The 288358-nt window shown below is 38.3% G+C and overlaps 9 protein-coding genes across 17 annotated transcripts; 6 read left to right on the forward strand and 3 right to left on the reverse strand.

The window, feature by feature from the left end:
- The first annotated feature begins 520 nt into the window (after positions 1-520).
- On the forward strand, positions 521-3834 carry en1a (engrailed homeobox 1a). Its single transcript, XM_059499317.1, has 2 exons — positions 521-1253; positions 3001-3834. Exons 1-2 carry the CDS (start codon positions 839-841, stop codon positions 3312-3314), a joined length of 729 nt encoding a protein of 242 aa, XP_059355300.1. The 5' UTR covers positions 521-838; the 3' UTR covers positions 3315-3834.
- Positions 3835-20714: 16880 nt separating this feature from the next.
- LOC132094906 (insulin-induced gene 2 protein-like) lies at positions 20715-27391 on the reverse strand. 2 transcript variants are annotated; one of them, XM_059499563.1, is made up of 7 exons: positions 27092-27391; positions 25599-25888; positions 25349-25473; positions 23583-23749; positions 23296-23395; positions 20985-21062; positions 20715-20939 (listed from the first exon to the last, which is right to left on the reverse strand). In XM_059499563.1, the coding sequence occupies exons 2-6, from the start codon at positions 25828-25830 to the stop codon at positions 21021-21023; spliced, it is 666 nt and encodes a 221-aa protein (XP_059355546.1). In that variant the 5' UTR covers positions 25831-25888; positions 27092-27391; the 3' UTR covers positions 20715-20939; positions 20985-21020. The 2 variants fall into 2 exon arrangements, with proteins under 2 accessions (XP_059355546.1, XP_059355547.1); XM_059499564.1 differs by having other exon boundaries at positions 26960-27101.
- Positions 27392-27469: 78 nt separating this feature from the next.
- LOC132094903 (ubiquitin carboxyl-terminal hydrolase 37-like) lies at positions 27470-40492 on the forward strand. The gene is made up of 24 exons (XM_059499561.1): positions 27470-27588; positions 28446-28691; positions 29527-29692; positions 29776-29870; positions 29950-30065; positions 30224-30301; positions 30637-30725; positions 30806-30899; positions 31278-31433; positions 31820-31951; positions 32088-32211; positions 34244-34449; positions 34545-34662; positions 35155-35234; positions 35334-35498; positions 35570-35617; positions 35699-35816; positions 36566-36782; positions 37796-37956; positions 38547-38607; positions 38690-38805; positions 38880-38949; positions 39041-39179; positions 39275-40492. The coding sequence occupies exons 2-24, from the start codon at positions 28518-28520 to the stop codon at positions 39354-39356; spliced, it is 2805 nt and encodes a 934-aa protein (XP_059355544.1). The 5' UTR covers positions 27470-27588; positions 28446-28517; the 3' UTR covers positions 39357-40492.
- Positions 40460-43778, reverse strand: ybey (ybeY metalloendoribonuclease). The gene is made up of 4 exons (XM_059499566.1): positions 43330-43778; positions 41761-41892; positions 41598-41666; positions 40460-40674 (listed from the first exon to the last, which is right to left on the reverse strand). Exons 1-4 carry the CDS (start codon positions 43537-43539, stop codon positions 40588-40590), a joined length of 498 nt encoding a protein of 165 aa, XP_059355549.1. The 5' UTR covers positions 43540-43778; the 3' UTR covers positions 40460-40587.
- Positions 43779-43911: 133 nt separating this feature from the next.
- Positions 43912-46141, forward strand: LOC132094909 (NADH dehydrogenase [ubiquinone] 1 beta subcomplex subunit 3-like). Of its 2 annotated transcripts, none has more exons than XM_059499567.1 (3): positions 43912-44062; positions 44536-44671; positions 45812-46141. In XM_059499567.1, exons 2-3 carry the CDS (start codon positions 44544-44546, stop codon positions 45960-45962), a joined length of 279 nt encoding a protein of 92 aa, XP_059355550.1. In that variant the 5' UTR covers positions 43912-44062; positions 44536-44543; the 3' UTR covers positions 45963-46141. The 2 variants fall into 2 exon arrangements, with proteins under 2 accessions (XP_059355550.1, XP_059355551.1); XM_059499568.1 differs by having other exon boundaries at positions 43917-44062; positions 44539-44671.
- A 1264-nt stretch (positions 46142-47405) lies between these two features.
- Positions 47406-53236, forward strand: LOC132094651 (CASP8 and FADD-like apoptosis regulator). Its single transcript, XM_059499318.1, has 10 exons — positions 47406-47464; positions 48147-48431; positions 48515-48620; positions 48714-48849; positions 49231-49292; positions 49383-49446; positions 50071-50123; positions 50521-50596; positions 51174-51690; positions 52371-53236. The coding sequence occupies exons 2-10, from the start codon at positions 48148-48150 to the stop codon at positions 52498-52500; spliced, it is 1428 nt and encodes a 475-aa protein (XP_059355301.1). The 5' UTR covers positions 47406-47464; position 48147; the 3' UTR covers positions 52501-53236.
- A 495-nt stretch (positions 53237-53731) lies between these two features.
- On the forward strand, positions 53732-174293 carry LOC132094913 (disco-interacting protein 2 homolog A-like). 6 transcript variants are annotated; one of them, XM_059499572.1, is made up of 39 exons: positions 53734-54248; positions 132139-132210; positions 137748-137867; positions 139433-139552; positions 145624-145869; positions 148545-148676; positions 150150-150182; positions 152904-153023; positions 155526-155723; positions 156178-156269; positions 156504-156614; positions 158037-158160; positions 158249-158358; positions 158628-158730; positions 159120-159184; positions 159340-159433; positions 160871-160990; positions 161103-161217; positions 161453-161592; positions 161748-161884; positions 162500-162580; positions 162701-162828; positions 162913-163027; positions 163233-163440; positions 163527-163627; positions 164804-164884; positions 164968-165091; positions 165187-165308; positions 166669-166780; positions 166871-166980; positions 167066-167196; positions 167282-167450; positions 168033-168203; positions 169978-170039; positions 170213-170270; positions 171261-171335; positions 171469-171643; positions 171881-172004; positions 173174-174293. In XM_059499572.1, exons 1-39 carry the CDS (start codon positions 54125-54127, stop codon positions 173424-173426), a joined length of 4776 nt encoding a protein of 1591 aa, XP_059355555.1. In that variant the 5' UTR covers positions 53734-54124; the 3' UTR covers positions 173427-174293. The 6 variants fall into 6 exon arrangements, with proteins under 6 accessions (XP_059355560.1, XP_059355555.1, XP_059355556.1 ...); XM_059499575.1 differs by lacking the exon at positions 53734-54248 and adding an exon at positions 123988-124041; XM_059499573.1 differs by lacking the exon at positions 150150-150182.
- Positions 174294-245157: 70864 nt separating this feature from the next.
- LOC132094915 (gastrula zinc finger protein XlCGF8.2DB-like) lies at positions 245158-248428 on the forward strand. Its single transcript, XM_059499578.1, has 2 exons — positions 245158-245453; positions 246648-248428. The coding sequence occupies exon 2, from the start codon at positions 246684-246686 to the stop codon at positions 247641-247643; it is 960 nt and encodes a 319-aa protein (XP_059355561.1). The 5' UTR covers positions 245158-245453; positions 246648-246683; the 3' UTR covers positions 247644-248428.
- A 1790-nt stretch (positions 248429-250218) lies between these two features.
- Positions 250219-259566, reverse strand: LOC132094916 (immunoglobulin superfamily member 2-like). 2 transcript variants are annotated; one of them, XM_059499579.1, is made up of 9 exons: positions 259389-259566; positions 258607-258975; positions 257894-258310; positions 256972-257373; positions 256351-256731; positions 255827-256201; positions 254256-254639; positions 253287-253688; positions 250219-251585 (listed from the first exon to the last, which is right to left on the reverse strand). In XM_059499579.1, exons 1-9 carry the CDS (start codon positions 259456-259458, stop codon positions 251365-251367), a joined length of 3021 nt encoding a protein of 1006 aa, XP_059355562.1. In that variant the 5' UTR covers positions 259459-259566; the 3' UTR covers positions 250219-251364. The 2 variants fall into 2 exon arrangements, with proteins under 2 accessions (XP_059355562.1, XP_059355563.1); XM_059499580.1 differs by lacking the exon at positions 253287-253688 and adding an exon at positions 252690-253073 and having other exon boundaries at positions 259389-259563.
- Positions 259567-288358: the final 28792 nt, after the last annotated feature.

Raw genomic sequence — 288358 nt, forward strand, 5'->3', positions numbered from 1 at the left:
CTAGTTTTAGTAGGCTACATATTAGTAGCCTGTTTATAGAATTGAGAACAAGCATATAGTTTAAAATTAAATTAGAGATGCAATTAGTATATTTAAATACCCTATAGGCTACAGCGACATAGAAGTGGTAATTATTGTTTTATCAGAATTTTTTTTTTTTTTTTTTAATGAAGGCATTTGAAGAAAATTATATGCAGAAAACGGATTTGGCTTTAAATAGGAAGTAGGCCAGTTATATATTTGAGCAATTTGTTTTGTGATAGGTTTTCCATTCTATGTATTGTCTTATTACTGTTTTTAACTATTTCATCTCATAGTCTGTACATAGCTAAATTTATTCGAAGATTTCTGTTTCTTTTTAAGCGTGGAGGCAGATTTCAGCTACCAGAGCAAGAGCACTCTCTGTGTCGTTGGATATCTGTGCGCACAGGCGCGGAACGGAATTGGACGCTGACACACGTGGCAAAGAGCTCCTTTGTCATGGATAGGCTCCCCACTCATCTATGTGATCTAATGTGTTTCCGGTTAGTGGCCACTAAGAGTGGTTGTGCACGAGCAGAGTCCCAGAATAAGAGGTGTCAAACTGAGGTCTGGCAATGCGGAGGGTGTAGGGAAGCCGCGCACCGTGCGCTGTCGGTCCTATCCAAAGTGAAATCAGCAAGCGTTATCTCTCCACTAAATGTCAACAAGTTGACTTAAAATGCACTCACTTTCGCGGGAAATTAGCGCGTTGTCATGGATACCTAGATAACATTGTCCAGTCTTTCGTTAGTCTATATTTGGAACGGAACAGGTTACAATCCAACCACTGGAGCGAATATCAACGAGGGGAGCTGTTATGGAAGAGCAGCGGGGTCAGAGCGAAGATGACAGCCTGCCCTCTCCACCTCTGCTCCCGCTGCAGGCTGCGCACCACGCGCACACAACCACCAACTTTTTCATCGACAACATCCTCAGACCGGACTTCGGCTGCAGAAGGGAGCATTGTCCAACTGTCCCTGGCACTCTTTGTCCGGATTCCAGCTGCAGTGCCGACAGTGTTTCATCTTCTGCCTCGTCCACCGTCTCGTCTCCAGCCAGCAGAAGGCATTCCAAGACCGACAGAGGGGAAGCAGCGAAATCTGGGCTCGTCTCGGCGTCCCCCGTTGCTCTGAATAGCTCAGGTGAAACCTCCTCGCCCAGTAAGGACACTCAACAGCTTCTGTGGCCCGCCTGGGTTTACTGCACGAGATACTCTGATCGACCTTCATCTGGTAAGGCACCTGGTATAATATAATACACTTTACAATACTAATAACAAAAATAATACTCTTCTTTTCTTTCTGTTTAGGCCATATCTTTTTTGCTTGTTTGTTTGTTTTATTTTTATTTTATTTTTTTTGCATGAACCAAAAGCAGGAAAATGAACTTCTGAATATCGTAGAAATCTTCCAGCTCCATGATCATTGAAAAAAATAATGCCTCGTGTTCATCATCCAGACAAATTTACCAAATTACGAAACATAAAATATTTCATAAATGTTCTCTTTTTTTTCCGTTTTATAGCATGCACGATCCAGACATAACACTACACCGATGGTTTCCGAGGAATTAAGATTGACATTTTCTAACCTATATATTAATAAATAAACGTCGTTTAGCCTAATAATAAACGTTAGATGTTTACCAAATAATTACAGAATAACTAATATTGCCCAATAAATATTTTTAAGTTGAAATGCACAAAATTATCCGTTTTAATAAAGTCAAGTCAAGTCATTTTATTTGTATAGCACATTTAACCGAACAACAGTTGACCCAAAGTGCTTTACAGGTTAAAACAGGGAAGGCAGAAACAATATGCCTTGACAATACATAAAAATGAGTACAAGACTCCTTGAATACACTTAAATAATTGAATAAAACATAAACATAAATATAAGGCTATAGAACATATAAAAAAAAATTGTTTTAAAGAGAATTAAAAGCAAGAGAGTAAAAGTATGTTTTCAGGTTTGTCTTAAAACTGGCAAGTGTATTACAGGACTTAATATGAAGTGGGAGGGAGTTCCAGAGTTTAGGAGCTATTACAGAAAAAGCTCTGTCCCCTCTGGTTTTAAGACGTGTCTTGGGGATAGCAAGTAGCTGTTGGGTTGTAGACCTGAGTGGTCGGGCGGCAGAGTAAGTAGACAAAAGCTCAGAAATATACAAAGGGCGTAATAAAACAGTAAAACATATCTAAATAAAATCTGTTGAGTGTGATATCTTGCATTTTTACGTTGAGGCTGTGATTTTGTGCTGCCATGGGTTAGGTCTAGTGACAAATTATTATTATTATTATTATTATTATTATTATTATTATTATTATTATTATTTAGGCTACAATATCTCATTTTGCTTATAGCGTATGTCAAATAAATTTGATCCCCCTTGGTTTTCTCAATTCAACGTTCAAATTTGAAATAAATAAATACATTCTATATTGATATTAATTTTTAACCTATTCCTGTTCCATCATTATATGTTGGCTTTTGTCGCTTGACTTGCAATAAGACAACTTCAGGAGCACTAGACGTCAAAACTAATTAATTTTTTTTTTCCATTTTTTATTTTTTTTTGCAACATAATAACAATGTAGGCTAGTTCATATGCTGAACTGTTCCTCTGTTCATGTGTTATAATCGCCTACTTTTATGTGTAGAAGTTTAATTATTATTTTCCCACAAACTGAAGCAACAATTCGCGTAGCCTATTTTATATTTATATGTATTTATTTATTGGACAGGGTCAGCATAGTTAGGTCTGTAGTCCATGTCAGTTCTTAAAAGGCAACATACATTTATAAAAAAATATTATTGTAAAAGTTATAAGAATTTTGATGCTTTTTTATTCTCGTGATCACAGACAACAATACTCAATACTCACGCCACTGCCCTTTTGTGTGTATAGTGCAAAATGGCTTTGGCATTTAATGAGATGGTTGATATTCATGGATTCGTCTCATTGTTGTCTCCACACAAGGCCCAAGGACCCGGAAATTGAAAAAGAAGAAAAACGACAGCGAGGATAAACGACCCAGAACGGCGTTCACAGCTGAGCAGCTCCAGAGACTGAAGGCAGAGTTCCAGGCGAGCCGCTACATCACGGAGCAGCGGAGGCAGGCCCTGGCGCGCGACCTCAAGCTCAACGAGTCGCAGATTAAAATCTGGTTCCAGAACAAACGAGCTAAGATCAAGAAAGCCACCGGTTTCAAGAACGGCCTGGCAATGCAGCTAATGGCGCACGGACTGTACAACCATTCCACCACCACCGTTCAAGAAGAAGACGAAAACTAGCAAAGACAGAAACAGAGAGAGAGGACAGGGGAGAACCGGGGAGTGAGATAAGCGTGGAAGACAAAAACCCACATTACTTGACCAGACGTTATAAAAGGATATTATAGCTACTTTATCAGCCTGTTTGGACAATCGGCTGGTTTTTTACAATACAAATATGAGGAACCATGCCTCATTAAGATTTGAGGATGCTATTAAAATCTAAATGGATCGCGCTGGTTTGTTGTTTGAAATCTATTACCAGTCAAATTAGACACTTTACATTTGATCTAAATGCCATTTTTTTCTTCTTCTTTTTTTTGTGCTGTTAAAAGCCATATTTCTTCGTGCCAAAGATGTTATTCGATTAAAGTAGATAACAGGTTTTTTTTCTTTGATGATGGGATTTAGGATATAGATGGGAGACTTTTCTGATATCAGATATTATTCTTTGCAAAATATTTAATACTGTATTCAAATAAACCTTTTTTTGTACATGCAAAACGTGGCGTCTAATTTTCTCCGTATTTTGCCCTACAGCTGCATTTTTATTTTTTATTTATTTATTTATTTATTTTATTTTATTTTTGTCTTGTACCGTGAATCAGAAACGGAGCTCCGAAGTCATCAAACCTGCGTCGTCAAATTTGTTTCCCAAGCTTCTCACAATAAAACGACTCTCAGCTAGCCTTTTTTACTGTTTATCTTTTATGTATGTAAAATACAAAATGCATTAACATTTTCATACACTGATAAGCGTAATAATTTAACCAGTTGTCTGATGTATTTTATATTAAGGCTATTCAAAAAATAATTAGGCCTACATTTTATTTACAATAGGCTAGTCCTAATATAGTCCTATACTGAGCTGTAGCCTAATTACTAACAGATGATGATAAAGACATTTACACAGACCTATGTTGGAAGATAAAATCATGGTGCAAAGTTATTTTGTTAGCTGGAAGAATAAGCCTACACTTTCTTTTAATAATAACAATAATAAGAAGAGCATAGCTCTAAGGTTTAACAAAATTAGCTGCCTATTTTACTAAGGAAATGCAAGCCTTGTTGTTTCATGTTTTCGCCGCCCATCTCTGTTTAGCTGAGGCTTGGAGAATTTGAGAGCAGTTTGAGTGACTGTTTCGGTGGTGTGTTTTTGGGCATGCCGTGGCTTTTTTGTAACCGATTAATCAAACCAAGGACGGCAGAGAATCGTGAACATCTTATCCTGATGGGAATCACTGTTTGTTTTCTGAAGCTCTCTGCCCGGGGCAACATTTTGATGCGTCACATGGCATCTTCATTGGACCTGCAGCGTGTGTTGTTGGGTTCGTGGTTTTCTCACACCTTCGCTGTATGGTCCTGAGCGCGAGGCGCGCCTGGGCAGGCTCGTGGAGCGCAGGAATTAACAACTGTCAAGTTCAGAAGCGAGCTACACTTGACTGAGATATTGGCCTGTGTGTAAATCGACGTTTTTATCAAGTTCTTAAAAACCACAATAGAAGTAGCCTTCAAAATATGATTTAGAACAGGGTCATGCCTAACTCGTGTGGACGTTTTAAAAGAATGTCGGCCGGTTTAAGGCTTAGAAATCGCCAAAATAATAATAATAAATTAATAATAATAATATTATTAATAATAATAATAATAATAATAATAATAATAATAATAATAATAATAATAATAGTAATAATAATAATAATAATAATAATAATAAAGCAAGTTGTTTAGCCGTTTACAGCAATCTTCGGATTCCATAACTCGATGCTTTGCTAGCAGCCAGAAAATAAATTTTGCGGAGCATTTGGAAGCGAATACGAGCAAATTCGCCGACATCAATCACTGCTAAAATGCTCACATTGCCTCTAGATTAATAGACAACATCGAATTAAAATTACAAAATAAAAATTGGGTACTAATAAACCGCGGTAAAGTACGAATAGGAAACAGTGTATCAAGTGCTCATGAATGCGTTACTTTCTCAGTTCTTTATGCAGGTTTTAAAAAAAGAGGCTATATATATGTGTGTGTGTGTGTGTGTGTGTGTGTGTGTGTGTGTGTGTGTGTGTGTGTGTGTGTGTGTGTGTGTGTGTGTGTGTATTTATGTATGTATGTATGTATGTATGTATGTATGACTCTGTTCCAAGATTCCAATAATATTGTTTACCAGCACTCCAGTTTAGGTTTCTTGATTTACTGCTTCGTGGAATAGGCCTCCTAAATAATAATAAAAAATTATTAGGCCTCCTAATAAAAAAAATATTTTTTTTCCCACTGCTAGCCTACATTTTACATTTATTTCATATAGCCTAGTGTAGTGGGGGAAAAAAGTAAACGGCCAAACAATGCATAAGCCTATTATTCACACAGTGCATGCTGGGAACAAGGTGAATGAAACCATTTTTAAGTTTGGGCCTATGTGCACTAAAATAATTGATCCCCTGCTATGCTTGTAGGTTCAACTTCGTTTTTAGAAATTATAGGAATATAAAGAAAACAAAATAGCATACAACAGGCCTAATAATAATAATAATAATAATAATAATCATCATCATAATTGAGTAGATTCTTAAAATTGGATTAAGGGGTTTTTTGGGTTGGGGGGGGTAGTTTAGCTATAGGCTTGTATTTATTCAGTTCTTTATAAAAAAAATAAAAAATAAAATAAAACATCTGTGCTGGTTAGATCGCAGTAGCCTAAATAATTTATATGTGTATCTAACATAGGCTATAGCTCATAAAATACAAATACATTTGATTGAATTTATTCCTCGGCGGCATACACTGAGGGAATGTGCTGAGTCTGAGTCATACCTTTTCATCATTTTTAAATAATTACAGATGAACTTGTGAAAAGAACATTCAGTCCCCCACCTTCGCCCCCAACAGACAGAGGCCTCCACCCTCCGATGATCTCTCAGATCTACAAACCCCCTGAACACACAAACAAATTAAAGCGGCAAATTGTGAAGAAAAAAAATCCATCTTCAAAACATCTGTGTAGCATATTCTGTGTAGCCTAACAATTGTTGTTGTTGTTGTTGTTGTTGTTTTTTTTAGTTTTTCTTTTTAATTATTTACTGGTTTGGAGATATTACGGGTGACATCAAAAGTCATTTTTTATTTTATTTCCGGCAGTTCTTTTGTTTGCATGTCTTGTTTTATCAACCCTGCCTCAAATTAGAACACTCTGAGTTCTATCCGAAATATTTTTGCAACTACATTTGTGTTCATGCCGTGTCTTCCCTGTTTTACCTATAAAGAAAGAGGACATTAAAAAAGAGTCGGGACTGGAACAGAAAAACTTGCGACTTTTTAATTTTCACATTGCACTTGTATTCTAGTAGCTAGCTACAAGTATCCACCCATTACTTTTAATTATTATTTTAATTAATTCATAACAGTTCACTGGTCAAAGATTTTCTCTATAGCCTAGTTTAGACAATATTTCATATTTGCACATCTTTTAATATTATTACATTGATGCACTGGGGTCTGGATCTTCAGCGAAATACGAAACCTGTATTTTTTAGGATATGCCTATCCATTTAACAGAATTGACACTAGAGAGCTTGCCTTGTAAAATGCTCTCGATGTTAACTTTCCCTCACACCGATAAAAGATGAGTCGTGCGCAATTCAGAAAAGATTGCAGGGTTGTTACAGGCTGGTTTAGTGTTAGATGCGCATGATGTCACTGCTGTGCGGTGTGCATTAGCTTTATCTCAGCATGGCAGATTTCCACCAGAGCTTTTGGACCCCAGGTGACGTGCAGTGAGCGCGCACATATCCCATCTGTGTCTCTAGGAGCTTAGGTTTCCACAGACAGTATTTTTGGAATGGAGTTCCTCTCGGACCGTGGATAACGCATTTAAACGCTGTCGCAACGTGGTGTGTGGTCCACCGCGCGCATCCGTCCTCAATGAAAGCCCCTAGCATTTGTTCATTGTATGCGAATAAAACGAAGCACTTTATTTTTAAATTATGATATATGTGTGTATGGCAATCGGTTTATGCCCCCTTTTTTAACAAACATGACTTTGTGCGTATACAGGCGAAGTTTGAAACTCTGGGAAGAGTTTGCTGGGACATGGACAGCTGAGACACATCATAGCTATGTTGGCAGTTGGCACTACTGTGAGAGATAAAATAAATCAATTAAAGGATATCGGAATAAAGACAAATGTTAATCGTAGTGAATGTTCTAAAAGAATGTGCCGAAAATTGTATACAAATTAAACGATATTTAAAGCCACAAATATTACACACACATATATATATGTGTGTGTGTGTGTGTGTGTGTGTGTGTGTGTGTGTGTGTGAGAGAGAGAGAGAGAGAGAGTGTGTGTGTGTATGTGTGTGTGAAACGTGTAAATAAACTATTTCCCATATAAGTTTAAGAGGTTTCTTGTCTGTTCCATTTCATTATACATAACACGTGTGGAATGACTATGGTTTAAATCTATTTGTTTGTATGAGGCTTGTTCATTAAGAATGCGCAAATATATATGCAGTGTTAATGCTCCAAGTTGCTGTGATGTTTGGCAACCATAAACAGTCCGGAAATTAGACTAGTTCAATACTTCTTAGTTGAGAAATTGCATATTCTGTTTTTTGAAAACCATGGGGGGGCACCAATTTTTTTTTTTTTTTTTTTTTTATGAATATAGCCTAGTTGTTGCATGCTGACATCTACAAATATTGTTAACTCTGATGTTAACACAGAAGGAAATCACTGTTGTTGCTCCATTCACTCTGGGTGCCACAGGGCTTGTTTGTCTCATCTGGAATTTTCACCACTTCTTGGCAGCTGCATTAGACACAGATCCCTATATTGAAATAACAGATTAATTATATTGAGATAAATATGATATGTGATGAGAAGGGGTTAAAGCATCCAAAACTACCAAATGTATCTTAAAACATGCCACTAATAAATATCGATGACAAAAAAAGAAATTCTGAATGAACAGCTGTATTGGAATTCATAATCAAACAATATCACAGTTTACAGTGGTGCACTCTAAGTTATGTAAAGGTTATGCAAAGTTGAAATACTGAGAAACCAGAAGAGAGTTTGCAACATGCCAGGAGGGAATGAGTTTAAAATACAGGAAATACTTAGAGACTGATCATAGGGTGACTTGTCAAAACTGAATGACTAAATGAAAATGGAGTATCATTTGCTTATTACTGAAAGGTTTCATTACTGGCGGACTCACAGTCTGATGTGATAGTATTATAACACAGCACTGGACAGCTTTGTAGGGGATAATTATACACCATAGCATTCACTGAACATATCTACACATCCAAAAAGCCAAAATACTGGCAGAAGATAACACTGACCATCAGATAACCGCCTTTGACCTGCAGGCAATTGCTTAGAACTGGCCATTATCACACACCGACTTGCATTTTCTCCAGACATTCACATCCACAAGTGCAACAGAGCTATTTCATAATACTTAACAGTCACGGGTGATATTTGTACATTTCACTGCTCTGATACTTAAAAATTAAATATAAATATTTACTTTTTAACTATTCTCAGTGTGCACCAGGACACATGTTGCATGTGCAATAAAAAAGAAAAAGTCTACAATGAATGAATTTACCACAGTAGCATGTGTGCGATATAGTTTTGCATGCATGTGAGACAGAGCCACTTGTTTGTGTGAAGCAAAAGTTTGTTTCCTGCTTGTTTGCGTGTGTGAGGTTAATTGATCGATTCATTTATTTGGTACTGTAGTTGTAGTCTACTTTGCGATTTAAAAATCATGTCTCTGCTGCATTGAGCACATTGTCTCCAGCCCTCACCTTAACACACATCACATCTGTAAAGAATACTGTAAAATTCCTTCTTTGACATCCACCAGTGATACAGAGCAGACGAGGTTTAAATTGCAGTGTGTGCATGTCTGCAGGATGTCAGTAGCTACCTATTATTATTATTTCTCCGACCGGACAGAGTGAGAGCGGACATATGGCCTCAAATCACACAGACACGCAAAACACACAGTCAGACGAGGATGAGCCAGCCAAGTGCAGACAAGACTATGCTCCGGATAGCAGTAATAAATCTCGGACTGGGATTGACTGTGACAGTTCAGATGCTATCAGACAGTCAGTGGTCAAACAGTATAACTAACCGAGCAACATGACAGGCATCATCCATAATACAAGCATACACACTCATTATAATGTTCGTGAACGCATCCACACTGACAGGTTATTCCTGTGAAAATAGAGGAAAACAGAGAAAGCAGAATATACATCTGACAGAGAACAGGTAATAAGTGACTCAGTGACACTAAACAGAGTATACTAGCCTTAGGCAATCACGCTCTAACACACACACACACACACACACACACAAACACACACACATGCAAACACACATGCAAACACATTTTTTAAATGGTGATTGAGATAAGCACGTTTAACCTGAACATAACCTACATTATTATCTGTTATCTATACCATTCATGATCGATAAGAAGCAAACTATAATACCAAGCTTCTAAAATCACCTGACAACACAAGTCTTCTCTGCAAGCACGGCTGAAATAGCTTTACTGAGACCCACACACTCCATTTGTCATTGTTTTACTGTCATCAGCTGATTTATGTGTACAAGAGATCAGGAAAAGGGGAGCACAAGCTCTCTGACCTTTTGATTGGTGCTAAAAGGATCAGGAGACCGGAGAGTAAAAGAACATTATGGAATCACTCACCTCATTGGCTCTCAGAAAGAGGAGAGCTATACATGCAGGGCTGTTGCCAAGGAAACAGTCGCTGAAATTCATTTTAAAGTGAATGATGAATATACTCCGAGCAGATCCTCCTCAGATTATCTATTGCTCCATGGTTCATTATTCTTCAGAAGTTACAGGCCTAATGACGGGCGAAGTACACAAATCTAGCCCATCTTGTAGAAGTTTAGATATACCTTGATCAAATATTTCTTCAGTAAAAGTATGAGTAAAAATACTTGATTTTTTTATGTACTGAAAAAAAGACTGAACAATGTTTATCATTTATTCTAGCCAGCACTAGTCAATAATGGATGCAGACATTAAATATGCATTGACTTGCATACAAACATTTAATTGTTCTGTACCAAAATGTGCCTTAAATAACTTCAGTATACTACAATATTTAGTTACTGACAAAGACAAAGTGCTCAAACAAGTGAAAATAACAAGATCTTTTATATATAAGTAGGTAAAAACAAAATATGTGTACAGTATTTTGCAGACATCAATAGGTAAATGTGTTAACATTTTGAGAAGAATACTATTAAAACATACACATTTTACATCATTTGGGCATAATTTGCATTTTTAATAGTAACCTAAAGTATGGACAAATGTGGGCATGTGGATAAATCCACATCTTTTGGGATGAATCAGAATGATTCAAATGTATAATTCATTTAGTAGCATCTGTTTTATGGGCTTATACTAGCTTGCCCCATCACAGCTGATTTAGTTCATAAATAACTGATAGTTATCACCCATATATGATTATCATTTACAATAACCAATAGTATATTAAATTAGTCACCTGTCACGCCATCAGTCGCTCACACACTCAGGCTCAGAGATCGAATCTCCTGTGTTTTAGTGAATCGGAGCAATCCAGGAGTCAGATTCAGAACGCACAGAAGAAAATGATATTACATTACTATTAAAAAAGTCAAAGTGACGTGACATTTAGCCAAGTATGGTGACCCATACTCAGAATTTGTGCTGTGCATTTAACCCATCCAAAGTGCGTGCACACACACACACACATGGAGCAGTAGGCAGCCATTTATGCTGCGGCACCCAAGGAGCAGTTGGGGGTTCAGTGCCTTGCTCAAGGGCCCCTCAGTCGTGGTATTGCCGGCCCGAGACTCAAACCCACAACCCTAGGATTAGGAGTCAAACTCTCTAACCACTAGGCCACAACTTAAGGGTGCTGCTCCAAATATCATAATAGCAACAAAGCTTTTATTTGACCCTTGACCAATAACCTGCAGGCGCAGGCAATTACAGCCCTGCTATACACATGAACTACACAAACCATGAAAGACCAGTGCTGTTGTAGGAACTGTATATCAGCACTGCAAGTGGAGGAAACTTTCAGTCTTCCATAGAAGTTACCTCATTGCACCATAACATCACTTTGCTCGCACACTGGAATGATCATTTTTCCTTCCTATGTGACATTTTATATCACTATATACATCACTAGTTATTAGCTGCTGGCTAGGCTTAGTCAAATGAGGCCACGACCAAGTCTCTATGACATTAATTTGATACCTGATTCATGGGTTATGGGAAGAGTTATGTGTAAAAGTATTGTCCACTCGAGAAGAAGAATGAAAGATAACAATAGAGAGGTATTGCTAGCACCACTAAGAAGATAGATAGATAGATAGATAGATAGATAGATAGATAGATAGATAGATAGATAGATAGATAGATAGATAGATAGATAGATAGATAGATAGATAGATAGATAGATAGATAGATAGATAGATAGATAGATAGATAGATAGATAGATCATCTGTGTTGGCATGTAATTAGTTTATTAGTGTGAATACGAATTTCTGTTTTTTTGTGTATGATTAAATGATAATAATCCATCATACTCAGATTGCAATGATTAGCTGGCCATAGTAAATGATTAAGGTAATGAGGAAATGAATTGATGTTCAGCAGCATTACAGAGGTTAATGGGATAATTATGAGTTGAAATGAATTAATTAACCTCTCACTCCAGATCTGTGTGCTTTGAGGTGAACACAATGTTACACCAGTCTCTCAGCCCTCATTACAACCACAGGGTCAGAAGTCAACTTGTCTGAGTCCATCTGCTGCACACACACACACACACACACACACGCACACACACACACACCAACCAACCAGCATGTCTGCTTTCATATGCTAATGAGATGGCCATAAGGTCTGCCATTTATACTCATCCAAATAAATGAAACACAGATGCACACCCAAAATAAAATCAAAAGAGAAAACCACCATCAGTTGTTTGCGACTGTTAAAAATGTGGTTCCTTGACATACAACTAAATAAAAGAAAAAAATGTAGAACAATTCAAGCAATATTCTTATTTCAAGCAATATAATGAACTTGGTCATCATTGCAATGGGTTGAACTATTTAAACCATATTATTTAAAATGTCTTCAATAAATCAGTGCATTCTATTATGATATCAGTTATTAGTTAAAATAAAGAATGTGCAATTTTCCATGCAGCTGTGGGTTTGATATAGGAAGATTGTCAGCTGAAATGTATTAAGGAGCATCTGGACTGGTTTATCTGTTTAGCTCCTCTGCTGTGGGAATCTGATTCCACTAACCTCAGCAGCAGAAGTACATGTGTCTGCAGTAGCTGTGTTAGCATGTTAGCATAAAGCTTCTGTGGGTGGCAATGACCGTACAGTTGCTTTGAGCAATACGACCTAAATAGGGTTAAAGGTGAAAGGTTTATAAGGAAATAGTTTAGTATCTGTTTTAAATAGGGTCCTCACACTCCCTCCCCACCCCCCACCTGCTCTAGACACCTGACAGAGACAACATATATGCTTAAAGACACAGCTTAGAAACAGATGCACAGAGCAACTCTGCACTAATGTTAAATAATAAATGATCGCTGTTATTATTCATAACCTTAAAGCAACTGTATGGAAGGTTTAATTTATGCATGCGTTTCTTACACTCCACCCAAATATGTTTTTTCTAAAAGCCCAATTCTGCAACGGGATGAAAAAAAAAAAAAAGGTAATTGTAACATTGAATTGTAAGATATAAACTCAATATTACGAGATAAAAACCTGTAGTTCTGTGAAAAAAAAAAAAGTGAAATGTTAACTAGATGTTAATGAGATTTAAACTCAAAATTAGGCTATGCTAGAAAAAAGTTATAATTTATGTCTTACGATTCTTTTATATCTCACAATTCTGAACTTGTTCCCTCAGATTCTCACAATTGCAAAGGAAAAAGGTTTTCAATGTGAAATAAATAGGTTTTTTGTTGTTGTTTTGTTTTTTTGCAGGTACAAAATTCAGCGAAAAGGACAGATTGCTTTACAGCAGCAACAGTACAACTATCTACTGTAATTATGAAAGTGATATATATATATATATATATATATATATATATATATATATATATATATATATTCATAACAACAGCAAATTCCATTTATTTAACCATAGGGGGCTCAAAAACGCACAAAGCTAACAATACAATTGCTGTAATTCAATATTGTAATCGCTTGGTGAAATGTATGCCATGAGAGTATGTGTGCTTTTGTCCAAAGTAAATAAAAAATGAAGTAAATTATAATTATTATAGACTATTCTGAACTCAAACCTAAGCCTTGCCCTCTCGAAAATGCACTTTGCATTTAGATTTTTTTCCTAACTGATTTCTGCTAAAGCCAAGCAAACCCACATGCATGTACAGAGACAGAGATGCTAGGGATTCACAGAGAAATTCTCGGGGGACAAAAGGAGGTTCCCCAGTGTTCAGACTGCCAGTCTAGACGTCTCGCTCTGTGTCCTCTTCAATAAGGTTTCTCTTACTCTCTCTTTCTCTCTCTCGCTCCCTCCTGCAGAGGTTAAGAAAGAGAAGAGGGATTTTTCACTTCCTAAACATGCAGAGGTCTTGCCACGTTGTGTCAGATACGCTGTGGGTGAGACTCTGATCGCTCATGCTCAACAAGAACAGCAGGAGAAACCACACACATGCACATTCTCCACAAGCACCGCATGCACATTTTCTCATTAAATAGAACTGCACATCCTGAGGACAAATTCTGACATGTTCAGAATTTTTCTTTGTACCATTTAAGTTTGTATACAATATGTTGTGACATTTCTCCCCAAATGTGAAAACTCAAATTGATCAAAAGTTGTGGAGTATCTATTGCACAAAATGAGTGTGTGTGTGTGTGTGGGCCAGAGTTTGACTGCGGCAAGTAAGGTGCTAAGCAAGTTAGTCAAAGTTGGGTCATGTACAATGTAATGTGACAGCAGTCACAGTGTGTGACTGCATTTAGGTTGTGTGTCTGCTCTGTTTCCCACAGTCTCTGTGTGGTTGGTCAGCTCCTGCTGGTGGCCTGGCTACCCCTGACCTTTGACCTTTGGACAGGTGGCTGCCACACCGTTTAAAACCAGTTATTTGACCGGACTCACACTGAGGTCCTGACCCTTGCACCTTGACCCAACAGGCACCTGCTCTTGGCCTGCAGTGATGAAGGATCTCCTATTCTCCTATCACAACAGAGTCATCTACTGTATCTACTGTACACTGGTGGCCAGGTCGTCATGTAATGCCATTACTGCAGGGATGAGATATACAGGTTTAAGGAAAATATACACATGAGTGAACAAAACTCACATTCACGTAATGCATATTTGTGCGAGAGGAAATGTGCAGCAGTGATGACATCTTCACCACAGGCACAGTTACACCTGGAGTCCCGCCCTCATCCGGTCCGACATTTACAGCACCCACAATCCTCTGTGCTCACACGTGTGCACTTAAATCTGCCTTCTAACGTGCCACACATTATAATTACAAAACTCATATTTCACTTTCGAAAATGTTTTGGGATAAAGATCAGTTAAAATAAAAAACAATAAGGCTTTTAGCCAAAAAAAAGAATAAATCAATATATAAACACATAACGTAACACTAATAATCTACTATAATCTAATCTAATAATATTCATGTTTTTGTGCCATGACCAATGTTTTTTTTCCGGACAAATAAATCACTGTACAAAATAACAGTATACAATAAGGTTTCATTTGTTAACATTTTATAACTGTGTTAGTTCAAATGAAACGATGAAACACTAAAAATACTTCTAAAGCATTTATCAGTCTTATTTTCAACTTGTACGAATGCATTATTAAAATCAAAAGCTGAATCTGTTAACATTATCTAATGGACCTGAGCTAACTCACAACAAACAGTCATATTTTTATAAAGTAACATGAACAATGATGAATAAACACAAATATTAATAACTAATATTATATTAATTAGTGAAACCTTAAGTAAAGTGTTACCAAAAAATATGTACACAAAATACAGTTAAAACACCTGTCAAAATCAATTAATAGAATAAACTGTATATTTATATGGGCCCTAATTTTAGAGAGTTTTCTTGTAGTGTTTTATTATTATTATTATTATTATTATTTTGTTTATGACATCAGAATGATAACTTATTACACTGAAGTGTGAAATGTCACAGTATAATATTAAAAATAGGGATATTTTGCATATTTGTGTAATAGTAGCAAATATGTAGTATAATATGTATGCAGAAATTCAGATCAATAGCACTTACTGTAAACCAATGAGAGCTTGGAGCTGCAAATAGCAGTAGCCAGCTTGCCTCTAAAAAACAAACAAACAAAAAAGCTTGTCATTTATTCAAATAATCTATTGTAGTCTCAGAGTCAGGACAGCCCAGAGCGAATGTTCGGTGTGGTGTGTTTGTGTCTGTGCATGTCACAGGTGGAGCATCCAGACAAGCAATAAAGCCCAGAAGATGACTTGATGATTTGTGGTTGGATTTAAGTCTTTGCTTTAAACTTGAACTAAGCAGACTCAAATGAGGGCACAAAGATGAAGTGTGATCATGTGTTCATGTGTGTGTGAATCCAGGAGCTGACTCTTTCACACATTCTGATTGTATTTGGAGCAAATCAGATACAGAGCTCACCTTTGACCTGATGCAGTGTGTGTGTGTGTGTGTGTGTACAAAAGACAACTAGCACATGTTTAAATTAAATAAGTTTGAATGTCAATTCTTGTCGATCGTAGCTCTCTAGTGTTAATGAAGTGGGCATCAAGTACTAAAAAACAGCCAATATGATATTAAAATCTATGCTAATATGCTAAAGTAAAATGCATGCATTTTATAAATATGTGTACTAAAGCTGTTTCACTTCTTTCACATTACCAATGTTTAAAATAAGTGTGCTTAATTGTGCTGAATGTGCACATGTAATATACTTCAAATATGAAAAGATATATATAAAAAATGTACTTGCAGGCAATATTAATGAAATAAAAGGGAACTTAAGTGTACTTACAGAGTTAATATTTTTCATTTTTACATTTGGAAATACAAGTTTCAGTAGAAACGTCATCAAAATATATTTTAATTTACCACAAATGCTTGTCATCCACCATTGCCTTAACCATATCTCAACGACAATAGAAGAATGTAAAGATGTACTTAAAAGGGTCAAAAAGCACTTTAATGTTCAACTTATAGCACTTAATATTAATTTAATTATAATACATTTAAAAATGTTATTTTAAAGCATATTATTTCTGTTATACTTTACATATATATATATATATATATATATATATATATATATAGTATGCTAAGTGCACTTAATTTTCATTTTCACTTTCATTTTCATTGCACTTCATTTTCTTCATTTCACAAGGGTAGAGTGATTCAACTAGCGATGCATTACGTTTTCTGAACTTGTCATGGCTGTTCAGATCCTTCATAATGAGCAAGCCTGTGTCGTTCATGTCTGCTTGTTTCCACTTCAGAGCCCCTGCAGCCCGTCTCCAGCACATGACTGTGTCAGAGATCTTCACCTATCTCCTCAGATTCACCCCCCTCTGTGATCAGTCGCGTGGCGAGGAGAACAAGGCCTCCTGTCAGTCTCCACGCACCTGCTGCTCTCATACAGTGTTCATTTAACAGCACACTTTCACACTCAGGAGTCAGAAGCAACCATCAGATGTGCACCCGAGAGGAAAACAATCCTGCCGTACAAATGTGTGATGTGTCTAAACAGCCTTTAGTGCTCAGATACTGTAGAGGAGCACAGATCTGTGTCTGGAGGAGATCAAGAGCAGAACACACATAGCCTACATTCAAAATCAGTTTGAGAACTGTTTTGTTAAGGTATGAGGAATGACGGATTGTCAGTGTATGTTTGGATCATGTATGTTTAGGCTTTTTTTCAGGTGTTTAGTATGTGTTTATTCTGTTTTAGTTTTCTGTATATTAAAATTCATTGCAGATTTCCAAACATATGGTGAATGCCTCCTTGTAGCAGAAAATAATCCTTCCATTTGTCATTCAGTTTGATACATTCTTCTAACTGGTGAAAACATAAAATAAAAACCCAGGCTGAAGGAATCAGAAGTCAAGAGGAGAGATGAATGGCAAGCAGCTGTGAGAGATCAGTGGGTGAAAGCACTGCTTCACACTTCCTTCACACTCTCTGGAACTGAGCAGAATGGATTTACTAGTGCACAAAGCAGATCTTCTGCATTAACCTTTACAGGCAGTGTGTGTGTATGACACACAAGTCATATTTTTTTACCAGAACTGTCCTTGGGGAGTTAGTGATGACTGGTTGTTCAGGCTTTGAGCAGTTACATGGGACCACACACACACACACATACACACAGACAGACTGATACAGTCAAATCGATTAAACACAAACAGCCCATAACTGTGATTACAGCAGTCAGTGTTACTGAGATATGGAGAAGCCAGCCATGGACATCACCCTCTAAATCTACTACTAAACACACACACACACACACACACACACACACACACACACACACACACACACACACACACACACACACACACACACACACACACATACAGTACACACACACATACACATACATGCACATGCACTTGTTTTTTTGTCATGTTGAAGGCTTTCCACTGCCTTCAGTCAATGATTATTTTCTATTCCCTAACGTTCTACAGTATATAAACTTATAAGCCATTTTCCTTATGGGGACCATTAGACGCTCTCTCCACAATGTTGGTCATTTCAGGTTTCAGTGTTGTGGGAAGAAACTCATTAATCATCAATAAAAGCGTACAGGACACTGAGCTCTGTTTAACACATTCTCAGAACCCCCATAAATCATTTGGACATCAGCAGTTTTCAACTGAAACCAACAACAACAACAAAAACCATCCTCAGTGGCAAACATGTCTGTCACAGCAGGCATTGAGCAGAACTGACACAGAAGCCAACAATTACCACTCCATTAATTACAGTAATTACAACTGTTATTCATTTGTACTTTTATGTCACAAAAATCTGATCTCTGAGGCCAGTACAATTATTTATGCTGCGCAAATCCTTCTTTTGTAATCTCTTTTGTGTAATAAAAGTAATTGGCAAGATAGGTACCGTTAGGCTTGGCCCAGCCTGGATAAAGTGTATATATATATATATATATATATATATATATATTTTTTTTTTTAATCACATTATCTCTAATACCTTAGATTATTTAAACTTGTAAAATTCAGATATTTCTAATAAAAACAAAAACAACAAAAAACAAAATTACATTTTAAGATTTTTTTCTCAATATTTCAGCATTGCATAAACTACTGATGAGATCATACATTTTTATTTAAATTATCAGTGGATTATTTAACCATATATTACTGTCTTTGGAATGCATTAAATGTGCAAATTAATTAACTTTTTTTATTTGCATGCAGGCATTCCCAAACCTTTTTTTTTCAGCCAAACCTCTTTACCTAATATATTTTCTTGATGTACGCTTCAGATTTTAAGGTAATAAGTTAGTAATGAAGTAACACTTTTGCATGTTCATGTTCCTCTGAGATTGGTTAATTGTCACAAGACATGCAGGTATACACATATTTCTTCTTTTTAGTAAGTGCTTTGATTGTTGTTATTTTTATTTTTTAATTTTTTTGTTATTAAACATAGGAACCCCCTACAGTTCCTTCACAAACCTCAGTTTAAAAAACCTAATGTAATGTTTAATGCTCTTCATCTTGTTTTTCAAAAATCCACATTGTTTACATTGTCTCAATTACATAATATAATACCCTTTTTAGACAAAGTTTTCCAAGTAAAGAAAATACTATACAAAACTTATTGAAACAACCAGGGCCAAGTTGCATAAACTTATCCTGCATGTTAAGACTGTGTCTTAAGAACTAGTTGGACCAACTAGTAGTTGCCGAGATTATCATGTTAACATCAATGTAATAAAGGAGTTAGGTCAAAAGTAATCTAAAAGTAGTCTGATTACATTACCTAAAATGTGTAATGTAATGAATGAGTACCAAGCACTGATTATACACTGTATATGCACTAATTGCATTAAATTATACTTTTGTTGTTTACTAACTGAATGAATTTCAATTAATGTACAAAAGCCTCACAAATAAATAAATATACATGCAGTATATAGTTATAATAGAAACCAAAGAAAATAAACTCAAAAAGTATATTTTAATAATGCAGATGTAACTATAACAAACATGTAACTTCAACTTCAAAAAACAGTAAATGTGGTTAAATACAAACCGTGCATCAAGTAAACACCCATGCATGAGAAAACATCCCAGCATGCTCGCTTTCAGACGGTCACATACAAATTGTACAATTACTCTTGCAAGTCTACGATTGTTTAAGTTGTCAAGTCCCATTGTAACACTTAAAACACATTGATCTCTACTTATTTTGGATTCTACTCAGTATTTCATAAAAATATCCTCCCAATAAAAAGAGCCAAGATAAAAAATAATAATAATAATAAAAAACCCTCCCTTAATTTATTCAAAATCAGTGCACAGATGGTGGTTTACTTTGAGCTCCAATCTATGCGTTATCTTAAAGTTAATTTAAGGCTTTGGTAATGATCAATGGAATGTCATTAAGAAGCATTTTAATTTTATTCTGAAACTAAGAGATTTTTTGGAGCTAAGGAATGCTTCACTCAATCAAAACTGATGAGCTCTTCAGGTCTAGCAAGGAATGATCAGGGCTGTGTTTCCCAAAAGTATGGCAAGCTTAAGTACATCATAGACCCATTCAAACCATTGGAGCTACGATCAACTTAAGCTTACCAAGCTTTTGGGAAACTGAGTCCTGCTATAACAAGGAATGCAATACAATAAATCATTCAAGCAGTAATCAACACCTTGTTGAACAGAAGTTCCCCTCCCAACTAATGAACACAGCACACTGGTTAGTCTGTTAGCTATGTCTTTTGTGTTTAGCACTGCATCTACAAACACCGGGTGACGGTCAGTTATCCTCTGATGCCCACTAGTGGTGGATCTGAGACACAGCAGAAGTGAACTGCCCTTTAGTAAAGTGATATATAGCAGATTCATAATACTCTATATTACTCTCCTTACTTCTAAAGAACAGTGATTTTTCTGTATGATGAATGAGATTAGATGATGGTGCTTTGTCCAGATGACTCTCCTCCAACCGTCACAGAGGATAGAGACCACAACAGGCCACAACATATAGAAAATGTCTTGCTATTGAGTTTTGTGTCTGTGCATGAAATGCATGTAAATATTCAGTCAATATATTGCCTATCTTTTACACACCAGGCTTTGCCTCCAGTCATTCGGTTTGATCAGTCAGAGTCAGTTTGGCACTTCACAGCAGCTGCTAGCATCTCAGCGCTGCCGAAGACAGTATGAGAGTGTGTAAACAACATCATATCTTACTGTTACACACAATTAGAGAACCTGAGCATCTGAGGAGGCAGAAAACAGGTCTGGAGGTATAAATCATAACACTGTCCGTCCTCAAACACAGAGAGCAGCTCCTCCTCAATGATGATCACTCTGTCCGTCACTGCTTTATCCTGGATTTTCCCTTGTGTGCAGAGGATTCCTCCTCAATCCTGGTGGGGCTTTTCTTGACTGACTTTGTACTCGTACTGCAGCAAATAAAGGAATACAAATGAATGCAATAAATAGTGTTTGAAAGGCAACATAACTACACATCTCAATTTTAAGATCTTCCAAAATTGAGTTACACACTTGATTACACAGTTGATTTGAGTTTCTAAAATTGAATAATGCAAATAAACGTGCTATAAACATGAGGCTGCTGCTGCCACACTGTCATAAAGCCCAGATCTGTGGAGTGTTGCAGTGATGCACATATGATCATGGAGCTCAGTTAGAGTGACCATCATTTTCTTGGTCACCAGTCTAGACAAGGCCCTTATCCATCAGTTTGGCTCTGAGGCCAGCTCTGGGAAGAGTTCTAGTTGTTTCAAACATCTTCCATTATAGATAATGGAGACTACATGCTTCAGTAAACCTTCAATGCAGCAGAATTTGTTTCTGAACTCTTCCACAGATGTGTGGCTTGATGCAAACCTGTTTCTGAGATCTACAGGCAGTTCTTTTGATCTCAGAGCTTGGTTTTTGTTCTAATATGCATTTTCATCTGTTAGAGCTTTTATTAAGATGTGTGTGCTCTTCCAAATCATACCCATTCAATTGAATTTGCCACAGGTTAACTTCACATTACGTGTAGTTACATCTACAAGCAATATGAATGCTCCTGAGCTAAATTTGAACTATCCCAGAAAAGGGTTAAGTACTTACTCAATGGAATAATAATAATAAAAAATATTAGTGCTGGGCAACGACTAATTTTTTTAATCGCATTATGGTCTGCGATTAATCCCAATTAATTGCATTGTTATGCACAAAACTAATAATGCATGAAAAAAAGTAGTGTATTGTGCACTTTTTTTCATTTAAAAGTATGCCTACAGCTATAGGAACAAAAGTGTAATAACATTTGGTTTGCAAACACTTTAATCAAATAAGATGCTTTTTACAGCAGTGTTCCTTTTACATAGTAGCAGTTAAAATATTAGTGAGTGTGAGCACTAACCACACAAGAGTGCAGATCTTCTGATACGTGGTGGATGATTGCATGAATATTTCTGAGCGGCAAAAGTGATGGATGTGTAAAGCAATATATAGCGAGAGGGACGTGTGTTACTGCGTCCCATACGACTCAAAATAGTAAACCACAAAGTTAACATAAACGACATATCAGAAATGTCCTATTTCCACCTTATAAAGTCATCATTACTATGCTCATTGCATTCTTTTCTGTTAAAAATAACAGTGGACAGTTGTTTGTGAATGTTGATGCTTAGCCTAAATAATCTGATCGGAAGCATCCCCTCCTGTGACCCATGAATTGTCTGTATGTGTATTCAGAGCCAGTGAGCCACAGACTTTCATAATAATAAAAAAAACAGCATTAACGCGCGATAAAATTATTGTTGACATTAATCAATTAATGCGTTAATGTGATAACGCGTTAACTTGCCCAGCCCTAGTTTTTTTTTTTTTTTTTTTTATAAATATGCAAATATTTTAAAAACCATTTTTTTTTGGCTATGTCATTATGCTGTATGGAGCATAGAATAATGTGGGGAAAAAAGTTATTTAAAGCAATTTTAAATAAGGCAGCAACATAAAACATGGACAAATTAAGTGGTTTGAATGCTTTCGTAAGGCCCTATATTATATACATAGAGACAAAGACATCTACTTGTAATTCAAGCCAACAAAATAACCTCGACTACTGTTTACAAGTTTTTTTTTTTATATAAAAAATATTTGTTTTTGAAAGATGACAATTGGGCTGTATTTAATTTATATGATAAAAAATATATAGTAAAAACAGTAATATTGTGAAAAAATTATTTAAAAAAAGTCATTAAAATAACTTTTCTATTTGAATACATATTAAAATGTAAATTATTACTGTGATGCAAAGCTGAATAGTCGTAGTCATTCCAGTCTTTACTGTCACATTTAGTGATCAAGTTTTTTTTTATCATTACTATCAATTTTTAAAACAATTGTGCTGCTTAATATTTTTGTAGAAACTGTAATATATTTTACATCTGGATTCTCTGCTGTTGAATAGAAAGTTGAAAAAAATAAGAATGTATTTTATAAATAAATAAATAATATAAATAAATAAATACATAAATGTCTTTACGGTCACTTTTAACGAAACCTTGCTGAATAAATATATTAATTTCTTTAAAAAACTGTTAAATCAGTTCACAGTCCACTGAGGTTTGGAGCTTATTTGTGTGATTATGTTTGAGTAACTATGCAAAAGTTTACCAGAGCTAGCTGTCGTCCAATATTCCCCACGGTTATGACCCCGGCGAAGAAGATACATGGCAGCCAGGACCGAATGTACAGGAAGTCAGGGGAGGTATATCTGCACACATTCACATGTGGACAGTGAAGTACCAAGCAAAACAGGCTTTTAATGATGCAAGTGTAAGCAGTAGATCTAATAGCTATCGTCATTGGAGTGAACAGGCCTTAAAACTACTTTTGTCATTTGGTGATGCTTCCAACTGACCATATTGTGCAGACTTATGACAGAGTGTGTTGAGACTCACTGAAAGACTCCGTTGTAAACCAGCAGCTGGGTGGCAAGTGTAGCAAGTAGTGCAATAATGACTCCCAGCCCAAAACCACTGCGTGAACGATCGAACGTCCACCACAGGCCGACAGACAGGGCACCCAGCGTCAACGACAGCTGCACATTATTCGCAAAGTCCACCTTCTGATGGTACCAGTGTTAAAGATACCCAGTCGGACAAGAGAAATATATATTTTGTACAGTAGTGTACTGCAGGGATGATGTATTATTGTAGGCCAAAACCCAGAAACAAAACTTTTAGCTTTTAGCAATTCTGGTTCCAGTGTCCTGAATTCAATGGGTTTTTGAACAAGTGTTTGTTTGAAAGCCTGAAGTAAGGTCTGTTGCTCATGTTCACACAACATAAAACTCATCAGGAATTCCAAAATGTGTGTGTTTTTTTTTTTTTTTTAAGCTTTTACGTTTTGCAAAAGGTGGTTGCTAACAAGTTGCTAAATGTGACTAGAGTCAAACTGAACAGATAAACTACTCACTGGTCCAGTTTCACAACCTCATTGTTTATAATTGCCCTCTTGCAAACTACTCAAACTTATGAAAGCTCATTTCTGCCACTGAATAAAAAATAAAAATGTTAATTGCGACTTTTTTTTATCTCACAAGACTTCTGAATTGAGTGATATAAATTCGCATTTGGGGAGAAATAAAGTCAGAACTGCGAGATATAAACTTGCAATTCTGCCTTTATAACTCAAAATTGTGAGTTTGTATCACAATTCTGAGAAAAATTTGTTTTTCAGGATTGCGAGAAAAAAAGTCAGAATTGCAAGTTATCTCACAATTATGACTTTTTATTTTGCAATTGTGAGTTTGTGTCACACAATTCTGAGAAAAATTTCAGAATTGTGAGATAAAAAGTCGCAATAACCTTTTTATATTTTTTATTGAGTAGCGGAAACGGGTCTTCGTACTAACTGACACTTTCAGAGGCTTTTTTTAAAGAATGAAAGAAGTGCCAGACGCTTACTGGTGGTGACATGAGATTGTGAGACACTGGACAAGTCATGAAACCGTGGTGTTGTCCCTTTATAACACTGCACTTATCTTTTTACTTCTGGGGATTGTATTTAGGATTAAAAATGTATAAAAGTTGTTTCAATTGGTAAAGATCACCATGATGAACAAAAGGTGTACATGATAAACATTTGTTGGTCACAGAGTTTCTTTTCTGCAATAATCCAAAAAAACAACAGAAAAATCCTACTGGTTTTTGTCGAATGAACCAAGGCTAATGCTATTTTATGGGTTGACCTACAAAAACTTGTCATCAATTCAGCAACTCTAGAAAACGGCCACATTTATTATCAGCTCAATGTCATTTCCAGTGCAGAAAAAGATAAAAATAATAATAATTATATATATATATATATATATATATATATGTGTGTGTGTGTGTGTGTGTGTGTGTTTATATCTGGTTCTGTAAATGCTGACAACCAAAAACTTTATCAAAAAAATGTATGCATTAAAATGTATTTTTTTAAATCTATCTGTTTTCTATATGCATCTTATCGGTCTTATCATTCACAAGAAAGCATTCAGATCAATAGTACCAAGTCTCCTTCCTACATTTTTTAAGAAAACATTAATCTTGTTACAGCGTGACTTTAAGATAACCAAGAAAGACTAAAACAGTGTTAATCTATTGCAGCTGAACAGCTTGACAGAAATGACTTTGTTAGAAAAGTTCAAGAAGAAGAAGAAGCAAAGTGAGGAGAAGGATACAGCACTGGCGTGATTAATGCCCACAAAGACGGCCACACAGCGCATCACATTAGACCACTCTCTCTTGAGCTGATGCGGCTCCCCCAGACGACGATCCATACAGGGATACAGCAAACCGATCAACGCTAAAACAAAGAAGAGTGGCATTTAATCAGACTTGAGAATGACAACAGCACTCACTTGTGTGAAAATCCTTGGCTATGACAGAAGCAGTTCAGACAACGGTGATAAGAGGTGTGTGTTTGTGTACCTGCAGCTGTTCCACAGCAGGGAGGAACCCACCAGGCAGATGAGAAAACACTGCTGATGACGTCTGGAGGGAAGAGAGTGACGTTACGCTGCACCTGGAGCAGGTTCAGCACGAGCGCTAGGAACACACCCACCATGAAGAGCATGGCAGCACGGATCAGCAGGTTCATGGTCCGGTTGGTGATCACGCTGATGTAGGGAGCACCACCGCTCAGCGACGAAACCTCCGCCATGACCGCGGTCACAGAAGGACGTCAGCTACATCTGCTGCTGTCAGCTGACATCAAACACCTGCAAGGAGAAGGTAATGATAACGATGAAGTCTCAAACCCAGATAATATTAATTATATAGACAAAAATGATATATAATCATATATAATTAGTAATCTTCTTCTTCTTGAACTTTTCTAACAAAGTCATTTCTGTCAAGCTGTTCAGCTGTAATAGATTAAAACCATTTTAGTCTTTCTGTTTTTCTTAAAGTCCAGCTGTAACAAGATGAATGTTTTCTTAAAAAAAATGCAGGAGGGATCCTTTTTTTTGATAAAGTTTTTGGTTGTCAGCATTTATAGAACCAGAGATAAACATATATATATTATTTTTTTTTGCACTGGAAATGACATTGAGCTGACACTAAATAATCAAGAAATTGCGTAACTGTGAATATAATTGTTTGGACTTTTTGTGCATTTGACATATCATTTATTCTACAATTTATAGCACATTTCATTTCAATTAATGCTAATTATATATTTTTCAAAACATTTTATTTAAAAAAAAAAATCCTATTTTATACATTAAGGGGTAAAACTTTATAATCTTGTACAAACATTTTGTGCACCTTATGTTTCAGTTTACTCGACTTTGCAGTTTTTGTCATGTCTGTTTTAAAGTGAGTGGGTCTTTAGGTCAAAATTATTAATAAAAAATAAACATATTAAGGCAAAATTATCTATATTAAATTTTTTCTACTTCTACATACCTCTTTTTATTACAATTTTAAGAACATATTTCATTTCAACTATGCTATCTGATAAAACAACCCCCTGCAACTAAAAATGGTTCATCACAAATCTTTTTTTGTATTTGATAACTTTTTTTCTGCAATATAAATCTGACCCCTTTTATTGTTGTTGTTTTGTGGCCCTGGGTCACATATGTTACACTGATGAAATACACAAACTGAAAACAATGGTCATTTGACTGAGAAAACACTTTTTTTGTGTGTGAACTGTAACCCTCAATTATAAGACGAGTTGTATTCAATCTATAATATCTATAATTCGAGTACTGTAAATCAACTTTTTGATAAAACATTTTAGCTGGAAGAGGACATTGATCAAAGGCCACATCAGCACTCACCTCGTTTACAGTGTGTAAACAGACTCTCAAAACAGTTTACTTGTGACCCAGAGAGGACAAAATATCGTAACTTATCCTAACTTATTAAGTCCACTGAAATAGAGGCCTAATAAAATGTCACAAATTACTAACCGTTTTAAGCGTTTCTCTGGCTCTGAACAGAGATGTTAAAGTGGTTAAAGTCCGAAGCGAAGGAAGAAGAGCTCTCTGTGTGGATAATGCTGTCCTTCCGCCTCTACATCAGCAGCCAATCAGAGGCGGCGCTGGTGACGTAATAAAGAACATGGTTTGGACATTTTTGGATCATTCTGATTAAGTTTATGTTGCTATTCAAAAATATATTTGATTCAGTATTTCTAATAAAAGTGAACACACTGTCAGTGTTCACGGCACTCAACGTCGACGCCTAACCTCTGAAATCACGCGCAATCTCTCGCGAGTTCACGCGCCTTTTCTCACCTCCCATTTCCGCTCTAAATGTTCACGTTCCCGCCATCATCGGCTGCTCGTGGGTGGGGCGCGAGCGCAGGTAACATCAAAGCCGGCAAAACTCACACACTGACAGCGCGCAGCATTGAGCGGATACTTTCATCCTCCAGCGCTTTCTTCGAGGAATTTCCCTCCCGCAGGTAAACGAGATGCGGTTAATGAGTAGAATTTGCCCACGTTTTTCTCGGAATGGTCAGTTAGCGGAGTCGAGCCTGTCACACGGCCTGGGCTGCTAATGCTAGTTAATTAGCTGCGTGTGGATGGTGCGTGTGTAATTATTTCACAGCGGAGTGTGAGGATCCTGCAGAATAAAGACGCGTTTCTGCGAATTACACGAGAGTTCGTTTGTTTTAAGGCTGGGACGCAAGTGTGTGCGGTCTCCAGGGAAGCTAGTCAAGTCGGTTTATTTAAAGCGCGCGTAATGTTTGTTTACTTTCATCTTTACTCTCTGGAACCCCTCGAAACATCCGGGACTCTGGGCTCTGTATGATGAGCTCTTATAAAGGAGAGCCTCGGGCATCGTTTTAACGCACCGCTTAGTTGACTTTTAAATATCAGAAGTGTGTCATACTTAAGATCAAGGTTTTTAAAGCAACAATTTTGTGATTTGACTTAACGATTTAACGTAGTTTTATGTTAAGTGGAGTGTTTGCGGAGATTTGAATGCCAGATCTATGTTAACTGTCAGATGTAGATTTTACACTGGCGCTTATTTGTGTTTTGTTAGTTGTCGTTGATGGTTTTAAACGACCAGGACATTATTAGAGAGATTGTTAAATGACATTTACGCGTTATGAGTTCACATGCGTGACTTTGACTCTCTGTGGTTTATTATTTTTGTGAGTCTGTTTCATTTCCAACTCGTGGGCTGTGTGTGTGCTTTCTCCTAAAGTCGTTGTTTAAGAGTTTCAGCTTTCAGTTGTATTTTAAAGCGTGCATATGCATTGGCTCGTCTCAAGCTGTTTCCCGTCGGACATTGTCTCTCGACTTTTGTCAGGGCTTTTGTTGCAGACCTCTGTCCGCATCTGTTCGTCTTCAGCTGTGTCCAGAGCCGGGGTTTCTCGCACTCATGTCCGTCGCAGTGCCCAGGATGACCAGCGGGGGCGCTGTCCGCATCCGCATCCGATGTGGCGAGCTGGGGACCACCAAATGGAAAGAGGGGGTCTTTGAAATCCACGAGAGAGACAACAAAATAAACCTGCTAGTCAAGTTCAACAGTGGCGGGAATCCGAGGATGTTTCAGGTACTGATCTGTCTTTGACATATGATAATTGTCAATACAAATTATTCTGTTTGAGTATAGCATTTAATACATGCAGACTTTTCTGTTTCATGAAGTATGATATAGTGAGAATATGAAGCTTCAAAAGAAAAAGAAAAAAAATGCAATTTGGTGCATTTGCTGATATTTATATGGCCAAACAATGAAATTCTGATCGATCATGTTAATCCAATAAAATCTTTAAAACAGTATAGCAGATTACTTGCATTAAATGGTTATAAATTTCACTTGTCAGTCTGTATATCATATTAATGTCTGTAAGATGATTTTTAAATGCTTGGTTTATGATTAAAACCGTTTGAGAGATGAACAAGTAATGATGGCTCATATTTGATACTCACATTTGAACACAATTCTTAATAAAAACAAAAAAACAAAACGTGGATAATCGGGTAAATCTAATTTTGAGTTCGAGCAAATGTTCATCTTGAAATATTACCAACAGTATAAAACACCTTTTACCTTTATAATTAAAGATTAATCAGCAAAAATGACCTGAAGGTGACTATTTTCACAAATATAGTAAAAGGCTTTTTATTTGTTGAAGTATAACCTATTAATCAGATGACTGAAGGCATGTTGTAGATTGTGCATACATTTTAATTTTTCAGCAAAGCTTGATCATGTTGTTAATTTAAACCCTTAGAAATGTTTATGAAATATGATGAAGGATGTTTATAGGGTTAAGAAACATCTCCAAGGTTCTCCTTAAAGACACAGAGTGTCATTTTAAGACATGGGCATCAGATGTGTTTGGTTGAATGCTATTTAGACTTATTTGTTTATTTTGTTGCAGCTGAATCACAATGTTAAGCAGGTTTCATGGTATCAAACGCGTGGCCCAAACCGTATGACTTTGACTCTGAAAGACTCCAGTGTTGTAATGATGGACAAACTGTCCTTGTTGGTTGCTAAAAAAATGAAGGAATACCTTGAAATGGTGAGGCTTGGAAAACCAGCAGGTATGTTTAGTTTGACTTGTTTGTAGTTTTCATCCCGCTGTCCATTCTTTTTCAAGTCGTGTTAAGTTTTGTTTTTCTTTTAGTTTTAAAGACAAACCAGGGGAGTGCTAGTTTTGGCTTAGTTCTTGGGAATCGTGCCGCACAGAATGACTCTGGCCTCTCTCCATCGGAAAAACAGGTAGCACAGCATCACAAGGACTGAAATACTTACGGATTCTTCTCTAAATAATATATGATTGACCTGCTGTTTCTTTCAGAGCACTCCAAGACGTCCAAGTCTGGACAGCAGAGAGGACAGCACACCCCGAAAGCCTCTCGGGAGTCCCAGCCGGGTAACGTCCACACCTGGCCGCAATGGGCTCTATGACAACAGGTCTGCACATTTAGATTTGTGAACTGAGTCTCTAGAAAGCGTGTGCACTTTTTGCTCAGTTATATTGTTTGCTTTCATGTTACCTTAGGTTTCAGTAATTTAATGACTGATATTTAATAAAGATGGCCCTGAACACAACTAAAGTTTTTGTCCTGTAGGAGTGAGAAGAGGAAGAGGCTGATGAACTCTGATGGAGATATGACCGAGGACTACCCCAAAGAGAACGACTCTTCTAGGTAAACAAGACTTCATCTTAGCGCAGATTTATTTTGACATGCTGCTGTTCAAGAGTTTGGGGTCAGTAGGATTTTCCCCATTCTGAAAGAAATTAAGTCCTGTTTAGAAAGGGTGCATTAAACTAATCAACAGATGCAGTAAATTAATTGTTAATAAATTCTGTATTCATAAAAGACTCTTGAACACATTTAAATATTTTCACAGAAATATTAAGCAAAATATTTGATGCAGTTTTTGCAGCCTTAGCAAACATTTAAAATCCTACCAATCCCAAAGTTTTTAATTGAGTTCACTAAAATGCAAAGAAACTTTCTCTTATATTGCCTGTTTTTAGCAACAATAAGGCCATCACAGACTCGTCCAGAAAGTTTCTGCTCAGCTGTAAAGAGAAACTCAAGCAGTCGGAGGAGAACAGAGCAACTGGTTAGTGTCTAATCACATTTCATCTACTGTAGTGGCTTCCCTCTTCTTTATGACACATGCTTATTACTTTATTTCCTCAGCTCCACACACGCCTGCCCCTCTCCAGTCAACGTCCTTCTATGGGAGCAGAACAGGAACTAAAGATTACTCCCAGATTCATTCAGTTTTGGACAGGTAAAGAGCCTCTGACTCAGTGTGGTTACTCGTTTTCAAAAGGCGGTGCTTTCTAAACCGGTGTTTCCTGCAATGCTCTGTGATGGTGGTGCTGCTGCTGAATGTACAATTTCACAGCAATAATGTAATTTGAATGTGATAAAAATGACTCTGTAATGGTAAATAATGCTGGCACAACTAGTGCATTGTCGTCAGTTGCTGCACAAACATACAGTGTGACTAGTGTAGTCCAGTTCACAATCAAATTACTTTTTATGAGGCAGTTATTTTACCGAATATCACAAACAAGTATAATATTTTTTTTTAATCCTGTACTGAATTCATCAGATTTAGCGGTTACTAAACCACATGTCTGTTTTGATATTTTTTGCTTGACAGGTCCAGCAGTACTGGCCAGTGTCCCTCTGCTAAAAGAAGCCTAATGTTACCCAATCACTCAACTCCCTTTAAAAAGGTGCGCCCAATTTTGGACTACGGTGGCTGGAACAAACCAAGACCATCCGCACTGGCTCAGCCGCAGCCTCCACTACAAGGGTGAGTGTAACTCGCTGATATAGGGTTCTGTGAAATTTTTTTATTTTTTTATTTATTTATTTTTTTATTTTTTTTATATTATTTCTTCCCCGAGATTGTTTAATTTAATTTAATTTTTTTTTTTCTATTTTTATATGATACCAATTTCAAATGGTGCTAATCAAATTAATGCATAAAACCTAAGTTTCATTTATTTTACAATGCATTAAATCAAAATTATGATTTTTGCAACTATTAGTGTTTTACTGTTATTTAAAATGTATGTATTTTTATATATAGTTTAAGTTGTATAGTACATTCAGTATTATTGGTATTATTTTGCCATATTGAATGACACTATTTTTGTCCTTCGCTGATCACATGCCTCTTACTTGATTGTCCATTAGATTCTCCAATCTTGGGAACACCTGTTACATGAACGCCATACTCCAGTCACTTTTCAGCCTGCCTTCATTTTCGAATGACCTGTTAAAGCAGGGCATACCGTGGAAGAGGGTCCCTATCAATGCCCTTCTGAGGTATGGAATGGGGTTGTATTCTTTCCCTCAAAACTAGGTACTTTTTGAACTATTCTAAACATTCATTAGAAATTTGAAACGTAATAATTTTCCAGTCACAAGCCTGTCGACGTTTTGTTATTGTTTCCATATGAAGGCGTTTTGCTCATCTGCTGGCTAAGAAAGACATTTCCCCTCCAGAAGTGAAGAAGGATCTTTTGCGGCGAGTGAAGAACGCCATTTCCTCAACAGCTGAGCGATTCTCTGGTTACATGCAGAATGTAAGACATGTGACATCTTTATTTCTTATGCAGATACATCTGATTTAAAGCCCGTTCACACCAATGATAACTCTTAAGATTTTAGTAATCGAAACTGATTATTTTAATAATCACATTCAGAGGACTTTATTTCAGCTATTGAGCGACAAAAACATAGACGGCCAACTTCAAAGAGCTTGAGGATTTAAACTGACAGATGACAGAACTGCGGTGTTTTCAGCCTCTGTCATCTTACTATGATGATATGAATACATGGACGGTTTTTGATTAAAATACGCGATCGGCAATCGGGCAGTTTTTCCGGAAGTGCGCTCGCATGCACAGACTACATTGAAATCATCGGCTATCATGTCATTTGTGTGGAAGTATTTCGAAATCTGTGCGCAGGACACGGGCAGCCGTTAAGCACTGGAAGTGCAGAGCTTCATGTCTGAGGCACAGATAGCAGGAAGCGATCAGCCGTTGTTTTACTGGCGCACAAATAAGAGTCCCTTTTCTGCGTGCGCTAAAGCTGCGCGAGCGTGTAATGTACCGGTCCGCGCCCTGAACATGTGTAGACCGCGAAGAGATGTTCAGATCAACTTCTCACATGTTGGATGAGAAACGAAACAGACTAAACTGTACAAAAAAAACATTTCAGTTTTGTCAAAGTAGAACTTGAATACACATTAGAAAAGCCAGAAGTAAACATCATGTTCTGCATTAGGATGATTATTTTACCTTGAAATTACATAGACTTAATTTGATTTAAAAATCACCTACTCTAGCACACTCAAAAAAAAGTGTTTCATTCATCTAATTAAATTTTTTTAGGGTAACGATTCACTTCTATATTTTTTTACTTGAGACCATAAATTATTTTTCATTGGCTCAAGTAAAAAAATATAGATGCGAATCATTACCCTTATTTTGATGAATGAATGAAATGAAATACTTTTTGAATCTTTGTTTTATCGCACCAACATTATTAGATTTTAACATTTTGGAATAATGTATTTATATAGCATACTTTTATTTAGTTTCACTGGTAAAGACCCGTTTTTTTATTTTTTTTTAAAGCAAAATTAAAAACTAAAACATACTGAATGCTGATTAAGAAACATCTTATTGAATGTGTGTTGTTTGGATTGTAGAACTATGCAGTTGTTGCCTTTAATTTCACATGATTACAGTTAATCTTTTAATTTAAGGCCAGTTCTCTGTAGTTTCAACCCAATTCCAAAACAAAAGCTAAATGCTGATGTCTGTACCATCTATGTTTGTATTGAATGTAGGCTACTTACTGTGCAGTTACTGCTTTTAATTTCAGATGGTTACGATTATTGTTTTCAATAGGCAAAAGCCAGTTTGGCCTATTAAATACCAAATAAACATCTTGTTTATGCACACTTTCCTTCTTTCTTGTTTGTTGCTTAAAGATAATAAAAAAAAATCGGTATCGGAATCGGCCATGAAAAATCATGATCGTGCATCCCTAATGCTGCTACTACTAATAAATATTGATAAATCTTTATTTTTAAAAGAATAATCACAATTGTTTTCTTTTTGATTTCAACAGTAAACCTCTGTTGTGCAGCACCTTTTTTGGAAAATTTTTTTTCTTTTTTGAAAAGAATAAATGTAATTGTTTTATGCCTTCATCTTTTATGCCTGAGTACCAAAAAAACTAAGAACATTTTATAAGACCCAATTATTTTTTTAAAAAGGACCCTATACATTTTTATATATATATATAAATTCACCATTTGTAAACTGTTTACTGTTCTTTTTTTTTTAGAAATATAAATAGTATTTGTATTAAAACTATATTCATATTCAGAATTTAATAGAGAGCTCGTGAATTGGAATTGAATTGGGACATCTGAATCAATACGCAGCCCTAATAGTAAACAATAGTTTAATAGTTTATTCTCTGTTGGTATGGATGCTAATATAGTTATAATTGTCTTTACAGTTGTTGTTCTTGGTGTGAATAAGCCTTCTTGACATATTGTTCACATGATGCTAGTGCCAATCAGCTGTTTGTGCCCAGGATGCCCATGAGTTCCTGAGCCAGTGTCTGGACCAGCTGAAGGAGGATGTGGAGAAGATCAACAAAAGCTGGAAGAACGAGCCCTCGGCCGGAGAGGAGCCTCCGAGCCCTCAGTTAGCAGAGGAGGTGGACACCTCACGCATTTACACCTGCCCCGTTACAGTCAACATGGAGTTTGAAGTGCAGCACACCATAACATGTAAAAGGTGAATAAAAGAGGCCATGTAGTTATTATCATAGTCACGAGACAGCACATGCTGCCTGACATACTGACCCAGTCCTCTCTCGCTCTGGTGAACAGCTGTGGAGAGGTGGTGACGAAGCGAGAGCAGTTCAATGACCTGTCCATCGACCTGCCCCGCAGGAGAAAAACACTCCCTCTGAGATCCATACAGGACTCGCTAGATCTCTTCTTCAGGGTACGACACCATCACACCAGCTGTACAATGGGAATGATCCTGTTCACACCAAAATACATGTTCAGTGATTAAACATTTGAGTTTGATACATGGCTGTTAATGCGTTTGTTTGGATCAACATGAATATTTGCATGTAGTCAATAACAAATAAAAAAATCTGACTGACTGTTTGAAAACATGTAGATGCTGTTTGACTTGTTTTTGTCACTGAGGAAAAAGTAGTGAAGCACTGTACTGTCAGTTTTTTTTTGTTTTTTGTTCAACCTGTATGGCATCTATTCATTCAAATATTTTTTAAACATTGATCTGAACAGAAACCCTATGCAAAAAAACTAATTAGATTTTTGTGCTGAACATTTGTGAGCAAACCCTTTTTTGTCACTATTGAGTTTTTCTTTTTGCTAAAACCTTAATCAGTGATAACACTCATTACCCAAATGTTTTACTGTATGGTACTTCACTTTTCATTCCCTGTTGGCTTTGTGTTTATAGATGGAGGAGATTGAGTATTCATGTGAAAAATGCAGTGGAAAAGCAGCAACCGTCTCTCACAAATTTAGCAGGCTTCCCAGGTTGGGATGAACAGACACACTTTAGGTGGTTGTTTAGACTCATTTGTGGTCAATTCAAAACCTTTAAATGACTCGATCTCTCTCGCTTTCTCTCTGCAGAGTGCTGATTCTTCACCTCAAACGTTACAGCTACAACAGTCAGCTGTCTTTAAACAGCAAGCTGGGCCAACAAGTCCTGATCCCCAAATATCTCACGCTGCTCTCACACTGCACAGACGCCACACGCCCCCCTCTGAGCCTCGGCTGGAGCGCACAGACCGCCGTGTAAGACTCACTCTTGCACTGTCATTTAGTTTAGCACCCTTCATACTCACTGATGGCTGATTTTATTTCAGCTCCAGGACGCTGAAGATGTCACAGTCGGTCAACTCTTCAACACTACAGTGAGAGCAGCCCTCTGATGTGCATGCTGCGAGTATTTAGTCTTGATGCATACTGATGTGTTTTAAACTGATGGTTTACAGGAAAGCTTCTCAAAAGCCGGAGAGCTCTGGCAGCATGTTGTGTGACTCGGATGGTGAGGAGGAGCTCGTCAGAAAAGTTGGTCGCAAACATCATTCAGAAGATGACAGGACTGAAGAGGTGAGAACAGCTTTGTATTTTGAATGGATTGTTTGAATCGGTCCACGTGGCATTTGTGGATCAAAATGGTTATTTTGGATACAGCAAGCTACAATCTACAAAGGTGTCATGTTACTATATTAAACGCACTAAAATATATTAGATAAAACCTGAACTTGTCATTTTCTAATTTAAGCTGAAGCACTAAAATAAAATAAAAGCACTGAAAAAAAATTTAAAAATCTAAACTGAAAATGAATTTTAAATTAATCAAAAAAAGATATTGCTTATATAATACTAAAATTACATTGGCAGTTGTAAAGAGTGTAGATTGTGTAAGGTGTTGAACTGACATCCTAGAATTTCAAACTTAAACATTCGACAAATTTAGATCTTAGAAAAGTTTGGGGTAGATCTGATTCAGAAAAGTCTCCTCTGCTCACCAAGACTGCGTTTGTTTGATCGAAAATAGACAAAAACTGAACAATTTTGAGATTATCACAATTTACAAAAAAAAATTATATTAAAAACTAAAGCTGTATTTTCTGCATCATTACATCAGTCTTCAGTGTCACATGATCTTTCAGAATCTGATTTAGTGCTCAAACTTGTTAAATGGTTGTGCAACTTAGTAGTTTTTTTTTCAGGATTCTTTGAATAGAAATTATATTTCTTAAAAGTGGGAAAGAAAAACGCAGTGACCCCAGACTTCTAAAGGAAACGTATGTGACCAGTTTGCACCTCACATCGAACCTCTCTTTTGTTCTCAGGTGCAGCACAGTGCACAGGTGGAGCACTCTGAGTTTAATGCAGTCAACGATGATGAGATGCTAGCAGCTGTGCTAGAGTCGAGTCGTCACAACACTAGTTTGTCTGGATGCCCTGATGACGTGCCGACCAGCAGCCCAGACACAGGGTTTGGAGATGCAGACGGCCAGGACTTGACTCCTCATTTGGAGCTTCTGGATGCAGAGAAACAGCCTGCAGGTGACTGGTGTTGACTAGATGTCATGTTTATATTCCCAGCTAGAGATGCACCGATCGATCAGTCTCACTTTCTGATTTCAAGTTGATCCATTTTGTTATCAGAGGCACATGCAATAACGTCACGTTAGCCGCGCAGTCTCGCTGTCTACTCTCTGACGACACCTTCTCTCTCACATGTCTCATTCGCTCCGGTTAAATAGTGCTTGTATTGCACATTATTATAGTCTTTTCTGCAGGTCTTGTGCTTCCACCAAAGGCGTGAGAACCATCACTGATCTATTAGCAGAGCCCACAAGCCGCATCTCAAACAGCTTGTGAGCCACAAATAGTGGCTAACTGTGCTAAAATGTTCAAATACATATAAAATTTTCAAAATGCCCATCTTGGCGAGTATCCAGTTAAACACAGTCAGTTTTCAAACGTTAAATAGTTGAGAGAGAACGTGTGTTGTGTAACAGTATATTGGGTGAGTGGATAAACTCTTAAAGGGACCGCTGTCCAATATTCCTGCTGATGTCTCATGTTAATCAAAGAACAAAAGACAAAGAAAACCACTTTCTGCTCCTGACTGAAAACGTTTTTTAACTTTAAGGGTTAGCATTCATTTGTATTACATTTTTAAAAATGACTACAGAAATGTACTTTGATAATTTACATTTACTTTACTTTCTGTAGTATTTCTTACCTGAATAAAACCGTTTCATAGCTCTCTCTTTTTTCTATTGCATTTATTTGTGCTTTTTTTTTGTTCTTATTTTATTAATTTATGTCTCTTTTTTTTTTTTTTTTTTTCTTATGAAAATAAACTTTGCATTGAAGAAAAGTAGATTTTTGTTTATGCTGTCAATATTATACCTCTTAGAGAGAGAGAAAAAAAAGGAACCGGCAAAAATCGGTATCGGCAGATCACAATAACAAAAAAATCCGAAGTCTGAATTTGTGAAGAAAATTGCAATAGGTGCATCTCTGTTTCTGGCCCACAAGGTCTAGAGTAGTGTTTGGTTTGTGTCTAGATGCCCTGGAGTCTCTAGATCTGACCATGGATGAGAATAAGGAGAACCAGACGCCTGAAGGAGTGCAGGGAGAGCTGGACTGGGTGCAGCAGTACAGTTTAGATCAGGAGCGAGAGGAACAGGAACTGCAGCAGGCCCTCGCACAGAGCCTGCAGGAACATGTGAGGAATCCAGCACTAAATTCTGCATTTTATGAATTTATTAAGATTGTAATCATAATAATACTTGAATTGTGGAAATTGATTTTTACACTTAATCTATTGATTTTTTTTTTTTTTTTTACCTCTAGTATTGTCTAATTGGTTTAAATTCTCCCTCAATTTGCATTTGTGTGTTTATTTGCTGATAAACTGAAACACAGACAAACGAAGAGATCATTATGCATCACATAATTTGGCAAAGAATTATAATTGAACTTATTACAGCTAAAAAAAAATCCTGGGGGGTGGGGGTCAATCTCACTGAAACTCAGTAACGTATGCAGGTCATATTTCACCACACAATCAAAGCAACATAATTATGGCGTGTTTTGAATCTAAAACATTTTAAGGACAGTTTTAAAATGGTGATAAATTTAAAATAGAGGAGATATCTGAAGTAAAACAAACGACAAAAAAAGACTTGGAAGAGAGAATCTTAAGTTTTACTGAGCCAAAAGCTTTTCCAGTGTTGTTCATCGTTGACGTCAGCACAGCTTAACTGATGATGATAATGACTGTTGTTCAGTGAATATTATCTGTTAATTGCACAGGAGGCGAGAGAGATGAGGGAAGATGACGATCTGAAGCGAGCCACTGAGCTCAGCCTGCAAGGTCAGTATGACACACCCAGAACATTGTGTTGTGTTCTGTCTCACATTATCTTTATTAGTGTGAATGTTTTTGTGTGCTGTAGAGTTTAATAACTCTTTGCCGGAGCTGCTGTGCTCCGATGATGACTCTGGGAACGAGGATGGTCTGGATATGGAGTACAGTGAGGCTGAAACTGAAGAGCTCAAGAAGAACGCAGAGGTGAGTCGGAGACCCTCGTGCACTTTAAGAAAGTGGCATTGGTTTTACTGATGGTGTAATGAATTGTTCCCCAGACTGGAGAGCTCCCGAACTCCTTCAGACTCATCAGTGTGGTCAGTCACATCGGCAGCAGCTCGTCATCAGGTACTGACGCCTTTTAGCTTCATGTTGTTTTTCATTGTGGGCTAAGTGCAGTAAGCTTCATCAGCTGCTGTTTGTCTCTTTCCTCCTACAGGGCATTACATTAGTGATGTTTATGACATGAGGAAACAGTCCTGGCTCACATACAATGATCTGGACGTCTCCCGCACACAGGAGTCCACAGTTCAGAGAGACCGTGACCGGAGCGGATACATCTTTTTCTACATTCACAAGTAAGTATAAATATTGTTGTATTCAATATTTATAAGTATATAATGTATATAAGTATAAGTATTGTTGTGATCTGACGAGACGTCTTTGTGTCCAGAGATGTGTTTGAAGAGCTGTCTGAGCTGGAGAAGGCAGGAGGGAACAGTGATGCCAGTCGCACCGTGCTGCAGCCGCTATAAACGCTCTTAACATCCCATTCGGGTGTATCCTCCTGCTGATGAACAGCTGAACTGAGCCAGGGGTAAACGTGACACCCTTCATCAGTACTACTGAAGACCGTACACACACCTACTTTTTCTATTTCTCTTTCACTTTTCCCATTGCTCCCTGTGAAATACTGTTGCCGTTTCAGATGTAGACTTACAGCTAGATGGGTAAATGTTCTAGAAACTCGTAGGTACAAATGTTTATGGGGAAATGCAAAGAAAATAAATATAAAAAAGCATTTGGGGAGTTGAAGGTGCTTTTATACATTTTTTGTCGTCTTTCGTTTAAATATTTTGTTTTGCCTTTATGAAAAAACCCTCTGGTAAACTTGTGCATTAAGAAATATTGAGAACTTGTTCTCTATAAATTTTGATTTATTTTTCCCCAAATTTTAGATTGCCTTTTCCATCTATTGCATATAAAATGTATTGTAGTATATGTTTGGGTGGAATATGGGGTGTCCGTCTTGTTTGATATGCAGCTGAAAATGTGGTGCAATATTTGCTTGGCCATTTGGCTTTTATATGACCTATAGCGATGAAGAGAGACTTGGAATAGTATTGATTTATATTCAAGTCTTTACTGATGACTGTTGGTTGTTTTATTCTTCTTTTATAAACGTAAATCTAACAAGCTCGGTGGAATTGATGTAGCTTGTCTTTTTTTTTTTTTTTTAAAGATTCTTTATGCCTCTCCACACCTACAGACCTAATAAAACAATAGTTTTCCTTCTCTCTAGAGCTTTACAGTGTGAAGTTGCACAGCCATTGTGTAGAATGTCTGTCTTCAGAAAGACACATGAAAAATGTTCACACACCTTTACTGAATATAGGAAGCATCCGATGAGAGTGCTTCACACATCAGATTATTTATTTTAGATCTTGTTCACTGTCTGATTTGTACTGTACTGTTGTTCTCATTTTCCATGTCTTTGGCAACCACTTTATTCATGTTTTGTGTTTTGATCATCCGAGGAGGTTCATGGAAGAGTGGGTCTTGTATGTATGATGTTCTCTGAAACAGTGGTATAAGCTCTACTTAATTGATTAGTATCCAGTCTTTGACTTCCTTAAACATTTTAAATAAAATTTATTTAGGAGAAAAAAAATCAACCGTGTTTCATTGGTTTTAATTCCAGATTCAGAACTACTTGGTAGTGAATGTGCCTTCCTCCCTTATTTCAGCCCAAGAGCGTCACATGTCCTATGTGCATCTCTTAGTGAGTGGCTCGAGGTGGCTGCCTGTTAGCCTGTTGAACTCGCTGAGAATGTAACTTTCTTTCTGCTGCATCTGTCAAAAAAGAAAACTATTAATAGACAAGGAGAAAGGGGGAAAAAACATTTGACTCAAAAGTCCAGCTAGTACACAATGCCTTTTTTGACACAAAGTAGTGACTTTAAAACCTTAGGTTTGGATATTTTTGCTAATTGTGTACGTCTAACTAAAATTCAGTTATATTTGCTTTTTAATAGCTTTTGGGTAAATAGTGCACACAATAAAAAAAAGATTAGGACAATTGTCAACTAATGGAGGTAGAAAATTTCCATAGTATTTCATATGTAATCATAAATCATAGAGAAAGTCACTTAAAATCTCAAAACTAATACTGTGAAAACCATTTTGAAATCAGACAATTAGTTACAATGGAGTTCTACTTTAAAATCTTAAAGCGGTCTCCTCCTTAATGAGTGGCAAGTGATCTTACAATCTATTATGGGATTTTGCAAACATAATGTCTAAATATTTCATAAATTGTCTTTTTTTGTGGGTGGGTGGTTGACTGTTAAGGTGTTTATGTAATAGAAAAGTAAACCTCTGAGAAGTATTCACTGGAATGACAGGTTTGACAACTGCTGCCCCTTTACTCTAAGCGAAATGAATACTGAAAAAATATTTTTCTCTACAAGATGGGGGCCTGACAGAAAAAGTTCGGAAACCACTTATTTAGCATGTAGCCTGTCATTTAGAGATGTGTTTCTCACCCTGAAGGCATCGGCATGACTGATATGCAAATATTTCTTAATACACTGAAATCCAACATGGCTATTTTAATAAATCCACCACACAGTGTAAAGGGAATACTACTGAATATAAAGTTGAGAATCACTACTTGATAGTTTTCTCTTTTGGTTTTGTTCCTACAAGCAGCTTGTATATTTCCATAAACCATCAAAGACAAGCTACAGCCACTCCTCTCCTGAAACCTGTCCCACCTCAATCCAGTCCTCTTCAGTTTCATGTCTGTATCCCAGTAAGTGACAGATGCCATGAGCAGTCACCACCTGCGCAACACCACAGAAAACCATGTTGTTAAACCTTCGTGACATCCTGCCAGGCTGCAGATATAAATGTGCTCAGACTACACATATCTCTTACTGTAAGTGCTTCATGAAGTTCCTGGGAAGTTTCTTTACACCGGTGCTTTACATACTCTACACCCAAGAAGATGTCGCCTAAGTTATACTCATCTCTTTGGAGGGCACATGGGATTTTGCCAGGCCTCAGATCCTTTGGAAATGAAACACACTTTATTTTCCTTTAACTGCTCAGACATGGGTTACTTCCACTGCTACCAAAAACTGACATGCTTTAGCCACCTGTCAATGGCCAATGTTTATATACAGGTGCTGGTCATATAATTAGAATATCATCAAAATGTGTATTTCACTACTTCCATTTTAAAAAGTGAATATCATTGTATATCATATTCATTCATTACACACAGACTGATATATTTCAAATGCTTCAGTATCTCAGAAAATTAGAATATTGTGAAAAGGTTCAATATTGAAGACACCTGGTGCCACACTCTAATCCACATGGTGCAAAGAGATTCACAAAGAGTGGACTGCAGCTGGAGTCAGTGCTTCAAGAACCACTACACACAGACTTATGCAAGACATGGGTTTCTGCTGTCGCATTCCTTGTGTCAAGCCACTCTTGAACAACAGACAGCGTCAGAAGCGTCTCACTTCAAAAAGGACTGGACTGCTGCTGAGTGGTCCAAAGTTATGTTCTCTGATGAAAGTAAATTTAGCATTTCCTTTGGAAATCAGGGTCCCAGAGTCTGGAGGAAGAGAGGTACATAATCCACGTTGCTTGAGGTCCAGTGTAAAGTTTCTACAGTCAGTGATGGTTTGCAGTGCCATGTCATCTGCTGGTGTTGGTCCACTGTGTTTTCTGAGGTCCAAGGTCAACGCAGCTGAAGTTTTAGAGCACTTCATGCTTCCTCTGCTGACCAACTTTATGGAGATGCAGATTTCATTTTCCAACAGGACTTGGCCCCTGCACACAGTGCCAAAGCTACATGTACCTGGTTTAAGGACCATGGTATCCCTGTTCTTAAATGACCAGTAAACTCGCCTGACCTTAACCCCATAGAAAATCTATGGGGTATTGTGAAGAGGAAGATGCGATATGCCAGACCCAACAATGCAGAAGAGCTGAAGGCTACTACTATCAGAGCAACCTGGGCTCTCATAACACCTGAGCAGTGTCACAGACTGATCGACTCAATGCCACACTGCATTGCTGCAGTAATTCAAGCAAAAGGAGCACCAACTAAGTATTGAGTGTTGTACATGCTCATACTTTTCATTTTCATATGTTTCATGTGGCCAAGATTTCTAAAAATCCTTTCTTTGTATTGGTCTTAAGTAATATTCAAATTTTCTGAGATACTGAATTTGGGATTTTCCTTAGTTGTCAGTTATAATGATCAAAATTAAAGAAATAAACATTTGAAATATCAGTGTGTAATGAATTAATATTATATAAGTTCAACTTTTTGAATAGAATTAGTGAAATAAATCAACTTTTTGATGATATTCTAATTATATGACCAGCACCTGTACAAGAGAATAGTCCAAAATTAGGCCAAGTACTTCCTCTTGTCGATGAGAAGAAAGTGTATAGCCATGAAATCAACCTTGAGAGCGCTTGTACCTCGTAGAACGGGAACGACAGCACGTCTGTGGGCTGGTTGTTTTTCCTGTAGAGGTTGTTGATGTGTTGAATCCTGCGGTTGTCCACACAGATGATGCCCAGGTCAAACCTCTGGACCCCGAAGATGTGTCTCAGGACCTCCACATCTCTGCGCAGTTTGGCGCGTCTCAGGGGAACCACGCTCTGAAGATTCCGCAGAACTACACCCATAGCGAGAGTACAATTAAATAGAATAAATACAAATTATAACCTACAAAACCCAACCGGTTTTTTCACAAGGTGAGCGTCTCAAATAGAAATGTGTAAACGCGTTGTTCACAAAAAGGATAGAAATCTCTCTTCATATTAATTAGATTTCAGTGAACATACAACAATATAACGATAATTTAAATAAAAGTTCTATGGTCCCGAGTTTGCCCTGACCGGTAATTTTGAAACTGAAAGTGCGCATGCGCCAAACTGTTCATTCATACATGTGGACGGGAAGTTGGGGAAAAGTGTCAAAATAAAAGTTCTGTCATTTTTTGATCAAAATCTGAAAGATTGAATAACATATTGTTGTAAAAACCTTTAAGTATGCATTTTTACAGCATGTTTACCTGTTTCATATAATTTGGTATTTATTTCGAATGCGCAGTGACGTTAGCTCTCTCACAGGAAGCAGTAACTTTAACTGAACTTCCGGGAATTATTGCGCGTTCGTGTTGGAGGTCACTTTGCTATAGTAGAAAAGGTAATTATGTTGCTATTTAACACATTTACAAAATGTGTACATTGGTTTTCGTCTAATTTAACGTTAGTTTAAGCTGCAGGCAGGATTTATTTGCTACTGATTTGCAGTTGTCATAAGCTGCTGGTTCGCTTGTGTTGTTTTTGTCTTTACATGACTTCACTGTTTACTTTTATTCAGTTATTGTTTAACACGACTGAACAGCTAATTCATGAAACGAAACCATTGAAGTGCAACTAAACTGACCCGTTGCAATCTCAAAATATACATGTAACTACCCTTAAACACAAGCTTTGGCCTGTATATTAACCACACGGTTTGTGTGTTTCTCTCTCTTGAACAGACTCGTCCTTAAGCTTTTTAGTAGAAAGATTCAGGTGAGTCAAGAGATTTTAACTGGACCCAGTGAAAGAGACACTAGCTACTCAATTCTGTGCATGATGTGTGATGCATAAATAACTGTGAGATTTCTTCAGCAGCAGTCATGGGTGGGGATCATGGACATGGCAAGCTGTCCATGCCGGACTACAGAGTGTGGAAGTGGGAAGGAACGCCGCTGGAAGCCACCCAGCAGAGACTCGCTCGGAGAGGACTCCGGGACCCCTGGGCTCGGTAACATCAGACTCTTTCAGATATTTACTCCTGCATTGTTTACCTGGAGCTCTCTGTAGCATGCACATGATATTATTACTGTATCTGTATCGGCCCTATGTATTGTGATAAGAATTATATAAACGAGTTAAAGGAATAGATCACCCAACAATGACAGTTAGCTGAAAGTGTACTCCTCCTTTGGGTCATCCGTGATGTAGATAAGTTTGTGTTTTCATCAGAACAGATTTGGAATAATAGTATTCCATCACTTTCTCAACAAGGGATCCGCTGCAGTGAATGGGTGCCGTCAGAATGAGAGTCTCTGAACAGCTGATAAAAACATCCCAAGCAATAATCCACACGACTCCAATCTTTGGAGTTGAAAAGCTCCATGTTTGTAAGAAACAAATTCATCCATCAGTAAATATTCCGTAATAACTCCATTCTTCAGTGAAGAAGTCCGTCCTTTGTTGTCCTTAACTGGTGTATTTGATTAGAACAGTTTTTGACTGTTTTCTCTTGTAACTGGTGCTTGATCAGACGACCCTTTTTGAATGGAGAAAACAATATTATGGATAAAAGTATTTTAGCCATAAACAACAATTAATTGGATGTTTTTTTTGTTTTGTTTTTTTCCAAACCTGAACTTTTTTCCTAATTCACACAACATTAACTAATGGACTCGAGTGGTGTGGATTATTGTGATTGTTTTTATCATCTGTTTGGACTCTCATTCTGACGGCACCCATTCACTGCAAAGGGTCCATTGGTGGGCAAGTGATATAATGCTACATTTCTCCACATCTTTTCAAATGAAGAAACAAACTCTTCTACATCTTGGATGGCCTGAGAAAATTTCACAAGTTTTAATTTTAATGAACTAAATTGAAAAATGTATTAATACTAAATTTATTAGCCCCCCCCCCCCTCAATTATTATTATTTTTTTATAAAATTTATAAAGTGATTCTCTTATTGTGACTTCTAAGCCATCGTTTCAGTACATTCCGCCAAGTATTTAAAAAAATGTAGATAAAAATGTTTAATATGTAAAACTTTTCTGTACATTTGGCTTCAGCAGTAGTTTATTTTTCTAAAACATGACATTATGAAAGCTAAAAAATAAAGTACTAAAGGATGACAATTTGTGTTTTTGCAGGAATGAGGCGTGGAGATATACGGGCAGCTTTGGCGTCCCAGTCACCTTCCGAGATGTTCTCCTCCGTGGATTTAAGACAGGATTCGCAGCGTTTGCAGTGGCACTGGCAGTGGAGTATGCTTTCTTCCCTCCGAAGAAGTCTGAGCACTAATAGCGTGGCCAAAGCTCAGCTGAACCAGTCGCCGCCGGACTCTGTGTTTGCAGCAGGTGTTCAGCCTGTTGTTGTCTATCCATGAAGACATTAGCCCATGAAAGGCTTCCTAATACCTGTGTTCATTCATTGTTATGATTCCCATGACTAGTATGTAAAATAAATATAAATTAATTGAATTGGGCTGAGTATGTTTGTTGTTTGTTCATTGGACATTGCATCATCAGAGTCAAATGCTATTCTTTATAGATGTATATATGCCAGTGATTTGCATGCAACATTTTCTGAATATGAAAAGAGTTAACATGGTTGCAAATCTAAGATAATGTTCTGACTGTGACGTCCTTAATGCCCTCAATAATGTACTGCTGTGTGCTTATATATATATATATATTTAGTATGTATGTATTTTTTGCTTTGTTGTGCACACTGAGGTATGAATCAAAAGGATTGTGGCATTGCACAGATGCTGGTAATTAGATTGGAAGGTTAATATTTAATTGAATGGGGAAACTTGTGTGTAAAATGCTACATTTTAACAGCTACATGAATCATTTTGGTCATCTAAATTTAGTTTGTTGACTTCTCTTCTAGCTAAATGGGAACAGCTGCCAGAAGAGGAACAGTAACCAGATATTAGATGATTAGCTTATTAAACACTTAATCTTAATAGACATAGTTTTCTAGTTTTTCATATCCAGTAAGTTTTTGGTTGCAGTTTTATGTGATGTGAAGTTTAGCGTGTAAATGTCAACTAAATATAACGTTTTATTGGAACTAAATGCAAGTGTATTACAGTTTCGTACAACTGTTGTCAGATATTTTAAAGCATGATGTGCTGTTTAAATTATCATCTAGGCCAAGAGAAATTAGAATATGAAGATATGTACAGTTTGTTCTCTCTCTCTCTCCACAATTTATGTCATAAAAAAGCGACCAACAAAAGATACTATTTTAAAAAGACCAAATGTAAACACGACGTGCATTCCCCGCCCACTTCCTCTTTTTTTTTTTTTTTTTTTTTTTTTTTATTAAACTTCAATATACAAGTACAACAAGTACAGATTTTGTGTACAAACAGTAACAATCACGCCAGGGGAGAAGACAACTAAGATAACATACAATAAAAGAAGAAAAAAATAAATAAAAAAACAAATCATACAAATGCATTGTAAAGCAGAAACATTGTATGTGACCTAACAGCTTTCTTATTCGTAGAGCAGGAAATGGAGGAGATGTATTGTTTTACATTAACGGAAAGTTCAATAAAGGTAGGTTTCTTATTCTGGAATTTCGATTTATGAATGTAAAACTTGGTCAAAATAATAATTAGATTGATTAGATAAAACTCAGAGGTAAAGTTCATGTCATGGGTAACAAAACCAAACAGTACATTTTTGCCCACTTCCTCTTTTCTCTTTCCTTTCCGAGTAAATTGCGTCACTGGAATCTCTGTGAATTACCGCTATCTCTCATTCAGTCAGAAGAACAGATCTCTTGAGGTAAGGCTTACAGTTCTGTCTTTTTTATTCGAGAATAAAGAGATATTGACTTAATCTCCACATAAAACACGTAGCAGTTTTTTAAGAGTGCTCACAAAACTTTACCGCACTGAAGCTTATCATAGTTCAAGAATCATAACCATATAGTATTGTCATTTGTAACTATACGTTATAACTATATACGCTATAAATGCGCCTAAAGATATTGTTAAAATAGCTTCAAAAATAAATGATGATATAAAGTCTTAATCTTAACCAGAATATAGGCTACGATATTTATTTAATGCAATAAATGATAGGTAATATGTAACGTAATGCTATTTTGGCAGAAACGCTCGCTGTTTATTAGGCTATTATTATTATTATTATTATTGTGATAGACGAATATCGTAGTATAATGTAGATGGGTATCATGTGAATATACATATAAACGAAACACCCCTGCACTGAGTCAGATCCTGCTGTTATGCTTTGGCTTGTACATTTTCAAATGCCTTGTAATTGTGAAAGTAATGACCTCACTCACTTTAACACATTACAAGAAATACATTTAATACAAGAAATGAATGCTGCCTACTCTAAAACCCTAAACGTTTGTAATTGTACTAAATTCCCCATTTAAGAGTGGTTCTTCTTTTTAATAATGGCAGTGTTTGTCCTCATCAGGGTCATTCTGGAGCAGAATGTCGAGCCTGTATCACACTATCAGTCAGATCACGGATGAGCTCAGCACTGATGAATGCAAGCGCATCTCTTACCTGTGCGGCGCTCTTGATACGGACAAGTTCTCTACAGACCCCAGAGGCATGTTACAATCTGTGCTGTGCCAGATGAGGATGGATTACGTGTTTCTCATGGAGCTCATTCTGAAGATAAAGCGCTATGATCTGCTGCGAGAAGTGCTGAGCACCAACAAGAGCACGGTTGAGGGGCTGCTGAAAAACAGCCATTCTGTGTCAGAATACAGGTAATGCCCCCTCTACGAATCTTAATGTATGCACAGTGCGGGGTTTTTAAGAGGAGGTTTTAACCTGGACGTTGTGTTTCTAGAGTGCTGATGGTTGATGTTAGTGAGGACATGGACACAGAAAACCTGAAGTCCTTGGCATTCTTACTCAGAGGCACTTTACCAAAGCACAAACTGGAAAATGTCCAGGTACGATGAACTGGAAGCTCTGTTCTTCATGTGTCGAACTGAAATGTTTCATGTCTGGGGCTGAAATGAGTTTTTTTGAACATGCACTCGCAGAGTTTTTTAGACATTGTGGTGGAGCTGGAGAAACTCGACCAGCTCTCCAGTGAGAAGATGGACTTGATCAAACACTGCCTGAGGTCCATCCATAGGGCCGATCTAGCTAAAAAGATCAGTCACTACCAGCAGACAGGTAAGAAATGCCAGCTTCATGTTGTTATTGATGTTTTTGTAGATGCAACCAGATAATACACTCTAATTATTAGACCTGTTCTCTCATGCAGAGGGTTTAGGCTACAGTATGTCATTAACATGATACAATCTGAGAAAAAGAAGTTACAAAGCTGTCACCAGGATGTAGCCTTAGCATCATATACACCCCTAAAGGGTGGGTTTTTAGTCATTTAAAAGTACATAGTAGTTCCCTTTGGAAAGTTACTGCCCATGTGAAAGAGTCATATCAGTTCCTCTTTCCTACTTAGCCTTTTTTGGTAGTACTTTCTGTTGTGTCATCACTATTAGGAAATGAACCTTTCGTTTTCTTTTTTTAAATAACTGAAAACCGCTTTCGCAGTGCTAATGACCAAACAAGGATCTTCACCTCCGGACAGACTGATGTTCTGCACGACGGCATCGGTGAGATTCAATTTGGTTGCTTTGTCTCACTTCAGATGTTTCATATTTCCATAATCTTTACTTCAATTTGAATGTTTGCATCATTCACAGCCGAACAGCTCATTCAGTGTCTCATCAGCTTCCTGTAATGTCTGGCCAGTTTCCAAACTCTGTGGTGAGTTCATTCAAAAATGAGACAGATTGAGGAAATACTCTACCAGTCAAACATTTGGACGAACCTCTCATGGTCTCTTTATTGTTTAAAAAAAAAAAAATTATATATATAATATAATATATGATACTAATACCGGAAATTGTGGGATATATATATATATATATATATATATATATATATATATATATATATATATATATATCCCACAATTTCCGGTGTTAGTATCATCAAATTAGAGTCATCAAAACGAGAAAAAGTTTTCAGTATTAGAGTCATCAAAACTAGAAAAAGCACATGAAGGTATGGCAAACATTTTATGCAACCAAAAATCTTAATAATCTTAATATTTTCACTACACTGTAGAAAAATAAATTGTTGAGAAAAGTTCAAAGCAACATTATTCATTCAGATTTTCAGAAAGCGACTGGTGTTATATTTGTGACTCATCTGAAAAATATCCTAAATATGTGTATTTAATCAGGTTTGCCTAACACCTGACTGCTAGAGTGCACTGTGCTGCGTAATTGTATAAATATTTATATCTGTTTATCTATCTATCTAAATGTTATTTTATCTATTGTCTTTTCTTTTTATGAATTAATTGTATTTTTTTATTTTTTATAGATAAACCGACCGCAGTGAAGAAGAAACTACTTGGCACTAGCTCTTATTGTCAGGTAATTTAAATAAATAAATAAATACATATTTAATGAAATGCATATCATGAATTTTCGAATGAATCTGAAATATGTTTAATATGCTTTTAAGATGTACTGTATATCGGTTCAATGTAAGGAGCACTGATGCTCAGCTAGTTCATTATGAAACTAAAGGTTTCATTTCTTTCAGTTACAGTTTTCTTACATTTAGGGTGTTATTTGGTTTACTATTTATTATTTTAAGTAATAACAACATTTCCTAGTAACGTGTTATGGGTGCAGACTCCAAATATAAGTGAAATTGTTACTGTGGGTGAAAATGCCAGTGTGGAAGATTGTTATCAAGTGATGAATGTGGTCAAACCACTGACGTACAGTAAGAGATCAGTGTTGATATGATCTGTTTGATCTGCAGCAGCAGGAAGTGTACAGCATGCAGAGTGATCGCAGAGGAGTGTGTTTAATCATAGACTGTATCGGCACTGAAGCAGGTGAGAAATGTACTTTACACTACTGGCTGGTAAGATCTTCTATTTGAAGACATTTATAAAGTGCCATTTATTCCTGTGATATATTCTGTATTTTCAGCATCATCATCGCTCCAGTCTTTTGTGTCACATGATCCTTCAGAAATCATTCTGATATGCTAATTAGCTGCTTATTATTATTATTAGTGTTGAAAACTGTTGTGTTGCTTACTATTTTTGTAGAAACCATCATTCTTTTCAGGATTATCTGATGCATAGATGTTTCAAAAGAACAGCGATGTTTAACTGAAATAGAAATCTTATGTAACAATGCCTTTACTGTTACTTTTGATCAAATAAATGCATCCTTCATGAATAAAAGTATTAATTACATGTGTAGTTGAATGGGAATGAGCCATTTCTATTTACTAATTGCAATGCATTTCTATAACTATTATTAAAGCAGAGTTTATTTGTATTTTTAAAACTGAGCTTGAAATTGAAAGTCAATTGAATGTATATGTCTGTTTGGTGATTAGTACCACTTAATTGTGAAAGAAATCACATTATCCTCTAGTAATGGCTTCTCTTTTCCTTACAGATGAGCTGGAGCAGATATTTAAGGCCTTACACTTCTGTGTGATCACGCACAAGCTGCTGAGTGTGAGAGACGTGCAGTCCACTCTGAGGGAAGTGGCTCATCAGCAGGGTCACTATCGAGCGTCTGCGTTCATCTGCTGCGTCATCAGCCGAAGCCGCTCGTCAGAGCTGCTGGCCACTGACTCTCACGGCCCAGGACTGAACCTGGACACTGTCAGACGCCTCTTCACCTCAGACTCCTGCCCGGGCCTGGCAGGCAAGCCTAAACTCTTCTTTATCCAGAGCTATGAAGAGTCCGAGGCTCAGAGGTGTGCTGGGTGTATGGGGTGTGGAGATGAGGAGGGTGGACAGCTGGAGACAGACGCACCTGGGCTCTTATGCTGCAAGAGGACTGTCCCGGTGGACGCGGACATCTTCTGGAGTCACTGCTGGACTAAAGGACAACAGCTGGAGGTGCCAAACCATCGGTCTGTGTACCTGAAAGCCTTGAGAACCTCCTTAACTCAGGGACAGAAAAGGTAAGACTAATGCTTTGAAATATTTAGAATTACACTACTGGTCAAAATATTGGAATGATTATGATGTGTTTTTAAAATGACATTTATTCCTGTGATGCAAAGCTGAATTTTCAGCATCATTACTCCAGTCTTCAGTGTCACATGATTCTTCACAAATCATTCTGATATGCTGCGTTGCTGCTCAAGAAACATTTATCATTTTCAATGTTACAGACAGTTTTTGTTTTAAATAAATCCCGTTCTTTTGAATTTTTTTCATCATAAAATCCTGAAATATCCATCACAAAAATATTAAGCGGCACAACTGTTAATAATAATAACACATGTTTCTTGAGCAGTAAATCTGTATATCAGAATGATTTCTGAAGAATTATGTGACACTGAAGACTGGAGTAATGATTCTGATAATTCAGCGCTGCATCACAGGAATACATTACATTTTACAGTATATTCAAATAGAAAAGAGTTATTTTAAATTGTAATAATATTTCACAATACTAACTGATTAATAATACAATTATTCCAAACATTTTTCTGTAATCATATAGTATACTGCATAAATTAGATTGCATATTTCTATATCTCTATCGGCTGTTTTGGACGCAGGGATTCATGGATTGATTGATTTTATCTCTGAGCGTTATGTAAGTATCACTAATTTCTATTTTTATTCTTTTCAGGAGGACTCATTTGGTAGACTTGCACATGGCGGTGAACCGTGCAGTATATGAACACAATCACAAATCTCCAGAATCCTCGTACTTTTTAAATCTGAGACACACTCTCAGGAAGACAGTCTATTTGTCTTGATTCTGTCACGAACCCTTACGTTTAAGTGAAGGTAGATGACTATTCAAGAACATCTGCTGTTTGAGTGGATGACCATCATAATGATGTCTCTATGAATTGTATCAATTATGATTTGCAGTATTTCAGTAAATAAGTCTCAGGTTTTGTTGTTGTAGTTTCCTATATTGTCCACATGTTGGCAGTGTAGTCCAGTGTTGACACCACGTGTTAAACTTGCTTTTAAAACCAATATTTTTAATAAAACCAATCATGTATGTAATTTAATTGAATACATTGGCAAAAGAAAGTTTTAACAAAAGTCCCAAATAATATTAAACTATTTGAATAATAGCTCCAGAAAGCCACAGTGTAGTCACAGAAAACTGTATGACGCATCAACGTTAGGCTACATTATAACTCAAAGAGAGACCTGGGATTCAATCTTTTGAAATGCAGGTTTATTATTCAATTCTGTTTATCATTATATTTTATATGCATGTTTATTGTCATAACGTGTGCTTATGTTTGGCATTTAATAAAATTGGTGCTATTTGTATACTTCTTGAAGTGTGAAGAATGACTCAGCATTGAATAAATACCAGGCTTTACTAAAGCATTATATTAAAAATCCGGTAACTTTATCTGACTTTTTTTTGTTGTTGTATGTTTCCAACTTCTTGCTTAACTAGCAAAGATGTGCATTTTAAAAGAAAGAAAAAGTCAACCCTGTTACTGTCATAACTGAAATTATTTCCTTTTTTAAAAATAATAACATTAAGAAACAGCCTCCTCAAAGCCAAGTATAGTTTTTTTTTCTCATGTTTTCAATTTGACGTTCAACCCCGTTACCTTGGTTTTGTCAGGAGCTGATTACTGAAAAGGGGATATTTGTATTATCAGCTTGTTCTTTCTAATAAAACCCATGTGTCATGACCTTGAGCACAATGTTGACTGAATGAATTAAACCACTCCTCCTGTTACTGTCAACCCTGTTACCATAAACCCTGTTACTTAAGGGCGTAGCGGTATTTTGATAAACTGTTTACATTTAGCTTCAAGTGTCACAGTGCATATTTATTAACATTTGGCCCATGCTATAAATAGATATACATTATTTATCTGATAGAAAGCGTAGAATCTGAAAGAGATGTACTTCAATAAACACATACAAAAGGCATAATACTTTATTATAAAGAGAAAAGGCTGATTAAGTGTTAGCAAGAGGAGCGCAATAACAGTGGATGTCACTGGTGTGTGTGTGTGTGTGCTGGACTGACGCGCTGGATCTGTTCTCGCGCTGTTCCCAGCTGCTCTGCTGCAATGGCGAAGGTGGCGCGCTGAAGAACAGAGTTGGACGAGTTTCCCTTTGTTTTACGAAGCATTCTTCAGTCATGCACGACCGTCCAGCGCTAAATCCGGCTTGAAGAAGGGCGTGGATCTTCCATTTTATCAGCGGTCCGAGCGGCTGGGCTGTAAGCAAACGGCAGCCTATATGCAACCGCCCCGATACTTCTCACATCTGCATGCGATAAGCGACCAGCAGCAGCACCCACCCGCCCCTCTCTTTCCAGCAGCTGATCTGAGCCACAACAAGCCCTCTGGCCGGTGAGGACCTGGAGCTGTCTGAGTCGGACCCAGCTGGATCATGGCAGAGCGCAGTTCCACCGGATTACTGATGATGATGCTGGACCCGTCGCCGGCGATCGCGATGACTCTCCCGGCGGAGGTGCGCGAGAAGCTGGCGGAGCTCGAGCTGGAGCTCTCCGAGGGTGAGTCGCTGCTCTTCCATCTCCATGCCACGTTTTAGAGATCAGGGTTGCATCAGATTTCATATGAAAAGGGTTCATGCGTTATTATTGACGCATGCTGTTGACATACCCTTAAATACACACCTGTCCACATGCGATCTAAAATATCTGATCTGTCATCGGTATGTTTTTACGGCAACCCTTCTTTACCTATAATAGCGGTGATGAAGATGATGACAAATGTAAAGCAGGTTCACTGTTGTGTCAGCAGTGCTTCAGACCCAATAAAAGCAATGCAATATAAAGGACAACTAATACACAAAATCACATGTTGGTGTAGCCTAATAAAACTGCTGTTACTTGTGGCAAACAACAGAATCAGTTTGAGAATCATCCTATTGGTCGTGTTGTGTGTGTTTGAAGGCTCAGGAATGAATGCAAGACTTTTAGATTCATACAATTATGATTTTCAGGTTGTAGAAAACTGTATGCATGACATCTGGACTATTTGTTCCAAGCAAACTGCTCAGTATTCACAATATGCTATCTGGCTATATGGAAATTTCTGTCAAGAACAACATCATGCTTTGCATGTCATGTCCGTGCTGCAAATCTTCCCTAACAGATCGTTTGGTGATAAGAATATTGATTAAACTTGTAGGTCCTCACATATTAAGAATTTGTATCAATATATTGTCTCTACCATATTAAATCCTGACATGGAGACAAAGTCACGGATCCATTCTGATTACTATTTCTAACAAATCCCACAAGAGATTGATTAGTAAAAAACAAAACAAAACAAACAAACAAACAAGCAAACAAAAACCTTATCATATGGGCTAATATAAGATGTGCTGAACTGCAGTGGTAGTGGAACCTTTTAAACTGGAGCATGTCTTCTGTTTAAATGCACATCAGGAAGAGTTCAAACTGAACTAATTAGTCCAACCATGTGCTGTTTTCTTGAGATCTTCCAACACTTCAGTGAGGGAGGGGAATGAAAATTAGTCTATGATTTGATGACTGTTATTTTAATGAAATTCATAATTACAGGGCTGTTTTTTAAAGGGATACTCCACCCCAAAATGAAAATTTTGTCATTAATCACTTGCCCCCATGTTGTTCCAAACCCATAAAAGCTTAGTTTGTCTTCAGAACACAATTTAAGATACTTTGGATGAAAATCGAGAGGCTTGTAACCGTCCCATTGACTGCCAAGTAAATTGCACTGTTAAAGTCCAGAAAATTATTAAAGACATCGTCAGAATAGTCCATCTGCCGTCAGTGGTTCAACTGTAACGCAATGAAGTGACAAGAATACTTTTTGTACATGAAGAAAACAAAAATAACGACTTTATTTAGCAAGTCGTCTCCTCTGTGTCTCTCTGCATCACCGTAGCACCATTTTTGAGATTATGAGCAGAATGCAGGCAGCATACGTTCTTCTGTTTCAGCCGCAACACAAGGATGCGCTGTTTTCTTTCACATCAAAGTGTAAAACACATAGAAAACCTATACTTGTGGTGCCGCTGATACAAAAGAGCGTACACTATCTTGCTGCCTGCGTTCAGCTCATATTCTCCAGAATGGCGCTATACGGTGATGCGGAGAGACACAGAGGAGACGAATTGTTAATAAAGTCGTTATTTTTGTTTTCTTCACGTACAAAAAGTGACAGTAAAGACTTACATTAATACAAAAAAGCTTTTCTTTTTAACTTTCTATTCATTAAAAAAATGTATGCAGTGCTGACCTAGATTTCATTTGATTGTCTCTGGGATGGTAGCACCAGACCTAGTTTCTTAGCAGGCTGAGGGAAGTTTCACTGTTGTGGTCTTTTAAAAGAAGACAGTGAATCCAAAATTGCAGTATACTGCTGACATACTGTGTCACCGCTGAAATCTCCATTTAGTCTAAGTCTAAATTTCCTTATGTAAGTTAGATTTTTGCTTGGTTAACAAGAGGTGAACAACACAAACACAACAGGATTGCAGAAAACAGCCGAACCCCTGTCTGCTTCCTGTTTGCGTGTGCATAACTTCCTGTCCTGCACACTGTCTGATAGCCATTGTTTTCCTTTATCCTTTCATTGCTGACATCACCAGGCCCAACTCTAAAAGACCCTCAGAGAATCATATTATGCAGCGTGCTCCTTCTTAATAGGAATTTAAAAGTGAAGTGATGTTTTCTGATTTCAGCTAATTTCCTTGAAAATGAGGTTGATTCTGAATTTAAAAAGGTTGAATTTGTGTACTGCACCAAAGGTTCAAAGGTCATGTGGTATAAATTGTTCTCAACATTGTAGTTGAAATGAAGAACAGAGTGACCTAAAACTGTGGGATTTTTTTCTTTCCAAGGACACTGCTTTATTGTTATTCTTGACTAAGGATGTTCAGAGATGTTAATGGAGAATCACACTTCAAACTACAGTGCGGTTCAGGACTCTGGCTCTGAGAAACCAGCCCTGAGGCTGTTTCTCTAGTCTTTTTGAGGTTTAAATATCCATTGATGTAGTCCTGCTAATGATTTTGGATGATGGTGCAGGTGGATGAAGGAGTCATGTTTAATCACACCACATTGTTAGCTAAGTTCAGCCATAATAGATGTGTAAGTCTCAAGGGAGGCTTGATGTTCCTGAGCTGAGTGTAACAGACAGGCATATGAATAACTTTAGTGTAAATCATTCGCTTGTTTAACTGAAATGTTTTGCAGTGTATTGGCAGTAATGGAATGTAGTCTGAGTGATAGTGGCTTGAGTAGCACAATTGTTTAAGTCGTCTGTTGAATTGTGGGTTAGCTATTTGTATAGTCATGCACAGTATGTCAGTGCTATGTTATTATATTTGTTATATTAGGGTATGAGACTAGACATTTAATAATATACAGTACGCTTCTTTCCAATATTGTTACCTATAGAATAACTCTTTAAAGTCCCCATGAAATCAAAATGAAAGTTTTTTGGGTGTTAGTATCAATGTTAGTTTTAAGGTTATTTATAAGGCAGTGTGCTCCAAAACACTGACAAAATTCGCAATTAGAAGATATAAGCATTCAAAGCTTGCAGTTCATAAATTCCGCCGAAACGGCTCAACGATGTCACATTGTACTTTATCTTCTCATCAAATCTTCTGCCCAATCAAATGCTCTCTAGAATCTGAAGAGCCTGCCCCCTACACTATAAATAGACACTGAAGAGCCGGTTAAGATCAGTCAAAACTTAGTATTTCCTGTACGGTGAATAGCTCGTAGTGCACAATGTAGGTGATAGGGAACGATACAGTGTAAATAAACTTTAGATTGGTGCAAATAAGGTCTGGTTTCATGTTGTTTCATGGTAACCACAGCAGCACACATTGTCTGATCCAGACTTTGGCTCTGGTCCAGAGATGCGATCGCACGGAGAGGATCATATGCGCGAGTGGGCATATATTAAAAACTACACAGCCTCAGCATTATTATGACCACTATTTTGTTTTACTAAGAGTTTCATATTGAATCTAGGGGGTAATCTATTAGACAGTGGCTGTCAAACATGGCTTTACCAAGCTCAACGGCTCTGGCCAGAGCAGATATAAACAAAATGCTATTGGCTATTTTAAAAGGGGGACGGGGATGCTCTATGTCCTGCCCTCTCTTCCTGTTTCAGTTGAAATTACGTCACCACATAGAATAACACTTTGTGTTTCAAGGCACTTCAGGGGACCATAAGTTCATGCACACGCTTTCCCTCTCGAATGTAAACAAGGCTGACTATGCTGCATGCTTTCCCATTCTTGGGTACTCTCCAAAATGTTGGAAGATGTAACTCGGTTGTTAAATAATTTTTTTTTTCTTTGCACAAAAAAAAAAAGTATTTTCGTAGCTTCGCAAAACTGAATTTGAGCCACTGAAATCACATGAACTCACTATGTTTCTGAACCAGGGAACATTTCAGTTGCATTGCTGTCTATGGGAGGATCAGAGAGCTCTCTGATTCCATCAAAATTATGTTAATTTGTGTTTTGACAAGAGGGTGAGTAATTCATGACAGAAATTTAAATTTTGGGTGAACTAACCCTTTAAGTACACAGTCGGTTTTTTTTTTTTAGTTTTTAATGTTGTGATTGACCTCATAGCTGATTGCTTTGGCTTATAGCTTCTAACTAAAAAAAAAAAAAAAACCTTTCAAACCGAGGTCACTGAAAAAGTGTTTACATGCTGTTACACACTATAGTGATATCCTGTATACCAGTAGCTGGAGTCCATGTTTGGCTTCTCCTTAAATTAAATGCACTGATATCTGAGAATATTTTGTGGGGATTGCTAAATGAGATATCAATTGCAGTAACTCCTTTCCACTTCTAAAACAAACCCTTGTTTGTCCAATTTAAGCATAGTTCCTGATATACTTCACAGACTTCCCTGACACTTATTTTTTTTTTTCACAGTACAGGGCTGTCACAGAGAAAAGTGTGATTTCAAGACACCTTTGTCAGGAAATCCAGACATTTAGCATGTGGTTTTCCAAAAAAAAGAAATCACTTACAACAGCTTCAACTCAGATTTGAGCAGATATAATTGTGGGAGGGTCTCATCTCATCAATGAGAAGTAACATAGCATGTCCTGACATTCTCATAAGGTTTTCATGGGAAAGGTGCAGAGGCGTAAGACTTTGATCGGGGAGCCATGCAGACATGCCGAGCTGTTGACCTTGATATGGATAAGCGCTGGAGAGATGGGGCGTAAATGAGTGCAGGAAGACAAATAGTGTACATTAACTCCTGCGGCTCTGCTCTGCTCGTCCAGATAATTCATTCCCTCTCTCATTTTTTCATATCTCCACTTTCCTTCATAGCTCACCACTCTGGTTTGTAGCAATGCCTCAAAAACACATTATAGCAAAACATCTGTATGTATTGCTCAATGTCTGAAAGTGAAGGAGAGGATGTAGTCTAGCCTAACAACAGTCATATGTCAAGTCATGTGAAGAATTCAACGCAAAATGACTTCAACTAGATGGAACTCAGCATCGCTAGGTGTGTCCATTGCTAGTCCTTCCTTCTCATGTGGTCAGTCAGGCGACTGCAGGCATGTGGTGTTTTCTGCAGAATGAGAGGCATCTGGTGTAATGGTTTGAATGCTTGTGGTCAGTATTGGTTTGGTTTTGTACGTCACTATTAGGATGCAACCAATTAGATTCATTTGAGGCTGAATTTGTGCAGTTCTTTCTTACCCTTTAGAGATAGTTTAGTAACATTTAGATTAAGGAACACTTCACTATTAATTAGTTGGTTTAGCATGCATGTTTCTAGCATATTTGCTGTTTATTAGTACTTATAAAGCACATGTTAATACGTGAGCATATTCTAGATCCCTTAACTCTACCACATACCTAGGGCCCTATGAAATCCATTTTATTTTTGGCAGCGGCTATTTACTATTTAAGTGCAAATAACTATAAATTCTATTTACACTATGTTAAAATAGCAGGATTTTCTGGTATTTATACTACTTATTGCAAATAGTGGCAAATATCTGCACCTCAGTGTTGTAGTACATTATAAAACAGTAGGCGATATTGTAATAACATATTGTGTAAATTATCAGTTTTATTCAAATTATTATTGTTTTATTTTTTGCAAATTCCTTTTTTTTTCTCCATTTTTACAACCCGAATTCCGGAAAAGTTGGGACGTTTTTTAAATTTTAATAAAATGAAAACTAAAAGACTTTCAAATCACATGAGCCAATATTTTATTCACAATAGAACATAGATAACATAGCAAATGTTTAAACTGAGAAAGTTTACAATTTTATGCACAAAATGAGCTCATTTCAATTTTGATTTCTGCTACAGGTCTCAAAATAGTTGGGACGGGGCATGTTTACCATGGTGTAGCATCTCCTTTTCTTTTCAAAACAGTTTGAAGACGTCTGGGCATTGAGGCTATGAGTTGCTGGAGTTTTGCTGTTGGAATTTGGTCCCATTCTTGCCTTATATAGATTTCCAGCTGCTGAAGAGTTCGTGGTCGTCTTTGACGTATTTTTCATTTAATGATGCGCCAAATGTTCTCTATAGGTGAAAGATCTGGACTGCAGGCAGGCCAGGTTAGCACCCGGACTCTTCTACGACGAAGCCATGCTGTTGTTATAGCTGCAGTATGTGGTTTTGCATTGTCCTGCTGAAATAAACAAGGCCTTCCCTGAAATAGACGTTGTTTGGAGGGAAGCATATGTTGCTCTAAAACCTTTATATACCTTTCAGCATTCACAGAGCCTTCCAAAACATGCAAGCTGCCCGTACCGTATGCACTTATGCACCCCCATACCATCAGATATGCTGGCTTTTGAACTGAACGCTGATAACATGCTGGAAGGTCTCCCTCCTCTTTAGCCCGGAGGACACGGCGTCCGTGATTTCCAACAAGAATGTCAAATTTGGACTCGTCTGACCATTAAACACTATTCCACTTTGAAATAGTCCATTTTAAATGAGCCTTGGTCCACAGGACACGGCGGCGCTTCTGGACCATGTTCACATATGGCTTCCTTTTTGCATGATAAAGCTTTAGTTGGCATCTGCTGATGGCACGGCGTATTGTGTTTACCGACAGTGGTTTCTGAAAGTATTCCTGGGCCCATTTAGTAATGTCATTGACACAATCATGCTGATGAGTGATGCAGTGTCGTCTGAGAGCCCGAAGACCACGGGCATCCAATAAAGGTCTCCGGCCTTGTCCCTTACGCACAGAGATTTCTCCAGTTTCTCTGAATCTTTTGATGATGTTATACACTGTAGATGATGAGATTTGCAAAGCCTTTGCAATTTGACGTTGAGGAACATTGTTTTTAAAGTTTTCCACAATTTTTTTACGCAGTCTTTCATAGATTGGAGAGCCTCTGCCCATCTTTACTTCTGAGAGACTCTGCTTCTCTAAGACAAAGCTTTTATAGCTAATCATGTTACAGACCTGATATCAATTAACTTAATTAATCACTAGATGTTCTCCCAGCTAAATCTTTTCAAAACTGCTTGCTTTTTTAGCCATTTGTTGCCCCGTGCCAACTTTTTTGAGACCTGTAGCAGGCATTAAATTTTAAATGAGCTAATTAAGTGGATAAAAGTGTAAAATTTCTCAGTTTAAACATTTGCTACGTTATCTATGTTCTATTGTGAATAAAATATTGGCTCATGTGATTTGAAATTCCTTTAGTTTTCATTTTATTAAAATTTAAAAAACGTCCCAACTTTTCCGGAATTCGGGTTGTAATTTCCAAGACTCTGTTTTTATGGTTCAATAATAATAAGAAAATAATCAAAAAGCATGTTTTATTATTTGAAACCATGAAACCTTTCACAATTTAACAGGAATTTATTGAAAGTTAAACAGAAATAATTTTTTTTAAAGCCCTATGAAATAATAATAAATAAGTAATATACAGGTGCTGGTCATATAATTAGAATATCATCAAAAAGTTGATTTATTTCAATAATTCCATTAAAAAATCAAAACTTGTATTTTATCTTCATTCATTACACACAGACTGATATATTTCAAATGTTTATTTCTTTTAATTTTGATGATTATAACTGACAACTAAGGAAAATCCCAAATTCAATATCTCAGAAAATTAGAATATCTATGAAAAGGTTCTATATTGAAGACACCTGGTGCCACACTCTAATCAGCTTAATTAACTCAAAACACCTGCAAAGGCATTTAAATGGTGTCTCAGTCTAGTTCTGTAGGCTACACAATCATGGGGAAGACTGCTGACTTGACAGTTGTCCAAAAGACAACCATTGACACCTTGTACAAGGAGTGCAAGACACAAAAGATCATTGCAAAAGAGGCTGGCTGTTCACAGAGCTCTGTGTCCAAGCTCATCAATAGAGAGGCGAAGGGAAGGAAAAGATGTGGTAGAAAAAAGTGTACAAGCAATAGGGATAACCGCACCCTGGAGAGGATTGTGAAACGAAACCCATTCAAAATTGTGGGGGAGATTTACAAAGAGTGGACTGCAGCTGGAGTCAGTGCTTCAAGAACCACTACGCACAGACTTATGCAAGACATGGGTTTCAGCTGTCGCATTCCTTGTGTCAAGCCACTCTTGAACAACAGACAGCGTCAGAAGCGTCTCACTTCAAAAAGGACTGGACTGCTGCTGAGTGGTCCAAAGTTATGTTCTCTGATGAAAGTAAATTTAGCATTTCCTTTGGAAATCAGGGTCCCAGAGTCTGGAGGAAGAGAGGAGAGGCACACAATCCACGTTGCTTCAGGTCCAGTGTAAAGTTTCCACAGTCAGTGATGGTTTGGGATGCCATGTCATCTGCTGGTGTTGGTCCACTGTGTTTTCTGAGGTCCAAGGTCAATGCAGTTGTATACCAGTAAGTTTTAGAGCACTGCATGCTTCCTTCTGCTGACCGACTTTATGGAGATGCAGATTTCATTTTCCAACAGGACTCGGCACCTGCACACAGTGCCAAAGCTACCAGTACCTGGTTTAAGGACCATGGTATCCCTGTTCTTAAATGACCAGTAAATTCGCCTGACCTTAACCCCATAGAAAATCTATGGGGTATTGTGAGGAGGAAGATGCGATATGCCAGACCCAACAATGCAGAAGAGCTGAAGGCCACTATCAGAGCAACCTGGGCTCTCATAACACCTGAGCAGTGTCACAGACTGATCGACTCAATGCCACACTGCATTGCTGCAGTAATTCAGGCAAAAGGAGCACCAACTAAGTATTGAGTGCTGTACATGCTCATACTTTTTATTTTCATTCTTTTCAGTTGGCCAAGATTTCTAAAAATCCTTTCTTTATATTGGTCTTAAGCAATATTCAAATTTTCTGAGATACTGAATTTGGGATTTTCCTTAGTTGTCATTTATAATCATCAAAATTAAAAGAAATAACATTTGAAATATATCAGTCTGTGTGTAATGAATGAATATAATATAAAGTTTCACTTTTTGAATGGAATTAGTGAAAATAAATCAACTTTTTGATGATATTCTAATTATATGACCAGCACCTGTATTTCTGTCACAGTTTGTTCAATTTAAACCAAACTTTTATTTTGACGGGTTGCAGTGAAGACCTTTAGTTTCTGTTTATATGTAGTATGATGGTAGTTTTTCTCCAAAGAAATGGTAAAATGCTCATGAAGTGACTCAGAGCAGTTCTAGAGTTTATGTGTTCATGTACTTATATACTACGGCAGCAGAAGCTGAAAACACTGCGAGCGTCACACGCGCTTCAACATGTACAGTAAATTAAACTCTGTGTCTGCACCATTTATTCACACAGGCAGACAGAACATGTAGGATTCATATTTAATTAGAATTTTGCAGCTTAATATTCACAGACACTAGTCCATATTGCAGTTTGATGTACCGTATTTTCCGGACTATAAGTCACACCTTTTTTTCATAGTGATTCTCACTTGGTCCTTCTACGTCATCAGCACATAGTGAGTGTTATAAGTTAAGTTATCAGTCTTTAAGAGAAGGACTACATGAAAACCACTATGGATGATAAGTTCGTTCTGTCGCCTTGTTCTTATTACTTTATTTGTAACGGTAAGAAAGATTTAATCTCTCATGTATGAGAAGAGCGTGTTGCCGTGTAGCAGCCGTTAAATGTGTGGGACACCAACTCCTCATTTTCTATCTCTTTCATTTCATGGATTTAACGAGTTATTCGAGTCAAAGTGTTACAATTTCAGCGACTGCAGGCTCTAATCCTCTATTGCGCGCATGTGCGTGTGTGAAATGCAATGCTAAAGTCAAATAGCTGGGCAGTTTGATAGCCTAATTATAATAGGCCGCCTAATAAAAATAATAATGGTTATTATTATTATAATCTAATACATTAATATGAGAATGAGCCTAATATCCTCTTAATGATCAACAGAGAAATCTGCTTATGTCGATATCTCTGACTATCGTCGATACACGATACTATCGTCTATCGGCACAACCCTACTTTGCACTCAATTCTGACTAGGACCGTACATAACCACTACAACAACTACCTTACTTTATATCAATAATCAGCAAATAAGGGGTTTATTGAGGGAGAACTCTTAGTTAATAGTGAATACGTGTTCCCTAATCTAAAGTGTTTCAAATTCTTTCATTACACATATAGTTTTTGTTTAGGTTAACAACACAAATCAAAAAGAAATGTTTTAGAGAGAGAGAGAGAGAGAGAGAGAGAGAGAGAGAAATATTCTGTTACTGCAGGAAAAACCTCAGACAGAATGCAATCCGTGCATGGTACAAACATGTACCAAATGTGGATGGTGAAACATTTATTTATTTCTTTGCAGGAAACATTTCACCCCTAGTCTATATATAACTGTTTGTTATTGCTGGTTTGAGTGCTTGTTAGTGTTTCATTGTCCCTGATCAACAACGTCAAAGTCATATTCCCATCTTGTTGCCATATTTGTGGTCTGACCAAGTTCAGTCTGTCCAGCTGTTGTGTTTTGTATTCAGTGGGTTTCTTCCAGGAACACAGCGCTGAGAAAGAAGTGTGGGACTGTGATAAGACTGTACAACCCTGACTCTTCATTTAAGCACCAGCTCTGGATGTGTCTCCCTCTAGGGTTTCTGTGTTTCAGGGGCTTTCTGCGGTCTTTTGATGGAGCTTTCATTAGTGTAAGGCCAAGATAGAAGTAAGAGTTTGTCTGGAGGTTTCCTCAGACAGATTGTGAGGTTGAATTAAGACATGTCTAGGGTTCAGGCAGCAGTGCTTGGTGAGACAAGAGAACACATACAAATATGCTGAATAAAATCTGGTGTACGATTTACTTTGAAACTGTTTTCACTCTAAATTTGTTAGTACATTTCGCAAACAGTGACAACGAACTGAGAATTAAACATGGACGTTTGAAATAGAAAGTGTGAAATATTAAATATTTTATATTATATATTTTATTGTCAAATTTACTTTTATTTCCAACTTCAGAGAGCATGTTGCCTGCTGTTTCTGTAGGAGGTAAATCTAGATAAAAGACAATCAAGTACTCAACACAATATTATACCTGGTGGAAGTTAAATTTAGTTCCTTCAATTTGGTTTGGTTTGATTTCGTGGACTCTTTAAGGTTGGGAGCACACTTGAGGGGAACTTTCTTTCCTGTATTCCGGTCTGATTACTGGATCGGGATGAAAAGGTCAGGTCACTCTCGGACTGTGAACCGGCTCACATGACTCAACATTTCCTCAGCGTGTAATCATAGCACACGGGTGGGCTGGATCTTCAGAGACACACCCACTCCAGCGTAACCCTTACAACGTGCCATTTCTGGAAGGTACATAAAAAGAAATGCATTTCTAGTAAAGGGCCACACGGATTACAGGAACATACTTTGAGAAACAAGAAACCATTCATTTTGTAGCCATTTTCTATCAGTGACAGTTGTTTTGCATATTATATATATGCAATGTTAAGGAATTCATGTTTTTTTCATTCAGATATGTAAATCAACATGTATAAATTGTTAGTAGTCAATTAATGGGGAGATAATCGAAATCAAATCGGTCTGAAAAATTAATCGTTAGATTAATCGATGCATCGAAAAAATAATTGCTAGATTAATCATTTAAAAAATAATCGTTTATCCCAGCCCTAATCTTCAACCTTTATTAATCTTAATACCAGAGGTGGGTAGTAACGAGTTACATTTACTTCGTTACATTTACTTGAGTAATTTTTTGGGGTAACTAATACTTTTCATAGTATATTTAAAGATGGGTACTTTATACTCTTACTTGAGTAAATTTTTGGGGAAAAATCTGTACTTTTACCTCGTTACTGTGGGCGATGCTCCTCTCGTTACTTTATCTTAATGCAATAAATGTTATAAATGCTTCAGTTTATTCCAAACGCGCCGTCTACTTTTCTCTGGGCAATGAGCGATGCCCATTCACGAATGATTCATTCTTTTGAGTCAATTCTGTTCCAAGGCTTGATCAAACCAATTGGCAAACGAGTGAATTGGTTCATGAATCAGTTTGAATGAGTCGTTCAGTTCTCTGCTGCACGCGCTGAGCGTCTGAAGTGGTTCACTCAGAGTCAGAGTTGTAACGTTTAAGAACAGAAAAAGCGTTGAAAACGTGGCTGGAACTGCACTGAATTGAAAGCAAATCTGCAAAGGCTATTATTTGCTTGCGATGGAGATCCTTATTAGATGAACACCGCGTGTGCTGTCTACTGTTTAACAGGTAATAACTTGGGCTACATTCGATTACAGTACACAATACCTGTGACATTAGTTTGTTGTACGTGTGTGGCTTATAACAGAGGGGAGTCAAGTTGAATGCAGCTTCCAAAAGACAAAAAATAGCCGATTAAGATTTTATTAATTTTAATACAATCACACCGGTGCGAGTACGTTCAGCGTGTCATATCATCAGCTGCTAAATTAAAATCTGTGATCGCTTGCTGGCGCTGAGCCAGAGATAGATGTGTTTTTACAGCACTGCTGATTATAACCAATCACACATGATTCTTTTGGGCTTATTAAAGCATTGGCCAATCAGAGGCGTTCAGATGAGTCATCGCTAAAAATGCCGGTGCTTCCTTCACTCGCTCACTGACTGAATACCTCTGGCGAATTCTCTCGTCAGAAACAACAAAGTGCAGATGTGTGTACGAATCTGTAATTAAGATATTGATTTCACAGTGTTAACAGTTTCAGTGATTTTTAATGGGAGTTTCTGAGAGTGATTGAAATCTAGACTGTCAGTGAAAATGATCTTTAATAATGTAAATGTAATTTGCTCTCTTTCTGAACAATGAAAGATTAGTAGCAATATTTATATCACATTAACTTTCAATGTTAAATTCACATTCAATATAAAGTCAGTCGTATTAAAAATATGTTAAGGCATGACACCTATATCTGTTACTTAAGTAAACAGACAAGGTTTTATAATAAATTACATAAATTGGAGTAAAGGCTGATGAAATATATACATTTATACATACACACATACATTACATACATTTTATCTATATATCTAAATAAAAATAGGCTCAGTATATATGACCCAAAGTAACTAGTAACTAACTACTTGAGTAGATTTTTTATCCGATACTCTTTTACTCTTACTCAAGTAACTATTCAAGACTAGTACTTTTACTTTTACTTGAGTAAATATTTCTAGAAGTACTTTTACTTTTACTTGAGTACAGTTTTTGGGTACTCTACCCACCTCTGCTTAATACTCATTTCAGCATTTTCTAATTCATTTCTACAATCAAAAGTTGTAATTTAAAATATATTCTGTTCACATTTAGCAGTGTGCAAACAAAGAACAAATGTATAGTTATTAACTAAGATTAAAACGAATACTGTAGATATGCATTGGTTATTATAAGTTAGTTTTAGCTACTACTTGTTAAAAGTTGTAACTTATTGTAAATGAGTCTATTTCTTCTCAATAGCAATGAGTTCCATCAATATATATGATGCTTGGAAGACAATATTTAGGGAAATGTCAGCTTTTTATAGCAGGTGTAATGATTATTAATAATAAGCAAAAGATCATTTCCCCTGCCTACGTATGTATGACACAAGTTTTATCATGTATTGTAGGAACTCTGACACATTGATGCATTATTATGTGTTTAATAAGTGAACATTTAACTTTGACATCCATCTCTTTAATAAAAGAAAATGATTGATAACCACTCTTGATAAACATCCAATGGTCAAGTAAAGAATTCAAGTGTTTGTATGATTGACTAGCATGAAATTGTTTCCTTTATTTTTCTAATCTTCCACCATGTGCTGGCCGCCGTAGGGAAAAGAAAGCTCGTCCTTGGCTGCTGACTCACACCCAAACAGTATCCCAGCTATATAAACTCTGATGTGCTGGTTTTAGCCAAGAACTCATGCGAGATACACAAGGCTTTTTGCCTGCGGCTGTGGAGAATAGATTTTCTGAGGGGGTCATAAATTTTGTATGTGCCTGAAAGCATGGCAAGACTTCAGAGTGTTATGCCGCACACTGTACTGTCTGTGTGTGTGTGTGTGTGTGTGTGTGTGTGTGTATATGAGAAAGAGTGTGTGTGTATTTGTATTTGTCTCTGGGTTTGTTGTTTTATGTCCCATGTTCTGTTTGTTGAAATGAGTCTCTTCTCTTTCGAAGGCTCAAGTGTCTCGCTGCATGCCATGCTAGGTCATAAACGGGTTTCTTTCACTGATGTTTATTTTTTGCATGACTTCTTTTGTTTCATGTTATAAGATTAAATATCACTAATTAATGAACTGCACTATATGTTATTGCTGCTTTTGGTTCATTTGACTTATAATAAGCCCACCACATCACATTTCAACCTATTGCACCCACTGTTCTTTTTGCTTTTTGGGGCTAGTCATGTTTTATTTAACCATGTTTCTGTTAGCACTGTCTACAGCTCGGGATAATGGAGTCTCTCAGCATTTTTATAGGGGCACTGATCTCTTTCTAAAAACCTTTTGTTTGGACAGTTACCAAAATTGATTTCACTTAGGGGTTAAAAGAAGTTCAGTATAAGAAAGCAGGGTCATACTTTTAGTGAACAGTCCGTTTATATGAATATGTTAATTAATATGCGCTGTGTGCTTTCCTCACAATAACAAACTGAGCAATGAGCATTCAACAGAAATTGCAGTTGTGAGAAAACAGCCGTTAAAACGTTTTTTTTATATACTGTAGTTCTTTATACAATAGATTTGCAGCTTTACGATATTAAACGTACAAAGTGTAAGTATCACTATCAATTGGGATTACAACTTAATTTTCTGCTAAAAAGCAGTTCTCCCGTGTGGTCATGTTTTTACTCATGGATGTCTGACCTTGACGGATTAGAAAGAAGAACTGAACCAGATATCAAAGAAAGGGCGGAGCCCCAGAGCCACACCTAGATATTACATCATAACCACGGACCAAGGTAGTTTGAAGGTGCTTAATAATGAGAAATTTGCTTTTATAGGTTGTTTAAAATTCCAAAACGGACTCCAAGCGTACTTTTTTTTGGCCCTGATTTTGTTCGAAATGTGCTTTGATTTTAAATTAGCATGTTGCTATTGCTAAGCTACAAAAATAGCATAAAAATAGTTGGCACACAAAGTCTTTTTTACTCATTAACTCAAATTAACACTAATAAAGCGGGAACACATTAGTGGAACTTAGGTGAGCTTTAGTGGGGAAAGAAGCTCTGTTGTCCATCATTATTAGTGTAGCGATGCATGCAGCCACGCTTTGTGTTTAAATTCAACATAAACAGCTTTATATTGGTCGACCTGGTGAATTTGCATGTTCAAAATTTAACAAACTTGAATGCAAAATCTTTAAGAATTCTCAAATGTTCACATATTCATTCTAAAAAAACAGAAACTATGTAGCATTTTATTTTCATTTTCATTTTAATCTATACATTTCCATGAAATGTTTCAAAAATGTTGCATGGTACAATCGATGTCAAAACCTATGCACAACTTGCTAGATGGGTGGTACTTTCATTGAACATTGTTCAGTATTGAATACAATAATTTTTGGAACAGAGTTTAGTGTGTGTGCGTGCCACTGCTTGCTGTATATTAATGATCAGTCATCGTTTTAACTCTTTAACAAATATTCTCTGGCTTGCTTGTGTTTTTATCACACAAGCGCTCTCTCAGGAGGTATTTAGTGCTTTCGGAGCTCTTGAAGAAGGACTGAGGCGGTGTGTTTTGTAGTGGATTGATTTATGGCTGGCAGGAGTCCTGACCATGTGATTGAATGCCCATGAGCAGATTGCTAGTGGACATTTTAATTTCACTCCCAGGATCCTGTGCTGTTTTTCAGCTAACTGCTGCTGTCAAATCACAGGAGTCTAGGGTGAGATTGAACAAGTGTTTTAATAATCAATTCCTTTGATCCCAAGACTCCATAAAACATGTTAAACTCATTGTTTTTGCCAAGATCCCAATGCAAAGAGAGAAAATATGTGCAAAATAAGGATGGACGGCTTTTCATCTAAGCTTCACACCCAAAGAGTCTTTTAGGGTGAATCTCATGAAAACACGTCCAGGTAATTATTTACCTCCAGAAAAGAAAAAATAATATCTTTATATAATATAATACAGGATGAAGACATTATTTGTACTGTATTATATTTGTATAAACCTTTTTTATTTTTGCATTGTATTGCACTTAGGATGCACTCATAAAATAATAAAGAAAGCTCTTTAGTAAATATAATAAACTTTATTTTTTTCCACCAAAATATAATTTATAAATTCTTTATTTTGATTTTAGGATGAAATGTTCTCCATAGGTTTCGTGAGATTCACTCTTAAATGTTCCAGGTGTGTTTTAATTTTTAAGGTCACCTGGTAATAGTAAAGCTCTGAATAAATGCTGTTTCTCAGAGGCACAGAGAGAGCATGTGAAAGAAAGCACAGGTATTGCTTGGGTGCTGCTGTAGCTACTGTGTTTACGTCAGAAATGAGCGGCGTTTGATCTCACCAGTGATTGTCCACTGTCCAGAATCCCTCCGCTGCCTCCATCTGTCTGCTTTAGCCCCTCAGCTGGGTACTGAAACCACACGGTGAACTCTGGTTGGCCCAAAGAACACCAATCACATCCTAAACCAGTGTGGAGCTAAGAACTGGGACTCTGTAAACCCCGCTGAGAGCAACAAGAAGAGCAACAGATACCAATCAGATTGAACAAATCCAAAGTTATACTTCAAACTTATCTGGAAATTCTCAAATTTGTTATAGTTAAATGCATTATTTTTTCTCAAATTATAATTATGATTCAGTTTAAACCTTAAACTTTCATTTAAAGTGCTAAAGTAAATTAAAAGGGCTGGTATTCTCATTAGTTTATCTTAGACAGCAATAAGAGTTTGCTAACATCTCCACTTTCTCAGGTTTGCCTTGTGGGAACAAGTCCTAGGTAATCTCACATCAACACAGTGATGACTACGGATGGGTCGACAAGTCGATCAGTTGTCCCAATTAAACGACCAGTCAATCAGTCGACCATCTTGATCCAGTCCTAGTCATCATTTCGTTACCAGTGTCTCTCCTCAGTAGCATTTCGTAACTTGGGCCATCGGGCGGCCCTTCTCAGACTAAAGCCCATGTTTTTTTCTGGACAGCAGTCAAGGACACCTTTCCAAGCCAGTGTCCAAGCTCCAGTGTGGCTTGTACTAATATATAACACATGATCTGATCCAGTCAAATAAAGACAATCACCTGACATCGTTTATTGAGGACAATGTAGCCTGTATGTATTTTCAGGAATGAGCCTGGATTTTTGAGAGAAAACATTTGTTATGAACAGTGACACATGACTGTAACCAAATGAACTGTGGAGATATTTTGCTTTGCGCTCCTTTCACAGTTTATGGGTAAATATTATGTGTAATTGAGGAATGCCCATGTGACTTTGTGTCAAAGGTCAACGTGGCAGATCCTCCGAGACTTTCACAGATCAATGTGTCCAAAGCCTTTGGAAGTCTATGTTATGGACATATGCTTGATTGATCCGTTTTCCTTCATCTCAGTAAAGATGGTTCAAAGTGGAACAGAGGGCTAAAATGGACCTGTTTCTTTATAATAGCTGTGTGAGTCTAATCCCGAGCTGAACCACTGGGATGCATGAAAAATGTCCCCATGTGAGAAATTTTCTGGGTGAATGGCCAACACTCTGCAGGCACAGGGGGCCTTTGTGTCCGAGCTCTTTTAACTGGCCACAAAGAAAATCCATTATCACACTAGAGGACCAACACGGCTGGACTCGTGTCTAAATTTCTAAAATTCAGCAGTGGGACTATTTCTGAGGTCTCACTCTCGTCTCATGTCTGGTGTGCAAATTTGCGTGTGTCCTCAGATGTTTGCCTGGAAATCACAACATTCTCATTTTGATTAATGATTAAACGCAACTTGCATTTCCAGGCACAGGATCTGTTATAAGGAGGCCTGATTAGGCACAGGAAATGCTTTGAATTGCTCTTTCCAGCACAATGCAAAGGTAAATTAGTGTTGTGTGATCCGGGACGCCTAAATTTACATGCCCAGAATTCCTTTAAGACAAATTTTTTCCATGTATAGAGTTGACTCAGGCTCTAATATGTTTAAACAGACTCCAAACCCCCATGAAAAACATAATTTTAACCATACATGTCTGATTTCAGCTGAAATGGATAGAAAGCAGATAGAAAATGATGTAGGTCAAAAACGAGAACTACCTTGATGAGCTAGTTTTATTTTGTATTCGTTCATCTACATCTATTTATTTATTTAAAATTACATTAAACTAAATTGTAAATGTTGCTTCAGCAACTAGCTAAAAAATGCATGTTTTTTCCTAATATTGTATGATATATACAATATTACATTATTCTACAAATAGACTTTATCATTTTGCAAAATATTATTTCTTATTTAGTTTTTTTACATTTTGGGGTAAAACTAATGCAAGGTAATTCTTAAAGATAAACATTTGTGGTTGGGGAACTGTCATTTGTATAATTTCAGTTAAGATGCTATATGAAAAACCAAGCAAACAAACAGTGAAGTATTTTTTAGCAGATGTGTGCTCGCTCCAGTATTAGCATGAGGTTATTTTGCGGAGACGTGTGTCTCTTGGGTCTGTGAGGTCTATCTCTGAGGGGTTGGACTGGGCCTTAGGCCTCACGCTAAACAAATAGGCAGAAAATGCATAGAATGTGTCCTGTCCAATCAGCAACTTAGAGAAGCTGGCCAAAGTCCTCTCTTATTAGCACGGCACGAGAGCAGAAGCTTATCTAGCTGTGAACTTTTCAAAGAGCGACTCCAAGTTTACTTCCTGCAGTGTCCCTGTTTAACAGCGCTTGAAGGAAGGATGATGAAAGCAGAGCCGTGAACTTAGTGCTGTTTGAGTTTGAGGCCAGCGTGCAGAACAGAAAAACTCAGCTTGGCAAAAGCATTGCACATACCAGAGAGAAATATTGAATGTTCTTCATCTTCCCTGGAGAGAGTGGAGCCAGAGGCTTTTATTGCTTTATAAAACAAATTTGCTGTCCTCAGGATGGAGATCCAGACTGTGTTGAAGGATCTGAAATCCCTGGGTGTTGGGATAATGAATGAAGGGATGAGAAAAGAAAAAAGAGGAGAGGAGAGATACAAGTTTGTGTTAGATGATGAGCCAAACGCTTGCTAAAGTAATTGCAGCCAAAGCCAGTTAGCTTAATAAATGTGAATATTGTATTTATTATGGCAGTAAGAGCATTTTAAGACAACATGAACTCAAAAGTTTAATAATCATTTTCATAAACATTTTGGAATATCAAATTTAAAATTGCTGGATAGAAATGCCAAGATGCACATAAATTCAAAAAATGTGCATTAAAAAAATATGCAAAAATTTGAGTAGGATAAACTTTTTATCTGATAAGATAAAAATAAATTCCTCCATGCACATCGAAAAAGTTGTGACTTTGCGCTGTGAGACGATGTGATAACTTGACTAACAGCAGATCGATCTTGTTCACAGCATCTATATGTTGTTTAGGTCATTCTGAAATGCTCGAGAAAAGTCTGTTGTCAAAGTATTTCTGTACAATTACTGTCTTACATGACTGCGTTCCCAAACAGCAGGCATCCAGCTCTAAAAGCAATTACCGCATTTATTGTGTCTGCTCTCTCTGAAGCGAAAGTAATTACATATGAAAATTATTATATTCTCCTAGATTTATTCAGTGCCAGTTTATCAGGAGGTGTCCGTTTTGTTTTCTTTGACTCGTTGAATGTAAACGGTGCTTTATTCGCAAATGTTTTATGCAATATTCCAGTTTTGTGCATACGTTTAATTCAAATCTTTGAATGGAAACAGCTTTGGATGTATAATAACCACTAACATTAACTTAAATGTCTATTATTTGAGTTGTTTGCTCTTTCTTACCTTTTAAGTGTCTCTCACTAATCCACAATAGGCCTGATTTGTGTACAACTGCAGGTAGAGACAAACAGTCCTTTTTAAATCAGTGAACATATTTTCTTGCCACCTGCTGTAAAGTTTCACCTGCTGTCAGACTCCAGATTCACCCATCAGAGAGTCTAAGGCCTGCAGTGTGTTTATCCCAGACATCCATTACTGTGCCACATCCATCTGGCAGAGGTTTTTACTACTCTAAAACACTGAACTGTACTTTGGGGCTCACATGGGACATATAGCTTCTGATCCCGTTTCCTCTCCCAGCCCTGCAATTTCCTGCCTTCTACTGTATCTTTAATAATAAGTGGCAAAAACCCGTCTCAGACTGATTGACAACAACTGAAGACAGTGTCCTTTATGTGGTTAGTAGTTTCAGGGTTTATCTGTCTTTCTCTGTTTCAGTCTCTCTATCTCTGCCATTTCCTCCATCAGTATCTCATCCTCTCCTGGCTGTGGTGAGAGTCTGGCTTATTGAGCCTGATAAAGTGAAGACTGATATCTCTCCACACCTCACACTCGATGTTCCAGTCATGGGTGTATATGATATAACTGTATTTGGACTGCAGATTAAACCTTCTGCCTTCAGTCCTATCTATCTATCTATCTATCTATCTATCTATCTATCTATCTATCTATCTATCTATCTATCTATCTATCTATCTATCTATCTATCTATCTATGTGCTGAGATCTTTTGAGTAGTGCAAGCTTTTCCAAGTTAAATCCATATCATGAGTATTTGCAATGTTGCTCAATGCTGTATATCAGAGACAGTTCTAGAAGCAATCAGCTCTGCGGTCCTGTCAGAGACCTCCAGCTGCTCTACCATTCACGGATGGCGGTCTCTGGCTGAGCCAGAGAAGATTTGTTGTGCTGCGTGTTTCTCTGGGGGGAGCCCAGAACTCTGGAAAGTGTGCCTGATGGGCCTGCAGCCAACACGCAGGGTCACACAGTGTACAGGAGGACAGGCTCACCTCCGCAGCCCTCCTCTCCTTTTCTCTCTCACAGGAACAGCTGCTGCAATAGAGGAAACGGTCCGTGAACGGCCTCCCTGCACCACCAATTTGCCCTAATGCATTCTGGGAAATGTACACATCTGCTTAGTTATTCATCCCCAGGTCTTTACCATATAGGGGCTATCTCACCCTCAGATCTGAAAGCTCAGGGTAGGGGCCGACAGAGAGGTGTGTTCGTACAGCTCCCACAGCTGTTACTCTCTGCAGTCTAAAGAAGTCCTAGAGGAAGGTTTTTGGGAAGAACAGGGTTTCTACAGAAACCTAGTTGCATCTCTCCTTTAAAAAAAAAAAACCCTGATTTATAATGATTTATAATTATTGGCCAGCTTCTCTAAGGAGCTGATTGGACAGGACACATTCCATGCATTTTCTGCCTATTTGTTTAGCGTGAGCCCTCCGGCCCAGTCCAACCCCTCAGAAATAGACCTCACCGACCCAAGAGACACACGTCTCCGCAAAATAACCTCATGCTAATACTGGAGCAAGCCCACATCTGCATGAAAACCTTCACCGTTTGTTTGTTTGTTTTCCTGATTTATAACCATAATAAGGACGTTAGTATATATATATAACTTATAAATAAAAACATTCCAAAATAATATTTGAATAAAAATGTTCCTTGTTAAATGGAGTGGAACACACTGCAAAATCTAGGCAGATGCTCAAAAATTGTTCAATATTTGCTGACCGTATAAACTATTTTATTTAAAAATGGGCAGTTTTACCCAATATTTTTGTGTGAATATTTAATTCTTCTTAGTGAAAGTTATTGTTAGCTTAGAAACATGCTAAAGCCAAATTCTGGGGAAATTAGTTCTTTCAGAGGAATTTGGCATGGTAATGAATATGACAATGTTAATGTATTTGGTGTTGACGGAATAGATCTGCTACACTGCTGCTGCCAATATATCCACAAGATGTTGCTGTGAGCTTGTAAAAAATACTGCTGCTGCACATATAACATATATGAATATCCCCCATATAGCATACACAAATCACCATCAGTATAGTAGCAGATCTATACAGGTGGAGCTGGGGAAGGTGGAGGGTTTCTAAAGCATGCTGAAACTGCTACAACAAGCACTAGCCAAGTTTTTGAAAGCTGAGCAGTGAGCTCATTGGCTGCTGAGACAAAAACAAAAAAAACAGTCAGCTGCACCATGTGATAATGATGCCATTATGTCAGTTTGATTTAGACCTGTCGGACTGCACCATCTAGAGTTTCATGCCAGAACTTTGGATTTGTGAGTCAAGTTTTTGTGCACTTCATATGAGTTCAGTTTCAGTTCAGGCAATTTTAAGGTTCCATTGCTGTCTTAAGGTGAGGTCACATTAGAGAAACTTAGACAAATAAAGGTCCATTGTCTATTGTCAAGAGTGTAGCGATGTATGAACCACTGCTTACACATAAATCACTTTTAAATCAGACAAATTTGAAAACCAGTTGGTCAATGGGGCAAATTTGTGTGATTTAACTTGAACCCGTTGTGAAGTCAGTGTGGGGAAATCTTTTGCCCACAGCATAATTTCCAATCACACAGGTTCCTATTGAAAAAGAGTTTGCGCGTGAAAATTCACTAAACAGCGGTAAATGTGACTGCACCTTTAGATGATAGCTGAAGAAGCAAATAAGCTTGGTAAACACAACTAGAGCTATTGTATTTTGTCCTCACCAGACTGCACAACTAGCTTAACCTGCAGGACTTCTTTACCATCTTTAACTGTAAGAGGTTGCTGGACGCTAGCTTCACTAGCTTAAGTTTGAACCGAAATGAAACAGATCTTTTCAGCAGGGTGGATGTTAGAGTCACTTCTCTCCCACTGTTCCTCCAGTGTGGATAGAGTCTTACTCTGTTTGATCTCTGTGGCATGTGTCAGGAACTAGTATATATCTATATTCAGTGTTGTTTAGTGATACAGGAAGTGACAGAGTGCAATGACTCTGCTCTTGGTTAGTTTTGACTCCCTGATCTTCGTCTGACCACTGCATGTGTGTATTGATGTGATCTGTCGTCCTGATGTATATGTCAGCCGATAAGCGTGAAATGAAATGTCACGTGTGTTTGTGTGTGTATGTGTGACCGCTCTTCACAAAGTTGCCGTCCACTGCAGCTCTCTGTAATTGCGTATTGATCAGGAAGTCTCTTCCAGTCATCTTGCTTTCCCAGCGGAACAAAACAAACATCACACTTAATCTTAATGGTGACAGCAATTCATATACCAGACGAGGAAAAATAAGTAAATAAATAAATAAAAAAACATGCACTTGATTTTTACCAGTTCAGAAGAAAATGTTAGGGATGTCCCCAATTATTATAAGGTGCTATGCAGTGTCTGAGTGATTTTAGGTTGTTACTGGCCAAAAAACTCCCAGGTTTCTATGATAGTTTTTTTTTTGTTTTTTTTTACTGACTGCGACATAAATTCTATATCTGATTTCTTAGAATTCAGTGCTGTTCACTTTAGCAAGCACAGCTAATGGAAAAATCCAGAGAGTATCAGCTTAGCCCTCACGGTTGACATCTTCACTTCTTCACACAAATGCATAAATGAGGGGCAAGGTTAACCGCTGCGCTGACCGTTGACCATTATCAGGGTCAGCATGTTTCCTGTGGCCCTCAGAGGCCCCAAGAGACTCTTGGAGAAGCTATCTTACTCGTTCTTATGGATTCAGTCACTCATTTTGCCACTGTATGGGCTCACTGACCCTCCCATAATGCTTTATATTTGAGTCTGTTATTTAAAGTGTTCTGATTTCCTCTCTCGGCCTGTGCTTGTTTATTGAGAAAAGCTCAGGCTTTGCTTTCTTCTTGTCCACAGTCTGTTAAGTAGAAAAACAGACCAAACCCGGCTGCCTCAGCAAAATATTAGCCAATTTATTTCTGTAAGGAGTATTCTGTCAGTTTGAGGTGAACTGTGGTGCCAAGCTTGGTGAAAAAAATGCTGTTTTAACAGTCAAAGTGTTGGTTTAACACAAACTCCTCTTGTTGCAATGACAATGTTCTATTTTATCTGCATAACAGCTTGGAAATGGCTTTCTTTTTTTTGGAAAAAGGCATATTTGAAAGGAAATTTAAAAATCTGATTTCCTATAATTCAAGGGACTGAAGTTTCAGCACATCTCTCTGCATGATTAATATTTGTTTTAATAATAACTGAAGCTTATGAGGCAATGACATGTTTTTTAAAGACAACATGAATCGTCATCAGTAATGTGATGTTGTAAGCCTCTCTGATTGTGTTACTGAGAGAATTGGACAATGAGGAACCCCTGTTAGATTTCATCTTGCTGTTAATGCAATTAAAGTGTAGTGTGATCCGTGGTTCACTTTCACCGCTGGGCGTAGCTGGAATGCTCGGAATTGGAAAAAACCCTAAAGGTTCCTTGTAATTCAAGAGCAACAGAACGTTTGCTGTTATTTTATGGTAAATATGAAATTTATGGAGCTCACGCAGAAATAAAACTCATTGGTTCTTGAGCCAAACACACCTCAGTGGGCTGGAATGCCCAGAACACGTGGATAAACAAGCCAAGTTCACATTTACACTCTCAGGTTTTGGCATTGAGGCTGATTTATGCCCCAGTTCTTTAAAAAAATATTTTGTTATACCTAGAGTTGAGAGGTTTGGTAATACTTAAGAATATTTAATGTAATGTCTCTTATGTTCATCAAGCTTACATTTTTTTAATAAAAAAACACACACACACACACACACACATACACAACACACACACACACACACACACACACACACACACACACACAAAGACAAGCAGAGAGAACACCCTGTAAGACAAGAGAGCAAATTAAAGTTTAAACCAGACAATAATATTTTCATGAGCTGGTTTAGCAAAAACTGTGCACCATTAGGACAGGTGTGTCAGTGAACTCTTGCTAATGTCAGTTTTGACAAAACACAGGATTTTCCTCTGAAGCCAATCATCCGACATAAGAGCACACACCCTTAGGACAGGGGTGTAAAATCCTGCTTCTGGAGGGCCAACGTCTTGCAGAGTTCAGCTCTAACCTGCCCCAACACACCTGTCTGGAAGTTTCTAGTAAGTCTGAAGACCTGCCCATTACAAGGGATCTTAAATATCTTACCTATCACCTATCAGTATCTGTCCAATCTGCCTAACCATTAAAGAGATAGTTCACATAAAAAAAAATACTTGGCCTCATGTCATTCCAAACCAGCAAGACCTTCATTGATCTTGGAAACACAAATTAAGAGTTTCTGACCCTCCATAGACAGCAATGCTGCTAAGTCCAAGGCCCAGAAAGTTAGTAAAGACATCATTAAAATGGTACAAAGCTGCGAGAATACTTTTTGTCGTGGTACTCTTAATAATGGCAGCCGACTTGACTTTGAAGTCAATCTGAATTTGAAGTTGAATTGAAGTTATTTTTGTTTTCTTTGCGCTCAAAAAGTATTCTTGTAGCTTGGTACCATTTTAATGATGTCTTTACTAACTTTCTGGGCCTTGGACTTAGCAGCATTGCTGTCTATGGAGGGTATAAAACAAGAGAAAAATCACTCACTGCTCTTGACTGAAGAAATGTAATACAGTTGCTTTAGGAATCAGTTTATATAGTGTTTTATTTTTATATTTGTTAATTTTCTTTTTCTATTCATTTTTTTGAATGCTCCTGCTAAATACACCTATTGTACCTGAAAGTAAAGCACTGTTTGTTTATTTGTATATTCTGAGTAGTTGTAATGTGTATCTTTGTCATTCTTTTATCTTTGTTAAAGAATAAGAACAAAGATCTTTATCTTCACCCTCTTTGGTCTAAATATCTGCCATTCTTTTCTTTTCTTTTTTTGTTACCTTGAAAGGCTTTGTCTTTATAATAGGGAAATTAGTTTGGCTGTAATGCTCAGACAGCTTGTAAAATAGTGAAACCAACTTCAAAAAGAATTGTGATAAAATTTGAATCGTGATAAAAAAAAAATAAAATTGTGATATATTTTTTCCATATCGCCCACCCCTAGTTCGGAGGACTTTGAAGGTTTAGTAAGAATGCTGGGAATTCAAAATAAGGAGTTTAACATGTACCTGTTATGAAATGTTACTATGTGCCTGAGCTACAATGCTATGTCAGCTCTTGTGCCATTAGACGTTGGCTTGTCATGGTGCTGACAATTTTCATTATGGTTTGTGAGTCAACTCCAGGAGACCCTGACAGAAGAGAGATGCCCCTGAGCCATTCACCTGCATTTTTTCGCACTCTTTCGTGTGCTCGCTGTGAAGTCAGCACGGAGATATCCATTTACATTGACATTTCTCATGTCCGCAGTCTGTCGTTGACATTTTTGCTCCCTTCAGTGTAGGCCTCAGATAAATGAAGAGAACCATGACTCCTTGAGTAGTGTGGAGACCTGTGAAGTGTTTAACGCGGTGTTGAGAAGTGCTGGTCACATGCAGTTCTCCTAATCTTACCTCCTTCATCTCCTCGCCTCTCAAGTTCTGGACTCAGGTCATAACTTGAACCAGCTTAAAGTCAGAGTTTAAGATGTGGGCTGTGTCATAAATATACTATCAAGAGATGATATATCAAGTTGAATTGTGTCAAATCATGTTTAATTATGGAATGTTTTGTGAGGAACTACAATACCCATAATTCTGAAGAGATCTGTCAATCAAAATAGCTCCTCATATGAATGCCATCTCCCCACATTATTTATGCATGCATATATATTTTAAATATTTTGCAATTAACTAACAGTATAATTTTTTATAATAATATAAGCAAAACGTAAAACGCCAATTCATATGAATTTGTGCAATCTTATTTGTATTTTTTCATATGATCTGCTTACAGCCCACTGATGGTTAGTTTCAAGGTAGACCTTCTTGATCAATTTTTTTTTTTCTTCTGAAAATCATTAGTTTCATCATGTCACATCATATGAATTTCATATTTCTCAAAATAGTAAAATTTTCCCATGAGATCGGGTTAAAGGTGCCATCTGTCATATCTGGCAAAAAAATCAAGTCATACTCCACATTCCATACCAGATGGGGGCAGTATGCCTCAATAAAGTGAATTGGTCTACTCTAGAGTAACAAACGAGAAACGGCAGTCTCTATGTTCCGCCCCTACCTTCACAACAACCCTAGAGCATAGCTGAAGCCTATAAGACAGCGGTTCTCAATTGCAGTCCTCGCGCCCCACTACTCTGCACATTTTGAACGTTTCTCTTAGAGCTTCAGACATTTGTTCTATTCGAACATAAGTGCCCTGCGAAGTGGACATCACAGGATATTCAGCCATGATTCCAGTTCGAAGTGAACGTAGCTATATGTTCCAATCAAAGTGCATTGAAGTGTGCAAGACGTGAATTTAAATTGTATTGATTCACAGAGGTATATGATGTCACAGTTGTCCATGTTTAAAGACGCTGCACAGCACAAATCAGTGATTGAATGTTTCGATGTGAGGTAAACTTCAACAGATTTCCCCTGCTCAGGGAGTAGGGAGCAATGAACATTTGAAAAACAGTTCATGCACAGAGTTGTGTTAACAAAGAGAAACGTGCAAAATATGCAGAGCAGTCGCGCGCGAGGACTGGAAATGAGAACCGCTGCTATTAGAGGACGTTTTGCCTCCAGAGGAATGTTGGGTGATGTCAAGTGATTTTGAAACATGACATCTTCAAGCTACTCCCCTTCACCTTTACCAGTGAATATGTTCATATTCGTTTTGTTCATATTACATTGAGTTGTATATACACATTATTTGAATTAAATTAATTTGACAGGCAGCATTCTGTCAACATCATTGGTCAACATCAGACTGCTGATGTTGACCAAGCTAGCGCCAACCAACGTAACCAGAGCTGGCAACTCTCAAGCATTCACCGTGAGACACACGCAATTGACTCTTTTCACACGCTTTCACGCCACACATCAATTTTCTCACGTACAGAAAAACCACGAAGCAAAGAGGACACGGAGACCAACAGACTAGACAGAGCAGGTTAGTTATGATATAAAAAAATGGGTAAGTTATAGCTAGCTAATTATCAAACGCAGCTACGGTTAGCCATCGCTAACATTAGCACGTTTATCGAACAGCCTTTGATACATTTCTATGTTATAACTTCCCGAAAAAAAAATACACAAACATATAAAACAAACTTCTAGCGAAATGCTAACAGCATCTAACTTACCAATCCAAAAGAAATGTTGCAAGTTTGGTGTCGAACCTCATTTCTTTCAGGTCCATCAGTTGTCTCCAGCGATTGAAAGCAGTGCCGATGTTTACTCTGGTTCGGCTCCTTTTCTTATCGGATTTGATTTGTGATTCCGAGCGCGGTTGTTTCCCTGTAGCGGGTGGTGGTCTCTAGCCAAGGGTTTAAGTCATCCTTCCACTCTCTTCCCTGAACTGAAATGTAGTGGGCTGTACTTTCCACACGATTGACATCAGGTTAGATTACGCCCACAAGCCTTGCGAGTTATTCGTGTATTGCAGGTTGGCTGGTGGTTATGTTGCCCGCATACCGCCTCCCATGGCCAAAACTGGTATTACGACACCTGTCGGGCCGGGGCTAGTAATGCTACTGCTAATTAAGGTTGATATCTCTGCAGCACTATAACTTGACATTTTTGTAATGACATCATCGCCCTTATTTCTTCTCATACTTTTGATGCGTGTAGGTCATTTTTGTATATTTTTACCTAAATTTTTGCACATGGCACCTTTAAAACAACAATAATTTACTAATTTAAAAATGTAGAATATGAATAATAACCCCAATAAACAATTCTTCCATAAAGTGTTCTAAATAGTTCTAGCTTATGTTCTGGACTGATTTAGGCCTGGTTTCATAGACAGGGCTTAGCCTAAACCAGGATTAGGCCATAGTTCAATTAGGACATTTAAGTAATTTTTATAAACATGCCTTAGAAAAAAACATTACTGGTGTGCATCTTGAGACAAAACAAAGGCATTGATATATTTTAAGATCAATCAGTACAAGTTTCTTTCATTTGAAACAACTCAGACTTGCATTTTAGTCTAGGACTAGGCTTAAGTCTTGTCTGTGAAATTGGGGGTATATGTTTTAAATAGTGATGGGCAACGATTAAACGCTTCCAAAATAAAAGTTTTTATAATATATGTGTGTGTATTGTGTATACTTAGAATTTAAGACACACATACAGTACATATTTAGAAAATATTTACATCTATATATTTATATTTATACTATTTAATATATAAACATTTTTCTTAAATATATACATGCTTGTGTGTATTTATATATATATATATATATATATATATAATAAATATGCATAGCACACACACAAATATTATGTAAACAAAAACGTTTATTTTAAATGCGATTACCGGTAATCGCTATAAATCATTGCCCAGCACTAATTTTAAAGTAATGTAGCAGCTTGCCAGATTCAAATTCAATAGAATGCAACAGTCCAGATTGGAAAGAAAAAAATCCTACTTGTTTTGATTTAGTGATAATTTATAATCCTTCCAAGCTAGAACATGATTCCTAGTGAGGACCTTCGCCAATCAGAGAAGTCGCATTTGCTAAAACACAAAAGAGTTCGGCAGTTACCCCCCACCGAAGCATTGTGCTTGACGTCATGAAGCCAGTCTCCCGAAACTTTACATATATTTATAAATCTATTCGATATGCCTACTATTAAAATGTTTTATACTTGATCAATTACTGTAAATTACCATCATTTAAAAATGGTTAAATAGTTCATTCTCTCATAGAAGACACTTACTTCGGCTTCTTTCTTTCTTTCTTTCTTTCTTTCTTTCTTTCTTTCTTTCTTTCTTTCTTTCTTTCTTTCTTTCTTCTTTCTTTCATCAAGTATTGTAATGCTATGATTCCTCTCAGTAAAGGTTGGGTGAATGTTTGATCTGTGAGCAGAGGATGCTCTGTGAGTTGACTCTCTCTCTGGCTGGATGGATGTATGAGGCTTCTATAAGCTCATCTGAGATGAGAGGAGTCAGACTAACGTGAGACACACAGGCAGACCTCTCTGTGTAATTGGTGCTGTCTGAAGGCGACAGCAAGCAGTGCTAAATCCTGTCTGTGTGAATACTGATGTGGCTTCTGCCTCTGGTGCTCTCTAAATGAGGAAGAGGACATGAATTATCACACTGAAGCGCTGATTGAAGAGAGCTGTGAGAGTTACATCAGATGAAACATATATGATGAATGAAGAATCTAGAGTGTTCACAATTAAAGATAACACGAAGCACACTTTGCTTTTCTGTGCTGATGTATTTCTTGTTGAGACAGGAAGTTGGGCAGGAGGTAATAAAGAGTTCATTCATTTTTAAATAGCTACTTGCGGTTGCTAATGGTGCTGCGAGAGGACATTGTCATTCTAGTGAGCAGTTGATTGGATAATTAAATAAAAAAAAACTATTATAGTATTTATTAATATTTAGAATTGAACATGTATTCTTGCATTTTCTGGTTTCAATTTTAATTTCAATTTAAGTTTAGTATTTTTGTAAAGTTTAGCAATGTTTTTGTTGCTTTTATTAGATTTTGTTTTTTTTCTATTTAGTGTTTGATAAATATTTTTATTTAGCTTTAAATTATGTCAGTTTTAGATTAGTTAACATCAATGACACTGGAAGACAAAGACTACATTTGAAATGTATCTGTCTGCGAAAAGTGTATTTTGTTATATTTAGGAGAACACTTGATGACCTCAAAGATAATGTTCATGTACTAAATGCCACAAAACTGTGTTTAAAGTATAAATATGATAAATTAATATATATATACACTTTATATATAAATCAATATATAATTAATATTAATAAATAGGAATTAATAATATATTTATATTTCTGATACACTGATATGGTATAATATTGATATTTTAATGTTATTCTGCATACTAAAGAAAGCCTTCTGCCGGTCAATTGAAACTAGTTTGGCAGAATTTAATAGTGACCATGTCTCTGAAACTTCAAAGAGACGAACACCATAACTGTAGTTTATATGAGCACAGTAAGTCACATGAAAGCAGAACAAAATATGGCAAAGTCTTACATTTCGATCTGTTTCTCACATAAAATAACTGCATGGCTTTAGAAACTTGGCTTCTGTTATGATTCTTTCAGAGTGTTTTTGTACTTTCTGAAGCTTAACAGGCTGTGAATTATTGTTGTATAACATAAAACATGATGTTGAGGAATGAATGACAGCATTTTCATATTTGGCTGACTTTTTCTTGATTTTTGGCCTGCAGTAAGATCTTTGAGCTGCTAGGAGTCATTGTGCTTTTTAACAATGAGGTTTCCCGCTTCCCATGAGCCAAAAAACTAAAGTTTGTGCTAGGTGTGCTTGCTTGCGGTTTGTGTGGCCACGTGTCTCTTTATGTGGGTGTTGATTGCTGGGCACAGATTGGGCAGCGAGCAGCTGGCATCCTGGTGTGAAGAAGATGGTTCACCATGTGTGGTGGCTGAATACACAACAGTAGTAGGAATAAGCATTACATTTTATGGAAAACAGCAGTGGCAAGATGTCTGAAGATTTAAGTTTATGTGTGGGATTGAAGAGAATTTTAATGCTTGAACATTAGATCCTGCTGATAATAGAAAAGAGAGAGAGAGTAAGATAGACCCATGAGCTGTGTGCTGCAGTCATCGTGTTTAACCGTATGAACTCGGTGACCTCACACAGTGTGTGCAAAGAAACAGCTCACACACACACACACACACAATCCAACAGTATCCAAACAGAAATGGATGTATGGAATGTGTTTATGTTACCTATAGACATACACTTTCTGTCTGTCGTTTTAATACTATAGCTGTATCGGTTTCATACTGACCCATATCTCTTTTTACAAGCTTCTTAGCATGACATGGGTCACTTCTTTAATATAAAACCTACTGTAAATCTGACATATATGGAAATACATAGCGGTACTGATCAGCAAGTTGCCCTCAGGTCAAAATCCAGCCCTTCATTCATTTTTATTTGGCCAAGATTAAGATTAAATCACTGCACAGCCTGATACATTAAAACAGCCTCTAGGAATAGAACTTAAAAAAGTAAAGAGCAGTTCAAAAATACCATATTTTGCTCATAAAATTACTGTGTAGGTGTGAGTCTTCATCAATTTCTTATTCAATCAGATATATCATGTCATTTTTTGTTCATGATTTGAAAGACGTCTCTTATATGCTCTCCAAGACTGTATTTATTTGATAAAAAAACAGTAAATACCATAATATTGTGAAATATTATTACAATTTAAAGTTGCTGTTTTCTATTTTAAAATATAATCTAATAAAATCCAAGTTGAAGTTTCAGCATCATTACTCCTGTTTTCAGTTTCACGTGATCCTTCAGAAATCATGTTAATATCCTAATTTGCTGCTCAAGAAACAATTTTTCAATGTTGACGACAGTCGTGTTGCTTATTTTTCTCTTTTTAAATATTTATTTATTCACTTATCATAAACAATGATACATATTTTTGATTAGAAAGTTATTTGTTTGAATAATAATTAAAAAAAGCATTTTAGAGCAATATTTAATCATCCTTACAAACAATTCAAAATTTAAACAATCCTTAATCAATATATACTATATATGATTAGATATGAATGTATATATTCATCTCCTATGGTTGCTTAATTGTATTATTCTGTTAGATTACAGATACATTAGTTAAGAACTTTTAATCGCTCTGAAATATATTTGGCCCTCCTTAAATTTTCATTAAACTATACTTTTATCCTTTGTGTACAAATCCTTAGACACCTGCCACCACTGTTTTTCTTTCGTGCAAAAATATGAAATATTTAGCCTCTCAAGAGCAAAGATGAATCATTCGCTATTATTCCAAATCCTTTAATGGAAGTTTTGAATGATTGTAGTTAATAAGCTCAGGGACATCATATAGAAAGGATGTGGAATGGCAGTATCCATGGAAACAGGCCGTTAACCCCTCCATATTTGCCAAAGTTTAGGTACTGTTGCTCCTCTGAGGAACACGTCTGTTCCTGTAGTCTTGCATCTGTCTGTCTTAAAGCATTGATTTAAGTGAGGATATGAGTTTGCTAATGAGACGTTCTCTCTGGCCTCAGTGAGCTTCAGGGACGGAGTGTGTGAGTGTGTTTTTGTGTTTGCTGAGGTAACCAGTATAAACAGTGTTATCGGTCTCCATACAGAAGGACGTGTCAGTCAGCAGTCCCTGTGATCAGGGGCCGTGTGTCTCTTTGGTATTTCCTCTCACGCTCAGAAAGCTTTGTCAGAACCTGCGTGTGTGCACATTTATGTACCATTCAGATTATAGTGCATTTATAGTTGTTCCTTAAACTATTATACACCCTCACTCTAATATTGAACATGTGGTTACTTTATTGCATTTATGTTAAGGAATCCACAAATTCCTATAAAGAACAGTTGAATATACTGTATATAAAAATAAACATCAATGTGAATTCATGGCCTGTTATGTGTAAAGTATTTCTAACTAAAACAGGATATATGATAAAATGTTGGAGATGACTTTAATTTATCGTAATAATGTGACCTTGGACCACAAAACCAGGGTCAATTTTTTGAAACTGAGATTTATACATACATACATACATCTATTTTTATTGATGTATGGTTTGTTAGGATAGGACAATATTTGGCTGAGATACAACTATTTGAAAATCTGGAATCTGAGGGTGCAAAATAATGATTCAAAACAATTATTGATAATATCACCTTTAAAGTTGTCCAAATGAAGTCCGAAGCAATGCATATTACTTATTAAAAAATAAGTTTTGATATATTTACGGTAGGAAATTTACAAAATATCTTCATGGAACATGATCTTTACTTAATATCCTAATGATTTTTGGCATAAAAGAAAAATCGATCATTTTGACCCATGCAATGTAGTGTTGACTATTGCTACAAATATACCTCAGCGACTTAAGACAGGTTTTGTGCTCCAGCATCACAAATAATAGTTATATAAGTTATATATATATATATATTATAAGATTATATACCAGTTTGGTTTAGTTGATCCAAGTAGTTGCGAAAGCTGAGCTAAAGTGTTAAGCATATGCTCTCTGTGCAGCTGGCGGTGAGAATCGACTCATTAAGGAAGGTTACACTCGGAGGTTACGTGACAAATCCAGGCCTGGGGGAGTAGAGGGAAGGGTACGAGACTCCCTCAGCTGCCTCAGATAACTTATAATGGATTTATTATGCAGCTTTGATCCAGACAAACCTTTGCCTGACTGTAAGACGGATGTGTGAGTCAGAGTCTGTTAAAATGTGTGATACATGCAGACATAGATGCTGGACTGTAGCGAGGTCACCCCGAATATCTGCTGGAGGAGGCGGAGGCGTTCATCTTATCTGACAGACCAAGCGCTGACATCACAAAAGAAAGAGTAATGAAGTAATGAAAGAGAGGAGGAATGGAAAGGAGGTTTGAGCAGCATTACGTCGTTTTCTTTCATCCTATAGGTTTGGTTGTCTCTGTGAATCTGATATGAAATGTTCTTTAAACTTACACTTCAAAGCTGCTATTCATCTTTAAGTGCCTCAGTGAAACATTGATCAATGCTTTCCAAACCATTCATTGCTTGGTCAACTGGTCGAGCTGCGTTTTAGTTAACCAGCTCAACCAGGTCTCCATTAGACCCAGCTGAACCACCAACAATCTGTTCACTGAGCATTTGATGTTACATTAGTTTATATAATAGTTAGTTTCATTCCACCAATCTGATTAACTTATGATTAATGTGCAAAATTTGAAAATCGCATAAAACCTTTGTGAATAAAGCACCATTTCCATCCCATGTGCATAAAAGAACAACACTGTCAGTTTCATGGAAGTATCAATAATAAAAGGAAAGTTGTTGCAACTGGGGAAGCCTGTGGATATTTATTTTTTCCCCCCAATAATACATTACTATGCAGAATATATTTGGTAAATGTGCTATGAAATTATTAGGGTATTCATTTTTAATGCACATTTTTAGAATTTATACCAATCTTGATATTTCCATCCAGCATTTTTTTTATGCCACATCCCAAAATTTTACAAAAAAAAAAAAAATTGTATGGAAGGTTTTTTGTGGCCACTTTTTAGCGATTCTTACTGATGGTAACATGGTTGGTACCAGTAGGTATTGGCAAATGACTGTCTGTATTACTGAGTCATTGAATCATTCGTGAAGTGTTCGTGAAGATAGGCTGATTCATTCAGGAACTAAACACATGACTAGTTGCGTCTGAAATCCCATAAGCCCCTTTCACACTGCACGTCGGACCCGGCAAATTGCTGGAACATTGCCGGGTCGCCTTCTGTGTGAAAGCAAACACATCCCAGGATTGATTCCAGCATTGAACCCGGGTCGGGGACTTAGTAACATTGCCGGGTTCAACCCGGGATGAGCGCTGTGTGAACAAAAGTCAGATCTAATGCCGTGTCGAAGTGATGACGCACGTTATCGCGCGACTCTTTTACTGGCTGTTTTGAAGGAAGATCAACGTTCGCGACGAAAAAATATGTGCAAACTGTAATGAAGCAGAGATCAGTTAGTTCCTCACTTTCCACACTGACACTGAGATCGTTCGCTTGCTTCAGTGAAAGTTTAACGTGCCTAACGTTTTCGACTCGTACATTACACGTCAGGCACTGATGTCCCGTGTCGTTACGGGACCTTCACGGGTTGTGTGTGGAAGCACGCACATATTTGGGTAATGACTGGCAGTGTTAAAGTGCAAAATCTAGTGACCCGGGAACAATTGCCGGAACACTTTAACCGTGTATTTGCCAGAATGGCAGTGTGAAAGGGGCTATACTGTGTCTGAGTAGGTGCGCTTGCAGCCCGTTAACCTGGACATAGTGTAATGGCTTAGTGTGGTTCTTGGCTAGAATAAACCACAAAGTTGACTGTAATCCTGGTTATTTGAGACTAGGTTCCCATCAGCCTAGCTGAGGTGGAGTACCAGCTATAACAAGGTTGACCGATTACTGGCCGTCCTGCTGATTGGCCATCTAGATGAGCATGGATCAGTTTGGACTAGCTTCATTGACCAGATAGAGACCTTGTCAAACCAGCTGGATTTTCCAGCAGCAGGGTTTGCTTTGTGTTTTTCCACTTTTTTTATTTGCACTTCCTTTTCTTCTCTGTTATTCTCTTCTCTGTCTGTCTGTACTTCAGAGATGATGAAGGTGTGTGTTTGTTGTTTAATGAGAGGCGAGGGGCTGCACCTCTCTCAGTCACAGTTCAGCAGTCCTTCTCTCTGCTTTCTGTCTCTGCTTCTGGTGCTACTATTAGTCTAAAAGCCCAAAGGATACGGCTGTCTTTTTCCAAGTCTGTCTCTTACTTTTGATGTTACCAACACTGCAAAAATCATTTTCTTCATCAGGATTTTTCTCTTGTACTTTAGTTAAATTATCTAAATATTCTTGTGAACCTACATTAACTGTCAAACACCAAATATTTCATTGAAATTTATATTTTAGTTAGAATTATTGTGCAATTAAGTTATTATGAAATTATAAAAATGAAATGACCAACATTTACTTAAAATTAATCCAACATTTCATATATAATCAAGTTATATGCTCTATGGAAAAAAGGTTTTTAGCAACGTTGTTGCTTTAAACAACACATGCATCCATCAAAGCTCCTGACAGGTCAAGCTGCAAATATTAAACATTGTACTGTAAGGACAACTTGGGTAACACACTTCTCCTGAATCAGCTATGTGTATATACTTCAGATGCCCATAGAAAGTGTCATTCACTACTGTGAAGTAAAGTGACTCTTGAATATGTTTCATGCAATACTTTTATTTTAGATTATTATTGGTTGTTGTAGCCCTTGTGTGTTTTTTTTAGAGCAGCTTAATGCCTGCACAGAGCCCGCCAAAAGACACTAAAAGAAACGTCCCTTCACACAGCCTCTTACAAACATATCAACCCTGATACACACAGAGTGGAGAGCTATGCAGTGCTGTGGGCTGCTTGTGGTGTGTTTTTAGGGCTAGGGAGATTGATGCGGTGGCCTATTCATTATCAGCAAACCTTTGGCTTGCAGCCATTTCCTTCTTCTTTTTTCCTTCTGTTTCTTTGGTTTATTTTCTCTGGCAGCTGCTCCTCTCCTTATATAGCCTGTTTTCTTAGCTAACTCAGTATATCTCCTCTTACTTAGTTACTAGACTTAGGGCACACCCACTGACATCTAACATCCATAAGACCTCCTGCGCTGTATTATCTGCCGAGTGTCATCGTGGGCCAGCACGGAAAGGTTGTAGGAGAGGAGGTGTCATTCACAAACATGCCTGTGTAAGAAGTAGAGGCTGAAGATAGACTGGACTATTATGGAAACCTCTGAGTCCCCAGTTATCAGTTTTCTCAAATACACAGTTGTTTTTCCCCTGAATCTCTTAGTTCAAGAGCTTGTCCTTATTCTTTCACTTTAGCTTCATCCTCCCACGCTCATTCTAATGTGTTTTACACTAGAGATTCACCATAGATCAAAACCACAGTATCAGACAATATTAGAGCTTTCTTGTATATTTATCAGTGTTGTATTAGATATTTAATTGTGCATGCTGTTAATTCTAATTTGAATGAAACCTGATAGATTCAAGTTCATAAAGATATCGTAAAGCAATTTAGTCTAAGTTCTCCGAAGACACAACATGTCTTTTTTTAATAACTTTTTTATTACATTTTCTGAGGAATATACTTTCAGTGTAAGGACAGAAATCTCTCAGGTTTCAATAAAATATGTTTATTTGCATTTGGAACACCATAAGTAAACTCTTAACAATAGGGTGTCACTAACTTCACCATATACATCAAGATACATGTTACGATTCATTAAGTTGCAGTGTATCTTAATTTTATTCAGTAATTGAATCTTGATGGAATGTGTGTCTGTATTTTATTTTTATTTATTTTTTTGGCCAGCATGGCACCTAAACTCTTAAAATAAAGGTTCTTTACTGACATTGATGGTTCAATGAAGAAACTTTAACATTCATTGTAACTTTAAAACTGCACAAAAAGTTCTTTATAGTGAAAATCGTTTTTTCAAATTGTTAAAATGTTATTCATACTAGGAACAAAAACCAGATTTGGTTGTTTTACTAAATGACCTGCAGCGTGGACCAGAATTTGTTAAATAGTCAAAGGTCTGCTTTACCAAGCAAAAATATCAGCTTAGTTTAGTTTTCTTAGCCATAGCTAAGGAAACATTCATTTAACTTTTGACAGATGGATCAAGTTAAAGAGCAAGTATTAAAATTGATTGTAGATTTCTGGCACAGAGAGTTCATTCATGTAGATTTTCGTCATAATAAAGCAAGTGTTTTGGCAGCTCAGGGATCTTGAGAATGTCTTGGAGCTGATGTCATTCTGCAGTCTCCTGACCTCTCTCAACATTAGCATCAGCGCTGGCAACCGTATGACGGTGATGTAGCGTGAAATATATGCGTTGCTCGACGGTGTGTGCTTCCCTTCTGTCACCATAAATGGTCAAAACATGTTTGCTGGCTGAGCATGATACGAGAATAGAAAAATGTAGGCTTGAGTTTCAGTGGAAACAAAGTGCCAATCTCCACTGAGCAGAGGGGGATTCTGGGTCTTCCAGATCGGAGGACCGGTCGAGAGATAGCAGCTGTGCAGGAAGTGTGTTTATGTGCATATCTGTGTGTGTGTGTGTGTGTGTTGGCACGTTTGTGTGTGTTTGCATGTGTATGTTGGCACAGTTGTGTGTATGAATCTTGCATGAATAAGTTCACACTCTGTGAGTAATGCCCTCATTGTACTGACGCCTCTTTTCTTCGGTCAGATTCCCAGCACTGTTTCCTGTGTGAGCCCTCAACCGGGTGTGCAGGTGCAGAAAAAGAGGGATTGTGTTTATCGGAAAAAGAAAGGGGGTGAGAGATGGTAGGCATGAAAAGAGAAAAAGGGATGTAGAAATGTGGGAAGATCGAGTGCCAAAGTGTGTGTGTGTGTGTAGGATAGTAGCGTCACTGCAAGTATTGAAGCAGTTTTATGTATACTATCTTTCAAACTTAAAAAAAGAAGAAGAAATTAATATTTGATTAAGCAATGATGCATTACATGTCACTAAAAACGTTTATAATTTTACAAAATATTTTTTTATTCATCAAAGAATCCTGAAACGAATGCATCAACTGTTCCAACAACTGTTTTCAACATTTTTAATAATGAGAAATGTTTCTTAAACGGAAAGCAGCATATTAGATTGATTTCTGAAGGACTGGACTAATGGTGCTGAAAATTCAGCTTTGATCACAGGAATAAATTACATTTTAAAATAGTACATTAAAATAGTTTTTTTTAAATTGTAATAATATTTAATATTACTGCATTTACTGCATTTGTGATCAAATTAACACAGCGGTTGTGAGCATAGGAGACTTATTTTAAAGCTATTCAAAAAATCTCTCTGCACCGTTCTCAACAGTAATGTGGGTAACAGATGAGATGGTTATTTCTGTTTTCCGTAACAAAAAAGAAATGCTGAAATAAAGTTATAAAACATCTGGCAAGTGCAAAATGTGAGCAGAACGTAACTGCTGTCTAAGTACGTTGCTTCGGTTCACTAGCTGGATGATAACATCATTTGTAATGTAAGGTGATTTGTAAGAATGATCATCTGACCGCCTTCTACTGAACACATCTGTCAGTACATGTGGATCAACTAATGATTTATCAGCAGAAGTTTATCTAGGATGACTTTTTTCCCCCCTTCACCGCTCCATGTGGCAACAGGTGGAATATTCCTCAAAAACAAAAAAAAACAAGTATGTGCAATGTGTTTTGTGACAGGTGCAGTTTTACTGAAAGATGGAGACTGACTCATCTTGCATGTACAGCATAAGTGCACCATGAAATGTGCTGCAAAATATGCACACAAAAAGAGAGAGAGAGAGAAAAAAATGCAAACAGAAAAATCATCTTTTATCTGTTTAGAATAATCCTAAAAAGATATTTATGACTGGTAAATGTGCTCGTTTCACCCATCATTGGCAGGTGTGGTAAAAACCTATTTTGGCTACAGCTACAGCGTTGTATTTTCCTTCAGTCAAGTGTTTGGTATTCTCTGTGGGCTGGTTTGAATTAGTAGTGATGGCCAGTTTCTAAACAAATCCCTCTTTTCAGTTGATTACTTTCATAAAAAATAAAATGTGTATGGTCTAAATTGATTTGTGAAGTGGTTTGAATCGGTCAACTTATAACAGTCGATCAAATTCCAACTATATTTATTCATAAACATGCATTCTACTTTTGCTATGAGATTAACTACTCCAGAATAAAATAAAAATACAATTTTGGGGGGATTTTAAGGATTTTTAAATCTGACTCTAAAATACATTTTAAAGTAGCTTCACTGCAGCAATCTACTGTATTTTCTGGAAAATAAGTTGCACTGTAAATCACACAGGGTAAAATGGCATTGTTGAGAGAAAAAAAAATTGCATCAGTGTATAAGTAATATTTTATTATTACATTCAGAAATACTGTAAAATGTAAAATACCAGTAAACAAAGCAAAAAAATTGACAGACACTGTTTTAGTTCCCCTCTCTACACAACGAATCTAACAGGATTCAGACCAGAAATGGAATGAAAAATGCGAATGCTTCGTGGTTGACGTAACAGCAATATAGAAGTCGCTTTGGAAAATAAGTCTTATTAATGGGACTTATTTTGGAAAGTAAAGCACAATGAAGCCTGTAGTCTAGCTAAGCACTCTCTCTAAAGGCTTAGCTGAGTAGTTTGTAGCCTGGAGTAGTTTGCTAAATGGCTGGAGGATGGGGTACACTAGGTTTAGACAGAGGCATTGAGAAAGAGCGAGGCGAAGCAGACAGGAATAATGGAGCTTCAGAGGCTGCATGCTGAGAGCGGCTCTTGAAGAAGAGGGCCGGTGTGGGCCCGTCCGCCTGGGCACAGGGCATCCTGGCTCTGATACTGTCTGCTGCTCAATGCCCACTCTGTCTGGATCCAGCCATAACACTCCTGCACAACAGAGCAGGACAGTCATGAGAGGAATAAAAGAGTTTTGAACTGGGTCACAGCAGGCCAGTAATAAGCTGCTCTCCTCTTTGTGTCTCTCTTTCACTTTGTTTCCTGCTGGAAAAACCAGATCATACCAGATTAAGGTGTAGTCTTTGCGGGGTGATCAAGTGCAATGTTTTGCCCATCACCAAAAAGTCTCCAATTTCCATCTAAACCACCTTCAACCTGCTAATGACCTCAATTTAACAGACTGGACATGAAATCGTGTCAAATTAACCACTGTCTTAATATTAATGATAATAATAATAATAACAAAAATAATATTTGGTAATGTATATTTGGCAGCAAAAGTCGTAGTTAATTAATGGTTTGTTAACAATGAGAATTGGACCTTAAAACAAAGTGTGACTGAATATGTAATCATCATTTAGATTTATTCTGTATGCATTGGGGACAGGCACTCCAAAAATATAAATGAATGAATTTTTTAATTAATTGTGTGTTTGTGTACTTGGGCGAGAATCAGTTTTTCCTGGATCTGGTTTGATGTGTGTTTGAGGCCTGGTGCTGTGTTTGGTCGAGGGTGTGTGTTTGTGTACATTTTTCTGTGTCACTTGTAGTGGCTGTGTTTGCGTGGGTGTGAGGTGTGAGACAGAGTGTGTCATGTTTTTGTGATCATGAGATGGTTTAGTACTCCCTGTGTATTTGTGTAATACATTTGTGTGTACATTTTTTAGAGTGCTTTATTATCGTAGGGATTTTTTTTCTCTCTCACTTGTGTTTTAAGGTAATATTTACTCTTTGAAAGCAGAGACAGATCTAACGGATATCTTAAAGGCTGTCCACACCTGTGAGACTTAATATTTGTTCTCTACAGCCAAATAAACACACACACACACACACACACACACACACACACACACACACACACACACACACACACACACACACACACACACACATACACACACTTGTTTTCAATGTTTTATGGGGTCATTTCATAGGTGAATGGTTTTTATACTGTACAAACTGTGTATTCTATAGCCTCATTCGTATACACCAATACTACCCCTAAACCTGACCCTCACAGAAAACTTTCTGCATTTTTAGATTTTCAAAAAAAAAAAACCATTCTGTTTGATTTCAACAAACTTAGATGTTTTAACAGTTGAATTTCTATTTTTGAATTTATTAGATGTTTTTATCCAAAGTGACTTACAAAAATATATATATATAATAATAATAATTTGGCATCCCTTGTGGAATATAGCATTTTAATTTTAAACAGAGTACATTTTATGGAAATTACATACTTTAAAAAATATATATAACTTTTATAGGTTAAAATGTAAGTTTTATGACAATTAATAGCATCTGAGTTGAACTATAGAGTGCTTTATTGACCCACTTCAGTAGAACTTAAGTACATCTTTAATTTAATTAAGGTAATTTCATAATTCTGCTATTGTGGTTATATTCTATATATTGTCTTTTTCATTCTGTTGAGATCTTTTGTTAGTTATCTATTTCATCAATTTAACGGTAGTAAAAGTATCTCCAGTATGCCACATGAACAGCTTTCTCACAGTGCACAGAAAGAGAAAACAGAGAGTCAGACCGAAGCCCATGCGATGTCCAGTTGTCCTCTGTATGAAGTACATGTTTGTTGACTCATCCAGTCTATTGTTGAGACTGCGAGGGCTCAGTTTACCCCGTCTCTCAATCACTGACTTCCTTTTTGAAATGACATGGACTCTCCCTTTCAACCCTGCAGAAAATACACAGCGATTAGCAGATATTAAAAGGCACTGAAAGGAAGATGGTGCATCTCAGGTCCTGGCCTTTTTCTGGAGGTAGTCATGCAGTGAACATTTGCTGAAGACATTTTTAGAAACCACAAAATGGTCTTACAGATGCAATTTTCTTACCTTTCAAGGATAATGAAAACATATATACTTTTTTGAAATAGCGCAGTATATTTTGGAGCTAACAAACCTGGGCTTTCAAGGCATTGTGCTGTGTATCAGCACCTCAAGGTCTGGTATCAAAATGAACAAATTGACATTGCGCATCTGGTTTGAAGCATTTACTGAAGATTAGTGGTCGACCGATATATCGCCAAGGCCGATATATCAGCCGATATTTGGCATTTTTCAAATATTCGCTGTAGTTGTTAACAGTTCTGTCTAATACGGATACAAGTCTGTCTAATAATCCGATAGAACACTTAAACAAAGGAATTAATGTATACAAAAAAATTGTATAACGATTGATTTTATATTAGGCCTATTAGTATTTTGCTGCACTTAATGCATTTGCCCAATGTCATATTCATGTCATTTTCACTGTGTGCTGTGTGTAAAATGAGGGTTACCCTGGCTTTATTTGAAAAATATGATTCCCAGTGCACACAAGCTTCCCAGAATACGGAGTGCCCTGTTGTTACAGTGTTTACTTTCTTTTTTGATTATATTTGTTTTAAATATTTAATAAAATATTTTTCACACATTTACTTTTTAATTTATTTTCAAATGATTTCAAATTTCTTAAATATTATTATTATTATGACTAATAATAATAAAAAATCATGTGGGCTTTATGACGACTATTACCCTCCCCTGCATTCCAATATATCGGCATCGGCTGTCAAAATACACATTTTGGTCAGCCACTACCAGTGAAAATCCTCTTACATTTACATTTCTCCACACTGTTGCTCTTTAAGAAACACCATGTGTCACAGCTCATAACCCCAGAATGGGATAATCGTGTTCAAAGTGGAAAGCAAGTAAAATGGGCTGATAATGTGGCTGTTTGATTTCTGTTTTCTGCTGTAAATGGCCGTGGGTCAGGAGCTTTAGAGAGTCTGCTGGTCTGAGCGGTTAGCCGGGGTCACTGATCGTTCTGAGAGCCGTATCACACACAACACCTGCACGTGAGTCAGAGAAATGGCCCGAAGCTGTTTACAGAACACAATATCTTTAAGCACTTTTGACTCTGACTTCTAGACAATAAACTTTCTAAAACAAATCTAACACTGCAAATTTATACTTGCATTGTCTAAAAGTGTCACAGGCGAATTGTAATGTCATTTCTAGAATTTTTGTTGTACTGTATATTGTGCAGTGCTATTTTAGTATTATTTACTTATATACAGTACTATTGTAATATATATATTTTTTAATTTCTATTTGAATTTGAATTTCTTCCTTGGTTTATGTAACTTATTTCAGTAATTTCAGTACCTCATTGTAAACATATTTATTTCAGACAGTTTCTAATTTTCCTTTAAGTATTAATCTAAGTTTAATAAATCATAGTTTGATTTCATTTTTTTTAATTCCAACAATAGCAACAGTGGTACTTTTTTGGTATCATAATCACACACAGTTGAATCATATTTTCACTATTTACCCTAGATATTTCCATGATTTATTCACATATTGCATCTTATATTGCGTGTCAATTGTTTTTATAAAAAAAAGGGTAAAACTGTTGGTTCTAGTTGGAAAAGAAACCACATCTCGTAAATAATTCTCACACAGTATTTTGATATAGTTTATTTCATGCTCTTTTCATAAAATCATCATAGTATTACGCATGATCCATGTAATAATTCAGGTTTTTACAGATTTTTATGCAATAGTTTACAATCAAAAGTCTCAGTCTGTGATAAGAGTAAAACAATAAAATCTGACACTATAAAACAAAATAAATCATTAAGGCATGATTGGAATGGAACAAAAAGATTTGACACATTTGAAATCCTTGTACAGTAATACAAATCAACCCTTGGGACCTAAAAGTGCTTGTATTTGAAGAAACACCCTTTACTAGTATTGTGATTCCAGGACTTGGAAAGCTTCTGGTTTGTGTGCTAGGTGTGCTTGAGAACAGTTTTTCAAAACCATCTGAGCCTATTATGTAAAAATCCAAAACAAATGTTTAGCAATTTCCCAGCACCACCTGCGTGTTCTCAGACAGGCGAAGAGTTTAACCAAACACATGCTGCAGACATTTTGTAGCCTGTGTTTTTGCCTACCTAAACTAGAAGACATGAATGCCTCGACACAGCAGGAGGTGTGTGTACGTGTGTTGACAGGAATCTGAGCGTGAATGAAGAGGATTTGCCTGCAGTTTCAATAGAACAGAATTAGCAGCGTTCACATGACTGCAGGGAGTTCAATCACAAAACGTGACTGTAATAACAGGCTAGACCTGTCTTTAGGAGCTGGAAACACATACAAACACACTTTAGACGGAAGGAAATGTTTGTTAAAGTTGTTTTAACTACACATAGAGCTCTAATTTGATGTCATCGTGCATGTTGTCTTAGGTTTATATAAGCAAATACAGAATGGCTGGTTTATTGAGGGTGAAATCCTGCTTTGTTTGCAGTATTTGGTTAAAGCGTGCAGGTGTGTGCAGTCATCAGTCATTATATGGTGTCAGTTTGTAGGTTTCGTCATATCTGTTTGATTTAAACTCAAGTGTTGTCATACAGCAGTATTATAGTATTATGTCTTATAGTTTGTCCTTTTGCTTTATCATGGATCCTTTGCTTTGTGTAAGTTGATACACTACTCAGATGTCAGAGCCAGAGAGCTGTGCTGTTTTGAGGTCAAAGGTGACCGGGTTGTTGTTTAAACAGTCAGTGGGTGTGTTTTCAGGTCATGTGGAGGTGGAGCCAATTTTAGCCAGTTCAGCCAATTATATAGAATTCTGTTTACTTTGTTAATAAATATTTCTGGTATTAGGGTCTGTATACAGTTATTATAATTTTTTCCATAATTATTGTATTGTATATAAATATGCGGGAGACCCTTCTTTAACCGTTGCACTAGTGCTTTGCACCTTTTTCAACTCGTTAGTCAAAAAATATTTGTATAAAATAATATTTGAAAAACATGTTTGCAAATGTTGTGTTGTTTTTTTTTTTTTTTTTACATAAAAATGTATTGTTTGATACTTAACCCTAACCCTTGCCCATTATTGCACACAATTCATGCATGCGGTTTCTAAAATTATATATATATATATATATATATATATATATATATATTTATTTATTTATTTTTTACGATTTTTGTAATTTACAATAGTTTTTAATTTAAAGAAAAAATTCTCATCTATTTTTTACTTTTGTCATAATAACTTTTTACAAAAGTAACTTTTAACTTTTTACGAAAAAGATTATTGGAGTAAAAAAAAAATGTATTTCCATTTTAAAATATCCCATAGAATTCGGCGAGATACCATTTGTTTGTATTTTTTAATGAAATTGTCTGAATGAAAATTGTTAAAGTAAATGCTACACCATCTTTTAAGTAACAATGGAAAGCAGAAAGGAATTTAGAAATTTCTATTTGGAAAATTGCCAACAAAGTACAGTAGCACTTCCAATTTGGAAACTAGGGTAGAAATTTTCATGCCCAACTTCAATGTGAACATTTATGTACCGTATGAATGCATTTTAAAAGAGATGGCTCACTCGAAAATGAAAATGATGTCATCATTTACTCATGTCATTCCAAACTGGTATGACATTCTTTTTAAGATCAATGAGGTTGTTTGGTCCACATTGTTCTTACAAATCTTCTTTTATGTTCCACGGAAGACTGAAAATCATCCAGGTTTGGAACAACATGTGGGTCAGTGAATTATGACAAGTTTAATAACAGAAGACTATACACATGCAAACCAAATGCTACAATTGCCATTTTGTTTCTTTTTAGAAAGAACAGATGCCAGTGAAGAACATATATTTTTAAGAGTGTATAGTCAGAAACAATTGATCTGAAGTAGGAATATAACACATCTGATTTTGAGAACAAATAATGTTGTAATGTTTAATAATTCATTTACACTGAAGCGTAATGCTCATGGTCTGATGATTGTGATTCTGTGTCTTTTTTCAAGGCCTTGTGTGAGGTCTTCATGCATGAGGCCTCAGAGGTCATCATGTCTTTCTGTTTAATGGTGAGATTAGTAACATGATTAACACACGTCATTAGTATCAGAACAGGCAGCTGTCACGAGTATTAATCAGCACAGATGCTATAATATACCCACACGCAAAGAGCAGTTGAATGTATGCGGACCCCTCCTGGACCCCGTTCCACATGACTGACCAGCACACACTGCTTAAGAAAAACCACACAAAGGGCTTAAGTGTGTGTAATTAAGGCTGATTAGCTGATGAAGGAATGTTTAGTCTTCAAAGAGGTGTGTGCTGGTCTCAAGCTGAGAGAAAATACCGGAAGATGAGATCAAGAAGAAAAGCTTGATGTAGTCATTTATGTAGTTTTCCACAAAGCTTCTCCTCAAGTCCACTCAATACATTAATGAAAACAGCTGCAAAAACAGTTCGTTCAGAATGAATGGATCAGTATGGGATTTTCACCGGCCAGAAGCAATACTTAAAAAAAACTGGGTGGCTGATGCATTATACAATTTCAAATTACATGTACACAACCAACATTAATAAAGTGTATTTGTCTTTATATAACACATTTGTGTTTATCTTCCAGAATATTTAACTAAATTACACTAAAAAGCATTGGTTATTCAATTTAAAAATATACATGATTATACTTTTCCCGTCATTTATGACTCCTTTCCTTATAATTGTCCCTCCCTTTTTGTTTCTCCATTCTTCCCATTAGCATCTGTTCCCACTGAAGCCTGTCTGTCCTGAAGAGCTAGTTCCAGCACTGCACACTTTCAGGAGCTCATGACCCTTACAGTCTACACCTGTATTTCCTGCTGTAGCCTGGGATGTAAGCTGGGGCTGACGGTGTTAACATAACCTCAACTGTTAGCTCAGCGCTGAGCAGGGATGTTGGTGTGATAACCTACTTACTGTACCTACACCGCAGAAAGTGGGCTTTTACCTAAGGGCTTCTGGGCCCTGTGCCAAAAGCTTTCTCTGGCAAGAGCAGCTGGAGTGGATTTTTAAGTAAAACAAGGTTTTAGAAATAGGTATTTGTAACCCGTGACCAGCAAACCTGCAATATGCACAAAGAAACCAGAAGGTTATGTGACAGCTATCTGCAAAGAGAAATCCATTAGCAGAAAGCAGTGGTTGATAAAAGTACAGTTTAGATGATACAGCTGAAAATCACTCATTCATGCAAGTAATGTATTATTGCAATTATTTGTTTGTTTTTACACCCTGTAAGATGAGTCAATAGAATTGTGTGTGGTAGTTGACAATTTACCACAAGATGCTGTCAATAGGTTTTGTTTCCTCTACATGTATTGCTACTTGCTTGGCTTGTCAAATTGTGTTTTAAAGTGTTTCATATTGCATTGTTGAATCATTCTTGATGGGATGTTAATAGCTGAAAAACATCCAACTGCATAGCAGTTGTTGAATTTCTTTGCTTTGTAATTAAGTCAAGATTAATAAACATGCTGTGTGTAGGTTTATTTCTTACATAAGCCTTATAAATCATGTTAGTTACTATTTGTGTGTGTGTACGGTAGATATAATACCTGGAGAAAGTACAGCTTATGCTGAACTGTGATGGTAATGGCATCAGACAGGAAGAAAAAAAAATCTATTTCACAATTTAAGAGGCCCTTGAAAACTGGTAGAAGATCCACTTTAATATAATTATATATCTGTGGTGTACACTGCTATTCATAAGTTAAGTGTCCTTCAGGTTCTTCAGTGTTTTGAAATCTCTTATTTTCACCCAGGCGGCATCAAATATTTTGAAATATTGCCATTTAAAATAACTGCTTTCTATTTGAATACATTTTAAAATCTGATTTATTCCTGTGATGCAAAGCTGAACTTTCAGCATCATTACTCTTCATCTTTAGTTACACATGATCCTTCAGAAATCATTCTAATATGATGTTTTGCTTCTCAGAAAACATATCTTATTATTATCATCGTTGAAAACAGTTGTGCTGCTTCATATTTTGGAAATCCTTTTTATTCCATCAATAAATAAAAATTCAAAAGAGCAGCAATAGAAACTTTTTTGTAGTAAAGTAAAAGACTTTGTTTTTAACTGGGCCATGCTAACCAGCCAAACCTTGACCCCTCGGTGTATACTAAAGAAACTAATTACATCTTTTTCACATCCCGTCCATCTGTATGAGGCGTTGTGTGTCTCCGTCACGTGTGTGTGAGGTGTAGTGGTTGCCAAAGACCTTCTGTGCTTCTCAGAATCTGCTTCCTGTCTCGACACAAACAGTTCACGGCTGCCTTCCTCTTCCCTCTGAGCTCTTCACGCCGCACGGCCCGCAGCAGTCGCGGGCCAGCAGGAAGGAGATAGGAAACAAAGAACCCACTTCCTGTGGTGGATGCCAGCATTCCAGACAATGGAGAAGGAAATGCTTGGTAACTAGAGGGGCTCAGAGGAGTTTGCTGTCCCAGCTTTCCATCAATCTCTCATTGTCTGCCCCCTCCTCTGCCCTTTCAGTCTTTGTAGTTGGTTTATTACGCTTCGGCCAATGTTTTCTAGTTATAGTTAGCCAATGGGAGTGGTCTCTTTAATCAAAGCCATCTTTGCAGATGCTGTCACTGCACCTCAGTTGAGATTTGCGAGCTGTGTTTCATCTACGATTTGATATGAGTCATCAATCCTGCACCATTTCTCACCCGACCCCTCATACTAAACGTCCCGTTTGTGTGTTAGTGGAGACAGTCACCATTGAGACCCATCAGAAAAAGGGGGAAGGGGCCCAAAATAGAGACGCAGATGCTATGAAACACTATAAAAATCCTGCGGGATCCAGATGCCGGGCCTCTCTGGAACAAAGCATGTGGCGTGAGACACCCCTGGACATGATTCATCCCCTCTGCCCCCTTCAGCCTGACCCTTGAGATCCTCGTCTTAGATGGGCTTGATCGTTCAAAGAGCGCCGTCTCCCTCTGGACTCCTCAGACTGACTTAGAGCCCTTCAAAAGCATTCTGACATCTTCTGGAACCTCGACAAGGACAGGTGGGCTCACAGGATCGCGAGGGAGAAGAAGAGTATTGGCATGTTAGAAAACACTTTACACAATTTGTAGAAAATGAATGCATCAAGACGACATGTTTGACAGATGCGAGTTTAAAAACTTGCTTTTTCAGAACATTCTAAGTAGAAAACTGAGAACTGAAGATTCCGGGAAAGAATATGGAACTGAGTGAGTGATCCAAGACATTTGGTTCTATTAGCAGTTCTTCAACCCCATATGTAACACTGTGCTAAAATAGTTTGACAGGATTATCTTGCACTGTTGAATCTATAGCACTAGCGCAAATTAAATCATGACTATGTAATGCGTTTGTGTTGGAATTACGAGTTATAAGCCAGAAAGACTATATAAAGAAATGAATAGACATATTTTGGCTGACTCACAAATACATAAATCTTATGAGCTGGATCTTTAAATGAACTGGTTGAAATGAAGCGCAGACAAGCTAATCTGCTCACTGAATCAGTCCAAGGTCACAGATTGAACATCTGACTCGATCACAAATCATTACATTACATCATGTGTGACGCGAGAGTTCGTGTGAGTTAAATCTAAACTAAACCCTAACCAGTTTTTTCATATGACAATACATACCCTTGTAAAAAAACTTAGGCATACTTAAAATATATTGAGAATTGCTAATGAAATTAAGGAAGCACAATCGAAAGTAGAACCATTCTAGAGTACACCTTAAAGGGATCCCTGGGTATTAAGACATGTATAGCTTAATATAACATAAATTATGTCTCTTATTGAAATATGTAATAGAAAACCCACGAAACATTGAAACAAAAAAACTGACATCGTTTTTACACTATAGGGGGCGCCATTATTTTATGTGCACAGTACATTCTGCGATGATGAAATGGTTGCACTCTGTGAGTTTCTGGCGCTTTTTACCGCAACACAACTCAGAATACACAACTCAAGAAAATAAAATACTGATACGATACCACATTGTGTGGCTTTTGGTTGTAATTTTCAGTCGGAGGGCAACAAGAGAAGCAATATAAGACTTCACTGATTTCCTAGCGATAAGAAGAGGAGAAAAGAATGGGAAGATGCATGTGAACGAATAAAACTACCTAAAGACCCGCTTTTTTTCTCTCCACTTCAGCCCCGATGCCTTTGAGGTTTTTAGTGGACCACAGCTACTTAAACAGCTTACAAAAGGCAGATACAAGAAACATTATGCCATCCTGTTAGAATGTAAACATGTCGACGCTAATCATGATGCTGCGGCCGCTGGAGGAGTTTCTCAGCGCAAATTTCCCTTCAGATCCGGGGCGTTTAGACTCCTTTTGTGGAAAAATCCACGGTACAGCATTTGGTTTAAGCCTGTATCAATCACCATCTGAAAGCTCTTTCAGTAGCTGTAGTCACATATCAGTATTTTATTTTCTGAGTTGTCTATTCCGACTTGTGTTGCGGTAGCTCACTCAGTGCAACCATTTTACGTCATCAGAATAATGCCCCCCCCATAGTCCAAAATATGTCTAAAACTAAGTGATTTTTTTACAATAACATCAACCTTTAATGGGATTCTCCACTACATATATTTGGTAAGGACATCATTTATGTTATATTAAGCTATACAAGTCTTAATACCCAGGGATCCCTTTAAGATTCCATTCCATAACAGTGGCTTTGGCTTCCCACGCTTCTGTTTACAAACCCTGTTCCATTTCCTTCTCACCATGCAGAAGGTAAGCAAAAACTAAGAGAAAAAGATGTCTCAAGAGGCTTTCCTTTCAACGCTCCACTCACTCCTGACTTCCATCCTCTGTGCTGTTTTTAGCCGGCCTGTTTTTTTTTCCGCAATACATCAGAGAGTCAAAGTCAATTGTCATAGCAGAGAACAGCTGGAGGAAGTCGAGTGACTACACAGCAAGACTTGAACTCTGTACAGCAATTTACAAATGAGACTCTTCTCCCTGAAGAACATTTCTTTTCCGCTTTGCAATCACACATCATGCTTGAGTGACTGACTGCTCATGTTTTCTTATGCATACAACGTCATGCTAGTTGCATTAGCGAGCGTGTCCTAAATTACTTTTTTTTCTGTTAATATGACATCAGTTTATCAAAGAGAAATGATCTTTCATCTCTTATTTTGTGTACATTTTGAACGCAGCTTTTAACTTAGTCATGTTACATTATTGACAGCTGAACAAAAGTAAACCTTAAAATCATTGTTCTTCCTCTAAACTTATGTTTTCTTCCTCTTAAGCTTTCAATTTAAAAACTAATGTTGAAGCTGTGGTAGACTAGGAACATCTAAAGGTTGTAGTGTCAAGTAATTTATGCTCTGTGACTGACTAGGGTGTTTCTATCATGTTGTTGATATGGTGTATCTGTTGAAGCTGTCTCAAGGTTATCTCCATCTGCTGAGGTTAAACACACACACACACACACACACACACACACCACACTTGTGCAGTTCCTCAGTCAGCTCTTGTTTTATGCTCTTGTCCAGTGGAGTGGAGTGACCTTCACATTCCTTTCCCAGCCAAGAGTGATGTCACACCTCTGAGGGGCCTGCAGTGGGCCGGATCTGAGCAGGTCAGGCTCCCTCAGGTACACGTTTATGGAAACATTTCCACATCAGTGTCAAACGGTTTTACAGCGACTAAGCTTTGTAAATGTTTGTGATTTTGGGTATAGTTCATTCAAAACTGCCATCATTTACTCTTTCTTCCGTGGAACACAAAAGGAGATGTTTTGCAGAATGTCGAAGGAGCTCTTTTACACATAAACAAAAGCAGACATTGAAAAGTTTTTATGTTTTTATCTTCCATCTTAAACGTAATTTATACATCTTCTGAAGTTGTATAATAGCTTTGTTTGAGAAACAAACAAACAAACAAACTCCTAAATCTCATTGGCACAATTTCGGAATATATTTAATTTTTTGGGATGAAGTTTGTAGGTGAGAAGTTTTGTTTGCAGAAAAGCGGCGATTTGCATTGGAAAAGTGGTCGACCAAGTAGCTTTTTGTTGGTTGATGCAGATAATTTGTTTGACTGACTTGAACCACTGCGAAATTCTTTAACCTCGCACGAAATTCCAGATTGTGTAGATTCTTCTTTGAAATGACTGTTTTTTGGCCATGAACATCTGTTAAAAAACAGTAAATGTGACTGCACTTTGTCTTTATTTGTTATATTTTGCGTTGTGGCTCTAAAAGGCAATGTGATTGGTATGAGACATTCAGGAGACTCTGACAGCACATAAATGTAAAGATATTCGTACTTTGTAGATCTTAAAGTGACAGCTGTTATTTCCAAGACACAGGTGTTAAAATAGAACACAGTTACGGTCCATAAACTTGAACTCTGTGTACCTGACACAAGGAGGTTTCCATGGTACATTATGTAGCTTTCACTTGCATTTTATTTTGCCTGGGAGCAATTTGCAATACAGTGTATGAATGTAATGCCCTGACTAATGACAACTGCATGCTGAATCATCCAAATCCAAATCATGCAAATCTACTAATTTGGTTTGAGAGGACTGTAACAGTCTGTTTTTGTTTGTGTGTATGTTAGTCTGAGATGCAGTGTACTTCAAAAAAAAAAGGAAAAGAATATATATATAAGACCAAAAGTTTGGAAACATTACTTTTCATTTTTAATGTTTTTGAAAGAAGTTTCTTCTGCTCATCAAGCCTGCATTTATTTGATCAAAAATACAGAAAAAAATATAATATTGTGATATATTATTACAATTTAAAATAATTGCTTTTAAATTTATTATACTTTGAAATTGTCATTTATTTCTGTGATGCAAAGCTTAATTTTTAGGATCATTATCACATGATCTTTTAGAAATCATTCTAATATGATGATTCATTATCAAAGTTGGAAACAGTTCTGCTGCTTAATATTTTTTCAGAACATGTGATACTTTTTTTGGATACTTTGATGAATAAAAAGTAAAAAAAAAAAGAAAAGAAAAAAAGAAGCTATGCTTTTAAAATATAAATATTTTGTAAAAACAATATACACTACTGGTCAGTAATTTGGGGTCAGTCATTTTTTTTCTTCTTTTTAAATAAAATCAATACTTTTATTCAGCAAGGATGTGTTAAATTGATAAAAAGTGATAGTAAAGAAAATATATTATTAGAATATATATTATTAGAATTTTTTTTTTTTTTTTAATGAATGCACTTCTTTTTAACCTTTTATTCATCAAATATATTAGACAGCAGAACTGTTTCCAACACTCATAATAAATCAGAATATTAGAATGATTTCTAAATGATCATGTGATAGACTGGATGTTACATGTGACACTGAAGGCTGGAGTAATGATGCTGAAAATTCAGCTTTGCATCACAGGAATAAATTATTTTTTTTAAGTATATTCAAATAGAAAACTATTATTTTAAGTTGTAATAATATTTCACAATATTACAATTTTTTTCTGTATTTTTGATCAAATAAATGCAGGCTTGATGAGCAGAAGAAACTTCTTTCAAAAACATTAAAAATAGTAATGTTTCCAAACTTTTGATCTGTACTATATAAATACAGTATATATATATATATATATATATATATATAATATACAATACATATACACAGCCTCACAGATATATTGTGTAAACAAAATCTTTAATTTTGGTTGGACAGCACTAATTTAAATACATGAAATACAAGCTTCAATAGAAATTTCATTAAAGTATATTTTAGTGTATCATAAATGCACACCATACTTAAATCATACTTCAAAGACAATTATGCAATTACATATAAAGATGTTCTTAAGTCCTATTTACAGTGTGTCACATGTCTACAGATTAGCTAACTGAATTTAACATAAACACAAACTATATTTCAATTTCAATTTCAATTTTATTTCTATAGCGCATTTACAACAGCCTCCCGGCTGACCAAAGTGCTTTTCAGAAGAGCAAGAATATACAAGCCGAATTCCGGAAAAGTTGGGACGTTTTTTAAATTTTAATAAAATGAAAACTAAAAGACTTTCAAATCACATGAGCCAATATTTTATTCACAATAGAACATAGATAACATAGCAAATGTTTAAACTGAGAAAGTTTACAATTTTATGCACAAAATGAGCTCATTTCAATTTTGATTTCTGCTACAGGTCTCAAAATAGTTGGGACGGGGCATGTTTACCATGGTGTAGCATCTCCTTTTCTTTTCAAAACAGTTTGAAGACGTCTGGGCATTGAGGCTATGAGTTGCTGGAGTTTTGCTGTTGGAATTTGGTCCCATTCTTGCCTTATATAGATTTCCAGCTGCTGAAGAGTTCGTGGTCGTCTTTGACGTATTTTTCGTTTAATGATGCGCCAAATGTTCTCTATAGGTGAAAGATCTGGACTGCAGGCAGGCCAGGTTAGCACCCGGACTCTTCTACGACGAAGCCATGCTGTTGTTATAGCTGCAGTATGTGGTTTTGCATTGTCCTGCTGAAATAAACAAGGCCTTCCTTGAAATAGACGTTGTTTGGAGGGAAGCATATGTTGCTCTAAAACCTTTATATACCTTTCAGCATTCACAGAGCCTTCCAAAACATGCAAGCTGCCCATACCGTATGCACTTATGCACCCCCATACCATCAGAGATGCTGGCTTTTGAACTGAACGCTGATAACATGCTGGAAGGTCTCCCTCCTCTTTAGCCCGGAGGACACGGCGTCCGTGATTTCCAACAAGAATGTCAAATTTGGACTCGTCTGACCATAAAACACTATTCCACTTTGAAATAGTCCATTTTAAATGAGCCTTGGCCCACAGGACACGACGGCGCTTCTGGACCATGTTCACATATGGCTTCCTTTTTGCATGATAGATCTTTAGTTGGCATCTGCTGATGGCACGGCGGATTGTGTTTACCGACAGTGGTTTCTGAAAGTATTCCTGGGCCCATTTAGTAATGTCATTGACACAATCATGCCGATGAGTGATGCAGTGTCGTCTGAGAGCCCGAAGACCACGGGCATCCAATAAAGGTCTCCGGCCTTGTCCCTTACGCACAGAGATTTCTCCAGTTTCTCTGAATCTTTTGATGATGTTATGCACTGTAGATGATGAGATTTGCAAAGCCTTTGCAATTTGACGTTGAGGAACATTGTTTTTAAAGTTTTCCACAATTTTTTTACGCAGTCTTTCACAGATTGGAGAGCCTCTGTCCATCTTTACTTCTGAGAGACTCTGCTTCTCTAAGACAAAGCTTTTATAGCTAATCATGTTACAGACCTGATATCAATTAACTTAATTAATCACTAGATGTTCTCCCAGCTGAATCTTTTCAAAACTGCTTGCTTTTTTAGCCATTTGTTGCCCCCATGCCAACTTTTTTGAGACCTGTAGCAGGCATTACATTTTAAATGAGCTAATTAAGTGGATAAAAGTGTAAAATTTCTCAGTTTAAACATTTGCTACGTTATCTATGTTCTATTGTGAATAAAATATTGGCTCATGTGATTTGAAATTCCTTTAGTTTTCATTTTATTAAAATTTTAAAAACGTCCCAACTTTTCCGGAATTCGGGTTGTAACACATACATAAAAAATAGACCAGACAAAAATTTAAAACCACCCATTTACAAAATTTAGCATATCACAGTAGTCAGTACACTAAGGAAAATAAAAAAGTTTTTAGCAAGGACTTAAAAATAGACAAGAAAGGGGCCAGTTTGATCTCTAAAGGCAGGGTATTCCAGAGTCGTGGCCCAGCCACCGCAAATGCACGCTCCCCTCTACGCTTTAGCCTAACGCGAGAGACCACCAACAGAGCCTGGTCACAGGATCGTAGGCTTCTTGATGGAGTATAAGGATGAAGGAGATCAGATAAATAGACAGGAGCTTTGTTATGAAGGGATTTATAAATGAAGAGGAGAATTTTAAAATCTATTCTCTGAGATATCGGCAACCAGTGAAGGGATCTAAGAATTGGAGTGATGTGATCATGTTTACGACAGTTTAAAAGAAGTCTGGCTGCAGCATTTTGGACAAGTTGAAGTCGTGCAATTTGAGATTTAGATATACCGCAATATAAAGAATTGCAGTAATCTAGACACGATGTAACAAATGCATGAACAGCCATTTCTAGAGTTTTTGGAGTGAGAAAGTTTTTAATTTTAGACGGTAAACGAAGCTGATAGAAACTGGATCCAATAACAGAAGAGATATGTTTATCAAATTTTAAGTGTTGGTCAATAATAATACCTAGGTTCTGCACTTGAGAGAATCTAAAAACGGACAAACTTTCTAGCTCAGGGCTTATACACTGAGAGTTCTCATTAGGACCGAAAACAATTACCTCGGTCTTGTCCTCGTTTAAGAAGAGGAAATTTTGGGCTAGCCATAATTTAACCTCCTCTAAACATTGGAGAAGAGAAGTGATCGCAGTGGAGTTGTTTTTCTTAACTGGATGATAGATTTGAGTGTCATCTGCGTAGAAATGAAAAGACACACCATGTTTTCTTAGAATAGAACCCAGAGGTAGCATGTATAGAGAGAATAGAGAGGGAGCTAAAATAGAGCCTTGTGGAAGGCCGCAGGTCAGAGGAGCAGGGGAAGAGAAAAAATTTCCCAGTTTCACTAAAAACTTTCTGTCAGATAGGTATGACTATAATATTACATTTTCATTTAATTGCAATTAGCATGCAATTAAGTGTCTGAAAACATATTTTTATATATTATAAAATATTATTATATATACATATTATTTTATTTCCATAATAAGCACTTTTAAAAAAAAGTATGATCAAGTGTATTTGTTTCATAGGGAATTTTAAACTACCTAAATCAACCATCCTAATCCAACTACATACCCACATGTTGTCTTTTGTAATAAGATGCCCATAAGGGTGAATAAGGGTGCCTGCATATAACAATGTTATCAGTTTGTGATGTCAGCACAAACCATTTGTGTCATTATTAGGTACAATGTCTCTGTGTTAAATGTCTCTGCCTCAGAACGAATCTTTGATCAGTCTCATACTGTTAACTACAGGCTGTTTCAGGTTAACCATCGACCCTGTTTTGGTACCGGCTCATTCAGGTGTGTTTGTGAATGAGGGAGTCACAGCACAAAGACTGGAGAAGAGGACAGAAGGAAAGACAGAGCAGGAAGACAGCAGGGAGAGGCGTGGTGTGTCCTTGGCTCTGTGGCACTCTGGTGCCACCTATTGATGATGTTATTAACTCTACGAGGTTTCATGGCGTGGTTGAGGGTAATGTGTTGTACAAATGTTGTGCGGCTGACTCATTTTCAGGTTAGAGGATGGCTTGGGTTTTCAAACACCCCTTCAGAAAAAGCTGGTAGCTGACATACACTTTGATTTTCGGACACATGGGGCAGACCTCCCACATCAGCATGTGTGTGATAGCAGTTTAGGTGAGTGTATGTGTGTGTGTGTGTGTGTGTTGAGTCATTAGCAGCAAAGACTAGTCTGTCTCAGCAGGGTATCAAGGTTTATGAAACAGCTCTGTGACAAGATGGATCAGTCCTTAACCCTCTGGGCTTCTTCGTAAATGGGTTACACTTAGCTTCCTCCGGGTCAAAAAAGACCGAAGCCTTAAAAATGTAACTTTTTTTTTCCCAGGAAAACCAATCAAATATATTTTTGTTCAATAATATTTTTTGTATATTATTTAGAATTTTTAAAGATTTTTATGATACTTTGCATTAATTATATATTTTTTATGAGCAATTTTTTCCATTAGAATTAATATATATATTTTTATTTTATTTTAATTTTAATTTTTTTTCAATAAATGCACCATTGCACATCAAAATAGAGTGCAGGCCTAAAATAAAAAAAAATTCAAGTGAGAAGAGCGCCATCCAGTGGCTTTAAAATATAATAAATGTGTGTAATGTCCTGTAACCGCCTATAGGCTGCCATAGCTTTTTTTTTTTATTTTTTTTATTCCCATTTGGAAAGAAAAAAAATCGAATTACTAAGCAACCACTGAATGGAACAACACAATCTATATATCATTTTAAAGCTTAGGATCTCAGCTTTTTAATGCATCTAATCACATTTATTAACTCTTAACGAGTGCTGAGTAATCCCTCTAAAACCGAGTGTACCGCCAGCAGGCGCCACCTAGCTGCGAAAATATTCATTACCATATTTTTCAAAAATATTGCCTTGATTAACACAAAGTTGATGTCATTTGAAAGCTTAGGGTATGACCTTTACAGTGAATGTATCCACTTTGAAAAAATCTTAAGTATTGCTGAGTTATTTGGTGATAAATACAATTTCTTTTTTTTTCATAATCTATAAAATAATGTACTGCAATGTGTCAAAAACATCATACAGCTCATGAAACATTCACAGATCATTGAAAATGGCACTTCATTTTTTACAGCATATTATTACAATTACAATGAGCCTAAAATTAACATAATCTATTGCTTTTATGACTAGATATTCTTCATGGAGAAACAATTGCCCATGAGGGGGCGTCAAAGACTGTACAAAAAGGCTATCTCTGTTCCAAATGCTGTAACTTTTGATTCCTTTATCCAAATTATTATTATTTTTTATCCAGATGCAGCTAACATGTAGGGGGACTTCACTAAAAAAGAATTTTCCTCCTACCTTATTTCCTTCCTGAGTTATTCCATGACAAATAAGAAAGATATGCAAAATCATAATACAAATTATATATATATTTTGTCTTTTATCCGCAATTTCTCTGCAGGACAATGTCTAAATGTAATCTAATTTATATTTTTGAAAAATTTAAAAAGAGTTCTTTCAAACGATACCTACCTTTTGACTCTCCTTGCTATAGTTTTGGAGTTATTATGATTATATAGTAAAATATAGCAAAATTTGCTGTTTCAGTCTTACCAGTTAATTTCTCTGTGTGTGTGTGTGTTTGTGTGTGTGGGTGTGTGTGTGTGGGGGGGAGGGTGTCTTATTTGCACTCTTGATGTTTTAGAGTGTCACCCCTTCATTGCTGTACACTTTTTTTCTGCACAGTGGCTGATCTGTAGTTTGTACCACCAAAGTTTCTCTGAGTTTTCGGATTTTCTTGTATTTCCCATTCATTTCCTATGTGGGTCGTTTTTGACCCGTAGGAAGCTAAGTGTGCAATTTTTTTTTACGACCCTTTAACATATCAGAATCATCTCCTTGATTTTTTTGTGTGTTCACATAGGTAATACAACAAAAGTCACCAAGTTTCATCCCCCTCCGATGAAGCAAAAAAATTAAAAAATTTAAAACGTACATGGTTTCGGTCTTTTTTGACCCGAAGAAGCCCAGAGGGTGAGCTACCACACACACACACACACACACACACACATTAGTCTAGCGCATACGACTGGTAACTTGACTTGCTACTAATTGTTAACAGAAATGCCTTCGCTGTTACAACCCAAAAAGGCAGAGTATGTTTGGAATGGCATACTACGTAGTAAGCAGTATGCGTAATGCATAGAGTATGCAGATTTTCTGCATGTTTGACATCAGTGGATGACTTTTTACTGGCTAGTACATTTAACGAATTGTGCAGTATGCAACTGGATCACACTGCACTGGGTAACGTCCAATGACCTTTACTTGACCTTCCACTGATTTCCAGTGTGAATATACTGTAGATTACTGCTCAACTTTTTTTGTAATGTTCTTGAAAGAAGTCTCTTATCTCGCCAAGGCTTCATTTATTCTAAAAAAAAAAAAAAAATTAAAAAAATAAATAAATGCTTTCTATTTTAAGATATTTTAAAATGACATTTATTCCTGTGATGCAAATCTGACTTTCAGCATCTTTAGTCCAGTCTTCAGTGTCACGTGATCCTTCAGAAATCATTCTGATATGATGATTTGCTGCTCAAGAAATGTTTTGTGCTATTATCTATGTAGAAATGTTGAAAAATGTTGAACTTTAAACATTGTGCTGCTTAATAATTGTGCTTGCTGAATAAATAAATAAACTGGTGACCCAAAGATTTTGAACAGCAATGTAATTAAAGTGATACATTTAATTTTGTGATTTATTTGTATTTAACTTTTTAATATAAAAATGATTTCTTCTAACTTAATATTTGTTTTGTTTACCTATATAGGTTAAAATATGTTTTTTTTTTTAATTTTTTATTATTGCATTTAATTGTAAAATAAATGTCAAATAGTTGCATTTATAATATTATAATTCCTATTTAATTAACTATGATAACTGGATACCACTTACTGAAATAATCATGTAACACAGAGAGTCAGGCTGGGCATTGATAGAGATATTCTAATTCACTTTGATTCTCAGCTCGATTTCATATCAGTTCATTTGGAAATATTTCAGGTACATTAGCTGGTAACAAGGATACATTATTTTAATAACTATTAACTGAAAGGTTCTTTGAGGAACCAAAATTGAAAGACCCCCTTATGTTATGGTACCGTTTTATTTAAGAGTTGATACATTACTATATTGTTCAAGGTTAAATGTTACAGTTTGAAGTGTTTCTTGTTGCATATACTGTTTCAGTACTGAAAGTGCAATACTGCATACCAGTACTAAATAAGCAAGGCAAGGGTTAGTTTTAAGTGTGATCCTTACTCTTTCGAGGCCTATAGGCATATATCTCAAGTAAGTTGAGCCGTGGTCTCCTCTGTCTAAGAGCAGGCATATGTGCACTTTATAGTTAAAGACCAAGACTCTGATGTGTTAAAGTTTAAGCAAGCCCTCGCTTATAATATCATCACTCTTACTATGATAGCCGCTGAGGGACCTCCGAGCCGCCCGCCACTTCACGAGGCCTCTGAATTATTGATAGGCCTCAGAGCGCGCTCAGTAGCTGGAGGAAAGGTGTTAGGGAGAGACAGTCCATCTGCTGTAGCTTCATCACTGCTCCCTCCATCCAGCAGGAAAGAGGAGGAGTGGAGGATTGTGGATAATACAGGGAGAGATGTAAATACCACACAATCAACTCATTGTGTCTAGGGTGTTTTTGATAGATTAGGTCTCTGTTTGTGAGATGAAACCTAAGGCAGCATGCTAACAGGGATGAAACCTCACAGGAATCATGTTTCAAAAATTGATTCCAAAATAGTTTGAGAATTTATGGAGTCTTTAAAGTATTATTTGCAGTAAAAAGAAAATTCCTACGAGAAACTTGTGCATGCGGATTCTTGATATTTCAAGCATCCAGGGCTGCAAAGGGGTCTGTGGAAAAATAATTACAAAACTACAAAATAACTATAATTTTAAATAATATAGAATTTATGTTCTTATGTTAATTATGTTATTTTTAATTGCACATATTCTATTTTTTATGCAAAACAAAAAAACGTACAATTGCATACTAATAAAGAATGAAAACACACACACATATGTTTTTGTGGAAAGTGGGGACATCCCATAGGCGTAATGGATTTTATACTGTACAAACTGTATATTCTTTATATATGAAAATATATAGCTGGCCTGGATTCATATTTTAGGAAAATTTACCTCTCAAAGGAATCTTTGTATTTGGAGTCCATGGCATCAAAATATTAGAAAACCGCTGCATTATGAGATTACATTCTCCACCCAGGATACATGTGGAACTACATTATAATTTTGCCAAAATGAGCTCTCTTAGGAGGCATCATTATTAAGTTGGCTACTTTCTGGAACAAGCTTCATGTTCTGTAAATGCTGCTTAGATAGGAAATTCATTATGTTATTATGTTAAGATACTTCAAATCTGCAGCTACTAAACTTTTTCTCTGTGTAATTTGGCAGAGGGATGAATCAGTTCTTCCTGCAGTCATTGCTCAGTGGTGCTATTGTCTTCTTCAGTGACACACACACACACACACACAGACAGTTTCCTCTGACCCACTCTACACTGAAGACACATTAAAGATTTGGGAGCAGAAAAGACAGTGTGGAGAAATAGAGGGATTGGGAGGACCAGATGAAGAGCTGCAGTGAGAGAGGGGTGAGGGCTGTTGAGTGTGTTTGTGCGGATCATATTCCCTCTGAGGCAGATGCTGAGGTCACAGCAGTTCACGTCCACTAACACTCCCTCAGTTTAAAGCTGAAGAGAATCAATTTAGCATTGATATTTATTTATTTATTTATTTATTTGTGCATTAAATCATATTAGAATGATTTCTGAAGGATCATGTGACACTGAAGACTGGATCAATGATGCTGAAAATTCAGATCTGCATTACAGAAATAAATTACTATTAATTATCTTATTATTAATATTCTAAAACAGTTATTTATATAAGTTGTGATTTTTTTTTCTAAAGTTTTTATTAGGCTGATGTGCTCAACTGTTAATTTTTTCTAGTAAGTTTGGTTTAAGTTAATTATAGTTATTTAATGATTAAAAGACGGGGTGTGGCATCATGGGTGTGTGCTTGTGATTGGTTCTGAGGAAGTTTGGGCGGGACCTTGATGCCAAAAGACTTGTACTTTACTTCCATTGTAAGATGACGGTGGTCATTTTTGGGAGATCTTGGCTTCACTTTTCTACAACGGAAGGAAATACAGATGCACTGTCCATCTTTTATTACAATTTATTGGTGAGAATCACTGTCTCATTAGGATCTACTGTATGTGTATATTTTAAAATCCATTTTGTAAATGTGTGTGTAGCCTCTCTCAGTGTGGGCAGTTCCTGTGTGTGTTGTTCAGACAGATGGTAGTGGGGTGCAGGCTGGTGGTCTTCCTGCCCCAATCCTGGTGAGCCCAGCCTGTCACACAGCAGAGCAGCTGCATGTGTGTGTGTGTGTGTTCTGTGGAATCAGTCATACACACCTGCGTACATGTCTGCACCTGCGTTTTCCTGCATTTCAACTCACCTGTACATATCATCCACTCTTTCTAATATTACATATCACTCACCTTTGTCTTTCTGCAGGCACTTCTATAATCATTCTCAATTGTAGAAGTCAGCTCGCTTATCTGAATATGAGCTAATGCCCCCTAAATAGGGTCAAGCATCTATATTGTACTGGTTTAATCTATGTAATAACTGTGCTCTATCTCTCTCTCTCACACACACACACACACACACACACACACACACACACATACACACACACACACACACACAGACAGTGTCACATGGTCTGCATCTTTCGTGTCAGCTCTATATTGACACAGTGTGTGTGTCCGCAGCTATTAAATGGATTTGTATGGTGTCCTCTGGAGATGTTTGGTGTTTAATTTCAGCACTGGGCTGCAAACGCTCCTCAGGCCTTATGAGAGAGTCCCACCCTAATCACCCATTCAGACAGAGCAATAGTGGCTATTCATATGATAATTCACTTTCATAGGGCTGCTTGGTCCATTTATTTTCAGTTTGAGGGTTTTAATGCCTTTGTGACCGGTAAAATACGACACAGACACAACGAGACAATACAAAGCACTCATCTTGCATATGAACACATGCTAACACTTAGCTGCTCTAGCTGCCGTGCCACCTTCACTCGTGATTGACATGACCTATCATAGTTTAAATTAAAATTAAAAGCATTTTGACATATCTTTATGTGTACTTGACTGTTCAAGAGCAACAAGCCAAGTCTTCTGTCTTTTATTGCCTGAAAGGCATTTTAGCATGTATGTCTGTAAATGGGTTTATCAGCACTCTGTACAGTAATCCGCTGAGTCTCTTGAGCTTTTTGAGTGTGTGTGTGTGTGTGTGTGTGTGTGTGTGTGTTAGGTATGGTGTAAACTGTATTTAATTTAACAGGCCTCAGTCTAGTCTGGGTTTAATTCACTCTGTTTTTGTCATTTTGTTGTTATGATGGAATAACAGTTTATTTCTAGTCTCAGCTCCAGACAACATGCCCACTTTAGCTCAATCTGATGCTCATTACACACACAAATGGCAAGAGCTTGATCTGACAAGCTCTAATCTCATTGGCCAGCTTTATGCAATTTTTAGGAGTCAGTGTGCACAGATTTTGCCAGTCGGCAACTGTCATGAATCCTATCGGCTTCCCTTAACAAAGCCATTTTACTGGTTGATACTCTGTTTGGTGCGAGATTAGAAATGATAATATATATATATATATATATATATATATATATATATATATATATATATATATATATATATATATATATATATATATAAATATATATATATTAAAAAAAATATATATATATATATATATATATATATATATATATATATACCACTTACTGAAAAAACTTACTATATAATATATAATTACTTTAAATGTCACATTAAATTACTGGAGTTAAAACTAGTTAAACAAAACTTTTTTTTTTATGTGTGTTTTCTTTCAGGATTTTTTAAAGATGTAATTACGTTTTTGAGCCTTGATCGTGGTAGGGTCCTTGCTGTCCATTGGAGGTTCAGAGAGCTCTCTGAATTCATCAGAAATATCTTAATTTCGTGTTCTGATGGTCTTACGGGTTTGGAACGACATGAAGATGAGTAATTAATGATAATAGTGATAATACTTTTTGTGTGAACTATCCCTTTAACAAAAGCAAGAGTGAAATAAAAATAAAAAGTATTTTCTGAAGGAGTTTTAGCTTGCTCCTACAAGTCTTGAAGCTTGTTTGTTATGATTCCTTGTAAATGTATGTCTCTGGCAAAGTCTTATCTGGCTTTGATATTCTGCAAAGAAATAATCATTATCACTTGTAATATTAAAACGTTTTTAAAATGTCCGTTTTTATTCTCGAAAAGCAGCCAATGGGTGTTTCTGGTCTGTGTGTGTTGGATGGCTGCTCCTCTTCCTTGTTCCCCAGTGTGAAAGCGATCCCAGCACCCCTCTCCCCTTCAGAATAAACGCCCTAATTATTCGTCTAGCAAACGAGAGAAAGACAGAGAGGAAGTTAATGAGAGGTGGGGGGTGAAAGCCCTCCCTCTCTTCCTGCCTCCCTTTTCCCTCCTTTCTTTCCCTCTTTTCATCTTACAATCCCTAAATCCCTCTCCCTTTCCATCTCTCCTTCCTTTTGGCTGTTTTCTCCTCTCATGTTCTTACCTTCCTGTCTCTCACCCCCAATTTCCTTTATATCACTCGCCTCAATTTGCATATTTTTACAGATTTTCACCGTGAGGGAATCCATCTGGAATAGCTGGAATTCATATGCAGAGCATAATCAGCGTCTTATTCACAGAACTGTGTGTTTGTCGTGCATGGGAGACGACCCATTTGTATTGCTGATTGCATCTCTTGTAAATGTCGATGTCTCCGTGGATAGAGTCAAAGGGTGCAGACGTGTTAAGAAGCGGTGAGGGTAAATGATCCTGGGTGAGAAGGTCTATTCTCCCTCTTTCTTTTCTTTCTCTTTATCTCTCCCTTTCCGAGTAAACCAACGGCTTCCTTTTGTGTGAATTCCTTCTCTCGCCCTCCTCTGTGTATATCGCCCTTAATGTTCTCTAATTGATGTTCAGCTATTCATTAAAGGGTCTGGTGGCCCTCAGCCTTCCCTCGGGAGTCAAACACACTTCCTGTTTTCACTGGAGTGACATTATAATCGAATGCGATGGTGTTATAGACTGTCATCTGTGTGTTCTGTACTGTAAAGCTGCACCTGTCTTAATGCAAATATCTTATAACATACATCGTATGTTATAACATACATTCATACATTTTTAGCTGTCAAATTACAGAATCATTTCACTTCAGTTCACTAAGTGCAGATTGTTCACCTTTTACAACTGTGATGAATTTTACTATAGCGATTATGACTATGGTGATTTAAGATTTATAAGGGTGTTCTCAAGTATTCAGCATAAATTGTGTTTGTGCAATTTATATATCAATATTTACAGTCCTGTACAATGTTCCCTTACAGTAAATCCAACCTTATATCTGGATGCTATTCTATATGATGACCAATATGAAATGTAACCAATAATAATAAATAAATAACAGTAAAACTGTTTTTTGAATGTAAACACTACAGTTGAAAAGTTTGGGGTTTACATTAAAACAGGAATATTGTGAAATAATATTGCAATGTACAGTACAATTACTGTTTTCCTTTTTAATATGTTTTAATATGTTTATGTTTTTGTATATGTTTTTTTCTTATTATCAATAGTGAAAATGCTGCCACTTAATATTTTAGTGGAAACCATGATGCTTATTTTTTTTCTTAGATTTTTTCTTTGATTGGATTCTTTGAACACAAAGTTCAAAAGGTCATCATCAGTTATTTGTAGTTGAACTCTTTTGTAACATTGTAAACGCCTTTACTGTTAGTTTTGATTAATTTAATGCATCCTAGCTCTTTCTTTAAAATAATATCAATAATCTCACTGACTCCAAACAAATTTACATCACAGAAATGTGAACTCAGTAACGAGTCTATATGAGTGAATCTGATTCAAGCCATGTTTTGCAAATATTGTGACTGACCCGTTAAAAGGAGACAATTTATAAATCATAATTCAGACAACGCACTTCTTTGCATTGTTTTTTTTTCATCAGTATATGCCAGTATATCTAATGAAAATGCATTATTGACTTTAATTTTTATGGTTGCAATTTTTTACAAGAACATGTCATTGCTTATAAGCTGCATTCTAAGAGACTGTGAATACCTCAGCATGGAAATGATCCATATGATGCACCATCTGCAGATCCCGTCTATGGCTTGATTCTTCTCGCTGAAGCTTGTTAAAGCTGATTAGCCGTTGGCGCCTACACTGTGTTTATGCTTCAGGGTGTGTATTTGTGTATGTGTGCAATTAGACAGTGCGCCCGCTTTAGAAAGGATCTAGCACTTGTGTTTCACGCTTTAACTGAGAAGATTAGACTTAAATCTGGTATTGTGTGTTTACAGACTTAAGACTTAATGATTATGTTTGGCCACAAAGAACCATCTCAAAGGGCCCTTGCTCTGTGACTCATCTAGAAAGATCTCAAGAAATAAGACAGAGGTGAGAATTCAACTAGTGGGTCAAATGTTAGCTTGAGTTTTCAATGTATATATTTAGTACAGTCGCTAATAGAACGAAACGAACAGCATCTTGAGCTTGTTGTGATATATTTTCTTTGAAAACATGGCATGTCTCATTTAGCTTGTGTTCTGTGTTCCCAGTATCTCTGGTATCCTCCTCCGTTGGGTGGTGGTCGCCCGCTAAAACAGATAGGAGAACACTGCTCTCTTTCTCTCCCTAACAAGATCACACAATGTCACAGAAGGGTCAACAGTCTCCTCGGCTCTGGGATTCCTCACTAACAAGGGTGCTGACACTGGCTGCAAACTCAATGAATGCAGCTCCTGTGTCCTGGATGGCTTTTTGACATGACAGGTGTGTCTTGTGTCATCTGCGTGTTATGTAGCTGTTTGCTTATATGTAAATAATGGATTCAGTCAGAAGAAAAGGGTTTTAGAGTCTGTTAGGAAGTATTGTAGAAGCTTTTTAATCTCGTAAAGAACTTTTTATACTCTTGTTCTTCTTCAAAAAGCTGTGTACTGCTGTTTTAAATGAAAAACAGATCTAAAAATAAAGGTCTGTTATGTCATTTCAAACCCTGTGATGTTCTTTCAGGGAGCACAAAAGGAGATGTTTTAAAGAATGTTGATGTTCTTATCCGTACAATAAATAATGACAGGAAAGAAATCATGTGTCACTTATTGCAAGTCATTATTTGATGAAATTACTGAAGCTGTTAATGTCATTTGCATTCACATGTACTCAAATATGGCACATCAGTGATGCCATTCTTGATGCATATCTCGACAAATTGGACATGTCGATGTCCAAATCAGCAAGATTTTCAGTGAGCAATAATAATTAGAATTTTTAAATAGTGCCTTTAAAGCTCAATGTGATTTGCAGAGGGGAAACAAGATGACAAAAAAAATATTAAAAGTAAAAATAATATACTAAGAAAAGAATAAATAACAACAAACATTTGAGTCAAAAACTGTATGGTAACACTTTACAATAAGGTTACATTTGTTAGCATTAGTTAAAACATTAATATCACAGATTTAAAAATGTAAAATACTTTTACAGCAGTTATTCATTTTGCTGTAATTTATTAATGTTAATTTGTAAATATCGTAATACATTTAAAAAAGTTTGCTTTTAATAAATTAGCTAACATTAGTTAATATGTCGTGAACAAACATGAATTAACAATGATCGATAAAATATTTATAAATTAACATTAACTTAGATTGATAACTTCTGTAAAAAGTTGATAGTTAGTAGTAGTAGTTAGTTTAGTATCTTAAAGATCGTTAGTGCATATGACTCTAGAACCTTATATTGAAAAAATAAAAAATAAAATTCTTCATTGCTGATAGCAAGGTGCTGCAAAGATCCTCAGAAGAAGCTTTATCTGTGTGAGTGTGTTATGTGTGGTGGGGGTTGGAGTGTTTTTAACGCTCTAATCCGTCAGCCTGGCTCAGCTCTGTGTGCAGACCCGGGATGAGAGGAGGGGAGGGGTAACAGAGGAACAAGAGGAGAGAGAGGGCTGAGGTTTGGGGGGAAGGAGGACAGACGGGAGGAAATGTGTGTGAGAGAGAGATACAGACAGCAAAGGTTTCCACATTTCACTCTGAGAGGAAACAAAGAGCATTTCCAAACCTCAAGCGCCTGACTTCAGTGCTCAGTGTCACCCGGCCCGGCGTGACCTCAGCGTGGAGCTCTGCGCCTGTTTCTGGTTTGCCTGTGAAGTTGACGGGACTCTGGTTACAGCATGTGAGCGGCGAGCAGCCTCTGCAGAGCTTGGGCACGTGCACCGTCTCTGCTGCTGACTTCACTCTGTGGTTTGGCTGCCCTGCTGTCAGACAGAGACAGCCGACAAAACCCTGCGCTTCAGACTGTCTCCAGAAGAGTTTTTCACACCTGCGCTGGCGAGATGTGCTGATCGAGTGGTAAGTGGGTGATGATGGGAAACTCTGACACATTGTAAAAAGTGGTGACTTGCAACTGTTACCTTTAAAGAACTGCACTGAAACTATGCTAGTCAGAAACTGCTAGTAAATTTCAGTTAGAAATTGCCTGCAAAGTTCACATGTAATTACAAATACTTGTCCCCATTTGCAAGGTATTGGATTACTGAGCATGTGCTAAATGAATAAATGTAAATGAACAAAAAAGTACATTTTTAAAATAAAGACTGAAAGCTACACCAATGATCTTCCAGTAAACTTAAAAAAAAAAAAATATATATATATATATATTTAAGTTTACTGTAAGATCATTGGAGTAGCTTTCAGTCTTTATTATATATTCATATATTTAACCTGATTTAACACATAAAGCCCATTTTGTTATAAAAACTTGCATTTAGGTTGATTTGGTGGTGTTAAATATTTCTGAACTTTTTTGAACTTTTTGTTTTTTTTCATTGTAGGCATGTTTTCTCTAATTGTGTGAGTAAATTGCATCGTCAGAGGAAAATGTTTTTGAGACAGGAGTGTTGTGTTTGTCTTGTGTTTCATTCAAGTAACAACTAAGTAAGAATACTGAGGCTGAATATCTCGAACAAAGCCCAGATCATTTAGTCATGTATATATTTGATGAGAAATTAATGAGGTTATTTTGAGACTGATTGAGCACAGTTTGAGACACACTTGAGATCTCTTTTGAAACTCTAGAGGACACGTGTGAGATCACAGGGGTCTTTTTAACTGGAAAAAGTCTGAGAAGTAATATAATCTCTATTTGTGCTCCATTTAATCTCATTACTGTTTTGGAGAAACAGCTGAGATCACCGAGATCTCATTTGTGATTATTCTGTCCTTGAAAAAATTAATGGCTGAATGTTTATGAGGTAATAGTTTCATGATTTAGGAATGCAGGGCGTTTTTTTTTTTTTAATTTTTTTTATCAAGTTCATGATTAGTCATGGTTTTACCATGCTTGCAGGGTGTACATGAACAAATATGTTTCCTGTTTGAAAAGTTTGATGGCAACAGTTTGTGTAAGGTCTGCAGTAATCACTGTGGCCGATCAGAAGACATGGGTTCAGTGATCATGCCAGGCTGGCACAGGCGTGATGTATGGCAGCAGGGAGAGCGGGGCAGCGCTGGCAGAGACATTATTGTCTGGAAATCATTTTTTTAATGGCTTTTCCCACTGACTTATTGTGTTCAGCTCGTGTTATGCTGGTTGTGGGGTTTCTGCTGTACTGTGAAGATGCAGTGGCTTTGTGATTTAAGCTGCCAGCCTGCCACTGTGTGAACATTGGATCCTGTTAAAGACTCTGTGTGTGTGTGTGTGTGTTAGTATGTGTGTGTGTGAGAGAGAGAGAGGGAGTTTTGGGGGATGGTGGTGAGAAAGAGAGTGAGATTTGTCTCTCATCTCCTCTTCCTCACACATTAATTTTAAAAACAAAAATGGACTTTTCTTTTTCAAGATTAAAAGGGTATTTCTTGATTTATTTACCTTTGCTAATTTAAATAGCATTGTTAGCATTTTTTTTGTTAACAAAGATATTGCTGGTAAATATCAAATGTGTGTATGTGTTTAGAGGACAAGAAGTACATTTATTTACATGTCACAAGCATGAGATTTGTGCCTCATCTCCTCTTTCTTACACATAAAAAGTCAAATGTACTAGAGTTTGAAGATTTTTTAAGATTAAAAGTTTTTTTGTTTTTTTATGCCGCATTTTTTGTGTATTACAATTATAGTTGGCTTCTTGATGAATTGCTTTTGTTCCTCTTTTGTAAGTCGCTTATTTAATCTTTGCTAAATGAATTAGCGTTAGAAACATTGTTTTTACACATATAATTTCAGATTTTTTTTACAAAGATATTGTTTTTTAAAAAGTGCAAGTAGCATATTTAATAGTTTACTTATGTCTTTAAAGAGTCCTGTTTATCTTTAGTGCCTCCACTTAAAAATATTCTAGTGCACATTTATTGTTACTGTTATTCATTTATTTTTATGAACATAATATTTGCCATTTTTGAACAATTTGAATGAATGAATCAATCAATCATTCAATCAATAGATGAATGAATGAATGATGAGATTTTATGATGAGAGTATGTAAATGTATTACTTTTCGTTGTTGACAAACCTGTAAAAAATGATAAAGCTTAAGTTATTTTGAACCAGAACACTTTTTTAACATTGAGGTTTTGTTGTATCAGTTTTCTGTATCATTATTAAGAGCCTGACAAACAGATCCTGGGTCTTTTTTCATGGTGGAGAATGATTTGTCACGCTGATACCATCTCTCAGACTGTATGTGATTGGAATAGACTGAACGCAGACTCGAGCAGCTCCCTGCTTCTATAGTGATGGCCCAAGCCTAAACGCTGCCTAATCGGCCAGCCCCTCCCATGTGTTCCCAGGGGGTCCTGGGCTCTTTCAGATGGTGGGGTAGCGGCTGCACCGGCAGCACTGCAGAAGACACAGCCATGGGGAGATGAAACTTGTGTGTCTGGTGAGAGCTCTGTCTGAAATATGTGCACCTGCAGTGGTTTGTGTGTCTGCACGTCTTTGAAAGCAGTGTATTCTTATTGTGGATTAAACAAAGCTTTTGGAATTTCCTCAGAAGCTTAAACATACAATGATAATCCATGCGTTTAAAAGAGCATCTTCTCATTAGAACTTTATTTATTTATTTTTTTATTTTTTTGTGCAGCCATTTAAAGTTGAGGCATGTAATTTCTGTGCTATACTGAAAAACAAAAACAAAAACAAAAACAGAAGAAAACATTTTGGTGAAGAAACAATTTTCACCAGAAAGGGCATGTAAATGTCATAATTAATTATTACTTTTTGAAATGATGATAGTTAAATTTTAATATAATTTTCTTTAAATGTAGTGTTCTTATTTACAACTTTCATACAATATATAAATATATATATATATATATATATATATATATATATATATATATATATATATACACACTTTTTTAACAGTGTATTAGCATAAAAAAATGAATGGCAACAATAATTACAGTTTCAAACAGACTTTAAAATCTGAACAGATTTTAAAACACTAGGCATCGCACACTTGCCAACTTTGTAAATAGCTACAGAGAAAAACTTGGCATTGTGGACTAAATGACTGAGGATCACACACTTCCACACTTATCAAGTCATTACAAACACAACAAACTCAAACAAAACATGCGCTTCAAACATACCAGGAGACACATGACAAATAAAAGCAAACTATCTTCTAAAATCAGCACAAGATATCATGTTTGATATCCTCAAAGTTGATGGAATCATAGTCTGCAACTAAAAAACTACAGTCTGTGCCCATCATACACTACGCAATTTTCTGTGAAAAACTAAATCTGCAGACTGGTTATGACTTTCAGCAACTGGTTTTGACTCATCCAGATTGCAAAAATGTGTATTGTATTTCAGCCTTTGAAGAAAGTATGAAAAAGATATCTTGAGTCGACTGAGCTTCCACATCATTTCAAACCAATAGTGAACATAATTGATTTGAATTACCTATAACCACTGGAAATAGGAAGTTATTGTCCTATGACACAAATCTTTCTGGTAGGAAAGCAGTGCTGTTCAATAGCAATCAGTCAATTACAGTCATCTGAAGGATGGGGGAGAGTGCTGGGAGTTTTTTAAGCCCATGTGTCATCAGAGCAAGATGAAGTGGCACCTGTAAATGAGAGTCAGCGAGCGCTTCTCCTCTCCAGAGTTTCTCATTCCGAGCGGAATAAGAAATTATTCCTCAGGACAGAAATCTGGGTCAGTCTGTGAGTGGAATGCACATAAATACACGTCTGGTGTGTGGTGAAAACTTTATGGAGATGGAGAGACAAGACTGAGAGGACAATTTAAAATAGTGAGTGATGGGCAACAGACAGCAGTCACAGTAATGATGATGAAAATGATGATGGTATAGGAAAAAAAAGAGACAGTTAAGGCATTTTTAGGTTGGATATATCATAGGGGTGCAGTGATAAAATTTGAGCCCTATTACTAGGCCTGCACAAAATATTTGGCCAAATTGACTACACTTTGTGTAGAATTCTGCTGTTTACCTGACAGAATTAGCATAGGGAATGCAGAAAAAATTCTGCCCGGCTTGTTATTTACATTTACATTTATCTGATGCTTTTATCCAAAGCGACTTACAATTGCTATATATGTCAGAGGTCACACGCCTCTGGAGCAACTAGGGGTTAAGTGTCTTGCTCAGGGACACATTGGTGTCGCACAGTGGATTAGAACCTGGGTCTCTCACACCAAAGACATGTGTCTTATCCACTGCGCCAACACCACCCCCATTGTTATTGGCTGAAATAATCCATCTGTGATACACATTTTTCTGAGCCACCACATATTTATAAGCATTAACTCAAAATGTACCTTATTTACTTTTTAGTACACCTTCACGGTCTTTATGTACACAGATGATTAGTTGCTGCCTCCCGAGTTTATTCTATTGTCATGAGGCACAACACACTCCTCTTCTTTGGGGAAGTCAAATCTTCTAAGTCAGAATCTCACCTCACTTACACAGCCCAGTGCAGCAGATATAAATGAGCTGGAGAGTGTCTGTGTGGCCACCTGACTGTGCCTCCATCAGTAGCTAATGGCCAGTTCTTATGGTTTGATGTGGGAGGGATGAGCACCTGATCCTCATCCATACCAACATCACCTGTTATTGAGTGCACACTCAGAGAGCTCATTGACCTTTGACTTCTATCTTCAAGCGCTCTGAACTAGAGCATCATTTAAAACACAATCTTCACAACCGAATCTCAAAGCTCCTGCTGTGGGGCTGATCGTTAGCCAGATGTTCTCATTATTCAGAATCTTTGTTATTAACATCTTTTTTGATTACTTAAAAACTATTTCTGATAGTAATGGTTGTGGCCAGTGGCTAGTGTGAAGATGTGGCCAGATTAGCCTAATTTTGGCAACAGAATCCGTTGTCAATAGTGTAGCGGTGTTTGAAGCACATTTAGCTCAGAAGCCATTTTCAAACAAACATCTTTCTGTTGGTCAATGTGGCCATTTTTTATATAATTTTTATTTATTTATTTATTTGCTAACCCTTTTTTACATGTATATTACTTATGCCATTATCTAGCATTCACTTTAGTTCTTTAAAAGCGTGGATAATTTCAATTTCTCGAAATGAATATATTTTCACACTGTATATTATAATGTTACGATTACTAAACTTGTAGCATTTAACATAATCGATTTTATATTACATTTTTCTTTATTTGTTTACATTAAATAGTGGCAAATTTTAATAGCTGCAATTTATTGGTAATTGGCCTTAACATGAAAAAAAACCTATATGTATTGTATATTATATATATACTGATTGTCAGATACTGATTATCAGATACTGATTGACTTTATTTATTTCTATTTTTTTTTACTTATTTAGATAAAATAGTATAAAATTTTAATATCAGCCATTTATCGGTTATTGGCCATAGCATGAAAAAAAAAAAAACTTGGCTTATCAGTATTGGTCGATTTATTTTTAGTATTTTATTTTCCAATTAATGGGACAAAATAGCATAGGATTTTATTATAAGCCATTTATCTTTTATTGGCCTTGACATAAAAAAACACATCTGCTTATTGGTATTGATCAACTGATTTTAGCTTTTAGCTTTTATATAGACAAATTACTTGTGTAGACAAAATGTTAATATCATTTATCGGTTATCTATTTATCGGTTATTCACCTTAACATGGAAAAAAATATGAGCATATCATTATGAGCTGATTAATTTAAGTTTTAAGATTTAAAAAAAAAAGCTTTTTTGACAAAATTTTAATTTATCAGATAGATGCAAAAAAAAGTATTATCGGTAACGGCTTTAGTATTACTATTAGTGCATTGTGAGATGCTATGTTTTTCACCACTGCATTCTGTACATATAGTTCATCTTTGCTAATCTGTGGCCTAACACTGTTGCCTGGATGAGCTGAGGTCTCCTGTATCAGAAGGAGGTAGTTCAGAAAGGTTGTGTAGGCAGGAGAATAACCGTCCATTGTGTGTTGCACCACGCTCTGTGTTTGAGCAGACAATGCATGCATCAGGTCAGCTGCCTGATACAGTAGTGCATTGTTTGCATGATCCACATCTCGCTCTGGAGACAGTAGACCTCTCAGCTCTTGACGGTGACTCAGGGGCATATGTACACACTGGCGACAGTGTCTGCTGATCACACCTCTGCTCCCGCCCACTAAAAATCTCAGTCATTCCATCATCCATCTTTCTCGAAGACAAGCCTTGTTTCTAGCTTTTGGCATCAGTTTTGGCATACTGTATCTTTGAGGTAAAATGATAGTGTTTAGTGGCTGTTGTGAACTGCAGGTTAGCTGTGTTGTTTGGCGACCCAGCTGTTTGAGTGGTAAGTTTTCCCAGCACCCCCTTTTATCATCTTTTCTGGATGGCTGGGAAAGGCGCTGGGAGGGGAATGTGTCAGAGACACCAGTTTGGGAGGCTCACTTTTCTTTAGTGGTGTCAGTCAGCAGGGCCGTGGCCTCCATGCTGAATCAATATGGCTTTTGTTGGTGGAGAAAAAGCTCCTTTACAGGCTTGGATCTTGGAGGGAAGCAGGGTGATGCAGGGTAACGAGGGAATAAGCATCCCAAAACAAAGTTTCAACATTCCCAAGCAGGATCAATGTGACACATTTAGCAGTGTTAATTATTTTCAATCCTCAACTTTGATTTTCTCACAGCCACAGCACATACTCCTACAAACCAGTCAACATGACCTGATTGTTTGGCTCACTTGAGGTTGTTCATTGATTTCATGCTTATTTGGCCCGTTTTATCATTATAATGTCTGATCGACGTGATCGTGGGTTTCATGTCAATAATCCCAGCTGTGCACTTGGTATAATAACTGTCAGACATATCATATACTCAGACCCCATCACACAGACTCCATTCATCTAGTCTAGGAAAGACTCAACTGACCATGACAGTCACAAATGGGACAATTTTCAGCATTACACTTGGCTTTTGTATGTTTACATCTCTCATATGTTTGATTTTCAGTGTTTATTTCCTCTTCATGTGATTGAAGAGTAACTGAAGTGTGGCAGTAATGCCACCATTGTGGTGGCATTACTGTTCAGAAAGGTCTCCATTAGTTTATAAAACTGCATGCGTCTCAGACAGCCTGTGATTAGGCCTGTGTGTATCAGAGCCCAGTCTGCCGTCAGCAATATCTGCTGGTGGAATAAACAGGAGGAAAATACAGATTTGCTGCTAAAAAACAAACACATATTATTACCATGTATGTGCTGCTTCATATTTTTGTGGAAACTGATGCATTTTGTCATGACTCTTTGATTAAAATAAGTTCAGAGGAACAGAAGTACTTTGAAATAGAATGATTTTGTAACAATGTAAAAGCTTTTACTGTCACCTTTGATCTATTTAATGCATCCTTGCTGAATAAAAATATTAATTTCTGACTTCAAACTTTTGAACAGTAGTTCATTAGTTATCTATTTTGTTGATGTAATGACATTTATGTGTCCAGACTTTTGTTTCACTGTCTGTCACCAAAAGGATCATGTTGCATATATATATATATATTCAGATTGCTGAATCAACTCTATATTTAGCTGCATTATATTTAGCTCTATGACAGTAACTTTAAAGGGTTAGATTAGGCTCCTTAAGGTTGTTATTTCAGTGCAGAATTGTCTTTTCATCTGGGTTGTTTTAAACAATTAAATATTTTATTATTATTATATATATATTTTTTTGTAAAAGGATGGATATAAGCTCAGGTAAGAGTGCATATTGTGTTTTTTTTCTTCTTTGTACTGGGAAATTGTGTGTGTGCTGCCAGTTTGCATTGCATTGCTTTTACTAAACAGCAGTTGCGGAGCTCAGCGTGGCAACGGGCTGGTGAACTTTCTCTGTGCCCTGCTGTGCCAGGGTGATCGGCTGACACTGAGCAATGTGATGCCAGCTTTTCAAGCACAGAATACATGATTCATCACAATCCCTTTCTTTCTCTTTCTCTCTCTCTGTAGGTGACATCACACAGAAAGGCTATGAAAAGAAAAGAGGGAAATTATTGGCGCCCTACATACCCCAGATACAAGGTAAACAACTCCCTCTTATCAACTGTAAAGCAACCGTTTAATTAACTTTTTTAGCAGACTGTGCATGCCTAGGTTATAAAATCTGCAAAAATCTTTGACCTTCATGAGAGGTCTACATTTTACTGCGGTCTGGATTGATCTGAAATACATGCACGGTTTCAGTACTAATGTAAGCAATGTGTGTGTCTCTTTGGGGAATAGCAGTTATCCATGCTATAAAGCTCAAATCTAAGTGCAGGGTTCAAACTGCCTCAAACTCTCAATTATGTGGTGTGTGTGTCTTTGTTGTTTGGTTTAGGGTGGCTAGCAACAGCCCATATATCCCGGCATGATATCTCTTTTAAATGCAGAATATAGATGTGACAGTTATTTATGGTTTTTTATGTCATCATGGTTATTTATGTCATCATTTACTAAAATTCTTCAAACTAAAAACTAAATAAATCAAATCAAGATATTTTGCAGAATGTTCACACTGCTTGTGTTTTCCAAGTATTCTGTAGTTACACAGTTGCTTTGTGTGAGGAATAGGCTATTTTATTTTATTGTATTTTATTTTAATGAAAAACTTATCTGACATTGCTCTAAAATCTAGTTCATGTTTGCATACAATAATAAAAAAGAAAAAACGATCATGTTATGGAGTCTGTGACCTGCCATAATAAAAAATAAAATAAAAGAATAAAATAAATGAATAAATTATATATATATATATATATATATATATATATATATATATATATATATATATATATATATATATATATATATATATATATATATAGTGTGAATAAATCAGGATGATCTTTTGGGTGAACTCTTGCTAAAAATTGCACACATCATGATCATAATGATGCACTCTGCTGGCATGTATTACTAGAATCATTTCATTTTAATATATTTATTTTGTTGTTATTATTATTATTTAGTAATTCAAGTATTTCAGCAAAAAACATTTTATTTCACAATTAGTTGCCAAAACTATTTATTATAGGCCTATATGTTATTTTTCAGCTTTATTTATTTTTTATGTTTAAGTTTTACAGTAGTTGACAGTACTGGTGGGAAAAGCCAGAGAACAGCAACACAAGAAGAGGGCCCAGGATACTGCATCTCCCTCTTCCCCGATCAATGGTATCTCTTTTGGTGATTTTGTTCACACGTGAGGGTCTGCTCATGTGTCCTAACAACCCCCTCAGGGCTCTCCCTCCCTCACTGGATGCTGGATGACAAGCTCGATCTATATTCCTTGTGTATGTTTAATTTTAGAATGGCTCTGCATAAATATTTTATGATAGTTGCGGTGGCTTGTGGAAAAGTGAACGTCTGTCTGGGCCCCCGCTCTATATTTTTGGTTTGGCTTTGAAACAGGAAATTAGGACTTCATTTTAAATTAGCCTCACAGCAGAGATTGCTCTCCATTGTGGGGTTTGTCTTTGTCGTTTTCTAAGCTGGCTGACCGACCACCACACTTTCCCCAATGATCTACTGAGAAACCACGGTGAAAAGAAGCACACAGTATGCTACTTCTGATATAAACTGTGTGAAATGAATGTTATATATCTGTGCACTTAGTTGCATGTTAATTGCAATTAAATTAAAATATATTATAGTTTAAGTTTAGAATATATATGCAATTAGCTGAACTTCAGCGTGATTACCCTCAGACCAAAGAAGAAAACGCCACACAATTTGCTAGAAAGTTCTATCACCAGTTTTGAACTCGTGCACTAGTGCTGAACAAATCTAAGTAGCTAAGCTATTTCTTATGTAAGCAAGATCAGTTATTAACAAAGCCTGTTTCTGTTACTCAGTTCGGTTCTTTGTTTGCCCAAATCTCAAATCTACTTTTTTATATAACCAATTAAAGCTTATTACAATCATTACCTCATTAAGGCTTGCACGTTTCCTAAAAATCTTCTAATTGTTACATTGTGGCATCTTCTGAAACATTGCGTCCAGATCTGACTAGTAACAATCGTTTGGAAGCAGGAATGTGATTGGCTGGTTATCAGCCAACTGTAGAGGGACATTTTTTTTTGCTTAGCAACTGGACAGAGTTACTTGTAGCATTTATGGCTCTGTTGTCTTTGCACATAGTTGAGCTTTTGTGAAGCCGTACTGTTGAGATCACACGCTATCTGGACATTGTATATGGATACGCCATGCGTTTAAGCTCTTATGAACCAAAGTCCCTCATTTCGTTTGATGTTGCAGATTGTGTCTTACTGTCCTTATTAAACTTTTCCATTCGTAAGCTTTTGTTGAGTTAAGCAGGATTGGAGGTTTTGTGGTAAAGTGTTTCCCAGAACCAGAGCTAAATGGAGTGAGCATCTCCTGTTCAGTCCTCAAGGGGCCCAAAACTGATAGAAACAGCAGGAATCTTATTATAAACTGTATTATAATGCTGTTACTGTGCAGTTATTGGAAAGACCTAAAGCAGTTACGGTACACTTAATAACAGAGGAAATAAGAGGCATTTTTATAAAACATATTCAAAGGAATAATCGTCATGTTTGCAGCAGTTTGCAAAGGAAGTCTATGAGGGAAAAGGCAGTTCAGAGGGTTTAAAATCAGAAATGAGCAGGTTGTGTGTGTGTGTTTGTGTGTGTTATAAGCACTTATAGTAAACCTTCCATCCACAAATGTGTGGTACTTGAGCTGTAAATCAGTTTAAGTTGTGATTTTATTGGTGGGACTGCTGTTTTAAATGCTGTAAAGGAACTCATGTTAAGTCATGTTTTTATACACCATCGGCCAAGTTCAGGGCAGATGATATTTTACATTGGTTGTGAAATAACTCTCTCAATAAGGCTTGCATAATATGTATAATAAAATATATTTTAAAATGTAATTTATTCCTGTGATGCAAAGCTGAATTGTCAGCGTCATTGCTCCAGGCTCTATTTATTTCAGAAAATTGTAATGAATAGAAAGAACAGAATTTTTTTTTTTTAAATGGAAATCTTTTGCAATAATTTTGTAATGACTTTAGTCAGTTTTATAGTTTTGATAGTTTATCAAAACTATAATAGTGATAGTTTTGATAAACTATCTGATAGTTTTATTCAATTGAATTCATCCTTGCTTGGAAAAAGTAATAATAATAATTATGTTTACAAAAAAATACATTTTACCAAAGCAGAATTAATGCATAACGCAGTGCAGAATATTCTACTAATCCTAAACTAGTCCTACAGTTGGCAACGCCCGTGTTTATATATCATGTTCTGTGGTTAAGTATGTGACCTTTCCTGAGCTCAGTTTGGTTGTTTAGGGATATTAGCCCTCATTGAGCCCTAATGAATGCTCCACCTTGTCAACACAGTCAGCCGAAGTTTCTTTCAGTGATTTTGGGGGTTAGAGGTCAATATAAAGTGGTTGCTAGGCAAACGGTTTGGGAGGAGGTAAACAATCCTGTGTCGCTTACATTGGCTTTGCAGGAAAAAAGGATAATAGGTCCTTACTTGTCTTAACCGTTGATAGATGTTTACCCATGTCACAACGTTTCACTTAGGTCTGAGGCATGTCTATGGTTTTTCTTTTAAATGTCCTTCATCTGTCCCTGTGTTTGTTATAAATGAATCCTAAGATATTCTTAGCATTCATTGGACTCTTCCTGGTGTGATAGATGGAGGGTGACTAGACCGGATATCAGAGCATAAGCATCTTTGATCTCTCATTTTTGCTGCGGCAGCTACAGCTGTGACGGCTCTTATGTAACCGCAGCGCTGCATGAATCATCAGTCTTAACCTTCTACAAGGCAGAGATTTCTCCAAATTCACAAAAACTATGCCAATATTGTGCTTATTGCAATTTAAGATTTAATTAGATGGCTTAAATGCAGGGCTGATACATAATTTACAATTACTTATTCTCAATTGAAGTCCATCCTCAATAGGCTGTGATTATAAAGTAAATGTACTACATTCAGGTTTCCTTTCCATTCAATGCAATTTTTGTTAGTTTTTTTTCTTTTCAGTCCTAGTTTTACAAATGTTTTTTACAAAAGTTGTGTATTTTAAATGTAGAAAAGGTTGTTCCGAGTCAAAACTACGATACAGAAAACTACATCAGTATATCATCATAAACGCAGCCGTTTTTTTCTTACGTGAACATAAACAGATAAGAAAGAAAACACACGTGCAGTATTTTTGCTTAAAGAGACAACAGCCTAATAAATGCGCTGCCTGTCATTAATGTTAATCAAAGAACAAAAGAAAATCATTCACTGATCTTGACTGAATATATTTAATAACTTTACTGGATTAATCTTTATATTATTTATAAAAAGTAAACTATGCAGTGTTTTTAAAGTTTTAATTACAGTTTCTGTACCTGAAATTTAGTTTAGTTGTATTTATTTATGATATTGCTTATTGATTTGTTTGTTTCTTTCTTATTACTGACCTATCTTATTACTTGTCTTTAACACTTTAATATTTGAAATTTATATAAATCTAGTTGTTTTTGCTATGGTATTTTTTTTTTAAATCACAGGCAAAATTCCTCTTGCAGTGTTTTGTAGTCTGCTGATTTTTGCTCATGTTATTCAGCTGCAACAGAATGCTTTGTAAAAATGTTTGACATCTAAATGTTTGACATAATTTTTTTTTATATTGGATTTTTTATCTTATTGCAATCGAAACTAGGAATCGATAAGAATCGGAATCGATAAAATTCAAACGATACCCAACCCTAGTAAGAAATGTTACGAACATAGATAAAATAACTGCTGATAGTCAATCATATTTACAGTACAAACTTTGGCAAAAAAACAAACAAAACCAAAACAAAATAATCGTTCAATAATCGTAATCGAGGTCAAATGTTCAATTAATCGAGGTTTTGATTTCAGGCCATAATCGTCCAGCCCTAATATATATATATATATATATATATATATATTAGGGCTGGACGATTATATATATATATATATATATATATATATATATATATAAGTATATTTATAGCAGAACTAACTTTGCTCCTGTAGGTTGATGTAAGATCTGTGTGTCTCTTCATCTCATGTCTGTCAAGTTTAATGAAGTAATGTGAATGAGAAACTCTGCGTCAGCACTGGCTCACCATGAGAGCTCTGTTTGGAGCTCAGATGTGGTGTAAAGGGCCCATTGATCTCAAGGTGTTGTATTACCCAGACAGCAGAGAAGTCTGAAGTCAAGAGAAGATTTATGTTGCTATCTAAATGTGAGGATAGCGTTGAAACTGAATATTGTCACTTCGATCATTTATTTAAAGAAGATTTCTCTCTGTAAGAGTCAATTTCTGTAAAACCAATAGTTGTAACAGTGTTTTACTGCAGTTTAGTGACCTTTATTCTGTAATGCTGGTTTTTTAAATGTTTAATCTAGCGTAATTTCTTTCGTGCCTAGTTGCCCCATGCTGACTGCTTCAGTCCATTTGTTATAACTGCACTACAACACAGTTAGCTTACTAATGGCTAAAATGCCAAGCATGGAAACTGAAGTAATGCATTTGACTGAGATTATCATATTCTGGCCTGTTTTGTGTGCAGGTGTAGATCCATCTCTGCAGATAGAACATAGGATCCAAACGTCGTCACAGGTGGCCCCTCCAGGCGCCAAACAGAACAAGCCCCGGGTGGCAAACTCAAGGGATGAATGCTTTAGATCAGGTAGAAACATTTCTCTGTTAAAGTAAAATGCCACCGTTTCTCCATATTCCACTATGTTCTTCCCTCAACTTAGACGAGTTGACACGTACCTCTCCCATCTCAGTGCATGGACAATTCTGCTCAATTTCTGTAGCGCGTGGCACCACTATGCTAGCATTTATCTTAGCACCATACATTCCATAGGATCAAACCAGGGATGAATTTAGAAGCTACCAAACCCTTCCATGTTTTCCCTATTTAAAGACAGTTACATGAGTAGTTACACAAGTAAGTATGGTGACAGAAATAACACTTGTTGACTTTCTAAGCGGATAAAAAAGATAACTATAATGTATGGTGGAAGAGCACTTTGCAGCACTTCGACCTTGGTGCAGTAGGCTAATATCATCACTCCTGAAAACTCATCATGTTCATTGTATTGACAGAAGTTAGAAGGAGAAGAGGTGTTTTTATGAGTGATGATATTACTGCGCCGAGGTCAAAGTGCTGCAAAGTGCTCTTCCGGCATGTATTATAGTCATCATTTTTATCGGCTTAGGAAATCGCCACTGTTTATTTTCTGTAACCATGCTTACTCGTGTAACTACTCATGTAACTGTCTTTAAATAGGGAAAACATGGAAGTGTTTGGTAGCTTCAAAATTCATCCCTGTTTGGATCCTAAGGAATGAATGGTGCTAAGCTAAACGCTAGCATAGTGGTGCCACACACTACAGCAATTGAGTGTATGCACTGAGACGGGAGAGGTACGTATCAACTCATCTAAGATGAGGGAAGAACATAGTGGAATATGGAAAAATGGTGCCGTTTTCCTTTAAGCTCTGTAATCACGAGGGACAAGCACAACAGACACTAATTGATTCTTGTGAAAAGTGCACTTCAGCATAACTATAAAAAGAGTACTTTAAAAAATTTGTATACTTACGTGTGAACTGAATGTATCATTTTCAGACACTTCATCACGTTGATTGCAATTAAATAAATATATATTATAGTTTAAATTCATATTAATTGCAATTGGCCGAACTTCAGAATTACTCCTATAGTCTTTCAAATATGCTGAAAATGTGCTGCTAAATGTACTGACAAGCATTTGCTGTTTGATAAACTATAATATATTTAAATGTCATTTCTTCTGAATCTTTTATGGGATGTATTTAAATATCGTTTTAATGTAAAGTTAATTATTACACATTTGTAAAGAAGCTGCAATTTAGTACATTTAAAACTTGTGTTAAGAAACAGTCATGAAAGTGTTAAATCATTAATATTAAATTTATCTGCAAGTATACTACATTCAATACATTTAAGCGCATTTCTAGGGTCAGTTTCACTATTGCATGCTAAAGTTTTACTAATTAACTTGCATGTACATTAAAGTAATGTGAATGAATCATTAAATCATGTGAATGAAGGAAGCAGGCACCTTGGCGAGAAGTATATTATTATTATTATCTTGTTATTATGATATCTGTTCCATCGTATCATATAGACAATTGGGATTTGAAAATGTTCATTCTCTGATGTCTGGCTCGTCTTAAGTTGGCACTATCTGTGTCCCCACAGACCTTCACACAGAAGCCGTTCAAGCAGCCTTGGCAAAGTATAAAGAAAGAAAGATGCCGATGCCCTCCAAGAGACGCTCTGTTCTAGTGCAGTCTTCAGTGGAAGCATGCACTCCCCCAGGTAAACACACACACATACCAGGGACACACATTTAGGAACTTTATGGGAGCATTTTCTATGAAGGCTATAGCAAGAAATGTTTTGGAAGCATTTGTACTTTATATTTTAATTTTTGACAGCAGTTGTCAATGTGCATTTCAGTCCATGATAGTATCAAGATGTTTTGATCTGCTTAGCCTCGAGAGAACAATGCATAGATTTCTGAATAATAGCCTCATTATTTACTCAAAGAGAACAGCCTCTGACCACTCAGTTCCCAGACCACCTTCCCACATGCCTGCATATGGAGATATTTAACAAAGTACCAGCTTTATTGACCCACTGGCTACAGATTTATCTATATGAGTTATCACATTTAGTTAATACACAAATGTCAATAATCACACGATGGACATTAAGAGATTGACATAATCTTGTTTTTTCATCATTGCTTATGTGACTGAGTTTCTTTTAAGTATTAACTGATTCCCTCGAAGGAATTAAGATGACACAATGGGACACTTGTTGACAGTAACAGTACAGAGCTCTAACATTAATGTGGACTGCTCAGATCATTCGATTTTTTTAGATTTAGAGAAAGATTTGAGGCAAATTTGAGCACAGTTTGAAACATTATTATGATCTCTTATGAAATTTGATAGGACACGTGATATGACTGGTGTATTTTTCTAAGGAGGAGAGACCTTATTGGCCCTACTTTTAATCTCATTGCTGTCTTAAAAAACTGATACATGAAATCACATTTGATGTCTCAAAATAGATTTTAACCGCATTTTATTGATAGGAAAAGGAGTGTACAGTTTTATCAGCCTATAACTTTAACATTGGTGCTGCTGGCATGAACAAATCCTTCTGATGTAATATATTCAGATTAGGGCTGCCCACATATACTCGACTACCCTTTAGGTGATGAAAAGTCGACAACTTTTTATTAGGCGCTTAGTCGCAGAAAAAAAAAAAAGAAAACAGAAAGTGGTGAGGTCATGGACATTGCAGGACATGCAAATGTTCATTTTGTTCACTGACCTCAAATGTGGCTTATCACCTGAAACATGAAAAAGCCGCTCGCTTTAACGTCATCCTAGAAATATGTGCACTATGCAAGTGATTGTGCGTAGTGTGAAAGATGAATAGTAGCATGCTCATTGCATGACAATTAACTTGGAGGTGCTGGTGAGATCATTTGCATTTAACTTAAAATACTCCATCATTTTTGGTCATACATATTAGAGTTAAAACATTTTTCATGTCTAGTTTCATTTGTGTGCACTTTAAAATAACAACAAAACATTGTGTTTTTGTAAAATAATGAAAGCAAACTATTTGAGATTATGTTCCGTATGAAACGTGCATGTCCACTGTGATGACAGTTAGTGTCGTCGATTTCGTCACTGCAGTCAAAAATACAGAAGAAACTAGCTAATCAATTAATTATTATAATGCTAAGACAGCTTTCTTTCTCTTTTTTTCCCCCTGAAGCATTCGTAATCATTACTTCTGAGGTGCGCTGTTGCAATTATGTGTTCTCTTGAACGCTGATAGGCTATAGGCAATTAAAGGCTCATTACTATGAATTATGTGGTTTATTCATATGAATGTCCGATTAGTTTACTAATTGCCTCAAATGAACAACTACTAGTCGATCAGAAAAATATTTAGTTTACATGATGCTCCTGCAAGGTAAAGTAGAAAGAACCCTGTAGTAGATCTGGACAGGTGGTGCTGGGGAGGAGGAGGGCTAAGAAAACAGGACAGAAATAAATAAGGTTGCATATACTGTATAGGAAAGAGAGATCGATTGGCTGTGTTGCCGACTTGGAAGAACCAATAAGCTATTCTGAAGAGTTTTATGATTGATTATTCATTCCTATTGGTTTTTAGTGTTATATCTGTATTGATCTTGTTATAATAATAAGACTTTATTTGGCCTTTTACAGTTTATTTTGTTATGTTAGTTAATTTCTTTACACATTACACATTATTACATCTTGTGGTCAGAAAAGCTCATCTCTCTCCTCGTGTTTGTGCAATGTCTTTGCTTTGTGCAATGGTGTTTCTGATTCTTGGTGTCCTGATACACTCTTCTGTCCTTCTTCAGTCAGAATGATAAAGTCAGTGAAAGGTCAGTGGGATTAAAGGTTCAAGGGTGGAGTCAGATCAGTATAACGGGCCCATTCAGGGTCGCCCCCCTGTGGGAATTGGTAATGGTCCGCTAATTCTTTTGTGTCCTGAATGCAGTAATGCACGCACACACATAAAGTGCCCCGATGGAGATGATCTGATAACCCATCTGGCCTGTCAGATACCCATCTTGCCCTATGCCCCATCCCCTCTTACCTCATTCTTGACACACTGCGGTCAGTTTTAAAGAACTAGTTCACCTGCAAATGAAAAAAAGTCATTATGTTTTGATTACAGACTAATTTGCTATATAAGTCTTCTAGATAGCTTTGAAGGTGTTAAATCCCATATATTGCTATAAATGCTTTGAAATCTTACCCTTTAGTTCTACCCCAACACAAATCATATTTTCACCTGCATATAATCAAACATTTCCTCTTGCAGTCAGTCATGTAACATGCAAGAACCAGTGGAGTTTGGTATCACTGACATTAAACCTAGCAAACCTTTATATTCTATAGCAATAGAGCAGCTTTATTACATTGTGACTGATTTGATTTATCTTCTGTCTGGATCTGACAAGCTTGAAAAATGCTGTCTGACCCACTTTCCTTGCCGTTTTTGATGTTTTCCGTCATCTTATACTGTTTTGCATTCATTATCCTGTTAGCTCCTGGTCTGTTCTGTCCTGTGAGACTGTGCCAGGTTTCTTCTCTGGATGTGACCTCAGACTCTTTTCTGGTGGAGTGACTGATAGAGAAGTTTAGAAGAATTATTTCTGTTTTAAAGGTCAGGTTTTCAGTACAGCAGTTGTTAAAAGTGCAGTCTTTCTTCATTCTGTCTTTTCTTGGCACACCTCCTCATTCCAGTTCATTTCGGCCTCATCCTTTCCCTCCTTGTCATTCTCAATTTCTCTCTTAAATCACTTGTGTTCTCCCATGACTCTATTTCATGCCTATTGTCTCTGTCTCTTTGTCTTTCCATCTTGCTCTTTCTGCATCTGTGTCAAGGTTACTCTCCAAGTGCCTGAGGACATGAAGTGAGAATAGAATTACAATAGTTCTCACAATAATGAGCCTAGTTTTTAATGAGTTTCTATTGCGAGCTGCTTATAAATTATTAGACATGCATACATTTTAAAAGCATTTCTGATCACATCGTAACAAAATCCCTAAGTCTGGGCAAGAATAAAGAGGTTTGATTTTGCAAGAATTGTGTAAGATTATTATTATTATTATTTGCATTTATTTGATCAAAAATACAGTTAAAATAACAATACTGTGAAATATGATAACCATTTACGAATTCTGATTTCTATTTTCATACATTTGATAATTTACAATTATTGACTATTGATGATAGTCCACCTTGATCTCTAAATCGGCAGCATTATCAGTCATTTCAGTTTCAAAATGTAAGTTAATGTAAGTAATGCTAAGCTTTAGTTTAAATGTAGTTCAGGTATTTATTCAGGGTTCAGGACTGTTTTGCACTAATGATAACAGGTATCAGACACCCTTGAGTGTAAGTAGATTATTCTCCTTCATAAGAATGCTGTTTTAAAGAGATATATTAGGCTAATGCCTTTCACATTTAATGCATGACTGTTTGTTGCTCAGTGTCTGTCTCCTAATTTGCTGGACACGCTCCATAGTAATTGCTCCCTGTAGGTGATTAATTGCATAATTAATGTTAAACGAATTTGCTACCACCTACAGGCTTCTTGTCAGTCAATCTCTCTCTCTTTTGTCTTTATACACATTCATTTTCCCCTTATTTCCTCTGTGCACGTCTAAGCCAGGGGCGTTTCCAACACTGAAGGACATCCGGGGCTTAGCCCAGACCATTTTATGTAAATACAGGGATCACGCGAAGAGGTTTTTTTTTACGTTTTTTTTTTTTTGTATTCTATAGGCTACATTATTTTTAAGGTCTGTTTTTACAGGCTGTATGCAGTATATGCAACGCCAAAGCGCAATGAAATAATGCAACTTATGATTTCGGGGGTTTACATACGTTATTGTCCAGTTTCATATTTGCTCAGTGACACTCATTACATTCTGTGCTTGACTCAAAACATTCGGTGCTGAGGCCCCTGCAAAATCGTCTGGCACTGCACATGGTCTAAGCAGTTTAATGGTGAAAAATACAATAAACTCCTTAAATGTGTTGTGCAATTTTACTCTAATGTGTATGGATGTAGTTTTTTTTATATATATTTTTTTTATTTTATGGGATATATAAAAAATTCATTTACATAATAAAGTGTTACATGATAGTATGATAGTATGAAATGGAAATACACTTCATTATGTAACTCATGTTATTGTCACAAACATTATTTGCACTTAAGTGACTTGTTGACAGTAAGACTTATGGACAACGGAAAATAAATACTGTGAATTTACAGTCTCAAATTAAGTATATCAAATAGTCAATTAACTAGAAAAACACCAGTGCATTAGTGGTAATGCAGCCTAATGATCATTACAGTTTACTTTTCTAATAGAGTTAGTTGATTATGAATTCACTGGGTTCTTGTTCTCATTGTTATTATACTTTTTAAATCTCAGCAGAATGATGAAATAGTGCAGATGGTTTAGCTATATGATATATTTTCTTCATTAATTGGCGTACATCTGTTATTTTCTGTGGCATTACGTTTATAATGTTTTTATAATAGGGGGAATGATGTAGTCATGCGTGTTCCCATAACTGCAGGCCTCACATGCTTCATTTCTGACCACATGAGCATTACATCATATGTATTTTCCAGCTTAACCCCCGGCAGTTCTCATCAAAGTGATATTTTAGTCTGGACTGAGAACAAATGCTTTCTGCTTTATCTTTCATAACAATCATATATCAGTGCTTCTGAAGTTTGTGATGGATGCTTTGAATGTAGCTTTCATCTTTCTTTTATAGAGCACAGTGGTTCCAAAATAAAGCATTTTTAAAGCTTTATTTAAAAATAAAATAAAGATTTTTAGCTCAGAAATGATACTGTTCAGAGTGTTGATGGAAAGTAATTTGACATTGGCCATGCAATTTTAGTTGATCATGATGATATTTAATGTGTTTATTTGAGGAGAACTGACTTTATGCATCAACTACCAGCTGATTAAAAGACATTGGGAAAAAAAGTTTGAGTACTCATGACACTTGACTTTTTTTTCTTTGAGGGCCACTGTAAGCATGTTAGTATCATATCGTTATATACGAGTGCAAGATGAAGAAAGGCAGTTTTTTTAAGATGGGTTAGATCAGTGGTAATGACTAGTTATGTAAAGTATTGATTGTTTGAGGTTTTAAGGCTATGAAGTGATAATCAGACTCTGACATGTTACCCAACTAAGTGAGTCTCCAATGCAATGCCTTTTTTTCATGTTTCCATATCAATCATGATGTGAGAGGTTAAAAGATCGGCATAATCTATATTCAAAACAAACTTTAAAAGATCTAATGAGTTTTACAGGAGCAGTATTTTCATATGTTTTTTAAGAGCTGCTGAATGTTGATCTGTGTTATTTATAACAAATGTAATACAGTCAGTCATTAGCATGAAAACTCTTTGAATATATATGCCAGTACAATGCAAATAAAATACACTTTCTGAAACTATGAAACCTCAATTGTGAGGTGTGTTATTATTTTTCATATTATCAGACTTATAATTTCACGTGTAAGTACAGTACATGCACAGTTGTATTAAAGAACAGACCAAAATGAGAATTTGACTTGGACTACTAAGTGACAGCAGAGAACATCCTACCAACTACATACTGTACTTGCCTTCAATAGATAATTAAGTTCCTCATAAGACAAATTACCATTTTTAGTTTAGTTTTTTTATCCATTATGGTTTCACAAATCACAAAACATTATCATCTTGTCATATTGAAATAAACTGTTCCACCTAACCATTAGTGCTCTTGTTCTTGTCCTCCCAGACACCTCCTCCGCATCAGAAGACGAAGGTTCGCTGCGCCGGCAGGGACGGATCGCCTCTTCGTCTCCATACCAGGCACATCCTAGCGTAGAGCACTGGTTTAACAGAGTCATCCAGGGCTCCTCCACCTCATCGTCTGCATCCTCCACCTCCTCCCACCCCGGAGGAAGACCCCATCACGCCACAAACACCACCTCTGCTTCAGCTGCAACCGTACTGGCCGACCTCATGGCTCACACACAGCTAGGTCAGTTCTCACCAGTCCAACTAACCTCTCCTTATATCCTCAGAACAGACATACCCATAGGCTTCAGCCTCTCTGTTTTTGGATACATGTCTTCAGAAACTCAGATGCAAAACTAAATGTGTTCTGGTAAAAGAAACGGTTTACCTAAAAATGAGAACTCTGTAATGTTTACTCAGTCTTATGTCGTTCCAAATCTGTGAAGCACAGAAGGAGATGTTTGGCAGATTGTTAATGCAGCTCTTTTCCATTCAGTGGAAGTGAAGAGTGACTAGGCCTCCTAAACTGACAAAACAGCACTATGAAAATTGAGGTCAATAAAACTTATAAGTCTTCTAAAGCCATGCAATATTTTTGATGTGAGATAAAGTTAAATAATGACTTAAATTTTGGTCTGTTACTGACACAAATCCGTCATATGAATTCAGCAGAATTCAGATATTGTTCTAAAATATGTTGTTCTATTCCTTTTTTATGTTCAATTGAAAAGATAGAGTCTTACAGGATTTAAATGATGTGGGCAAATTAAGACAGGCTTTTAATCTCTGGATGAACTGTTCCTTTAAATGAGATGAATCAGCATTTCTTCATTGGTCAACCTACACTACTGTTTAAAAGCTTGCGGTAGGAAAGATTTTGTTTGTTTGTTTTTTAAAGATATCACAGTATCACATTTTTAGAAAAATAGTAAGCAACATAACAGTTGTCAACATTGATAATAATGTCTCTTGAGCAGCAAATAAGTATATTAAAAGGATTTGCGACATGTGACGCTGAAAACTGGAGTAATGATGCTGAAAATTCAGCTTTGCATTACTACAATAAATCACATTTCAAAATATATCCATGTAGATAACAGTTATTTTAAATTGTAATACTATTTCACAATATTTCTGTATTTCTGATCAAATAAATGCAGCTTTGGTGAGCATTAAATACTTTAAAAACATTAAAAATCTTCCCGACCTCAAACTTCTGAACACTAGTGGACTTAACAAGTGAAGTTTGCTGTTGAACAGCTGGGCTACTCTATGAAGGTCCACTCGCTACCCTGTTGAACACAACAGCATATGCTGGTTAATTATGTTATGAAGCATTGCTGCTGGTTTGAGCTGGTCAAGTTTTGGTCCTAAGCTGCTCTTGAGCAGGAGCTAGTGGCTTAGGACCAGCTCAAACCAGCAGCCATTCTTCAAAACATATCTAACGAGAATATTCAGTTTTTTCAACAGGGTAGACCAGCACCAAAACCAAAAACTGAAAATTCTGGATGGTCTTTATAGCTGGGTGGCTGGATTTGTGTACTGATCTCAGTCCTGGAGCTCTGATTCTGATAACCTTGTCTTACTCTTAAGCGCAAAATCATCAACAGGCTTCGCAATGTTTCTGTTACAGCTCAGTGCCTTAAAAACAAAAGAACAGATTTTACCTTCATCTCTATAGTTGCCCATTTGTGCATGACATGCTCACACACTGCTAATGTTTATAGCACAAGGAGCGCTTTACTGCTCTGCTGCTGCTCACGGCGATGATAAAATCATGGTTTTAATGTCCTGGCTGCTTGCTTGCATAGTGCATGGTTGGTTTTTAAACTTTTTTTTTTCAGCTGTACTGGCATATCTTTAGGGTCCTGGAGCCAATCTGTGCAGATAAAGCCAGAATTGGCCTTGTTAATTTGACTGGCAAACAAAAGATCTGAGCAGGTTCCAGTTCTGCTGTAAAATAATCATTTTTGGCAACCTTCGCTGTTAATGAATCCTGTTCAAGGAATAACTCATGCAGTACTCACCCTCATATCGTTTCAAGCTATGATGGTTGTTTCATAGTGAAACAAATGGAGATGAAGATCAAGCTCTATATATGACAAAAGGCGCCATGAAAGTGTCATGTAAGTAGTCCAAATAACTATGTTTATACTTTAACTCAACACAGGGCTATATCCCAGCATTGTAAAAAAAAGAAAAAAAAAGAAAGCCTAATTTGAAAAATTGCAGAGTCAAATTGACTACTTCTATTCTGCTTTTGTGCTGGGTTTTGATCTTGACAGCCCATCATCACTGTTTGAACTGAATAAAAACTCTTATTTTATGCAAGTTTTGAACGGTATGAGAGTGAGTAACACCATAACTGCAGAACACATTCACTTTACACAGCTGCTCTGCTCTTAACAGTTCTGCTTATAAACATTTGCATTCCCCTTATCTCTTCCTTTCTCTCGTCTCCTCCTCTTTCTTTCACCCTCTTTTTTGCCTTTCTGCCCTCAGAGCTGGCCCTGGGCGCTCACTGTAAATAACCTCAGATTTCACACAGTGTCAGAGCCGCTCTGTGGGTCCACTGTTCTAAAGCAGTCTGCCAGACAAACCCAGCCGTAAGAGGGAAGATTAAATGCAAAGCAGCTGCTTGTTGGTTAATAGTGTGGAAATCACTTGTATATAAAAGACTATAAAGTTCTTCTGTTGGACGTTCACATGGAATCAGAACATATTTAATGTCTAATTCCATGTTTTTATCATTGTAGAATGAGATGAACCAATGAGAAATTATCGCAGGCAAATCCTGTGCAGCTTCTTAACTATGTGATCAATATCATAATTTACCATGGGTTTGATCACGGAACAGTCCATCATGCATTATTATACTTTGACCTCCACTCACCTTTGACCTTTGGCACCTCATGACAGACAACCACAGTGCACCCCCGGATGTGACAGGCCTGTCGGAGCGCTCGGTGCATGCGGAGCGTCCACAGGTGGCATCAATGCGAGGGCTTCCACGCGGATACACACACACCAGTGTCATGGAGACCGCCGATGGTGAGTCCCCTAAAGCTTCAGCCTGCAGAGCATCTTCCTGTCTCACATGTCTCTTTCCTGTAAGAAAGAGGGAATATCATGTCATTTCTCCACAGAACTCTCAACACTACTGCGTACAGAAGTTCAAGCTGACTGATTTGTTTTTAGTGATTGAGATTCAAAGCTAAAAATATTTAGCACACATAAATATTAAGGTGACTTATCCAACATTCTGGTTCTTTTTTTTTTTTTGCTACAGTTCTTATCTATTGAAAAAACAGTGGGAGGGATATTTTTGCCTGTTTTTTGTATGTTTCTGCTTGTTCAAGCCAGACTGTATCATGTCATCAGCATGCTCTTTTGTAGGAATAGTTCACTAAAAGAGTAATAGTCTGTCATCTACTCAGCTGCATGTCACTGTTAAATACAGTCTCATTTACTCTTCCACACATTCACCCCTAGTGTGTTGATAATACAACAAAAACAAAAAAAGCTTGCTCGGAGTTTTGTTTCCACCTATTTCTTTTTCGCAGATTTGTATGTATTGTGAACACACCAGGTTTAAAAGCGTGGAAGCATAACTATTTTTATGGGACGCATCATTGTTGGGATTTCTATATAGCCTAAAATATCCAGTACTTTGGTACTTTGGTGTCATACATTGATCAGTGGACAGCAACGTTTCAAGTCGAACGCATGCACGTATTTGCATCACTTTGATCATTCTCTGTAGATCTTCTCACATGCCATGATTGGTCGATTATGTATGTTACCTGGATGTTACTGGTCAAACTACTTTGGATGTTTTATCAAAATCCTGACCAGGAAGTGCCCTGTATTAAAAGCACAGGCGATCTCACCAATCATAAAGCCAAATCCACCATTTTTGTCCGATAAACAAATCAGGCAGGAGAGTTGATTAACTTTGGTGGACTTAAACTTTTAAATGGTGTGTATTGACGTCTTTCCATAGTAGAAATAAAGTACCTTCTAATGTCATTCATGTTTATTTTGTGCTTTAACTAGTAAATATGAAAATATGATTGGTTCACGAGCCACTTAAACTGAGAAGGGTCAGTTTCGATTTGAGGTGAAAGGTAACATGTTTAGCTATCATTTGGCTTTATAATGCTCAAAATATGCTTAGTGAGATGTATGCTTTTTTTTGTCACAATTTCACTGTATGTCCGTTTATGTTCCACTAAGGGAAAAATCATAAACCTTTGGACTGACATTAGGGTATAAAGATGAGGGTATAACATTTTTTTTTAGGTGTAATGTCCCTTTAAGACATAGAACTGAACATCACAACTGTACATCAGCTGTGGTGTATTAGTTCTTGGATGAATGTTTAATTTTGGTTAACCACAACAAAATTAAAAGCAAGAAGACAGAAAGACTATGTCTGCCATGCTCAATTTGAGTCACCTCATCTCTGTAGAAGCAGCATGCTGTCATGAACGTGCGTGTTTATTCACGTTTTCTCTTCTTTAGGCACTGACAAGGGAGATGGGGAGGCCATGGATGGTATTTATACATGTTTATTTCAATCTGCCCCTCCTCCTGGTGTCTCTGTGCATCTGTGTCTCAGCTGTGACCTCTGTGTTAAACACTGTCTGCTTAACTCATGGAAATTACTATCATAAGAAAAGTATTTCCTCCTAATGTGTCTCTTTGTCTTTTTAATGTCGTTTAATTATTCTTTCAAGGTATTTTCGCAGCGTTTATTTATAGATTTTGCATTATGAGAAGATACAACAATTGTCTAGAAATATCTGGGACTAAGAATTTTTTTGATGTGTCTGTGTTGATCTTTTGTGAAAGAGAAAGTACATTTTCGCATACTTTTCAAGAGTACTTGTTACAGAAAGAACATACTTAAGTGTGAAATGAGTGTAATGTTTTTGGATGCTTACTGTAATTGCATGTTAATTCCAATTTATATAAAATGCACTTATGTATAGTTTAAGAATATCTGACGAGTATTTATTGTACACTTAAAATACTGAAATGTTATTTATATTGAAACTTGTAGTCATGTATTCAAAGATATTCGTAATTACACATTTTGTAATGATGAAGATAAAAAAAATTAACTTTTTCAAAATATATTAACCTTGAATGTAATATTTAATACTGAACACGCTAGAGTTAAAATTATAATTAAGTACTTATGTGCTTTAGTATGTTAGTAAACTCGTCAAATTAAGTGTACTTTAAAGCAGGACAGAAGATAATACAGAATGATTAAAATGTTCTTTAAAACCCTTTCATTTGACATTGTTACAAAGTGTACTTAAGGATGTTAAGAAACATACGTTACACTTAAGTACACTTAAGTTACATATAATTATAATAACAAGTTTTATATCATTTGGACTGAAATGGAACATTCTCTGCAGTTAAGTGCACTTCTTTTTCACAAGAGGAAGTTTGTATTTAAGTAAATGTGTGAAGAGATAATTAGACAAAAGGTCCTTGCTTTTAACAACTAGATTATGCTATGCTCTGTGATTTTTGTTACTTTTTTATACGATATGCCCTTTACAAAACATACTTTTAGTAAAACATTTAGTTACATTTAAATGTCAAATTGGCACCATGTTCAAAAGTAGTACATATTTGTTGGCGAATAAACGCTTGGTTGAATAGTGTTGCACATTAGCCACATTATCATGGTGGTGATAGTGTGTGATTATTATGGTTAATAAGGTTAATATGGCTTATGGACATTTATGAAGCAGGTTGGCAGTAGTTATGTTGTGGTTATCCTCACATGAGAGAATTTATTCTTAAACTAAATAGCAAGAAGGTTGTGTGTGTGGGGAGCTGTTACAGTAATTGGCTTCATTGGTTCCTGCAGTGAATTCTGGGTACTTGAGCACGGTCTGTGAGTGTGTGTGAGATGCAGACAGAGATGAGGGGCAGACTGACAGCGGCTGAGGCTCAGGTGTCTGTCTCATGACAATGGAATGTCACAGAACATCTCAGTCATGCATATATACATGACACAGCCATCTCTCTGTGGAATTCACAGACAGATATTTAACAGAGAAATGAAAGAATAGATAGATTCATCATTTGAAGATGATTGTTGTGTCTTGATGTTTGGTTCTGTTAATGTGAAAGCATATGTTTACCTCAATAGAAACATTTGATGGGTGTTTCTAAAATTTCTCTAAAAACCAGCTGAGAAATGTTCCTTAATGTTTTGGTTTTTTTGTCAGTGTAACCTAATTATTACACTATATATTACAGAATTTTTTCATTACACATTGGTGATTTTGTGGTGTTTCTGTGACTCTACTAAATTCATAATTATGTAGGAGGAAAGAACAGATTATACTGAAATGGGAATTGCTGAAAATTACCATCCAATCAGCAATCACCATTTCAAACAAGCACAGTAAATGTATTTTGAACAAGAAATGTAATTATTAACATTGAACAATGTATGCATTTTACATCCCTATTGGTAAAACTAAAGACAGTAACATCAAGAAATCACTGTAATAATAATATTTATTATAAAAATAATGTAAATAAACCATCATTATTTTTTTGTACAAATGTCTTTCAAAGGACATTAAAATATTAATTGGCTTTTGGTACTCAATTTTATTAATTTAATTATTTGTGTTATTATTTAATCTGCCTAAATCTCCATCAGTGTTTTGATATTTAGATATTTTTAATATTTGGTTTTCTTATATATATAGTATATGTATTTGGCATGGGGAATTGCTCAGACATGTTTGTAGCACTTTGTAGAGTGACCCTGGTGCTCATGTGATACTGTGATATTGTTTAACATGTATTAACATATTCATTGCATCTTTTGTCCATGTGTTTCATGTGGATGGAGTTTTAATCTATTTAAACTACAGTAATCCTAAAGCCCTATCTAAAGCATATAGAGCATGATCAGATGGACTTTTTCAGAAGAAAGCTCATGAATGGTTGATGAGATGGTGGCTGGGTAGAAGCTTGTTGCTAGGCAGCATGAGTCCAGCTGCCTCAATCAGAGGCCGAAGTCTTTGATGCTCTGGGTCAGGTGTCTCTACTGAGCACACTCAGTACCATCTTAACCAAACCCATGGGCATACAGCCTTACACTGACTGACAGGCTGTTGTGTGTGAAACCCCACCATCCTTTCACAATGACCTTTCTCTGCTTTTTTATCTCATCCTCTCCATCTTTCTCTCTTTTTCTATGTCCTATCTTCTCCTGACACTTTCTGTCTAAAGGTGTTCCAGTCAACAGTCGAGTGTCCTCTAAGATTCAGCAGCTCCTAAACACTCTGAAAAGGCCAAAGAGACCCCCTTTACGAGAGTTCTTTGTTGATGATTTCGAGGAACTTTTGGATGGTAGGTTCATACATCTAGAAATATATAAGTCTGCCATAAAGCTCTGCTAGCATTCACATAATTTACTAAAGACTGTTTAGTCTCTGCTCAGCTATTAAGTTGCTTGCTCAACATTTAAATAGTCTGGTTAAGTGTTCACTGTACTTGTAGTCCTGCAGTGTGTTTCTCTGAAACCCTCTACCTCCCCCAGCTCCACCTGTCTAGGAGTGTGTTCCACTTCACTTCTAGATACAAACTCACTTTACCTTGGGGAATTCCCACCACCATTTTAATCAAGTCAAGTGGTGGGCAAACGAAGTTTGCATTGACATCCTCAGGCAGCTCCAAATACCACAATGCAACATGACTGTGACACTCCATTTATTGAATTGATATTTTTACCATTTGTTTCATTCTTAGAGCCCAGGCATATTTATAGGCATATAGAATTGTGCATCAAACAAATGAATAAAGACAAAAATTTAAATATCTCAGTGCCATAGCAGATAACATGCGATAAAGAAAGGCTTAGAAAGTTTCAATTCAACCCATTGCAATGGTTCTGCCAGTAGTGGGCACTTGTGCAGCATAAGCAATTATGTCTATTCAGGGAAGCAAGACAGAGGGACATTAGCAGGGAAGGGCATGAAAAGGCAAAGTAGAACTGCTATAGGATTTTATGAAATTATTTGGCTTATTGGGGAGAGCTGTACTATTACTGATAATAAAGTAGTGATCTCAGCTAAGATGCTAAGAACAAAATATTAGTAAAATAAAGACTTAAAATAGAGCTCTTTTGTAACAAAACCACCACATCATGATAGCGATGACAAACACCAATCGTATTTCCTTCAGAGCTTTAGTATTCAGGAGGATCTTTAAAACTTGAGCCATGTCTCACACTCAAGCCCTTCATCGCCATATATATTTACTCACAAAAGGGTTGAAAACAAAAATGTGAATTGGCATTTACACTTAGATTGAATATCCTTACTCATAACCTTTTGCTATTTAGTCAAAAATTGCTTTTTAGAAGAAGTTACTGACCCAGGAGACAGAAGGGAAAAAAAATACAAAACAACATATTTGAATAAGGCAGCCATATTAAGACTATTAGTTATTTCTGCCTAATGTGTGGTACGTCACTGTGAAGGGTTGAATGCGTCTGGAAATGGCTAGTGAAATTGAACTCAGCTTTCTATAATAATGTGGTTAATCACAGTTCTTTTATGATTTAACAGGAGGGGGCAATTAATTTTTCACATAAGGCCAGGCAGGTTTGGACAGATTTCTTCCCTTAATAAACTAAATCATCATTTAAAAACAGTTTTTTTGTATTTACTTGCATTATCTTTGTGTAATATACAAATTTGTCTTATGATCTGCATCTTTCAAGTGTGGCAAATATGCAAATAATAATAATGATAATAAAATAAAAAAACAAGGAAGGGGGGCAAAATCTTTTCACGGCACTGTATATATGTATATATATGTGTGTGTGTTAAATCAGTTTAAATCATAATATTTTTTTTTCACATCTTCTTCTTTCAAAAACATAAAAATATTTTTTGTAAACCCCAAACTTTAATGGTAGTGCGTTAAAAAAAAAGAAAAGAAAAGAAAGAAACTTTTGTTCAAGGTTCTTTTAAGGTTCTTTATTTGTCACATACGTATTACATAAATATTGAGAAAGTAGACCTGTTTACTGAGAGTTTGGAGTGACCTGCTCCTGTTTCTTTGGTAACAGTGGCTTCTCTGATTGGTCAGTCTCAAGTCAGGATTTTATACAGCAGTTAAATCATTGAAAGGTTTAAACATTATTACTCAAGTCAATTTCTCAGAAACAAATGTCTGTTTTATTATATGCCTTTGTTTATATTATATATATAATTTGTTTATTTGCATATAAACATAACATTGTATGCCATACTCAAATTGTTCAGCCTTTTATTTGTACCTGCATTATGGAGATAAACTCTTATTTTATTATTGTTGCTATATACACTGTCTAGTGACAGAACAGTGATCCTCAAGTTTACAGGTAATTAAAGTTTGAGAAACCCTCTGAATCTATCTCTTCTTTTCGCTCTCTTCAGTCAGTCATTTCTTATATTTCTTAAATATATGCTAAGAAATACTCTTTCTTATTCTCTTAGCAGCAGCATCTTCACTTTATATTCTCTCTATTTCTCTTTATATTCTCTTCCTGTTCCTTGGCACACAAAATCAATCAAATCTATTTAAAGCCGTGTCACATTTCATCCTCAGGATGCATAAGTCACCCTGAGATGCTCAGTGACATTTAAAATCACTCTCACACAAACTCTGCTCCAAAACCCAGTGAGCTGCTTATAAATGACTGATTTTCAACTGTTTATAGGAAGGAAACTCAACTTTATATATAATCTGTAAAATGTATATTAGCATAAAGCAAACCAAATAGGGTATATAATACTTCAGTATTGTATTAAAAAACACAAACAGCAGCAGTCTTTCTCTGACATGATTTCCTGTCATCTACAGTCCAGCATCCAGATCCAAACCAGCCGAAGCCTGAGGGGGGTGAGATGAGACCCCTGAATGGGGATCCGCTGGGGGTGGTCACTAACTGGCCTCCTTCATTACTGGCCTCTTTACAGCGCTGGGGCACCACACAACCCAAAAGCCCCTGCCTCACTGCACTGGACAACGCCGGCAAAACCATCTACACACTAACATATGGTACTGTGGAACTTCCCACTGAATTATTGTGGAGTAACTAGTTACATGTAATTGAATTACATAATTTAATTACAAATTTAAGAGACTTTTTTTATAAATTCCAGTTACTTATGAAAATGTTACCAATTAGAAAGGGGGTTATATCTGAATATTTTCACACACATACAGATTTGATTGATTTCTTTCCCAAATTGCATTGACTGCTGAAAAATATGAGACTCCAATGTTTCAGGAGTATAGGACACAGGTTGTTGTGGTTTTATGTATATGCTTTATTAAGGATTAATTGTTTTTCCAAAGCATTGTTTGATGCCAGTGTTTCCTAACATAGCTATGCAAAGATTTGATTTCAAAAACACTATCATACTGTAGCTATAAATTTAACAGTGTCAAGTTCTTCTGATAGGTTAACCCTGCCTGCTTTAAATGTGTTTTTGTAAACGTGTTTCTGTAGGGAAGTTGTGGACACGGAGTCAGAAACTTGCCTATACACTGCTGAACAAACTGAGCACCAGGAATGAACCACTACTGCGACCTGGAGACAGAGTGAGTGTCCAGTATACCAATTTGTATACTTAAGCACAATTCTAAGTTATTTTGTATTATAAAGGAGAAAGAAAATTCCAATATACCATTTCTGACACAACTTGACATATCCAGTGATGGACAATGTTAATACCAAGTGTAACAGGCACAGAATAAAAGAAGTAATACACAAACAGTTGCAGTAAACATAATTAATGCTAGAGGTGTAAATACATCTGTTGTGTATCTCTGCAGGTTGCCCTTGTGTTCCCTAACAATGATCCTGTGATGTTTATGGTGGCGTTTTATGCATGCCTCCTGGCGGAGCTGGTGCCTGTGCCCATTGAAGTGCCACTCACTCGAAAGGTATTAATCAGCATTACACCAGCACACAAACAACACTATTATAGATTTCAATCACAATTTCCCTACAGGAAAAGACACAATATGACACCCTGATCTCCTCACATCACAGCGTTATCCTTGAAAAAAGCTTTTAAAAAGTTCCGTAAAAGACCTGAATGTCTTCTATTGAAAGGTATAATAAGTTGTCTCTGTGCTGCTTTGACGCGTGTATGGTTTGACTAATAGAGATGATGTTCCTGATGGAGATAGCTAATCCTTTAATAAAGGGGTCATATGATGCGATTTCAAATTTACCTTTCTCTTTGGAGTGTTAAAAGGTGTTCATGCATAGATAAGATCCCTAAAGTTGCAAAAACTGAAGTCTCAAACCCAAAGAGATATTCTTTATAAAGTTAAGACTCGTCCATGCCCCCCTAAAACGCCTCGTTTAAACACCCCCCCCCCCCACACGTCTACATCACTGTGTGGGAAGATTTGCGTAACACCGCCCAAATGTTCACGCAAAGAAACAACGGCTGATGCCGCCATGTTGTGGAGAAGCTGTGTGTTTCATTGTGAAAGGAAAAATGCTTTGTTTGGTCTTACAAATCAGGGCTCAACTAGAAATCAGAGGTTAATCTGTATTTACAGCACTGTTCTGGAACAGTGCAACGCAATTATTTGAGTGTGTGCAGCGCATACAAGTCTGGAAATTCCAACTTTGCATGGACAGTCTGGCGCTTCTGACTCATAGTCTGTAAGTACGTTTACATATTTAAAGAACTTGCCACTGACTAATCAAATGTGAGTTTTGAGCAGTGCAGAGGAGCGCTTGTTGTTTCTCTGTTCATTAATGCAGACATAGTTTTATGTTTACGCAGTGCAATATCCAACGCAACGTGTAAAAACACAGTATAAGTCATTATAATCAGCAATTATGTCCCCACTGGATGCAATAAATGCCTCGCTTATTATGGGTTTTATTGGTTTTGTCTCGTCGTGCTGGGACACAGCATCACAGTATGGTGAGGGGCATAAAATTTGCATCACACGCTTGAGGTAGTCGGCCAATCACAACGCACTGGATAGCTGGCCAATCAGAGCACACCTCGCTTATCAGAAAGATGAGCTTTGTAAAAATCAACGCATTTCAGAAAAGTGGGACATAGAGGAGTGACAATAATGTACAGTATGTGTAAAATAATGTGTTTTTTTTAACCTTAAACCAGATAAATTTCACTAGATACACCAAATAATGCATGCATTTTTAGCAATTCAGTTTCATAAGACCCTTTTAATATGAATGTCACAAAAACACACATGATGCCTTAGTGTTGTGTTGTTGAGACTGTTATCACATACCGTCTGATTTAAGACAGAGAGGGAGTGAGTTGACTGCAGATCAGTGTTGTATTGATGACTGTCTGTGTCTCCTCTCATCAGGATGCAGGGAGTCAGCAGGTGGGGTTTCTGTTGGGCAGCTGTGGGGTCACTCTGGCCCTGACCACGGATGCCTGTCAGAAGGGTCTGCCCAAAGCACAGACCGGAGAAGTTGTCACTTTTAAGGGTGGGTATTCTGTACAAGCCAGTTATTTCATCTTTATTTAATGGTGCTGTTTCTACACCTCGGGTATAATGTGTATATGTTTTTACAGGCTGGCCACGACTGCTGTGGTTTGTTACTGACGGAAAGCATGTTGTAAAGCCTCCTAAAGACTGGCATCCTCCAATAAGAGACGCTTGCAATGAGGTCGCATACATAGAGGTCAGGACCACACAAACTTCTATCTATCTATCTATCTATCTATCTATCTATCTATCTATCTATCTATCTATCTATCTATCTATCTAGTGTCTGACCATCCATTCATCCATCTGTTTCTATCTATCCATCCATCCATCTATCTGTCTGACCATCCTTCTATCTACCTGTCTGTCCATCTGTCCGTCTCTGACTCTATCATCCACCTGTCTGTCCATCCGTTCATCTATCTGTCCATCTCTCTAACTCTAAGTCTGTCTTTCTGTACACAGTATAAGACCAGTAAGGAGGGCAGCACTATGGGCATCACGGTGTCTCACTCTGCCATGCTGGCTCACTGTCATGCGCTCACACAGGCCTGTGGCTACACAGAGGGTGAGTGTGTGTGCCTTACACACATCACACACAGGCTCTTCTGAGACCGGCCACTGCAGGTCTAGAGTGTCCTACTTCCACTCTCTAAATAACTTCTCACAGACCCTTAACACTCCTTACACAGCAGCTCCTGCAGTAAAGACACTGTTACCTTCTTCTTCTGCCTCTGTATACACCTGTAATACTAGATTTAGTGCAAATGTAATTATTATCAGTTAGATCTACACAACTAAGATCTAAACAACAAAATTTCTAAAGTTTTGAAATGATTCATGCATAATTTATGGTGTTTTACTTGCTGCTGTTTACATACATCACACCATTTATTGTAAATGCTTTTTGCAATATACACCACAAAATGTTTACTGTGATTTTACTGTCTTGTACAGGTGAAATTATAACAAATGTTTTGGACTTCAAACGAGATGCTGGTCTATGGCACGGGGTCCTCACGGTAAGTCAGACACATGTGGTTGACATCTGGTTTGATACGTTCACATACACTCACACACATGGATAAGGAGTTAGATCACCTCGCACTCACTCAGCTGTCTTTTGCTTTCTTAACCTGTGTCCTTGGCAACTGCTGTCATGGTGATGTGTGTTCAGAGTGTGATGAACCGAATGCACGTGATCAGCATCCCGTACTCGCTGATGAAGGTCAACCCTCTCTCCTGGATCCAGAAAGTCCACACCTATAAAGGTGAGTTTACTGCCTAAAGCCAGAGCGCCTGTGTGTCATGATCTTTTACCACAGAACAATGGCCACTTTCATATGGATAAACCAAATGAACTGATGTGAGATGCAGTTGCTGTGTATTTGAAATAGATATTTTGCATTGCAATTAACTGTATTTTTCTTCAGATTAGAGACTCTTTATGGACTCTTCTAAAAGTTGATTCCAAAGTTTTTGGATTCTTAATTAAAAAGGAGGTTTAAGTGAGTTAAACCTGTTAAGATAAATAAAGAATTTGCAGCTGGTTTGAAATGAATACATTTTGACGTAATTTGTCATCAAGATTTGTTTTTTGAATAAATGCTGTAGAATCTGTACATTAGAAAGATTTCTGAAGGATCATGTGAAACTGAAGACTGGAGTAATGATGCTAAAAATGTAGTGTTGCCATCACAGGAATACATTTCATTTTAAAATATAATAAAAAAGAAAACAGTTTTAAATTATAATAATAATTCACAATATTGCTGTTTTTACTGCATTGTTGATTACAGTAAACAAATGCAGTCTTGATGAGCATAAGAGATGTCTTTCAAAAATATTTTTAAAAAAATCTACTGATCCCAAACTCTTGGACAGTAGAATACTGTATTCTCCGCATTTCTTCAGATTATATGAATTATGAAGATTTACTCATAATATTTAAAAAAAGACACTTTTGCCACCTACAGGTTAAATGAAGTAACGACACAAAGAGGAGTTCGTGAACTTTAAACGTATTTATAAAATACTGTCTACTGGATTAAAATTGTTCAGAAATATTATATAATCTGCTAACAGAGCATTGTGAACAAATGTTAATTTTAAGGGAAACCTTTCAAAAGAGTAAAATATTTAACAAAGACAGTACTGGTACAAGACTCTGACATGTAGGTTTAATGTTAATAGTTGGTCTAATAAGGGTCTTTTTTTAACTGAGATTTATACATAAGCTGAAATCTAAATGAATAATCTTTCCATTGATGTATGGTTTGTTAAGATTGGCTCAGACATTTGGCTCAGATAAAACTATTTGAACATCTGGAATCTGTGTGTGCAAAATAATCAAGATATTGAGAATATTGGCTTTAAAGTTGTCTAAATGAAGTCCTTAGCAATGCATATTACTAAACAAATATTAACTTTTTATATATTTAATGCAGGAAATTTACAAAATGTGTTCATGGAACATGATCTTTACTTAATATCTTAATGATTTTTGGCATAAAAGAAAAATCAGTCATTTTGACCCATACGATGCATTGTTGGCTATTGCTACACAGACCCGTGCTACTTATGACTGGTTTTGTGGCCCAGGGTCACATATAAACAGTAAACACCTGTTTCACATCATAGCTGTTACTACACTGATTAAATGCTGTGTGACTGTTTGCATGGTCATATGTCCTGTGTTTTTCAAACAGCTCGTGTAGCCGTGGTGAAATCCAGGGACATGCACTGGTCACTTTTAGCCCAGCGGGATCAGAGAGACATCAGTCTCAGTTCTCTCCGCATGCTCATCGTAGCTGATGGAGCAAACCCATGTGAGTAAACACTAAAACAGATAATTCGAAAACAAGCGTAATTCAAAATGGTATGGAACACAGCCTGAAATGTCGCTGGAACATCGTGTCTGTTGTGCATATTGAAATGCAGGGTCTATTTCGTCCTGCGATGCCTTCCTCAACGTCTTTCAGGCCCGTGGGCTGCGACCAGAGGTGATCTGCCCGTGTGCAAGTTCCTCTGAGGCCATGACCATCGCCATCCGCAGGTACACTGATGACATTACAGCAACTTGCTACTGTAAAACCACTACTGTTCTAGTGCATGCATTCTGCCCAGTTTACACAAGACACTGATTGCTATGTTATTTCACCTTATTATCTAATGCATTTCAGTTAGCATCTCAGAAATGACAATTATATTTTGCATTGAAATTTGCATACAGCAGTATCATTTTCCAGAGCACAAATCCATGTTGAATGACTCTGTATGTGTGTGTTCAGGCCTCCAGAGATGGGTGTTCCTCCTCCGGGTAAGGCAGTACTGTCCATGAGCGGTCTGAGTCATGGAGTGATTCGAGTAGACACAGAGGAGAAGCTCTCTGTGCTCACTGTCCAGGATGTAGGACAGGTCATGCCTGGAGGTGAGACCTGCTTTACTCACATTGATTTTTATTGGATGAATAGTGTGATGAAGAAATGCTTTACTTTTTGGCACTTTATGTTTAACATTCTATTATTTTAATTTTTTATTTCCTTTGGGGACTAATGTACTGTCTATGCATCTCTGTGTGTGTAGCGCTGGTGTGTGTGATTCGGTTAGAGGGCACGCCATACCTGTGTCGAACGGATGAGGTTGGAGAAATCTGTGTGAGCTCCAGCAGTACAGGAATCTCCTACTATGGTCTGCCAGGCATGACAAAGAATGTCTTTGAGGTAAACAAAATGCCCAATGATTTTTAAACATATAGTGTTGGTCTTAAAATGTTCAATCAATATTCGATTTCGGTTCTATATTAAATTAAAAGAGCAGCCATAGTGGTATCAATTTTGAAAATTAAATATATCTGTCAAAGACTCACTTTGATTCATTCAGTGGGCCATTCTGTGGGTGACACATACCAGTTGGCGTATTTTGGATCTTTTTGAGCGAGTCATTGAATTATTCACTCGTTTAAAACATTCATTCACATCTGCAATTCTTGTTATTATACTTTACTGAAATTTCTGATGCTATGATTCAAGTGATTCTAGAAATACATGAGCATTTTCTCTACAACAATATAGATCAAGTTATACTATTTTGTCTGACTGTGGCATAACTTTATATAAGATAGAAAGTAACAGCAATAGCCAATGAGAACAATTTATTTAAAAAAAATGGTTAAAAGTTCACAAATAAAACCACAAGTCATCAAGAGCTTTGAGTTATGTGTTATCACCCTGTTAAAAAGTTTTTGATGCTTACCTAAAAAAAAAAAAAGGTTAGTAAAATTAGGACTTGACAGCATTGTGAAATCGACTAAAATGTTTTCGTTGTCTTGTTTTCAGACCATTCCAGTCACATCATCAGGAGCTCCCATCAGTGACAGACCCTTCACACGCACATCTCTCCTTGGCTTCATCGGGCCGGTGGGTCCAGATGCCTTAAAACAAAACCATTCCTTTTGAAGCAGGATAACTTTTGAGTGTCTTTTAAATCAATATGTGGAGTTCATCTTTCTGGGATTGGGTTTGTTTCTTGTATTACAGGATAATCTGGTGTTTGTGGTTGGAAAGATGGATGGACTGATGGTGGTGAGTGGACGGAGACATAACGCAGATGATGTGGTGGCCACAGCACTGGCCGTGGAGCCCATGAAGTTTGTGTACAGAGGAAGGTAACTCAAATATCATTTACTCTTGACTTGAGATGAGTATGAATCTCTGCTCGGACTGAAGGCTGCATCTCTTTTCTCTGTCAGGATTGCGGTTTTCTCTTTATCTGTGCTGCACGATGAACGCATTGTTGTGGTGGCAGAACAGAGACCAGATGCCTCGGAGGAGGACAGCTTCCAGTGGATGAGCCGTGTGCTGCAGGTGAACACACGCACACATTTATCTTAGCTATCTAAATGAGGACACTGCAAAATAATATTTTAAACCTAATCCTAACAGAAAACTGAATGCATTTTTACAATTACTAGTAGGTTTTTCCGAAGTGCTTTCTTGTAATGTGCACAAACACAACACTCATAGACACACACATACATATTTTCTTGATCACTTTCTGTCTCACTCTCAGGCTATCGACAGCATCCATCAGGTGGGAGTGTACTGTCTGGCTCTGGTGCCCGCTAACACACTACCCAAAGCTCCTCTGGGCGGCATCCACATCTCAGAGACCAAACAGCGCTTCCTGGAGGGAGCCCTGCACCCCTGCAACGTCCTCATGTGCCCTCATACCTGTGTCACCAACCTGCCCAAACCTAGACAGAAGCAGCCGGGTACAGGTGAGTCCTGCGTGAGTGTTGGGTGGTTGTTTTTCATTTTATGCACATTTTGCACATCATATGGCCTGTTGTCTCTGTTGTTTCAGAGGTGGGTCCTGCTTCCATGATAGTCGGAAACCTAGTGGCAGGAAAGAGGATTGCACAGGCCTGTGGGAGAGATGTTTCACAGCTGGAGGACAATGATCAGGTAAAGATCAACCCCATTTCACTCTCTCAAACCACAGAGGTCAGAGGTCACACTTTAGCGTACTTAAAAAAAAAGAGTACTTATTATGGAAATAATTAGTGCTGTCAAACGATTGATCACAATTAAGCACATCTATTGCATTAATCGTGATTAATGTTCACTCTGCTGCCTCACAACTGTGCAGCAATGCACAGTTCAAACCACATCATCAAATTTGCCGATGACACGACTGTGGTAGGTCTCTTCAGCAAAGATCCCATTGAGTTCAAATTCCTTGGTGCTCACCTAGCAGAGAACCTTACCTGATCTCTCAACTCCAACACTTTAGCAAAGAAAGCACAGCAGCATCTGCACTTCCTACGAAGGCTGATGAAACAACGTCTCCCACCCCCCGTCCTCACCACTTTCTACATAGGGACTATTGAAAGCATATTGAGCATATTGTTTTCTTTGCACACAAAAAGTATTCTCGTAGTTTCGTAAAATTACTGTGTAGCCAGCAACTGATGTCACATGGACTATTTTACCGATGTCCCTGCTACGTTTCTGACCCTCGATCATGTTAGAATCCTTGCTGTCTGTGAGAGGGACAGAGAACTCTCGGAATTCATCGAAAAAAAATCTTAATTTGTGTTCCAAAGATGAACGAAGGTCTTACAGGCTTGGAATGACGTGAGGGTGAATAATTAATGACATAATTTTCATTTTTGAGTACATCTTTATATGTAATTTCATAATTAATTCTATAGTCACTGAAATTTGGTAAAGGTACTGTTGAATGTGCTGAAAAGGCATTTATGGCTGATAAAGCATTTATGTTGGGCAGCTGTGGCCTATTTGTTAGAGACTTGGATTAGTTACCCGAAGGTTGCCGGTTCGAGTCTCGGTGCTGGCAGGACTTGTAGGTGGTGGGGAGTTAATGAACAGTGCTCTCTTCCACTGTATAAATGGCTGGCCACTGCTCCGGGTGTGCGTTCACTGCTTTGTGTGTACACTTAGGATAAATGCAGAGCAATAATTCAGAGTATGGGTAACCATACTTGACAACATGTCACATCATTATCTGCAAGTACAAGTAACTTAATCTAAGATTTGAAGTACACTACAAGCGCGCTTTCAATAGAATTAAGTGCACTTTATCACTGTTATCTGAATGTGTCCTCTCTCCTCTCGTAGTTCCTGTACATGCAGGATGTTCTGCAGTGGAGGGCTCAGGCCACACCAGATCACCCTCTGTTTCTGCTGCTCAACGCCAAGGTAAAAAAACTCATTATCCCTCAGCCCAGGAAACACTGTATTCATTGACAGATTGTGTATATTCACTATCATCATTTTTTCAGGGCACTGTGGCCAACACAGCCTCCTGTGTACAGCTGCACAAGCGGGCAGAACGTGTGGCCGTGGCGCTGATGGAAAGAGGTCGACTTAACACTGGAGATCACGTAGCACTTGTTTATCCTCCTGGTAGGAGAGAAAGACACTTATATGTGGTCTAATAAAGAGTGTTTAGATCTCAGGTTTTGTAGGGCTCAAGACCTATCTGTCTTCCTACTTTGCAGGTGTTGATCTGATTGCCACTTTCTATGGCTGTCTGTACGCCGGCTGCGTTCCAGTCACCGTCAGACCTCCACACCCACAGAACTTAACCACAACCCTGCCAACCGTTAAAATGATTGTTGAGGTAACTTCAGTCTCTGAATGCAGCACATGCTGTTTACTATAGGCATGCTTCCACCAAGAAACAGGAACACTAGCGCCCCCTTGTGAACAAGTCTGTATTATTGTATTTTATAGAATTTTATGGGTAACACTTTTCAACAGTAATGCTAATTTTGTTCATATTCATTTTTTTTCAGTGCTAACATTATCATAGATTAATAAATGCTGTAAAAATGGTTGCTCATCATGAGTTCATGAAACCTAATGCATTAACTAATTTGCAATTAACTAACTGAAACTTACTCATAAGGTGTTGTTTTATTGTATTTTACTTAATAACATATTAAGTGTCAATGCAAACAAATAATTCTAAAGCTTTTCTCACTGAAGTAATTTTTGCGTGGTTGAACTTTTTATATTAAAATAACAAGATTATTTTCATGAATGGCGATTATAATGTCCACATACTTCTTATGACCACTGTAGATAAATTAAATTAGATTATATATGTAGATTATATATATTGTGTGTGTGTATTAAGAATTAATATATATTAACAAGTATTATTTTAACCTTAAAGGGTTAGTTCACCAAAAAAGGAAAATCATGTCATTAATGACTCACCCTCATGTCGTTCCAAACCAGTAAGACCTCCGTTTATCTTCGGAACACAGTTTAAGATATTTTATATTTAGTCCGAGAGCTCTCAGTCCCTGCATTGAAACTGTGTGTACGGTCTACTGTCCATGTCCAGAAAGGTAAGAAAACCATCATCAACGTAGTCCATGTGACATCAGAGGGTCAGTTAGAATATGTTGAAGCATCGAAAATACATTTTGGTCCAAAAATAGCAAAAACTACGACTTTATTCAGCATTGTCTTCTCTTCTGGGTCTGTTGTGAGCGCATTCACAAGACTGCAGTGACGCTGCTGACGTGCTATCTTTGTTATTGGGCGCACCAGAAAACACGTCAGCAGCGTCGGGAAAGCACTCACAACAGACCCAGAAGAGAAGACAATGCTGAATAAAGTGGTAATTTTGGGTGTTACTTTTGGACCAAAATGTATTTTCGATGCTTCAAAAAACTCGAACTGACCCTCTGATGTCACATGGACTACTTTGATGATCTTTTTATTACCTTTCTGGACATGAACAGTATACCGTACATACATTTTTAATGGAGGGACAGAAAGCTCTCGGACTAAATCTAAAATATCTTAAACTGTGTTCCTTACGGGTTTGGAACGACATGAGGGTGAGTCATTAATGACATCATTTTCATTTTTGGATGAACTAACCCTTTAAGCCAGCATCTGATTGATTAAACACTATCTTGTTTTCCCTGCTGTAACTTGTCTATCCTGTTGCATGTGCTTGACAGGTCAGTAAGTCTGTATGTATTCTGACAACTCAAGCAATAATGAAACTACTGAAATCCAAAGAGGCAGCGGCCGCTGTGGATATTAAAACGTGGCCATTGATACTAGACACAGGTAAAGACATCATTTACACTATTTTACTATTGTATCATTGCAATCCCTTGTTAAAAGAAACAATACATTAGGTTTATTGATTCCATTCAGATGATCTCCCCAGAAAGAGAATTCCTCAGATCTACAAACCTCCCACCCCAGAGATGCTCGCCTACCTGGACTTCAGTGTTTCTACCACAGGGATCCTCGCTGGGGTCAAGGTGCTGTCTAACCTGCCATTCAAGTGCCAATAACACATTCATTTCATGTTCGTTTGACATTTCTAACACTGTGTGTTTCTCTCAGATGTCCCATGCTGCCACCAGTGCCTTGTGTCGCTCTATTAAGCTGCAGTGTGAGCTGTACCCCTCTCGACAGATCGCCATCTGTCTGGACCCCTACTGTGGCCTGGGCTTTGCCCTCTGGTGTCTCTGCAGGTGAGAGACAGTTTACACATTGGATACTGTGATACTATATTATTTATGTGATGCACAGTAATGTAAATCATGTTTGTGCTTGCAGTGTGTACTCAGGCCATCAGTCTATTCTGGTTCCTCCTCTGGAGCTGGAGACCAATCCGTCTCTGTGGCTTTCTGCTGTCAGTCAGTTTAAAGTACGAGTGACATTCTGTTCGTATTCAGTGATGGAGATGTGTACCAAAGGCCTGGGCTCCCAGACTGAAGCTCTGCGGGTCAGTAATACACAGTAATTACACACCCTTAGTATAAATAATGTAGCATATCGTATTTCAATATTTTATATTTTTTTTTATAAAAGTAATGCATTATTTAAACAAATGCTATTCTTTTGACCTTTCTATTTATCAAAGAATTCAGAAAATGTTTTTTATCACAGATTCCACAAAAATGTTAAGCAGTTCAACAATGATAATACATGAGTAATGATGCTGCAAATTCAGCTTTGCATCACAGGGATACATTTCATTTTAAAATATGTGAAAATATAAACTGTTTCCAATTTTAAATTGCAATTATATTTCACAGTGTATCAGTGTTTACTACATTTTTGATCAAATAACTGCAGCATTTGTGAGCATTTTGACTTCTTATACAAATATTTCAAAATCCTACCGACACCAAACTGTAGTCTACTTTTTTTTCGTTATCTTGGACTAAGTTGTGTGTCCTATCTCTGTGTATCAGAATATTTTAGGATCCAATTTAGCTAACAGTAGTTCTATTTAAAGTCGTTAAGGGCAGAAGTTGTATTTGATTGGTTCCACTGAGTTTAACCCCCATCTGTACACCTGTAGTTACGGAATGTGAATCTGTCGTGTGTACGGACCTGTATGGTGGTGGCTGAAGAACGTCCTCGCATCACACTTACGCAGTCCTTCTCAAAGATCTTCAAAGACCTGGGGCTCTCCTCACGGGCCGTCAGCACCACCTTCGGCTGCAGGGTCAATGTGGCCATTTGTCTTCAGGTCAGTGATGAACTCAAGTGTTTTGTGTTTGTGTTAGGTAGGAACTCCCATGTGTGCTTTTAAAAGACCTATTCACATTAAGTGTGAAATTTCCATGATTTTTTTTGATTATGACAAGAATAATGCACTATAAATCTCTTCACACTAAAAGCTTAATATATCGTTACATTTTAGCAATGGGTACAAATTACATGGAATGTAAAATTTTCTCTAAGGCTATCGGAATTTTTTTTTGGTGTCACTTTGTCGCATCACTCTTTGTGTGAATAGGCCTTTATCTGTTGTAATTGTTTAAAAATCATTTTCTGTACCCTTATGATCTGTTCACTGGCCTGGATGCCTGTCTGTATGTGTATGTATCTGTTTTTGTATTAAATGTATGCCTGTGTTTGTCTACTGCTCCATGCCCTCTCGTCAGCCCAACAGGCTGGGCAAGTTGGCTGAGCAGGTACTGTGACCCAGATGGGGACCACAGGGGTGCTTGCAGGGGGCTTCTAGGACGCTTGTAAAGGATCTGCTTTTCATATGTCTCTGTTTGTGTGTGTGTATATATATATATGTGTGTGTGTGTGTGTGTGTGTGTGTGTGTGTGTGTGTGTGTGTGTGTGTGTGTGTGTGTGAAATGCTCTTGTGCTTGACAAAAAGAATGCGTTGCTTCCAGTCTCTAAGTATCTAACACTTTTATCTAACACTTTTAACATATCTATCTATCTATCTATCTATCTATCTATCTATCTATCTATCTATCTATCTATCTATCTATCTATCTATCTATCTATCTATCTATCTATCTATCTATCTATCTATCTATCTATCTAGTTTTCATTTACTGACAGAATGTATTCATATGCCTGCTCTGCTCTTCACAGCTTTTGTGCTTGGCCCTGCACTTAATATAAATCTACTCCAGGCTGTGCCGAAGCAATGCTTGTAGCTGTGCATTTAGAGTAGACTGGCTAATGTACGAGCTGTGTTTGCACAATGCCTCATTTCATCATATAATGCTTTACAGTAAGACACAACCAAAGAGTAAGAGTAAGATGTTTTACAAGAACTAAGAGCTTAAATTGATGGTTCACCCAAAAATGAAGATTCTGTCATCGCCTTCGTTTCATTCCAAACCTGTATGACTTCTTGGGAAAAATAATAGAAGATATTTTGAAGAATGTTTTGGTTCCCATTGACTTCCATTATATTTCTTTGTAGTGGAGGTCAATGGGAATCAAAACTCTTTGTTTACCCCCCCCCCCCCCCCCCCCCCCCCCAAATAAAAAACCATCTGGCTGAGATACAATCTTCATTTTGGGGTGAACTATCCCTTTAAAGGAAATTTTTTATAAATTATCTGCTACTTCCAACTGTGGCATGTCATTTCTAACTTTTGCTAAAAAAAAAAGAATGCCCCAAGCATTCACAATCTTTCATTTGTTTCACAAACAGAAACTCACAGAATTGTTTGAGCCAATGTTTCCATGTCAGACTGGTTGAACAAACAAAAGATCTGCCTTTGATAGTACATAGAAATGGCCTATAGATGTCACTGCCTATTAATAAAAATATAGCCAAACAAATTACACAGTTTGCCTTTAAGAATCCATGTTCACTTTTATTATCTTTCTGAGAAGGTCCTATGTGCCATCACGTATAATATCACATGGGTCATGGTAACACAGTATGTGTGTAGTGCCTGAAGGTGGATCAGTAGCATGAACACAGAACCTGTGGTGGCAGATATATTACATACTTCCAGTGATCTGCTGTTCTTTGTTTCTAGGGCACCTCTGGGCCGGATCCCACCACGGTATATCTGGACATGAGGGCTCTGCGGCATGACAGGTGCTATAACAAACACTTACGATTGTCCTAAAGCTTATTTATCAGTGTCAATTCATGTCTATTCATATTCTGTTTTTTATCAGCTAATAAGTAAATGATTTTGGTCATTTAATTAGAAAAGTTCAGTTATATATCGTGTTTTTTGTTTTGTTTTGTTTTGTTTTTTCGCTCAGGGTTCGATTAGTAGAGAGAGGATCACCGCACAGTCTGCCACTGACGGAATCTGGGAAGGTGAAAATTTATAAATAATGAAAACACATACAAATTTTTATGGAATTATGGAATAATTACAAAATATTGATGTTTTTGAAATAAAAGTGTTTATTCTCATCAAGGCTGCATTTATTTGATGCAACATACAGTTAAAACAGTAATATTGTGAAGTATTATTACAATTGAAAATTGTTTTCCTGTAAATGTTCTGTATTATGTATAACATATATATTCTGTATTATTAATAACACCCCCACACACACACACACACACATACACACACACACACACACACACACACACATATATATATATATATATATATATATATATATATATATATATATATATATATATATATATATATATATATATATATATATATATATATATATATATATATATATATATATATATATATATATGCTGGTCAACTTTTTGCTGATATTCTAATTATATGACCAGCACCTGCGTGTGTGTGTGTGTGTGTGTGTGTTATTGCTGTGATACAAAGCTGAATTTACAGCAGCCATTGCTCTAGCCATTAGTTTTATCATGATCCTATATGGTGATCTATTATTATTATTAGAGCTCAATTATTATTTATTATTGCAATATATTATTGTTTATTAATAGAAAAGTTTTTCCTGCCACATTTACATTTTTTTTTATTCTTTCATGAATAGAAATGTCAAAGGAACACCATTTATTTGGAATATAAATATTTTTTTAACAGTATGAATGTCTTGGTATTGTTTTCAACACTGATGATAATTAAGTTTCCTGAGCAGCAAATCATCATACCAGAATGATTTCTGAAGGATCATGTGACAGTGATGACAGGAGTAATGATGCTGAAAATACAGCTTTAATCACAGGAATAAAACAGTTCCTGTAAATTGTAGTAATATAAATGCAGCCTTCGTGAGCATAAAAGACTTCTTTCAAAAACTAAACAAACAAGCAAAAAAAAAAAAAACTTACCTCAACTTAATTTTCTCAACACAGATTCTGCCTGGGGTAAAAGTTATAATTGCCAACACAGAGACCAAAGGCCCTCTTGGAGATTCTCATCTGGGAGAAGTGAGTTTCAAATATTAAAGCAAGTGCTATTAACCACAGAGAACCACATCTGAGTTCTAAAATAAGTAGTGTTACCTGCAGTCTGTTATGTTATATTATATCATGTGTAGTGATAAGTGATCATGTGTAACAGATCTGGGTGAGCAGCCCCCATAATGCCACAGGATACTATACGGTTTATGGTGAAGAGGCATTGCATGCTGACCACTTCAGCACCAGACTGAGCTTCGGTGACACACAGACGATTTGGGCTCGCACTGGATATCTCGGCTTCCTGCGGCGCACAGAACTTACAGATGCCAGTGGAGGTAATGTATCCAAACACACTCGTGTCTCATTTCAAGATATTTCTGAGATGACTTTTCAATTTAAAATCATGTTCAATAAAAGCTTTCAACACACACCCTGATAAGCTAATATATGAATTTTCTTTATTTAGTTGTAGTGTTTTTACATTGTTTTTGTGGTGTGTACTCATATCAGATAGGATAAAAGGAAAATCAGTTGTGCTGTCCAGTAAATGATGTTTTTGCACATTATTCTAGAGCGGCATGATGCCTTGTACGTGGTTGGTTCTCTAGATGAGACTCTAGAGCTGCGGGGAATGCGCTACCATCCCATTGATATTGAAACATCTGTCATAAGGTCACACAAGAGCATTGCAGAGTGGTAAGCAATATGAATTCCTTATACTTTAAAGTAGATTTTGATGGAATAATATTACTGTTTATAACAACTGAACATTTGATCATTTTCATTTGTTCAGTGCATCCATGACAATAGCTAAAAATGAACTATTCTTAATAATTATCTTTGAAAATGTTTAAACATTGTTTTACACTAGTAAGTTTTTCTCAGTTTTTCCTGAGAAGCAAAATTTACAAAGGTATTAATGGAAGTTTCGAGTTAAATACAAGATAAGATCTGTGGCATGCTGTTGATTACCTTATTTCCTGAAACGCAAGTTGTGGTATTTTTGTCATGTGAAAATTCATAAAAGACTATATGATTACTATAATTTCTGTTGGTCAGTCAAACACACTTAAACTAATGGACATTGGTAATCTAAAATTCTCTAACATAGTCACATCCAATGCAATCCACAGCTGCTTCCATTTTGCTACGATTGTTTTGTACTCTGTAATGGATTATAAGAGAACTAACAAACTGGCACCGCTTCACGTCGGGGTCCTGATCACCATGTCAGGGTTTATTCAGCGAGGACAACCGGCTGGATGTACATTGTCCCTTACATAAACAATACTGCTGGATGGCGCGATTGACTAATCAGAATCAAGTATTCCACAGAGCCGTGTAATAATACTGAATAACACACTACTGTTAAAACTATATAAAGTATGTTGCATGTGCTTTAGTATGTTAGTCAACACATCAATATAATACTTCTAATTTGACATTATTAAAAAGTCCACTTTTTAAATGTGTACTACAGTGTGAAACGGTCATGCAAGTCTGCTCTCTTTAAGTACACTGACCTCTTCTTTCATTAATATAATATTATCTGCATGTAATTTTTTTTATTTTTTATTTGCACACTACAAGTGCACATTAAATACAGTTAAGTGTACTGTACTTCTTTATCAAGGGATGCCTACTTGTTATCATGTAGTCAGCTAACATTAAAAAGACAAACAGGACTAGTTATGAATGCTGTTGGTGAAGTTTCATTTAACTTTAATTTTGTTACACTTTGTATTTGATTTAAAAAAATATAAAACCATGTGTATACCCATGTTGTACAAAAATTGCCATGTTTTGCAGTGTAGATACAGTAAACTGCTTTTCATACATCTTTCTTCTCCTCACTCTCTCCTCAGTGCTGTGTTCACATGGACGAATCTCTTGGTGGTCGTCGTGGAGCTTGAGGGATCAGAACAGGAAGCCCTGGATCTTGTTGCCCTGGTGACCAACGTGGTTCTGGAAGAGCACTATCTCATCGTGGGGGTCGTTGTGGTGGTGGACCCTGGAGTCATTCCTATCAACTCCAGAGGGGAGAAGCAGCGCATGCACTTGCGGGACGGCTTCCTCGCCGACCAGCTGGACCCTATATATGTGGCCTACAACATGTGAAAATGTGGAACATTGAGGATAAACCAGATGCCAGGAATATCTGCATATGCAAATCTTAAAAGGATGCGTTAGGGGGAAGTTCGGACAGGCTTGCCTCTTCCTCCACAAACATGAAGAGTCCTTGATGGAGCTATGCAGTTTATTTTTTTTTATATCAAACTGTCAGAATGCCTTGCAAATAAAACTCTAATTCAGTGGTCAGGGCAAATGACTTGATTCCATCTCCTTTTTTCTTGTGTGACGCAATTATGAGTTCAGTTTTTATTCAAGCACACCTGTCCTGCACATACCACACATGCGTGCTGAATGTTTCCTGTGTGTGAGGAGGACTGGCCCAAAAGGGCAAAGGAGTGCCTGATGTCAATCCAGATTGCAGTTCTATGTCTTTGTAATTTCAAGAGCATGTGAAAATGTGTAATGCACTTCATTTCAATGCATTACTATCGCCATTGTTATAGCTGTAAATAAACAAATAAACAAAAAAAATCACAATACATCAACACACAAATCTTTGATAAATGGAAATTTATCAATTTTTATGGATACCAATTGGCAGTAAGGATGGATGTAAGATGGAGAAATGGATATCCAAGTCTTTCTTTGCAAGAAAGCAGTACTGAAGGTGTGCTGTGGATATGCTGCTCCATAAATTCTCAAGCTTATGCTTTCCCAGCTAGTGTTTCAACATGGGCCTTACATATTTTCCATATGCCTGTGGACTGTTTGTTATTTTTATTTAACTCCCCACCATTCTTTATTAAATCATTTGATTCATGTGTGAGCTTTTAATCAGGGTAATTACAGTGAATAGATGAATAGTCTTATTCAGGTAACCAAGTCCAAATCTGAAAAATATTTCTTCTCAAATTTACAACCCGAATTCCGGAAAAGTTGGGACGTTTTTTAAATTTTAATAAAGTGAAAACTAAAAGACTTTCAAATCACATGAGCCAATATTTTATTCACAATAGAACATAGATAACATAGCAAATGTTTAAACTGAGAAAGTTTACAATTTTATGCACAAAATGAGCTCATTTCAATTTTGATTTCTGCTACAGGTCTCAAAATAGTTGGGACGGGGCATGTTTACCGTGGTGTAGCATCTCCTTTTCTTTTCAAAACAGTTTGAAGACGTCTGGGCATTGAGGCTATGAGTTGCTGGAGTTTTGCTGTTGGAATTTGGTCCCATTCTTGCCTTATATAGATTTCCAGCTGCTGAAGAGTTCGTGGTCGTCTTTGACGTATTTTTCGTTTAATGATGCGCCAAATGTTCTCTATAGGTGAAAGATCTGGACTGCAGGCAGGCCAGGTTAGCACCCGGACTCTTCTACGACGAAGCCATGCTGTTGTTATAGCTGCAGTATGTGGTTTTGCATTGTCCTGCTGAAATAAACAAGGCCTTCCCTGAAATAGACGTTGTTTGGAGGGAAGCATATGTTGCTCTAAAACCTTTATATACCTTTCAGCATTCACAGAGCCTTCCAAAACATGCAAGCTGCCCATACCGTATGCACTTATGCACCCCCATACCATCAGATATGCTGGCTTTTGAACTGAACGCTGATAACATGCTGGAAGGTCTCCCTCCTCTTTAGCCCGGAGGACACGGCGTCCGTGATTTCCAACAAGAATGTCAAATTTGGACTCGTCTGACCATAAAACACTATTCCACTTTGAAATAGTCCATTTTAAATGAGCCTTGGCCCACAGGACACGACGGCGCTTCTGGACCATGTTCACATATGGCTTCCTTTTCGCATGATAGAGCTTTAGTTGGCATCTGCTGATGGCACGGCGGATTGTGTTTACCGACAGTGGTTTCTGAAAGTATTCCTAGGCCCATTTAGTAATGTCATTGACACAATCATGCCGATGAGTGATGCAGTGTCGTCTGAGAGCCCGAAGACCACGGGAATCCAATAAAGGTCTCCGGCATTGTCCCTTACGCACAGAGATTTCTCCAGTTTCTCTGAATCTTTTGATGATGTTATGCACTGTAGATGATGAGATTTGCAAAGCCTTTGCAATTTGACGTTGAGGAACATTGTTTTTAAAGTTTTCCACAATTTTTTTACGCAGTCTTTCACAGATTGGAGAGCCTCTGCCCATCTTTACTTCTGAGAGACTCTGCTTCTCTAAGACAAAGCTTTTATAGCTAATCATGTTACAGACCTGATATCAATTAACTTAATTAATCACTAGATGTTCTCCCAGCTGAATCTTTTCAAAACTGCTTGCTTTTTTAGCCATTTGTTGCCCCCGTGCCAACTTTTTTGAGACCTGTAGCAGGCATTACATTTTAAATGAGCTAATTAAGTGGATAAAAGTGTCAAATTTCTCAGTTTAAACATTTGCTACGTTATCTATGTTCTATTGTGAATAAAATATTGGCTCATGTGATTTGAAATTCCTTTAGTTTTCATTTTATTAAAATTTAAAAAACGTCCCAACTTTTCTGGAATTCGGGTTGTACATTAATTACAGCATATTTTTTTTTACAGTACGACATCACCGTTCACAACAAATTATCTTATATTCTTCCAGATGAATGTATGAAGGTGACATTTTAAGTCTCCTACATATTACTAAATAAAAAGAAGAAAGTATCCTTTTTCATTAATTCATGAAAACATACCGAACATATGAGATCGTTATTTCAGGAAAAAATGACCACTGCAGGTGAGGGCTTTTATTCTTCTTTTCATTACTGTGTTAAAGTGTGATATCTGCTTGTATTTTTTAGATGCACTGTACACTGCATTGGGCAGCACTGTAAAGACAACTTTTAACAATGCTTGCTTTCTTTTATTGTGTTCATTACGTAAAAGACAGGCAGTACGCCTGCTGTAATTATGTACAGAATTTGTGTAATAAGTTATTACTGGGACACCAGAAAACTACATTTGGCATTGTTTTTCAGTAGCATGAAGGAAACCAGATGTTCAAATCAAAGCTTAATTTCGCAAACAGTAAGAGGAACAACATGAGCCACTATTCATGTACTATTTTATATTGCAATAGATTCAAGAAGTGGTTTTGCTGCAAAGATTGTAAAGCACATACAGCATCTGTAATGCAGGATGGTTGTGTGACTGTTTTGTCATTTAATGAATATTTGGTTAAAACAGCTTTTGACTTATGTTTATATTTCTTAATAAAACCCATGCTTATAAATGATGGACATTGACATTTGTATTTCTAATGTGATACACATTTTGCAGAAATGTTTTAGAAAATCTAAAGAAACTTACATTGTATTTAAGATAATTTTATTTCATTCAGACCCTGGGAATTGAACCCATGAACATGCCATTGCTAATGCCATGCTCTGCTGTTTGCTACAATAATATTCAGTATATCCAAAGAAACTTACATTGCATTTAAGATAAACATTTCATTTTATTCAATCCCTGGGAATTGAACCCATGACCATGCCATTGCTCATGGCATGCTCTGCTATTTGCTACAATAATATCCAGTATGGGGTAATATAAATGTTGCATATAATATTAAGCAAACCAATAGGAAGATTCACTATTATCAAAACATGATTACAGAGATTTAAGAATTTCCAGTGTGTATGTTAGTTGTGCTAAACAGATACCAGAAAGATCCTAATGACCGCCTCTACAGAATAGTAGATTCGAAATGTTTCAAGATATGTATTCTTCTATTTTTTCTAAAAGCTTTTTTGCAATATCCAGTGCCCTTCTGGCATTGTTGATGTCAAATTGCTTGTTTGGAATGTGAGGAAATTGGTGATATTTTGGATATTGAGTTTTTTTGTCATCAACACCAAGGTCAGTCAGTTGCCTCACAGTGTTCATTAAAGAGCCCAGCTGTGAACTGAAATTGGACACCTGTTGAGCAAGGCTAGTAATTGAGTAGTTGTTGGGTCGGTGTCCACTTCCCCTGTACATCGCTGCTATCAGGGCTTTTTCCACAGCCTGATGCACTTTAAACAGACACCACTCTGAACTATCTTCTCTAGTGTCATTATGAGCTGCTTTGATATCACATTGAGCTTGTTCATACCAGCGTTTTGCCTCTCCTCTGTTTGGCCTTGGAGTTTCTCTGTGGTATGAATAAAAGTTATAGCTCCTTCTAGAATAGTTCTGATAGAACCTCTCACGTCCCCTCCTGTGACTTCGTGCCTCTGTATTCCAAATGTCATAGAAATCTCGAAAGTCTCTCCAGTTCAAGGATGTGCTGTGTGCAGTATTCCCACATTGTAGTTCCTCAATTCTGTTTTGCAAGTATTTAAACGCCTCTGTGGCAAGTGCTTCATTGTCTGGGTTCTTGTCTGGATGCCAGCAGAGGTAGAGACGTTTGAGAGCTTTTTGTTTGTCCTCACTTGACATTTTATAGATTTCGTTTAAGCTTTGGTCAATTTCTCTTTTGATCTCTTCCAATGTCTCAGGAAAGACTATTTTGGGTGGAGGCCCAAATGTCAAAAGATGTTCAATATCTGTGCAAGTAGACCCTTTTGGTACAGTTGCCTTATTTTCCCTTTTAAACTGGTAAAGGTCAAGAGAGCTTACTGCAATGAAGTCATCACTGCCAACTTGAATTTTATAACTGGTAGGAAATTGTCTGGCTGGATCATTCATTCGCTCGATGACAATGGCATAGAAATATTCACCAGAATTGTCCTTGCTGAAGCCAACATACTCTCCACTTTCAAAGTTGTTGAAGAAGTTCATGCCAAGGCAGTCATGCCATTCTTCAGGTATACAACATCCAGGTTTTGGTAAGCTACCATGTTCATCCTCCTTGTGGCCACTGTTGTGAATGTCATGATTTGCTAATGTTTTCTCAACATCCTCCATGTTATCACACAGCAAAAGTTGTCCAAGGACTAGAAGGCTTGAGGTGGTCAAACAGTTCTTTAGAAGAGCATTGATTTCTTTAGTAAGACACCTATTAACTTCATTTACTACTTTTAGGGACATGTCATCATTGTGTTTTATGTAGAAACTGCATCCATTTTGCTGCTTTTTCACATAAACATCTGTTTCAGCCTTACTACCCTCAAGTGGCACAAGGTTCAACAGAAGCTCAGTTTGAAGAGTTTTACAACAGATGATTTGAATCTTAGAAAATATTTCTTCACACTTTTCTTCAGCTTCAGAATGTGAAGCCCCACCTTTATCTTCTTCTCTGATGAGACAGACTAGTCCATGAAGAAACGGAGCAGAGGACAAGTGCTTGTCAAACAAGCCACCGAATTCACACCCCCCTTCATAATCGCAATATTGGACACTTGTTTCCTCCAGGTTTTCAGAAATTGCATCTGAGAGAAGTTTGGGGTGGACATGCTCTGGAAGGAACTGCAACAATGTTTTATGTTCATAGTGATCATTTCCAAGATGACAGAAGTAAAAATTTTCTAGCAGTTTCAGCTTGGTTTCCAAAAGATCCTCAAGTCTTGTGGGCTGGAAGACAATGTCATTGAAATACAAAGTGTTGGATTCATATAGTCTTCCATCTGTTGAAGGAAGATAAAGCGGGTTGTTGTGAAAAAAAGATTTATTTTGTTCCTTTTTCAGCAGGCAAAATAGCTGTTGTACAACACGTTTCACAGTTTTCTGCTGGTTTGCCTGAAGGCTGTCTTTGTCAGAGCTATCTGAATAGATTTCTTGAAGAACAGTACTATATTGGTCAATGGTGGGCCTTTCCTCTATGCCAATCTTCTTGAAGAAGTCTTTAAATTTATCATAATTTAAGGGAACGCTGTAGAAGTAAGGCCTAAACTCATGCTCATCTGACAGTAAAAGTACTGCCTGGCAAGCTTTCACAAGGGTTGTGTCATTTTCCACAAGGATAATGGGAAGGTCTGAGAACAGAGAGACATCAAAATGTATTGACTGCAGGTATGCGTATGATTTGATAAATACCTTGGTTCTTGTTTTAAGCAGAACATCTGTGTGGCACTGAGATTTACAGATGTTTTTTAGATTAGTAGCTAATTTTCCAGGGGGTGGAGTCTCCAATGCTCCGGCATCCATCATTTTCATTAGTTGTTGTGTAGAGCAGTTTTCTAAGGGTATGATTGGCATAGACGTCCATATCAGATATTGGTTATCACTGTCTCTGTCAATGAGTGATCCATTGATTGCAACAACCTGCCTCTCTTGAGCAAAGGGCTTGTGATAATCACAAAGTGATTGCTGAATTTGCACTGGGAAGATGAATTTAATGTTAGCAACTCTATTCATTAATTTAGAGTTTTTGTTATAACTCTTTGACAAAACAGTCTTAAACAAAAGTTGTGATCGTTCCTTGAGAACATATAAAGGAGTGTTGTCTCCATTTTCAGATTCAATTTGTTTTGCAAACTCAATGATTTCCTCATCAGACACTTCATGTTTCAATCCAAGGTCATTTAAAAATCTACATGCTTCAGTATATTTATCTTGGAAATTGTCCCAAAAGGTTTTGGGCACAAATCTGTCTTTTGGAAGCATTACTTTATAAAGGTGTACAGTGTCATCATAAAAGTATGAAGCCACTTGAAGAGAACCATGGATATCTCTGATAAATCTGACCTCTCTCAATGCAGAGACAATCCTGTTATCCACTGGTCCAAGTTCCATTAACAACCGCATAAAATCAAGAAGCTTGGCTGCTTTCATCTTGTGCACAGAAGGAAGAATGAACTGTACACAGAACTCTAAATCATTCAGAATCTCAAATTCTAGCTGTTCTGCCAGTCCTAAATTCACCCAGCTGTGCTTGAGGAAGAGACTGTCACATCCATCGACCTGGTACAAATTTGGAAAATCATTCTGATGCTGAGAATTTAGAATGAACACCCTACTGTGTAAATCAATCCTTTCCCGTTTTCCAGATATTGACTCAAACAGGGGCAAAGACTTGAGCATTGACACATATTGACTCTTGTTATTGGAATCTCTGATACCATGCTGTAAGAAGCACTGAAGATCTGCACAATTATCTTTAGACAGCTCCTTAAACTGCGGATGTGGTACATGATAAACCTGCTCCAAAACACCACTGCTGTCTCCTGTTTGCAGGAGCTCTGGATTCATATTCCTGTGACGGAATTCCAAACTGAGATCAGTGAAAAAGGCACAGTATATTTTCATGAACCCCAGTTTTATGAGAATGGCTGCTATTTTTCCAGTTTTATCCTGAATTACTTTTGATATGTTCTTCATTGTTTGTAAGAAACATGTGTTATTTTGACTAGGGCAGATTACTGGTAAGATAGAACTGTCCTCAAAGTGCTTTTTTATCTGAGTGAATACATTCAGATTTTCATTTTGGTCATCATCATCAAAGAAGCTCCATAAAGTTTTCAGCCATTTGATTGTCTCTGTATCTGCCTTGTAGAGCTGGCATCTTTGATCAGGTAATGACTGTCTGAGCAATTGTTCAAGTTCTGGTTTCAAATATGTTGCTGCAACATCAATTGTTAAGCCCTTAATAAACATTCCATCATACATAATTTGGTCATGATTTTCATCGACAGCATCATCTGCAAACATCTCCTGATATCCTTGGAAAAGACTGCTAAATCTTGATATCAGCTTTGGGGATTTAGTGTCAAAGACTCTTAACATCTGATCTTGTGTGAGGAGAAGAGGCAAGCCGTTGATGACATGGACATTTTCCTCATTGACATTTGTCAAGCAGAAGTTCAAAAGTTTTGAACATCTTGTTTTGTTTTTGATCAAAGTCTGGTTGATAGGCAAAGGCAAACTACCAGTTGTCTGGGAAGGATCATTCAGTGATCTTTGCTTCAAGAAATTAATCACTGTTGAAGCACTGATTTCTGCCACATTCACACCAGCCAATTTGAAGTTAACTTTTATTTCATTCATTTTAGAAGAGTATGGTATTAAATTCATCCCAGTGTCATCTAAAATGTTAAAAATTCCATCATGGTCCTCAGTTGTAAAATATGGACAATTTTCTGAATGTGGTTTAGTTGCACTGCACCAGGTAACTGTGTATTTTTGTATATCTGTATCTTCTAAAACATGTGATAACTCAACAGGAACAGCGTGCACCGTAGGTATGACAGGAAGGCCACGATGGTTGATTGATCTATAGACCTCATGAATCATCTCATGCCAGACATTGTCTACTTCTTGAGAAATGCATGGAAAGTATTTAAGGCAAGAAGGCGTAAGCTCTGTCTTGAGGACTACAAGATCAGTAGGTTTATCTTTCTTCATGTGTGAACAGAGATGTAACAGGAGGTCAGCATAGAGTGGTGAAATGATGTTTACCTTCAGCGACTGGTTCCACTCAGTTTTCAGACTATCACCATCCTCTTTCCATAAGTCTCTTCTAGAAGAATCAACTTCAAAATTTGCATTCACATGAACTGGTAAACCAGTTTGTCCAGGTAAGGGCAAAGAACAAAATGCCCTACCAGTAAATTTGTAGTTAAATGAGCTACTCCAACATGCACTCAGAGCAGCTTGAGGAACTTTGAAATAACTTTCTTTGTTTTTTCTCTGAATTTGGTTTGAGAAGCCAAAGCACTCTGCAATAACCCACTTGCTTTGTTTTTTTCCAGATGAGATTTGCATTTCATAGATGGTTTTGCAGGGTTCTGCTGTTCCTGACATGAGGAATTCTTTAACATGTCTGTGAAAGTTAACCTTGTGTATCATGCTGCTCTGCTCTTTGTATTTCTTTTCGATAAGGAAAGGATATTTAGGTTGTTTTCCATCTTCAGAAATCTCTGAAAACTGTATTTTTGTGATGTGTTTCAAGAAGAGAATAAGTCCTTCAGGATCTTCTTTCAAGGCATAGTAAAGTTCTTTCATGTCATGATCTGTGACTGTATGTCTAGATATGTCAGATTGTTCTGCCATTTGCTCTGTCCTGAGAGGGAGCCTTAACATGGTTCCAAAACTGAGATCAAACATTTCTGGAAGAAAGGTATGATAAACATCTTCAAAAGACTTTTTAAATTTATCTTCCACTGAAAACATGCAGCCCATGGACTGTTTTGTTACACCTTCCAGATATTTTAAATTTGGATCAGAAATGCAGAGCCATTTGTCACTGGTCAAGATACATTGACAATCTGTGAGATGATACACTGAATTGAAGCCAAATCCATATTTCCCAGTTCTCCCTAAAGTCCCATGTTTTCCTCCTTCACCCAGCTGCTGAATACCTTGCAAATCAGCGTCAGAAAATATTCTGTTGTTATACACACAAAGTGACGGTCCTTGAACCAGTTCCCATTTCTATTTTCCTATGTTTTCTTTTGTCCCACACAAAGTGAATTTCTGTTGCCTCTGCATCATCTGCATTTTGAATGAGCTCTTTCAGAATATCCTTTTTAGATGGATATGCATCAATTAAATGTTTTATTCTGAAACTTAGTTTCTCAGTTTGTCCAAACTCTTTGGCATGAAGGGAAAACTCACTGACAAAATGATTTTTTTTTTTATAATTCAAATATTTATTGAGTTTTTGCATTTTATAACAACAACAAAAAAAAAAAATGCATATATATATAAAATTGAAATAAAAACAAACAAACAAACATAAAACAGTGAGGTTCAATGTAAATCTCTATAAACAGCTGATGTCAAAGTTACATTGTAGACATGTAGGTGCAGAAATTGTCCCATTGTTCCTTCATGGTTTCATTCGTACAGTGTAGCCTTCCCAGCATCTTTTCGCATCTGCTGCATTTTCAAGTCATTCTTTCTTTCCACATTCTAAGTGTTGGGGCATGAGAGTCCTTCCAAAATTTCAAAATGAGTCGAGAACATGTTACCAAAGCAGTATTTAACACTCTAAAAGTATATTTATTTAACATTGGGACTTCTCTTTTATCTCCGAGTAGACACAGTCTAGGTGACTTGGGCAAACTACAGGGTAACCAACCCTGCATGTAACCTAAAACACTGCTCCAAAAGGCATAAATCCCTGGGCATTCCCAAAGGGCATGCATCAAAGTGCCTTTAGCTATTTGGCATTTCCAACACAAATCGTCTCTGCCAATACCCATTTTATAAAGCCTAGAAGGAGTATAATAATATATATTAAGGATTTTGTATTGAATAAACTTGCCCCTTGCTTCTCTAATGTACAATCCATTATTTGACAGAATTGAATCCCATGTATCATCATCCATTGTACATCCTAAATCTCTTTCCCATATTACTTTCAGACTTTTATTTGTCTTATTTTTAACCCAGGGGCAAATATTATACCATTTTGAGGCTTTGCGCAATAGTGGAGGTAGTAGCAGAAAGGTTTCTATAGGATTTTTCCCATTTAATAGCTTAACACTTCCTTTCAAACAATCTCTGATTTGTAAATACTTCCAAAAGTGGTCAGGATCCTCCAAGTTAAATTTCCTTTTGACATCATCATATGACATAAATGTATCTCCCTCCATTAGATCACCTATAGTTCTAATACCTTTTCTTAGCCATTGTGCCCAGTAAATAGTCTGTTTATTAATTTTAATTTTTGGGTTATGCCACAAGGAGGCGTATTTTTGCACATATGTAACAAGCTTGTATTTTTTATGTACCTCCAACCACACCATTTTAGAAAATTTCAAGACAGGATTTTGCATTTTATCCCCTTTATTTGACTTTTGTGATAAAATATCTATTGGTGTGAACGGAGAGGCAAGCTCTTGTTCTATTAAAATCCAGTCCAGGTTATTTTTCCCTGCCCAATGTTTGGCGATCCTAGACATTTCAAAAGAGATACTATAATGTTCTATATTGGGCAGGGCCAACCCCCCTTCTTTTCTTGGTTGGCAAAGCCGATTAATATTAATACGAGGTTTACCACCATTCCAAAGAAAGTGTTTTATCATGTTATTGTAACTTATTAGTATTGGCCGTGGTATACACATAGGCAACATTCCAGTATAATAATTAATAAGAGGGGCTATGGCCATTTTCACTGTGTTTACTTTCCCCCATAATGTTAAGTTTAACTTACTCCATTTATCCAAGTTAGTCTTAATTTTGTTGAGCATTTTTCCCATATTGTCAGCCATAATATCATCAATATTTGGGTTCAATTCAATTCCAAGATATTTCATTCCTTTATCCAACCACCTAAAATTTAAACCAGTTAATAAACTATGAGTGCAAGCTTGTGAGACTGGCATCGCCTCAGACTTATGCCAATTAATTTTGTATCCAGAGAACAACGAATAGTTATCAATAACTTCAAGTAAGGTTGCGATAGAGTTAGTGGGGTCTTGACTTAATACCAAAATGTCATCTGCGTACAAAAATAATTTGTGTTCCCTGCCCCCAGCGAATACACCCTTGATTCTTGAGTTTTCTCTAATTTGAATAGCCAATGGCTCTAAAAAGATAGTGAATAACAGTGGACTTAAACTACACCCTTGGCGGGTTGATCTGGAAATATTAAAAAATGGAGAAAGTACCCCATTTGTGAACACAGCTGCCTTTGGTCCCGAATACAAGGTTCTAATCCATCTACTAAATTTTCCACCCAGACCGAATTTCGCCATGGCGGTAAACAAAAAACTCCACTCTACCCTGTCGAAAGCTTTCTGGGCATCTAGAGATATAGCTAACACAGGATTTGCATTGTTTCTATTCATATATAAGAGATGCAATAATCTTCTCATGTTATCTGACGCAGATCTGTTCTTGATAAAACCTACCTGGTCGTTATGAATAATTTGTGGCAGTACAACCTCTAACCTTGTTGCTAACACTTTGGATAATATTTTACAATCGACATTTATTAAACTTATTGGTCTATAATTGGCTGGGTCGGTTAAATCTTTGTCGCCTTTTGGAATTAGAGATATTACTGCCTGGTTAAAACTTTCAGGAAGTGATCCATATTCAAATGCTTCTTGAAATACTTCAGTCAAAAATGGGCAGAGTATGTCTATAAATTTTTGATAGAATTCGATTGGAAAGCCATCTATCCCAGGTGACTTTCCAGATTTCATTGCACCAATAGCTTTATTTACTTCAACCTCTGTTAAAGGAGTTTCCAATTTGTCTTTATCGTTTTGTGAAATTTTTGGTATTGTCATTTTGTCAAAAAATGCATCCATCCGATCCTTACTGACCATGTTCTCAGATGTATACAAGTCTTGACAAAACATTTTGAAGGCCATGTTAATATCTGAGGAAGATGTAACCAATGTATCATCCTTTTTGATTGCGGTAATTACATTCTGATTATCTATTTTTTTAAGTTGTCTTGCCAATAACCTTCCCGTTTTTTCCCCATTCTCATAGAAGTTCGTTTTAAGTCGAAAAAGAGCATACTCTGCCTTCTTGTTATAGATTTCATGGAGACTAAATTTAAGCTGACAAATCTCTTTAAATTTACTATCATCAAATTTCCCTGCTATTTGTTTTTCCAAAGTACCAATATGTTCCTCCAAAGTTTGGATCTTTGCCCTATTTTCTTTAACTTTTTTAGAGCTAAAAGCTAAGCATTTACCACGAACAAACGCTTTCAGAGCATCCCACACTGTAGCCAACCTGTTAGTAGATTTATATGTAGTTCCACCGGTGCATGATCCGTTAAAGCGATAACACCTATTTTACAGCTCGATACTAAGTCAACACATGAATTAGAGATCAAAAAATAGTCTATTCGAGAATAGGTTTTGTGGCAGTGAGAATAAAAGGTGTACTCCCTCTCCAGAGGATGTATAAGTCTCCAAATGTCCACCAAGCCAACATCATCTTTTAGAGAACTTAATGCCAAACCTGTTTTAGTGATTGAAGTTACATTATTGGCACTTCTATCAATATATTAATCCAAAACATTATTGAAATCTCCACCTAATAAAACATGTCCCTGCAAGCTTCCCAACATCTTATTAACCTTATGTATAAAATTAGGTTCATCCCTGTTTGGAGCATAAATGTTGCATAAAACGACCTGAACGCCATTAATAAGTGCCTGGAGACATAAATAACATCCAGTTTCGTCCTTAAATTGTTGTAATAAAACAAAATTAAGTCTTTTATTAATAAGTATCACAACACCGCGGCTTTTACTTGATACTGAATTATGAAATACTTTCCCAACCCAATCCCTTTTTAACTTCAAGGCTTCATTTTCATTTTCAAAGTGTGTTTCTTGAATGTATGCAACATCAGTGCTATGAGACTTAAGATAACTGAGTATTTTTTTCCTTTTGATTGGCGTACCGCATCCATTTATGTTCCATGATACAATATTAATATCTATATTACCCACTGTTATGCCACCGCAAGTTATATAGAAGCCCCGCATCTTCCAGTCTACAATAGTTAAACAAATATTGACAGCTTTGTGTGAACCAAAATGTAAATAATACCACCTCACTTTGAAAACCCATACTGGAACAACCAAAAAACAAAACTAGCACTGACCTAAAAACGAACATGACAGTGCAAATGCCCTCTAGGCAAAGCTAAAGTTATCTCTGGTCCGTGTGGGTCCCACAGACAGCGAACTCCGCTCCTCTGGCTGTCCAGGCGATGCCCCAGCGATCCCGCCCCGTCTTCTGAAAGAACTTATCAACTCTCCCCCACATGTGTAGTAAAACCTGTTGACCGATCACTCCATCTCGTCTTGAATGTTATCACGTACAAATTTCTCTGCCTCCGCAACGTCTTCAAAGCTCTTCCGTTCATCTTTCCATGTAAATCGTAATTTTGCTGGATGTGCAAGTGTGTGCTTCACCTGATGTTGCCACAGCGTTTTCATTACCGGGGAGAATAGCTTCCTTTGCGCAGCGCGCTCGGCGGTCATGTCCTCATAAAACGACATGCGACAGTTCTCCCATATTATGCCTTTCTTCTGTTTTGCGGCAGCCAAAACTTTCTGTCGTGCATAGTAACGAAGAAATCTCACAAGAATAATCCGAGGGGGTTGCCCAGGGTCCGGGTGAGGTCTCAAACTACGGTGGCATCTTTCAATTTCAAACTCGTCTCCACGTAGCCCCAGGCCCTCAGCGAGTATCTTCTTCACAAAATCGCTCATATTGCCACCTTTTTCCATGCCTTCTTTCACACCGATAAGCCGAATATTCTTCCTGCGACTTCTATTTTCCTGGTCGTCAACACGAGCCCAGAGTTGCTTGAGTTGTTTAGAACATTTACCGTTGTCTGCAGCCATGCTTTTCACCTTGTCCTCCACATCCGAAATGCGTCCCTCGGCCTCGCTCATCCGTATTTGGGTCGCAGTCACAGCGTTTTTTAATTCAGTCATGTCTGACTTAATAAAAGATACATCTGCTGCAACACCATTCAAAATAGCACCCATTTTAGTCATTTCGGCAAACAGAACGCTTATGTCCATCTTCTGGGTTTCTTCTTGGTTAGCGTTGGTATTGCTAGCTGTTGCAGAGTTAACATTAGCATCACCCACCGTAACTGTAGGCAAACGAGTTTGTACACTCTTCTTCTTGGACCCCATGGATATGTTTTACATCGATATCAAGATTAGTGACTTAAGAAGTTACCACCGTTCAGTAATGTGTTGTTTTGGGGAGATTAAGTTGTTTAAAACCAGCATTAGGTTGACGGGGTTCGGAGCTTTGCTACGGCGCGGCCATTCCCTGGTACCTCACCACGTGACTCCGACAAAATGATTCTTCAGAGTATGGTGTCTTGTTGTCATTACACCAAAATGACAGGCCACAGGCCGAGGTATCAGCTCATGGGAGAGTTTGACACCAGCCGAGACAGGCATCCATGGGCTGTCATTAAATCTCAGCTCTTTAGAAGATGTCAACACACCGCTCTCATCAGGTATGAGACAGTCTGTAAGCTTTTCTTCTTTGATTTTGTACAGCCCATTCATGAGTATTGCAACACAATTATGGAGGTCTGACGTGGAAAGAGGGTGAGATCCATATAAAACCTTCATTTCCTCAAGTGCAGTAACAAATTGTTCTTCTGTGAATTGTTTTTTGACACCAATGCAGTCCCAGAGCCTCTCAAAATTGGAGAAGATGACTGGAAGTGCATAGAGATATGGTTTCTGTTCAAATTCTTCACTTCTGGCCACTGCCTTAACATTAACAAAGTGATCCTCAATGAAAATGAATGGAAATGATTTAGCATGGCCAATAATTGGATTGGGATCTTTTTGTTCCAACAAGTAATAGTTGAGGTATTCATAGCTAGATTGAGCAATGTTGAAGAGCGCCGTTTTTTCAAATGCATTGCAGTGTTGGTGTGCGTTTAGCAGCTGCTGGAGCACTGTCTCAATTGATGGATTTGTTTGGACTCTCAGTTTTTGAAGAACTGAATCACAACCATGCATTTGAAGGTTTGAATGATCAACTGTGAATTCTGTCATGCTTACTAAATTACGACAACTGTCCATGTACACTTCAGAGGGTTTTTTAAGAACCGTGTTGATCTTGTTTTGATGAACTAAAGGAGCTAAGGCAGGAAGGAATGGTATTTGAGACAGTGTGAGCCAGTGCACATAATTCAAATTTTCTGAGGAGTCTTTCACTGACTGCATGAGACACTGAAGACCTTTAAGAAATTTAGATTCATACTGTTTCCAAACATTAGATATCTTTCCTGCTTTTTCTATGGTGTCTTCGAATCCGAGTCATTGAATCCTTTTTGGTGAGAGAAAGTTATCTGCAGTTCCTTCAAGAAAGCGCCCCTCTTCAAGTTCATACAAAAAAGCCACTTTGCCAGATGGATTTACAAGTCGCTTGATATATTGAAGCTTCTGACATTTCTGTGTTGGAATGCAAGGGTAAATTTTCAACAGGTCATCAACATCAGGATCATTCAAGTCAATGGCATTCAGAACAAGCAAATTACTGTTATGTGTGTCCACAGCACTCAAGTTCTTTAACACAATGCTGTAAAACTCAGGCCAGTTGATTGTTTTCTGTTTGATCATTTCCTTAAAGCCACAATAATAGAAACTTTCTCTTACCCATGTTGGGAGAGAAACAACACAAGAAGCTCCCAAGGTCAAGACCACTTTCATGGCTATGTCTCCAACTGCTAGGTTCTTCTCAATTTTTGGATTCAGAAATCTTGCCTTGTCCATAGAACACCAATTATGTCCATTGCTAAAAAGATCCAGAGATTTACCATTGCCCATCGGTGCAACTGCTGAGTAGAAAGCCTCAACCAGGGGTAAAAACAACTCTCTCTCTGCTTACTCTCTCTATGTTAGGCCAGAATGAGTAGAACAAACATGTCCATTTTGGGCCATTTTCTTCAGCTCAAGCAGTGTAGTGACGTAAGCAGAAATTACAGCATCTTTAAGTAAAGCTTTGTTCCACTCAGACTTCACTCCTTTTTCCCATAGGCCTTTCCTATTTGATGTGACTGCAAAAGTCCCATTTATATGGACCGGCAGACCGGTCTCAATTGAGAGGGGAAGAAAACAAAAAGCCTGGCCAATGAGGCTTTAATCAGGGTACCATGCTTTAGTTTTTTCCTCTCTATGCAAAGGTACAGCTACACCTCCAATTGGAAATGAAAACAGATGTTCTTGATCAGTTCTTTTCTGGAACATTTGCAAAGAATCCTGTGTTCCAAAACAAGAATACAAAAGCCAGTACTGTGTGAGGGATCTCTCTGAGTGCTCTTGAATTATTTTAACAATTTGTGCTCTGTTGACATCAATAATGTTGTTGTATGTGATATCAGTATTTCTGAAAGTGCTCTTGAACTCTTGGAGAAATGTGTCATTAGAGACAGCAAATCAAGTCATGACTTCTCTGGATATTTTGAGAGGAGTCTGAATCTGATCATCCTGTGGAGGAGTCGATGCCATTTCAGGGACAATTTGAAGGGACAAAGATTTAATTCTCTTCAGAAATAGTAGGTGAGTTTCTGAGTTTTCAGTCAAATTATTTTTAAAACTCTGAATGCGTTCTTCGTCATATACCTTTGAACTTATTTCTGACTTGTTTGCCTCCTCCAGAGTGCGAAATGGTAATTTAATCAAGGTGCCATTATAAGATTTCTCGCTGTTTTGCAATGAGAGATCACAATCAAAAATGCTTTTATACGATTTAAACTGTCCAGGAAACCTTTTGTACAGCCGCTCCTGGAATGGGTTGAGTTTAATTCCTGGGTTTCCTTTGCTGATTATGTGCTTTTTCAAATGGGTGACATTTGGATCAAGTATGAGAAGGCTGTCCCCACTCAAAATTGAGGGAATATCACTCACATGGTAAACAGCATTAAATCCAAGACCAAACTTTCCAATCATCTTAACTGTGTTTTCCTTTGATGCTGACCCCACTTTGACAATGTTTTCCCAGTCTTCTTGTGAAAAGAGCTCGTTGTTATAGATCCAAAGGCATGGTCCATTGCAGAGGGCCATTCCATCATCAAAGAGGGTTTCGGGGGGGTCTCTGTGTTTTCGGAAGTCAATAAGGAATTTACACGAAGTTGCCCCAGCATCCTCAGCATTTTGTAGGAGTTCTTTAAAAATGTCACTTTCTTCATCATACTCTTTAAGAATGTTCTTATTTCTTTGAGTTATTGGTTCAGATTGTCCATATTGTTTTATACCAAAGAACTCTTGCTCTGCTTGTATGGACTGTGGTTTTAAGATGCGAGTACTTAAGAATGGGACTTACAACCATCTTGCAGTGAGGAGAAGAACTTCCTCATGAATTACATAGATTTCCTCATTGTCTTGTTTCAGGTCTTCAAGTCCTTCAGCACTGATGTCACAGAAGACTGTTTTGGACAAAGATTTCAGAGTAAAGTTTTGGTTTTGTGCCATGACAGGCACAGGTGTGCCGTCCTTTAAATGTTTCTCATTTTTTCGCATCCATTCAAGAATGGCAAGTGTCACTCTAAGTTCTGTCGAGTCTCCATGAGGAGGACACCTGCAGTCAATTTTGTGTTTTATGTCATGAAGTATGTCTTCAATCTCCTCATCAGACATTGTTTGCTTCAAACCAAATTTTGTTAGCAGGTTTTCATATTGCAAAAACTCTTCAGGCACTTTCTTGATGTAAGGGCTTAGATCCAATCCAAGTGGATAGGTTAAAACTATATCTCCTGGGCAGACAAACTCACTGTTATTCCAGATCCAGGGGAAACATTTTGTTTCCATTAAAACTCTGAAACTTGTCATGTTGTCCTGCATGAATTTATAGATACTGTGCAGCTCGGTTTTAAACTGAAATTCTGAATTTGCGTTGACCATTGACCTCAGTGCAGAGAGGTTCTCCAGGACTTTTTCAGCAGGAGGGGGGTCATAAAGTCCGAGATGGTTACAGACATGTCTTGTCAGCTCAGCAGTAAGTGGCATTACATATCCAACAATTGAAGAATACATTGAATCTCTAACTTCAGGAGGCTTATAGAAACCTCTATTTAGATTTCTGCACATGCTTTCATTCAAAAATGTGGGATTTTCACAGGGCACCCACTGCCTTTGCATAAGCTCTTCCATCTGCATCTTGGTGAATTTTGAAAATAAATCATTCTGATTCAGAACTTGGACAAGTGTATGTGCTTTTGTGAATGCCTTATCTGGTGAGCGAACACAAAGCTTATCAATATGATTTATGACTTGGAGTATGTTTGTTGTTGATATTTCTTTTTGGTCCATCTTTAAGCCAAGACGTTGCAAACTCTTATACATTTCCTGGGTCTGTGTGTAAATAGGTGGGGGAAAGAAATCTGTTTCGACATTTGAGGCTTGTTTGCATTCTCCCTGAGTTGTCTCAATAAAACTCAAACTTTTTGTTTTTGTGAGCAGCTGCTCACGGTGTGAGAACAGAATGCTACCATTATTCAGTATCCAGGTTATTATTGCCTGTTCCTCACCATTTTTGCAAGAGCCTGTCCTAATGCAGTCAACCAAATGAACAGCGACCTCAGCTGAATCCAAAATTTTAATTTCCAGTAGAGTCAAAAGTCTGTGATCAGGTTCATTTGCACACTGTACAATTGTGTCAGGTATTGGAAGATCATTTTGAATGGCTGGAGTGGTGGATGAAAAAACTGCTTGTTTTGATTTAACAGCAACATATTTCCCAGACATCATTCTGAAGATTGGCAACATGGAAAGTAGGTCCTGTTCAGCAATTGAGAGAGAATCCAGGGAAGAGAGGTAAACTTTCAACTCATCTATTTCATTTGATGAAGCAGAGGCAATGGCTTTGATGACCTGGTCTCTGTTTGAGTTTACAAAGACTTGTAGAACATTTCTTGGTGAAGCTGGTAAAACATAACTTTCAATGCAATTATGTCTAAGACATTCATCTCTTTTTATGACTGTACATCCCACCATCCTTAACACTTTCTGAACATTATCTGGCAAGTTGGACCGTGTGGTACTCTGAAAGATCAATGTTGTTTTACTCTGCAGCCTTGCTAACAATACAGAATTGCCTGAACTCCTCAGTGGCTCTGTTGGTATCAAAGACATGCCAATAAAGCTGCTTAAGTCATTCCATTCAGTGCTTAGAAACTTCCAGAATTCAACCAGCCAGCTCTTTGGAGGATGATGAACTTCTGCTGTTTTCCATGTCACGTGACCTTGGATAACTTTCCAGTCCATTGGTAAGTGCTTCTTCATGAGTGCAACAACATGTTGTGCATCCAAATCGATTATGTTGTATATGCCTGGAACACACAGACACACAGACACACACACACACACACACACACACACACACACACACACACACACACACACACACACACACACACACACACACACACACACACACATACTTGTTTTTGCTACGTCGTGGGGACTCCTGACTAGAAGGGTACACGTGGGGACACCAATTTCTAAATACAATAAAGCCATAATTTTTAATCAGAGGTGTCTGGGGGAATTTTTGAATCCTAAAAATCAACTTTTTTATCAGAAATTATTCATTTTAGAAAGATGAATATTTGTCAGGTTTTTCTATTCCGGTGGGGACCTGCCTATTGTGTCTTACCCCAAACCACCACAGAGGGGCGCTATTATGAGTTATCTGTAGGTTATCTAGTTTTAGTACAAATTTAAACCTGTACCAGATTAACAATAAATATTAAGTTTAGATCATAATTAGTTGTTTAAAATAGTCTATATTTTATCTTTTTATGGATTTTTACTTTATTTTACAATTTACTAATTCCCATAAACTCTTGTATTTGTATAGACCATTTGTATGGATGTAAACAGTAACAGCCTCACCTCACTTCCTGTTTAACAGGAATCTATTTTTCTTCAACTGAGAATCTGAAAAGGTTCACATTTTGATAAATAAGGCAGTCATGTTGTATGACAAGCAGGAAATGTCCATGGGTATCATTGTTTGCTGAATAATTATTTGTGCATACTGGAATCAACTCTGAATTAAAACACGAGCACATGCTGGCATTCAACAGGGTTGCAAGATATATTGCTATTTGTGTTTTTTCTTATTCGTCATCCTAAATTAGTCACGCACAGAAACCTATGAAATCCAATGAGTGTGATGTGTATTAATGCGTTGCGGGATAATTCACAAAACAATACAAAATGGAATCTTTAAGGAGGATGATTTTGTTGTCCTCTCTCTTCTTAAAAAGAGAAAAAGAAACAGGAAATATAGGGTCCATCCAACAATCATGAGATCGTAGAGAGGAAGGAGAGTTTACTGCGGGATTTTTTTACTGCCATCTATCCGTGTGTAAGGACTTTAAGCTGTCTTTTTTTTAAAATCCTTAAACTCAACACAAAACTATCTGTCTGTATTATCTATCAATCTGTCATCTGTATGTCTTTATTTCTGCCTGTCTATCCATCTATCCAAGTTTTTTTTTTTTTATGCAAATGTGCCAGTTTTGGACAACATTTCTCCAAGAAAAGTTTGAAAATTTGGGTAATTACAACAAAAACAAGAATCTACGATTTCTTAATGCTCTTGAACATTTATTTAACTTGTGTTTTGAAACACATTTTGAACATCTTGTTGCCTTCAACAAACAGGAAGAAGAGAATATCTAGCTAAACGACCTTTTCTTCTACATTTTTCGCTTTAAGGCATCAATACGATTCTTAACATAAAATTTCACCCCCTCCCAACTTCTCCCCCGAAGTGCTGCTGGTGACCTTTCAATGCACTCCATGCACTGGGCTTTACCAGGAACCTTTCCAGAGTGGATGCAGTCCATCAGAGTTTTTTCCACAGCCTGGATCTCTTCTTTAGACCACTTTCTCCGTGGGTTTTGTGAAGATACTGAATAAAATAAAAATAAATATTAGTAATTGTGATTGGGATAAAAGTAATTGTTATCCCACACGACATGAACGTGAATAACATATCAAATAAATACATGATCTTCAGTTTTTCTCTCATTGTTTTACAGTTTTATACATACGTTTTTGCTAAAATCTAGTTAGCATGGTTGAAAATCTGTAAATTATGGCACATGTTTGCAAGCATGATACCTAGCAACAATATAAACAGTGATACTATATTAAAAAGGAATATTTTGACAAAAATATTGCTGGTAATTTAGTCACTATCTAAAATGTGTAATGGACCTGGGCCGAAAATGGACCAAGCCAAACATGACAAAATATTTAGGTTTTATTGGTCATAACCATAAATACTGCTTGGGAAATTGAAGTGCATTTGTACAGGATGACCTTTTCTTTTCTTTTCTTTACATGTTTAAGCCTTTAGAAACGCAACATTTACGATATAGGACCTAATTAAAGCTGCACATAATGGGAGGGGTTTACCCATGCTTAAATTATATTGGCCCACGGTGACCAACGGCAACAGATCTTAAAAAACACAGTTATAAGGATTTTGCTTGGAAATGAAAATATAGTTTCATATATTTATGATCAATATATTATATGGTGTAAATATACTGAAAATATTTGTTATATTTTACAATATATTGAATAATACACAAGGAATTGCCACTTTTCATTTATAAAAGAATATATTAATAATAATAATATATTTAATATATATAATAATACATTTACACTGTAAAATGTCATTAATTGAGTGTACTTCAAAAGCATGAGGAACACGATTTCCTTACATTTCTTAAGGGTGTTTTAATCAAAGTTGTAAGTTGCTAGTACAAAGACTTAAGAGTGTTGGGACAATGATAGACTTCGTATTTATTTCTATTTATTAAACTGTAAATAATTTGTGCATGTCTGAAACTTCACTGAATAAATGCATTTAAAAAAGAATAACTCCAATAGAGTTCCATAGTTTTTAGATAAAGCAACATGCAGCATATTCTCAATGTTTCTTGTTCTTCTGCTGGACTGAAGCACAGGCTCTGTTCTTCAGCACAATGATGACCCACGGAACTCAGACAGCACAAACCCTTTAAACTCCAACAGAACATTAAACACTAAGGCCGCATTTACACTGCAGGTCTTGATGCCCAATTCCGATTTGCTGGCTATATCTGATTTTTTTGACGACCCGCTTACATCATCTTTTAAAATTGACTCGTATCCGATATTTGCGTTTACACTATACACTGCCAAAACAACCAAACGTAAACGTTCTGACCCAGAAAATGAAGTAAAATAGTTCAATATGCAATGGATGCAGAAGCAGACAAAATTATTATAGTGATGCGCGGATCGCGGTCATATCCGCGGGAGCTCTGTGGATAATCCGCAGATCGGGCGGGTCAAGTAGGCTGATAAAAATAACATTCTGATTAAATTCAGGTGGGTAGCGGGTGGATATGATAAATCATTATTAACGAAAATATTAACTAGCCTACATTCTCTAAAATAGGAGTAGCCTATTTAAAAGCCTGTTTATGCCTTTAAGAAAATACAATTCTGTCAAATAAATTTTGTTTTAAAGAAATGTTCATTTAAAAGCAGCGCTCATTCATCAGTGTATTATGTTACCATTAAAGATGCGCGCATCAACCGTCGCCTCAAGTCCGCTGTTGAAGATGATGATCATCCATTTATAACCACGCGTAACAACACATACGAATACATAATTTGACCATCAGGTACGGATACTTAAATCAGACAAAAATATTGGTGCAGGTGAGTGGCGGGTGGATGATTTGTTTTTGGCTGCGGATTCGGGTGAATTTTTGCTTTCCGCACTATTTTCAAAAATCAGCAAAACATTGCTCTCGTAAGGCGGAGAAAAAAAATACTCCACTGTGATGAGCCTTCGTCCTCCATCGCACCATTAATAAGTCATGTGATCGCAGTTGGTGTCCACCTGAGTTGACGTCCCTTTTTTAATGGCGTATGACTCGCATTTACTGGGGAATGTCCGATTTGTCTGCTTACATGGCAGACACAAATGCACGTATCCGATTCATATCCGATTTATTACCACATATGAATGAGGCCTGAATCCGATCTGAGAAAAGCGGGTCACTTGAACCATGCAGTGTAAATGGTGCCTAACAGATCTCTGAAGATCTCAGCAGAGGAGGGTTAAACGGCTCCACAAACAGCATTACCAGCTTCCCTTATTACTAACCAGACTGACTTGATTTCTGTCAGACGTCTACACAAGTTCTTATTGAGAAATTAACATATAGATTTAGATGTTGATGATTTATTGAAAATAATATAATATTAGTCACCAGATTGTGATCAGTGTTTGCTTTAGTTGGGCTCTCTACTTTATAACATTATAACATCAGCAGAAGAACAAGAAGAACATACATTCAATATGCAGAAATCTATTGAAGTGATTTCTATTAACTTCTATGTTAAGTTGATGTTTTTTTGCATTTATTCAGTAAAGTTTCAGTGAAATAAATACAAATAAATGCACAGTCATTGTCCCGACACTCTTTTGTATGTTTTTCTATTAGAAACTTTCAAATTTGATTAAAACGCCCTTGAAATTTAAGGAAATTCATAAATGTTTTCCACGTTTTCAAAGTACACTCAATTTTACAGTGTAAATATATGGTGAATACATTTTTGTAAGTATATTTACACCATATACTGATCATAATATATTGATCATAAATATTGGAAATATATTTTCATTCCGTCTAGTCTCGAGCCTGAATTCTCAGACAGTTCTGTCCAATACAACACTTGCAGATTAAGAAATGGTCCGTGAAAAGACGCTGGATGGAGAGAAGTAGCCAGTAAAATAAGCACTTCCTCCACTTTGGATCTGCCATGCTACTGTTACAAAACTCCAGCACAGATCACTGAGATATAGACACTTTCCACTTTTCACCAAATATGACCTCCACATGAAATTTAAAGGGTTAGTTCACCCAAAAATGAAACTTCTGTCATTAATTACTCTCCCTAATGCTGTTCCAAACCTGTTAAACCTTAGTTTATCTGCGAAACACAAATGAAGATATATTTGACGAAATACGAGAGGATTCTGTCCTTCCATAGGCAGCAACATCATTGCAACTTTCAAGGCCCAAAAAGGAAGTAAAGACCTAGTTAAATAGTCCATGTGAATACAGTGGTTCAACCTTAAAGTTATGAAGCGATGAGAAAACCTTTTGTGCACAACCTTCTTCTCTTCCACATCGTTTTCCTACACTATTCACGTAGTGTAAACAGTGCAGCGCTTCCTGATCCTACATCAGAACGCTCCTGTGTCAGCATCACACGCATGTGTCGTAGTGCTCACATGACCAGCGTCGGCCAATGGTGAGCCGGTGTTCTGACGTAGAACCCGGAAGCGCTGCACTGTTTACACTATGTCAACAGAGTAGGAGAATGACGTGGAAGAGAAAAAATCGTTGAATTAAGTCGTTATTTTTGTTTGGTTTGTGCGCACAAAAAGTATTCACTTAATAACATTAAGGTTGAACAACTGTAGTCACATGGACTATTTTAATGATGTCTTTACTAACTTTCTGGGCCTTGAAAGTTGCAATGACGTTGATGCATATGGATGGATCAGAATCCTCTTAGATTTCGTCAAAAATAACTTAATTTGTGTTTCGAAGATGAACAAATGTCTTAAGGGTTTGGAACGACGTTAGGGCGAGTAATTAATGACAGAATTCTCATTTTTGGGTGAACTAACCCTTTAAGGGAACTCTGTTGTCAATATAAATGGGTCTCTGTGTAGATTCCAATTGAAATTACTTAATTCTGACTGAACTTTCACAAAAAATGGAAAGTGTGACATTTCATAAGACATTTGAAAAACAGCTTACCCTTTGTTGTGTGTGGTTTGTCCAAGTCCTTGCCAATTGGCTGCGGTTCTTTATCCTTGCCTGTTATAAAACATATGAGCACAACTGAGGAGACTTTAAATATAGATAATATACAGTAATGGCACAGAATGCTGACTAAACGGGTACCAGTAATTGTGTCACATCTCGTTTACCAAATATATTGGGGTTTATTTTGTTTTGTTTTTATGAAACTGTGTTTTGTTGTAACCGTTAGAACAGGGGATTGTTTTTATACTTTTGAACAAAAGATCAAAAGCTGAAACAACAAAAATGTCTTTTCACTTTCTCTTCTCATATTAACCAATAATGCCAATATTAGCAAGGGGCACTCTGTGAAATTAAGTACTCTTTTTTTCTGTTGGTACACACAGAATAAATTATACTATTTTCAGAAAAATGTATAAGAGAAAATTATATAAAATTATCTTAAGAATATATATTATCTAGGATATAAAAAAAATAAAAGCAAGTGAAAACATGCAAATCATAAAGTACTGGTTCTTTAAAAGTAAAACAATATCAGAAGTATTCATAATCCTGCTGTTAAATTTAAATCGTATTACCTTTGGATGGTTGTTGATTGTGTTGTTCAACTTCATTAGTGGACTCCATTGATTTGTCTGGACACATAATAGCTCTCTTTTAGCAAAAAAAGAATATTCAACAAGCACTCCTAAATATCAGTAAAAACTCACATTTTTCTTCCAGTAATATTCAAGCCTTTTCTAGCTTTCCCATCATTCCCTTTCAGTAGCTGACTACATACCTGCTGAATCTGAAGGTGAAGCACCATTTCCGGTCTCATTTTCAGAGTCTGATCCATCACTGTCCATCAGTACTTTCTCTATAAAACACAGTAAACACACAAGTAAAATTAATAAGTAACGAACAAAATAGTTTTTAAACAGCTACATTCAACCAATGTTTATAACCAACAATGGAGTTCCAGCTGATCATAACATGGCATTTGATCATTTTCAATCTGCTAGTTTATTTACTTAAATCAATCAATTGAAAATTTAATTGGCATTTGACAAAATAAAAAATCTATGGAAGAATATGTGTAAATGAATTTACTTCGTTATTAACCCAGGCCTGTTTTACCTTGTGGATCAATCTGGATCTCATCAAGATTCCTTCCTTTGAACTCAGATATTTGTCCTCGTTCCATGGCCATAAGAACCTTACTTATTTTAGCAAGCTGTAATGTGCCTTCGGGTAACCTATAATACTGCCGATGGACTCGGATGTCATGTCCGAGGAAGTCAGCGAGGTCATCCATTTCATTGTCCTTTAAGTTGAGCACCTTGGACATGGTGGCCATGTGCTTTCTCAGTTTCGTGGAGGATAATGCCTCCGGGTGTTTTGCTCCACAGCTTTGAGCAATCTTACGAATAACATCTGATGCTCTGAAGTGACTGAGTGCTTGTGGTCTTCCAAACATGAATACATTCTCATCGGGCACTTCACAGTTATGGCGAGTCTTGACAAGTAGCTCCATCGATGTCAGCATATCCGGTGTGAGAAGAATGGGGACCTTTCGTCCTCGTTTGCCTCTTATCTCAATTCTTTGGAAGTGCTTACAAAGTTTCTTCTCAAGGTCTGACAAAGCAAGCTCTACATCTGGATGAGTCAACGAGGTATCCCTCAATGTGAAAGCAATAAGGGACATCTTGGATACTTCTCCTTCTCTTCTACGATTAAAAAGTATTACCTGACAAAGTGTCATTTTTGCAAGTTCTGCCCAGTTCTTGTTACTGGGTTCTTCCTCAAGTTTTGTTTGGTACTCCTTACTCTGTCTGTCAAGATACTGGTGCATTTTTTTCACATCTTCAGCAAAGGGAAGGAGTTGCGGAGAGTTCCATTTTGCCTCACTCAAATTTCGGAGAGCCTGGGATGACACACACTCACTCCATTTAGTGTTACAGATTTGTTTGAAGGCCTGCACATTGTTAAGAGCATTCTTATCGCCTGACATCATTGCCTCGCATTCAATAATGTTGGCCAATTTCTTGAGGTTGTGCCCTAACTTTAGTGCTAAAGATGGTGCTTTGAATGTGTTAGTTTCATCATTCAAACCAGACACACTGTGAACTGCTTCGATCACATGAGGAAAATTAGCGGGTACAAAGAAGTCTGACACCTCCTTCAACTTGCCAGTCTCTTTTCCTTGGAGAACTAGTCGCCCTGTCTCACGCATCTTTTGCCTGATATATTCGTGTTTTGTGACATCATGGCCATGCTTATTAAAGAGATGTTGCCCTAATTTTAAAATGATTTTCTCTTTACGGACAACATGTGTTATCTTGTCCTCATGCATTTCAAGCACCATTTTCCAAAATCGTGCATTCACACTCTCTGGAACTGGTTCAGTATACGAGCAAAGGGCCTGAACTCGAGTTTTTCCTGGCTTCATTCCTTTGACTTTTTTGCTTAGATGGCATCTCTGCATGTGCCTCCATAATGATTTCCTCTTTAGGTAGGCCTCACAGTTTACACAGTGCAAGTAATCACTTGCTGTTACTGGTGCAATGGATTGCTGTCGGGGTATCACCAGTCCTTCTCCTTCTTTAAGCACCCGAGTATTATGACAACGGTTCCCTTTATTTCTCAATAAACTCAGCTGTAATCTTCGCTCTTTAGACCCTTTCGGAAATGCAACTGCTCTTGCCACCTCTGGCTTATCTTTGTGCTTTGATTCCAAATGGCGAGCCATTTTACTGAATGGTTTAGAGCAGAACAAGCAGAAGTACTTTTTGTTGTACAGTCTGCCGCCATCTGTTTTCTTCTTCAACATCATGACCTTCACATTAGAAGTATCAGGTGAAGAGGATTGGCCGCTGATATGCTCATCCGATGAAGAGGAGTCGCCGCTGTCACGTTCGTCACATGAAGAGGATTGTCCGGTGTCATTTCTAACAGATGAAGAGGATTCTTTGGTTCCACTGGTAGCCGAGGAACTAGAAGGTGTCACACGCTTTCTTTTATATGGTTTAGATCTTGATGTTTTTGACTGAGCCTTTTTTCTCTTTTGCTGTTTGACATTTTTTGCTAAAGTCTCGTCCTTTGCTGACCTGTCACTCTCTGATTGATCCTCTGTGTCCGGTATATACTCGCTGAACTCTGAATTTGATTCTTCTGTTTCATATCCAAGCATTTTCCTGTCAGGCTGTGAATAAAACGTATGAGTTAGAAGTCTTGATCAGGAATGCCAAGACAAACAACATACAGCAATTATGAATGCCTGTCCAAAGTGAAACATTAAGTGTGCAGATTTTATAATTAACAATGCAACTTAATTTCCAGACTGTAGTGGCAATACTAGTAGTAGTGGCATTAGCGATGCATGAATATAGCAAAAAATCATAACCATTGAGTCGAGTCATTGCTGATAGAGATATATGTCAAGAAATCAAATCAGACATGAAGATGTGCGCTTAAAGAAACACAAGATTATAATATGAACAAAAGAAAAAAGATAGCAACACAGCTTTCTCATTTGCTCTGCATTCAGATATTATTGGCGCTTTTTTCGCAGAGACTCATAGCATGGGCGTGATCGTCTGATGAGTGAATAACTGTTTCTTCTGACAGTCATCTAAGAATGGGGGGAGGTGGGCGGGTTGGATGAGCATCCCTATTGGACGAATGTATTGGTAATGACCATGAGCACAGTCTGTAGGCAGGCAAGAACCTGAGAGGTCTGATGATTCACCAAACACCGGTGGCATGCTTGAGGAAGGGACAAGTAGAGCAATGCAGTAGCAAGCAGTTCCAAGTTTCATGGTGCCGACTACAGAACCTGGTCAGACGGAGGAGGACTCCTCCCATAACCTCCATGCAACATGAGTGCCTATACAAAGCAGGAAGTCTGAACAGTGTCAGGTTAAGTGACCTGCCACTAAGTAAAAGGAGTGGCTTTAGTTGGATGAGGATGTAGAGAATATCCTAGAGAAGACATCAAGGGGCAATGGGAAACTCCAGACTATGTGCACACTCATAATGAACATAGGCACAGAATGTTTCAGTGTCATTGAAGAACGGGTCAAAAGTGATCTAGCTAAACCTATCAGAAGTATCTCCTCAGGGAGGACTGTTCACCACAGCACAGGACTGGCAGCGCCAGGTTGACCTTGGAAGGCAGCTTCAGTTCCCAGAGAACAGCATATCACACGGCTCCGCCCAAGCATGGTGTTGACATAGGTAGCGAAACCAAGTGGTTTTGATAGAACTAACTGTCCACTAAAGACAGGATTGAGGAAGCCAGCGAGTTCAAAACGGCAAAATATGAAGAGTTCGTCTCAATGTGTTGGAGCAATGGCGGGAGATCTCAGTGCGAGCCAGTTGAAGTTGAATGTCAAAGCTTTGCTGGGAAATGAGTTCAGCAAACTCTAAAACTTCTCGGTTTAAAAGGGAAGAAGAGCTATCAAGAACATTCATGAGGCTTCTGAAGAGGCCTTGCAATGGGCGGATCCGTGGCTTTATTTTGGGGAATCTGTGGCTCACTGTCTAGGGTGCAGACTGAGCACTGTGACCTGGGCTCAAAATCTAACCCAGGCAATCTACTGCATGCCAAAAAATAACCAATGTGTGGGTCAACTGCTGACTAGAAGGGCCTGCTGACGGCAAAAACGGCAAGCTCAATGGTATGATGTTGAAAAATGCCCCAAAGTTCACTTGTTTTACGAACACAAGAATGACCTAGCAACTGAAGGTATATACACGAAAGCATTTAATACAACTAACCTTTGTTTTCATGCTCTGATATAAAAACATGGTCTTCTCCCGTTCATCATTTACAGTTTTTGTGTGTGCCTTCATGTAGCGTTCTTCACAAGCATTGTGATGTGCTCTAAGTTTCTGGAGGTGACCCAAGTGACAGCTTTGAACCTACAAAACAAACAAACAAAAAAGGTTTTTGGAAGCTTTTCTTTTGCCATTTATGCTACCTCCAGAACTGAACCTTTAAATATGGATTTATTGTTGACAGCAAACACTCAACCAGGTGAGCCACAGGGGATCCCCTATATTCCACTGAACAACTCATAAAGAGCAGCAAAATAAAAGGATAAAAAAGAATTCAAATAGAATTTCTCAAATTAGAAATGTCTTAGTTATGGATACAGTGTCCTGTAACACAGTTGTGTTTGCCCGGTAGGGTTCAGTTGGTAGCCAACTTTATAGTTAGTACATGTAGTTGATTAATACTACTCAGTATAATGTAACTACATCACTTTAAAATAAAGTGTAATCATTTTTGTTTTGCAATATGGGGAATTATTGTATTAATTTTATTTACATATATATTTGGCCTGATTAACATGCCTTACATCTTTACATCTACTGTCACTATGAATTCAAAATTTATGATTCTTATTTTTAATGGAATATTTTTATTATAAATAATTCATTTGTATCACCGCAATACTACGCCAAATTAATTATAGGTAGGACACTGGAAATCTGGCAAAAAGATGTTTTAGTAATGGAAATTATATACATAAAAAAATCTTGAGCTCAAACTTGACTTTTGACCACTATTTTAAAGTTACTTTACTCTGCCAAAAAGTGAGAAGTCATGCCAAGGCAAAAGGCAGTAACTTCCACATTATCAATATTTAGTTGCTGATCACCATTAACAAAATCATTATAGTACACACCTGTATACAATCTTGTGATCATGGCATTTATTTTGTATGATTTACAATTATTTATAGCCATCTACTTATTGATATCCTGTGCTTTGGTTGCATTCTGATGGCATTATTAATACATTTGACATGACAAAATACCTCCTATTAGTCCAGCGTTGGCTCGACCGTGTTTAGGGCGGGGCTGAAGGCAAAGTTTTGGCACTCTGCCAGCTAGTTTACCGAGCTTTAATTCTTAGTTGTATTCATCTGATACGGCAATGTGTAACGTTTTTCTGTCAACCCTGCATAATCCTTCGCGATCGATATCGCACGTTTGTCGATGGAGCAGACCATACTAAATGTTCTGACCGCTCTGAGGTAGGGCTGGGATAAACGATTATTTTTTAAACGATTAATCTAGCGATTATTTTTTCGATGCATCGATTAATCTAATGATTATTTTTCCCGGACCAATTTGATTTCGATTATCTCCCCATTAATTGACTACTAACAATTTATACATGTTGATTTACATATCTGAATGAAAAAAACATCAATCCCTTAACATTGCAATACATGTTTATTACTATTAAAATTACAAAATAAAAGACTGACTAAGAATGCATTACTTTGCACTTGTATAGAGATAGCATTCAATAAAACCTTGAAGCCTTGAAAACACATAGCTTACTGAAACAAGCTTACTGAACACATAGGGCCTAGCTTACTGAAAAAAGAAGTTCTTTCAGATGAAAATAACAACAACTTGATGTCTAGCATTCAATAAAAAAGGTCACCCAAAATACTTGTTTAGAGCAATTGAAAGAATACAGTATGTAAATGTAAACTTGAGGGCTTTAAGCTAATACAGAGAGTGCTTTTACAAAAAAAAAAAAAAAAGTTAACAGTCGGAGCCAGCAGCCTGTCATGGAGAAAAAAAAATCTCCGAATGCTCCACGTGAAACTTTGGTGTTTTTGCCCTTTTTCTATCGTGTCTAATGATTTTGGTTAATATGCATGAGGATGAGAGAGAGAGAGAGAGAGAGAGAGAGCGAGCAAGACAGCGCTCGTGTAGTTTGAAGACTGTGAGTGCGCGAGCGCGCGTGAAACTTTGGTGTTTCGCCCTTTTTCTATCGTGTTTAATGATTTTGATTAATATGCACAAGGGAGGGAGAGAGCAAGAAGCGCTCGTGTTGTCTGAAGACTGTGAGTGCGCGCGCAGCCGGGGCTCTCTCTCGTACGCGCCCTGTCACTGTCACTCACCGATCAAATAAGGCTTTGACACCCGCCAAAAAAAAAAGATCAATGCAGAAAAACCCCTGGATTGGTTATATAACGTTGGACAGAATTTTGATCCGGCCATCACGTATATTCAGCGCACACAAGGTAAACGTTTTGCAAACGTTTTTTAGAGAAATAAAAACAGGTCGACGAATCGATGCGCATATTTTGCGTCGACGTATTTTTTGCGTCAACGTCATCGATGACCTCGACGCGTTGTCCCAGCCCTACTCTGAGGACATCAGAAGTTAGAGCGACTGATGGCAGCTTTACAAAGTACACAGGCTACACTGTAATTTTAATTTTAATGGACATTAAAACAAAGGCAGATAACCGTACAATCTGGTAGGTAGCATTATTTGATTGAACACCGGCACAGTTCTTCATACTGACGCACGGCTAAACAAAGGCAGAGCTCCGTAACTCGTAATTTGAGCGTTCCAAAACAAGGCCAAAGAGCGGTAACTGATGTTACGGTGTTCTGCCTTGGTTTCTCATGGGCTTTTGGAAGTTACTGTTAAGACAAATCATTATTTTCCCCCAAAAAAACGGAATTGATTCAAGATACATATCCACATGATAAAGAAGGTCTTAAATATGCCAAAAATATAAATAACTCATTTTCGACCATAAACGAAGTTACGGTCTTTTGCCTTTGCACGGCAGAATAGCAAACCCTGATGTGATGGACTTCAAAGACAGAGTGAACATGTACAATGGCATTTCGCACTGCTTAATTAATGCAGGTCAGGCACAAATAAAATGTACGTAATTGTTGCGGTACAGTGTGTTATTTTGGAACTGGAAGGATTGCTGTATAAAAATTAGTTAGTTGTCTTAATTTGTTGTCTTGTCAATCAGTTAGTCAGTCAGCTCCTTTACTGAACGCAATAATTACATTATTACAGACTTTACACTGCTGTTGGATGAATCAAATTAAAATAGCATGCTTTTTAATGCGTCTAACGAAGTTATTTCATTTTCAGAAAAACCTGTTCCCTTATATGGTTCATTAGCTAAGACCTTTGTCAACAAATATATCAATTTATAATAATGTAGTAGCCTATTAAATAATACAAAGTAAAAACTAACTTCTAAAACGGTTTTGTCCCTAACCTCAACCATTAGTTTTATATATATATGTTTATCTGTGGATATAGCCTACCTTTGTCTTCTCTTCTGTCACATCATCTGTCACATCATCTGTCACATCATTCACTGCAATGTAAACTACAAAGACAAAAAAAAGAATTGTCATTTAAAATATTTTTCCATTTTACTTCCTCCTACTATAGACCTTATGCGCCAGAGAAACAAGCGCGCAGCATCTTTAGAATATTGTCTTTGAACTTCCGTTTTTGCGGTCGCGATCTCTATGGCATTCGCTATCCAGGAGTAATAAGCTTTTGAAGTGGATTTACTTAAAGTCCAACTGAAATCAAAATTGAACCTATTTACTTTGTTAGCGCATAGTTAATACAAGTTAATACACAGAAAAAAATTGTTTGCTGTCGTAATCTTTAATCAAAGTCTGAAAAGTTACTTCCGGTCTGGAATGGCGTTCCTTCTCTGATGATGTAGGTTTGACGGCTTGGTTTGGGAAATGCTTAACCACTCCCCTCAAACCGCTAGTCTGCTATGAGCAGAGATGGAGAGTAGGAGCGCTGGAGTAAAACCCTGCCCTCTGTTCAATATTCCCTTTTACTGGGAAATACGTCACAACACTGGAGAAAAGTCGTTTGCAACTTCTGGTTCACGCGTACTTTAATGTAAAGTTAAGGAAGATGTCTTAACAAATGTCAGTAGAACGGGAAGATTTTAAAACGAGTCGTTCATTGATAAATACACAAGATCACTGTGAATATACAAGACAAAAGACAACGAGCGCGGCGCTGAAAAGGGGCGGGGCTACATAAGGTCTATAGGGTTAGGCTTAAACAAGAGAATCATCAGTATCGAATAACAAACTAATACATTTAAAATAAGTATCAAAATAAGGCTGATATCAATGACACCAATTTAGCAAAACCTGTAGTTACCACAAATTTAATGTGAACTGTGATTTTAATTTCATACAATGATAAAAAATTACAACAAAACAAACTTAACTACAGTATCCACTGAAATTGACAGTACACAGGACAACATGTTGTATTTCCTCAGCACGTACAGTTAATTTTATCAATGGTTCAGTAACTTGACATTACTAACATGTCAGAGTTTAGGGATAATTGGCCAAATTTATTTAGCCATTAGAAATTAATTGTCACCAACCATGAATGCATGTAAAATAATTTTTTTAGATATCAGCGAGGTATTTTTTATCTTTATATTGAACACGAAAAGTACACTTTTGGTTTCAAAATAACATGATCATATGGCTAGACATATTTATATCGTTTAATGCCACATACCAAATCTTCTGTCCTTTGAAAGCGTTTCAAATGTTTAACAAAAAAGTAAAAATACTGAAATGTTTTTTCACTAAAATAAGCAGATATAATCACCTACTTGCCTTTAATTTTTAACAGATGATGTTTTATTTTTTAATTAAACCGTAAAGAAAATGTACAGATCAAGTTATAACAAAAAAATGTAAGTTTACAAAAATCGACCTTAAGATTGTATTAATTACTACAATCATCCCTTAATTACTTTGTGATAATGTAGTGGCCTCTAAACTTTTATTTAAACTCACCGGTTATTAATTACAACATTGTTTACCTGTAAACAATAGATATCAGATTAAAAGATTGAATTTCATGCACATTCATGAACTTGGCATGGTGTTGCAAGAGAATGAAAGGAGGGCGCATGGGGGGCTATGATGGATATTTCTTTTTCTCCAAGGTTGTGCTTTTAAAAACCTCTGTTACTGTCTCATTAAGCTACATATATAAGCTTTAAGACTTAGGCTATTTTAAGCAATAAGTGACGCACTAAAATTTGACATACCACAAATGAGTAAAATGTGTTTTGTAGCCTACTTCTCATTATCTCACCTGTGCATCCAGAGCTGCCATTCGTATTATTAGTCTGCAAGCACAAGTGACATAGACAGTCAAACATCATGGTCAAACATCACATTACACTGTATTTAAAACTGCAATGGTACAATTTGGCAATATAATAAAGTAACTGCCATTGTAACATAAGCCAATACAATTTCATACTGAAAATAAATGCCATTTATTGTCTGGTCTTGAAAACTGCATTACAGAAGTAGAAAAAAGTTGTTCTGAATTTATTAAACTTCCCTCTTGCTTTTGTGAAACCCATTATTGATGTTTAGTGTGATAAAACGCATGAATCTCAGGCCTGGCCTCAGACTCCTCATGCACGTGTAACGTTAGGCCGCAAAAGATCCAACTCCTGGCCATCTTACATTAATGTAACCAAAAGTGAGCTAAACATCTAGATGAAGTAACAGGGACGCAAAATATGTCTTTCAGAAGTTACATAAAGACAACAACATTTTATATTAGGCGAAGTTTAAAAGCGGATTACCGCTAAACATGCAGTCACCTATGCAATCCTATCTGTGGCCTCAAAACATACGCTTAAAACTCCTAATGGATATATTATTATTAGACTATCATTATTTTCATTTTGGTACATTAATCTATACTTTCTGCAAAGCTGCTTTGAGATTATGATTAATGTGAAAAGCGCTACAGAAAATAAAATGACGTGACATTTACGTTACGATATATGTGCACACAATATGCAAGTTAAATAAACAGCACCAAGTTATTTTGAGAACCTTGTACAAAAAGTCAAAAACGTACCTTCTCGTCGGATGTCTCGTCTCCTCTCGTCTCCATCTGGCCGTGTCGGTCTCATCCCTGCCTCTCGAGCCTCTGAGTGTCGCAGGTGTGTGACCCCCAGCAGAGTGGGGGAGGGGACGGTCGCGGTGGGGACTCGAGCCTCAGGTTCTGTGTGATCTGGGTCAGCCATTACTGACATTCACTCGCCGCACTATATATATATATAGCTATGTTTATTACCCGCGCTTTTTATTTTTTTTTTGAGCGGTTTTTGTATTCTTTTAAAAAATTATGTATGCACAATGCTCTGATAATATAGTGTATAGGATATATGCTGTTATAAAAGAAATACATTTTCTGCTCAAATTCAGATATAACGTTTTTTTTTAAGTACAAATAAAATGACAGAATGTAGATGTTAAAATACATATTAAATGTAATATTAAAAAACAACACATTAATGAATGGAACCAATTTGGAACTTTTAAACAACTCACAAAAAGATTGACATTCATAAAAAAAAATATATATATATATATATATATATATATATATATATATATTAGAAGACCTTGTACTCACCAGAACAGATATTATTTTGACCCTCTAGGAGGAGATCAAATAAATAAAATAGGTTTGAAAGAAGTGAGGCTTGTCTTAAGTGAGACCACACTCTGGATACGAGGCCTCCACACACGCTAACGTCCTTTAGAAACTGTCTATACTGATTCTGAAACTCTTTAACTGCATTCTCCTCACGACTGTTAAAATAACAACAAACATCTTCACAGAAAGTGCTCTCCTTGCTCATACTGTTCAAGACAATGACTGAAACCATGTATTGCTAGCACTTCTCTTGCTGCTGCTTTCTCTTAAGACACATTGCTTGTTGTATTCCTCATTTGTAAGTCGCTCTGGATAAAAGCGTCTGCTAAATTAATAAATGTAAATGCGCTCACCTAAACAGCAGTTCGCCAGGTAGAGGAGAAAGGAGAAATACTTTATTTGCAAACTACATCAATTAACTGTCAATTCTAGTTATAAATACTATCACGTGATTTAATTTATGGTAAGAATAACAATAATTCAACAAACGCTGATGCGGTTTCTCCACACTGGGACACCCTTCAGGCTCAGCACTGGTTCTGGCTCAGCCACTGGTGCAGATTCTCCCACAATATGTTTGCATGTGTACTGCATACATGTACGTGCATACACTGGTGTGTTAGACTAGTGATTATGACAGTGCACATCATTTCCAGGATCTGAGTTCACCTTGTCAGAGTAGCCATAATAATTTAGCACCTGTGGTCACCAACATCTGGACCCAGAGGTCAATGTGCAGCTAGAGTTAGGGTCAGGGAGAGGTACTAGTCCACCACATCCAGATGCTGACAGCATCTCTGCTTCATGCCCTGCTGGCTCTATTAGCTGCTCTGCTAACACGCCTGCTGGTGATGGTCAGTCCTCCACTGTGGCCTTTAGCTGTTCCTGCTGCTCCTGCTGTGACACTGGGAACGGGAGTGCAGACGCTGGCACATGCTTACCTTAGCAGCACATGGGCATTAGCCATGTTCTTAGCTAGCGATCATTGTCCCACTTCTGCTTTACTAGCAGCACATCTGGATGCTGGATCAGTATTTCTACGTCTGTTTATCTCTCACTCTGTGCTGTTCACTTAATTTAGCTTCACGATAAGAGCTGTGTCTGGCCCTGTTCTCCCACACTGAGCGCTCTTCTGCTGAAGAGTCCTGCTAAAGCAGTGTCAGTCTCTCTCTGTTAGCTCACAGCATCTAGTAAAGCACAGGGTGTGGAAGACTACTGATAAACTGTGAGATATGAGGTATGATGAGGGTGTGTAATGTGCTGCTCTGTTAGCCTAGCGGCTAGCATTTACCAGATAATAAAGGCATGAAACATTTATATAAAAATAGTGTGTTAGTAGTTCACTTTTAAGGCTTTTGAAAGAGCACACAAATATCACACCATTTGTGCAAAGAAATTACAAAAACTGACCAAAATATGTTGAATCCCATTTGTGATATTCTTAAAAAAAGCCAGAAGATTAGAAATAACAGCAGCTGCCAATTTTAGAAAAAAAGATTGTATATTGTCAGGGCCTGTTCATATATATATATATATATATATATATATATATATATATATATATATATATATATATATATATATATTTATTTTTTCAGGTTTATTAGTGATCTTGAAAGTGAACTCTTTGATTCTGTGTAGGTGTCATGATTCTGCCTTCATGTCCTGGTTTTTCTCTAGTCTTGTGGCAGGATCATGACAGGCCCGTGTTTTGTGTACAAGCACATGACCTTGTCTTTGGGCCATGTGCTTGTGTTGTCTTGTTTCCTTGCCCCGCCCCCTTGTTACCCTAGTTTTGTCATTATTGATTTACCTGTTCCACCTGTTGTATTCATTAGTAGCCTCCCTTTATAACCTCGTGTGTTTCTCTGTCCCTTTGTCGGTTCATTGTGTAATATTGCCATATATTATCAAACATTGTCTAATATTGTCAAGTACTGTCAAGCTTTGTCACTGTCCTTCATTAATTGAGATGTTACTGTGAGTATTTTGTTTAGAGTTCTGTTCAGCGTTTAATGTTAATTGTTTTGTTGTTAGTTTAGTCATCGTCAAGTCTTAGTCAAGTCCTAGTCGAGGCTTTTGCCTTTTGTCTTGTTTTGCCCCCTCGTGGGTTTTGTTTTCCTGTTTTTGTACAATAAACTGTGTTGCTGTGACTTCTGTCTGCATTTGGGTTCATCTACCTCCACTCACCACATAACAGTAGGCTAATATATGCAGAAAGGCTCTGTCAGAAGGGTATCACAGAGTGGAAAAACTATTATCATTTACTGATCATAATTTAATTAGTTTAGAATTAAATGATAATTACATATTAAAGTGATGGTATAATAATGTATTAGAATTACATTAACAAAATCACTTTGGAGTGTTTTTAACTAATTAATTATTTATTATTAATTTAATTAATTGGTTTAGATTTAGTATATAATCTAAATAATATATTTAGTATATATTAGATTTAGTATGAAACCCCGGAGTTGACTAACCTCGTTTGATTTCTTTCCTATTGTTACCAATAATGAGTATGGTATCAACGCATTCTCATCCTAGGGCGTCATATACTGACGCTTTCTGGCCCATATCTATCTGCGTCTCATATTGACGCTAAAGGGTGCCATGTGCGTTGCATGTGGACGAAATGTCAAAAGCGTCAGTATATGACGCCTTGGGACTTTGTCTCATTAAGTATAAATTGTGTACACTGTAATGATGAGAATATGAAAACAATAAGATGCCCTGTCAACTCTTCCTTTCTCATTTCACCTCTGCATTTTACTTGTCAACTTAGGTAAATTGTCAACAACAGGTAAATAAAAAAAAAAGTGCTTTGTCAAATATCTGTATCTCTTTTAAATAGTTAAGTGGAAGCTTAACTGACCTTAAAAATGGTCATACATATTTTGTTAATGCATAAATTCTCTTCGTTATATATGAACTATATGGGCCTAATATTTATTGGGTCACAGGGATTTATCGACTTTAAAATGTGGGTCCCCAGAAAAAAAGTTTGGGAAACACTGGCTTAGTCTATCCAGAATCTTCATTCTAGTGTAGCAACAGTAAATTTATTTAATTCTGTTTATTTGATAAATTAATATAAATAACTAAATAGTACACTAATATCTAGTATAAATATACATATAATTAAAAACCCTATTAACTCATATCTTACTTTAGTGAAAATACTTTGTTTAATTTTATTATTGACCAATACCCCCAATAGGGCGCTAGAGAGTTTCACACTTTTCCAGAACAATGTGTCTCGTGGGGACGGCAGTACTCTGTGTGACCACCAGGGGCGCATAGATACACACTCACACAGATTTTTGTCTTGAAAACGGTCTTCATGAGGACTTCAGAAAAAACTGCATGGGGCGTGTCCAGACACTGTCTGGGAGGTGCCTATGGGGCTTTGCCGGTGGGGACCTCAATTTAGGTCCCCACGGTGACACGAGTCCCCACGAGTCTGTGTGCAGTCAGGTTGAAGTCCCCACCGGGATAGAAAAACAAGAACACACAAACACACACACACACACACACACACACACACACACACACACACACACACACACACACACACACACACACATTAATTTGAAACATTAATTTTACATTATTATAAGCATTCCTGATTAAATATATGAAACAATTTTTCTTACTCCTTGTTGCCAGTTCCCTTAGTTGCATAGTGCAAAAATGGCTCAGATCGTTGGGTAAAAACCATTCTTTACAAAATGGCAGCAATGTTCTCAACAAGAAGGAGAAGAAAACAGATTATTACTACTTTAACAACACAATATAAAGACACTAAGGAATTCAAGTAGGAAAGAGATTATGTAAAACCTTACCTTGGAAACCTCTCATTGTCAATCAGAACAGTGTTCTGCACTCCATTGCCAAATGAAGTAAAGGTTCCATCGCTGAAAGGCAGAAGCTTCAGTCCTCGTAACTCTGTGTACTTTTCATCACTGAGAGCAAATTCAAGAAGAGCGTATTTGTCATCTTTAGTGAGATTTTCAGCCTCACTCCTGTGTAGGACATCTCTAACATAAGATGGAGTCACCCATTTCAAGGTGTCACTTTCAGGGAAGATTTCTTGAACATCTTTCAAAACATGTTCTGGGACTGTGACCAGGTTCTCTCCTTCAGCAATCAATAATCTTGACACTGCAGACATTGTGTCACTTTGTTTATTGTTTCCTCGAAAAACTGCATCTGAGACAGACCCCAGATTTGCTCATCATCAGCAAAGTGAAAGATCTTGTATTTAAATAGACCTTTCAGAGTATTTATTGCAACTTCATGCCATCTCTCTTTATGTACAGTCTTCGATAGGTCAGGCCAAAGATTGTACACAGTGTGGGAAGGCAGGGCTGAGTTTCCTGATAACTGAATAGCATCTAGAATCATCATGAGATATACATGTGGAAGAATCTCTTTTGTGAGCAGCTCATTCCAGATCGCAGACTCATCATTCTTCTGATCCTCCTCTTGCCACTTGAGGAACCTCAGATTGTATGTCAGGCCAAAGCAAGAATTGATGTGAATGGGAAGTTCAGTTTTGTTTGGTTCATTATTTGGAAGTGGTAGAAAGCAACTTAGCCGCCCATTGCAAAGTGATCTGCCTTCATCTAATTGAAATGCTGTGTCAGCTTGAGGGTAGAAGCTCAGCTTACTAGCTAGAGAGTCAATCCCTGGTAAATATCCCTGTTTCAGAATACAAGTTGTCACAAGCCACTGGAACTTTGTTTCTTCCATTTGCTGGGAAATCTGTGATATGGTTTTAAAACATGTTTTTCTGTCAAACAATTCCTGCTTGATATGAGAAAGGTCAGTAATAAAGTTATTTGTCACTGAAACTTTCAGCCTATTGTTGCAGAGGCCATTGGCATCAATATGCAGCAAAGTAATCGATGACACATTTCTCAGGAAAAGGAGACTGATGTCTGCATCAGCAATGAAACTGTCAAATAGCTGGGTAACTTTTGTGGAGTCATATAGGTTATCGGAGATCTCAGAAGCCTCATTACGCAGAGGGAAACGGAAGAGTGTTCCTTTGAAGTATTGCTCCTCGCTGATGACCTTCTCCCAGGTACAACTGTTGACTTGACTGACAATATTTTGAAAGGGCTGAAACTGATCTCTCAAGTTCAAAAGGCTCTCTCTGTCCTCTTTGTCATTCAAAGACCATCGATAGCCTTCTTCATCCTCTCCAAACATCATCTTTTGTGGATCAAAAATGGCAAGGTGTTCAGAACTGAAGACACATGGCAAGTCTGAAATTAAAAAAAAAACTCAAAACAATTGTAATATTGTTAACATCACTAGTGTTGTGCTAAATCTTGTGTCAGAATCTGACACCCAAAGTACCCTGAGGTGCCTTTGTTTGTCAAAACTGATGTTGCTGCTGATCAGGTCAATGCAACCAGATTGTTGATTGTTATAATACACTATAATTAGGGATACACCAATACTAGTCAATACAATAAGGCAAGGCAAGGCAAGTTTATTTATATAGCACATTTCGTACACAATGGTAATTCAAAGTGCTTTACATAAAAGAAAGTAAAATAATCATGAACAAAAATAAAACAATCTATTTTAAATCTTTGGAAATTATAAAAAAATGACTTACTTAAAATAAATTTAAAACAGTTAAAAATAGAAAATGATTTTACTTTAAATACAGTGAATACGTAAAATACAGTGCAATCAGTTCAGACATCGCACAGTGCTCATTCAATAAATGCACAAATAAACAGATGAGTTTTGAGATTAAATTTGACTAATGTTTTAGCACATCTAAAACATTATGTTAATGCAAATGTAATAAGGCAATATTACATTATTTTTTTTTTTCTCTAAATCAGTGCAACAGTTTAGGGATTGGCTAAATACTAAATTTAAAATTGTTATTAAATGTGTTATTTTTAGTGTTACTGTTGCATCTTAAAATGTTATGTTATGTTAACATGCTGCTACTAGGTGTCACTAATAACCTTGAGGTGAAAGAAGTGAGAAATAAAAGAGAAAGAAATGTTGAGGTTGCTGCTCGCTTTTCACTGCTGCATTTTCTTTATTAGTAATAATGTAAAATAAAACAGTTACGTATTTAATGATTAACTTGGATGATGAGTGTTAGCTGATGGAAAAAAGGGACAATGCACAATTAAATGTCCAATATCGCATTTTACTATTAACAGTAGACTGTCCTTCAAAAACGTTTGCTGTAATCTGTAACATAGTTTTATTTCTGTTGTGATCCCTACAATACAATTTAACAGCATATCAGCATTCAAAAAGAAAAGTCATTATTAAAATATTATACATCATTCTGTTAAGCTAATTTGTTAGTATGCTAACCATCACAAAGCTGAAGATACAAAAAAAAAAAAAGTTAAAAAGACATTGACTGACATTTGAAATGTTGACACTACATAAATAAACAAGCAATATTGTAGGATTTCTAAATAGCAGCAAGTAGAATATGCAAAAAATATGACCCAGTCTGGAAATGTAACATATTTTACCTGTAATATGATAAACAGAGTTAAAACCGATCCCAAATCTTCCAACTTTCGTTGGATCATCCTGTTTGATGCTTCTGCCAACTCTCTGAATACCCTCCCAGTCTTCGTCTGTAAAGGCTGCATCATTGAAAGTATAGAGAGTGGGTCCTGCCAGATCAAAGTTACAAATGACTGATCATACAAAAAAATTAAAAAACATAAAACTTTAAAATTTAGTCTTTTGCATAGAATAATAAAATATTTCAGTACTAGTCCTAGCAGACAAAAAATGAAACGTGTCTCCCATACATGTGTACATGTACAATTATTTGAAGGCTATTTTTTAGGACTAAACATTGATTTTGACCTAGTTCTGGATATCTGAGATACAGCTTGTGATACAACCATGGAGACTGGAGCTTTTCAAAAGAGGTTAAAGCACAGATATCAGTCATTAATGGCGAACAATGTGTAAATGTTTGATTTAGTATAAAAAGTACTTTATATTTCAGAACTCAAAACTCCTTGCTGTTTACAAAACAGGAGATAAGCTGCAAAACTCCAGAAATCTTCATAGTTGTGCCATATGATACAACAACGAAGGATGGTTATGCAAACAAATGAAAAGACCTACACGGTAAAACCCTTTGTTGCAGGCTCTAAAATAATTTTGAGTCTAGTGTGACTTGAATCTGCTCCCAGTGTTTATAAATACCTTGATACTTTCCAAGCTCTTCAGTCCACAAGCTGTGGGTCCCATAATGTCTCTCATCGTGAATAAACACCACTGTTGAAGCTCCGGCATCTTCTGCATTCTGTATCAGCTCCTGATATTTTATAGAATAATTATTATTAAAGATTCTTCTCTTTAACCCCCCAATCTTATTTCATATGCAAGACACCATACTAGAAACAAAGAGTTGTAAAACTTCTCTCCAAAAGGTACCATTCCTCATTGGCTCACTCAAATCCTGAGGGTGTGACATCATCCCCCTATACAGATCACTGATCACCAGATCAGGCGGTTCTTTTAGATTTAGGAATTCCAGGAGAAGATGCTGAGCTAAGAGCCTTAAAAACCATGCTAAGCTTGTGCCAGGCTTTGGTATGGCGACATTTTAATACCAATAATGACCGAGTATAAAACTGATGCTTGCGCGCGCTGTAATTCACTTTGGCGAGAGGAAAACTAAATCGGACGCGAAGAAACGGGAGCCTGTGAGCTCATTTCAAACTCTCGCACGCACATGATCATTCCCCACATCCTTGCGCTCGATCTTCACACCTCTGCTCGCGCGAACAATTGTATTTTTGTCAGTCGTGGGGCTGGGCTTGCTGTTTTAGTTGCTATCTCAAATGTCATTGGTTATTCCCCTTTTCCTGAAGTCAGTATTGGACGCCTGCTAGATGTTTAATAATTCACTTGACTTGACACATGACTTCATCAGTGCAGGGCCGTATTAAGACAGTGTGGTGCCCCTGGGCACTATACCTCAAAAGACCCCCCCCCCCCCCCCCAGACATCATTAAGGTGATTTCGCAAATATAATTTATTAACTTGTCCAACTACCGTATTTTTCGGACTATAAGTCGCACCTAACTATAATTCGCATCAGTCCAAAAATACGTCATGAAAAGGAAAAAAACATATATAAGTTGCACTGGACTATAAATGTTACGCTGGGTATTGAAGACAGGAGACAAAAGCAAGTTAACAGAGTTTATTGAAAGTAGATGTGATGGATGCAGGTTGGAGAGTGACGCAGGGACCTCGATGGCAGCACAGACTGGTGAGTAGGTGAGTTGAGTGCGCTGGTAGAGATGACGGTTGTGGTAGATCCGTGAGAGGTGAAGATAATCCATGTGTGAATGGAACAATCCAGAGACGACTGAACAGGAGACAAGCAAGGGCAGGAACACGAGAATCAGAACAGACATCTAACACGGAGGACCTCAAACAACGATCTGACAAACAAGAGATGAAAGACAGGGCGTTAAACAGGCTGATGGAATGAGACGATCAGCGGCAACACCCACATGAAACAATCAACATGACGTAACATGAATACAGCTGGAGACGGTGCATTCATGAACCGTGACAGTACCCCTCCTCCTAAGGACGCCTCCTGGCGTCCCCAGAATCTCTTACCTGTCGATTGTAATCATCGATAAGGGAGTGATCCAGGATGTCGCTAGCAGGTACCCAACTTCTCTCCTCTGGACCGTAACCCACCCAGTCCACCGGGGTAGGCGGATTAATGGGAGAATGAAATACGGGCTTTATTTTAGATACATGAAAGGCGGGATGAATTCTCCTGTACGCAGGAGGGAGATTAAGGTGGACTGCCACTGGACTAATGATCTTGGTGACAGTAAACGGGCCAATAAATTTGGGAGCCAATTTAATAGATACGGAGCGGAGAGGAATATTCTTAGTAGAAAGTCACACTTTTTGACCCACGACGTATACGGGAGGCCTAGACCGGTGGCGATCGGCTTTGGTCTTGGTGCGCGCCCCCACTTGGAGTAGAGTCTCGCGGGCTCTAGTCCAAGTGCGGTGACACCTCTGGACGAAGGCGCGAATGGAGGGGATCGCGACTTCGGATTCCAGACAGGGAAAAATAGGTGGCTGGTAACCTACACTACACTCAAAAGGAGATAGGCCCGTAGCTGATACTGGTTAGGTATTGTGGGCGTACTCCACCATAGACAATTGTTGGCTCCAGGAGGAAGGATTCTTGGAGACCAAACCTCGCAACACCCTTTCCAAATCTCGAAGGGACCGGCAGCGGTTGGAGTAACCCATCAGGGGGCCGATTGGAAGTCTTACCAGTGGCACAAACCGAGCAAGCCAAAACAAAACTGTGAATGTCGCGAGCCATAAGTGGCCACAAGAATCGTTGCTTGACTAAAAATCTAGTGCGGTTAACCCCTAGATGGCAAGCTACATTAGAGCAATGTCCCCACTGGATAACGTTGGACCTTAATCCCTCCGGCACAAATAAGCGGTTCGGTGGGCACCCGGGCGGAGGAGTTACCCCTTCTAAGGCCGTTCTGACCTTCGATTCGATCTCCCATGTGAGAGTGGAGACCACTAATGTCTCAGGAAAAATACACTCGGGAGTGGACGAGCGTTCGGAATGGTCAAAACTACGTGACAAAGAGTCGGGTTTAATACTTTTGGAACCCGGGCGATACGAGATAGTAAAGTCAAAACGTCCGAAAAAAAAGTGCCCATCGAGCCTGCCTTGGAGTCCAACACCGCTCCAACCCCCACCTCCGACGCATCGACCTCCACCACAAACTGACGTGTTGGGTCAGGGGTGATCAAAATTGGGGCTGAAATGAAGCAGCTCTTCAGTTTGGCAAACACAGCCTCAGCTGTGTCTGACCACCTGAACGCAGTCTTGGCGGAGGTCAAGGCTGTCAGAGGTGCGGCTAGTTGGCTGAAGTTGCGAATAAAACGCCGGTAGAAGTTAGCCAACTCCAGAAACCTCTGTAGGGCCTTATGGGAATCTGGACTTGGCCACTCTACTACAGCCATAACCTTCTCGGGATCTATGCATATTCCCTCAGTCGACACGATATACCCCAGAAATGGAATTGACTGTGCACGAAACTCGCATTTCTCCGCCTTGACAAAAAGCCCATTCTCTAGCAACCTCTGAAGCACTCGTCGGACGTTCTGCACATGTTCCTGGAGAGAAAAAGAAAAAATCAATATGTCGTCCAGGTAGACATATATGAACTGATCAATCATATCTCGCATTACGTCGTTGACGAGTGCCTGGAAGACCGCTGGGGAGTTGGAAAGCCCGAAGGGCATAACCAAATATTCAAAGTGCCCTCTGGGGGTATTAAAAGCGGTCTTCCATGCATCCCCCTCCCTGATACGAACCAAATGATAAGCATTGCGTAAGTCCAGTTTTGTGAAAATTGACGCTCCCTGCAACCTCTCGAAGCCTGAAGACATCAATGGCAAAGGATAAGTATTCTTTACCGTGATGTTGTTCAGTCCCCGGTAATCAATACGAGGTCGCAGTGATCTGTCCTTCTTTCCCACAAAAAAGATCCCCGCCCCCGCAGGAGAAGAGGAAGGGCGGATGAACTTCGAAGCTAGAGAATCAGAAGTATATTTCTCCATAGCCTCCCTTTCCGGAACAGAAAGTGAATATAATTTGCCTTTAGGCGGAGACTTACCTGACAATAAATCTATGGCACAGTCGTAGGGACGATGCGGAAGAAGAGAAGCAGCACGAGACTTACTGAACACTTCCTTCAGATGGAGGTACTCAGCGGGCACGTTAGACAAATCCACCGCCTCCTCCTGTAACACAGACATAGACACAGACGGACAGGCAGACACTAAACAAGACTCATGACACTTTTTACACCAGGAAAGAATGGAATTGGAGGACCAGTCTATTTTGGGGTTATGGAGGAGGAGCCAAGGGTGACCGAGGAAAATGGGTGCCAGGGGAGAGTCAAGGATGTGGAAGGAAATAGTCTCAGAGTGATTGCCAGATGTGATGAGGGTGATGTCTTCAGTGATGTGCGAAATGGTAGGGAGTTGCTGTCCATTGAGGGCGTGAACCGTGATGTGGTGCGGAAGGGGTCTGAGGGGAATGTGGAGCTTGTGTGCCAGTGTGCTGTCCATAAAATTACCTTCTGCCCCTGAGTCCAGTAGTGCTTGACAGTGGTGGGTCTGTGCTGACCACCTCAGCCTTACCGGGAGGAGCGTAGATTATGATGATGATGATGGTGATGAGGTCTTCTCGGCGGAGATCCCACCCGATAGCCCCATACGTACTACCGGGCCTGGCCTTTTACCGGACAGGTGTAGGCTTGATGTCCGGCTCCCCCGCAGTAGAGGCACAGGCCAAGGGACCTCCACCTCTCCTTCTCCTCCCGGGAAAGCCGAGCTCGCACTACCTACATGGGCTCGTGATCGTAGGAGGGGCTGGCCACGTCCCCGCCGCTGAATCGCACGTCTGCAGGTCCCCTGGGTGTGGTGCTGGGTAAGCTCCTCCTCTCCATCCGTGTCAGAGGTGCGTCGACCTGCAAGGCCAGTTCAATAAGTCCGTTGAGGGATGTGGGGAGATCCAGGGCGTAGATCTCCTTCTGGAGGCGGTCAGCCAGCCCATGCAGGAACACTGCGCCTCCTCGTTCCAATGACACTCCACCACCAGGGTCCGGAACCCGATAGAATAGTCCGAGACTGATCTCTCGTGCTGGTGTAACTCCGCCAGCCTCCTGGCCACCTCCCGCCCTGCGACGGCCCGATCGAAGACCCGTCTCATTTCAGCGGAGAGTGCCTGAAACGAGGCACAGCATGGATCCCGGTTCTCCCACACCGCTGTCCCCCATAATGCCGCCCTCCCAGAGAGTAGAGTCAGCACAAAGGCCACCTTGGCCCTTTCATTAGCAAAGGTTCTGGGCTGTAGGGAAAAGTGCATGTCACAGTGGGTTAGAAATGCTCTACAGAAGTTGGGCTCACCCGAGTATGTCTCCGGGATCGGGAGACGTGGTTCTGGCTGGGAGGGGGTCTCCGGTGGTATTGGGAGAACAGGCGTTGTGGGCGGCGCAGTGGGAGCTCGTAGTAGTTGGAACTGTTGAGTGAGCTTGGACACCTGCGTCACCAAGGCTTGAACCGCGCGACCAGTGTCGTTAAGATTCCTCTCCTGGGAGTCCATCCTCCAAACACTGGCGCTGAGGAATTCCTGGAGAGCAGAAGGTTGAGAACTCGCTGCCTCCATGTTGGTCAGATCGTTCTGTTACGCTGGGTATGGAAGACAGGAGGCAAAATCAAGTTAACAGAGTTTATTGAAAGTAGATGTGATGGATGCAGGTTGGAGAGTGACACAGGGACCTCGATGGCAGCACAGACTGGTGAGTAGGTGAGTTGAGTGCGCTGGTAGAGATGACGGTGGTGGTAGATTCGTGAGAGGTGAAGATAATCCGTGTGTGAATGGAACAATCCAGAGACGACTGAACAGGAGACAAGCAAGGGCAGGAACACGAGAATCAGAACAGACATCTAACACGGAGGACCTCAAACAACGATCTGACAAACAAGAGACGAAAGACAAGGGCGTTAAATAGGCTGATGGAATGAGCTGCACCTGCCGATCAGCGGCAACACCCACATGAAACAATCAACATGACGTAACATGAATACAGCTGGAGACGGTGCATTCATGAACCGTGACAATAAATCACATTTATTTGGAACCAAGAGAAAACATTACAGTACAAAGCCGCGAGAGGGCGAATTGTAGCTAAATGACTAGCATCCTTGTCTTTCTTTAACTTTCTTTTTGCAAAACCACTCAATTGACTTCTGTCCATTTTGATTCATTTTCTGTAGCCGTTAAAAAAATTACACATTTGTACAATTTACAATTTATATAGTACTAGACACATTTTTGAAATACATAGGCCTACACTTTATTGGCCAAATAACTGGCATGAAGATGACGCACAAGCTCAGTCTGCACGTAGAAATGGAGGCAGCAAAGAAGACTGCATGGGTAGCAACGTCGCTGTTTTTGGTAAAACATGATTTTGACAACTTCATTAAGTTTTATTTTATAGAAAACTATTTTTAAAAGATTTTCGTTTTGTATAAATTGTATCTTAATTTTGATCAATGTTTTATCAATCAGTTGCCCGTATTTGATAAATAAGAAGCAAATATATAGCCTAGCAGACAATGTAATAAGGCGCCGGCAGGATCACTTGCATTTCATGTGAACCAAACTCAGCGTGTGCCTCAGATTTGAGTAAAAATAGGCTATATATTACAGAAAGCTTGAAATGTCTTCTTTTAAACGAAAATATTCAAACCAAAATTAAAGGGCTACTCTCTGATGATGTAATCCATATGAAATGTGCATTTCTCTCTGGTGTTCATGGCGAGTCTGCATTGTCAACTTCATATTTGCAGCGACACAGAAAACACCAGTTTATTACTAAACAATAAAATGACTCCTTGCATATTTTCGAACAGGCCATTCTGGGTTGAGTGAGACCCCACGGAATGAGCGAGCGGATCGGGATATTCAGAAATATCCTGTATAATTGTATAATTCTTGACAAAAATATAATATATAAGTTATTATTATTATTTATTTATTTATTTTTTGCCTAGTTAGTTTTGCCTACGTTCCTATGGCCCAATGACGCTACGATGAGCATTTACTGCTTTTTAAAAATGCGGGTCAGGAAGCAGGTCGGGTACATTATTTTATTTTATTTTTTTTGCGGTCCGAGTTGCGGGCAGGTTAGTTGAAAACGTCTGTCGGGTGCGGGTTATTAATACATTGACCCGCGCATCACTGGCTCTTATGGATAATCCGGATCTGCATCAGTGGACCAGATACATGTGAGTTATCATTTCATCTGCTTGTTTGATTAATTCTTGTCTTTATTTAAAGTTATTTAATGCATTGTTCATAGAGTAGATTTTTTCTAGATACTTGATTAACTGGAAGTCTTCTGATTGCTAGTGATTGCAGTCTTGTGATCAGAGATACACATATGAACTCTTTTTATAGACTGTAATGATGCGCACACACACACACACACACACACATATATATATATATATATATGTGTGTGTGTGTGTGTGTGTGTGTGTGTGCGTGCATCATTACAATCTGTAAAAAGGGTTCATATGTAATCTGTAAAAAGGGTTCATATGTGCATATGTGCATATCTTCATATGTGCATTGATATGTGCATTTCATATGTTCATAAGGATGTGGGGAATGATCGTGTGCGCGCGAGGGCTTGTATTGTGCGCTGAGGACATGTCAAGTGCGCGTTTGAAATGAGCTCGCAGGCTCCCATTTCTTCGCGAAGCCGGTAATCAGCCTTCTGTTTTCAGCAAGCGCTCTGTGTGTGTGTCAGTTGCTATCTGTTTGTGAGTCTTATTTATAGTGTCGTTTGTCCATTGATTAACTCCATTGTCAAAGCCTCAATCAAGAGAAGTTTTGGGCAAGAGCAGACAGCGTTCAGGCTGTGTGTTTTCCCTGCCCCCCCCAAAAAAGGTAGGGACATACACAGCTCATGTGTTGTCTGCTTGAGAGTGAAGTGTGCAGTGTCAGCTCTTGAGGGAGTTGACGGCTGCGATGCGAGCATTTTGCTTCACTCTCAGAAGGCTCTCTTTGAGGAGGGAGCCTTCACTGGCATTTCTCGCGGTGCCAGCCCCGCTTTCGCCAAGGCGGAACGGTGGTTGTGCTCGCGGGATTCGCTTTCGGATCTGCTGTAAGCAATGTAAGACGGGCCAGTCCCTATCTTCTTAACCACCAGATCCGGCGCCCACTCTCGGGGGTTCAGAAGCCCGCGTTTGCGGTACTTTCTCCCCAATGAGAGGGCGCAACGAGATGAAGACTTAACGTCAAGAAAAGTGTGCTTTCTCCAGTACAGAGAACCACCTATTTGGGCGTGGTGTGGGATTCGACCACGATGCAGGCCCATATGTCACCTGTTTGGATCGAGTTGATCCTCACTGCAGTCGCGAGAGTGAGAGAAGGCTGGTCACTCACTGTCAAGCAGTCACAGAGATTGCTTGGTCTGATGGGAGCTGCGTCCAACGTGAATACTATTGGCCTGCTGTACATATGACCCCTACAGTGGTGGCTCAAGACCAAGGGGTTCTCCTTGAGGGGAAACCCACTTCATATGCTAAAGGTCACACGGCGGTGCCTACGTGCCTTAGACATGTGGAGAAAACCTTGGTTCTTGTCTCAGGACGGGTGCTGAGAGCTCCTTGTCGCCGCGTAATGCTAGCGACAGACGCATGCTCACCGGCTGGGGTGTGGTCATGAGTTGCCACCCTGCCCGCGGTCTGTGGAGTGGCCGCCATCCGACATGGCATTTCATCTGCCCGAGGATGGTGGCCGTGCATCGAGCCCTACATTACTTTCTCCCAGACCTAAGAGGTCACCATGTGTTGCTGCGCACCAACAACAGAGCAGTGGTCTCTTACATCAACCACCAAGGAGTTTATACAAACTAGCATACCAGATCATTGTGTGGTCCTAGGGTGAACTCCTCTCGCTGAGAGCAGTCCACATTCCTGGGCATCTTAATATGGGAGCAGACATCCTGTTGAAGCAGGGGCTGAGGCCCAAGAAATGGCGGCTTCACACAGAGGTGATGAAGCAGAGTTGGAGAGGTTGGCAAGCCTCGGGTGGGTCTGTTTGTGACTCGAGAGACATCGCACTGTCCCCTCTGGCTTCCTCTGACTCATCCAGTTCCATTGGGGCTGGACGCCATGGTACAGACGTGGCCGAGGCTTCATCTGTACATTTTTCTGTTAGTAGCCCAGATCTGGCCAGGCCGGGTATGGTTCCTGGGCCTGATTTCTCTTTTTGACGGCACTCCATGGGAGGTTCCCGTCAGGAGAGATCTCCTCTCGCAGGCGGAGGGTGCGCCCCCGCATGAAGCTTAGAGGCTGTAGGTGTGGTCTCTGAGGAGGCACAACTCTTGGCTTCTGGTCTCCCCACCGAGGTTGTTAAGACCGATCTCCAATCCAGAGCTCCCTCAATGAGGAAACTGTATGCCTTGAAGTGGAAGCTTTTCACTTCTTGGTGCGGAGACCGCCAGCTCGACCCAGTTAAATGCCCTGTTGGTACAGTGCTGGAGTTCCTGCAGGCTCTCCGCAGGGTTGACCCACTCCACCCTGAAGGTCTACGTGGGGCCATGGTGGCCTACCGCGCCCCTCTCGGTGGCCAGTCAGTGGGCAGAAACCGTCTGTTTACATGTTTCCTTCATGGTGCGCTGAGGCTGAGGCCTCCGGCCAGAAGAAGCTTATGTTAAGCGGTGATCAGGATGCTTCCCTAAGCCTATAGTCCTCTGATCTCCCCTTTCCTGGGGGTCAAGACTCACTCCTTCTGAAGTTTGGCCATTGGACGGGTTGTCCCCGATTTCTGTCAGGCTCCTGTCTCCTTCTCTTGCTTTAGCTGTGCTCTTCCACACTAGGCAGAGATTTGAAAGTCTGACGGTGTAGGCATTCTCATTCCCCAATCTTTCTCGACGCAGCTCGAGTTCCTGAAGAGGACCGTCTAAGGTTACGTATGTAACCCTGGTTCCTCAAAGGTGTTTTTGAACAAAAAAAACTGATGTTTCCTTCAGGCTGTAGATCTGCTGAATATCAAATGGTATCAAAGCTTCATGTCTTTTTTCTCATTTCTTTACTGCTTAAGCTTGAACCCTTTTTCCTATGCCCACTGTATGTGTGTGTGTGTGTTAGACTAGTTTAAGTGTTTATATAGTTAATAAAGTCTTATTTGTATCACACTTGAAGTTGTTCATTGGTTGCTCATAACTGAAGTCCCTAATCATGCAGATTTTTGCTACAAGGAGTAGTATACCTTAACCAGGAAATTAACGTTCATAGAATTGACAGACAGTTGACACTGAGAGGTCAAGTAAATACCTACAGTGGATCTAAATATTCATAATTACTCATACCTAGTTATGATTCATTATTCATATTTCTCCCTTGAGCTGATTCCTTACAAGGCCCAGAATTATCTGAAATGTTTTGAGATGGTTTGAAGGAGGTCGCCAGCCTCCGTATGGCCAGAGTTCCAGTGCAAATACCGCTCTCATCTGGACTGAGACAAAAATTTGCTTCCTGGGGAACAATATGCTCTTGGCAAAACTGACCCTGAGTCCCAGGCACTCCAGATGGCTGAAGAGGAGGGCCCCGTATGATACTAGTTCTACCTCCATCTGGGGCAGATCAAGCCAGTCATCAAGGTAGTTGAGAATGCAGATTCCCATCTGTCTCAGAGGGGAGAGAGCCATCTCTATGCACTTCATAAAAGTGCGGTAGGCCAGAAAGTATGCACCAGATGCAAAGAACCAGTCTCCCGAGCAAATCTGCGCAAGGATCTGTTTCAGCGTAGTCATCCTGAATGATCTTTCCATGAGGGCACGATTCAGGTGTCTGACCACCATCCTTTTTGGGGACGAGAAAATAGCGTCTGTGGAAGCCTGATTCACTCTGAGCTGGAGGAACTGTTTCTACAGCTCCTATTGCCAGAAAATTCATCACCTCTAAACACAGGACATTTGCATATTTGCTCTAAACTGAGGTGGGAACCACACAGCTGAATCTCGGGATATTTGAGTTTTATTGTCCCCAACACCCAGTTTGGCACTACAGGGATGGCCTGCCAAGCCTTAGCCAGTGTGACAAGGGGTTGGATTAAATTCAGAGGCAGGTTGTCATATGGGGACCCCACACTCAGAAGAGGAAATATGTTTTCCCTGAAAATTGCTTTTTTTTTAAATGGTGCGTGCTGCCTCAGTGTGGGCGTGGCCCAGACACGTCCAATTTGAAGCTGTCAGTTATAATAGTCATTAGTGACAGCATTCTCTTTTAATCTACCTAAAAAGATCAAGTGGAGTGGAGAAGACTCATGCTCGAATAAGCATTCTATCTCAGTAAGCGTGCAGCTCACTGCCCTTCTGCGGCAGATCTGAGTGCTACAGGGAGAGAGAGCACTCAGGCACAGTGCCGGCATGAGATCGGTCAGACCGAAGAGTGAGTGGAGAAGAGCGAGACCCATGCTTTTGTGGGGGATGCACAGACAGGTGATGCACCGATTGCTCTTCTGCATTGTGCATGATTCCCTGCACAAGCCACACTAGTAGCAAGACATTTGCAACAATGTTGCTAGAATTTGCTCTTATAGGGCTTACCTGCTAGAAATAAGCTCTTTCAGATTCGCTGAATGGCGGCAGAGGAACAAGACCGGAACTGCTGTGACGGTGAGGCACGAAGGGAGCTGGTCAGCCAAGCAGGGAGGTCTCAGTTTAGCAGCGAGGCGTGTCAATGGTCAGAAGGCTTTCCTGATCAGCGATGAGCGTAAGGTCGTCGCTGAAGGTGGAAGTATCGGAGAATCCTGTGGTGATCTGCCACTTATATAGCCAGGTGCCCTGTCCATCTGGAGGGCTTTTGCGGGTTTTGTCACCATAGGCTCATGCAGCTCTGCTGCCGAGCCATTGTTTCATTTTTAATGCACTGGACAGACCAATGGCCGTGCAGTTTCACTGCTTGATTGAAAAAAGTCTTCGGTTCAGAAGAAAAAAAACTTTTTCCCATAGCTTTCCCAGTATGAGTGTAGTTTCAAAAGGGAACATTATAATATGTTGATTTATAATCAATGTTGGAAACAGTTGTGCTGCCTATTATTGTTTGGCACCTGTGATTTTTAAGGATTCTTTGATAAATAAAAAATTAAATAGAACAGTATTTATTCAAAATTTAAATTAAATTTAAACTACTATTCTATATTCTATATAATTGCAATAATATTTAACAATATTACTATTTATTTTTTCTATTTTTGACCAAATTATCAGAAAGGCGGCAGTGGCTCAGTGGTTCATGTAGGTTGTCTACAAACTGGAAGGTTGGTGGTTCAATCCCCGGCTCCACCTGACCAAGTGTTGAGGTGTCCTTCAGCAAGACACCTAATCCCAGCTGCTCCCTACGAGCTGGATGGCTCCTTGCATGGCTGACATGTCACCGTCGGTATATGAATGAATGGGTGAATGTGAGGCAACTTGTAAAGTGCTTTGGATGGCCATGGGGTCTGTTGAAAGCGCTATATAAATGCAGTCCATTTACCATTTAAAAACAGCATTGATGAGATTAAAACATTATCTAAAAGATGTCAATACACAACATTTTTCAAGTTTAAGTCCACCAAAGTTAATCTACTCTCCTGTCTAATTTGTGCCAGACAAGATGGTTGATTGGTCAGATCGCCTTTTAATCAAGTTCTTTAGAATGGTCAATTATTCATGCAATATGTAAAGGTATTTTTTTTTTTTTTTTTACCTACCTTCAATATTTGTCCACCATCTGGGTACCTTCTCAAAATGTCCTTCAAGTAGTCAATAAATGGTGGAGATGTAGCACCAAATTTATTTCTACTTTGAGAAAGAAAAAAAAAAGTTTATCACAAAATGCAAAAAACAAGTGTTAGTATGCTTGGGATTATTTGTAAAACATATAAGCATTATTACTGGCTTTTTTTCATAAATTCGTAAATACTTAACTTACAGTTCACTTTTAATCAGATAATAACTTGTCTTAAACATAAAAACATTCAGTGAAAAACTCTTACTTCTTTTTCTTATTTTGCCTTGATGCTGAACTCATTGTCTTTCTTTTACAATCTCCTGTGTGGTGAAAAATAGTAATAATAATAACTTACAAAGCATTATTTTGAACAATTCTTATTCCATTGTCAGTGTTGGGGAAAGTTACTTTTAAAAGTAATGCATTGCAATATTGTGTTACTCTCTAAAAAAGTAACTAATTGCGTTACTTTTGTGATACTTCTTAAATATAAGAAGGGCTTAATTGTTTTTAATAGAAGAAGTCATTTTAGTAACACTTTCCATGAAGCCCGTATTTATAATACATTATGAGGGGATTCACGAGTTCACGCTTACATATAATGTAACATAGCTGAGGTATAGTATGCTTATTTGGCGTGCTGTCCGGGGAAGGGCTCCGAGCTCGGGAATGGCCCGAACCCAGAACCTCCCCGTCTATTTATAAAGTGAACTCAAAGTGAGGAGATGGGGTGGAGGAGGGATGCTGATAAACCGTCAATGGATAGAGGTAAGTCAGCGATATTTATACTATGGGATTGATTACTTGATTATGGTCCACCTGTGTTGATTAGGCTAATTATCTGATGCGCTCCTTCCGAATCTTGTAAATAAAACATCAAAGTGTTATCTGAGTGTTTCTGTGGAGCTAATGTTAATTAATTGATGTGAGTTAGTTCACCCAGATAGCAAAATTATGTAATTTATGACTTACCCTCATGTTGTTTCAAACCCGTAAGCACTCCGTTTATCTTTGGAACACAGTTTAAGATATTTTAGATTTAGTCCGAGAGCTCTCAGTCCCTCCATTGAAACTGTGTGTACGGTAAGTCATCCACAAATGACTTAAGCTGTTAACTTTTTTAATGTGGCTGACACTCCCTCTGAGTTCAAACAAACCAATATCCCGGAGTAATGCATGCACTCAAACAGTACACAGTCTCTCTTCACAGCAGTTCAGTCAGTGTACTGTTTGAGTGCATGCATTACTCCGGGATATTGGTTTGTTTGAACTCAGAGGGAGTGTCAGCCACATTAAAAAAGTTAACAGCTTAAGTCATTTGTGGATTAATGCATATTAGAGATGCGAACCATTTAAAATGATTCAGTTCAATTTGGTGAACTGAATGATTCGTTCGCGAACCAGATATCCAGACCGCTTTGTTTTGAACTCTCTCACACAACAGACACGGAAGAGAAGACAATGCTGAATAAAGTCGTCGTTTTTGCTATTTTTGGACCAAAATGTATTTTCGATGCTTCAAAAAATCCTAACTGACCCTCTGATGTCACATGGACTACTTTGATGATGTTTTTCTTACCTTTCTGGACATGGACAGTATACCCTACACACAGCTTCAATGGAGGGACTGAGAGCTCTCGGACTAAACCTAAAATATCTTAAACTGTGTTCCAAAGATAAACGGAGGTCTTGAGGGTTTGGAACAACATGAGGGTAAGTTATTAATTACATAATTTTGCTATCTGGGTGAACTAACCCTTTAATACTTACACTATCTGGCAGGCTGTGTTCCCTTTTTCATTTTTTTCCCTTTGGTTGTTTTTTGTGCTTTTCGGTAGTAATGTAATTGATGTAGTCTGTCTTTAAATGGTAAGTGGGGGGCCTGGTTCTTGTTTTAAGGCTCCTTTCCTGTTTTGGAATGGGTATTAGGTCACTGGTCTTTTGCTGACCTCTACAGAAAACCAGGAAGATGAGGATTCATGCTCCTGATGGTTTGAGGTGTCTTGCTCAGGAGTGAAAACACAAGGCTGTCTCCATATCCTCCTGTGATGGGATGACTACTTCTTAATACAACAAATCCTCACTGAAAGTGTCACAAGGTATCAATTTCAAAGGCTCATTTTCCATATAGTTTCACTTTCCATAAGTGAAGAAGAAAACCATAAACTAATCAGTATTACCACAATCACGTCAAAAAAAAACAAAAACAAAAAAACAGATTGACAATTATATGATGTTAACGTTCTAATAGCCACACTTCACATTTACGCTTACGTAAATTAAATAAATGCATTATTTGTCTTTCAAAAAAGCTGAAGGTTGCGCGTGTAGATTTAAAATTCCGCCTCATTAGCCCTAATCTCCGAGTTTGAGCCAACTGGTGTTTGTGTGATGTCAGATGGAGTAGACGGTGCTGGATGAGAATGCAGGGTGCTAGTATGTTCTAAATCTGAATAAGGCCTTGCAGAAACAGAACCTACGAGCCATTTTCTAATATCCATATTTTACATGATCAATAAAATGAAAAAACTTGTTGCTAGCATCAAGTCACATCAATATGCTAAAGACGTAATGACGCATGAGACGCTGCAATGAAACCAATCTCAGAAACAGGTCGATTTTAATAAAAAAATAAAATAAACTGATATCAAATATATTTCCTCATTTTTATTACATTAAAATCATGGAACATTCAATGTTTAATATATTTAAATTATTCTTGATATATATTAAATTAATTAAAAACTGTGTATGGGGCACAACAACCTCTGCATGGTCCGCGAGTGCCTGTGACAATTAAAGAGAATAGCACTGCTGAAACAGTTGTTGTCCATATTAACACAATAACAAAGGATGTAATGCTGAACCTCACAGAGAATCCTGTTTTTAACTTTATTGAAGCTTTCCCGGGTGTCGCCATTGATTAGCGGACCCCCACCTGCTGTTAGCATTCCATTGACTCCCATTCATGTTGGCATCACTTTGACATTGAATAACTTTACAACTGAGGCGTTTAAAGACTCCATTTGTCCATTAATTATTTCTAAACAAACACGAAAATGTATAAAAAGCTCCATTACCTTGTATCTTACGTTATGGCCCCATAGAAGCAGTTTTTGTGAAGATACTCTAACGATTGCGTCATAACCTGTGACTCTCTGTCGCACAGTAGAGAAATTACTGTATGGACAGATGGAGAAGCTTGCGGGCAATCTTTTACTGTCTATGAGGCAATCGGGGGGACGATTAATACTAAATATTATGCGAAATGACAAAATAATTAATCAGAATACTTACCAAAAATACTTGACCATGGGGTCACTGTGTCCATTTCTTTTACGATCTATGTTCAGAACTTGTAGCAAATAAAGGCCTGGACTTTGAAGTATGTTTATTTCATGACTTTCTATTGTCTTGTGCCAATTTGAGCTACTATGACGACATCAAACCCAGCTTCATATGGTAGCTATGTTTACATGGTTTCCAGCTGGTCATTCATGATCATTATCTGATCCAAGTTAATTTAGATAATGGTTAATCAGTTACACTAAATGGCAGTGGACCTAGTTTAAACCTGCTGATAGACCAAACTGGACCAGCAACAAACCAGCACTAGCTTGAACATCTTAAACTGATATAACTTTGTTTCAATATGACTTGGTTTAACACTGGACTACTCATGAAAATACATAATCACAGAAGTTTGATCCTAACTTCAGCTGATAGTTTTCTAGACACTTTCAGGTCCTGAAGAACTAACTGTCCAGATCCGATGTAATAAACCTGGCCACAGAAGTGTACTCAGAACTGTAATTACAAGTATGCAGATGAATGCAACAAAATAAAAAAAAATCAGTGTCAGTCATTCACAAGTTCGGCTCTGTTTAAAATAAATAAATAAAATGAATAGGCTAATAATAAAAAATAATATTAATAACTGTAGTAAGTTTGTGTGGGCAAGGAAGAGGACAAAGGGGTCGGCAGGACTGCTGACATATTTATTAAACAGAAAATAACTTGCAAACACCAAATGGTGACTTCTATTCTGACACGTTGTCACAGCACTTTCGATTTACTCCTTCTGGTTTCCGTTTCCGGCTTCACGTCAGCAGTCCGTCTCTCTCTCCCTTGCTTCCGTCTCCCCTGGCGTTTTATACTCTCTCCACGCCAATTACTGGAACAAGAAACAGGTGATGATAATTTCTGCCCAAATCACTCACTTACCGCTCGTCTCCTGATTCTCTCTCCCGCTGCAGACTTCGCTAAACCACGCCCCCCCCGCCACAATAACCTTTTGTTGTTTTTGTTAATATTAAACCTGAGCAGAACAATATGACAAGGGAGGATGATGACATCTAAATGATTAGAATATAAAAAAATAACTTGACAGACAGAATTATAACATTGACAGAAATAATAATAATCAAGTCAAGTCACCTTTATTTATATAGTGCTTTAAACAAAGAGGATTGTGTCAAAGCAACTGAACAACATTCATTAGGAAAACAGTGTGTCAATAATGCAAAGTGACAGTTAAAGGCAGTTCATCATTGAATTCAGTGATGTCATCATTCAGCTCAGTTCAGTTTAAACAGTGTCTGTGCAATCATTTGCAGTCAATTCAACAATATCGCTGTAGACGAAGTGACCCCAACTAAGCAAGCCAGAGGCGACAGCGGCAAGGAACCAAAATTCCATCGGTGACAGAATGGAGAAAAAACCTTGGGAGAAACCAGGCTCAGTTGGAGGGCCAGTTCTCCTCTTACCAGACGAAACCAGTAGTTAAATTCCAGGCTGCAGCAAAGTCAGTGTCAGGATATATACGAGGACAACAAGGTAAGTAGGATTCAGAAAGCTTTAATAGTAGAATGGCAGGAGATCTTCAGATGAAACAGACAGATGCAGTAATAAGTGCGATGATGATATCTTGCAGAGAAATGCTTGGATGTAGAAAGGATATGCAAACCGGGATACACAGGAAAGGATCACAGGAGAATCGAAGAGTATTCAGGAGGAATTGCTGGGTCTTGGGCAGAGAAGCAGTAGGTAAGTTCTTATACTGGAATTCCGTAGAGTAACACTGGAACAGCAGAGTATACGAATCTGGAAATCACAGAGAGAATGTAAGCAGGTCGGTTCCTAGTTCAAGGTTCGACGGAGACTGGATGAGAAGTGTGCTCTTTTGTAGTGCTCAGTGGTGTGATTGAACAACAGGTGCAAGTGGTTAATACTCAGGTGATTTTGATCTTTGTGCAGTGGGTGTGAATGAACCTGATTGATCCCTGACATTACCCCCTCCTCCAGGGTCCGCGCCAGCGGAACGGGGACCCCGACGTCGTGGTGGTCTACCTCGAGGTCGTGGAGCCGGTCGCTGTGGATGCTGCTGGTGGAACTCAGTGAGAAGTGTTGGGTCAAGGATATCGTCTCGTGGAATCCAAGATCTTTCCTCTTGTCCATATCCTTCCCAGTCGACCAGGTATTCTAGGCGACCACCCCGACGTCGGGAGTCCAGGATGTCACGAACAGTGTAGATGGGATCTTCCTCAATGGGGGGCATGTCATGATCAGGTTCTGTGGAAGGAGGGAGAACAGCAGGATAGTGAGGTTTTAACAATGACACATGGAACACGGGGTGAATCTTGAATTGAGGAGGCAGTTTAAGCTTGTATGTGACTGGATTGACTTGGTGGAGAATTTTGAAAGGTCCGATATATCGTGGGCTTAACTTTCGACATGGTTGGCGTAGATGAATGTCCCTTGTGGAAAGCCAGACAAGTTGACCAGACTCATATGTAGGTGTTTCACCTCTTCGGGCATCTGCGAACATCTTATGTCTGTTGACCGCCCGTTGGAGATGACAATGTGCTTCGTTCCAAACCCTTTCACTTTCTCGGAACCAGTAATTAACTGAGAGAACCTCGGACGGTTCACCGGACCATGGAAACAAAGGTGGCTGGAAACCCAGGAAACATTGAAAAGGTGTTAGTCCATTAGTGCCCTGACGTAAAGAATTCTGGGCGTATTCGGCCCATGCGAGGAACTGGCTCCATGTCTCTTGGTGGTTCTGGCAAAAAGTGCAAAGGAAACGGGTTATTTCTTGCACTTTTCTTTCCGTTTTCCCATTCGCCTGAGGATGGTACCCAGATGTTAGACTGATCGTGACCCCAAGGAGAGAGAAGAAAGCCTTCCAGACCCGAGATATAAACTGGAGACCACGATCGGATACAATATCCTCTGGGATGCCAAAATGACGGAACACCTGATTGAAAAGATTCTCTGTGCTTTCGAAGGCTGTGGGAAGTCCTGGTAATGGAATCAATTTACAAGCCTTAGAGAATCTGTCCACGATGATAATGATGCACGTGTTACCTCCAGATGATGGTAGATTGGTGATGAAATCTACCCCCAGATGAGACCAGGGTCTCTGAGGGACAGGGAGTGGTAAGAGTTTCCCGGATGGTAAGTGGCGTGGAACCTTGGATTTAGCACAGATTTGACATCCTTGGATGAAGCGTTTTACATCTCTTCTCATCTCTCGCCACCAGTACCGTGGTTGAAGATTTTTGCAGATTTTTATGGTCAGTAAGGACTGTGAATGGATGTTGAGCACCCTCGAGCCAATGTCTCCACTCCTCCAGAGCCAGCTTGAAGGCGAGAAGCTCACGGTTTCCCACATCATAGTTTTGTTCTGCTGGAGACAACTTCTCGGATAAAAATGCACAAGGGAGAGGTTTGCTGATTGAGATAGGAGAGGTTTGCTGTTGAGATAGGATGGCACCGACTCCGGTCGTGGAGGCATCAACTTCTACAATGAAGGCGAGGTTTGGATCAGGATGACGCAGAAGGGGTGCAGAGGTGAATTCCTGTTTCAAGATGTTGAATGCTGTGTTCGCCTCTGGAGTCCAGGTTAAGGACTTGGGTTTTCCCTTTAAGAGAGAGGTAAGTGAAGAGGTTATGGTACTGTAGTTATTGATAAAACGTCGATAAAAATTTGCAAAGCCCAGGAATCGTTGGAGTTCTTTTATGGATTGAGGTGTTGGCCATGAGGTGACTGCTGTGACTTTCCCGTCATCCATCTTCACTCCATGTTTGCTGACGACATAACCGAGGAACGGAACAGCCTCTTGGTGGAATGTACACTTTTCTGCCTTGAGAAAAAGGGAATGATCTCGTAAACGTTGGAGAACTTTTGAGACATGGTGTCGATGGACAGTTTCGTTGGGAGAAAAGATGAGTATGTCGTGAATGTAGACAATCACTAATTTGTTCAGGAAGTCACGGAGTACCTCATTCATGAAATCTTGAAACACGGAAGGGGCGTTGACCAATCCATATGGCATAACGAGGTACTCATAGTGGCCAGATGGGGTAATGAACGCAGTTTTTCCCAAGGGCTTTCAATGGATGTCACAGCGATGGGAATATTTGCTGGAGAGAGAGAAACCGGCTTGGGAAGTTCAGGAAAACAAGTAGGGAAACATGTTGATCCCCATTGCAGAATTTCTCCCTTCCTCCAACAAACTACAGGATTGTGGTGTATGAGCCAGGGTCTGCCCAGAATTATTGCTGCTGTGGAGTTTTCAAGTATCAGAGGAGTGAATGATTCTTCGTGTAAACACCCGACTGGTAATGTGATGGGTTTGACTTGATATTTCACATACCCGGGATTCAGGGCTTTTCCAGTCACTGATTTTGCGGTGAACGGGGTTGGAGAGTGGATCTTCGGGAGTTGAAGTTGCCTGCAGAGGTCGCTCGAGATGAAATTACCCGCTGACCCGGAGTCGATGAGGGCAGTAACTGAAATACTAGTGTCAGCAGTAATCAATGACACTGTGGCAGATAATGGAGCAACACGTAGAGTATTGGTGGACAACAAACTCACCAGGAGACGCGGTGGTCGGACAGGACAGACGTTGATATAATGGGTGTTGTCTCCACAATACAGGCAGAGATGATTCGACATCCGTCGGGCTCTTTCGGAAACAGTCAAACGGGTATTGTCAATCTGCATGGGTTCTGTATCGTTTGCCACAGGATTTTCCAATGATTGAACAGAAACAGGATGTACTGGTTGTCGATTCTCAGGATAACAGTTCTGAACACGTCGGGCCACTCGGATGGATAACTGGATGAATTTCTCTAAACCAACAATATCATCATATACTGCAAGTTGCAATCGAAGAGCGGCATTTAAACCTTGCTGGTAGGTAGTGATGAGTGCTTTCTCATTCCATCCGCTTGCCGCAGCCAAGGTTCTAAATTTCAAGGAATATTCAGTGATTGAACTTGTACCTTGTCGTAGATGATAGAGTTGTTCACAGGTGGATGAATCGCCTAGAGGACAGCCAAACACCTCTTTGAAATGGGATATGAAAGTCTGGAGGGTATTGGTGACTGGACCAGCCTGATTCCAGATGGTTTCGGCCCACTGCAGTGCTCTGCCAGTGAGTAATGAAATAACAAAGGAGATTTTTGAACGTTCAGTAGGTGATATGGCTGTACCTCTAGCGCTAGGGAACATTGAAGGAGAAATCCGTTGCAATCCTCCTCCTTGCCTGAGAAGGGCGCTGGTTTGACCATGGGGCTTGCCACACACAATGGAGATGAAACTGCTGATGCGGAAGCGAGACTGGCTGCTGCTCCGCGCTCGTCAAACACAGGCAGAGGAATTTCGGCTGGATTTCTCTTTGGAGCGGGATTTTCTGAATCCATGGCGGTTTTGGTCGAACCTTCTGTCAGGATATATACGAGGACAACAAGGTAAATAGGATTCAGAAAGCTTTAATAGTAGAATGGCAGGAGATCGTCAGATGAAACAGACAGATGCAGTAATAAGTACGATGATGATATCTTGCAGAGAAATGCTTGGATGTAGAAAGGATATGCAAACCGGGATACACAGGAAAGGATCACAGGAGAATCGAAGAGTATTCAGGAGGAATTGCTGGGTCTTGGGCAGAGAAGCAGTAGGTAAGTTCTTATGCTGGAATTCCGTAGAGTAACACTGGAACAGCAGAGTATACGAATCTGGAAATCACAGAGAGAATGTAAGCAGGTCGGTTCCTAGTTCAAGGTTCGACGGAGACTGGATGAGAAGTGTGCTCTTTTGTAGTGCTCAGTGGTGTGATTGAACGACAGGTGCAAGTGGTTAATACTCAGGTGATTTTGATCTTTGTGCAGTGGGTGTGAATGAACCTGATTGATCCCTGACAGTCAGATTGTGCAGAAGAATCATCTGTTTTCTGTGGTCTTGTCCCGCTGGTCGTCTAAGACAAGGTCTTTAAAGGGGATCTGTATCTGGGTTCTCTTTCTAACATTCGTTCTGTATCTCACTATGGGACCACCTCAGGCGTGGCTAATCCCGGAAGCACCAATAACACCACGTCTGCCAACCATGGCAGACCAATCGCTGCAGCGATCAGGGGGTCCTACTCCCTGTATATAAACCGCAGCTACCTGCCATTTCATCAATTCTCTTTCTCTTCCCCGTGAAGATTTCGGAAGCTGTCCTCAGCAGACTTGGAGAATTATTGCTAAACAGTTTATCGACGGAGCCGCAAGGTAATGTCCCAAACGCAATATATTCTTAACGTTTGCCGAGTGACCTAACACTTAAGAGTAAGATAACTAATGCGTCAAGGCGAGTTTTCTACTTTAAGTTTCTCTACTTATTTTTTTCGATTTTTTGGCGCGCTCACCACGCACCAAAAAAAGTAGGAAAAGAGCTCTTTGTCGCAGCACAGCTCCGTACTAGCTGTCACGTTGTTGTGGGCTTACCTTACGAAGAGAGTGCAGGTTTCATGGCCACTGCAAAAGAGCTTGAGAGCCCTGGAGGACAGGGCCGTCCTCCTCATCCGTGTGCACGCGGAATGTGGAGTTCTGCGTAAGATTCACACGGTCTCTGCATCTCCTGCTTGGGTGTTAAACACGCTCAGGCAGCGTTGACCGACCCAGAGGGCTGTCCCCACTGTGCAAAGTTCTCGGTCAAAACCCCAAGAGCGAAGGCTTCGCGTTGCAGTAGCTGGGAAGTCGGACCCATGCCTCTCTGCTCAACCCAGAGAGGAACCTATGGATTGTCCACAGGCCTCCAGCTCCTGGGGTGAGATGATGGAGAAGGTGTCACCCGTCCTTCCTCCGCTGTTTGGAGATCTGTTAGCGGGAGAGGAAGATGATGATGACGTATTTTTGTCGACCATCCTCAAGGATGAGGATAATGATGATGAAGATGCTATTCTTCCCCCGATGCAGTCGTGTCCGCCGAGTGCACAGGACGAGAGCTCACCCTCCCCTGTGCAGACGGATACAGATCTTATCGAGGTCTGTCGCAGGGCCGCGGCTAGACTGTCGTTTGACTGGCCATCCCAACCAGCAGATAAAGGAGCTGAAAGAGACTTGTATGACGGAAAGAGACTTCCGTCACGTCTCCCTCCAGCAAGGCAGTTTATTCCAGCCATCTCGGCTTGTGTGGCTGAAATGCAGAGGTTTTGGGATAAGCCTTTTTCCCACTGAGTACCTGTTAAGGGCTTCTCGAGGCTAGATGTCCAGGGAATGGAGAATTTGGGGATGGCAGATCCTCCCCTGTAGAATCATCTGTGGCAAATCATTTGCATCCGAGCCGCAGGGCAGTGCTCTCTTCAACCGGGGCTTCATTGCCAGGGAAAACAGAGCGCTTCGCCGCCTCTGTTTTTCAAAAGATTTATAAATCCTCTGCACTGGCCGTACGTGCTTTGAACGCGACGTCCCTCCTTACAGCCTATCAAGCGGAGTTATTAGAGGAGATGGGGCGTCAGCTGGACTCCGGTTCTCCCAACCCAGCGCTCTGGGAGGAGATATGCGTCATTGCAGATTTAAACCTGCGCACGTCCCGCGGAGCAGTTCAAAGTTGCGGTCGGAGTATGGGCTTAGCGGTTGTGGGAGAGAGATCGCTATGGCTGGGTTTGTCAGGCCTCTCTGACAAAGAAAAAGTGGAGTTTTTGGATGCCCCTATCGATCCGAAGGCCATGTTTGGCGCGGCGGTAACAGCTATGCGTCAGCAATATGACCTGCAGTAAAAAGAGGGAGAAGCATTCGAGGTCTGTCTCCCCAGAAAGCCGGCAGCTCGTCCTTATCACCCAAGCCGTCCGAATTTCAGGCCTTCAGGTAGAGGAGGTCATTCGGATTATCAACCTTACCGTCCTGCTCCGCCACAGCAGCCGGGAAGCGTGGGCCTCAGTCAAAGGCTGGTTTCGTGAAACTGAAACAATCGTTTGCAGCCGCAGCAGCGAAACACCAGTCGCCCCCCCTCAGGGGAACAAAAAGAGGCGGTCGACCTGAGACATCAGTTTGGCAACAAGAAGGTTTGGAGACAGCACTCAGGGTTTCTCTGTCCCATCCCTTCAAAACGATTCCTTTCTCCCTCCTGCGGGGAAACGGAGAAGGAATCTAAATGTGCAAAGTGTTCATGTGGGCAGTTCAAAGTCCAGTGTTTACGGCAAATGGCACATGTTCACCTGGTGCCCCCCAAAGAATTGTCTCTCCCTCCACTTACGAGGTTGGTTCTGAGGGAGGAAAGACAAAAGTGTGTAACAAATAAAGTTTTCTCTGTTGCATTCAGGCCAAGGGCCGAGGGCACAGAGCGGGATGAAAAACAATCACAAAAAATAACGAATATAACTCTTTCGATGGAGCGTTATTCCCCCCTTTGCCACTAGAGGGTGCCACAGCACCGCCAGTAAGCGAAGCCGGGAAGGTCTCCCACGCTGCTCAAGCTGAGAACTGGCGCGCATGCGGAGTTCAGCCCTGGGTTTTAACCATGATAGAAAGAGGATACAGACTTCAATTCGCTGTAAAACATCCTGTGTTCAATGGAGTGGTGATTTCAGTGGCCCAAGGGGAAGCAGCTCAGGTTTTAGAGGAAGAAATATCCTCTTTAATGAGAAAAAGAGTGATAAGAATGATTCCAATGGAGGAAAGCCAGATGGGCTTCTACTCCCGTTATTTTGTGATTCCCAAATGAGGGGGAGGTCTCCGTTCCATTTTAGATTTAGGGGTCCTCAACAAACACCTCAGAAAATACAAATTCAAAATGCTTTCGCTCAGAACTTTGTGTCAAAGTATTCGTCAAGGGGATTGGTTCACCTCAGTGGACCTCCAGGACACATATTTTCACATAGATATTTTTCCTGCTCACAGGAAATATCTAAGGTTATCTTATCAGGGCACAGCATAATAGTATATGAGAATCCCCTTTGGCATGGCTTTAGCACCCAGGGTATTTACCAAATGTGTGGAAGCGGCTCTGACACCGTTAAGGAATGGAGGAGTCAGAGTTTCATCATATCTGGACGATCTGCTCATCTGCTCACCGTCTCCGCATCAAGCAGAGAGCGATATACACACACACTAGTGACGCATCTGGAGAGATTATGTTTCAAGATAAACCAAACGAAAAGTTGTCTAATTCCTTCACAGGAAATAGTCTACTTGGGTCTCAGGTTGAATTCAGTGAGGTTTCGAGCATTCCTATCAGAAGAGCGCATCAAAACATTTCTCAACTGCCTCTCCCTCTTTCAACGAGAGAGTCTCTTTCCAAATGTGTCTTCGACTAGTCGGTCTGATGGCCTCAACAGTGTCAGTGGTTCCCCTGGGACTGCTGAGAATGAGGGATTTTCAGAACTGGACAGCGTCACAGGGCATTTGCCCCACGAGTCTCACCAGAATGCATGAGCGCTCTCTGTCATTGGAGAGCCCCGTCTTTTCTCAGGACAGGATGTCCTCTGGGTCCTGTACTATTGAGGAAATGGTGACAACAGATGTATCTCTCACGGGCTGGGGGGCAGTGTTCCAGGGCAGAACAGTGAGGGGAGTTTGGTCTTCGGCACTGAGAGACAAGCACATACATTTTCTAGAACTACTTACAGTGTTACTAGCTCTGAGACATTTTGTGCTTTTTCTCAAGAATCATCACGTATTGGTCAGACCAGAGGTGGTTAGAGTACCCAAAAACTGTACTCAAGTAAAAGTAAAAGTACTTCTAGAAATATTTACTCAAGTAAAAGTAAAAGTACAGATTTTTCCCCAAAAATTTACTCAAGTAAGAGTATAAAGTACCCATCTTTAAATATACTCCGAAAGTATTAGTTACCCCAAAAAATTACTCAAGTAAATTTAACGAAGTAAATGTAACTCGTTACTACCCACCTCTGGGACAGACAATACAACGGTGGTAGCCTACATAAACCAACACGGAGGAGTGCGTTCTCACAAGCTCCATTTGTTAGCAAAAGACCTGATTATGTGGAGCAGCAGGAACATCCTGTCATTACGCACGACGCATGTTCCAGGAATAATGAACAGGGGAGCAGACTTACTGTCCAGAGGGAATCCTCTGTACGGGTAGTGGAGACTCCACCCCCAAGTTATGATCATGGTGTGGCAGAGATTCTGCCAGGTCACCGTAGATCTCTTCGCATCGTGCGAAGACGCGCAATGTCCCCTGTTATTCACTCTGGTGGGCAACGATGCACCGTTGGGTGTGGATGCTCTAGCCCACGAGTGGCCAGACGTATTACTTTACGATTTCCCTCCGTTGACCCTGAGCGAGCCGACACTACGAAGGGTTTGGGAACGAAAACATGTAATGATTCTGATCGCGCCATACTGGCCGGGGAGACTTTGGGTAGCGGAGATTGCGCAACTGCTCTACGACCAGCCATGGCCATTACCAGAGCACAGGGATCTCCTCTCACAAGCACGGGGGGAAATATTTCACCCTTCCCCTCAGAAACTAGCTCTCTAGGCCTGGCCTGTGAGAGGCTAAATCTGGATGCAGCTGGGTTACCTAAAGTGATTGAGACAATTCAGAATGCGAGGGCTGCCTCAACACGCTCTTGATATAATCTCATATGGAGGGTGTTTGAGGGTTGGTGCGCAGAAAGGAACATTGTTTCTTTCTTGTGTTCAGTTTCAGATGGTCTGGTCTTTTTATAGGACCTTCTAGATAAGGGCAGAGCCTTTTCTACTCTTAGGGTTTATCTGTCGGCTATCTCCGCATGTCATGTGGGTATTAACATGGGTACTATTGGCCAGCACCCTCTCGTCTGTCGGTTTATGAGAGGTGCACATCGGTTACACCCAGCATCGAAGCCGCTGGTCCCGCCCTGGGACCTGTCCGTGGTTCTGAACGCGCTCTCAAAAGCCCCTTTTGAACCCATTGATAAAATTGCCTTGAAGCTACTAACTCTTATGATGGCTCTGTTGCTCGCTCTCACTACAGCAAAAAGGGTGAGTGAACTACATGCTTTATCAGTTCACTCCTCATGTATGATGTTCACTCCGGGTGTTCAAAAAGTCACTTTTAGAACTAACCCTGCGTTTGTACCCAAAGTGTTTGATCACGCGGGGGCAGTTCAATCAGTGAACCTGCTAGCTTTTCATCCACCAACCTTTGCATCCCCAGAGGAGGAGAGGTTGCACACTTTATGTCCTGTTCTTACTCTGCATATGTACGTTCAGAGAACACATACACTTCGTAAGAGCAATCAGCTGTTTGTCTCGTGGGCTGATTCTTACAGAGGAAGACCTATCTCCCGTCAAAGCCTTTCCCATTGGGTGGTGGAGGCTATCGTATTATGTTACAATAATTCGAATTTGGAGCCCCCAATAGGACTACGAGCACACTCTACTAGAGGTATAGCTAGTTCCTGGGCTCTGTTTAGAGGCATCTCTATTTGGGATATTTGGCCCATTCAGTTCTAGAAGTGAGTAGTCAGGTTGTATAATGCAATTTTATTAAAGGGCGAATTCCTCATATTATTCTGTTTTCATCTCCGTCGGGAGCTATGATTCAGATAATTACTCAGCCTTTCTTAGTCTGCTTCGTCAGCAATCAGCAATACAGGAGTTGTCTATATCCCATAGTGAGATACCGAAGGAATGTTAGAAAGAGAACGTTAGGTTACTAACATAACCCCGGTTCTCTGATAACATGAAGTGAGGTATCTCACAAACATTGCCCTCCTTGCCTGTTCTGCACGGAGAACAGATATGCGAGAATGACGAAATGGCAGGTAGCTGCGGTTTATATACAGGGAGCAGGACTCCCTGATCACTGCAGCGATTGGTCTGCCATGGTTGGCAGACGTGGTGTTATTGGTGCTTCCGCGATCGGCCACGCCTGAGGCGGTCCCATAGTAAGATACCTCACTTCTTGTTATCAGAGAACCGGGGTTACGTTAGTAACCTAATGGCTCTAGTTGTCCTGGTCTCCGCTGTTTTTCACGTCTGTAGAGGTCCTTTCTAGGTGCTGATCCACCATCAGTGGATGTGGAGGATTATAATGTAACAAAAACCCATTCAAATACTGAGGTGCTAAACCATTCAGGGCTTTATAAGTAATAAGCAATATTTTAAGATCTAGACGATGTTTGATAGGGAGTTCAGTGTTGACAGAACCGGGCTAATATGGTCATACTTCCTGGTTCTAGTAAGAACTCTAGCTGCTGCATTTTGGACTAGCTGTAGTTTGTTTACTAATCATGCAGAACAACCACCCAATAAAGCATTACAATAATCTAACCTTGAGGTCATAATTGCATGGATTAACATTTCTGCATTTGACATTGAGAGCATAGGCCGTAATTTAGATATATTTAATAATAATAATAATAGTAATAGGCTATAGGCCTACATACCTGTCACTCATTATATGTTAAAAAAAGGATGAAAGGATGAAAGCCTTTAATTTCTTAGGCAATTCCATTTTAATTTATTAGTATTTATGGTGGCAAAAGAAAAATCGTAAAAAATAAAGGTATTTTTTTTCTCTTAAATTCGTATTTGGCATATATATAGGCATTTATAACTACATAAGTAAATATAACTAAGTAATGTTCTAGCCATTAGACAACTTTTATTTTGATAGCATGACAGGCTGCTTAGACTACTCTATGGCTCCCACCAAAGCCAGAAACTGATTTTCCTTTGTTTACAGCACCGATGATAACATCGCTGTCAGTTCGTGTGATTTTCGCTAAAAACCTGAAAATGCTTTTTGCATTACATGTCGGCATTCTGCAGTAATGACCGTTCATCTGTGCTGACTGAGCGTATACTATAGAACCAAATTGACAATTTGACGCGAATCGTATGAAGTAAATAATGTAGCGAACTAAGAGATATTAACAGAAGCTTCAGTTATGTTTTTTGGCTGAAAAGGTGCAGAAAGGGGTAAGTTGCATGTTTTTGCAGTTGCTCTTGGATGTTGCATAATCACGAACGGGGTGAAATCTGTCTATCAGTCAGTCTATCTAAATCAAAATCAGTTCTATCCTAAAAAAAAATGTATCCCCTTTTCAATTCAGCCTTGCGTCATTCTGCTTGTCTCTTGTGAGGAATGCAACGAGGAGCATGTACACCACGCCCAGTTAGACAGCGACGAGAACATCCTCAGCTGTGATTGTTTGCTTTGTTTGAACATGTTTGGGGTGTCTGATGATAGTGGCCGTCCTCCAAAATATTTCCAGGAAGGGGATGTGTAAAATATAAATTTAACCGGCTGTGCTTATACTATATATAGTAGGTTTTTGTAAGATATTAATATGATTTGTTTTTGCTAGATGAACATACACATGTATAATTAACGCGTTATAGAGTGTGACACAACTATAAGTAATAGCTAGACTGGCCAATACAAGTATTTAAAGATTGATAAGCTAATATACCCTCCCCTCCTTTATCAATTTAAACACAATCATTATGGCTAATTTTGAAATAAGGAGGCCTAGGCTAAAAAGTAATGTTGTTTAATTTTTGGAGGATGTTAAGCCATGATCACTACAACAGTACAGTACACACACTCCCCAACCTTGAGCTGAGACATCAAATGCCAAGAAAAATACATTTAACCCTTTTAAGAGCCCTGCATAAAAATTAGGCTCTGGTAAATATATTCTAGCTAGGCCATATGATAATGTATTTGATTTAAACATTGCTTTCAAAAATGTTATATAAGTCCTTACTTTAACCAAGAGCTGATTGAAAGGATTTGTCAGTTCATATTTAACTGTAATTAGTTATACAATATTTTTTATTTTTATGTTTTATTATTATGTTTATTTAGAATAAATATGTGGATTTTTCCCCCATCCAAGTAGGCAAGGACTGCCATTCAATATTGCCCTTTAATTGCACCTGTAATAAATGTTGAAGTCACTGTACACTGAAAAATAAAAATAGATGTAAAAATAATTTTCTTTTAGAAATTGAATCAATTTCACAAATAATTATAAAGAATTAGCAAGTGACATATTGAATTACTAAAATAAATTTATTTGGCATAAAATAAAATGCTCCAATGCATTTTTTTTGTAACAGCATATAATCAAACTAAACTATGTTTTATTAATGCTTTTTTGTCATTAGGTGTGATGGCTTTGTTTCAGCTCTGAGTCATCTGACATGTCTCACTCTTCCAAGCCTCGATCCCATCCTTGTGGCCTTTGCGACAAATCCTTTGCCCAGATATCCATGCTCACCAGACACCAGCAGCTGCACACCTCTCGTCTGGTTCTACATAAACGCACCCATGCTGCGGAGAAGCCTCATACCTGCCGACTTTGCTCCAAGACTTTCATCTCGTCGGCTCACCTTGCCCTGCACCTGCGCTCGCACAGCGGAGAGAGGAAGTACAAATGCAGTGTATGTTCCAAAATGTTCATGCAATCGTCCCAGCTTATGCGCCACAAGACCATCCACACTGGCGAGAAACCCTTCAAATGCCCAGATTGCAATAAGTGCTTCGGCCGTGCCTCACACCTGAAAACCCACTGTAGGCTCCACACTGGTGAAAAACCATTCAAATGTACACAGTGTGAAAGGGCTTTTACGCAAAAGGCCGGACTTATTATACACTTGCGCTTGCACACAGGTGAGCGCCCTTTTAAGTGTGAGAAATGTGGCAAGGCCTTCCGCACGTCAGCCCACCTGCTTAACCATCAGGCTCTGGAGCTGGGCGAGGGAAGATACACCTGTGCCACGTGCAACAAGGGCTTCAGGTCGGTGTCCATGCTAAAACAACACGAGAAAAGCCACCAGGACAGTGGGATGCTGTGTTGTAGCGTGTGCTCGGGGGCCTTCGCTCATTCCTCCTATCTGCAGCTCAAACTGCACTTACAAAACGGAGAGCAGCTTTTCCATTGCAAGGTGTGCAACAAAATTTTCGTGAAGATGTCCACTTTTGAGAAACACTGCAGAAAACATCAGACAGAGATGGAAAGATGTGAGGACAGGGAAGTAAAAGAGGAAGACGATCCCCCATTTGAGCTGCATACTGCTGTGTCTCCAACGCCTTCGACGTCAGAAGTCAACACACGCTCCAAAACAAGAGCCAAAATTAAGAGTACAACCGAAAGCTCTTAAGAATTGACAGGCATAACATTCACTTATGTCTTTCTGTATTTGTGATGTATGACATAAAATACGCTTTCATCTGCTCTTAGTTTTGTAAAATAATAAAGATTATTCTCTGCATGCATGCAATACAGTCTTATAGACCATGAACAGTTGTACAAAAACATGCCTTTGCACATTTTTTTTTACATTTAACTTAATGATTTTTTTTAATCTTATCAAAAAGTGGTATCATTCTATATTTTATCAGCTTTGAAGATACAGGGGATGCATCATTATACTGCATACAGTTACCTTAATTGGAACCAATTCTTTAGTTCTTAAACCCCATCAAAAATACTAAAACTTACTACTACATGTATTATTTCTTAAACTGTAAGAGAATTGAGACAAACACAAAATGTGAACCCTCAGAAAGCTTCATGGTAATGAAAGGCTTTTGCTTCTAAGAATATAATAGCCATTCAGCAGAAATCAGCACAGAAAATGTGGAAAAACATTCAGACCGGGTCAAGCCTTATGCACAAATCATTTCATAATGCACAATTTGTGACATTTATGTTTAAGTAATAGAGTTTTAATATAGGTGTGCAATCAGCTACATGCAACTGACAAATATAGAGAATATATAAATGCTTGCATATAAATCGACAATACATAGATGCTTGGACAATCCATGCATGGTTATCATAATCCACAATGTATTCTGCAGTGAAAATGTTTGATTATACTGTTCACACAGAATAGATGTTTAACATTTAGTTAAAATAAAAAAGTAAAATATTGTTTAAATGAATTTCTGTTGTTGATTTCGTTTTTCAGTGGAACTTGATGTTTATTATTATGTGTATGCTGTTACAGAGCCACACAAGGCAGCATCTGTGACTGAATCTGCCTGGATGTCCTCATATCCTAGCAGAATGTGTTATCTGTGACAGAATCACAACCAGTTTTCTAGTTCTTTTGACAGAGAAAACATAGAAGAAACATTTCATGAACATGAATTTTCAACTTTACACACAGTTTTATGTAAACACTTAGATGTGTTTACTGTCATTTTTAGCCAGTTGAATACAAAAAAACTAACTCAAACTTTTGAACTGTGACCTGTTTCATTTTCAGTGGCATACTTTTAAACATGTTGTCTAATTTTTGGGCAGGAGCATATAATGCATGGCATTTATTTTGTTATTTTCCACAAGTTTGTTCTGGAAAACAACGACAAAGAAAAAAAAATGTTGTTTTACAAGTAGGTGGTGATGGTGATTATTTGCCCTCACTCAAACTTTGCTGTTCATCCAGCTTTATATTTAATACAATAAAATGTTAACAAATGAGTTAACATTTGTCCAAGTGCCTCGTTCGATTCTTGAACTGAACTATGAGCAACGAATAGTGTGTATCGTGTGTGCTCTTATAATGTTATTGCTCGATAGCAACACTAGATGGCGCTAGGTGAATGGTAAGGTGATGGACATTCATTCCTTGGGGCCCTTAAGCAAAAATGGCCTCTTTAATGCAAGAGAATGGAACATCATGTGAGGCCACTTTTCACCACTAGAGAGTGATGTGTATCCATACCTTCAGTATGATGCAAGATTCTTTTGAGAAACAAAGTGAAGTAAAATGTCTTAAATATACTTATAACTATATAAGTATTTCAACAAAAAGATATAAGCAGAAGTAGAAAATGCGGTTATGCAGAAAACGTGTTTGTGGCTATAACTAAATTTGCAGATACACTGCTGTGTGAAATACATGAAAAATAGTTTCCTTTTACACCATATAAAAGTGTATAGATAATGGAACATTATTTGGCTAGTAGTGTGTGAAAGTTAATAACAGTGAAAAAAAAAAAAAAATATATATATATATATATAATATATATATATTTATATAATATATATATATATATGTTTAAATTAAAAGTCTTAAAGTAAATGCCCATATAAGTACCAATCTTCTGGTGCTCCTCGAGTGGCAGTCAAAATGATTTATATTATTATTATTATTATTACACTCTAAAAATAAAGTTGCCTAAAATGTTCTTCATAATGATGCCATAGAAGAACCATTTTTGGTTCCACAAAGAACCATTCAGTCATTTAGACAAAAAAAAAGTTTCTTCTATGGTATCGTGAAGCAACTTTATTTTTGTATTATTATAATTATTCAGTGAAATTAATGTACCATGTATTTGCTTGTCAATGTTTTTATTTAATATTTTGTATTTTCTAGTTGATTTTATGGTTATACATTTATGCAGTATATAATCCATTTATTGTCTATTTTCAATTTTTGAGCATAGAAAATTTTAAAATCCAACTTTAGTAAATCTTGAATGCTTTGGAAAACAGACTTATGTTTGGCCTCTCTCTCTCTCTTTTTTAGAAGACTTGACAGATTATTGCTTAAGTGTAAAAGGTTAGAAAAAGTGAAATAAAAAAAAAAAAAACTGTTTGACAAAAATACTATTTTTTTTTTTTTTTACATTTCATATGAAATATATTTTCTAAAACACATTTACGATTAAAAATCTAAATCTGCAATTCTAAATAAGGTGTGTCCGAATGTGGGGCTGATATCTCAGACAAGCTTTTATTTAGGTGCAGTACCATACATTGACTGAAGAGGGTTAAACAGATTCTTAAATCCATCACAAAACACATTTAAAAACTACACACATTTATCATAAACCGTGACATGGCTTTCTTCTATACAGGGTTCCCATGGCAAAAAAGTGACAGTAAACTGGCTTTAAAAACCAAATGTCTTTTAGTAGTTTCAGTCATGCGCCGTGCTTTTGCAAAGAAAGCATTTTCCTCTGTGACTTCATTGTGAGATCAGCCCAACAGTCTTGAGCAAAAAAAAAAAAAAAACCCACAACCACTGCATTGTGATTGCTAAACAGATCTGCTCAGAGCATCTTGACTTCCCGTCTACCATGGAAATGTCTACACAGCATGTGTGGTGATTGCTTTTGCTATTGAACTGCCCGTGAATAAGTAAAAAGAGTGAATAAGTAAATGTCATAAACTGAACTGCATTCAATTGAAAATATGGCATCATCATAACTATAACTTCAATTGTTTTATAGCCATGTTATGTATACAGCACAATTCAAATGTGAACTCTATAATAATATGCAATTACAAAAGCAAAAACCAAGTAAAAAAAAAATGTTGTAGTTCTGTTCTGATAGTAGTAATACAAAAAAACAAAATTAATAAATAAAAAAAAGGAGAAAATGTTTCTTATATGTTGTTATGTTGACTTCAAAGACTGTGCAAACAAACAAACAAACTGCTGCCACATTTTTTTTTTCTTTCACTCAGCAGGAATTAGCACGGAGAGGTTGCATGACATTTTCATTCTCAAAAACCAAGAGCACAACTAAGCGAGGTAAAATGCAACCTACGATACATGACATATGTTTTCAGGAGAGATTAATGAATAGTTAAGAGTACGAATCTAAACTCAAGAGATGCTCAAACTGTAAAGACAAGCCTGTTACATCTGTCATGGTCATATAAACAAACACTCTTGTTTAGCATGTATGTAAAATCAAGTCCCTGAAACAAAACCAGAAACACTTGTTTAAATATTCTTATCTTGCCTCATAATAAATGGATTTATAGCAATGCAAATACATTATCCTTAAATGTAGGGGTAAATTAACTTTGAAAATAGATATCCCTCAGTAACAACATTTTGTGTATGTAATTGTGTTTTACTGCACTAAGGAATAATCCTCTGCAGCACATGTCTTCTCAGGTAGAGGAGTAAGGGGGTTATTCTCAGCCCACAGACAGTCTTTCTTCTTCTTCAGTTCAGAATTCTTCTTGTGATCCTTTATCAACAACAATATTATGACCAATACAAGAAAGCAAATCAGAGGAATGGTGACTCCCAGTGCCGTTCCCAACGGGTCTGTCTGCTTTTTAAAATCACCTGAGAAGACCAATTAAATGTTAGAATTAGCTTTTTGATATAAGATTTATGGATACACATGCTTTAAGTGATTTTAAAAAATACTATTAGAGTTAGTGTTGTCATTGTGTAATTTCATGCAGCTCCAGAGTGATTAGTCAATTACAACTAAAGTGCATTCCTCAAAAAATGTACAGGTGCATCTAAAAACAATTAGAATATCATCAAAAAGGTATTTATTTTTTGTCATTTAATTTAAAAAAGCAAACTTTCTTATATTCTAGATGCAGTGCACACAAACTGAAATATTTAAAGAGGTTTTTTTTCTTTTTCTTTTTTTTAATTCTGATGGTTATGACTTACAGCTTAGGAAAATAAAAAGTTCAGTATCTCAAAAACTACTTTAGCCCCTGCCACAGTGTCAAAACCACTTCCAAGTGGTTTGATGACCATGATAGATTACTGCGCTTGATTGGCCAGTCAACTCACCTGACCTGAACCTCACAGAGAATCTATTGGGTATTGTGTAGAGGAAGATAAGTAACATCTGACAAACAATACAGAGGAGCTGAAGGCTGCTATTAAAGCAATTCAGTAACACCTCAGCAGTGCCACAAGCTAATCGCCTCCATGCCACACCACATTAATTGCAGTAATTTGTGTAAAAGGAGCCCCAACCAAGTACTGAGTGCATAATTAAAACTGCTTTGGAGATCTTGAACATTTCTGTTTAGAATAGAACATATTATAATATTTATTTATTTATTTTCAGAATTAAAACAAAAAAACTCTAAATATTTCAGTTTGTGTACAATGAATCTAGAATATAAGAAGGTTTGCTTTTTTGCATTCAGTTACAAAAAATAAAGAACTTGAACTTGAACTTTAGATCATCTGATCCTTTTGGAAAGAGCTCCATGAACTGAACTGACATAAAAAATGTTCAGTGCCTGGAATCCCCAGGTGTACAAGACCCTAGCCCTGACATTAGTCTTAAACTTAACCCTTAAATCTGACTGGGTGGTCTGATTAGACAGAATAATTTAGTGACTAAAGCCCAGTGGTAATTATCAAATCGCTTACAGCAGGGATTCTCTAAAAACATGCTGCATTCTGGATAGTTACCTTCAGTGTGAACGTAGATGGAGAGCTCTCCAGATTTATCTGAAGCAAATTTCTTCCAGGTGTTAGCAGTTAGAAGCCATTCCTCAACCTGACAGTAGTATTGCCCAATATCAGTGGGGTTGATCTGTGGCACAGTCAGTTTATAGTGTGTGGCAAGTGGTCGTCCAAACACCAGATTTCTATCAGGAATTTCACTGTGTAAGATACCGTCATGCCTGGCAGTGAATATAGCGACTGCTCCTTGTTCCTGAACCTTGAACCAGGTGACCTCAAAGACTGATTTATCGCTGGATTGTGAGGTAATGACACAGTCAATGGTGAACCCAGCCTGATGGTTTGTAATGTTGAGCATTTGATTGTCCTTCTGAACACGCAGTTTACTTTCTGTTTAAATCAAACACAAATTCAACGATCAATCAACAAGAACAAAACATACAGACACCTCTAAAGGAAGATCCTATGTTGATAGTCTCAAGCAATATGACAGGGTTTTGCAGTTTGCTCTCTAATTTTATAGAAAACAAAAATTAATGCATTAATGTTCTTTTCAATTTTCCGATGATTTCAAAATTCTAAATTGAAATTTAGAGTACTCACCTATAAGCTGAACAGTAACATTGGTAAAACCGGACGTGTCGCTTGCCTTATGTGACCATTGGCCTTTACAGTCCAGCTGGTACTGTTGAACTTCACAGTAGTAGCGGCCCCTGTCTTCCTGGATGGCTCTATGGATATTCAAGTGAAAGACACCCACTTCTGGGGTGGAGAAGTGAAGTCGTCCCTCAAGCTCTGAGTCAAAGCTTTTGTACTTCAGACGACCATCATGGCTATATGTCAGAAGTGCAGAACTGGAGGACAGGTATTGGTTAAACATCCAGGTAAGGGAGTAACGAAGAGTGGGATCAGACCCAATGCCCTCCACTGAGCATTTCAACTTTACCTGCTTTCCCTCTTCAACCTTCAACTGAGTGTCAGTTTTATTCATTTTGAAATCACTGGCTGAAACCAAAAAAAAAAAAAACAATAAGTACAGTATCAGTAACTGGATCATGACGTTTTTATTTTCTATTTTAAATTTATTAATTATTGCATGCAATGATTTAAATCTATACTGAGCACATGTAATTTGTCTTTATTAAAAGTAATTTTTGTCCCAACACAGTTTCAAGTCAGTTTGTAACTAGTTTATTTTTTTGTGTATTAGGTAGCAATTTTTATTTTATTTTATTATTTATTTTATTTTATTTTTGTAATCAAATGTTTCCATACAAATTACATTGTATGTATGCATACAAAATTACCACCTTGTAAAACTTTGTTTTCATTAAAAAGTTGTCTATTATTGTTTTGTTCTTTTATAATTGGCAGTGTTTTTTTTTTATATTAGAAACATTTTAACACTTTTGAAATCAACATAAATACAATATAAATACATTTCTTAGATTTGTTTTCACTCTCAAGGACCCTTAATAATCAGTTAAACTTATGTTTGTGTAAAACACAGTTCAGTGAAAAAGGAAAAAAAAAAATAATAATAATAATTCAGTAAGGTAAATATGTTTTTACCTTTCTCTTGGACAACCAGCTCTGTGGAAACAGACATTTTCTTGAGGGAATACCAGTCACCAAGAGGATCCTGAAGCCACTCTTCCACCTCACATTGATATTGTCCACTGTCAGATGTTCTGACCTTCTGGATAATCATCTGGAAGTTCTGTTTCTGTCTTATTTCCAAACGGATCCTCTGGTCCATCTCTAGGCCGGCTGCAGGGCCAAACTTGACAACAGCATCTAGGTCCATAGTTAAGAGCACCTGGGACCCAAACATCCATGTTATTGTGAAACGAGACGTATTTGTGGTTGTCGTCATGACTGAGCATTCAAGCTTAGCATCAGTGTCGACAGCGGTTTCCAGACGAGAAGTGGGTGAGAACAGGCTCATCTTGCTGTCTGTATTAAACATTACAAAGTAAGGAAGAAGGAGAGATATGGATATCAAACAGCTGAATCTACGATTATCTAAATGCTTTATTTACAAGAAAAAAAAAAAAGGTTCTGAATGTGTAAAGACAACATAGTAGCAAAAATGCTGGGAAGGACATTTACAAATGTCATTTAATTTATATGCGAGTCTCTTTTGTAGTAGGTACTATATGTATGCTAGCACCGGTCTGTCTTATTACTGCTAATTTGTGTTTATGCCGCCTGAACCATGGCTTAGTTTCCTGTTCTCCTTTATGTTTGTTCCTTATTGAAAGACCTGGTGTCCACAGTTATTAACAGTCAAAAATTTAGATGTACCTGCTTATTTTTTATCTCTGTTTTCTACACATTGTAATAATAATAGTAAAGTATTTTAAATATTTTAATATGTAAATACTTTTATATACTTTACTACTGTAAAATAATGCAAATGGAAGTTTGGGAATTTTGTAATGACTAAAAATGTTAAACAATTAAATAGTTCAGACTCTCTGCTTAATATCTTCTAACACTTTACTTTGATGGGCCCACAATGTACTGACTATAAGAATCTTTGCTAGTATATGTCAACTTATTTTACTAACCCTAAACCTGATCTTACAGTCTACTCTGAGGGTTAGTAGACATGTAGTTGCAAATTAATGAGAATAAGGAAAAAGTACAGTAATTATAGGATTGTGGTATGGTCAAAATTATGATTACATGTGTAATTGTACAACTGTCCTATAACTGTAACTACAACGTAACAACTTACTGTGGCTTATTTAACAGACATTTTCTATGTATGTACAAACAGTATTTGTTAAAGACATCTAATATAATGTGGGTTCAATCTTAGATTTGATGTTATTTAGATTACAGCTCTGTTCACTCAGGAAATTTACTCAACCAGGTGCATCCTGGGATTCTTTTACAGAGTATTATTTTAAGCAGGAAGTATGCGGTACTCTTGTTAGCTGTTTCACTATGCAGTCCAAACATACTGCACATAACTGTAAATAAATTCATACAAAAGCACAATTTATACTTGTCTTCAAAACTAATTGCAAGCATTTCAGCATAGGAATATGCCTTAAGATATAAAAGATCCAAATGTTTGATGAAGAATGATTTTTACATACAAATTATTTTTTTGAATAAGTAGCTGTATTTACCAGGTTTGTGTACAATCACAGCTAACAGGTTGGAGTGCTTAAAGGCTTTCTGTACATCCTTTTGATAGGCATCAACTTGACACTGGTACTGTCCTTTTTGCTGTTTGCTGGCTCTTGGCACCATGAGAGTGAAACGAGTGTCTTCCGGCTGAGCTTGAATGTTCAGCTGATAGTTTCTCTGATCTGCTCTCCATTCCATTTCTCCAGTGTGACTTACGGATAAAATATTTGTTTGAACAGATGAATTGTGGGGCTGAAACATCCAGCGTAGAGCCAAAGACACTTTAGGCCCTCTGACTCGACATAGCAGTTGTACTGGAGAATCTATTGGCACCTTTGTTGTACGACTTGTCAAGCTCACCACCATTAGAGAATCTGAAAAGAAACGTCTGCAGTGATTATTACAATTCTAACATCAGTAACAGAACAAATTTGAGCAAAGTAATGACAAATAATTTATGACAGAATTGCTTGACAGTTTTCTCTGTTACTGAGAATAATATGTTATCATATAGTAATCTTACCAACAGATTTAACTGTAATGGCTTTTTGCTGAGATTGGGTGATGGCTTTCATCTCTCCATTGCTCTGTACTGTCCATTCAGACACAATGCACTTATATTCTCCACTGTCAGATATTGAAGATGCACCAAGCTGTAGAGTAAAGTTTCCAGCTGGAGAATGAAATGTTTGGACATTTCTGCTCTGATACCTTGCCCCAACATCTTTCATCACTCCCTCATGGGTCAGACTAACGACATCACTGAAGGAAGCCCCCGGGTCTTTCTTGTGTTGCCATGACACTGATAAAGGACCCTTGAATCCTGACACTGAGCAGGAGACATGTAGTGCATCTCCCTCAGTCACCGCATCCTTCATCAGCATGACCACCGCCAGATTACTCTCTGACCAGACAGGCAAAAAAAAAAAAAAAACTTGCCAATGTCTGTTTTTTAATGCAAGCATTTTTGTTGTGAAAACTGTGACTAGATTATTTACAGCAAAGAATGCAAACCAATGGCAATTATTTCAAGGCAAGCCTCACTGTCATTGTTTAGGATTTTTTTTAACATCGGTATCTTCTCCATACTTAACATTGAAAATCACAATGACAGCAGAGAAGGAAGAACTGTATCGTTTATTACCTTTAGCTGTGATGCTCACAGTCTCTGGACTGGATATTTGTTTTTGTATTTTTTTGAAGGTGCCATCTTCATTCATGTTTTCCTGCCAAACTTCACACTGGTATTGGCCGTGGTCCTCAGTCCGAGCCGAACGGATGGTCAGCAGGTAGTCCATGTGACTGGTTTTCACTGCTATCATCTCTGCTGCATTCTCTCGCTCTTTGTAACTGTCAAAAACGGTGAGCACCCCAGAGGATCCGATCTGGGCCACTCTCTGCTGGTCCTTCAGCCAAGTCACCGAGAAGAAATGACCAGGAAGGTTCTGTGCATTCACACTGCAGCGGATGTCCAGTGCGTCTCCCTCCTGTAGTGGCCCCTTTGAAGCCTTCAGATTAACACTGAAGGAGTCGGCATCAGGGGCCACTTTTGAGACACAGAAAACAGCATGAGATTAAACATGTTCTCTTACACAACTTCCTGTGTCTGACTGCACTCATACTCACTCAGACATTACAACAGGTTCTGACTAAGTAGTTACAAAGTAGTCACAATGACATCTGCAAAATATTATTATACTACAAATGTATCTGTCATTTGGTAGAAGCTAAAATGCCATCATGGGTAGGCTGTGTGACCTTCGTTTATCCTCAAAAACATTTACAAACTGCTTCAGGTAACAGCAAATTTGACACAAAATACATTAACACGGGTTCAGTGATTTTTTTTTCTCTCTCTCTGCTGTGAATTATTGACTGAAAAAGAGCATGAAACTATTACAATTCAAGAGCTATTTAGACAAATGGATAGATAAATGGGAATAAACATCAACATTTGATTGTAAGGATATAATTGTTACTTTCGTACATTAAACTTTGTCTTAGATTTCTAAGTGTAAGTAAAAATCAAAGAGCCTCTGGTTTAAATGACAGAATATAAATCTCACCGATTCGTTTAATCTCCACATCGCATGCTGCAGTGGTTTTGTGGGCAATCTGTGTCCAGGAACGGTCTGGGTCTTGGATCCACTCAATGGCTTTGCAGAAGAACTTCCCCTGGTCGGACTGCTGCACTTGAGGCATCTTCAGTCTGTAGGTTGTGTCCTCCACCTTATCCATGCCGATAAGACCGGCACGATAGCGATCCTCAAATCCAGCTCCTGGCTTTACAGTCAGATCTTTGTCCAGGGTAATGATTGGCCGGGGGTTTTCATCCAATTCACCATGGAGAAACCAGGTGACCGACAGATGAGTGTGTTGAAAAGTCTGGCTGGAGACCTGGCACTCAAGCTGAAGAGGATCACCTTCAGACAAGCTCTGAGAGGGAGAACCCGAGTACGATGCCTCCAGGGTGTCTGCAATCACTGTGGAGAAACAGACTTTTTATTTATTTTTTGCCATTGAACATGTATTAACAAAGTGACAAAAAGTGATTGACCAATATGCATTTTTCAAGCCAGTACCAGCATCTAGAGAACTGATATCAGCGGATACTACATCAGTGACTGATGGATGATGCAGTAGTGTTTAATATGAATATATCTTACAGCCAAAGACATTCTTTTGGGATACATGGGTATGTGAATGGATTTTAAATAAAAGATTTCTCTCAGATCATTACATTAATCACCCAAACCCTCAAAATAAATAGATATCTTACCATTAAGCTTTGCTTCATCATCATAATCTCCGAAATATGTACCACCTGTGTGTATGGTCCCACAGAGCAGATCACCTGCATCATTCTCCTGTAAATCTTTGATCCACAAGACAACTGAAGATCCTGACAGCCTTTCAACATAAATCTCTTTATTTCTTATTCTATCAGAGAATATTCCGTAGGCAAAGTTTGGGTCACTGGTACTGATCATATTTAACTCCATATTTGGTTTCTTGAGAATGAACTCAAAATCCCGCTTAGATGGGCCTGTAAACCCTGTAACATTACAGGATATGGAGATGGGGTATCCTTTCACTCTAAACAGAGGACCTTCCTGGATCTGGACCTGAATCTGACCACTGCACAGATCTGTGTGGAGAGAGGCATTAGACAGGTTAATCTCAGAGATATTTTACACAGAAACACAACCCCAGTTCCAGACAAGCTGGGACATTTTGTAAAATGCAATAAAATCAAGAATCTCTGATTTGTTCATTCTCTTTAACCTTTTTTAATTGACAAAAGTAAAAAGAAAAGCAGTGCATACATATAAACCACTTGCATGTAACGTTTATTTCATTTTTAAAGCCTTATGGTAGTGAAAGTAATCACCATCCACATTCATTGTATGGGAATTACAGCTTGAATGTTTACTAGCCTTTTGCATCTCACATAGGATTTGATTTAACATGAGGGTGAGAAAATTAAATAATGTCCCAAAACTTCTATATCCTCAGAGAAAATAAGTCAAGGTTTCTATTTGTGATTCAGTTCAGTCTTACCCCACTGCAGTAGTCCTGTGAGACACAACAATAGTGGCAGCTTCCACTTTTGGCACCAAAAGTCTACCATCCTTAAACTGATCGATCCGTTTGCTTTCTTATCTCTAAGTTATTACAGGTTTCACTGAGAGTGCCTTAAACCTGATATATGTTCTCTGAAACAAGCAACTGTGACATCACATAAAGAGGAAACAAGTGTGATAAATATGGTTTCCTGTCGTCTCGCACCACACTGATCTTCACATGCGTCAATGTCCTCAAATTCTCATTACTGTGTATGTGAACAGAACAATAGAACATACCAGCAGTTGTTTTTTTTTAATGCACCATGATTTGATTATACAAAGCGAGTTTTTCTAAAAAGTGATTACATTTTAACAGAAAGTTGCAAAATCTGTTCTGAAAAAAAAAAAAAAAAGTTATATATCTTAACAAGTCTCTAATTAACCATAATACAAACCCAGATTGAAAATTTAACTGACCTGTTTATTCTTTACAGGTACACCATTAATTAAAAAAACACATCACAATTTGATTACATTTTATATAAGCCCTGAAGCCAGAGAAAACGTATTTAATCACACTCTTAAAGGCATAGTTCACTCAAAAAAGAAAGAAAGAAAGAAAGAAAGAAAGAAAGAAAGAAAGAAAGAAAGAAAGAAAGAAAGAAAGAAAAAGGTAAAATTCTGACGACTTTATTCTGAAACCTTCATTTTCTCTTTAACACATTTAATGCCCTTTCATGTTCAAGAGTCGGTTTATTTTAAAAAAAGTACATTAATGTCTATGTTACATTCATCATATGTCACCACATGAGCGCTACTTCAGAGAGCAGAAAGTGTCCAACCTAAATTCTGTTTAAAAAAAGTGATGTGACATACAACCAAGTATGGTGACCCATACTCAGAATTCATGCTCTGCATTTAACCCATCCAAAGTGCACACACACAGAGCAGTGAACACACACACCATGAACACACACGCGGAGCAGTGGGCAGCCATTTATGCTGCGGTGCCCTGGAAGCAGTTGGGGGTTCGATGCCTTGCTCAAGGGCACCTTAGTCTTGTTATTGCCAGCCCGAGATTCAAACCCACAACCTAGGGTTAGGAGTTAAACTCGCTAACAACTAGGCCAGGACTTTCCTCAGTCTATTCTGAGACTATTATGACTAGACTACTATAAGTGGTTATGACTATTATGAGTGGTTTTCAAGGCCTCCAAGACTGCAACTGACAAATCAAGCTATTACAGATGTAATAGATGTAACACCTCAACCGAAATTTCCCCTTGTAGATCACTAGAGGGAGCCCTCTCCAGGATATAGAACTGTTAATCTAGTTCCTGTCACATTACTTCCTGGTTTTTCATGTTGGACCACATAGTTTTCTCACTTAGTTTTTGTAAAATATTGTTTATCTAGACTGTTATGAGTGGTTTTGAGTTTTTGACTATTTCCATGCCATGTTGTGGATTAACAACCTTTGATTGTAAGGTGTCTTTTAGAATTCTTATAAAATTATTGCGAAAAGTAGTATTAAAGGGTTTCCCCGCTAGCAGGGAACGTTCTCAGAACTTTGGCTAACATTCCGTAAAAGATTTTTAAATGTTTGAAAGATAACATTTGAATGTAGCCTAATGTTTAAAAAAAATTCTAAGAATGTTTAGAATTGAAAAAAATGTTCCTATAACGTTAAGTGAAAACAAAGCTAGAACATTCTTCCTGCAACATTTTGAGGATTTTTTGAGGATGTTGTTGAGGTAACATAATATAAAATGTTATCAAAAACACATTGGCACAATGGATGTTGTTTAGGAAACAGATTATAAAATGTTCTCAAAAACACATTTTGACAATGTTTCAAGACAACAAATGAAGAACATTCTCTCAGCTATGTTAGTAGAACGTTATAAGAACATCATTGACATTTGAGGTAATTAAATGTTTTAATAAAATGTTCTTCTAATGTGAAGGTTTAACAAAGATAGAACATTTTATCCACAACATTTTGAGGATATTTTGAGGATGTTGTTTAGGAAACAGATTATAAAATGTTGTCAATAAAACATTGTGACAATGTTTCAAGATAACAATGGGAAGAACATTCTCTCAGCCACATTAGTAGTTATACGAACATCGAGGCTCGAGGTGATGAAATGAGTTAAAACATTCTTCTAATAAGTTAAGGTTTAACTAAGAAAACATTTTTCCTCCAACATTTTGAGGATGTTTTTCTGGTAATAATAATTATACAATGTTGTCAATAACACATTGGCACAATGTTTCAAGAAACAATGTTTTCAAACAATAATTGACTGATTTTAAGGAGGGAAAAAGCGCTTCCAATTGTGTTCTTGTTAGCAGTGGTTACCTGCATTACGTGCAGCCATCATCACGTTGCATCAGAATGGCCTCAATGCAAAGTTCATCCAAAAATTAAGAATTTGTAAGATAAATATCCATATTAAAAATTTAATAAGTAGGGCTGGTAATTTAACATGTGAATTAGATTAATTAATTATGGAGAAAAATAACGCTTTTAAATGATTAACGCATTTGACGCACTTACCCTGCCCCAAATCTACTCTATGTGCATCATCTGCCATTTCATACAGTCGATTGATGACTAATATGAGGCAGGACAACAATTTACTGTGTGATGGGACCTAGAGAATATCTTTAAAACTGAAGATATGGGGCAAAACGCCCGTTTGAGATTGTGTCTCATATTTACATCATATCACACAAGCTGCAGGCTAAGTGCAATATCACATTAGTGCAAAATGTGATACTCATCTTATACAACATTTCATTAAGAAGTTAATATGAAGTGCCCAGGTTGTGGAATGACATCCCGATCTCAATTCGAACAGCTGAGTTTACTCATTTTCAAAAAAACATCTAAAGACATCTTTTTCGCCAGCACTTAACCAACTAATAGTAGTAGCACTTACCTTTTCTTTTCTTGTCTACCATATTCTTGTTTAAAAAATAAAATAATAATAAAAATAAATAAATAAATAACTACTAGACTAATTGAGACTTCTCATGGCATTTGTATACTGTTGTTGTTCTCTTGTTGGTCTGATTGCTTCTATTGTTCTCATTTCTAAGTCGCTTTGGATAAAAGCATCTGCTAAATGATTAAATGTTAATATTGTGTTATTTTAGACACAATGTTGCTGTTTTGCTCAATTTTGCCAACCAGAAAATAAAGACAACAAAAAGATTAATCAACGTTTTGAACGAATTTGGTGAACCATTTGGTGCGTTGAACCACTGGCCACAGTTGCGTTGGATTTGAATTGGTGCTGAACAGACTGATCGGTGAATGACATTAAAGTACCGCGAGAGCGATTCAAAAGCACAAGGAGTCGTCTGCTCTATAAGCTCTTGCAGAACTTTGATGTCACACACGAATCGGCAGAGGTGGAAAGTAACGAATTACATTTACTCGCGTTACTGTAATTGAGTAGCTTTTTGTGTACTAATACTTTTTAAAGTAATTTTTTAAATCTGTAATTTTACTTTTACTTAAGTATATTTTGTTTGAAGTATTGTACTTCGCTACATTTTAAAACACATTAATTACCGAGTAAAAAAAATAAAAATAAAAAAAATAAATCGCTCCCTGGAAACTACGGCAGTAAATAATGGGCAGGAGGGCAAACTGGCGCTAAAATCACAAGAAAGATGCAGACGGCCAAAACAGGCGTTAGTGGTGCAGACACCGCTGAAAACGAAACCCCGTCATATTCTGAAGTTTAACTCGAAGGAAATGAAGTGAACCCCTGGTCATATGTATGCTCTATTATGCAGTGTAAGCTGTACTTTCCTAGGAAGACCAAACTAGCAGCTTATAAAATCTCGACAAGACCTCAACCCTTCGCAAGAATGTAGAGGTAAGCTAAATAATTGCATCGTTGCATTGGTGGTTAAAATGAAGCTTTGACATTTTAGCAAGAGGTTTTGCACAAATTAGCTAAAAAGACCGTGGTGAGGAGTGTGCTATTTTTGTTTTAATGATATGCTACCATATTGCCTTTTTTAGCTCTATTTCTACAATATTCTAATGATATTTTGTTTTAATGATATGACACCATATTGCCTTTTTTAGCTCTATTTCTACAACAGAAAATAATTCCAAACACAGCCACCAAAGCACAGTTTTGCGTCTCTGAGCAACGTGACAGTGTTTCGTTCCTGAATGAATCAAACGTTTAAATGATTCGGTTCAATCGCAATGACTCACTTATTAACAGTGACTTGCTGACACATACTGGCCATTTTAATTTCACATTTAAAGTATCTTTAGATTTTTTTAAATAATTAATTTCTTATCATTTCAAATGAGTATTCAACATTTTTTGTCTTGAATATAAAAACATTATTCATGCATTTGTAACTGCAGGTTAAATGCATTCTTTTCCTGCACTAAACAGTGTAATACATCTAAATGCCACTTCCAATGAATCTTCTGCATTTCCTCTGCATTAAAAGATGAGTTTGTTGATACTGATTTGCCTGGTAACAGCCCAAATGTTTTATTATTCTAAATAACTGATTCCTTTAATTAAAAACAACTAGTTTGAGATTAATAGACCTATCCCAGGGGTGTCAAACTCAGTTCCTGGAGGGTCATAGCCCTGCAGAGTTTAGCTCTAACCCTGCTCCAGCACACATATCATGTAGTTTTCAAATAAATCTAAATGATTAGATTAGCTGGATCAGGTGTGTTTAATTAGGGTTATATCTAAACTGTGCAGGACTGTGGCCCTCCAGGAACTGAGTTTGACACCCTTGGCCTGTCCCATTTTGACTCCCTCCCACTGTTAAAATGTAACTAAGTAATTTTTACTCTGAGTAAAGTTTAAATGAGCTACTTTTTACTTTTACTTGAGTAGATTTTTAGACTGGTACTTTTACTTGTACTTAAGTAAAATTTCATTAATGTAATGGTACTTTTACTTGAGTAGAATATTTTTGTACTCTTTCCACCTCTGCGAATCGGTCTTATGTTTATGACCGCTTCAAGTCGAACAAGCCTAATGATTGAATGAACCATTCATAAAGAACCATTTACTTCACTACTGAATGAATCAGCCATTTGAACAAATGAATGAATAAATGACTCGATGACTTAATCATTAAGACATTTACCACCACCTACTGGCAGTTTTAGTTTAATATTTAGCATTTAATTAAAGACATAGTTTAATATTTTCATAGTAATAATAATAAAATTAAGAAAATATATTATTAAAGTTATAGTTCACCCAACCAAAAATGATAATTCTGTCATCATTTACTCACATGGTCCAAAAGAGTAGGCTATATATAGCCTAATAAATTTTATCAAACAAAATATTTCTTGCTGAACTTACTTTTCATAATGCTTTACACAACAATGACTTTAAATTAGCTATCTTTTGTGAGTAATTTCTCCAAACTTTGATGTGTGATTAATTCAGTTAATGAATCACCACATCATGTAATTAATTAGATACAAAAATGTAATCGCTTACCAGGACTAGTAATAATCACTTTAATCTAGCTTGTGCTCACAGTTGTAAATTAAGCAGTTCTGGGGGAATGATGATGAGGTCAGTTTTGTTCATGCACTGCTCAAAGGTGATGCACGCGGAAACACAGCGGAGAGATCAAAACAAAACAATGATCACTAATTAAAGCTGAAGTAGGTAACTTTTGTAAAAATGTATTTGTGAAACCTGTCATTATGTCCTGACAGTAGAATATGAGACAGATAATCTGTGAAAAAATCAAGCTCCTCTGGCTCCTCCCAGTGGTCCTATTGCCATTTGCAGAAATTCATCCGCTCCTGGTAAGAAACAACCAATCAGAGCTGCGGTCCGTAACTTTGTTTGTGTTCAAGATTTACAAATTGTATATAATAAGCGAGTACACCATGAATCCATTTTCCAAACCGTGTTTTTAGCCTGTCCTGAATCACTAGGGTTCATCTATAATAAGTGTTTATATTCGGACTATTTTAGATTGCTTCGGGGGTACCGCGGCGGAGTAACCCGGTACCTTTGTGATTCTTCATAGACATAAACAGAGAGAAGGGTTATGACGTAGTTCTGTCGGATGACGATGCCATTTTTTACCACGAAGCCAAGGCATTTTTTCCAGAGTCGTCATCCACACTGAAATGTCCAAGATATTACATCTGCCTTATCGTGCATGTTTAAACCTCACTGAGATTATACAGAAATAAGTTTCATGTAATTATTCTGGCAGGACCAATTTATTTAGGGACATATTTCACCATTTACTGGTGTGATCACTTAGAATTTATCTAATACACCACTACCCTCGTTTTGCCGCAGGACAGCAAGTGTGAGTAAAATTCTGTTGTCTTTCTAGGACTGTAATATGAAAAGCATGCAAGTAAATATCTTCAGAAACTGCTTGGAAGTGAATAGCTCTTGTCGTTTCCAGGGCGCTTCATAGTGTGCGACCCAGTAGCTCCCAGTCGTTTTGTTATTTCTAATTGTGTTTTAAACTGTTTTTTAAAACGTGTTTTAAACTGTGGCGCGTGTGTATGAAAGAAATAACTTGTCAGAGTTTCAGTAATGCAGATTATGGGTTTAGTCGTGGAGCTTTTTGCACTTTTTTTGCGTGACAACGCTTCTTCTGGGCTTTGCTAGTAGGACATGGTGTATACGGGAAAATAAGCCGCGAGCTTCTCCTTTCCTTACGGACTTCTGCAGTGGGAACTGTACCATCGGGTATACCGATGGAACTTTGCAGGCCGTCTAAGTCGTCAGGTCATCGGAAAAAAAAGGAAGAAGAGGTGGTTTGCAAGAGACTTAAGACTCTTCGACTTGACAACCGCCGCAAATTACCACCACTTCCTTCGGTCCTGCTGTCTAATGTACAGTCTATCAGAAACAAGTTAGATGAGCTGGAAACATATGCTAAGTTTAAACGGGAAGTAAAGGACACTTGTCTCCTTGCCTTTACTGAAACATGGCTCGGTGATGCAGACTCGGACCTGAACATAACTGGGTTTGGAAGGCCAATTCGTATGGACCGGTCATCGGAGATCACCGGCAAGAACCGAGGAGGAGGCGTGTGCTTCTAAGTGAACGAAAGGTACTGTAAAACTGTCGTGATCAGAGAAAAGATATGTACCACAGACGTGGAATTGTTGACTATTTCTCTCTGTCCTTTTTATCTGCCTCGTAAATTTCAACAGCTCTTTTACACATTAGTATACATTCACCCACGGTCCAATGCCACAGTTGCTGCCCAGCTGATCCCTGACGTCACGCATGAACTGGACTCTATTTGCCCAGAGGCACCTAAGTTTATCCTTGGAGATTTTAATCATTGCAATTTAAAAAAGACTTTGAGGACGTATGAACAGTATGTGAGTTGTTCTACAACAAAGAAGAACACTATGCTAGATTTATGTTATGGCTCAGTAAGCGGGGCTTACAAATCTCTGCCTATGCCTTCTTTTGGTGATTCTTACCATGACAGTGTCTATCTCATGCCTGTATACAAACCATTCTTCAGACGCCTAGAGCGGGAGGAAAGGACAGTGAAAAGTTGGTCAGAGGCCAGCATCTCCTCTCTCCAGGCATGCTTCGAGTGTACAGACTGGCAATGTTTTTATGATGGTTGTGATGATAATAATGAACTTATAGACACTGTTTCATCATATATCACATTCTGTATGGACTCAGTAATCCCATCTAAAAAAGTGGTTATTTTCCCAAATAATAAACCTTGGGTGACCAAAGAACTTAAATCTGCCATCAATAAAAAGAAAATAATATTTTATTCAGGAATCCCACTGGAGAAAAAAGCAGCTTCCAGAGAAGTTAAGGTTGAAATAAGGAAGGCCAAAATGAATTACAGAAATAAAATTGAAATTCTGTATTGTAGAGGGGACCTTAGGGCAGCCTGGACAGGTATAAAATCCATGGCATCAATTAATCAGTATTCATGTGAGACCAAGCAGGTCATTCATGTAAAGAGTGTGGAATATGCTGATTTGGCAAATGGCTTTAATTCTTTCTTTTCTCATTTTGAAAGGTTTGATTTTCTGAATAATATCTCCAAAATGCGGGAATCTTTGGTTCCAAAGAATGGTCTAGTGATAACACAAGGTAATGACACAGATCTTTTCAAGAAATTAAACATACGTAAAGCTGCTGGCCCTGATTCCATCTGTGGACGCGTTTTGTGTTATTGCGCGGACCAGCTCAGTGAGGTGTTTACAACACTTTTTCAGATGTGTATCGATTGTGGTCAGATTCCTGCTATATGGAAAACATCAATTATAATTCCTGTCCCTAAATCTAAAAATCCAAGAGAAATGAATGAATTCAGACCAGTTGCACTAACATCACTTGTGATGAAAACTTTCGAGAAAATATTGAAAGATGAAATTATCTCCCTAATTGATGGAAAATTAGATCCATTACAATTTGCCTATCAAGCTGGGAAAGGAGTGTATGACTCTAAGATTTTCATCTTAGATAGATTATACAAGAATCTCGAAAGACCTAAATCACATGCAAAACTTTTATTTGCAGATTTTTCTTCAGCTTTTAATAAGATGCAGCCTCATATTCTAATTGAGTGACTGGCCTCTTATTTTAATTTACCTGATCAGATTTTGAAGTGAAGTGAAGTGACATTCAGCCAAGTATGGTGACCCATACTCAGAATTTGTGCTCTGCATTTAACCCATCCGAAATGCACACACACAGAGCAGTGAACACACACACACTGTGAGCACACACCCGGAGCAGTGGGCAGCCATTTATGCTGCGGCGCCCGGGGAGCAGTTGGGGGTTCGATGCCTTGCTCAAGGGCACCTAAGTCGTGGTATTGAGGGTGGAGAGAGAACTGTACATGCACTCCCCCCACCCACAATTCCTGCCGGCCCGAGACTCGAACTCACAACCTTTCGATTGGGAGTCCGACTCTCTAACCATTAGGCCATGGCTTCCCCAGACTACAGAAGGTATTTGTGAATGGCCACATGTCCAGTAGCCTCACTTCAAACACAGGGTCTCCGCAGGGCTGTGTCCTTTCTCCCTTGCTTTTTATTATGTACACTGATAGCTGCAGGACTTCCCAATTGGGTAGCTACCTTGTGAAATTTTCTGATGATACTGTCCTACTGTCACTTCTTCAGGGGGACCGATCGGGCAATGGAAGTGCCTTATCACAATTTGTGAATTGGTGTAATGATAATTTCCTGGACCTTAATGTGACAAACTAAGGAGTTAATCATTGATTTTAGAAAGAACCATTTTAACCCAGAAGCCAGCATTATTCATGGCGGAAATGTTGAAATTGTAGAGACGTATAAGTACTTAGGAACCACGTTTGACTAAAACCTCAGATTTGATCAAAACACAGAGTCTATCATTAAGCGGGGACAACAAAGAACAGATATGCAAATTATTTTATCCCCTCTGCCATCAGGTTTTTAAATACTGTTGATAGCGGCAACTACATAGGTCCAGGCATCGCAAACCTCTGTACTATTATTTATTAATTTATTTACTCAAATGTTGGTCGCTGCTCAGACTTCGTATTGTGGGCTGTGTATTTGTTGCTTGTTCTGGCACCCAAATGCAATATGATACTACTGACAGTGTTTCTAAATGCTGGATTAAGTGTTGTCTTTGTCTTGTTGATACGACTGGTAGACTAAAACTGAATTGCCCTACGGGGATAAATACAGTTTTTGAATCTTGAATCTTCAATAGCACATAACTGCAATTAACGTTACTGCTATAATCATGTCTATTGGTATGTTTTATAAGACTAAATTATATTCATAGTTTTCAAAAGCCTCTGTTTCCACTGTCTATACTACAACGTGAGACCAGTGTTCCAAATTTATCCGTTCTGGAGGCCATTTAAAAAGGCCAGAAGGTCAAAACGAGAGGAAAGATGCTTTTCCAACAGGAACGTACTAATGCGAACAAGGCTTAAGGAATTGTCAAATCAGGCAACCAATTACTAAGCTGGCAACACAGTAGGCTACGCATTCATTTTTAGCTTGCCCCATCAAATGTTACTAACCCTTCTACTCTTCCCACAGCCAACAACTACAGCAGCCGAAGCAAGCTCCGCAGGCGGCCCAAGCAGCTATCTCTCCTCCTCTTCTCATGCTCCCCTTTACTTCTCTGTTTTCCATATCTCCTCACTGCCGCAGCAGTGTCTGCTCCAGCAGGAGCCTTTTCTGTATCGGCCACGGCAGTGTCTGCTCTTGGAGGAGCCTTTTCCATATCTCCCCACTGCCGCAGAAGTGTCTGCTCCCGCAGGAGCCTTTTCTGTATCTCCCCACTGCCACAGCAGCGCCTGCTCCCGCAGGAGCATATATAAAAAAAATAAAAAATAAAAAAATCCTTAAATGTGGACATCAAAGGTTGCAATTTTTCTGATTTTCATTACGTTAAGCCATTTCACTGAAATAAGCTGTTCAGTTTTCCCCAATAGGCAACGTGAATTCGAACAAGGGTTCATGATCAGCTTCGATGCCCCACATTCTCAGTTGCATTAGCCATTGGAGCGGCTACTTGGATAATTCCTGGGTCAGAACTCCTAATCGATCTTTCAGCTCTGCATAACTCGCCGTTTTCAAACATAATCACCTCAAAGAGAGAGAAGAAAGAGGAGAGAAGAAGAAGTAGAAGAAAAAAAATCCTTTTTCATCATTCCATGGGTCGTGGTTCTCTTCTGGCAAAAGTCGACATCACCTCCGCTTCAAAGTTATGCCTATTCATCCTAGGTGGTGGTGATAGTATTACGTATCGATGATAGTCAAGACGATATTAGGCTCATTCTCCTATTAATGTATTTTACTATCATTATTAGGTGGCCTACTATAATTCGGCTACCAAACTGCTCCGTTATTCCATTTCAGCTCTGCATTTCATGCTTGCCTGTGCTTGCAAGGATGATTTGAGCCTGTAGGTGGTGAAGAAGCATCAATCCACAAATAGACGTACATCGTCTGCAGATACAAGGTATTTCATGGCACTTTAACAGGTAATTTGATATGTGCAATATTTTAAACAAGCCTCACTAACTGAGTTTAATGCCACAGTTACGTTAGAATGCATCTCATTCTTGTTTCTGTGGCAGTGTGTCGGTCTCATCATGAGGCGCGTGGTCCGGAGCGCGTATGACCAATGCATCAGTTTCAACTAAACTTTACTCCAAATATATGAACTTACCTGTTTTGAATACTTATATAACGCGTTCGTTTACCTCCATATTAGGGTTAAATTGTTGGACTTTAAATGAAATCCACAATTATTTTCACCATTGACTGATTTGCAGATCATTTAGACCGATAACTTCCATGCGCAGATGCGGCAAATTTTTCACAGGACAAGTGAGATGACAGTAGTACCTGACTACATGAACTAGCTGTTTTAAATTTAGTAATTTTATATTAAACGTCAGTTTATCAGTGCATCTGAAAGTATATTTCTTTAGACTATCGGTGATTCCATAGGCTCTCTTTCTTTCACTTGCATGGTTTAAAACAGCAAATAGTCACGCCATGTCAAGAACAGAGTCTCTCTCTTACTCCACCCAAGCATGATTACATCGTCGATACGCATCGTCGATCTCACGCACTGATAAGATGACGATTTGACAATGACCATATCGCAGATTCATGGCACTTATTTGGGGTACACTGGCACAGGAAATTCGTTTTATTTTTTGTATGCTTAATTTTCGAATACAATGACTGCACCAAGATTTTTTGACTTGTTATCGGAAGCAGCTCATTGGATTTGTTAAACAATTATGCAAGTAATCCTCATAGCGTCTACCCTTTAGACAACCAAATTGTTCTTAGTATTGAACCCCCTGTCAGGCACTGCAAGAGTGCTCACGGTTGAGCCTACCTTTGCCTTTTCCGTTCAAAAACAACAAAACAAAAAAAAACCCTCCTTCACTGTCTGGCCAAATACTGGCCATTCAACTTTACCTTTCCGTCTTACGTTCGGAGAGGCTTTCCCGTTTGATGTCGTGAGTATTTACTTCCCATCAGACGTCGGTGAGAGCCTCCCGTCTGGACCACATTACTTTTTACGGTCGGCGAGGCTTACCCATTCGACGCCGTGAGTATTGAGCTCCCGTCAGACGTTGGCGAGAGTCTCCTGGCTAGACAACTTTTTTCATCCTTTGGTCATAAAAGGCTTACCCATTCGACACCGTGAGTATTGAGCTCCCGTCAGACGTTGGCGAGAGCTGACGTTCCTTAGTCTGGCGGCTGTCCTTTCCGCTATTGCTTTTTGGGGGGTACTCTAGGTTCGGGCCATTCCCGAGCTCGGAGCCCCTTCCCCGCACAGCACGCCAAATATGCATTATAATACTTCAGCTAATTATATGTAAGTGTGAACTTATTAAGACAAGAGACTAGTTTTCCATTGCTGAAGTAAGAAAACTGGAGGCCTTTGTTCACTCCATTTCTTTTATTTAAAAGAAATGGCTCCAGGGTTAAAAAAAAGAAAAAGCACTACATGAGCTTTTTTATTAAACTCCTCAAGCATCGATGCAGTGCAACACCCTCTGAGTGGTGTCAAACAGCTTGAAAATCTCTCTGACTTGACTCGTATGAAATTAGAAAGTCATATACACTAGGACGACTTCAAGGTGAGTAATTTATATGTTAATTTTTATTCAGTTTTTTTTTGGTGAACTGACCCTTTAAATTATACTGCAATATTAATGTATTATATACAATTCCTCCTAATACATTACTATGACAATGAAAATAAATGCAAATCATTTTTGTGTGAATTTAATTCATTCATACATTTGATATTTTCTTATCAAATTTAAAATATTAGAATGCCAGCACATGCTAAACACCTATAAAGTCAAAGTGAAATATGTCAAAGATCAATCTAAGAGCTCCACAGTAGAGAAGTTCACAGGTACAGGAAGTGAAAAAAAAGCAGTAGTGAAACAAGCTTGAAATAGTCAACCTTTGAAGTGGATCAAAAAAGTTAATCTAAGTTGTCCTAAGACAAGAACACATTTTGGTTGTAGGTTTTAGGACAATTCTGATGAAAGGTTTTGATCCACTTCAAATGTTGAGCAGTGTATATCTGCCTATTTGTGCCAAAAACACTGATTGATCTAACATCGGACACTAGACAAGGCTGATATTTCATTCACTAAAAATTAAAGAGTAAGGGACAGCGTCTGCTTGTCTGTGGTTATTTCAAATGGTAAAATAATTTTTAAGTACTTGGAATTCTTACTTATAAGACTTACAAATGGCAGGAAAACATGCAGCCTCAAGCATTTCAAGCAGAGACCGCAGAGGACTGAACAGCTCTCCACTGCACACTGAATGTCAAAAACCCACTACTGTTCTTTGTCATGTCAGAATTTGATTCTTTCAAATCAAGTATTTTATACTGTGTTGTTCAAGTATTCAACACTATTCTAAATTATATGATTACACTTTGATATAGGAATGTAGGAAATTATCATTTAACAGAACAGTGTGAAATCATCACGTCTCTGCCTGCCTGTGCATCATGAGAAACAGAAACTGCTGTGGGTTGAGCTACAGAGGAAGAGCATACTTTTGTGCGGCCAAAGCCCTCTGTTTGACCACAATGTAAATGTTAATATAAATAAAGCAAGGAAAGGAAATGCTGATAAGAAAACATGCTGCTTTGTAAATCCACACTGTGCTTACCTCAGCCATTAAACTAACATTTTCCATATTAAGCCTAATATTATTCAAACGTTATTACACATGAGAAGGACATGAATGATGCATTGAAGAATCACTTTCTCTTATTTTTAGGATGCCCTCTTGTGTGCAAACCAGTAAACACTACTAAAATGATTAAAGATAAACAATGTTCAGAAAAATTAATGAATATATTCATATTTTCACATTCTTTGGTTTCTCTGCTGCCACGGTTTTCTTCAAATCTCACCATAGATTCTCAATGGACTTTAAATCTAGAAATTTCAAGAACATTAAAGCCAGGAAACCTAAACCAGTCTTTGGCAGATTTAGCTGTATCATTGTCCTGCTAAAAGTCAACTGATCATCATCTCTTTACTTCACTAAATATTCATCTAGAACTTTCCGAGGCCTATCCAAAGGTTTTTTTTGTTTTTTTTGCATAAGTATATTGACAAAGTAAAAATACTTTGTTACTATGACTAAGCAGGCTATATATTTTGGATATTTTTCCTTCACAAATTTTTTAAAAAGTACTGTTTCAACAATAACATTTCTCCAGATCTAAGAACCTTCATAAGAATTCATAACAGAGGACAGGAAATCCCATGTTGAGACCTGTTGAGAGAGAGAGAGAGTTACAATGAAGTCATTTAGTATCTAACATTAATGCTTTAGCGGACAGAAGGAGGAGCAAATATCTAAAGAATAGCAACTGTAGAAAAGTAAGCGACATGTCAAGGACAGTTTAGATTTCAACAAAGGGCCCTACTCAATATCCTCAAAACAAAACTTAACAGAGGAAACAACTTAAATCAAATGCTTCACAAAAGAAAGTTTACATCACAAATATCAGTATTTGTGTAACTGACAAAGACAAATACAGCATTGATAAATGGTTGCATATAAACAAGTGTCTTCCACAATTTAATACTCTTCAGAAGATGAAATTCATAGCCAGTAGTGCTGATACATTCTCTGCAAACAGATCAGATCAAAGTGGGAAATTATCAGTGTATAACTTACACTTTTAGAACAACATTTCATATGGACTGCTTTAAAGGGACTTTTACAGTGGGCTTTGTTTTTGTAATTTTGAAGAAAAAAAGAAAACCTTGCATGCAGATTATCAAAAACTTTCAATTTCTCCAAAAGAAAGACATGTAGCCATTTCTTAAAGCAATGTTTCCCATCCAGGGGGCTGTAGGATGACTAAAATACCTAAATAATAACTCATCATTTATATATTAAAATAATCTGAATTAATATTAATAATAATAAAAACAAGGAGTAAATTGAAATGTCTATTTATTTATAAAAAATAAAGTAAAACAGACAGTTCAAGTCAAAGAGGTTAAATGAAGTAAATAAAGGTAAAAACTTAAATTAAAAAAAGGCAAAGCTTCAGTTGTGAGGATTGTAAAGAAATATGATGCAATTTTATGCATATTATATGCATCTTCATTAATAATTCAAATGATACCAAAGCCTTTCCCAGGGGCTTCTCATCAGATCTGGGATAAACAGAAATCTGTTATACAGTTATAAATTAAGTAAAGTAAAAAATCTTGGTGAAATTCCTTTTTGACATTCGTCTATAAATGTGGCTCTGAATATATCTCTCTCACTCTGAGATACAGTAAAAAAGCCTCTGACTCATACCAACAGCTTCCCTTCTCAAAAAGTCTGACCACAAAAAAAGATCGCAATTTGATTACATTTTATATAAGCCCCAAAGCCAGAGAAAACTTATTCAATCACACTCTTAAAGGCAAAGTTCATTAAAAAAAAATTAAAAAAGGTGAAATTCAGATGACAACAAGAACGATTTTATTCTGGCACCTTCATTTTCTCTAAAACACATTTAATGTCCTTTCATGTTCAAGAGTCTGTTTATTTAACAAATATTACATTTGTCTATGTTAAAGAGAGTGAACCCCACATGAGTGCTACTTCAGAGAGCAGAAAGTGACCAACCTAAAGCAAAGCTGTGGCCTAATGGTTAGAGAGCCAGACTTGTTACCAGAAGGTTGCTGGTTTGAGTCTCAGTGCTGGCAGGAGTTGTAGGTGGGAGGGAATGAATGAACATAGCTCTCTTCCACTCTCAATACCCATGACTGAAGTGCCCTTGAGCAAGGCACTGAACCCCCAGGTGCTCCCCGGGTGCTGGATCTATACCTGCACACTGCAAGCTATTATAGATGTAACATCTCATCCCAAATTTCCCCTTGTAGATCACCTGCCCTCTCCAGGATATATAACTGTTAATCTAGTTCCTGTCACATTACTTCCTGGTTGTTCATGTTGGGCCACATAGTTTTCTGACTCAATTTTTGTGAAATATTGTTTATCTAGACTGTAATGAGTAGTTTTGTAGTTGTTGATATTCCAAGTCATGTTGTGGATTAACAACCTTTAATTTTAAGGTGTCTTTTACAGCCCTTATAAAATGATTGTGAAAACTTGTATTAAAGGGTTATTCATCCAAAAATGACATTTAAACCATAAATTACTTCATCCTAGGTGTATATGACTTTCTTCTTTCAGACAAATTCAGTTGGAGTTATTTTAAAAGTTGTCTTTGATCTTTCAAGCCGTTTAATACCACTCAGCAGCTGTTGCACTCCATCGGTTCATGAGAATTAAAAAAAAAAGCTCATCTATTAAAAAAAAAAGTGTCTAACCCGGCTCTGGGGGGTGAACAAAAGCCTTCTGTAGCGAATCGATGTGTTTTTGTAAGAAAATATCTATATTCAAAATGTAATAATCACTTTAATCTAGCTTGTGCTCACTGTTTACTGCCTTTAACTATCATTTTGCATTATTGACACACTGTTTTCCTAATGAATGTTGTTCAGTTGCTTTGACGCAATGTATTTTGTTTAAAGCGCTATATAAATAAAGGTGACTTGACTTGACAGTTGTAAATGAAGCAGTTCTGTTCAAAAGTGACGCACGCGGAAACACAGTGGAGAGATCAAAGCAAAACAATGATCACTAATTAGAAGTACAAAACAAGGATTTGTAAAGAAAAATGTCAGAGGATTAAGACAAGAGTAGACTCTTTTTCCTTTGCTGAAGTAAGTAAACTTTGCTTCCTTTGCTCCTGTTACTCACCAGCGCATGCGCAACGCTCATGCATCATGCTCACAGGAACTGCTTCAGTTTTACAACAGCGAATGCAAGCTATTTTAAGTTTAAAGTGATTGTTACGCTTTGAAAAGTTCTATTTTTCTTACAGAAACTCATCGATTTGCTACAGGATGAGTAGAAACAGTCAAGCTACAGAAGGACAGCAGCTTGTAAGTGTTTTGTCTTCTTTTCTCATTATACTACTGTGTGATCGTCATTGCTAGGAAAGTTTTTTGGTTTAAATTGTGTGTCTTACCCTTGGTAAATACGTGCTTAAAGTGGCGCTTGGTTTTGCGTTTGCCTATAGCGGGACTGCCCAGTTTCGATCTGCTAAATAGTGAGGCGTGGCCAAAGCCAGTGAAAGTACTTAATTAGCTGTTTTGAAAGCACTTGTCAGAAGAAACAGTCGAGCTACAGCAGCTTGTAAGTGTTTTGTCTTCTTTTCTCATTATACTACTGTGTGATCGTCATTGCTAGGAAAGTTTTTTGGTTTAAATTGTGTGTCTTACCCTTGGTAAATACGTGCTTAAAGTGGCGCTTGGTTTTGCGTTTGCCTATCGCAGGACTGCCCAGTTTCGATCTGCTAAATAGTGAGGCGTGGCCAAAGCCAGTGAAAGTACTTAATTAGCTGTTTTGAAAGCACTTGTCAGAAGAAACAGTCGAGCTACAGAAGGACAGCAGCTTGTAAGTGTTTTGTCTTGTTTTCTCATTAGACTACAGTGTGATCGTCATTGCTAGGAAAATGTTTTGGTTTAAATTGTGTGTGTCTTACCCTGGTGAATACGTGCTTAAAGTGGCGCTTGGTTTTGCGTTTGCCTATTGCGGGACTGCCCAGTTTCGATCTGCTAAAAAGTGAGGCGTGGCCAGCTGACTTCAATCAGAGGTAATCAGGCAACTAAAAAAGCGGTAGGTTTCACCACGGCAGGGGTCGCGGCAGCCCTCGTGTGAATCCTCCTCGTGTGAAGACCGACGAGTGTAAAGACAATCGACTCTACCTGCGCGACTCCACCGAGCGAGGACACCGACAGGGCACTTGAGTATTGCTTTTCTCCTCTTTCTTTGCTTTTTGTATAACTTGTTCTCAAATATTTCTTACACTTGTAGTCACTATGTGCTTTCAGATCTCTACCATCACTACTAACACTCGAAGAGCACGCTACGTACATCGCAGGAAGGCCTGTCTGACAAACCTACGGCCTGTCCCTCTGACCTCTATTACTACGCTCCCTATTCCAGTTGGTCTCTGGAACTGACAGTCTGCAGTTAACAAAGCAGACTTCATTTATTCTATCGCTACTCATTCTGGTCTCAACTTCATGGCACTGACTGAGACTTGGATCAAACCTGAAGACACTGCCACCCCTGCAGCCCTCTCCACTAATTTCACTTGTTCCCACACTCCTCGTACCACTGGGAGGGGTGGAGGTACTGGTCTCCTTATATCAAAAGAATGGAAATTTGATCTTCAGCCATCACCTACAGGTAATGGTTCATTTGAATCACATGCCATTCCTGTAACCCACCCTGTTAAAATCCACTTTGTGGTCATTTATCGTCCCCCAGGTCAATTGGGAAACTTCTTGGAGGAGTTGGATGTGCAGCTATCAAACTTTCCTGAAGATGGTACTCCTCTGGTACTGCTTGGTGACTTCAACATCCACCTAGATAAACCCCAGGCTGCTGACTTCAAAACTCTGCTCGCCTCATTTGATCTCAAGCAAGTGTCTACTACAGCGACTCACAAATCAGGCAACCAACTGGACCTCATCTACACGCGCTGTTGCTCCGTTGACAACTCTTCAGTTGCTCCACTGCACACCTCAGACCACTTCCTCATTACTGTTAACCTAGCACTTACTCCTGAAGCGGCTCACACTCCAACGCAGGTCACCTTTCGACGGAACCTACGCTCACTCTCTCCATCTCGCCTATCTTCTGTGGTTCTCTTACGAGAGCTCTTTCGTACTGCGTCTTAGCTAAGACGCTACGGGAAAAGTCTCTTTTCACGAAATACTGAAGCAAAAAATTATCCTTAATTTTGTATTTTTGTAACGCGCATTTGCAGCAGTACACAGCCATAGGCGAGACGGCTCGCTCGCTCACTGGCTTGTTCTGCGGCAACTGCACAGCCTATCGAGCGCAGGCTGATGCAACATCAGACCAATAAGGGCGCTTCGCGCCCTTCTTGCCACTTCCCGCCGAAACGGGTGTGGCCCAACCTATAAAAGGAGCTCGAAAAGGCTGACTCACCTGATTTTTTTCATCTCTTCAGCGAAGCTCACGCATCGCTGGATCACGGAGGAAGCAAGCGCCGTCTGAGAAAGCACATCAGCAGGACGAGCCATTCTGAAGCTGCTGGCATCGCCGCCTTCCATTGCCGTTCCTGCTGCGCTATCCGGCGCCTATATCCTTTCAATCCTGTTATATACAAGCTGTTCTTTATGTGTGTGTGTGTGTTCGCCCTGCGACACACACTCGTAAAAGAGCTCGCGTCTTTTTTAAGATGCCTTCCTGCGGCTCGTCAGAGCCCCACTCAGCGAGGGAGACCGGTACGTCATCTGTGTCTCCTGCCTGGGTGAAGATCATGCAGCGCTCGCTCGCTGACGGCGGATGCCCCCACTGCGAGCTGTTGCCATGGTGACTCTGAGGACTCGCCTGGCCTTTTTCTCTGAGCCTGCATTCTCCGCTGCGCTGAGGCGCCGTAAAAGCATCGCTTCCAGCGGATTCCGGAACCGTCTTCAGCTCAACCGAGCTCGCCGGTTCGCCCTGCTTCACCGGCCCCCCCTGCATCGCTTCCCGGTGGGCAGCGCCCGCTGTTTGCCGGCGCGTCGTCCGAGGAAGTCAATCTCAGGGCTGCGTCGGGGGAAGAGGACATGCGCTCTCTGCTACCTTCGGGCAGTGAGGGCTGGGCGAGCACCGAGGATCTCGCGCCTTCTGCTCAGAAGCCCAGCAGACGAGCTGACATCGAGAAGGAGCCGGGGCGAATGCTCGTGTTGGCCGCGATGAGTCTCGGCCGCGAGTGGTTTGCACCAGCGCCCCCCCCCTCTCGTTCCCGGCTGGATGGTATTTCCCTTTCGGATGAGCGTACTTCTCAAAGCCCGCCTCATTTCTTCCTGAGCTTCACGATGAGGTGGCGAAGGCTTGGAACGCTCCATATTCAGCACGAACTCATTCGTCTGTCTCACTAGCATTCTCCACACTGATGATGCTAAAAACAGGAACTACCACTCACTTCCGCCGGTGGAACAGGCGATAGCGACGCACCTTTGTCCGCCCTCTGCTGGACGGCGGCAAAAGCGGTGTTGCCATCTAAAGCCTCCTGTGTGACGCTGCGTCAGCACTACTAACGATGGCTGCTTCATCGAAGCGCAGGTGTACGAGTTCCGCTGTGGCCGAGCTCTCACCCAAGCGCGCCGCTGTTTCAGTTCCAGGAATTGTGACTGTCTCAGCGTTTTCTGCAATGCGCAAGCCTGCACAGTTGCCCGCTTGCCTGCACACAAAAGCCGTTATCACAACAGCTTCAGCAACGCAGCTCGAGACCCCCGTTCTCGCTCTACTGGCCGTCGCCCCACGCCGCGGGGACCGCGGCAGAGGATTACGGTGAGGCCGGGAGCCCCGAAGCCATCCTGGGAAAGCCATCTACGCATGCTGCATGACGCTGCGTCGGCACTACACACGATGGCTGCTTCATCGAAGCGCCGGTGTACGAGTTCCGCTGCGGCCGGGCTGTCACCTAAGCGCGCAGCTGTTTCAGTTTCCAGAGATTGTGACTGTTTCAGCGTTGTTTGCAATGCGCAAGCCTGTACGGTTGCCCGCTTGCCTGCACACGAAAACCGTTATCACGGCTACCCAGATATTTCCCGAAAAAGGTGTAATTTCTGGTGTCCCGGCCACGGCCGATGGTGCTATAAATGTAGTGACGATGCCCACTGCTCAGTGCCCATCTCCGCATATAAGCACAGCCCTTCACACAGGGCTCGCGCCTATAAAAGCGACTCAAGTCGATCACGCGCACTACATAGTAGACGTGCCCACTCCTCAGTGCCCACAATCACTATGTCACACGCGTCATGTGGTTTCTGTAAAAACGAAACCCGTGCACGTTCGTCCGGCCACGGCCGATGGTGCTATAAATGTAGTGACGATGCCCACTCCTCAGTGCCCATCTCCACATGTAAGCACAGCCCTGCACACAGGGCCTGCGCCCATAATGTCGACTCAAGTCGGTCGCGCACACTGCATAGTAAACGTGCCCACCCCTCAGTGCCCACAATTACTATGTCACACACGTCATGTGGTTTCTGTAAAAACGAAACCCGTGCATGCTCGTCCGGCCATGGCAGATGGTGCTATAAATGCAGTGACGATGCCCACTACCCAGTGCCCATCTCCACATGTAAGCACAGCCCTGCACACAGGGCTAGCGCACATAAGATCGACACAGATCGGTCGAGCGCGCCGCATAGTAAACGTGCCCACTTCCCAGTGCCCACATAGAATTATGTCACATACGGCGCGGGGCTTCTGTAAAAACGAGACCCGTGCACGTACATTCTGCACAGGCAGACAGCGAGTTGAAAGTGGTAAAAGTGCACACATGCAGCCCACGGTTACTCGCAGATATATCGAGTCCCACGGGACCCGCTCAGCCTCCCTCCAGTCGGTTAAGCGCCGGAACGGGGTCGAGGAAGAGCGATCTGCCCGCTGTGATCAGCGCGCTCCCCGCCTCAGATGCGCAGCACACTCGAGCGCCGCCGTTGCCCAGTCAACAGAGCGCGTTTCGCATCCAGCCCTTAGCCATTCATGCAGATGCATGGTCAGTGCTTCCAGGGGTTTCGGATTGGGTGCTAGGCATTATAAAGAGAGGCTACTCGCTACAGTTTTCTCGACGCCCACCGTGCTTTTCAGCGCGCGTCGAAACTACGGTCAAAACAGAAGTAGCACACATACTTCGGGCCGAAATATCAAAACTGTTGAGCAAAGGGGCTGTAGAGCCTGTGTCTCAAAGCGAGGGGGGGCTGTACAGCAGATACTTTCTGGTGCCCAAGAGAGACGGGGGTCTCCGGCCCATACTGGATCTAAGACAGCTGAACAGGCATTGATGAAACACAGTTTCAAAATGTTCACGACCAGGAAGCTCCTCGCGCAGATTCGCAGAGGGGACTGGTTCATGTCAATAGATCTGAAGGACGCGTATTTTCAAATACAGATAGCGTCAAACCACAGGCGATATTTGAGATTCGCCTTCGAGGGCCAGGCATACCAGTTTGCAGTCCTGCCATTCGGCTTGTCCGTAGCTCCTCGTACGCTTACGAGGTGCATGGATGCAGCGCTCGCTCCTCTTAGACTCAGAGGCACACGAGTGCTGAATTATTTGGACGACTGGCTGGTTCTGGCCCGATCATGAGCGGAGCTCATGGACCACAGAGCCGTTTTACTCGATCACCTCGAGAAGCTCGGCCTCAGTGTCAATTGGGTGAAGAGTTCGCTGAACCCCAGTCAGACGATCCTGTTTCTGGGTATAGTTCTGAACTCGTGTTCCATGACGGCGCGGCTGTCACCACAGCGCGCGATGGGCATTCAGCGTGCAGCGAGTTCTTTCCGCTGTGGCGCGACTGTGTCGCTCAAACACTGTCAAAAGATGCTGGGTTTCATGGCTCAGCATCTCCGGTTCTGCGGCTGGGCCTGCTCCGCATGCGCCCCCTGCAGTTCTGGCTGAAGGCTCGGGTGCCGCGCAGAGCGTGGGCGTCTGGCCGGCTGCATTTCAAGGTCGATCAGAGCTGTGTTGCGGCTCTAGCACCTTGGACAGCGAACGGCTGGTACCGATCAGGTGTAAGCCTGGGGACTTCCCCGAGTGTGAAAATGGTGTCGACGGCGCCTCCACTTCGGGATGGGGAGCGCTGCTCGAAGGCAGACCGTCCTTTGGCCTATGGTCAGAACGGGAAAAGCTCCATCATATCAACTGCCTGGAAATGCTGGAAGTGGAGAACGCGCTGACGCGCTTTTGTCCCCATATCAAGGATCACCACGTCATAGTCCGTTCGGACAACATGTCCGTGGTGTCCTACATAAATCGCCAGGTCGGTCTCGGGTCCCGAAACCTGTGCAGGCTGACGGAACGCCTCCTGATTTGGGCTCAGCGCAACGTGCGCTCGCTGAGAGCAGTGCATGTGCCTGGACTGCAGAATCTGGGTCCAGACAGGCTGTCCAGAGGCAATGTTCCTAAGGGCGAATGGTCTCTACACCCGCAAACAGTCCGGCCGTTGTGGGAGAGATTTGGCATGGCGGAGGTGGACCTCTTTGCGTCCCACGAAAACGCTCACTGCCCCGCGTTCTTTTCCAAGAACGAAAGCGCGCTGTCACGGAAATGGCCGTGCTGCCCGCTTTATGCGTTCCCTCCCGTCTCCCTCCTTCCGCAGGTGATAGAACGGGTGAGAGAAACGAGATGTTCAATACTGCTTGTGGCACCTCTTTGGAAGAACCAACCATGGTTCCCAGATTTGATGCAATTAGCAGATGTCGCCCCATGGCCGGTACCGTTGAGGAGAGATCTCCTCTCGCAGGCCAGGGGCTCGATTTGGCACCCTCAACCGGAGTTGTGGTCCCTCCATGTATGGGCACTCAACGGTTACCCGCTGATCTCGCAGTGGGAGTGCTAAATACCATCACTCAGGCTAGAGCTCCGTCGACACGACGTCTGTATGCCTCGAAGTGGTCGGTGTTCTCCAGCTGGTGCACAGCTCGAGGTTATTCACCCCTTAGTTGTGAGGTGACGGAGGTCCTATCCTTCCTACAGGAGCTGTTGGATAAGGGCAGAGCCCCATCCACGCTCAAAGTTTATGTGGCGGCCATCGCCCAATGACTCAAGGGTCATACTCAAACCTAGGCACGGTTATGTGCCGAAATCCCTCAGCACACCGTTTCGGGCTCAGGTTATTGCCCTGTCTGCCCTGCCGGTGTCAGGGGAGGATGGAGACTCGAGTCTTCTTTGCCCTGTCAGGGTTTTAAGAGCTTATGTGTCTCGCTCTGCTGCCTTTCGGCAGACGGAGCAGCTATTTGTCTCATTCGGTGGACGTTCCAAAGGAATGGCTGTTTCGAGACAGACTCTATCCAGATGGATAGTTGACGCCATAGCGTTAGCTTACGCTTCCAGGGGCCTTCAGTGCCCGTTGGGCGTCAGAGCACACTCCACAAGAGGCGTCGCCTCATCGTGGGCGTGGTCTACTGGGATCTCCTTGCAGGATATATGTATGGCGGCGGGTTGGGCCTCGCCGTCTACATTTATCAGGTTCTATAACCTGGAGGTTCCCGCCTTGCAAGCAAGGCTGCTTTCGGTATAGAAGAATCAGGGCCCTGAGGGGAATTCTGAATTCATGAGCGCTAGGCGCTGCCGACTGTTATATGGGCAGTATTGCGTAAGACCGCATTGCCACATTGGTCAGGCCTTGCCTCGGCTGTGTGATGTCATATTGCCGCATCTACGGATGCTGCTAGATATGGGACGGAGGGTTTTTCCCCCTTTTTTCTGTCCCGGACTCTCTGTGAGTCCCTCAGGTGACTGTGCACTGTAAATCCTGGGCGTTGCTTCAGGTTTATCGGTGTGTGATCCCTGCGCGCACGGCGTTTTACATCGGGTTCCCGTAGCGTCTTAGCTAAGACGCAGTACGAGAGAGCTCTCGTAAGAGAACGTACTCGGTTACTAAACGTAACCTCGGTTCTCTCTAGAAGAGCGAACGAGTACTGCGTTCTCTGCCGTGCGTACGATTCACTCTGGTTCACTTCGGCGATGAAATAAATCAGGTGAGTCAGCCTTTTCGAGCTCCTTTTATAGGTTGGGCCACACCCGTTTCGGCGGGAAGTGGCAAGAAGGGCGCGAAGCGCCCTTATTGGTCTGATGTTGCATCAGCCTGCGCTCGATAGGCTGTGCAGTTGCCGCAGAACAAGCCAGTGAGCGAGCGAGCCGTCTCGCCTATGGCTGTGTACTGCTGCAAATGCGCTTTACAAAAATACAAAATTAAGGATAATTTTTTGCTTCAGTATTTCGTGAAAAGAGACTTTTCCCGTAGCGTCTTAGCTAAGACGCAGTACTCGTTCGCTCTTCTAGAGAGAACCGAGGTTACGTTTAGTAACCGAGTACGTTTCATCCTCGCTTCCTGCACTCTCTCAGTTTTCAGCTCTGGACATGAACAGCGCTACGGACACTCTTTGCTCCACTTTAACATCTTGCTTGGACAACTTTTGCCCACTGTTGTCTAGACCAGCATGCACTGCCCCATCTGCCCCCTGGCTGTCCGAGGTTCTCCATGAACATCGCTCTAAACTCAGGGCTGCAGAGAGGAAATGGCAGAAATCAAGAGACTCTACCGACCTCAGTGTGTATCAGTCTCTTCTCTCTTCCTTCTCTGAAAATGTCTTCACGGCTAAAACATCCTACTACCACAACAAAATTAACAGCTGTTGTGATGCTTGGACACTCTTCAAGACTTTCTCTTCTCTTCTTAAGCCGCCGCCGCCACCACCTCCTCCATCGACTCTTACAGCGGACGATTTTGCAGTTTTCTTCACAAATAAGACAAGAACCATCAGTGACCAATTCTCCACACAGCAGACCGAGGACAACTTCACAATGACAGACACACACTCTTTCTCCTCCTTCTCCCCACTCTCAGAGATGGACGTTTCCAAACTTCTCCTGTCCAATCATCCTACTACTTGTCCACTTGATCCGATTCCCACTGACCTCCTTCAAGCGATCTCTTCTTTAGTCATACCTTCGCTTACTCACATTATCAACTCCTCTTTTCACTCTGGAACATTTCCCTCAGCATTCAAGCAGGCCCGGGTAAGCCCACTGCTCAAGAAACCATCTCTAAATCCAGCGCTTCTTGAAAACTACAGACCGGTATCCCTTCTTCCATTCATTGCAAAGACACTTGAGCGAGCTGTGTTCAACCAGCTTTCTATGTTCCTTGTACAGAACAACCTCCTGGACAGCAACCAATCTGGCTTCAAAAGTGGCCACTCAACTGAGACTGCTCTGCTCTCTGTTACTGAAGCCCTGCGACTAGCAAGAGCAGCTTCAAAATCATCAGTACTCATCTTACTGGACCTGTCTGCTGCTTTTGACACCGTTAATCACCAGATTCTCCTGTCCACCCTCAGAAAGATGGGCATCCCTGGAACCGCACTCCTATGGGTTAAGTCCTACCTCTCTGACAGATCCTTCAGTGTGTCTTGGAGAGGTGATGTTTCTAAGTCACAACACCTTGCTACTGGGGTTCCTCAAGGCTCAGTACTTGGACCACTTCTCTTCTCCATCTACATGACATCATTAGGATCTGTCATTCAGAAGCATGGCTTTTCTTATCACTGCTACGCTGATGACACCCAACTCTACTTCTCATTCCAACCAGATGACCCGACGGTAGCTGCTCGCATTTCAGCCTGTCTGAGTGACATTTCTAGCTGGATGAATGACCATCACCTTCAGCTTAACCTTACGAAGACAGAACTCCTGGTGATTCCAGATAACCCATTGCTTGTTTGCAATGCTTGCCTCCAAGACGACCACTGGCACGGCACCAACATACCTAAACTCACTGGTTAAATCTTATGTGCCCTCCAGAAGTTTGTGCTTTGCAAGTGAACGACGCCTTGTGGTGCCATCCCAAAGAAGTTCAAAATCACTCTCACGGACCCTTTCCTAGACCGGGCCCAGCGTCTTTACTAATTTTTAAGAAACATCTAAAGACTCATCTTTTTCGACAGCACTTAACCAACTAATACTAGCACTTTTCCTTTTCTTGTCTTTTCATTTAATAAACAAAAAAACTAAACAAAAAAACAACCTGGCTAGGCGTTCTATACTAGACTAACTGAGACTTGTCATGGCACTTGTATACTGTTGTTGTTCTCTTGTTGACCTGACTGCTTCTATTGTTCTCATTTGTAGGTCGCTTTGGATAAAAGCATCTGCTAAATGATTAAATGTAAATGATTAAATGTAGGAGGCCTTTGTTCACCCCCCGGAGCCGGATTAGCTTTTTTGAAACTTCTCAAAGACCGATGCAGTGCAACACCCGCTGAGTGACGTCAAACAGCTTGAAAATCAAAGACAATTTTTAAAACAATTCTGACTGGATTCGGATGAAAGAAGAAACTCATATTCACCTAGGATGACTTCAAGGTGAGTAATTTATATGCTAATTTTCATTTTTGAGTGAACTAACCCTTTAAAATATACTGCAATATTAACGTCTAATATAAAATTCCTCCTAATACATTATTAAATTTAAACTATGACAATGTAAATAAATGCAAATCATTCTTGTGTTAATTTTATTAATTCATACATTTGATAATTTTTTATAAATGTAAAATATTCTAATGCCAGCGCAGGCTAAACACCTAAATTCAAAGTGTAATATGTCAAAGATCAATCTAAGAGCTCAATTGTAGAGAAGTTCCCCTTCATCCTCTAGTGCACCTCTTTCTTTCCCTGTGGGTCTCTGGAATTGTCAGTCAGCTGTCAACAAAGCAGACATAATTTCTGCTTTTTACTTAAACTCCATACTCAGCATCTTAGGCTTGACTGATACCTGGATTCATCCATAAAGACTCAGCAACCACAGCTGCTCTCTCTGACAATTTCTCTTTCTCTCACAGCACCTGTCAGGTTAGCCGGGCGAGAGCACTGGCCTCTTCATTTCTAACAATTGGAAATATTCAAACCACTCTCCCCTATGCAATTATAACTCATTTGAATCTCATGCTATCACTGAAACTGCTCCTATAAAACTCCAGGTTGTGGTAATTTACAGTCCTCCTGGCAAATTCTAGGCACCTTCCTAGAGGAGCTGGATGGCCTGCTGTCCTTATTCCCGAAGGACGGCAGTCCACTTTTAGACTTTGGCAACTTCAACATTCATCTGGAAAAGCCTTATGCTATAGACTTCCATTCACTCCTTGCTTAGTTTGATCTCAAACTACTTACTACTAAAAGCACACACAAATCAGGCAACGAACTTGACTTAATTTACACACGCAGTTGTCAGAATGTCAATTGTCAAAACTCAGGGCAGCAGAGAGAAAATGGCGCAAAAGATCCGTCAGAATGGAGGATGTATCGGTTTTCAATTTTCATCTTTCTCTGCTAAAGTCCATACTGTAAAATATTCATACTTCCACAACAAGATCAACAGCACTCCAGACTCACAAAATCTCTTCAAAACATTAAATTCTCTCCTCTGACCCGCTCCAACACCTCCCACCACTTCTAAAACAGCTGATGAGTTCGCCACATTCTTCACAGACAATACCAGAATGATAAGTAGTCAGTTCTCAGACCCACACACACACACAGGCCTTCAAACCAACCACACCCACTGCTAAAACTCCCATCTTGACTTTCTGTCCATTAAACACTTCACTTACATAAAGCTACAGACCTGTAGCTCTCCTTCCATTCATAGCAAAAACCCTCAAAAGAGTTGTTTTCAATCAGGTATCATTGTTTCTTTCATAGAACAACAAACTGGACGCTAACCAGTCAGGTCTCAGGAGTGGCCATTCAAGGGAGACTGCATTACTCTCTTTCAGGGATGACCTGCATAGTGCAAAATCTAAATCAAATTCATCAGTTCTTATTCTGCTGGATCTATCTGCTGCTTTTGACATAGTCAATCATCAGATGCTTCTGTCTGCCCTGTCAACAGTGGTCATCACCAGGATTCCACATTTGTTTGAGTCATATTTTACCGATGTCTTTCAGAGGGGGTTTGGCAGGGGAGGTATCCAAAGCACATCAAATTATGACTGGGGTTCCTCAGGGATCAGTTCTTGGGCCCCTCCTTTTCTCCATATACATGACACCACTGGGTCCCATCATACAGGCACATGGATTATCCTACCATTGCTATGCTGAAGACACACAGCTCTCTCTCATTTCACCCAGATGATCCAAAGGTAGCTGCACGGATCTCAGGTTGCCTGGTGGACATCTCGGCATGGATGAAAGAATATCACTTACAGCTCAACCTGGCAAAGAATGAGCTTATAGCTTACTCTTCCCTGCCACTCCAACTCTACACTATGATTTCACCATCCAGCTAAGC

Source organism: Carassius carassius, chromosome 19 (assembly GCF_963082965.1).
Source record: "Carassius carassius chromosome 19, fCarCar2.1, whole genome shotgun sequence".
Classification (NCBI taxonomy): Eukaryota; Metazoa; Chordata; class Actinopteri; order Cypriniformes; family Cyprinidae; genus Carassius; species Carassius carassius.

What these genes read in the sequence shown, in the direction of transcription:
- en1a (XM_059499317.1), top strand. Translation starts at nt 839, where the DNA reads ATGGAAGAGCAGCGGGGTCAGAGCGAAGATGACAGCCTGCCCTCTCCA. An exon ending in CTCTGATCGACCTTCATCTG is followed by an intron (nt 1,254 to 3,000) that starts GTAAGGCACCTG and finishes TCTCCACACAAG; the next exon opens with GCCCAAGGACCCGGAAATTG.
- LOC132094906 (XM_059499563.1), bottom strand. Translation starts at nt 25,830, where the DNA reads ATGGCGGAGGTTTCGTCGCTGAGCGGTGGTGCTCCCTACATCAGCGTG. An exon ending in CTGCTGTGGAACAGCTGCAG is followed by an intron (nt 25,474 to 25,598) that starts GTACACAAACAC and finishes TCTTTGTTTTAG; the next exon opens with CGTTGATCGGTTTGCTGTAT. An exon ending in GCATTAATCACGCCAGTGCT is followed by an intron (nt 23,750 to 25,348) that starts GTATCCTTCTCC and finishes TGGTACCATCAG; the next exon opens with AAGGTGGACTTTGCGAATAA.
- LOC132094903 (XM_059499561.1), top strand. Translation starts at nt 28,518, where the DNA reads ATGTCCGTCGCAGTGCCCAGGATGACCAGCGGGGGCGCTGTCCGCATC. An exon ending in CCGCAGCCTCCACTACAAGG is followed by an intron (nt 31,434 to 31,819) that starts GTGAGTGTAACT and finishes ATTGTCCATTAG; the next exon opens with ATTCTCCAATCTTGGGAACA. An exon ending in GTCAACTCTTCAACACTACA is followed by an intron (nt 35,618 to 35,698) that starts GTGAGAGCAGCC and finishes GATGGTTTACAG; the next exon opens with GAAAGCTTCTCAAAAGCCGG.
- ybey (XM_059499566.1), bottom strand. Translation starts at nt 43,539, where the DNA reads ATGGGTGTAGTTCTGCGGAATCTTCAGAGCGTGGTTCCCCTGAGACGC. An exon ending in AACTTCATGAAGCACTTACA is followed by an intron (nt 41,667 to 41,760) that starts GTAAGAGATATG and finishes GGTGTTGCGCAG; the next exon opens with GTGGTGACTGCTCATGGCAT. An exon ending in CTGAAGAGGACTGGATTGAG is followed by an intron (nt 40,675 to 41,597) that starts GTGGGACAGGTT and finishes CTTTTTTGACAG; the next exon opens with ATGCAGCAGAAAGAAAGTTA.
- LOC132094909 (XM_059499567.1), top strand. Translation starts at nt 44,544, where the DNA reads ATGGGTGGGGATCATGGACATGGCAAGCTGTCCATGCCGGACTACAGA. An exon ending in CTCCGGGACCCCTGGGCTCG is followed by an intron (nt 44,672 to 45,811) that starts GTAACATCAGAC and finishes GTGTTTTTGCAG; the next exon opens with GAATGAGGCGTGGAGATATA.
- LOC132094651 (XM_059499318.1), top strand. Translation starts at nt 48,148, where the DNA reads ATGTCGAGCCTGTATCACACTATCAGTCAGATCACGGATGAGCTCAGC. An exon ending in CAGTCACTACCAGCAGACAG is followed by an intron (nt 48,850 to 49,230) that starts GTAAGAAATGCC and finishes CCGCTTTCGCAG; the next exon opens with TGCTAATGACCAAACAAGGA. An exon ending in GCCAGTTTCCAAACTCTGTG is followed by an intron (nt 49,447 to 50,070) that starts GTGAGTTCATTC and finishes TATTTTTTATAG; the next exon opens with ATAAACCGACCGCAGTGAAG.
- LOC132094913 (XM_059499572.1), top strand. Translation starts at nt 54,125, where the DNA reads ATGGCAGAGCGCAGTTCCACCGGATTACTGATGATGATGCTGGACCCG. An exon ending in TGACAAAGAATGTCTTTGAG is followed by an intron (nt 161,885 to 162,499) that starts GTAAACAAAATG and finishes TCTTGTTTTCAG; the next exon opens with ACCATTCCAGTCACATCATC. An exon ending in CACAAGAGCATTGCAGAGTG is followed by an intron (nt 172,005 to 173,173) that starts GTAAGCAATATG and finishes CTCTCTCCTCAG; the next exon opens with TGCTGTGTTCACATGGACGA.
- LOC132094915 (XM_059499578.1), top strand. Translation starts at nt 246,684, where the DNA reads ATGTCTCACTCTTCCAAGCCTCGATCCCATCCTTGTGGCCTTTGCGAC.
- LOC132094916 (XM_059499579.1), bottom strand. Translation starts at nt 259,458, where the DNA reads ATGGTAGACTTTTGGTGCCAAAAGTGGAAGCTGCCACTATTGTTGTGT. An exon ending in TGATGAAGCAAAGCTTAATG is followed by an intron (nt 258,311 to 258,606) that starts GTAAGATATCTA and finishes GTTTCTCCACAG; the next exon opens with TGATTGCAGACACCCTGGAG. An exon ending in CATTACAGTTAAATCTGTTG is followed by an intron (nt 256,202 to 256,350) that starts GTAAGATTACTA and finishes GTTTCTTTTCAG; the next exon opens with ATTCTCTAATGGTGGTGAGC.